The sequence below is a fragment of the Falco cherrug genome, chromosome 13 (genome assembly GCF_023634085.1).
Source record: "Falco cherrug isolate bFalChe1 chromosome 13, bFalChe1.pri, whole genome shotgun sequence".
In the NCBI taxonomy this organism is placed as follows: Eukaryota; Metazoa; Chordata; class Aves; order Falconiformes; family Falconidae; genus Falco; species Falco cherrug.
In genome coordinates, this window is record NC_073709.1 from 18,536,641 (window position 1) to 18,823,625 (window position 286,985).

Sequence of the window (286,985 nt, forward strand, 5' to 3'; positions counted from 1 at the left end):
CCAGCCGTGGACTTTAATCACCATCACTTGAATTGCAAATGCGTACCTGAGTGGGATTTCCAAAAGTACTTGGGCTTGGTCAGTATTTATTTCGGTGGGGATAATCCCACCTTGTGTGTGTGCACGTGTGCGCAGAGTAGTGTATGCTGATGTTTACTCAGCAGCTTGTAAATCTCCAGGAACAACCTGTGCTTGTTGGACTGTGGATGCGATGTTTGGTAGTGCTGTGCAGGAGTGCTTGAGAACGCTTTCGCCCTGGGAACTCCGGCATTAGCTGTGTATGAGAATAAAAAGTGGGGCTGGAAAGCGCTTCTGAACTCTTTCAAGTATGCTATTTGCTGAAAAGCAAAGTTCCAGAAAACTGTAGGCACATACAAACTTGAGATAACTTTGGTGAATAGTTCTTGGCTGGAAGACAAAAAGGAAAATTTAAATGTGCTGTGTAGATTGTTTCAGGATTAAACATCTTGAATTTTTGTTTCAAAATGCTCTCCCTTCTGGCAATTCTCTCAAAACTTCTGGTCATATAAATCTGAGTTATCGAAGATACTACTTGAGGACTCCTGTCAGAACAATATTTTGTTTAATTAGAAGCTCTTTATTTAGTTGAAAAATCTCTGAAGTTTTCCTTTGGAATGTAGCTTGAGACAAAAAAAAAAATATTCAGTTTATTACTTTGTGGTTAGCTGGCTGAACAGAAAGCACTTTGCAAGTACCCAAGAGGGAACAATGGGAAAACAGAAGAAATTCATAAATAAAAGCTTTGGCTGTGATAAATCACCCTCTTGACACAGCAGCACTCCAGGGCCAGACCTGGACCACTTGTACAGAGGTACCTGTACCTCTCTGTACCTTATAGTTGCACTAACACGTGTCTAACGCGGGTCACTGCTGACTTATAGAAGTCATATATACTGCATTAATATAACAAGTGAGTGGAAATTTCCCTTAGCCCCCCCCCTGCAGAAGAATCCTGGGAATAAAATGGGGGTTGAAGGAGGAGTGCACCATGCACTAATGCAGTAATTCAACCAGTTCTGCACAAAAAACCACCCCTCTCATGGCTCAACTCGCTTGGTAGACTTGGTTCTCCATGTGGTAAAAAATGGGGATGAAATACCTCCCTTGCTACCCTTCGAAAAGCACTTCAGTATCCTCCAAGGAGATACAAGACCAGCATCATTATAACAGGGAAATTAATTGCTCGCTTGCTGGATTTAGCAGCTTCCTGTTCTGGAAATCCGAGATACCATCTCAAATTTCTGTTTGTTGCCAGCTTAGAAGAAGAGACTCCAAGGCTGCAAAGCCTCTGGCAAGGAGCGCTTCATTTGCTAATTGTCTCTGCCAGACAATGCCATTTACACTGAGCACAAAATCACCTCTAACCTCTACCGAACAGAAAATCGTTATATCCTTGAACTCTCATCCTTCTGAAACAGTACCCGGCGCTGCAAACTCGGGCTGCATATGTCAGCTCCTCTCACAGGACAAGAGAATACAGGAATGCTTATTGCTGATTAATTTACAAACATCCCCGTTTCCAGACCTAATTATGGTATCGTAAGCAACTGCATTATAAAAAAGATGTCTAGCTGGTCATACAAAATGTAATGAATCTTTTGCTTCGAAGACTGTGCTGTCCTTCGGGAGGCAACGAGAGCTGGGCGCGGGGCTGGCATCTGCCGTAAGCGGCCGCGGGGGGTCCTGGCCCCGCGCTCCCAGGCTGCGCTGGGGTCCCCGGCTGCGGCGCAGGGCAGAGGCAGCATCAGGGCTCAGAGAGCCCTTTGCAGTCCGGAGGCCGGCGTGAGGTGCTTTACACTTGCCTTTACTCTCACACACTGGGGTTTCTTGCGTGTTTCTGTCGGAAAAGCCAGTGAAGCTGGGCTTTGCCTCTGTGAGAGCTTTTCAGTATGGAAAACATCACCTATTTTATAGTTTTTGTCACTCTCTTGCTTTTTTAAGACATGTTAACAATGCCTGCCATTTTTACTGTATAAAATTCAGATATTCTGTCTATCTGCTTCTCGTCCTCCATCAGCCAGATGATCACAGCAGCTACGTCAGTTCTAAATGGGATCAGATCTGAAAATGGCAGCTCCGCACATTCAGGGGAATGACCTGCAAGGCCTTTTCCTTCCATAATTCACCACTTGCTTAACTTGGAGCACTGAGAAAACCTTTGGATCTTGCTCTTCGGTTGGTGACTCTGTGGAGATGTTTTTGGCTGTGAGATGTTGCTCTTCGATTTGGAGACAACATAAAAGTGGAAACTGGCTTTAGAGCCACAGCTCAGTCTGTGGTGACTGCTAATGGCAGCAGAATAAGCCAGTGATACCCAGGTCTGCTTTCTCTAACACCAGCCTTTAAAGATCAACAGGCTAGGTGTGGATTTGTTCCAAAGACTGGTTCAGGCACGTCTGACTGGGATGTGACATCTCCCAAGGGATGTGGTTAAAGATGGGCAAAGCCCAACGCTGCTGCTTTGGTGACTCCACAAAAACCTGACAGGCGGAGACTGTCAGGGAAGCGAGCTCCTGGGCAGCAGCGATGCTCCTCATCTCTTCCCTTGCTGTTTATGGGACTGCTAAATATCTGGCCTTCACACGAGGCAGGAATATACTGTATGTATCTATGTGAGCTGGTTTTACTCATTCCACAGCAGAAAGAAGCAGAGGTATGAATAAATTATTTAAAATTATTAAATTATTCTTAATGACCCTTCAAGAGTGTCATGTCAAAATTACCACTGAACCATAACTTGGTTCTCTGCAAAGGAAGAAGTGATTATGAATTCAGGGTGGAAAGTACTCAAACCATCTGGAGCTCCTCCCATCAAAAATGAAGGGCAAAAAGTCTTGCCTTTTTTTTTTTTTTTTTCCACATTTAAGCAGAAAGGGAATATTAAGCATCTGTGTGATGCAGAGAGGGTAACAGGCAATGTACCAGTGTTAGGATGGAAGCAAAGATGCATGGTGTCCCTCAGGGGGGACTGAACAATGTCTCCAGTTTTCACTGGGGTTCAGCTGCTGGGCTCCTGCTTGGAGGGCCCTTGCTAGCCTTCCCCCCACCTCCCCCCGTCCCCCTTGGAAACCCCACACCACTGCTTCACTCCCTCTCTGTATCATGGGAAAGAGGAGAAAAAAGTCAGAGCCAGTGTTTCGTTCACTTTTATTTCCAGTTTTTAAGATTTCGTACTAACAGCTGAAGGGCTTTATTCTGTTATTGCTGCTGCAGAGGAACCTTGTTGGGCTTGTGTCACACTGAATATACTTGCAAACCAAAGTAGCGACAGTTATGAAGAAATGCTCTTCAAAACCCTGTCCTTAATCTCATTTGAGTATGAAACTAAGGGGCTGGCTTTTTAAGAAGGTCCTCTTGAAGCTTTCCCAAAAGATTAATGTGTAAATGCAAAGAATGCTTTGGAAGCTCTTGAATTGAGACATTTTATTTCCAAATAACCACAAGGAGTAACTGTAGCAAAAAGATGATTAATGGCATTGTGGCCATTATATGGTCACCAAAATAAGGTGAGTCCCTAAACTTGACGGCATAGTATTTGCCTATTACTTCGATGTTTGAGTTTCTCACACTACCTTTGTTTGTTTTTACTGGAAGAAGCACAAGAAAAGCATGATGCTCATCTAAATCTCCGTAAATCCAAACATCTGAAGCTACATTACTCTTTTTTCCTGGCTCCGTTCCTCTCTAAAAGCACATTGCTTGCATGCTCACTCTCGTTTTTCCCATGAACTACAGGGTGTAGGCCAAAATACCCTTTGCAACTGGTAACTTGCTAGGCACACTAGGTTCCAGTTAATATAACAAACGGTGGTTTCATAATGCTTGAAGTATCTGTGGCATGAATATATTAAAAGTCCTGAAATTGGCAGGAAATACGAGGAACATTTTTTGTTTTCCACAGGGTCAATTTTATTCATCTGGTGAAAACATCTTACAATGACAAAAAAGGTTAAGTTACATGGAAAACTGGTTCCGACAACTGTGTTAACAGCATTCAAGAGGCGGGTAGGAAACACTTGTACATGCGAAAGCTGTGCATCCCTGTCAGTGCTTTTAGCTACAGACTGGCATGGGTTTCTGTGGGGAAACAAGCTGGATCTTTTAGCATCCAGTTACTTGGGAACCTGCCTTGGTTTGCTGGAGCTGAAGGCACAAGCCCTTTCATTAAAGGCATCGTTGGAGGAACCATCTCAGCAGCTGCTGGGTCAGTGGTTACCTCCCTTCCTGCCAACGCCACCAAAGTGAAGGCCGCTTCAGCTTCTCCTTTCTAAGAAAATAACTCTTTATCCGAGCATGCACGGATATCCTGCAGCACTGAACAACAGCTTCACAGCAAGGAGACCAGTGCCAGCGGCCAGGCTTAGGGAACAGCCAGGGGGTGGTTAAACCAGCACGAGCAGGAGGGTGCTGGCGAACACGACCGTGCAGCTGGTGGCAGCAGCCACCTCGCAGGTGAGAGCAGGCACCAGGGCAGTGCTGATGGGCAGCTAGACGGGCACTGCAGTTGTCCCCTGGGGCATAAAGCAGCTCTCCTTAGCCAAATATTTGACATGCTGGGGGAGGGAGAGATGTCTCAGCTACACATATATGCCCGTTGCATAATTGTCAAATATGCCTGTAATACAATTCCGTCAGAGGCAATTATCGCTGCAGCGCGGTTGCTCTGGCAAGACTTCCTCTCCTAGGCTGAACTGCAACTAACAAATCTCTATTGGTTTGGCTGAAAAAAGATCATGGCAGTGATGTCTTTTCACTAAAAAGGACCGTTTCCCACTCTGCTGTCATTAAAACGAAGTATAAACCAGCCAAGCTCTGTCTTCACCAAGACTCTCCAAAAATGGAACATTTTTTGGATAAAGTAACTGTAATTCTAACTGCAGCAGTTGGTGCTGTGCCTACTCTGGTACCCAGCCAGTGAAATTTAAAGTAAACACCCTCCAGGACTGTTCTCCATTTGGATTTATTAGTCATTACCAAGGAAAGATAATTAGCACTTCTGAAGCACTGTGATAATCAGTAGCATGAACTGTTACCAATAGAAACGGACTGGGGTACTTGTGCAGCGCAGGAATATGGCAGCGCCGTTGTACGCCCTGTACAGAATGAGTACAGCGGTGGGCAGATCCTCAGCTGGAGGAAACGCTTGTAACTACCAACAACTCCAGTGGTGCTAATGACAGTTTACACGGGGCACGGCACGGAGCTGTTCCCTGGCTTGTTGGGCTTCTCCTGTTGTCCTGGAGGCAGATTCATTTTTGTTACAATATACAAACCTTCTGGTTGGTCAAAGGCAGTGGCAAATACTACTTCTTTACTGCACAACAGAAAAATAGAAGGTAATTATTTTTCTTTGGTATGCGCCCTGCCAACAGAAAGGAAAATAACCTTGTGGTGGAACAAGAGGAACCTGGGTGTACACCTGGATCCTTTAGGCAATGAAGCTTTTTTCTCTTCCTCTTTCTAAACTAATGAGAAAACACTGTTGGATTCAAGTCAGTGCTAAAACTTGCAGAACTGGTATTTCACTGATTCTTCCCCAAACTTCCATTACTTACGATCATCTGTAATAATCATATGAGGGATGGGATGTAAATCTTATGTTCTTAGTCTCAAACCCTGCCAGGCTCCCTGCTATACAAAGAAATATTACTGAGCTCAGGGTAGTAGGTCCATTAGATTTACCAGCATTGCTACCTAAATAAATACCGCAATACATAGGCTTGTCTGAAGTAGTTGTCTTTGGTTTTGTGTACCTGGTAGTATGAACAAACTCCATGCAGAATAACAGAAGGTAGCATGTAATCCTGGGAAGGCTTCTGGTTTGGTGAGTACTAACAGCAAAGTAACCAGAGGATTTACCCCCAAAATACTTGCAGGTCTGCAACAACCACCCTCCTTCCTGCACTGCATAAAGCATTTCAGGTCAACGTAACCCCCCTCCAGCCAACAGGTGCTTCGTATCCTCTGGGAAGCATGCAGCAGATCTTGGGATTGCGGCCAGTATGCATGTAAAGTACTTTGCAATCGCCACAGGGGCTGTGGTGTGTTGTGCTCGTAAAGGGTACCTTACCCGTGTAATTCCTATTGATGCTGACGGCATTTACTCGTGTATGTCTTCCTTGCCACACCGGGAGCACAGGCTCTTAGGACTGCAGTTCCAACGGCAGTAACACTCATTAATGCATACGACAAACATGGGACCACCCTGACAACATCTGACGGGTTGATGCACTCGGAGTACTCAGGCATGTTTGAATCTCTCCTAGGAAGATGACCGCTGTGGTGAGTCTGATTATCGCCGCGATGAAGTTCGCCTGATGGCAACAAATATGATGGGGCTGGTGGCTGTTCACAAGCTACGCATGCAGAAGTAAATGGGTCTGTGAATGTTTGCTTTTAAGCTGCTGCTGGGAAACAGGCACCCTCCTGCCAGGTCACGGACCAGCTACATTACAGACCTCTTAAAGCAGCTCCTCAGCTGCAGAGGTAGATGCATAGCTTGTACTCAAATAGCTGCCCGGTACACAGAAGTTGCTATGGCAGCGCTTTACAGGTACATGTTGCACAAGAAAGCAGTGATGTTGGACCACACTGACTCTTTTTGTGTCTTACACAGAAGGCTCGCTCCCACCCTGGGAACTGTGGAGCAGAACAAATACTGGAATATAATATCTATCTATATATATCTACTTAAGTCTATTGTCAGATTGCATCTGACTGTGGAACTGGGTTTAAAGCACCTAGGTAACAATTTACATATTATGTCAAGAACAACGTCTCCCCCCCCTCCCTTTCCCCCTTCCCCCCCTGCAGGGCAGAGCAAACCGACTTCATAGCATCCTTCACAGCAAAATGGGTCTCTGCTGTGTCTTTCTGTCTTCATGAAACTCATTTCAGTCTGATACTTTAAGACCTACTCCTTCCTCTGCTGCTGGAGCTACTGCAATCAAGAAATGCGGCTGGGTAACACTGTCTCCTTGGAAACCTGCCTCTGGCCTAAAAAGCCCAGTTTGGTGCTGGTGTGGCACTGGAAAGCCAGAGACCTCACGGGCCAAGCGCCTTTCACACCTCGGCTGTTTTCACTCCAGATCCCTTGGTGAACGGACAAACAAGCTGGGCTATTGCACCAGTGTGATTTAATGGGGAAAATTAAAAATATTGGCCTGGGAGCGCAAGAGGCTGCCGAGAGAAAGCTGAGGGCAGCGTACTTCCCTTGGCGGGGCGCCTGGAGGGCAGGTGGGGGGCAGGAGCTCTGCGATGGTGTGGTCTGGGTCTGGATCCATTAGCCTGCAGATTTCCAAGTAACTGTGAACAACACTGACTTCAAGCTTCCTGCCAGAGCCTCCAGCTCTTTAAGAAACCACCCCTACTCATTCATCGCCTGAGGATATTATTTCCAGAAACTAGTTGTGGATCACAATACTGGGCAGAATTATAGTACAAAGCGTGTTCTAGTGCAAATCTACTTATGAAATAGTCACAAATCTTCTTTGGACAGAAGTGGGCGCAGAGCCCCAACCTTCTGTGTAGCAAGGTGCCCACAGTTCATTTCTGCATCATCTGGGTCCCGTGCCACCTGGGACTGGCCTGGATGGGACTGGCTCTTGTGTGTCGTGTGAGAGCACGGTACAGCTCCAGCTTGCCGCTGGGGCCCCAAGGAGGTCAAGCAGAGCCAAGGAGCAGCTCAGCAGGGGAAGATGCCAGCTGCGTCCCCTGCCCTGGCCATGCCAGCCATAAGGAGGCTGCACGATGAGGAGCTCTTCACCTTCACATCTGATATGATATGCAAAATGGCCCTGCTCCACTTGAAGGCTCAGCTTTGTACCTCTGATGTGAAATTTCTACAGACAATCCAAAGCTTTGGTTTTAAGAAAGAAGTATTAATACACACACATGCTGCCTTCAGCATACTTCCACTTAAAAGACTGCTGCCATCTTTTGCATCATGAAACTGTTTTGTGCCAGGAACGGTTATGCAGTAGAGCACAGAGTTCAGTCACTATATACTGGTAACCACTATATTCCTCATTAAAAGTATTGCAATAGGTGATTAATAAGAACGAAACCCAGAGTTTATAATTTGGTACTTCACGTAAGGCCTTTCAATAAATATGTAAGTGGAGACATATATGTATTTTTAATACTAATTCAAGTGTGAACTGATTTGGTCTTTGGTCTTTCTGCTTTTATGAATCATGCTGCAATAGCAGCTTTTTAAAAATAAAAGTATTTTCAATTTAAAGTGGTCTAGGCAAGCACCACACTAAATATAGTGAGCATATGCGGTATGTAAAAGCAAGGCAGGAAAAAGATTATCAAAATAGCTGAAATAATTTTGTAAACAGCATATATTGCATGTCTATATGTTTTAATTATCATTCCTATCCTGCCTGATCATGTGGAGGCAGCCACATGCTTAAGCACGACTTGGTCGAGTTGGTGCCTTTACTCCTGTTTAGAGCAGGTCTGGGCTTTAATTCGGGGCTTGGGGTTTTTATCTTTAATGAAAACTGAAAGGTGCAAGTCTTTGGATAGCGGTACTCTAGCATGATCCTTCTACAGTCACCTTGAACCAACACTCTGAAATAAGCCTTGCTATTAACTTGAAGAGGAGGTTAGCCAGGCACCTGTGAAGGAAAAGGCATTCTCTATTTCTCCCTGTTGCAAATTCTTCTACATTTAGTCTGGTCTCAACTAAGCATGTAGACCTGAGCCCTGTCTGGAATTATTTTGCCCAGTTCCAGGTTACAATGGCACTTTTCTCTTGGGCTTTTTCTTTGCTTATTTGTTTGATTTTGGTGTTTGTCCACAGAACGAAGGTGCTTATTTAGCTGCAGAGCGAAGTTTCAGAGCTCCCTGGGTATGACAGTGAACGGCATGACAGGACTGCTGGATTCAAGGTCCAGAGCGGTGAGGAAACATTCTATGGCCGCTTCATTTTTCCCTTGAGCTTGCAAGACTTCTCCAAGGCTGTTCCAGGCCCTGTGACTGGTGGTCTGGATCCGGACGGCGTCTCTGAGGACTTTCTGGGCCAGGTCCTTCCTCCCAAGTCTGCTCAGCACCAGGCCCTGTCAACAGACAAGTGATGAGCAGTTAACAACGGCACAGAACAGAAGAAGAAATGGAGCCCTGCGAGCTTCCAGCAAGCTGGGCAGACGTATGAGTGCAGGTACAGGAGTCCTATGGGGAGGATCTTCACCTGTTTGTGGAGTAGAGAAGCAATCAGCTGTTAAGCTCCGCTTTTTTGATTGTGATGTGTCATTCACAAATCAATTGTGAAAATAACTTTTTTTAAGCAGAGACTGATTTAGCTTTGCAAGTGCTCCTGCTGTGTGTTACTGGGAGAGCATATACTGGTGCCATATAGAGGAAAGGCTAAAGGCCCTTGAAGCATCCCTGTCTCCTTGAGTAGGTTACACTGGCTTCTAATCACCAGGAAAAGATACACAGGTTCAATTATACCCAGTATCTAAACTAACTCTTGCTCATCTGGAACATCCAGCTGAAGCTGATTTAAGGTCTTTCAGCTCCTACAGCCTGACCATACAGAAAGATCTTTGTTCTTAACAAATGGGGCTAGAGGGACGCAGCCCCTTTCCAGCCTTCCAGGGGCAGGCTGTATGTAACAGCATGGGGCCCTCTGTTCTGCACTCCAATGTAGACCCTAAAGCAGTGTGGGGGAAGAGAAGGATGGAGAAACCTTGTTTAAAAAGCTGTCCTTAGGGTAAGAAAAGACACAAGTGGGTGTAACCATCTGGAAGGAACAGGAGGGGGAGGATGAAAGAAGTGGTAGGAAGAACATGTTTTCCTACAGGGCTTGCATGGATGTATCTGAACCCACAAAGCATCTGAAGAGCCAGGCTCCCTTTTAATTACACAGCACTCAACCACACCGAGCCCAGACGGTCACGTGGGCTTTGCAGGCCACAACGCTTTAGTGCCATTTCTCCGCTTCCTCCTGAAGGTGCACACACCAGGACAAGCCTCCCACCAGTTTCATCCAGGTGTGGCCTGTGGAAGAAGCAGCCAACACTTTCATGTCATCTGCCAAGCTCTGCGTGGCCTCTGCCTGCACTTACCCACGGGAATGTTGCAAAGTGAGACGACAGCCTGACTTCATGCTTTTCCTGGAACTACATAGTAAGTGGATGCACATATATGTAAAGAAAAGCATTACCTTCACCTTTACTTCATCTTTATTTTGTGTAATTGCCTTTAGTTGATATGAAAAGATGTAAGATACCTGCAATCTCTTGCAACTAGAACCCAAGTAAATTTCTCATGAAAGAACGGTGATGCTTTTGGAGGTAGTGAAGATTTTCCTTTGTCTTGTTTTGTTTGCTTTTCCAAAAGTGCCGTTACATGCAGGATGCATCAACGTGACTAAGACCCCATGGCCAGTGATAGCACCGATACCTACAGAAACACATTACTCTGCCTGAGAGAAAAATTAAGGCACACCCATTTAATCAATTACCAGTGGTACTGTGAAAACTTTCACTGCTTCTTTCTTGCCCATAACCTTGACCTGAATAATCAACTCAGTATTAAATGTGATGATTTAGAGATGCAGTGGGGCTGTTTTTTCTGTAGGTTTCTCTATCTGTCAGAAAATGGCAAGGCAAGGTGCCTAATCCTCCTGTCCCCTTGCAAGCAGGCACGGGGGGCGCAGAGGTACTCTGATGGGAGAGGCTGGTTCCTCTGCAGGTAGCTGCCTGGAGACAACTGCAAGCGCGTAATGATAGACTGGAAAGTATTTGAGCAATTATAATTTGAATCACCTGCTTGACAGGGATAATGAGGCATAGAAAGGGCAAGTAGTGCGGCCGTACCAAATCTGCTGCCGAGCCAAGAACTGACAGGAGCTATCTCAGCTCCAGTTTGTCCTCAACCACAAAACCACTGTTCCTAAAAACTCTTCCTGTTGTGCTGACCGAGCAGAGCCAATTGTGCTCTCTGGTGGCCGGGGACCCATCGCTGTCCTCACCCTGACACCAAGCAGCATCAAGCCTCTCCACGCTCCCAGAGGGCTGCTGGCCCCAGAGGCGTAGGGGCCAGCAAGCCCGTGCAGCTGCTGCCTGTCATCCCTCTCCAGCGAGGAGGGGAATTCCCTCCCCAGATGACATCTCGCGCCTCTCAACAATGCTGCAGTGAAATCCACCTCATCGTAAACTGCTTGTGCAGCACAGCTCCCTTGTCTGCCCCAGCACCCTTGCTGGTCAAGGACCAGAGGCTGCACGGCTTCCCCCCACCGCTCCCCAGTGTGCAGCCACTGCATTTATTTCGCCTGTGCTTGAGGTCCCTGCAGCTTGTTGTGCAGCACCGGGAGGAGGCTGTACACACACCCCAGGGGCTGTGTTCACCTGAGGGAGGTGGTGAAGCTGATGCCCACCGGTAAGTGCAGCACACATGAACATTTTCTCATTGGTATTCAGTGCTTTCAGGCACGGCAGTTACGCTGAAAAACTAAGAACCCTCAGAAAGGGTGACCTCAGGTTCTCCAGATCCAGGGGAAAGCCTCCTGTTGATGCTGCAGTATACTGCATGGGTGAAAAACTGCTATATCTTTCTGGGGAGAAATACTTGCTAAAGGAGGTAAAGATTTCCTGTCTCCTCGCTCTCTCCCTGCGTGACAGCGCCAAAGGCTGCCCAGGTCCATGGCCCTTCCCAGGCATGCCCGCTGTCCTGCTTTCCCCTTGCTCTCATCAGGAGCAGCCCCATGTCCCATTCCTGCCCATGTGCCTGGATTTCCATGTGGTGTGGGCAAAGGTGTTGGGCTTCAAGCCTGAGCCCGAACAGAGGTTGGGGTCTGGCCAACCGGCTTTGCAACCCAGGTCCTGCCAATGTTCCCAAACGCCAGCACAGAGACCTACTCCTTTGCCCAGAGCGAGCTGCAACAGATAGCGCCAGACTTTCCCATAAGGCTTAACTGAACCAGCAGAAATATGCTGCTGGATGTTTAAAGGACAGGTTGAACATCATTAATTCTGTGCAAAGGAGAGTTTCTTGCTTTGGGTTTCCTCTCTTGCCTCTTCCCCACGCTGCTCCTTGCAAACCACAAGCATTTTCTGAGAGCTGGAGGCTGCACAATCCCCACGCCTCATGAAAACGCAGCACTGAGCACTTCAGTTTTTTGTTTCCCTGAGGTATTTGCACTTGAGAGCTTCTCCTTGCTACTGAATTTCTTATTTCCCTATGGAGTCTGGCTTGCTATAAACAATGCCTGCATGTTGTTGCTATGTAGGTCCAGCTGGAATCTGCCTACAGTGCAAAAGAAAAAAATTATATATAAATTCAGAAAGCCACCCACTGACAGGCAATTTGCATTTTTATCTGGAAGATATTTTTTTTTTTTAATTTTCTAATGAAAGTTCAGTTCCTGAGTTTCTATGGAAACTCATCTGCTTAGTGTGCATGCATAATTTCATAAAGTCAGATCTCAGGAAGATGAGCAATTAGTATAAATACAAGCAGGAATGTGATTAAGGGTTTCATCCTCTTATTCCTGAAGATGGAGGGTGGGGCTGGGTTTTGTTGTCTTTCCTTGGTTTGTGTTTGTGTTTTTGCCAAACTAAGGCAGGAAGCGGGGCACACGGTAGCCTGGCTCCTCTGCCACCTCCTGGCTACCACTGGCACTTCTGGCTTTGCCCAGTTATTTTCCTCCCAAAGATGGTGAGTACCTCCAAGTACTGTCCTCTCTCTCAGTATTGCTGGTACTGAGTCAGGCCCCGCGGAGCGATGAGGACAGGCTTCTTTTCAAACGGAAGCATACTATAAATAGTAAAAAAAACCCCAACCCAACCCAAAAGGTGTGTGGGAATCATTTTGCTTTCGAGCTCCTGTGGGCAGCATGTGGCTAGGGGCTCACCCCCGGGCTGCGCTAGCCACGCGCAGGCAGTTCATGTGCTGCTTGCGTTAATACAGCTGTACAGAGCTTGGATGCTTGCTCACTCACTCAAGGAGGTCTGAGGGTAACTTCTGCAGATTAATTTTATTTTCTTCTTTAGGTCTGAAGACATACTTCAGATCTTGTAAACAGAGGCTGAGTAGTGAAGCCAGACGACAAGCCAGACTGTAAAAGCTGGTGCTGAAAGCACTGGAAGAAATTCATTGGAGGTGAAGGGTTGCAGCACAGCAGAGCTGGTACGGTCTAGTGCTGCATGAAGGCAGAGGGGAGACAGCGAATTTAGTTTGCTGATTTAGGGTGCCTTATGCTGGCAGCTAGACGGCTCAGTTTATTGTTTTTAACTTCAGGGAACAGGGGGTGCACACGGGAAGCTTTTTCAAAGTTATTTTTGACCACATACAAAACAAACAAAACCTAAACCACTTCTATAGTAACACTGGGTTTGACTTCCTTGCCTTCAGTGATGTGATATTTAGTAATTGATACTTGAGTGAGGCTATTTTTGTTTTACAATAGGAAAGCCACACTTCATTTTAAGTTAGATGAGCAAAAAAGTTACTTGTCTTCAATTTCCACTAATAAAGAAAGTGAGCATAATCTCCATGTGAAGTTCCACTTCAGAAGGTTGTGAAATTTCTGATCCGTGCCTTTATTTCCTTAGTTTGACAAAACCTCCTTAAAGGTTGTTAGATCATAAAATTTGCAGAAAATAGTGCAGAAAAGACCTTACGGAAGACTACAAAATAGGCCTTACGTACAAGCTGGAGTTTATTTTTAGCAGTGAAAGTCAAAACTTCCTTTGCAAATGTTTAGTTCAAACACCTGATAAGCTGCAGGGAGTTATCCTGAGTCTTGGCATCCTCGTCTCCTTACACTAAGGTGGCACAGATCTACTTGTTCTTTCCTTCGGGGCTTGCATGGGAAAGAGTTTTCTAGAAATATGTTTTATTTCATTCCTGGAAGATTGCTTTTCATTTTGTTTGCGTGGTCATCTCATTGGAGAATCTGTATAGGTGGACTAGACTTTATCCTTTACAAATCGATTTTAATAATTACTTTAAATGCAAGTTCTCTCTATCTTTCCATGAGACTCAAATTCCAAAGTGAGGTTGCCTCTGATGCTTTTCCTAACTGAGCAGAGCATTTTTGCCCATTATTACCCTAGGAAGTTTCCAGAATAAATTGGACTTTGCAGACTTTGCTGTTGGGCTTCTGCTAGTGCATTATTTAATTAATTTCAAGGTAGCTGGGGTATCCTTACTGTCTGCTCCAATCTGTAATACAGATATGTCACTAGCAGTTAGTAGGCGGGTAATCAGCAGCTGGCAAGATCAGGGCATACTGCAGAAAAGTGCTCGTTCCAAAGTGTGCTTATTCAGCAGAACCCTACAAAAAGCCTTTCAAGATGCATTTGGCACTTAGTGATAACAGTCTCATGTAACAGAAAAATCCGCACTGCTGCAGGGCAACATACACTTCTGTAATTATCTAGCAATCGGAATAAGTTGTAAGCAAAATCTGTTGCATAAACCATGAAATATCAGAGTCCTTTTGGAAAATGGCAGATTAACTCTGGAAATCCTAGGTCTCCTAGAATAAGGATAGACATGTAAGTAGCCAATGATCTGTGATTCTTTCCCTTACATTCGTGACCTTTGCATTTCTGAGGAGGCAGGAATATTTTTTTTTTAGCTGTGAGCAAGTGAAGTGAGTTTTTGTTGTGCTGTCACTTAGCCACACCGCGGCTGGCAGTGTGTGGGGTAGCTAATCATCCATTTTGCTGATTCAGTCCAGGTTGTAGCAAACCTGAGCTATACGTCTGAGCTTTGTTCCCTGAAAATACACTGGGAATTCATGGGGCAGGCAGGGTCTGCTCACCAAACACACTGAATTAAGAGACCGTATCTTAATTTGCCGCCCTAACAAAGGGTGACTGGGATCCACTTCTGGAGGAAAGCTCATCTTTCAGTGTTTCTGCTGCCTCTTTTGTCAAAAGCAGATTTTTCTTCTTTTCCTTCCCCCTCTGCATCTCCTCCGCTGAAGCTGCTGCATTCCCTGTCAGTCAGTGACGCTGAAGTGCTGCATTTGATAAAGCAGAGGAGGGGAAGGAGAGAAGAGGATAAGGCAGGCAGGCAGGGCCACTGCAGAATGCAGCATGTGGAAAGGAAAAACGAAGGAACAGCACCGGAGGAGGGGGGAACTGGCAAGTGCTGGGAAAAGCAAAAACCCGAATTTGCATCATGATTTGTAGCACTTGTGCGCTACCTGTGGGTTTCAACTCAGTAGGTTCAACCCGGAGATATCAGCTCCAGTACTGCAGGCACCGAAGGAAGGCAGCCCAGCAGCTGATTGCTGCTTAAACTTCACTGAAGTGTCTTCGTGTGCTACAGATGAGTGTGAGGTAAGGGAAGAAAAGAGACTGCAAGGAGGTATCAGGAGCGATAGGCTAGCTGAGCGTGAAGACAGAGATGTCTTAAGCCCACCACAGACCTGGGCACACGGATATGCTTTATCAACCGTACCCAGGTAGCTTTGGCAGGGAGAGAAGGAAAAGCAAAAGAAAGAAAAGATCCAAAGCGGTGAAAACCCGGAGAGGAACATCCCCTTCCCTAGCTTGCCAATGTGTTTTTCAAGGCAGCGTGTAACTGTAAATGCACCATCCCACCCAGGCCCCCCATGAGGCAAGCCCCCCCTGCAGAAGAGGAGCACTGTGCCATGCTGCACGCTGCCCTCTCCCCAGGTTTGCCATCTCTATTTGAGTTCATCAAATGTTAGCAGGGATGTTTGTACCGTGTTTGAAGCTTAAATGTGATAAAACATTTATTGACATAAAAAGCAAACCCTAAGGCAGCATTTCAAACCAGGAGGCTCTGATCTCTTCATAGGGAGGCTCATACAAGCCTGGGGAGAATGAAGAGTTTTTCTGCCTTGTTGGATTGTCGTCACTTAAGCTTCGTTCAAAGCAGAATTGTTTGCTGCATGCTGAATATTCTCTAGACAGTTCTTCCTGTGCTGAGACCTACACGGAGATGAAGCAGCAAGCAAGGAAACCTAACAGGATGCCTCAACCGCATGTTTGAGACTATCTAAATGCAGTATTTGTTTCACACTCTCTTTTCCAGGGAAGGCAGATTTCTCCCAGCCCTGATCTTAGCAGTTGTCATAGTAATGTTGCAGTAGGGTGCACAGTAGTTTCAACTATGACTCAAGCTCATGGTGTCATCTGTAAAAACATGCACTAAGAGAAGGTCCCGAACTAATAATAAATAGCAATTTAGAATAAAAAAAAATGTAATTTAAGGTCCCAATTCTGTTATGCACTGTACCTGCTTCTCTGGCAGAAAGCCTTGTTGAAATTAGTAAGATTCAGCCTAGATATATCAAAGTATTTCAAAATACATGCAGAATCAAGACCGATCAGCATCAGCAACGAGAGAAAAGGCATGCAACATACACGCAGGATGCTGAAGAGCAGCAGCCAGGTAACTTAGTAGCTAAAGCCCTTGACTAGAAAGCCATTGCTGTACTTCATTGGTATTTCACGTTAAATAATCTGCCACTACTCAGAAACACTTGAGAGAAAAGAGACAGGGTCAAGACAGCAGCTCTGGGAGGCAGAATTCTTGGGTTTAAGTGTTCTCAGATTTAGAAGGGTTGAGACCTTGCCCCTCTTGTGCCCAGGGAGTGCATGCTAACTTCTAGCAAATATTTTTAAGCTGGGGTAACAGTTAAACACCTGCTTCTCCCCCAGGGGGGAAACAGCACTCTGCCTCTATTTTGATAGTAAGCAGGTGCCTACATTCATTGCACAGAGCAAGATGTTGCTGCATACAGATGGGCAATGTCTAGGCTTAAGATGCGGACACTCAATTAATCTGAGTGCCCACACTGTGCTGTGGCTGATGAACAGGGGATTTCTGTCCGCTTAGGTTTCCTCCAGTGCCAATGCTGCATCTTTCCCCAATTTTTAATGAACTATTTTGACGGAGGAGGGGCTGATGTGCACATTTCCCATGCATGTTATCTTTCCCTCTCTGTACAGAGTAAATCTGAACGCATGAATCATGAACAGGTTCTCCTAGATAACAGCTTCAGCTCTGTCGAGGGTCTCTATGAAACTCAGTCCCACAGAACTAATCACCAGAGCAAGTGCTGCATTTAGTAAGTCTCTGAGGAAGGGTGTAGTGCAGCAAAGACCCGGCTGACAGAAGCACAGAGCATGCCAACGTAGATTAAAGCAGATGTCTTCTGAAAGGAGAGCTGAGATATTTAAAACATCTTAATTTGCTTAGTTTTCCACTACTGGCAGTCTCTGGGATAGCATATTATCAATGACAACCTCTGCACAACTACAGCCGCAGCCTGAGTGCAATATTGCAGCCGAGTGCTAGGCCAGCTGCGCTGCTGGGAAACAGAGCGAGCTGGGCAGGAATGCACTGCTGTGGTCCAGCCAGTGCCTCTGGCTTCTGCACCGGTGCCTCTGATCCCGCAAGAAGCATGTTTCCTTATCATCTCTTAACATAAAATCTCTCATGAATGATGAACCCACACGCACAAAGAGATTTTGCTGAATTACAGACAGCATTTTCTGTTACGTGCTCAAAAGAGAATGAATGAAGAAACTCATTGAGCAGATAAATAATTAAAGACTTTTGATAAATACTGCACATAACATTAGTGTAAATGGAAGCTCCAGTGACACTGGAGAGCTATGATGTCTTCATGCTTCCCATTTGTTTGGCAAGAAGGGACTTCTGCTTCCTTCTCTTGACTGTGGCCAGCTCAGTGTATCGGGACAGCTTGCTGAAAACCTGCAAGTCTTGATAGTTCCCACCCTGCTGTTTGTGCAGCTGTGTCTTAGGTACCAGGAGGCGACACATTCTGTTATTGCGCTACACTCTATTTTATATACTGTATTACTATAGTCTATCACCCTGCCCTGTCTTTGGTGCGATAACAGGCAGCCTAAATAGCACAGAATTTAAACTAATTATAACTGGTTTCCTTGTTTTTGAAAAACAGTGTTTGAAGGTTGAAGTATAAAGGGGATAGCCATTCCACCCCTTCTCCCTTCTGGCAGTTCCCTGAGCACTTTCTGAAATAACCATTTATGAGTTCAGCTGTAGGCCAACTTGACTGCTACAGTTTCTATGTTTTAATTTGATCTCAGAGCAAAGCACAGCATGAGGACAATACTGATTACTAGAGCTGCAGTGGTTATCTCGAGGGCTGTGGATGAGAAACCACAGCCAAAGTTAGTAACGAAGATCAGGTTGGAGCTCAGTGGGGAGGCATCTGCTGCAGGGAGAGATCAGGCCAAGGACAATGTCTTTAGACCTGGATGCAAGTTTTATTCTCCAGAGAGGACTGAAACACCCCAAGAACCTGAGTGGTTTAATAATAAATGCATCAAGTTCTCTTGTAAGGTGTAACACACGCTTTAGAGAGATCAGAGAAGAGATGGGCAGTTTTGTCTTTCAGGAATTTATTTTGGTTTCTAAAGTTTGGTAAACACAGCCTGAATAATGTGGTAATGAGCGCCTCAGGGACATGAAGAATAACTTACCACAACAGAGGAATGCAAGTGATTGGCACAGATAAACAGGAGCTACGAGTTCCCTGGAAACTGGGATAATCCACCTTCGAGAAGCAGAGCACCAGCTCTCCTGCTAATGGACTGGAATCTCTGCACTGTGCAGTGGGTCAGACTTGCTCCTTCCAAGGACCTTGGACATCCCAGCAGGTCCTGGTCCCTCGCTGATGAGGGAAATGCGCCGTTCCCCCAGGAGAGGAAATGGCCACTCATAGTGGAAGTGATGGCTTCAGTGCCAGAGAACCACTTACCACCTCCTTTGTGATGGCTCCACTGTCTCCTGGATGGAGGAAGGAAGCCTGGCAACTGCAGAGGAAGAGAGCAGGCAACAATCCTGCAAAACAACTCTGTCAGCTCCGAACTGGTGCTCAGGAGCTGTGATCCTGCTGCACAGCCAGGGATTAGCGCCGATGGCTGGGCTACCTGGGGAAGCTGCCAGCTAACTAGTGGATTTGCTGGGAGGTTGGCAGTGGGGGAGCGGAGCTTCTGCAGCAAACAGAAACAAGGAGAACAAAGTGTTCGCAATTCCTTGGACAGTGAGTGAACTGACACACAAACTTATTAATGTGAGCATCCAAAATGCTCATTTCTCCTGTGGGAGCCAGTGACTAGAGGCAAAGACAAGTTCTCTCCCTCAAGCTCAGCTGCTTCAACACAAAAAAATTGAGCTAAGAGGCTGCTCTAAGGATTGCTTTTCCCCAAGGAGAGCTTAGAGCAGTTATTTTGGGCTATCTGAAGCGCAGGAACATTCCTGGGATTCTGCAATAAACTTCAGAGTTGGGAAAACAGAATCTGCCAATCAGCCATGGTTTGGAAGGAGGCTACCAGTCATCTCCAAAAGCCAAATGTTGCTTTACTGTTGTTCTGCTTGGCACAGCTGCAAAAGGTATGTGCCAGACAGGCGTAATACCCACAGGGAGAGCTTCTCTAAGGGTCAGATTAGGATTAGTTTCGATCTCTTTCTCCTCCCGAGCCCATAACCCACCTATCTGGGACTTGCAGAGGACCACTGCTGTACTAACGGGCAGAGACCAGCTGTCCCGATTACACTCAGCATGACCGGGGATGCTTCCTGCAACCGCAGCCTTACGCACACACAAGGAGCGTGCAATCACTTGACGGCGAACTCCAGTGGAGAGCATCGGCCACAGGAGGCCATGCTGATGGTCCACCAGCAAGTGTTGCGCTGCTGATGTGCCATTTTTGGGAGGAGGTGTAACTAGCTATGTCACCCTGCACAGCAGGCTGAAAATAGGATTGCACTCACTGTGCCACGTGGCTCAGTGGTATGTCAGGACATGTATTTTTAGGAAATTCCTCCTTTGGGCAGAAAGGGTGAAGTACTTGGCCTGGTTTGCAGGCTGCTGGCTTTGCCCAGATCTTTCATACTAGGGTGTGGGAGCATGTTAGCCACCAAGTTGGTCTGTGGATGCCCTTAGTGCCGCGGTACAGTGCTAGTCCTAGTTTCCTACTGATCAGGGTGGTTGCAGAAGGGTAGAAGATAGCTGGTCTGCTGCTGTGCTTTTCTTTGTTTCAATGTATGCATGCTTGCTCTCTCTCTTTGCTGGTGCTTTTCAGAGAGGGAACTGACCTCCAGCAGAGCAGGGATGGAGAAAAATGTAAGGAAGATCAATGTCTTAGGAAGAATATGGTCTCTGAGGAGCAGCAATAAAAACGTACCTAGCAGAATGAATGTGTGAGGCGAATGGGGAGCTCAGAGAAGATAGCTCATGCAGAGAAAAGAGCGAGAGCGAGAGAGAACGAAAAGCAGATGGTAGGTAAGGGATTTAAATAAGCTTCTGAAGAGGCAAAGAGGAGTCTGCCTTGGTAAGGTGCTTTTTGGGTGCAGCATAATGAAAAAATGCAGTACATCTCCATGCCCTGCCAGTTACTGATGCATAGACAGTGCTGTGACTTGTCTGACCCCATGAAAAGGACAAGGTAAAGCAGTGTTGGACTCAGAATCAAATTCTTCTCTCTGACAGACACTTGCCAGCTTCCTCTTTCCCCCAGAACATCATTCCTATCAGGCAGTATGTGTTCAGCTCCAGCATCTGGGTTGTGATTTTTTGGCAGCTGCACAAAATCTCAGCTATTAAATCCCACCTGCCAGTCTCATGTCTGCTCCCACAGACCTTTGCCTGTTAGCAAATGTTTCGAAATCACACTGCCAGGCACAGCACATCATTCTGCAATCCTACCTCAGGCAAAAACCCTCATGCAAGGACTTCTTTTAACTTCAGTGGGCTGCAGGAGGGAAAGGCTAGAGGACAGGCTTCTGGATTACAGGCAGAAATACTCATTTAGGTCATGGCTTGCACTGCATTCTTTTCAGCACTAATGTAAAACAGCTATTTTCCCCATGAATTATCTGAGTAACACTATTTGTCTGTGACATTTTAAGAAGCTTTGAGACATGTTCTGTGCTATAGATGTGCAGTAAGAGAATTTTGTGAACTTCATTCACCAGAATGTGTTCATGTGAAATTGTTCTTCCCTTCTTTACAAATTCTTCCTTTCCCTTCGCTTGCTTCTTAGCAGTCCCAGATGAGAAATGCCACCGATGTGATGTGTGCATACTGTATGTTGCTTCATTGTTGAAACAGTTCATTAGTAAACAAAATGCTGAAATACAGCTTGATCATCTATCCTGGAAAGAGATCTACCCACAGAAGTAACTGCAATTTTTAATTTTGTATGGTGAGAAAGGACTTAAACTTCCACATAAATCATCTGCTGTAAGATTTCACAATCTGACTTTCCCCAGCATGAACCTAGGCAATGAGGCTGCACTTCTGGTGCAAAAGGCAATCTCTCTTGGAGATGGTCTAAGCTGCTTGATTATGGTATCTCTAAAATTGCAAACAAAAGAGACAATCAGTGCTTTTTGATGTGGACATCTGTCAGCAGAGAAATCACTGCTAACTGTCATATAATAACCACACCAGACACTTCCATAGCAGTCATCTTTCTGGAAGTCAAGCATGAAAAAGCATGAAAAAAACCTGTTACTCATCCAAGCACCAAGCATATTTTGTCTGGATCTGGTTGCGTTTCTGTAACTGTTCTGTAACTCCAAGGTGATGTGACAGATGGATACTTGAGGTCAAAATATTTAGCCAAGATATCGCAGTCAGTAACTATTTTTGTTGGCATGTAATTAAAGTATTTAGCTTTATACTCTAATATTTGCATTTTAGTTTTAGAAGCAATGTAAGTACACTGAGAGAAGGTGCCGATAGTCTGACATAAATACAAGCAAAAGGAATTTGTAGAGAATTGGCTCAGCAGCAGAACTATCTAGCTGCACTTCACCGTTCACAGAAGTCCTTGCTCCTGCAGAAGCACCATAGGAGCTGTCAGTTTGGCAGGTACATGGTTCTGCATGAGCTCTGAACAATGTTAAAGCAGTACAGCGCTGTCTAAAAACCATGTGCAGCAAGGAGTATCTAATTGTCTTTTTATGAAAGGATTGACTTTAGACAGCCTGCCATCTATAGAAATCATACACACGATTTCCTAAAGCATTTGCACACCTCCTTTGCAGGCATGGGCTCATCAGCGTGTCACTTAATTGATGAAAATGGAAAAAATAGTTGCAACCTCTCTACAGACAACAGGTAAGGGGATGACATCTAATGACTAAGTAACCTGGACCAGGTTTGCATTGCCCAAAAACTCCTGTAGAGTATCTCGTTTAGATGGCACCAGAGCTGCCTGTACTACAGACCAGTTATTTTGCTGGTTACATAGTTCAGCACTAGTCTAATGATGGATACTGTATTTGCAGGAGGGAAAAATGAATTTTCTTGAGAACTGCCAGAAGAAAAATACTGGATCATCAGGAAAGAGGGTAAAATCAGTCTCTCATGATTTGCAGCAAACCAGTGAAAAGACTCAACTGCCAAAATATAATGAACTGGGTAACTCCTGCAATCACACAGAAACATACACATAAGCTACACTTTAGCGCTGCCCACATATCTAAGCAAAAAAAAATAATTAAATCACAAACATTATGAAGTCTTTTTAATCCATGTGGGGTGAAAGAGGACATTTACAGAGCAGTACAACCCCTAGCATTGCATCCATTCTCGAATCTAGCAAAGCCCTTTAATGAGGCTGACTTTGTGCTAGGAGGAACAGGCATGGGTACGTTAAATGAACCAGCCTGCATCTGTGAGATGCCCAGGGATGCAGCAATGTGGAAAAGACTCACCACGTAGCAGTATGGCATGAGTGCAGTGCTCATGTGTCGGGGGAACTCTGGAGACAGCAAGCAAGGGAGAGAGGCACCTTCAGCTGTTGTTGTTGTGTCAAAGCCTGAACAAAACAGGCTCCAGCAGCAGCCCCTGATGGAAATGATGTACTTGTAAAACATTTACATTTTCAGCAGGATGTTTCTAATTAAACTCAATTGGTTTGCACACCTGCTGGGAGTGACTGCTCTGCACCTCATCTCCCTCTCCTACTCGAGCACAAAGAGGATGCGACTGCCTAGGCTACCACATAGCACTGTGTTCCTTTTGTGCACTGAGAGTAATTGAGAAAATGGATGGCAACAGCCATGTTTTTTGTTTGCTACTGTTCTAGGAAGCGCCTTCCCCCCACCCCCCCCCTTTTTTTTTTTCCCCAGAGCATAAAACTGCTCAGGTTTTACAGCCCTTTTGCAAGAATGGGGAACTGACAGGGCTTTGTGTAGTTTCCTGACTGTAGGGCATTATGATTGATGCCGACAACAAACCTCTCAGGACTGAGGAAAGGCCGGTACAGGTCCTGACTAGCATCAGATCGATGGGGAAAGGATGGTATTGAAGCATGCTATAGTTAGTAGTGCAAGGCAGAACAGCCAGCTGTCACTTATTAAACACTTTTTAGCCTGTCTTACGAGTGCAGCCTGACCTGAAGGTTTTAAGAAAGGGTTTTATTGATACTGTGTTATATTCTCTGAGTTATTTATGGGTTTGCCTGGAAAGGTCTAAGACAAGCAAACCTTCGGAGAAAACTGCTGAAACTGTGTGGACAGCCAGCAGGATCTCTGGTCTGTGACTGCTGTCCGAGGCTCCCTTTCTGCATCTTTACGGAGCCAGCATTTGTCAGTGAGATGTAAGTCATGCCTCAAAAGAATACTTGAATGTATTGGCCTTGTTGTACTGCGGCATTGCCCTGCTGTGAAATGAGAAAAATGCATTTACTGTGCTGTGGCAGCAGGTTGGCATCCCAAACGTTCTCCCCTCCAACAAGCTCACTGGGTCAGAATAATTCTGTTTTGAATTGTACAGGACAGTCTCCTGGGTAACACGCTTCACAGCAATGCTCGGGGGGAACACGCCCTTGAATGCAAGGCAGTCAATGAGATTTATAATTACCGTGTTTTATAACCTCGTTCATTCAGGCAGGGAAGGATACTGCTGAAGAGATCTCAAACAAGAGAGATTATATATTCACAGCTACATAAATAGTTGTTAATATGATTCAAAACCTGGATGGCAGAAGGCTCTCTTTTGTCCACTGTGCTGTCCAGTGTAACACAAAAACCGCACAGACTAGTTTTAAACTCAGGCAGCAGCAGGGCATAAAACTCTGACTTCGGCTACCCTCTCCCAGGGAAGGGGATGTAAAATACACTCTGCTATCACCAAAATCTTCTGATTGCATTAAGCAAGGTCTTGGCTCAAGGCCAGGTCCCAGCCACCCCTTTAGTGATAATGACCGCCCTTCCTCAGGGCGCTGAGCACGGGCAGAATCCAGCTGCGTTTTCACACACGCACACATGTAAATTGTCAGAACATGGTGGTGTTAATGCTTCTGGGATGACAAATTGAACCGATAGATGTTTCATCCACTGCGAGCTCCATGCAGAATGCATTGTATTTTCAGAAAAGCCCGGAGGTCAAAAAAATAAATCTCCTGGTACAGTTTATCTGATGTTTTGTTTTTGAGTGTCCTTGATGCATAACAGCATGGTATCATCTCTAAAGATTAAAAACAATCCCTTCATATTGCTCTGCTAGGTGTTTTCAAAGAAATTCATGCACAGATGAAAACAAATAAAAACAATGCCCGATGGCTCTGCAGGGATCCTGGGCCTCTAGTTTCAGGTAGTCTGGAGACAATTTTAAACAAACAGGGACCTCTTAAATCCTCAGCTACAGCTCCAGCGAGGACATGTTGGCAAGACTTCAGTAGCTTTAATGGGGCGAGGCTGGTTGAGGATTTTCAACATCATCTCCATTTTGTGGTTTTTAGGGTATAGCTTAACTAGGATCTAAAGCTTATAATGTGCAATACTGGATTTTCATTATTTTTTAAACTGGAGCTTCGAGATAACACCATCTTTATTTAGAGTTTGTTTAAACAAAAATTCAGAGTAGCTAGGTTGGTTTTCATGATGTTGTGGTCTGGGTTTTTTGATGGACTAAGGCATGGGTGGAAAAAGTCACCCTCATCGATGCAGGACTGGGGCCCAAAATGACAGAATTAAATGCAGTATAAACTGAGTGCGCCCCAGGCACTGATGAAGGAACAATTCAGCTCGCTTCAGTTAACATGTCTTACTTTTATCCACTTGGCTTTACTGTTTTAGAGGATCTGGCCCACTATGAGAACAAAATCCCTCCCCCAGTCCCTGTTCTGCTTCCAGCCTTTGCTGCTGGCTAACTCTGAAGGACAGCTGCAGGAGTTTCTTAAGGAGAAATCTATGTGACACTGCTGAATTTAGTAAAAGGCTGAAAATAGGCTTTTTACTTTTTCTTCACTCTTGCTTAGGCACTAACTTTGTTCAGGCTGAAAAATACTCTGCAAAGGTAGACTTGAGGGTTTGTTTTTTATTGGGTAGACTCATTCACGAGATCACTTGCAAGGCAAAATAACTCCAGACAGAACTTGCGTAAGATGTTTGTGCCAAATACGATGCACATATTGATTTAGGGGTGCTGGTGGGTAGGGAGGATAAAGGGATAATGCTGAATACAAAACCATGCTCTGTTGCTGATGAACAGCCCCACATGCAGTGTATTGCAATGCATGGGAAGGAAGCCACAGCAGGTCACATTCAGATTGTACCTGCTGTGGAGTTTCGTTCCATTTTTTAAAAATCTCTCTTTTATTTTTAAATTACCTTTATACCTGCTATGCACCGCCCACCTGCTTGTTTGCTCTTAAGCCTGTATGCTGGCTGGGTGTTCAAACCGCCCTCAAGTTTTTGCACAGGCATACATTAAAAAATACTCCCATGGCCCTCCCTCACCTTCTTTAAGGTGTTAAGACTTGTTGCTTATTAACTACTTTGTCCTTGTTAACCCTGGCCATCCCCTATCCTTTGCTGTGAGGCCAGGGCTGCTGACCACAACTACTGTTAGTTGGTTACTTGTGGTGTAAAAGCACTAGCAGCAACACTTAGGATGCACAGTATTGCAGGACACCAGTTGCTTTCAAGGCCACCTTTGCCTATTCTCCTTTGGAAGGGGATTACTGGAAGCACAGTGGCTTTGTCTGGGATAGTTACTTTTACCTCTTCCCTGGCTTACCTCTTGAAGTACTGATTTCCCAACCTCCCGGAGGAGCTGTGGAAGCACCAGGTTCTTCTGTTGCGTGCAGTCAGTGAGGGACAGCAATGTTCAGGAATGGTTACTTTGGCTTGTCAAAGCTCTACGTAGCAGTGCTAGCCACCTGGGGAAGTAGGTGGCATCCACACCTACACAGCTGCTTCCCTAACCTCCTTCCTTGAGAACAACAAATCTTATCTAACATCTCAAGCCTAAGTAGTGTTAAAGACACAGTACAGGTCTTGCTTCCTTGCCCCAAGCGCTGGGATATGCTGCCATAGATACCAAAAAGCCATGGCAATTCCTTTTAATTTGAAAGGTTTCACCTTTCACCATCGGCTCTGTGGTATCTGAGCAAGGGAAGTCTCGTCTAAAGGGAGCTCTCTTCTAACAGGAGATACAGAGAAGCAGTCCCTCTGGTTCTTCTCAAACTGTGACACGCTGTATGATCACCGAGATAGAAAAAGTTTGCAAGTTGTCTAGTTCAAAGTATGCAAAAATAGCAGGGATGCACTTCCAACAAGGCTGCTCTTCTGTCCCTATTTGATGCTAGCTTGTGAGAGTGAAATTGAGTAGTGCAAGACTATCAAGATTTAATCTGTTTACAGAATTTCAGTTATATGAATTTGATTTGAAAGGATTTGTGCTACATGTGTATATCATGACTTGTCATAGCTGCCTGCATTGACATTACATTATGTGAGCATTCTGATTCCAGAGACTAGCTACATTGGTAAAATCACTCACTACAGCTGACCAAGCTAAAAATAAATTAATAAAAAAATGTTTGGGTTTTTTTTCTGCCTTTTGGCTCAAGGATCTCACATATACACCATTTTTACTTTGTGATGCTGCTATTTTATATTTGCTTGTTTAGGAAAGCTAACTTCAAACAATGGGTTACTTCCAAACCATTTCTTTTGATGATTGTTCATTCACTATTCAGAGTAAGAGATTAGTTTAAAATGGTATATACTTCCAGTCTGTCTGATTTGCTATATCAGCCAACAAATAGTATATAATAGAGAACTTCTCAGAGAACGCTAAGTCTATGAGTTCAGAAAGTCTTCTAACCACTGGTGACATTCAAAGAAAAATAATTTAAAGCTGCAGAAATGTGAAATTAACACTTATCTCAAATACACAATCATTTATCATTAGTGAAAAGCAGTTCTGAGATTTCAAGGTTGCTTGTTTGACCTATTTGTGGTATTCTAGGAAGAACAGCAAGGAATCCTGAAGTGAGGGTTTCTGCTCCTGAAGCCTGGAAATGTCCAGGGCTTGTGGGTTTTATCAGTCTCTCTCCACATTTATTTACTTTTTTTGCTCCTCAAGGCAAGACACTTTTCAGGCAAAAAGGATACCAAATGGTCCATGAACCTGGTGCTGAAGATACTGCAGGCAATTTTGCTCTCAATGTGCATGAAATATGTGCAGAATCTCTTATTCCTACTGAAGTCAGAAGGAAAACTGATATGTGCTTGTACTGCAGAAGCCTGTCCTGAACTATCCTCATGTACATAATTTCAGTTCAGAAAAGAATTAAATGCTGTAGGGTCTGGCTGTATGTTAACAAGTCCATAAACTCCCCTACAACGTCAACCTTCAAGCCTCGCAATGCAGTAAGGGATCATACGGGACTTCACAAACGCTCTGCTGTGGCATTTGTTTAATTTGACCTAGCTTCGTTTGTCTGTATTAGTCACTTCTGTGCTGTTGAGCTGCAAGTGACAGCCTCAAAGAGAAAATACCACAGCCTGCCAATCTGGCACAAAAATTAATCTAACTAGAAGTTCAGAAATTCTATAGATTGTTTAGATGCGAGGGAATAATACTGCGCTCTTATTAAAAACCACACAATCCCGTATTAAGTGCCAAACCTGTTCACCATTAGCTGCTTTGGGAAACACTGCCCAGGGGAGTATTTACATAAAGATGAAGCTAACTTTTCTCCTTGTTTAAAAAAATAATCACAATCTCAGAGCTCCTTGACAATTTCTTTTAAATGCAATTCATAGCTCAGCTTTCACTACCGATTACGTTTGGCCAGGTTGGTATGTTATGTGTAGATGTGCTGAACAAGTGCTAAATTTCACTTCACGAGGAACTAGAGGCGGTGGGAGTGGCCCTGTATGTTAGGAAGTATTTTGATTGTCTGGAGCTTAATGATAGGGATGACAGGGTTGAGTGTTTATGGGTAAGAACCAGGAGAATGACCAACAAGGCAGGTACCACGGCAGGAGTCTGTTACAGACCACCCAACCAGGATGAAAAGGCAGACAAAATACCCTATAAGCAGCTGGGAGAGGTCTCACAGTTGCTAGCCCTTGTTCTCATGGGAGACTTCAACTTACCAGATGCCTGCTGGAAATACAACACAGCGGAGAGGAAACAGTCTAGGAGGTTCCTGGAGTGTGTGGAAGAGAACTCCCTGACACAGCTGGTGAGAGAGTCAGCTAGGGAAGGTGCCCTGCTGGACCTGCTGTTTGTGAACAGAGAAGGGCTTGTGGGTGATGTGATGGCTGGAGGCCGTCTTGGGCACAGCGATCACGAACCGATAGAGGTTTTGATTCCTGGAGAAGTAAGGAGGGAGGTCAGCAGAACCGCTGTCTTGAACTTCCAGAGGGCAGACTTCAGCCTGTCTAGAAGAGTGGCTGACAGAGTCCCTTGGGAGGCAGTCTGGAGGGGCAAAGGAGTTCAGGAAAGGCTGGACATTCTTCAAGAAGGAAACCTTAAAGGCTCAGGAGTGGACCGTCCCCATGTGCTAAAAGACGAGCCAGCAGGGAAGAAAACTGGCCTGGCTGAACAGACAGCTTTGGCTGGAACTCAGGAAAAAAAGGAGAATTCAAGACCTTTGGAAGAAGGGGCAGGCAATTCAGGAGGACTACAAGGATGATGTGAGGTTATGCAGGGAGAAAATCAGAAGGGCCAACTAGAACTTAACCTGGCTACCGACATAAAAGACAATAAAAAACGTTTATGTAAATCCATTAGCAACAAAAGGAGGGCTAAGAAGAATCTCCATCCTTTATTGGATGTGGGGGAAAACACAGTGGCAAAGGGTGAGGAAAAGGCTGAGGTACTTAGTGCCTTTGCCTCAGTCTTTAATAGTAAGATCAGTTGTTTTCTGGGTACCCAGCCCCTGAGCTGGAAGACAGGGACCGGGAGCAGAATGAAGCCCCCATAATCCGAGGGGAAACTGTCAGTGACCTGCTACACCACACCTGGTAGCGACACGAGAGCCAAAGCATGGGTGGTGGTTTCCCAGTGCCTCTCTGTATTGAATTTGCATGGCAAGGTTTTGGTAGCAGTGGGGCTACAGTGTGGCCAAGGTCAACCCACCACACTCTCTGTTTCAGGTATCCAGCATTGCCTTCACTCAGACTCCACTCTACTCCCTTCAGGATCACTAACTGCTTACAAACAAGGCTTCTCTCTTTCGACAACTTAAAACTCCTCCTGCCTTAGCTCGGCTAGATCTGCAAGAAGTGCTCTTTAGTTTCTTACTCTGCTCTACCCTGGGGCACTGCCCACTGACCAAATGGCACTGGGGACCTGTGCACTTTCAAAAGCACCAGACCCCAATCAGAAGAGATTGCACAGGGGACACAGGAGATGCTCCTTCCATCTAGGGTTTCCTAACCAAATCTGAGCCTGCTAAAACCAGCTGACACTACATTTCTTGTAGCTCTGAGGTACACAAATGCGTGTGTGAACACAGAGACACACACATTTACTTCCCTGCTGTAGGCCACAGGGGATGCCAGAACCATTCCAGCAGCTTGGCTGTTTACAAACAAACACTGAAAGCATAAAATCATGAGGTCACATCAGGGCGCCTCCTACCAAAAGTGTCTTACTCCAACAGCTTTCCAATGACTAGTGATTTCCCAACAGGCCTAACTTTTTCACATTTCCTTGCGTTTATTCATGTTGCCTTGGGCAATAACATTCCTTACTGTCTACAGTGTTGAAAAAAAGCCTGAATACTGTGTGGCTTTCTGTACAAAGGGCACTGTGGGTTACTGAAAAATTCAGTGTTGATACCAAAGCCTCAGCATAACTCAGAGATGGCAGCTTTGTATTTTATTTTAGCATTGACCAAACTTTATCTTTTACTTCTGAGTGTGTCTCATTTGCTGTAAGTGATCATTATGTGCAATTCGCCTCTGGCCCTTAACGATGCAGGTCTTGCTTGTCCTTTCAGTGCCCCTGCTTCCCTGCAGCTTTAGGAGGAACTGCATTTGCTGAACAGTGGCATCTTGCACCTGGGGTGGAATAACATCATGCAACTGCATGGGCTGGACACTGACTTGGGAGAAGCAGCTCTGAAGAAAAGAACTTGGGGATACTGGTGGACAACAACGCAGCATGAGTCAGCAGGGCACCTGTGCAGTGCTGAAAGCTAATGGCATACTGTATGTAAATGTAAAAATACATTACCTAATGCAGCACAGCAGACTGAAAGTAATTATTTCCTTCTATTTGGCATCGATCAGAAGTGCTGTTGCCATTTTTGGGTTCCCCAGTACCAGAGAGATGATGACAAACTGGAGAAGGGCAGGTGGAGGGCCACTGAGATGGCTGGGAGGGCCATGATACTGTAAAGAGTCTGAGAGAGGAGCATTTATCCAGCCTCTCCCTCTCCAGGCCAAGGAGGTATCTGATTGCCGTCTTCAGCTACTTAATGGGGGACTGGCAAAAAGATGGGACCAAACTTTTCTCAGATGTACTCAGCTGTAAGAGATTAAGGTACAGCAAGGGAAATTCTGGTTGACTAGCTGTTAAGAAAAAATTCTTCACAAGGAGTGGTGCAAAATCAGAACATGGGCCCAGGGAGGTGGTGGAATATCCATCCTTGGAAATACTCAAAACTCAGCTGGACAGGGCCCTGAGCAACCCGGCTGTGTATTTGAAGCTGGCCCCACTGTGAGCAGCAAGTGAACCAGATGACCTCCAGACGAAAGCTCCTTTCTCACCTAAATTCTTCTATGATTCTAATGTGCCTCATGGTATGTGTGCTAAGATACTAAGCACACTAATATATCATCACTGGTGTCAGGTATCATCACCACTTCCATCAGCTGGAACACTGCCGAGCTGACTCAAATACTGTACATCTTGTCTAAATGCAATTAAGAAGGCACATGGCAATTTCTGTGTATCCCAATTAGCCTTGCTCATACCATGGCTGTTGACATTCAAAACTGGCTGACTTGGAGGCCTGTTTCCCACTCAATTCAGAGCTTATATTGAGCTTCCCTGGTTTGTTGTAAAACTTACCAAGGCCCACAAAGTAAGGCCCTCCTTCAGAGTCACATTAACCACAATATGGATTTGGGGGGAATCAAAGCAAAGCTCACACACTACAAACCTAATGAATCAAACCCTAAAAGATTAATGTTCCTGAATAAAGCAGCAAACCCCACACAGCTCCAGATCTGCCTCTTCTTTTATTGCTCTGCTCTTAGGATGTAAAAGAAGCCGTGGCAGTTGATGGCTCTCCCACATTGGCATCTATTATTGTAATGCTAAATGCTAGCTCCTATCACCCCTGTAATCCTGTTTGGGAAGCTCTGCTACAGTGTTTACATTCTTATCTTTGTTTAGTCAATGCTGGCAAATAAAAGCACAAACAATCTCCACTGTACAGCTTGGCACTACTGAGATGCTGCCATTTGAGTTCCAGTTGATTTTTATTTGCAGTCTCTTATGCTGGTGACAATCTTGGAAAGCAGATACAGTTACATCACTTACCAGGCTGTAAAACTGATGTTTTTATGAGCCTACACTTTGTATTAAAATGAATGCTGAACAGGTGAACACAAGCAATAAGAGAACTGGGCTAAATATAAACACACCAATGCAGTAATTTCTCTGGAGCAACTCAAGTGTCATTTCACCTCATTTCCTGCCTTAGGCCATGCATCTTAGGAGATACTCAACCGCCTCATGTAACTAATTTAAAGAGGTATGTGATCTATAAAAACATGGCACCCATTTTAATTGCACAGTCTCCCTATATCTTCAGGGAAAGAACAGAGGCAGACTCTTCCACAAGGTAATGCAGAGCAGGAACCTAACAAAAGGGCTCTGCACCAACCCTGGAGAAGTCCCTCTCTCTGGGCAACAGGTAGAGAGAGTGATGAACTCATCTACCTAAGCTAAAGGCTGAGAACTAAGCAACATGAATTTTCACTTATGACTTAAACCACCTAAAACGGAATTGCCAGCTCAGACTCTCAGAAGCAAAGAGGAAGTATTAAATCCCATTGTTTTGTTTATTTCTTACAAAGTTGATGGCTATGAAGTGAAGCACAACAAGAAAAATCACTCCCACCCAACTTCCAAAAATACTAGTTATGAGGACCCATTTAGGCAAACATATATTCACAATGCTAGTGAACTAATGCATGACTAAAGAGAGCAACCACAAGACATAGATGCTTAAGCCTGTTTCTGATTAAGCATCTCACAGTGTATGCTGCACCCAACGACTGCCTTCAGTCTATGCCCTGGCTGATGGAGGAAAGGCTTGGGTAACTACACTGGTCATAAATCTCCCCATTGAAATGTGATTAGCTTGAAAATCCCCTGTTGTTCTGTCAGGGAGCTGAAGAGGTGCAAATCCATTCAATTACATCTTGCAGATACATATCTAAGGAGAACACACGGCTTTTGGTGATATATGGAAACTACCACCTTATACAGTATCTCCTTCCAAATTAGCATTCTTGCCATCTGATTCTCATTAGACTGACTCAACTGTTCTCTTAATCTTATATTTTTCCTCCCAAGGGATTAACATCGATTTTTTTGTCTTGCACACACACAGGAAGGTCATACTGTTTCCTACAGGGTGGATTCATTCAATAAGGAACTGCGCTATTAAACCTGACTTGACATTATTGTCAATAGAGCTAGGCTGCCACAATGGTGCTTATTTTTAAGAGAATTTCAATGCAACTCTCCTGAGCCTGTAGTTCCTGAGCTACATCCATCATTTTACTCCATGCTACACACAAGCCACTTGACAACTCGTTAGAAATATATATACAAAACGAAGGTCAGGGCTGTGTGCCAGGGAAGCCCTACTAAGATTCAAACTCCACCTCTAACTTAAAAAATAATGAAACAAAATAATTACAAAATGCCTCTGTGAATAGAAGTTCTTCAACAGAAGAAGGAAACAGGAAGGCAGGACAGCAGGTGGGCCTGCAAGACATTTTTAGCTGGACACTCTGGGTTTCATGTCATATGTGAAAACAGTACGAATCCAGTCACTGGTGGTCTGGGCAGGGCAGCCCGCAGGCCTGAATGCATCAGCACTATTTTGGGTTTGGTTAAGTCCTGCTTACAGGGACCTTCAGGGATGCCCCCTCCCTCCCTTGTAAACTGATGAAGCTCCAGTATCAGAGGGGTCAGATTGTTCTTCCCACATCTTGTCCCGGAAGGCTGCTTCAGAACCTCTCTGCACCAATGGCCAGGAACCCTCTTTCAACCTCCAGCAACAATTTATAGCAGATAAAGCTGCATCCTTCAGCTGACGCAGCTTTTCGCTCCCCACAGCATTCACTATTTGTTTCCACACATACCTGCAGAGAGAGCAAATGTATCTCTCCCCAGTCTTTATTTTGCTACCCTGACAAGTCACACTCTCTCTTGCCCATCCCTGACCATTGTAGGGGGTTTGGGTTTTTTTTCCCCTGCTCATTTTCCTGCCGGGGATTCTCTCTCTTGAGCACTTTTGCAAAAACATGGGCAAAGGTCACATTAGCAATATTAAACAGCAGCTCACTGATAGACTGGATCTTTATAGAAGCATAAGGAAGGATGAGAGGGAAGGAGCAAGAGGAGTGTTTTCAACATATAAAAAATGCACAAGTTAAGATGTCACAAAGAACAAACAGGAAACCTATATTGAGTTCCTGCCTCAGGAGTCTAATTTTCCAAAAGGTTGAGAAGTTCCTCCCAATTTCTTGGTTCGTTTGTTGTTTTCAGACACTCCTCCAACACTGCTGGAACAAGCTCCTGACCTAACGACACTTTCAGATTCTTTGTAGTGAATTTTACCTTTCTTGGACAAAACTGCAAATAAATAACATTGAAAGAGATTTCTGGGGCAAATCAGGGTTGGGTTCATCTCTTGCAGAAATCTACAAGGCAGAGCGGGGACAGAAAAGAAGAAACCACCTGCTGAATGGCTAACAGAAGACAAAAATAATTGTAACTGTCTCTGGTCAAAGCTTTACCTTAGTATTTTAAAGCAAGCAGCAGTCTAAGCTTTTTGCTGTCTCTTCAACGTTCCTTCTAATTCTTTTCCCTCCCCTTCTCTCTTATACACCTATATATTACCATTTGCCTGCTCTCCAAATGTACAGGAGAAATGCAGTGCACTGAACAGAAAAAAATTTGTAAGAAAAACTATTAACAGCATATAGAGATTTCCCCACATTGAGGGAAAACTTACGGAGTGGGCTAAACTGTTTAAATGTTTTGTACTACCACAGTAGTCCATAAATATGCTGCTGGAGACTAGGACTTAGCAAATTCACCCTTCAAGTGTTTTCTTGTACACTCCATATTAGGCAGACCTAAGAGTCCCAGAGTCTGCAGCTCTCCAAGCTGCATCACAGCAGACGTCACTGCTCTTCCTTTGGGTTGCTATAATCTCCTGTTGACTGTCACTATTACTTACTTAAGGGGGGGTGGGGGGGTGGTAAGGCACTTTGTTCAAGGGTGCTCCATTTTTTGAAAGGCTTGTAATGACTGCCTACTCAAATGCTTTTTCTACCTTTAGGTCTGTCATCTCTCTCACAAATCCAAGCCCGTTCTCACCAGGGGAAACTGCAGAACTGTACTAGTACAAAGATGTTCTGCTTGTGCTAAATTTGTGGAGCAGAAGGATACATTCACTGCCAGAGAAAGGAAGCACCCCCCTTCCCCCTCCCGCAAAATGCTATTTTTTGCAGGCGTTGTCATATCGTATCCCCAGGAAGAGGAGAGGGCTGTGCTAGAAAGTCGTCAGATCCACATTTGCTTCTGTTTTACTCTGTCCTTCACAGCACCGCTGTAACAATTTATCAGTACAATGGAGGGCAAGGCACAACACACAGGCAGGGCAGACTCCTCTAATGAAAACAAATCCTTGCGAGAGGAAAAAATAGTTTAGATCTGCCTCCTAAAACCCACTCCCACCACAGTAATGTTTTCATCACTACTTACATTTAGGGACATAAGGGTACTCAGAGCTGTAAAGCACATCATTTGTGCTGAACAGTCGCAGTATTTTGCCCAAAATATCTGTAGTCCAAAAGCCCAAATGAATAAAACACCATAGGAATCAAGAGATATAATTAGGATAAATAAGATTTTGCGCTTACAGAGCGCCCGTCATCTGAAAGTATGTGCAGAGATTAATTAAGCTCCACAAACCCCAGATGAAGTAGATTAGTAGCTTCATCCCTTTACAGAGGTTTAGAGCGAAGTGTGACACATAATCACAGCTGAAAGTGCAGCGGAGCTGGCGGTGCCCGGGATGGGAGAGCCAGGGCTCCACCTCCGCTCCAGCCCCCTCCAGTGAATTGCCTTCCATGGAAAATGCCTGAGCTGCAGTCCTTCGCTCTCTGGAAGAGGAAGGACCCACCCTGTTGCACAACAGAAGCAAAGCCCTAGCCTGAAGTGTTTTGATAAATACCATGAAACCATGCTCAGCTTGGAAAGAGAAACCAAGAGCTCACTCGCTCTCATGCATTTGCTTTGGGTGCTCCCGCTCACTCTAAGATGCCAAGAAATCCCTCTGCATCAGCAACTCCCCAAAAAACTGTCCTAACAACATGGCTTGTGGCTTCAAAGGTTTGGAGGACATGGCATACATAGTATCTTAAGTACTTTAATCTGCAATGTTGGTTATCATTTTCCCGTTTCTATGTATTTTACTATATCAGAACTCAGAAGCCACACTGACCTAGGATCACACAGACACAATGTAATTAAAAACTATAGTCAATACATATATCAAAACCTTAAAAGAACCCTCCCTTGAAGCAGGTTTTACATTCAGAAATTCTGGATAATAACTATAAAAAATAAACACATCTCATACCATCCAAAAATATTTAAAGTAACGAACTTGATGTATATATGTATTTAAGAAAAAAAAACCTTTTAAAAGTAGTGTTACTAGTAAAGCTTAAATTGTTTTGTATGTCAAAGAACAGTTAGAAATTCCCTTTTCTGTCATTGTCTACTGAAATTCAAGTTCTTACAACAGCAGTTTCTCATAGATTCCCTTTAAGTAGTACCTGTGATAATGAAAAATATTCTCAGTATCACAGAAGTAGTACAACTATCCACTTAATCAAAACTACCCAGTCCCTAACTCTGCTTATCACCTCTGCCAAAACAAAACAAGTGCAGGAGGAACATCAAATGCAGCCAGGAAGAAAAAAATCTCCAGGACAGATAAAAACAGGTTGCTCATTGTGTCTGTAGATACAATTATCCACCTATTACACTCAGGGCAAACGCACAGTTGTCCTAACTACAGGGCAATGCATTTTAATTGTGATGTTAAATTCTCTGTACACAAATATAAAAAAAAACTGAGCAAGAAATGTCACTAAAAAAATGGAAACAGACCACGGCATACTTACCTACAAAATGGCAAACAAATTGGATAAAGTACAGACATAAAGCAGCTCCTTAGATGATAAATTACTCTATTAATGTGAAAACTATGCTCTTTTGTGCCCACATTTAAGCACAGAAAACATTCTAACTTCAGCTTTCAAGGTAAAAATGCTTTTAATTAGGGGCTAGCTACCTTACAAGACACACAGACCTTGGTATGATGGAGCTATGATAATTTACCCATGCTGAGAATGTGCCCCATGATTTATATGATTACTTCATGGCAGCATGAAACAAATCCCCAAGGAAGTAACGCATGTCATCCTTGAAAATATTAAGCAATCAAGCCATGTTTTTATTATGTGAATGGATGCCTTTGAAAACAAGGATGCATGCACCATACTGTGAGGTAAAATGAAACAAATGAACAGAAATAATTCATTTCCATGTTCTAATCAGTGGAAACTGTAGTCTTTCAAATTATACTGATGCTACCAAATGTGAGTCTAGAGACAATAGGTTGACTCTTCTACTAAAATGAACGTGAAATTGCATCCTAAATACACGATGAAGGCCAAATTAAATAGTCCAAGGCTCTTCCTTTGTAAAGGCTCTTTCTTTTCATTCAGTCCTTGCATCCAACTGAACAATTAAGAGCAAAAGATTGAAACAAAGCTTCATATAGTTTTTAAACGCTCAAATCTAATCAAATCCAATATAGTTATCTTAGGCAAAAGGAACATAATCTATAAAAAAATCCTGTCTCAATCAACCTCTTCATCTTCTAGCATTACCAGCAGAGAGAAATTTGTGTTCCACCAGCTAAAAGGAAGTCTCTGGCAAGCACAATGAAGAATATATATCAACAACCAGAACTGCATGCATGCTTCCTGGCTGTGTTGTATTCACAGACTGGGATACTGACATCTCTGCAAGGACCCAGGACAACACTGTTACACGGCTCCTATGAAATCACCATGCATTCATTAGAGGTGCTGACCATAAAAAAAAAATAAAAATTACAAAAATCTAGCCCCTACAGGCACAAGGAGATGGAAACAGAGCTGTGATAATGAGAAAAGGCTAATACAAAACATTTGAAATAGAACACTGAATTTGTATGAAAATTTATACTATATAATATATAATATATATAATAACTACATGAGTAGAGGACCACAGGACAGTGAGGTTTTTTTAACACTGAGTCTACAACACTGCCTTTGAAGCTAAGCTAATTTGTTGTAAGTGCATTATTTACTCTAGCCTTTTCACCTTAAAAAGAACTGTAAGAAGTTTAGAGAGAGGCCACAGCAATAATGAAAGGAATGGGACTGGTTCAGTGACAGGTATCTATGAAATCAGTAATGGGAGGGAGGATGAATAGTTATCAGTGGTATGTTGTGTCTTCCAAAAAAAGAACAAGGTGCGTCAACATGGCTAGGAAGAGCTGCATCAAGAACATACAAAATCTGGCAATTCTTTGTACAGCAGAAAGCAGACCTGCAGGTCTCCTTGCTGAAGGGTACTATGAATGCTGAAAGCTGACACAGGCTCAAGACAAGTTCAAGAAGGAGAAATCCACTGTGAATTACTAAGGAAGAAGAATCTACACCTACTTCAAGGATGTCCCTGAGCTAAGTCATAACCTCAGAAGTACCATATATGTCTGCCCTGCTCTTGTTCTTTCCTAGGCACTTCCTTTTGCTGCTGTTGGAGGGAAGAACTAGTTGAACCCAGTAGTCATGCCAACACTACACTTAGTATCTACCTGCAGAAAAAAATTCCTGGTAGTAGCTTCCAATTCACTTTGCGGTGGGGATGACTGGATGGAAGGCTGCTTTGCTAAAAAGCACCTGTTGGACAACAAGCTGGCCATGAGCCAGCAAGGTGCCCTGGCAGCAAAGGCAGCTAACAGTATCCTGGGCTGCATTAAGAGGAGCGTTGCCAGCAGGTCGAGGGAGGTGATCCTTCCCCTCCACTCAGGACTGGTGAGGCCATACCTGGAGTACTGTGTCCAGTTCTGGGCTCCCCAGTACAGGAAGGACACGGACATACTGGAGAGAGTCCAGCAAAGGGCCACTGAGATCATTAAGGGACTGAAGCACCTGTCATACACTGAGAAGCCCAGAGAGCTGGGACTGTTCAGCCTGGAAAAGTCTCAGGTGGGTCCTTACCAATATGGTTAAACATCTGATAGTAAGGTGTAAAAAAGACGGAGCCAAACTGTTCTCAGTGGTATCCAGTGACTGCATGGGCACAAGCTGAATCGCAAGAAATTCCATTTAAACATGAGGAAAAGCTTTGTTTACTGTAAGGGTGATCAAACACTGGAACAGGTTGCCCAGAGAGATTGTGGAGTCTCCATCCCTGGAAATATTCAAACCCCAGCTGGATACAGTCCTGATACCCTGCTCTAGCTGAACCTGCTTGAGCAGGCAGTTGGACTACATGATCTCTCAAGATGCCTTCCAGCCTCATCTGTTCTATGATTTTGTTATGTGCCTGACTGTATTCACCATAGAAACTTCTCCCCAGAATAAACAGGCCTTCCTGGGGAAAGGCCAACACCTACACTAATCTCAGGAAAACCAGCCTGCAGTCAATTTGTTGGCCCAGCTTAGGTGCCTTATACTCAGGTGAGTGGGAAGCTTGTTCTTCCATCTTCATTTGGAGGGTACCACATGAGTGCTCAGCCCTTCTGCATGGCTGCCAGTCTCATGTTTTGTGGTGCAGGTGACAGTCTAAGAAAAAGCAGAACTCTCATGATTAGCGCAACTGGCATTACCTGTATATTCTATTTGACTTGACTATGGAACAAATTCAAATACATTTTCAGTAGATTATGTTTTCCACCCATTTATGTGGTCACAACAGAACACAGGAACACATTATGAAGACTGCTTTCCATTTCAACCTTCAGAAAAACTCACCGAACAAAACCCAATATATATTTCACTTTGTTTTGCTATCAGGCATAATGATGAGGCAGTGCAGACAGCTCTGAGACATTCTGCTAAGAACCATATCATCCTTGCCCCAGCCTTCAAGAGAAGTAAGGAATCATTACAATCTTCCACTGCAATCAATAAGACTCAAGTATGAGTCAAGTGAATTTTTTTTCTTTGTTTTGACAGTATTTTTTGTTGTTTTCATTAAATCTGGCACTGGTGGAGATGAGGATGCCCATTTCCTTCCCTTTTAAATACACGATTCTCTTTCTTCTTCCCTGAACTAATACATGCTGAGAATTGCTCTAATGCAGCAAAATGCTATGTGAAATGCATGCTGGGCAGGAGTCCTCTGAATATCTCAGTATATTTTCAGTTTATCTTGCAATATTATGTATGGAGCTTCAGGACTCAAATCCAACATGCTGGCATGGATTTTCTCCTCTGAATCAAAAGGGAAAATGGTACTGAATGAACTGGGAACTAGCAAATTTCAGTGTCCTTCTCTAGTGACACATAGGTAGGTGGATTTGTGTATCACTTTAAAAGGAGGTGTCATCTGCCCCAGCTTATGTTATATTTTCTGACTTGATTGGGCACATGTCAGTTTTGTTATCACCATCCCATAGCTGTGTGCATCATGATGTTATATAACCAAATTTGGTACACACTGAAAGAAGTAAGTCATAGTTATTTGGTTTTGTGCTATCAGAGATTAGCATCTGGCATGGCTGACTAGGCACAGTGTAAGACAAAGGGATATGGGCTAAGCTCTTGTTTCTGGACCAATGAAGATACCTACTCAGTGGAAACTCCATCAGCCCCCCCCCGGGAGGGAGATGTGCTCTATGATCTTTGCAAGGAGGCCCCCGAAGGAGCTTGTGAAAGGTATGAAGGAGAAAAGAACAGGGCTGTTCTAGTAAAGGGAGGGAAGACAAAAATGTGAGACAGAATGAGGAGAAAAGTGGAAAAAAGCCCCTAGCAAATCATATTTCTTGAAGAGAGCTATGGTCTTGCAGTATGTGCAGTTTCTAGGGGCCAATCCAAACTAATTGTTTCTGACAGCAAAGAGTTGTTCAATCCAAGGAGTAGCTCCACACGTCACCAGGAGTATTTGGCACATAAGTACCCTCCCAATAGCCCCAAAAACTGATATGTTTTTTCCAAACTTGCTCAACAAATGTGCTTCCTTAGATTAGGTGCTAGCCCATAGTATTTACTTTGTAAAGGCCATTGTTGGAGTCTTAATACAGGTGTAAGCATGCTGTGGTATCACTTACAAACTGTGAGTGCTAGCAAGAAGCAGCACAGCTACGTAGTATTTTCAATGTGCCTGTGGTTTCCTAACCACAGTATCTGACACCCAGTGCCAACAGCTCCCACGATGAAGCAGGACCCGCTACCCACCTCATCAGATGCTGCCTGCACTGCAGTCCTGCTGTACAGTGCTGCTCTTCCATGCAGCAGCGTGCTTTACATGGAAAGCACACTGATCTGACAGATAACGTAAACACCCGACAGTCACAGTAAAACACAGCAATTCTCAGCTATGCAGAGAAGGAGCTTGTGTTTATTACGGCAGTGGCCCTATCCTGTGTAAAAGTGAAGTTACTGACACCCAACGGACTCATTCATTGCTAGATCTATGCCCTTCATTTAAAGCCAGCAACGCTCTTCAGGTTGGAATTTTCCAAATATAGCTTTAACAACCCAGTTCTGAGAGCCCAGGGGAAGAGACATGACTACTTTGCTAATTGATGCTGATACACCAGAGGAATCATCACTGTATACAGCAGAGTTTTCCCTTAAAGCGGACTAGGTCGGTTGGATGGCAACTGCATTAAGTCAAACGGTAATTCTCCTAACCAGACCCTCTTTCCCTAAGTTATTACACAATCACAACAGTATTACTACAGTAGGAAAAATATATGCTCAAATGTTTGGGGAGACCAGCACTGAAACAGCATGTGTGAATTTAATTTCAGCTGCCTATGTGTCTTGCATAGTTTTAAGCCACTTAAAACTAGCTGATAATCTAGTTTGGCATCTTGCATAATTCAAGACATAGATCTCCCCCTGGTAGGGGACTGAACATACTGTGCTCAAGAACTTGCATTTTCAGTAACAGTACAGGTAGTACTTGGCTAATACATGCCTTTCAGAAAGGTATACAGTCTTCTTCTGATGGCCTTGAGGAAATGCAGAATTTACCACTTGTTACATATCCTCAATTGCATAAACCCAGTCTTAAGTTCTCCATGGGGACACCATCTCATTCAGTACACAGGACACAATCACTTAGCTAGCAGCCATTCAGTATTTTAATTTTGCCCTTTTTATTTGATGCATAGCCCTAAAAGCCTTGTTTACTGAACATTATTCCAGCTCTGTTCTGAAGGCAGAATGATTAATTTCTTTACAGGCTTTTCTATAGTGCTCATCAGATGCTTCGAACTTGTTATGTGCAATTTCCTAGCTTTTGGAAAAGCATACAAAGGAATGCCGTTATGTGGCATCCTATAACTACTGCCATGATTCATATCAGCAGGGATAGACCAGACCTTTGGTATCTTAGCTAACAGGTGTGAACCACAGGCTGCCAGCATGGCCGAGCTAAAGGACATGAGGCACATGCTTTAGGAAGTGATTTTCACTGATACTAAGATTCAGAATTTTAAGGAGACTGAAGGCTATGGAGTAGAAGTACTCTTAGAGGTTCATGCTCCTTTGTCTCTCTTGTAAGACTGACCCCTTTTAATTCATCCTCTCCAACACGTGCACCCCTCAACCCATGTGTCTCAGCCTGGCTCCTGAACCCAGTCTTATTCTTCTTATTGATCCAGTCTTACTAGTGTTACCTATCTTATCTTATTTTCTGTCTATCCTTATTTCTCTCACTTTATTATTGAGGTTATCTTTCTTCTTCCCTACTTGCTTATGGACTAAGTGTCTGCCCCAAATTCCCCATCTCACTGTCTTTTTCACCTCTCCTAACTTTCACTTCCATCCCTTGACTATGAGATGATGAAGCTTACTAACGTTTGAGGGGAATGAACATTCACAGACTCCTTAGAGGTCTCAGAAACACATATCTACTAAGCACATATAAAACACATTTTTTTAAAGGTTGTAACTTGAATAGCCTAGGAAGGATTTTCTTAGGCATGGTAAAAAGCACATTAATATGTTACAAAGACTACCCATTCCTGACAAAACCTGGAGACACTAAAGCACAGTAAAGATGTCACAGAAGTCTTTTAAGAGCTCTTCTTTAGCTTCATTTTCAGAAACAGTTAAGTCATGTTGGGTGACATTTTCTAGAGTAAACTGGGCCAGAGCAGATGTGCATCTCAGAAATTTTTATTCCAAATTACTATAGTTTCAGAAAATTGCAAGCAACTGAAATGGGCAGACACAGTATGTGGCTCTGCCCATAAAATAAGACAAAAATCAAAGCTGTTATCATGTTGGCATCTAACTTAATGCTGCTCTGGTATCGGTGACTCGTCTGAAATTGTGACACTAACTGAGCTAGAATGCCATTCTTTCTTGCCCACTTTTTACCAACTGGTTTTGTAAAGGTTGGATCACAGCAACAAAGTAATATTATTGCCCCATATAAGCCTGATATGTGCATAGCTGTTTTGTAACCTTCTCCTGACCTATTTATTTGCTAGTTTTGCACTGAACATTATTACCAAATATCTTATCCCTTGCCTGTAGGTCCTATTTTCTCTCAATTATAATTTCACTTTACATTTGTCCTCTTATGCACTGCTACCCCTTCAGTTTTGGAGTTGCAAGGCAAACCTCATCAGGACCAAATTTATGCCAGGAACGCTAGCAAAGACACAAAGTGATCACATGGATATAGAATTCCTATAAAAATTAATCAAGAAAAACTTCCAAAATCTAAAATCCCAGAGAGATCTAGTAAGGGCTACAGTTAACAAGACCTATCATTGATGAAATATGATTAACTATTCTGATTTCAGAAGAGAAGTGGGTTTTAGTCTTCCACAAGGCTCCCTGTATTATTGTTATCATTACTAAGCTCTAGGCTCTGTGTCTGTAATTAAGTTTGTTTTGAGGATGGTGCAACATAAAAAATATTTGCTGGGTAGGAATGTTACCAAAAAACCTTACAAATGTGGGGCCACTGCCCCTACACAAGGTTGGAGCTAAGCTGCAGCTTAAGACAATAACAAATTATTTCTATTGTAAAATCATAGTTTATCTTGATTTGAGTAGACTCAAGACTCCAGCCCAAGGTTTACAAACCCCATATATATCTAATATATCTATTTTCTATTGTTATTTAGTTCAGATCTTTCAAATATCAGTGTACTGCTTACTTAAAATGCGTAACAGTTAGTAGGAAAAGCAGCAAAAGACAAATCAGTGAATTGACTTCCAAAATAATCAGCCTTTGTCAATTAAAATATTTACTTTGACACAAGTACTAATTAGTTAAAAAACATTCAAACCACTCTTAAAGTAGAGGTTCAAGCTCCCAATTTATTCTTGGAACAGTCACTTGCTTTCAGGATTAGGAAGACAGCAGCATCCAGAGCAAGCGTGAGCCCTCTCCCCTCTTATTACAGTTAATCAGGAACATAAATACTATAATGGAGCTGAGCCCCTGCAAACTCACCAGGCTGTGCATAATTTCCACTCCAGCTGGATTCACTGTGAGCGCTTCATCATACAATTGCCTAGCCTCCTCCAAGTTGCCTTTCATCTCTGCCAGCCTCCCACGCATGTACAGTACAGCATGAGATGTGGGGAAAAGACTAGCTGCCTCCTGGATACAAAAGCTTGCTTCTTTGAGATGATGTTGTTCCATGAAGAGTTCAGCTAAAAAAAACCAAAACAAAACCCAAATAAAAAAAAAAGGAAACCAAAACCCCACCCTACCATTAGTTGAAGTCAGAGACCTTTCTTCACATGAATTGTGTATCATCTCCCATCTCCCTTAAGCATTATAAAATATGAGGCCATGATCCTCCACAGTGCTTACTACTATGGTTAGTGCTTACTATCACAAATGGATTCACTGAATGGATCTATTTTAATGCTAAGACTCTATATAGACATTCATGGACATCTTTAGGTGTTATTCTGACAGAGGACAGCCTTGAGGATTCCTCCATTAGGAATGTAAGCAGTGCTGAACTGAGCCCTAAAGAAGCAGGGCTGGTAGCCACTTGGAGCCATCCTAAGTATTTCCAGATAATCGGGGGCGGGGGGGGGGAAGAACAGAATAAGCCATCACTGTCTATAAGGAACTTCAAACATGTCAGAGTAATGGGATACATCTGACTGAGCTGGACATTAGATAACTTAATTAAAAGAGCACTTCCACACTTTAAAAGATTATTAAAAGTGTTTCTCTCTGCTTATTTGTCTAGTTTATGAAATAGCTGTCTCTTAACTTTTCATAGACTATTAAAATCAAGAGGCTTTTTTTCACAGACATACTTACATTGTGTATTCACACATTTACTTCCTCACACATACTCTACAGAAAAACAAGAGAGTGCTCTTGGAAGAGACTTTGCACAGACATTTACTTCCTTCAACTATCAGCAACTACCTTACTGGTTTTCTTAGGGAAAAAAAAAGTAACAGGCATATTAATGTGCTTGACTGTCAATTTGTTAATTAAATCATTTCTCATGTTAAACCGATTTCGTTAACCATATAATTTCTCCATGTTAAACAAATTTCATAACATACCTCATAGTTAAACTTTAACAGTTCTCAGGATTTGGACTAATGATCATTGTATGTCCATTCTACAACCTGTTTGTGTCCTATATGGTATCACTGCAAAAACTCAATGTTGTCTTTTTTTTTTTTTTTTTCTAACTGATACAGTAATGCAGTAAGTATTGACAGTTCAAGAGTCCAATTCAAAATCACTAATTCAGGCTCCAGATTTAGATGAGTAATTCTGAAATAAGACACAACCTTAAATGCCCTGACTTCTAAAGGTAGTGAATATTCTCAAGAAGCCTCTGTAGAGGGGGGAAATTAGCCTGAAAATTCCTCTTAAATAGGTTTAAAACTCTGCCAGTTTAAAAACACTGGGAGACCCAGATGACCATGGGGACTTGGCACGCCGACATGGAGTCTCCTGGGTAGAGGTCTGCAGAAGAGCATCTCAAAGGCAGTCCTGCCTGACAATGGGAAGGCTCCTCTTTGGCCTACCTGACATACCTTATTGACATAAGACTGGGACCACAAATAGCACACTGAAAACAATCACGTATTGAAACGACAGCGTGGCTGAACACTGTCCCACTTCTGAAGTGGTCATTCTAGAAGAAGCGTGAGACATTGTCGAGAAAATGCTCCAATATTTCTTAGCCATCCCTAGGTTATGCTACAGATAAATGTCATTCTCCAAGGCTGTCAACGTAAACAAAACATTAGTTCCTTGGTAAAAGCTATACTCTTTAAGAATGACTCACTTCTCTCTGGTTAATCATAAAATCTCAGCATGCATCCCTTCCCTTGGCTCCCAAGAAGTTGCAGCTATCTATAATAACAGAAAGCAAGGCTGTGTACCTTGTCAAGCCGAGCATGTGCACAGCCTTATTCAAAAGTTTGTGGGAGGACAGTATTTTACTCTCACTTCCCAAGGAACAGAGCATTTTCCTGCCAAGTGCTGCATAGCAGCTGACGCCGTGCACGTGGCAGTAATGAGGATGGGGATGTGCAAAGTGACGATTCAGAGCCTGGAGATAAACACTCCATTTGCCAAGTTAGCACAAACGAAGGGGTGAAATCCTGGCACTGTTTGAAGTCAGCAGAAGTTCTGGATATTGCCATATTAAAAGCTCTATTAGCAACCAACAGCATAATGTGACTTGTTTCATTTCAGAAAAGAATCAGGAGCAAGGGGGTTTAGATATGAAATCACGCACAGCCAGTGTTTCAATGCATACAAAATGGAGAGTACTTATTCTTTCAATAGCGCCTGTAAATCCTCTTCAGTAATAACAATTATTTAGAGGAAGAGCAGCAATGCAGAATCTAAATAAGATCTACAAATTGTATTTTATGGTATGGTAATGTAGCATATTAAAGTTCAGTCCATTTCTTTGCAGGCTCAGTAGTCAATAAAAAGTGATTTAAGGTGTGGGAGGCCTAATTTGCATAAAAAAGAATGAGAGAGGTGCCTTTGGGTTACGAAAGGAAAGGATTGCACCCACCCAGCTAAAAATAGACATTAAGGAAAATCATTTAGGCCTGCTTTAAAATGTGTTTTCTGTAAACCCATTTTTCACTTCTATTACATACTCATTTTATTTACAGATTAGCAAGATACACTTACACAACATGGAATGAAAACACAGCTTGAGGCAGAAATCAAACCCAAAAAACAAGGACTCATCACATTTATCATGGTAATACTACTGCCTCCTTGATAGTACAGAAAGCACTGAAACACCTCCTTTGCATTACCTGGGTTAGCAGCTTCCTATCCAGTGGATTATTCAGCATCTCTCCATCATCACTTAATCATGCTGTAAATAAACATCTAACCAAATTAGCAGCCCTCACAAGGAAGTTCTGTTACAGAGGCATGACACCCAAGTGCACTCCAAAGCAGAGGATATCTCCTCAGGCAAACGCAGGTACACAGGATCTGTAATTCCTACCCTGTGAAAGGTTCAATGCTTTAGGGAAACCATTCATAAACCTCCTGTTGTTGGTACTGACGTTCTTTGCAACTTATAATCTAAAGGCTATGTTTGCATACTTCCTTGCCCTCTCTCACTTAATACCATCTTCACAAAAACTTAAATTTACATTCTGTTTTGAACTAAGTACATCAAAGGTTCTGTGAATGCTATGAGCAAAGAGAGGTATCATCCTGGACGTACCACCTCCTCTATTAGCCTCTCTGGAATAATGCTAGAAACTCTGAGTGTGAGTGATTATTAGGAAATATTTCAGCATTTTTACCTATAGGTACAGGCTGAGAACAGTGCACTGCATGGATGGGCAAAGACAGGATGAATCACGCACTGTCTCCTTTCATTCAGTATATGAAGCTTGAGCCTGTACACACCAAGACCACAAGCAGCTATCCAGCTGACTCCAAGGTCCAGCCTAGCACGATTCATTTCTTTCTCAAATCCACCTTACGCTTCCCATCTGTCCTCTCTGGCAGTACTGTCCAGCCTGCTCTGCTGTTCTTCCAAACAACTGTTGTCTCCTCTTGAGGCTATGGCCTCCTTTGTCTTGACCTGCAATTAGACTTACACTGACACATCAGTCAACACTGGGCCGGTCCCCAAGAGCAGCACGCATCTCCACTCAGATTATCATTAGATGCTAACATGAGCTCCTAGTTCTTCCAGCTGTTTCTGCTGGCATTTAAGCTCATCTAGTGAAGTGAAGATCCTTAATCAAGTGAGAATTGCCAGAAGCATATAATCTACTTGCTCTCCAAGACCAGTAACAAATGCACAGACTGAGAGCACTTTCCAGAACACTAACAAAACTGGGTCTCCTACAGTCAGGCTTCCTTTTTTATCTCCATGATAAATTATTTGACAGAGCTCTGTTAGGGAGTCCATCAGAGGAGTAACAACAGTGTAACCTAGTCACATTTGCATCACAGTGCTAGTCTGAGGAACAGAGTTGCTTGCCATCACCTTGAACACCGACTCTATTCCCCATTTCCTAGGTGTTTCAAAGCAGTATCAAGAGTGTGCTCGTCACCACAGAAGCAGCAACAACTGTAATTCTAGAAAAAAAAAAATCAAACTGATTTTTGCAATGTGAACAACCCAAGAGTTAAATTTTTACTCCTTGCAAATCACATTTGGTGTCATCCAAGACACAGCGGTTGACTCCCACAAGCAGACTGCTCCACATCACTCGGTTGTGTGTGCCTGTTGGATCTAAAGCACTTGTCTGCTCTTGCCCACCCCAAAAATGCTACTGCATAGCAACACAGTCAGCGCAATGCAGATGCCCAGCAGGATGGTACAGCGGAGAGCTGCCCTTCACACTTTAAGAAGGTGAGAGCACCTGTGAGGATGTGTCAGGAGGAGATTTCTGTTCCACATCATCTGCCTTCAGGAGCTATTAATGCTTGTTACTGCAGCAGCCCTTCGCCAGCTGGAAAGACCCACTCCTCTGAGACAGCTCTGCCTTGAGCTGTGAATACAGAGCTATTACTGTGACAAAGGGTACCCCCGTTGCCTTGCCTTTCTGGCAGGTAACATTTAGTCATTGTACCATGTTATGACACTATCCTGTATGCAGTAGCTTGACAATTCACAGGCAGATTAGATGGAAGGTTCCTCAAGCTGTATCCTGACTGCAGTCATTTTGTGTGATGCAAACCTTCCTTCAGAAATGAAGAACAGCAACTACTACCACTTGTTCCCATCCACTTGAGCTCAGCCACTTGCTCTTTTGAATGAGGCAACAGATTTACATCCTCAAAGGCTGTCTTTGCATGCAAACTGGTAGTTAACTGGAGTCCAGGGACCACTTTAAATTTCCAAGCTTCAGGTCTCACAGGGGCTGAAATGGCCACTAAGCTTCTTTATTTACATATGCAGCATTAGAGTGAAAGTTTCTGGAAGCAACACAGGACTAGCTCAAGCTACCTTCTACGCTAAATGGTGCAGTCAAAACATGACTTGAAATTCTACAAGATAGCTGGTTCCTTCATGTGAAGTGGGGCCCTGCTCACTGGTGAGGACACAGCTCTCTCCCAGGTGGGAGAAGCAAGCCACCAACTTGTAGGCAATAAGGCCACCACTGATACGGGTGACATAAAAATGCTTTTGTTTGAAGGGCACCTCTTGGGTTCTCTCATGTATTCTCTCTCAAAACACCTCTAACTGGCTTATATATTTATATTTGACTTCTATACTTACAGAAGTCAAAGAAATGACTTCTAAGTCTTCATATTCCAGTCCAGTCAAGGATAAATTTGTCTTTTCAGTCTCTGGTGTGAATAGATGTCATGCTTCCTTTTTCGTGACTGCATGCACTTCATCACTTGCCCAAAAATTACTGAGCCGCTGAGGAAATGCTAGTATTTGGTACCCTCTGTCATCCTCTAGGTACCACTGGCAGTGCAACAGGTTTCTCTCTGTCTCTTGGCAAAGGATCTACAGACTGTTTAACAAAAAGCATTGCTAGCTGCTGTCTGTTTCCTTCACAAGCAAGTGTTCAACACACATGCGCATGTTTGCATGTCCCAGATTTCAAGAAATGGCATGTGCTCTTTGAAGAGCACCCATGCCAACGGATTATCAATCCACAAAGTTTCTCATTGCTGGAGCAGGACATGAAATACCCAGAAGCCTCAGGAATGGGGGAGGCAATCCAAAACTCCCAGTACCAACGTAAGGCCAAGACTCCTTTTGACTTTTTAAATTCATTGGTGATAGAAAACACACTAAGCCAAGCTGGAGAGTGTCGATCAAAACCTAGTATCCCCCTGAGGACATTCAGGTGAAGAGAAATGGGAAATTTGCCGATGCTTAGCCTACACCAGAAAAGCCTGTTGCTAAAACAGGAGGCTTAGCAGAACCACTGCTGACTTCTTAATTCACCAGTAACATTTCAAAGGGGACCAAACCAGCTCATTTATCACTTCTGACTCCAGTGTGAAGTGTTCCTAATCCCTCCTAGTAAGTAAACACTGCAGGGCGACCATCTTTGCAGTACACCTTTGTTCTCCTCAGTAATAGCTGTGTAATAAAGGACTCCTTCCTGCTCCCTCTCGCCAGGTTCCAACTATTCATACTGCTTTGTGTTACTGTAGAGCCACAAAAAGCAGCGCTTATGGAGCTCAAGAACTCAAGTAGTGAATGGGGAAGTTCTAAATTTGAAAGCACTTAAAAAAAACAACCACAAAAAAGGAAAAGAAACACTAGAATTGCTTCAACAACCACTGCTGCATCACGAGGCAGTATCTGATCCCAGCTATGCTGGCAATGTCAGTAAAGATGTCTCCCAGACCTGATAAACACCTTTAATATCAGAGCCAATAACCTGAGGGGGCTTAGGATCACTAAAAGCTTCGGGAAGGAAGAGAATTTAAATACCCTCGTGCAAGCTGTGCAAATACGAGCTGTGCAGGGGAGGGCTCGGCCCGGCCGTGCCTTTGGCTGCTGCTGGGGTGCCTGCTGTGTGGCCTCGGGCCAGCCAGGGCTGAAGATTCCAGCCCACTGGCCCTGAGGACACTTTCTTGTGGAACAAAGCCCATCTCTTCTAACACAGCTTTTTCCCAGGAATTGGCCCATATGGAATAAAATAAATAAATCACAAGTGTTTTGTGAAGGGAGGGTGGAAAAAAAAGAGTTCCTGCTGTACATAACTCGTGGGAGCAGATGTTTTTCCATTAGCTCAGTGTTCTCTGCACACTAGCTGTCTTTACGTTTCTTGTTCATGGCATGTTCATTGCAATGTTTTTTTCCTAGGGTAAACTTCAGCATGTTACTGAGACAGCAGGTAGCCCGCTCCAGCCCCCCTGTGAGTACATGGAATAGTTACCCTAGCAATTTCTGTTTAAATGCTCCTTTAAATTAGCCCTAGGTCTACCTGGTGAGGTTTGCAGACTGTGCTTAGCAGGCACTTAGCCAAACTTAGATCAAATTACCAGACCTACTTTGCTGTGAGTGGCCATATTTGGTAAAGTATTGGGTTAGTCAAGAAGCTAAATTGTCAGATATAAAGTACTAGTAAAGACAAACAAAGTGGACATTGTAGTTAAAAGTAAAGCTTAAAATAATCTAGCAACAGGAGCTGGAATATTAGAACTCATATTAAAACTGGCTTGCAGCATTCTAAAATGCTGTGTATAAATAGAGCATATGGTTATTACTGCCTAGAAATATAATCACACATACTTCAGATAAGAAATCACTCCAGTTACCCAAAAAGCGTAAAACTATTTCTTTTCAGTACTGACAAACTTTGCACTCTGGGTCAAAAATTGATCTTACAAAAATTTTGAATGAAGGTAAAATTTGGTCATAAATTTGAACCATTTCAAGTAAATTTTCCTCAGCCAAAGAGCACGACTGTATTTTCTAAACAGTAGTATTGGCATGATTTTAAAAAGGAAATAACGGGGAGAAATAGTTCTTAGGTCAAGACATTTCTCTTGGTAACACAAGTAGTATTATCACCAGTAATCTCTAGGATTCCCCTTGCAGCTCCTCCTGCAACAAGAGGTATAAGGAGTTAACAAGCTTTACCAATGCTACGGAAGTTCCTTCTCTCCTCTCAAAGTTGAATTCAAACTCTCAGTCATGAAAAGTAGAACAAAATGAGCATATGGATCACATAAAGACCACCTCCCTTGAAACTCACCCCTGCAGCATATGCACTGCAGCACCCTTCCTCAGTACTCCCTGAAATGAGCTGTTTCTCAGACTTGAGGCCAAGAATAATGTTTAGGGTTATTAATATTAAAGCCTAATGAGATGACTCTCTCCTTTTAATAAGCCATTACATTTCAAGAGGACTAGGGGGGTTATTGTTAAAAGGGACCAGACAAGCTGTGTTAACAGTCATTGCTGCAGAACACTTGAGAACAGAGTATGCTTATTACTATTCCAAGCATGCCTGCTGCAGGGAGTGGACCACCTCTCTAGTCTTTGGGGACAGCAGGCCTCTTGTACTCTTTCAAAGCTAACTGTGACTACCTGCAAGGAAAACAGAAAGATATGGAAGCCCACCGAAGAAATGTGCAAAGTTCCCTTCTGCAGACAACTGTATTCCCACAGCTGGTCCTATGAGAGGTGGCTGGACATGAGATAAAAAGTGAGAATTCATAGTTCTGTCTGGATGTGTGAAAGAGAAGAGGGCTCTTTCTAGAGACCACAGATCCATCAACAAGTGAAGTAGTTCTCTGGCTGCTTACAGGAAGCTACAGAAAATTAGCTTGCCAAAGTTCACTAAGCATTGCTGCAGGGAAAGACAAGGTGCAGCATCCATTACAGCGCAGCATATTTAGACTTGGGAACTGCACTTTCAAAGCTGCTGCTTTAATATCTTCCCTACATAACTGTGCTGGTCATAAACCCAGAAAAGTTACAGATAAAAGCATTAAGTCTATGCTCTCTTACGCACAAGGTAAGTATCTTTATCACAGCACAAAAGAGATTAACTATTTGCACAGAGTTCACAGCCTTGCCTTCAGCCACTGTTAAAGGAACGCACATATTCTCATGCACTAATTGTGAGACCCCAGTGAAACAAGGGCTCTCCATCTCTGAGGGAATGAGGATGCTTCTGCACAAGACAGGAACTGCTATTGCAGCTGCAGATGGAGGATGATACAGAAAGGATTCCTCTATGTAAGCACCACCTGATAGCTACCACCCACCTAGGTCCCTTTTGCAAATGTATGTGCTGGCTTTGTGGCCTGGCCTGCTTGCTGGAGAGCCATAAGAACAGCCCTCACATAGCTGTGGGATAGCTGCTTTTATATACCTTTTTCCAATCTAAGTGCAGAAAGCTCTAATTGGATCAGTCAGTTGGTACCACTAGTTTTCATGCCTTGGGATATGAAGAGGTAAGGGAACTGTTATGGCTTTAATGGAATCCAGACGCGATTGCAGCCTGGCACTCTAAATCCATACCCACACACAGAGACATTGCCAGCTGCATCCTGTTAAGTGTCTGAAAAGGATGGATGCTTTGTTATTTACTTACTGTAGTATGAGGTTAGGAAATCGTAATAATTTTATCTAAAGGTTTATGATTCATGCTAAAAAGGTTAAAGTGTTAATGACAACAAAACCAACAATACACAAGTCATTTCCCAAAGGCAGATTAACATTTTTTCCCTTTAGATACGGGATACTGAGCTATGAAAAAGTTAGGCAACTTGCCTAGAGTCACAAGATGAGTCATCGACTGAAAAAGGACAAGTCCAGACTAAACCTGATAGAAATCTACAGCATACTGGTACAGCTCATTCATGAGCATGAAGGGACTCTGGATGCAGGTGTCAGAACGTTACACTCATTGCCTGTTGCTTTCCCCAGATGTCAGTTTTGGGGTGAGCTGTAATGAAAAAAGCATCGGACTACCTCAACTGTTTTTAACCACACATTTCTGTTTAGTTTGTTGTTTATGAAATATCTCTGTTTTGGAAGTTACTAAGTTCTTACGAGTATACCTGCTCCTCCTTTCAGATGGGAAAGATCCTAGTACAGAGGGTCAGTGATACCGTTTTGGATTATTCCACTCACTAAGCCCACTGATCCGACCCACTTCAAAGAAGTCCTGTAATTACTCAGGCGCTGTGCTCTTCTCTGCTGAGAGTAAAGACTACCCCAAAACACCTGTGCCTCTCCTCCTCCCTCTCATCCCTAAGGATACCAGAATGCAGCAACTTCCACACTACTGAGAGAAGAGGATGGACAGTACTTCACCAAGAGCTCATTAAGCCACATCCATAACAATAACTGACTTCAGTAACGAAATTACAAAGCAGCCACAGTATGATTTTTCAGAGTATCAATCCTGATTCAAGTCCAGTTAAAAGTAAGCATGAAACAAAACAAAGATTTTAAAAATAATTAAATAGGAAAGAAAAGTTGCAGCTTATAAAAACAAATTCTATTTAAAAGAATTAACACCTTTGAGAAAGGCACTCGATTTACACTAAAAAGTAATCATAGCCATTCACAGCTAGGTCAAGCAAGCACCAGGTCTTTATTGCTTTTGTCTTTTCACACAGCAGCAAAAATTTAAACTGCCTAGAGCTATCTGCAGGATGATGGACAACAGACACCTTGACTTTCTATTACAATAAACTCCAGGTCTTTTTGCTCCCCAGCAGCCTCCTCTGCCGCCTTAAATCAGGAGCATTAACTGAATAAAGCAAAACCTTGCTAGTGATTTTGAAGCCCACAGCACATCACTGAAATCCACATACACACAAGCCATTAAGTGAACATGTGTGATTAACTTAAAGGATGATGCATTCCATAAGAAAAAATCTTTTGTACTTTAATAGTTAGTCAAATTGTAACAAAAGGAATGTCACATATAATTGGTAGGAAATGGCCCACAAAACCAGCTATAAAAATCTTTGCTGAGAAGAAAGGTGAGACTTCCAGGTTTTATGTGAGAATTGTCAATTGTACAGATTAGCTAAATGAGAATTTGAAAAGTTCTTCTGCATACAGAATAGCAAATTATCAGCAAGGTTCCAGTGGGCTCTGCATTTTTTTTTCATTGCCAACAGTTGCAGAGACATCTAAGAAGCAACCACAGCGCTCAAATGTAATTGCAGGTGCACAACTGCGTGCCCAGGCGTGGAAGAAAAGCTGTATTTCTTAGGAGCAAAACTGCAGGGTCAGAACTCTTTTTATCAGTCCTGAAATGCTGGAATGCAAATGGCAGAATGTGCTGGGCAACTGCTTCTCACCAAGCGTTCTACATAAAACCCTTTAATGAGTTTGGAGATCGCCTCTGGGTAGAGTTCCTTCTCACTGTTCTCCTTCCCCTTTATGTGCTCTGCTGTAACATCTCTACAGGAGTGTCTCAAACTGACATGCTGCTGCCCACAAGTCCTTGGGAGATTCAAACAGTCAAGGATAAAATGAGTGGAGGACTTGCTCTTTTTAATAATTTTCACTTAAACCTCAGCAAAGATTGGAAAGTTCTCAGTCTAAATAACATTTAATGCATGGTTGACCCAGTCTTATTACAGGGAAGCACACAGGAAAAGAAGAATGAAAAGAACTGTCCCTAACAACTAATATTTGTTAATGAGGAACTACCTACCCTCTTCTTTTAAAAGCATATTTTAGTGATGACTGAAGTATTCTGTATGTTATGGAAAAACAGAGGTGAGCTGAAAAATCACACTACTCCAGTATTTTCTTTGTTATATTGAATCAAGTAAGTGGTAATTCAAAAAATGGCTGGGATAGAGAGGCTGATTTTCTGCTGGAATAAGGTGATTTTCAGGTGCTGATTTCAACTACTCCATTAACACTTACGTCATCTCATTCACCACTGGAGGGAAAGAGGAACTCTAGGTGGTCCAGGACTTACCAGCTTGTAGCCAAATTTGTTCAAGAGCTGTCCACAGATGCATAGGTCCTTGCTTCATTGCGCTGCTCTGCATAGTTATTTCAGACATGGCCTGTTCCAGTCTTGATGCAGCAAGGGAGGAGGCTCGCTGTGATCCTATGGACCAAATAAACAAAATCAATAACACATTCTATACTTCTTTGGGATATTTCTTTGACTCATTCAGGAAGCAGGTCTGATTCTCCACTCACTGCATCTGTTTTATGTAATAGGAACGCCACTGAATTCTAGCATGACCAACTGCAGAACCATGTTTTATAAAAGGTTAACTTACTAAAAAAACCCCACCAAATTACCCAAGGGCTGCAGCTCAAACAAGTGAATTAAGAGACAGACATTAATATATAGTTATAAAGGTCTGCTTAGCATTCCTCAAGGAAGCAACCGTATTCTGCTCATTTGGAAAGCAGAACTCTACCATCAAGTATTTCCCACAAATACTTGCTGGTAACCCGTTTTATAAGCATGCTGTCACCACACGATTACAAAATACGGCCCACTAATGTAAAATCTTAATACAGCATTACAGAGCAGCTTGGCACCGTTCACACAGCACACACATCTCAAGTGACATCAATATTGTTCTGCTGGTTCAGAGGCAGCGTGGTTTTTCATTCAACCTTGGGGAGCAGCGCGCCCAGTGCTTCGACTACATTAACCTTTAGTGTGTGCCGTAACATTTATGCAAGAATAAAGTATTTGGCGCCCGTATCTTGGGGACAAAACATCCCATTGACACTACTCCCCAGAAGGATGCATGGGCAGAGACCATGTTTGCCAGTACAGCAGGTGAGATGACACTGGGGAGCCTGGCTGTCAGAGGGGTACCAAGAAGGCGGTAGCAAACAAGAAGCTGTAAGATGAGATTCTGGAGTATGATTTGTCAAGCTTTGAGAAATAAGTATTGGAATGCACACAGGTGTAATGTGATGTTAAGGTTGACAAGCTCTTTCTGTGGAGAGCCGCCGTGAAGCATTACTCTTCAACCTATCCTTACAGGCCGGCCTCACAGACCGCAAGATCCCGGAGCTAAAATCCCGCTTTCCCGCACTGAGGGAGTGGCAGAGCCCAGGCGCACGTACCCTGAGGAGCCGGGAGGGCTCTGGGCATGGCAAGGGCCACAAGGGCACACGACCTGCCGCAGGGCACACGCACCAAGTGGTCTGTCCCAGCGGGCCAGCACTGGAGCCTGCTGAGTTGGCCGAGCTGCACGCCCCCCTCCTCCCCGCAGCAGGCGGGCAGCAGCAGGCTGGGCAGCGGGGGCAGGGCGGGCAGCGGGGGCAGGGCGGGCAGCGGGGGCAGGGCGGGCAGCGGGGGCAGCCCCGGCTGAAGGGCCGCTCCCGCCCCCAGAGGCACCTGCCGCAGCCGCCGCCCCCGGCCATGGGGGAGCCGCAAGCGCAACCCCAAGCCGCAAGCTGCCGCCCGCGGGAGGTATTTGTCCCATTACCTCACCGCTAACTAATGCCATTCATTTTAAGCAGGAGAACTTCAAAACAGCCCTGCATGGCAGGGGCCTCCCACGGCTCCCTCGGAAAATGCAAATGTGCTCTTCCTAGATGCATTTCTTAAATTCCTGCGTATTTTCAAAGACATTCCTGATCTCGTGTTCCAAGAGATGACAGTGCAGTAATGTAGCAATTACAGCTTTAATGCTACAGTAAAAGCCATTCTGCTTTGCACGGAGAATTTATTATATTTAACAGTTGATTTACCAGATCCATCTTCAGCCGGTCCCGTGCACTCGCTCTCCACTGTCCCCACCTCCACCTGGGTGCAATGTCACCAGAACTCCCAGGAATTCAACTCAGACAAGGGCTGTCTAACAAAGGGAAAGCCACCAGGCACTGACCCCCAGCCATGCAAAACACGGGCAGCTTCTCCACAGCACAGGGGCAACAAGGAAATGGCCACAGGAACAGCCAGCGATGTTCCCAGGAGTGCCGTGAAGTCAGGGCAGACCCCTTGCCTTCTAGGTTGGCAAACTTGCAAAAAAATACAGGGGCTTTTGGGATTTTGCAGTCAGCCTAACCAGATACTTACATTAGCACTGCTGATCACGGTAGCATGCTTTGAAAGCAACTTTCAGCATTACATCCCCCTGTCGAGGCAGCCCTCCTTCAGAGAGGCTTTCTGGGGCTGAGTTTCTTGCAAGTGCCCCTGCGTATGGCTGGTCTGATGCTATTAGGTGGGCACATGGGCTGCTGGTTTACTCGCATCCTGACAGAGCTCAGGGAAATCCTCTTTTCCTTGCAAGTCAATCCAAGGAGACTATGTGAGGCATCTTTGGGCATTTTGGAGAGGTTCACATGCATTGTGAGGCTGAAGAGCCACTTAGGATCTACTAAAGCATCCTTCCCTCATGAAGCAGGCTTTAGGAGAATATCACTATGAGCTACTTGTACTCAAAGGAACATGACTTAGCTGCTCCTCTTCTTTTCTTCATCAGCTGAGTAGTTGCCAAGAGGGGAAAGCCTACGATCATAGACTGATCTTGCCCAGTGCTGTGGGCTTCAATCTGCACAGCAATAAAAAGGGAACCCACGTTATTTAGCAATTTACAGCGGAGGCTCTTTGCATTTAACAGCCTTTGGCATTCCAGTCCTTTGATGTTTATTTTCTTCTCCGTTCCAGCCTACAAGGAAGCAAACCACACTAGGCAGGGACCATCCGATCCCTTCCCATCCCTGCTTGGCCTCAGACACAGATATGGTCTCCTTGTTCTAGATGCACACATGCCAGGTGAAAAGACTCTCTCCATCCCAACCCATACCTGCATATTTGCTACCGCTGTTCTTACCCATCTCTGCTGGATCGCTCACAGGAATGCTGCTTAAAGCTTGTCTGCTCAAATAAACTTTGTAAGAGATGGCCTTTGCCAGCCCTGCCCTTCTGGACTGAAAGGAGCTCAGCCACAGCTCTGAACCTCAGGCAAGCAATACGGTGACCCTGGGGGGGGGCTGAAGGCTACTGGAGCCAGAAAAGAATACACCTCTAACACACGCCGCCTCCCAAGAGAGGAGGTAGGCATGTATCGTACCAGTATCGCTCTGACCTCAGGGCAGTGGGGGCAGCCAGAAAAACTTCAAACAACATTAAAAAAAGGTCTCTGAATGTCTCATTATAAAATATCTCTTCCTAAATAAATGTAGATCTTTATATCCTAACAACAACAACAAAACCTGTCTCGCAGAACTTTAATGTCATGCCTCAAAATACATGCAAATGTTGGCATAAGAAGATATCACAGCAATTTGTTATTTTAGTGAGGTCTCTTTCTCTTTTTAACAGCTCCACTAGACAGAATATAAACTTCACATTTTACAATAAAGCTCTCCACACATTTTGGAAAGAAATCATAAAAATAACAAAACTGATTTTGTCGTGATGAGCTCTGTGCATAAGCTATATAAAATATATCTAAATAATTTTAAAGTGCTCTTCTAGCATTGTTATAAGACTAAGAAAGACCAAGTTCAATATTTTGCATCTATGAAAAAACTGCTATCAAAATAGAAATGTACCTCAGTAGATTTACTAGGCTTATAAGAAACAGAATTCCTCAGCCTAAATCACTTCAGGCAAGAGCATTATAAGATAAGACTAAATCAGAAAAAGAATGAAACAGCAAGGCAGCTGACTGATACCGGTGAATTTAGTTAGGAACACTGCTTCAGTTAGAAGAAGATGATGAAAATAAAGAGGAATTAAATCTTCCTGGCAGCAAACCTAGAATTCTGGCACAGCAAATAATCTCATTGTGGTCTAACTGAGGCAGAAGCCAGTATCAAACGTGGCCGCAGTAATCCCCCCTTCAGTGATGAGCCCAGAGATCACAGAGCGCCTGTGCGTTACAGTGATACTGCTGCACACTCCCAGGGGATTTCATGATGGAAACCAGAGCCTGTTCCAGAATGGTGGGAAAAAAAAAATCAGATCTCCTCCCTCCTTCAAAGCAGCCAGCCACAGCCGCAGCTCTGGGGAGGCACAAGGGAGAGAGGGGCTAGAGCTGTACACTCTCCAATCTCACCGCCTGCTGTCTTCAAAGGCTCCCAGCTGGGACCATAGACCCAGCTGCCTCCTTTCTGCAGATGGAAAACAGCAGCACCTAGAGCCTGCAAAGCAGCCAGCTCTGGTGAAATCAGCCAGTGCCAATCCTGCACTAATGCAGATGTACGAGCCCCATCCTTACATCCATTGTGGGTACAACCATGTTAGCACGGAAACTAGATTCTTGAAGTGGAGGAGGAATACATTTCTTGGCTAAAACCAACCTGCATTCAGTACAAATCACTTCATGTGCGTGAAAGGCTTGTTTACAGCTTGTACTTTGCATTAATTTGCTCTTTCTGGCAGGCAGTACCATGGCATAACAACATTTTATGCTGAACTACAGCTCCTCCGCTGCATGCTGGCTGCTAGAACGGGGCTAAGGGCAGGCTGGAACAGAGACCCAACCCAGGTGCTTTTTGAGGAGGGCACTACATAGAAACCAAACATGCCTGAGCTTTGCTGTGACTCTGGAAGAAGTGCTGCAGGCCTGCAGCAGAGCAGCAGGCAGGAGTGAGGTCTTAGAAGGGTGGCACAGCAGCACATCAAAACATTACAGGCTCCTGGTGACAATTTGGTCTCAAAATCTCAAACCATGCTGTGAAGTGGATGTAGCCCAAACCTCACCACACTCTTTTCCCCAGACAACTACAAAGCAAGGCAATGAATCTCCAGAAGAGCATGGAATCCACATCCAGAATGCCTTTTACATGCCACTAAGCACCAGCTAGAGCTGAAGGGGCAGGGATCAGTCCAGACACAGCCTCACAGTCTAGGCACCATAAGCCACTTGCTATTTCAGCAGCACAGTGGGAATTGGACTGATAACAAAAGTACTGTGGGAAATAATATTTTTGGGTTTTCATTGCTTTCCTAGTAATGCCTAGTGGCTGATGGACTCTGCAAACTACCAAACCATTTTCATATATTCACTGAAACTGAAAGTCCAATTCACTGCCCAGCATCAGGGATGATAGGATATATTTCACAAATCTTCACATTTATGTACAAGTGATGACTATCCTCAATGATTCTGCATCACCAGGAAGCTTTCACATCATATCCACTCCCTTTTCCAGATTAATTTTTAATATGCCAAACAACACATATTTAGTATATCCTCTTCATCTATCTGTGCTGAATTTGGCCTGTTCTCTTTAATTAAGCCAAAGACTATGGAACACTGCCACATAAACAATGAGAAAAAGGACCTATACAAAATAGAGACTCATCTCACCAAAGGGTAACAAAAGAGAAATAAACAGATTAAAAATTGCATAAATATGTGCGTATATAATCAGTAAGATTACAATGTCATAAATATAAACCTTAAGGGTTTAACACTACAAACAAAAGAGCAGAAAGGCTGAATAATGTTTTGACATTTGAATGTTTGTATGCTCAAGATCTAACCTTGCAATACTTTTTAACTATTGGTGGGTGTAAATGCAGGTTAAACACACATAATACAAGTTACGTACTTGACATGTAAGAACTTGTCCTCCATCTCAGCCGTATACGCTGAGCATGTCAATTCAGTTTTACAAGTTCCAAGTGTTCCTGATTAAGACTCAGATAGACAAACCTAATTCCCTAGCCCCAAAGCATGAGACTTGTTAGCGTTATGTGTGCTGTTTTTTTTAATTAAGCTTTTATATTCTTCTTGTCCAATTTTTGAGTCTGTGAGGCCTTTTTCTTTTTTTTCTTCTTTTTTTTTTTTTCTTCTATATCCAGAATGGTAGAAAGTTGCTTCTCTGATAAAACCCTACAGGTTAAAACACAAGTTTCTCACATAATCATCTGATTCTGAGAGCTCGAGTTTTAAAGGAAGCACCAAGTATCACGAGACTTCTGATAAAAATCACAAGTCAGCAGCACACTCTGAAAGCTTCCTTTCCCCCTCCTGCCAAGATCAGCTTTGATGTCTCAGTTATTTCCATCTGATTATATCTGTTACTGTGAACTTGTATTTACCATGTAATAAAGCATCACAAGGTTTATGTACAAATCCCAAAGCAAATCATCCTCTAATAGGAATTCACACTCTCGCTCAGCTTTCCAAACCCACAATAATAGCTGGCTTGATCAGGACATCTAAATACGATTAAAATTGGGGGGGGGGGGGGGGGGGGGCGGCAGGGAGAAGAGGGGGGCAGGGAAGACTGAATTATACAGTTCTTGCAGAAGCATTACATGGGAGCTCATTACACCTTTCATGCTCATCTCAGAGAGCTTTGTAAAAGAAAGCAGGAATTCTTTGTTTTAGGCATGTAGAAGCCAAGGTACAGACAAACCACGGTGACACGTTCTGCAGCAGAGATGGCCCTGGAAACAGATATGGACCTCTTTGACCACCAGCCCAACAACGTACACAAGCATGCATGCAGCCCTACTGCTGCACCCCAACCCCCTTTGCTGAAGAAAATGAAAGTTCTCTCTCACAAAAGCATACATTTAGGATGGGAAAGCACAGATCTTGTTTCCTCACCAGAATCGGTATCATGAGCATCTGGGAGTGTGAGATGCAGTCCATTATGCTTTTTGATCACTGGTGTTTCGGTCACACTACTTCCTTTCTCAGAGCCACTGTAAAGAAACAAAACTGTGTTACCTGGCCATCTTTCAGCAGAGAGACAATGTTCCCCTCGAAGCAGGCAATAGTTTTGTCTAGCTGCCACTGGAACTGAAAACTCAAGCTTTAACTGTCGCAGGCTGGCAGCTTCTTGAATGTGCTGTTCTACACCCCCACGCTGCCAACGGACAGGCAGCTCAGAGAGACAGTGCACAGCAAGGGTTGCAGGGCTCATGCCAGTATCAGTTTATTTGGCTGTTGCAAACCACTGGACAAGGAACATGTTGGCAGCTAGAAGCCAGACCAGAGGAAGCCAACCAGCAGCCCCAAACCCAGGAAGAACCACCATCCCTTGGTCTTGCCTGCAGAAGGATTTGTTCACAGCTCTGTTGTGCGGATCCTTTTGAAACAGACCAATTACCACCTTCCACCCAAGTGCTAACTTTTCATTTCAAAGGGATTATTTTCTCCTGTTCCACCTTTGTTCTGTTGAAACAGAGGAGGAAGATAAAAGCTACCACACAGCACCACTTTATGAAAGAAGGACTATCTGGTCTGCTCTTCTACTACACTTCTGTCCTCACAGGAAAGGGAATCTCAAAAAAAACCCACCCAAAATCATGTGCCCAACAACAACAAAAAAATAATCACTTAATGCAGATCTTCTGAGCCTTCCTGTCACCCCATGGTGACATGATGACATCATGACCCCATCCCCCCAGGATTAGATAGTGATATCTCCTCTCATCACCCAGTAAGGGACAAAATATCAAAAGGAGAAGTGACTGCCTGGTTACTTTCTCTGGTACATTTCCAAGCCTGCAGCTCAGCCTTTGGAGAACGTTCCTCCCAGGAAACAAGCTGTGACAGAATCATGATTGCTGTGGATGCCCCATCTTCCAGTCTCATCAGTCCTGTGGTAGGGATTGCACAGGATTCCCTTGAATTGGCATTTATCTAGCAAAAGAATTAGCTTGGGACTGCTACTTGTTTTAAACATGATTGTTCTGTTATCACAGAAAACAACAGTGAAAGATAAAACAAGTCTTGTCCTTCCCTGCTAACAATCTAGGACTGAAAGGCACTTAGTGTTCTTCATCATAGTGGTAATCACATTTACAGTAGCTAATTAACCTTTTACTTACTGTTTCTATTAATGGACTCTGAATTCTCGGACATTTGAGTGTTTGCATAAATCTCCAGCCTTGACTGGGTCTCCCCATCTTCCATACTGGTTTCCACAATGATACCCCCCATTTGAGACTATTGTGTGGTGACAGATACAGGGGAAAATTAAATTCTGTCCTGTGCCCCAGCCTAATCCAGCCAGGATTAACACAAGCGTAGGTGCCCTGGCTGGGGGCTGCTGGTGGAACCGTAGGGGCATTTCTGTCTTACTGGTGTGTTGCGTATGCAGGAACGTGGCAGCTGCACTTCAAAATACTACTCCCATGAGGCGAGCGCTGCTTTGGTGCGGCGGTCATCACCACCAAGGCACTATTCACACTGGCTTACACGCTATACTCTTACACAAAGGAGGGGTGAGTAGATGGGTGGATGGCATAAGGCTGACCACAGCAAAAACTGACTCCAGGAAAGCAGCATTCGGAGAAAGCTTGATCAGATGCCTTCAGTTAACAGAACGCACCTCAGTGCAGTCAACAGCATGGCCTTTTAACTGGGAAAAGAGACTGAAAAATCCCAGCCGAAAAACCGAGTGCACTGTGCAAAACAGCCACTCCCAATGGCTTTATCCGTCACCCTGGAGAAGGGCTGAAAACTAACTACTCCTTCAAAGTTGCAGTACGAGGCCTTCAGCCAAGAAAGCTTTTCCATGCACCACAGAAGGGACAGTAGCCAGATGATTTGCCTTCCGCATACAGCACTGGAAAGGCTGACAGTGGGACACGTTGCCACTCCGCTGCCCATGTTTTTAAAGAGGTAGTTGAGACAGTGGATAAGATGGTGAGAAAAACTGCTGAAGGGAACACTTGGTTGTAAAAGACTGCAGAGGCACCAGTTTATCAGAGAGAAGACAAGAGGGGACTTCAGCATGGCACATGAATAGCTGCCTGGGGAGAACGTGCTGGGCCCTGAAAGACTCTTAAACCTAGCAAAGTCATAGTAAGTTTGCAAAGCCAGGAAATGTGGGCCACACAAAAGCAGCCAAATGTAATTAAAGTGCAATAAACAGGTGATTTAACTGCTGATTGAACTAGTAAAGAGTATTGGGTGCAACAGCTCTCAACTTTATATAAATACAGGCTTCTCTTTTCCAAGAGGCCCTAAAAATGCCTGCGCCCAAGTCTCAGTGATAAGAATTCCCTCCAAGTTCCTTTGCAAGCCCAACCCGGAATATTTTACATATTTGTTAGCTCATACTGCTGCAACTTGCTTAATACAAAGGGGCTTCCTAGGTCATTGAATCCAGTCTAAAACTGCAGGTACCAAGTTCGTTCTTGTTACCTTTCAGGCAATGCTTCACAATAGAAAATACAACTTTTTTGGGGGGGAAAGCCAAACAGTCCCACTGGGAATAGCAGTGAAATACACATTGGAGTTCCTAAAAGCAAACGCAAAGCAATTTGTTTTGTTTAGGCTTCTATGGCTAAAGCTTATCAAAAGCCTCTAAAAGCTATTGCATCTCGGGTTTTTAAGTATAACAGCCAAAGCACAGCTTGGGATCCGAATGCAGTCCAAATGGCTGAACTATTTATTTATGTGTTTTCCAATGTACTCTCTTCAGTCGCAGGCTTACAGCCCCCCTCCCCCGCAAGAGTAAATCTTAGTTATATTGTTCAGTGTGGATTTGATCAGCTTCATGAGGACTACTCATGGGTATAAAGATTATTCATGTGAGAGGTACACGATTGAATTCTTAGCTAAAAAGCCTAAGGCCTAAGGAAATCAATGATTCCAGCCTGTAAGAGACCATTTCTCTGCTGCTATGTAAATATCTTGATTTTTGTGTTTGGTCTGCTGCTCATTAGCTAAACCAACAAGGAATTACTAATAATCCCTCAAGGACGACTTGTATATAGACATGCATCATTCTGTACATATGCTTCTGGTGTTTATAAAGCTTATGTAAATGCGTACAGAGATTGGGGAGCAATACAAGCTTCATCAGTCTCCTGTCATGACTGTTGCCACCAAGCATGCCGTCCTTCCCATCAAACACAACCTCTATGGACATTACAGGTTAGAGATAAGTATAGGCTTGGGATAACATTCCCAAGACAATTGTACAGTGGTATCATGACTAGGACAATATCCAAAGGGCGTGGGAAGACAGAAAACCCAACCTGGAAACTTCTACACTTTCTAAACTTTTCTTTTTGGAGGCAAAGCAGATGAGAGGGAAGGAATGAAGAGGGAACCTAGCACTGCTTAAATGCAGATTTACTAGGACAAAGGAAGGGAGAAAGATGCTACATCCTTCACTCCTTTCCTTGCCCAGTTAGCACCAGGCTGTGCAACCAGCATGCAACCACAGCATATGATAGTGTTGGCTGTGTGCCTTTCCTTGGCTTACTCAGTTCAGGACTGTGTCACCCCCCACACATTCCTGGGTGGTGCCAACTACTGCAGACTGTGAACAATAGCTGGTGGATGCTCAGCAATATTAGGGAAAAAAAATCATAAATCTACCCTCCGTTCTGGATATCTGAATATGGATAGAGGTGTTTAGACATTCAGATCAATACCTTTTGGTTCAACCTGCTTCTTCAATCTTAAAAATCTTGAGGTTTTGTTTTGTTGGGGGTTTTTTGTTGTTTTGTGGGGTTTTTTTTAAGTCATGGCTATTAAAATCTTGCCTTTTTTTTTAATCACAGCTTGAAATATTACTTATGTGTCTTTTTAAACAGTACTGTTTATTACTGTTTTTGCAAAATAACGTAGGTATCTAGACAATTAAAGAAGATGACTACACCTTCATTATGAAATCTGAACTTGTTAACACAACAGAAAAAGCCTACCTGTGCTGTAAAGCATTAAATACCATCTGCCACATCTGCAACATATGTCTGCATGTCACCAGAGCCTCTTCAGGTCCTTTGTGTATCCATTCCAGTTTTACTTTGGTGAAGAGTAAGCTGCAAGATGAAAAAGAACAACTTCTATTTTATTGACATCTCATAAATGTGGAGAATCAGTACCATTCTAGCGAGATCCTGGCACCCAGCATTTTTACTTGCTTTGTATGTGCAGCAATAAAAGAAAACACTGTAGCACAAAACATTTCATATGGCTCAACTTTGATTCCTCACAAGGAGATGAGAGGATTAACAATATTCCTCAGCTGCAGTCCAATTTGCGTCACAAAGCTGGCAGGACAGTGTTAAAAGCAATGCACTGCAAAGCTAACAAGGTGAAACACAGAGTCACTCTCATTTTATTTTGGACAGCATTGAAAACAGAATAAAAAGGAATTGCCATAATACATATGCCAGACTGTTTTCTTAGTCTGGCATCTTCTTATAGCACTGGCTTATATAATACATTTCAGACAAAACCCCCAACACACTTAATATATGCAGATAATTATGTAATGCCTCACAGGAAGGAATTGCTTTTTCTTAACCCCAGCTGGCAACCATCTCGTGCCCCCAGGCAAGGCAGCTGATAGCCCCTGTACATTCTTGTTCTAGGTAGCGTAACTGCTGCTACTATTCTTATACCTAGAGAATACGAATATGTACTTGCATAGAACACTGGAATTCAGCAGTATTAGGTCAAGCAGAGGTTAGAAGACAGATTTGGCAATGACACAACCTACCTCTTGCTGCTAGTGTAGCTTTTAAAACCGTCCTTCACAACACCCACTTTTGGGGTTTTTTTTAATTGCTAAGATGATTTAATTTATTTCTTATTTACTAATGTAAATTTACTTATCTGCTTTGATGCTTTCATGAAGTCCAAGATCTACACATTTTGAATTGGCTCAATATGGCTAGTGATTAATCCACTGTATAGCACATACACACATGCACACAACCTTAACAGTTGAATGCTAAAAATCCTAAAAGCTGCTTTGTCAATGTGATTTGCAGGCTCCTGGGGAATTCAAACAACTTCAGAAAGAGACAAAGGCAACTGCATAGATGATGTTAGAGAAAACTTTGCAGCTGAATAAGAGATCTTTCATTTGCAGTAATAAGAAATCTGCAGCTGACTCTGTGGTGCATATCTACCAAAATGCACTAAAACGGCAGTCCCATTCTGAACTAACAAACATTAGTGGGTTTCTGGGTGGAGGGTTGTATGGGTGTGCGTGCTCTATCAACTGCTATAGGGAAGTCTGCTCATGGCTGCTGCTACAGCTTGACCTCACAGGACAAGCATTCAACTAAACTCCCCAGGCACAAACTTAGGCTAGGAAAGAAAGATCAAGTTTTATAATCAAGGGAATTTGTCTTTGTCCTTTACTATTTTATATCCCTACTGTATGTTTACCTTTGATTTTCTTGTTACTCATCTGAGCAAAACAAATACTAATAAAAACATTCCCTGCTTTCAGAGATGCTGACCCCCTAACTGAAAGGGAGTGCCCTTATGATGATTCAGGTAGTTATTTTTGGTTAGATCCATGGACTAATCAAAAATTCTGCTGGGACAAAGAATATCACAGTCAACACACTCTTAATAGAAACGAGACTGAATTCAAAGGACTGGTTAGCAATGGGAACTGGCCGGTGATGCATGCTGCTCTGTATCCCTTACTTGACTGGGCTCACAGGAACAAAGCTTGTTTTAATGCGAAATAATATAAAATCAAACACCTACGAGCAAGGAACAGATATAACACTAGAGAGATGGGAGGTTATACCCCGGAGTGCAATGGTGTTATAAAAGATAGCTTCATGAATGTGAAGTTCCTGAACAACAATCCAGTTAAGAGGTCAAGCAACCCTTAGCATCCATATACAGAAGCACAATCAAGTAGGAGCTGGAAGATGCGGTTATTCCTGTCCACAGCATCAGCAAGACTCTTACTACAATCCTGTTTCTAGTTCCTGCTCTTTAACTCCAGAAGACACCTAAAAATGGGATGAGGTTCAGAGAAAGATTATGCAGGTGATCTTAAGCCTGTGATAAAAGACATTTTTCTGTAGCCCTCAGAAGTTCAGTTTATTTGGTTTAACTAAGAAGCAGGGAAGAAATTATTTTGCCCAAGACTGCAAGCACCCACATGAAGTATATGATTGAGTCTTTGATCTAAAAGAAAAGGTATCAGAAAATCCAAGCATTTGTTGAAAGCTGAAACCAGTCAAATGGAGATGTGTAAGTAAATGCAGACATATAACTATCAAAGAAAAGAATCTATGCAGCAACTACATTGTGTGCCCAGTAAATTCTGTAGTCTTTAAAGCCTTTCAGCAAGAAAGGACAACATCTGGAAAGGAATGGTAATCCACAAACAGAAGCTATGGCTTTGATGCAAGGCTTATGAGAGAGCTTCCTCGGACTGCGCTCTGCAGAGGGGTGAGACTGCATTGCCACCTTCATTCTGGCAATTGCTCTACTAAAAATATTCTACTCATCCAAGAAACAAGCACATTGAACAATCTATGCTATTGTAAGCATACAGAGTATTTTTTTAAACCACTATAAACTTTAAAAATCAAAGACCAGCAAAAGCACTGTACAATCCTCCTTGCAGCAGAGGAGTGGTGGTCAAAGAGCCTGAAGCCTCGAGAACAGTCTGTTACATCCCTGAATAACTCCATGCTTTTGAACGCTGCAAGGTACCACTCCAATATTAATGAAATACAAAAATATAGGAAAGAAGAATCTGTTATACACATAAGGGTTATAGTAAGGGTTCCTTCTCCCTTTCACATTAGTAGGCATACAGACAGCTTAGTTATCAGCAGGCAATTACAATCACTACACAGTGTATTTAAACATTAAAAAGACAAACACATCAAGTTCTTCTCTCCATCACTCTGCTGTTTACTGCTTACATTCAACTTCGGATGAAGACTCAATGTTCCATCTCAGGAGAGAGATAACAACTAGTGAAACAGGAAAAAAGCAAATCTCTCGCACAAACATAACAAAGGCTCAGCACAACATTATCACTAGTCATACAGCACACAAAGGTTAAAAAACCCCCACATGCAAATCCAACAACTGTCTCTGCGGTGCAACACTACCAGATCCCAGAGATACCATGCACTGTTAGCTGTTGTGGTAATTCACCTTTGGAATAGTGCTGCTCACGTTATCATGTAATGATATAGCGAAGCAAACCAAAAGGCAAATAGGAAGAATGTAAGGGGCAAAAGGAATCAAACCATACTGACAGCAGTAGTAAACAATGCAATTAAACATGATAATTAGAAGATGGAAATACAAACAGAACATTAGGCTGTGCTATACATTATTTGCATTTCTCAGCTTCTAATAAGTTTTTTAACAGCAAAACCAGACAAATAAAAATACAGGAAAACCACTGAAGTGATGTAGTATCACTTATCTTCAGCTTATCATTTTATTACCGAGACAGCACTCTTCCTACAAATAAATCTAATGAGTACTGTGTCATATCAGTGTCTGTGCACAACTCTCGGGCATAAACAAAAATTATGTATGCACAGATCTCACCTTATTATATTTTCTTAATATCGTTTTACTGTACTTTTGTATGATGCTTGCGGTATTAAGCAGAGCAAGCTCCTAAAGAGATTCAACATATAAAAATAGCCCCAAGTTTATTAATACAGTCGTTGGTAATTCTGTTAGCCTCTGAAAATGAAAACAGATTTGGGCTAAAGCAAACATACAAACTGCTACTACATAGGCACAGAAAGAGAGAGTGAAAAATCCACAAACCATTCTTGTAATTTGTATAATTTCAAGGACAGTAACAATGGAATATAACCACTGCTCACTCTTGACACCAGAGTCTAAGCTCCTGCTCAGAAGAGGTCTTCTTTTATCATGCATGTGAACAGTATGCAAAAGGCTTCTATTCCCTGATGTACCGTCCCTTTACAAGCAAATTTACTTATCTATCACAGTAACTTTAACTCTGGGAAATAAAAGTCTGCATACAGTTGACTTTGATGAGATATGAAGCTCTGAAAATTCAAAATTAGTTTTCCCAGGTATCAAAATTCCAGTAGTATAAATGATAAATATCAGTTTTATGTGCCATGCATTGACAAAGTAAGGATTGGAATACTGGAAGGCCTATGCAAATTTTCAGTAGCAAGCAAGCTACTTCGGTTGGTTTCAGAAGGTGTTCAATATTTGTTTTCATGAAGACTGATTTGAGCTGCTGATACTCACCATGTCTCAAGGCCTGGCCAAAAACACCTACCCAGCCCTCCTGAGTGCCTTCTAATCTCAAAGGCTGAGCATTTAGCCATGTAAGTTCTTTAATATTACCCATGATGAAAAAAGGCAGCTCTTTCCTATCATTGACAATCCAATTCCTTAGGTTTAATAGTTAATACTTATTATCAGACGGCTTCATGTACGCATATGGTATACTATAAATGCTTATGAGCACATCTCTGGAAGAAGTTGTAAGTCGCTACGTTTAGTAATAGCCTATTGACTACTTTATGGATGCTCTAGGACTATACAAGCATTTATTAATCAGTTAATTATTGGGACTTTAAAAAGTTGCTTTAAAATGGAGCTTTTAGTATCAAATGTAGCCCTTTAACTACACATTTATACAGCATCACAATGGGATCTCTGTGCCTTATCATCTGACAAGCAATAAATAATGCTAGTACTATAACAAACAATAACACATTCCACTCCTTTCAAGATTGAGAGACCAAATTAGGAATAATGAGTATTACGTAGTCATTTAGTTATATGTTTTGCCATTAACTGGCTCCTTACAACCCCTCCAGTTTTTCAGAGCTTGTCAGCAGCTGCTCAGAGATCTGCATATCTTCGAGCTTTACCAGATCAGGGCCATCATTCCCCAAAGTCTTTCATTATTTACCCAGATTTGCCTGCCGACACACACAGCTGCTGGGTTATTTTGGATTTTGAATACAAAAGGAAACCTAACAAAACACCAAAAGCAGCAGCAATATGTCCCAATTCACAGAGACAATTGTGTACATTAGCATGAGGATACTGAACTTCTGCAACTAATATGTGTACTTTGTTTCATTAAATGACAGGATGCATGTGCCTGTTTGTTTGTGTGTGTTTACAGACATTTGCCTGGAGAGAGAAACCAGAATCCTAGTCACAGCGCCGAGGACAGCAAATGCACTTTATCCAATGACTGATTGATGGGGTGCTGGAGCAGCATCCAAGTGGCACTGGACAGCAGAGACCAGCTGACCCTCCCACCTCTTCGAAACCCAGATAAATGTTCCACACCAGCTCCAACGAAAAACAGGGGGATGCCACAACCTGGATGGGTAGACAGCCTGAGGATAGTCTTTGAGGAGCTGGGAGCCAAGGATTAAAACCCCAAAACTTTGATCACTGAACTCTTGAATTAGTTTCCTCCCCTTTAAGGTAACAGATGCAAAAGCAGGATACAGGTGGATACAGGACATAGGCTGATCTAACAGAGCAGGAAACAGGACGGAGGAGATAAGGAGAATGATCAAAGTTCCGGGATGTTTTTGATATATGGAGGTAGTAAACAAACTTCGCCTGAAAAAGAGGCTGAGGGAAGAGAGAGCAGATGTATAAAATCATTAATAGCACGAAGAAGATCAGGAAATCAAAACGGTCTGTGTTGTTTCAATGAAAGAAGTAAGAAATATCCAATAAAGCAATCAAACAGTGGATTTGAAATGCCAAATGAAGTGCTTTTTCATACAACACAAAAGTAAAGTGCAAAACTGCTACAGGATGTTCTGAAGCAGACACATAAATAGGTTCAAAAAGGGATTAGATAAATTCACGGATGACAGGCCTATCAGGGGCATTAAACACAACCTAACAGAACCTCTAGCTCCAAAAGCCTCTGAACCACTCAGCTGACAGAATCGGGGATGATATATGAGGGGTAGGATCACCCTGCTGCTGTGTTTCTACATGCTTCTCCCTGTGCATTCACCAGATGCGCTGCTGAACCAGAGAAGCCCTTAGTTTGATCAAGAATGGCCACTCGTTACATTTTGATACAGCAGAAACATGATTGCAGCCTGTGTTCTTTTCATAACCCAGATTGTCTGGTCTTGTTTCATCTGCCAGTATGAGAGGACAGCGTATCTGCAGCTGTAGTATCTTCACAGCAAATTAGCTGCTCAGTTTATCAGTTGCTGAGTTTAGCTTCAGTGGTGAGTCACCTGTACAAGCCAATTAGCTAATGTATACTCTTTCACCATAACCATTATGGTTTCATTAACCTTCCTAGAGCAACTGCTAAAGCCCTAGTCACATTATCAATAAGAAAAAACACTGGCAAAATTAAAAAGCTGTGGTTAATTGCCTGCATTTTTGTTGATAAAATCAAGATCAAAGTTGCTGTCTTCTCAAATAACTCGGTGCTTCTTGCAGTCTCCTGACATTTAAGGGCACATTCTCTACTTAAATTAATGCCAGCAACGCTGACTGCAACCTCCTTTTATAACTCCATGCTGTGCCATGTTATCTATCACTTCCCCTACAAAAATAAATTGATCATATACTTTTACAGACATACAATCCTCTTTTTTTATGGCTCCCTGCCCATTTACACACACACACACCCGCCCAATACAAATGAAAAATAAAAACAAGAGGCCTGGTAGCATGTCCAAAGAACTGTCCTTTAGAAGAATGTCCTGTTCAGAGCCCCAGTCTTGCATGATGACAGCAATTCAGCTAACGTTGCTCCATCAACTATGACTGCAACAGCATAGCACAGGGTGAGAACAGCTTCTAGAGAGGTGGATTCTAGGCTATTTAGAAGTTTACATGATAAAGACAATTTGCTACCCTTAGCCTCACACACAAGGCACCCAGAAAGCGGCTCTTGCTCATAGAGTAGGAGGGAAACGGAAGGGATCCCAAAAGCTAAGACTGCAGCCCAACCTGTCAGAGACTGCACAGCAAAAACAAAGGAGCAGCTACTGGCACGGCTCAGGCTCTGGGTGTTTTTCCTTGGATTGCCTCCTCCTGCAAGCTGCACCTTACACCTGATGGCAGAAGGGCCTCCCGTCAGTCAGGCGAAGGTCCTGCCAACAGACTAAGTTGTGTATCTCTGTATGGACCCAAATGTCATGTCCCAAGACCAACATGTCTGCAGCCAGTGCAGAACCTCACACTCCTATTTCAGCATTCAGGTCCATCAGATTCATTTGTGATACAGAGGGCAAATGTGAGTCAATATGGATGCGGCCCATCCAGAAACTGCCACTTACATCAGAAGGCGATCTTGTAAGAAACCCCCTTTATCCGCTAAACCCAGGCAGGTTGTCACCTGAAGGAAAAACAACAACCGATAGATAGTCTGCTGAAAGAAAAAGCATGCTGGTCTGCTGGGGCAGGGGGCACTGAAAGTCTTCCTTGTCTTCAACTTTCTTCAGAATCAAGCCATATCTAGTCGCACCCAAGAAAAGGCGGCACACAAAAAAAGGGGCAACCAGAATTATTGTCTCCTTTTCTTTTAGTTAGATCATTCATTTTGAATCCCGGACTTGTGGTATTTTGGTTTTTGTTAAGGATGTAGGAATGAAGCAAATTGTTAGCAGACCTGATAACCGTTCCCTCACCCTGTTACATAGGATCCTTCGGGTGGTGATACACCTGAAAAGTTTTTGTTTTCCTCTCACCCTGATGAGGAACTGGCAATAAAATGATTTTGCACCATCAAAAATCTTAGGTATTTCAGTCCCTATCTCACCTGAATAAAGATAAAAATAATTGTCGTAAGTTTCACAGCAAAACCTGAAGAAAAAGGTTCTAGAGTTGCTATGCAGAGTGTTTACATCAACTTTTTTATATGTAATTTCCCTCTGTAAGGACAGTGTGTTAGACTTTCCCTTGTAACACTTCAGAAGATGGTAAACTGAGGTTTAATTTGCAAGTCTCGCCCCACGTTTTGTGATTTTTTTTTTCCCTCTGACAGACTCCAACTACACAGAGTACTCCCCATTGCACTGTACACTGCATGAGCACATTTGAAAACTGGGGCCAGGTCTCAAGCATCCAAGGCTAGGAGTTTAGAGGTCTACCTCCTATTTAATTTCAGTCATGAATTTACTAGGAGTTCAGCGCATAGCTTCTCCAGCAGATCTGAGCCCTGGCACTTAAATTCAGGTGACCGTGGTGCAGTATCTCATTTGTGGGTGGAAATGGACACATACATGACAATGTGCAAGTGTCAGTGCCATCTCAGACGTGTACTGGAAATTGTGGTCCACTGTTTTTACCTGTGGTGGCAGTGTGGACAATACTGTGGCTTGAGCTAGGGACACGGGAGAGCCATGGTGCTCACTCTTGCATGGCTTCTTAGCCAGTCTTGGTCAAGTCACTTCAGGTCCCTGTGCTTCAGTTCTTCTAACTGCAGAGCAGATAACAGGAGTGACCTTTGCAAAGCATTCGGAGAACTAAGCTCTTCATCATCGCCTTCCCCGTATCCTTTACATTTAATCTCTTAATACTGGTGCTCTCAACTTCAGAGTTATTTGTGGACAGGAAGGAAAGCAGGTTGAGTTCCTCTGTAACTGACATCACTTTTAAAACATTTTCTCATTTTGTTGGGCCTGATTCTTCAGAATTTCATCAGATGTGCCCCCAGGTAAGTCCAGCCAACCCTGATTAAATAGGAATTCATTTGGAAGGGCAGAGCTGAGAACTATCATGCTGTCACAACCACTGGAATGACTCTTGATTTACAGAAATGGAAAAGGAAACCAGGCCTAGGGTCTCTAATTGCTGAGCTGAGATCCTGCCAGACAAGAAAAGAGCATTAACAGGACTAAGCTGAAGTACTTAATATGCTGCCAATACTTCCTATCCCCAAAGACTGCAGAACTGGATGCTTCACTTACACTTCTGTACTGTTAATATTTTTCAGAAAAGCTTCTCCCCAGTGCAGTTTAGGCAGCTTTTAGAGGAAAGGATACCAGGACTCTGGCTAATACAGTAACATTTGACATCAACCTCCCAAAGTCACCTCAGTCTGCCACCAAGAACACTCTTTCTGGAAAGGTGTGTCAGAATCCCGATTCACATATTTAAAATAGAGTGTAATACCTCCCAATTAACCTAGTGTCAAGGTAATAAAAAGCAATAGCATACTCCTATTATGGTTGTATAAATTATGCAATGAAATACAGTATAGCAGAACCCCCCATAGGATTAATAAAACATTTCTACCCAACTTGACACATTTATGAAATCTTGTGTGTTACTGATACTTGGAGCCAACAGTCTGAAACTGCAGCACCCCCTCACTGTATTAGTAAATTAGAACCACACAAAATTTGGCTTTGTTCTAAAAACAATAGGCTTTTTGGTTTTGAAATGTATTACGCAATGCTGTTAAACAGACCTCACTGTTTCTATCAATTTATTTTGGGACAATACAATTTATGCCGTTGTGGCACCACTCCAGCAAAGCACTTACAAAAGGTCTTCATCTTTAAGCATATGAGTAGTCCTGCTGAAGTCAACAAGAAGTCAATTATTCCTCTCCCTAAAACTAAGCATGTGCTTAAGAACCATAGTAGATCCAGCTCTTTATGAGAAGGATTATGACAGTCTCTCCTAATACCTTAACTTTGCGGAGGACAAAGCATAAATGTGAGTAACACAGGAAGGGCCAGAGTCTGCCGATATTTAGCACTCACTGTCTGTATGTCTCAGCAGAGGTGAAAAAGATAGAAATCAACCTGCCAAACACTGCTGAATTTCACTACAGGATGCTGGTCCTGAGGCACGTGGGGGCATGTTTCAACCTATTTTCTGGTTGAAAACCACCATATACTTACAACAGTTCAGAGGCAGTGCTTTTTGTAAGATAAGCTTGTTTAGTAAGATATGGAGGAGCAGATTTCTATGCCAGCCTGAAAAATGATGGGCAAAGGCATTCTTAAGCAGTGAAAGAAGTGACAGAAGACAGACAAAAGCTCCTTCATTTCAGAAAAAACCCACACATAATCTTGACCAAACCTGTGGTGTCGTAAGTAGATAGAAAACTGCTGGCTTCACCAAAGAAAATCCTAGAAAAAGAAACGGGTATTTTGCTACCAGCAGGAATCATATTTGTCTAAGCCTGCAAAGCAAAACCATGATGTAATTGCAGTCTATGTTAGCACCAGTGCCAGCTGAACACAGTTAGCGCAGTAACAGCAGCAGGAAGACACAGGAGCGTGACCTTTAACGCAGAGCTAGCAGTCAGCATACAGACCCGGGTCTGTACTTCAACAGACAGATGTGCTGAAGATCATGCTACTGCAGTTTTGCTCAATCCCTCACTGGCACGACTGACCTAACAAAACCTGTGCTTACCATTTGGCTCAATGCAGCACACTGCCTCACAAAAATCAGACAGACGAAATTGTGTTCATGGTAGTGCTGGATTGCTTTTTCACCACAGACAGTGATTTTGGAGATGCACAACATTTCCTTATTGAGTTCCTTTATAGCTCCTTTTCAACCTGTACAAAGCTAACTGCAGGGTCAGGATTTGCAGCCCTTAATCCCTGTCAGGTCTGCAATCCTGCAGACTGGCTGTGGCAACGACGGCCTTTTTTGTCGTGTTGTGATGTTGTTACCCTCCCACACAGTGTGGGTTACCCCCACAGATCTCAGCCCAGCCGGCTGAACTAAAACAGTGACAGCTCTCCTTAAGCATTACTCTGAGACAAAAATCAAACTCAGGATATAATAGTGAATAGCTATGTATGCTTCCAGTCATATTGAAAACGGTCACCATGGTTTAAATAAACACTGGAAGCACAGTCCACCTGACTGTATTTTTTAATAAATTCTGCTTCTTCAATATATGTAGATACATTCTTCTCTGAGTTAAGGTACACGTGCAGCCACTCAAGCCTTTCAGTTTAACCTAAATATTTTTTGTTTTCTCAGCACAAATGCAACTAAATATAAAATAATTCTTTAGATTTTCTTCCTAAGAATGTCTCAGTTATACACATCATCAACGCAAGGATACTGCCTACTTACAGAACCCAGTTCCACAGCTTGCATCCTTGACTACTACTTCAGCACAAGGTTTTCCTAGCAGAAAGCTGTGCCCAGTTCAGCTGAACACTAATAAAGTTGAGGATCTTGCAGGCTGTATTTTAAATATGAAGCTTCATTTCTTAGCCTTGCTGGAAACTCTAACTTCACTGTTGCATGTATGACTCCAGCAGGTGCACCTTACACTGTTCAAATAAGCTGAGTCACTGCTTATGAGTAACAAAGAAAAATCAGCAGTCTCTCAACCTGTCAGAAATACCTAACAGATTTCAATTACAACTGCCAACAAAAACTAAAAGCCTCAAGGTAAAAAATATATGCACATTAAAAAAAAAAATAAATAAAAATCCATGGCAGATTGAGCTTAAAATCAGATTAATGGATTATTTTTCTGCAATATCTATTACAACCCAATGTGACGGATCTTCCAGATGTGCTGAGAAAAGATGACAATATTACAGATCCCAAGCATTGCATGTGTGACTAAAGAAAATCCTTTGGGAAAAATGCATAATTATTACATTGTAAACATGCAAAAATGGCAGTATTTTGCCTTCTTTCAATAATAGCCTGACAGCACACCTCAGTGTAAAACTACAAATACTATTTAAATGCTGGATAGAATAAAACATGCTTGACTGTTGAAAAACAGGTCTCATTTATATACAGCACTCTGCAGGTGATAGGATTTGTAGTAGATTTGGATTTACTTTTGGGGTCTTCACCCACAGATTACCTGAAGGCTTTTTTTTTTTTTTTTTCTTTTGAGAAACAGTCCAGCAGTTAGCAGCCACTGACCTTTACATATTTTTAATGCCACAGTGCTTTATAAATTGAACTCTGTTTCAAAATTTACAGCAAATAGCTGCAATGAAACAGGTAAAAGGAACTAAACATTCCCTTCAGCTGACTGTCTAGCCCTGAATCAGCTCCGTTCAGCTGAAATGAATGCATTTTCGTCTTTTTCAACTAGCTGGGGATCTGGCAGTGGAGCTTCATGTCAGAAAGGCTCAGGCAGGCTGCCCTCAACCCCCTAAAAATGAGCACGTCAGATAAACACAGAACTAAAGTGCAGGGTCAGCGCAGTTTGATCAGCTTGTACCAGCTGACTTCCTACTTTATCCCTTCAAATAAACCACTCATTTGCAGAATTCTAGCCTGCAAATCAAAAAAAGAGATGCTTGAAACATTCCCAGTGACTCAACCAAAAAAACCCACCACCACCAAAAAAACAAAACACCAAAAAAAAAACCCAAACCGTGTTGAGTTCTTCCATAATGATCCAGCAACTAAAAAAAAGAAATCAATAGAAACGATGATGAATAGCAAGCCCCAGCCTTTCACAGGGAAAAGCTTTATACTTTCCCTTCTCCTTTGTGGAGAGACACCCCATGCAGAAATGCCTGGCTTCTGCGGGGCTGCCAGAGGCGACCGGCAGAGCAGCCCTGCAGCAGAGCTGTAAGGTGCCTGAGGTCTAACTGCATCTCTATATCTCAGCCAAGAAGGGGGACAGAAAGAGGCTGGATAGAACTCCTTCACACTCGCTCCTGCTGACAGAACACAATGAAATCCCCATATTTACTCTTTTAATTCAGTACAGAGCTCTCTGCAGAGTAAGAGATCAGAGCACACTAGGATAAATCAGAAGTGTGTATTTATAATCTCTGCCTTCTGATAAGTTAGCAGCATGTACCAGTTTTTCCTTGAAATAAGTCTGAAGGGGAGGAACAGATGTCAACCTGAAAGCATAAGAGCATAACTGCCCTGTGTTTTACCATTAGCATTTATATGCCTCTATCTTCCCTCTTAAAAGGCCATCGTGCAAGCCAGCTGTAATTCAGAGTGCACAATCTGATTTCTATTCCCTCTCCCTTCTAAACCAACATATCCAAACCACAGGTAGAGCGTTCTCCATTCCCACCACACTGAGAAAGCATTTGTATTTGCATCGTTATTCCACATCTTTCCTCAAGTACCTTGCTGAAAGGATACCCAAAGTCACTGTGCAGAACTCCTTACTCCAAGGCAACTGAAAGGGCTCTGGCTCTCTGCTGACCTGATTGGTAGTTTGCCTCCAGAAGGCTTAACAGAGCCTGTCATTATGTATGTGATATACCCTACCATAATTAATTCCCTCAGGGAATGACATCCAGAGGAAGCACGGTTCAAATACACAGCATGCACCTGAAATTTGACATTTTGAATCAGATTCTGAACACGAAGATGCATCCATGGAAGGTCTGAGGTTTTTATTTTCCTTGACCATAGATACATGGCATAAACTTAAGTATCCTGTCATAAAGAGGTGCGCTTAAAAACTGTTGAAATATACAGATAAAAATCAGTGTTCTTTGTTCTTGAACAGATTTGATTTAATTCATTAGAAATCCAGAAGGTGTTTAAAATTACCATGTGCCATTTAATATAAGATGAAGTAATAGCTTCCTTCAGCCTTAGTGGAAAAGATTCAAAGCTGTAATCCTTTTTCAAATAATTACCCTGTTCATCAGGCTTCAGCACAAGATGACTCCAAGCAGACGAGAAATGGAGACACCAGCTATGAAAGCTTCAGTATATACATGCCCAGCTGAATGGCGATGAGAGCACTTCGCAAGAGTTTGTCAAGTCACAGGCCTGAATTATGCTACAATGAGAACTGCGAGGGCAGGGCAAGGGCATCTGAAAGTATCAAGTCCATCTAACATGTAAAAGGGTCTTTGGAGAAAAGAAGTAGGAAGGGTGGGCAAGAATGCTGATGGGGCGAGGCAGCTCCTCACAGCTACTGCAGTGAATTAATGCTTTCACACAGAGAACCCGTGTGTTTGACTCAGCCATGAGCTGTTCTGTGTGGCTACCCAGGGAAATGAGCTGGTAGAGAAGGGAAAGTTAGTGGCGGACATGAAAGAGCTGGCACAGCCTACTGCTACCCCACTTGCACAGGCTTTACAAATATTTCACTTGTACAATTCCAGGACAGTGCAACTACATCCTTACTTGGAATAACTATAGCGTTTGCTACCCAGTGTTCAAGGAAACCCTGCATCAGCTTGCACAAATGATTCTCTCCAACAGAAATGGCAACACAAAATCCAACATGCTGGCTAAACAGTACTGCAAATTACATCCTTGAAGTCAATCCCTGTACAGAATATTCAGGACGGCAGTCAATAAACTTCTAGGGCATCTTTCTCCTGGAGGCACTCAAGTTAGTAAAAGCAAAGACATGTGAGCTGCAGTGCACTTTTAGCATGAATGAGACAGAGAATGAATTAATTTGGAGAAACATCAGCCCTGCTGGAAGCTGACAGATTCCTTAATGCATCAGATTGTGATTGCTTATGGCATGACTGATTTTTTTCCCCGTGTGTTTTTCTTTGTTCCTTATTTATAATGAGGTTCTGCAGTAACTACATTTGGCAGATTTGATATATATACAGGCCTTCCATTAAGTTTTGCTCAATCCCCTTCTCCCACTCTATGCAGCTCTATCTGTCAGGTCTCTCCAGGTATAAATTTATTTTTCAGGTAATACCTGCCATTCAGTCAGTCTCAATGCAGAATTTTTTGGTGTGATTCCACTTACCCAAACAGTTTCATTTTTCCACTGACAACTGTAAATAATAACATGCTTGATTTACTCAAATCTGGTGAAGTCTGCTTCAGTAAACCCTGCAGATCCATGTACTTCAGACTGCCATCTCGTATAACCAGTTTGCTGTTTCCAATGGATACAAATTCTGATCTTTTTGTTCAGGATTACAGCCAATGGACAACTGAAGCCTCAAGTACAAAAATACCACTTTTGCAGAGCCACTGCATCACAACAACCGTAGCACGTAAATTCCCGGGTCCATAAAAGCTATTATCTAGACACTACTTAAGTTGTAGAACACATCAGCTACTTGGTTTGCTCTGTAATACAGTTCTGTAGGAGTTAACCCAGGAAAGACCACCCTGGAAAATGGATTAAACCACTGAAACGTTTCACCTCTCTAAGATGTGTGTCCCCTCTTTTTAAACTAGCTAATCGCATTGACGGGGTAGCCTGGCGTGGCTTGGTACAGCTCTGCACTACTGCAAACTGCTCCATCCTGACTTAAGACACCACACTTCACTGCGGGCAACATCTGCAGCAGCAGATAGGAGAGGCTCTGTTCAGATACACCAGCCCTCCCTGCCTAAACCGTGTAACTGTGAGAGCCCCTGTCTAACAGGGAAAACACAGCCAGGACACTGGACTCTCCCTCTCCTCTCCCATGGGCTGTGCCTCGGGACATATCCATGTGACAAATATTTCTTTTGCTGCCATAAATAAAAGTAAAACTGCAACTTACCTCATCAAATGAGTCATTCCACGGTTTATTATTGCTACTCAAAAAGCAGGCCTAAATTACAAGAGTGAAAGAAATATTATGACTATCTCTGCTTGGGTCCTCAGCCAATTTTTCTTAAATTTAGAGCACAGACCAGTCCACAAAGCACGTATGACTGCTTCTTATGAGCACGGTGCACTGGCAGAAGGAGGAAGGGACAACCTTAGCAGCAGCGATTACAGCTGTGTCTCGGGATCCTGTATCCAGCAACCTGAGCTACGCTGGCTGCTGTACTGCAATCTGTTTTGAACACTACCCCCATCCTGCAGGGAACTGCAATCTGCAGTTTTGGTAATTTTGTCCTAGAGAATCCAGGGGATGAACCTGTCCAAGCCATAAGCATTAGTTTGTGGTCCACAAATCACAAGCACAGTCATGCAGGAGACCCTGTGCAAAAACTGCTGTACCATTACAGCTGTTATACAGCACCACAATGTTAAATGCTCCTGGGAAACAACACGCACTGACGTGATGTAGAATGAAGCCTGAAACTTCCTGCCTACCCACCTTAACTCACCCTACTGTGAATCCATTAAAATGGGGAGAAAGGCAAAAGCTGAGTTTTTTGTTAACCAGAACTGTGCAGTAAAGATGGAAAATCCAGGCAGTTCTACTAATTTTAGAACGTTTCTATTATGGAATTCAGGACTGATTTAAGGGAGTAAAAAAAATGAGTATCTTTCCAACCACCAAATGAAAGAGGTGGATTCAGTCATATCTGGCCAGCTTTCCTTAACACTTTGAACTAAATTGCTTTTATTTGGGTCTTTCAAGATTACACTTGTCCCCTTAAGATTCATCCTTTTTAATACCCGTCCCATCCCTCATTAGGATCAGCAATTTATTTTAAATGAAATGTAAAACCCAAGTTTTAATTAACTGAAGATATTAAGGAGCCTAAGTCACATTTTTACAAGAACAGAGGTGTTAGCTCATATGATAAGGTGAAACTCCAGCTCTGGTCTCTACATTCCTCCTCTCTCCAACCATCTCACCCACTTCAACTGGCTGATTATTTTTCCTAATCTGATACATGCTATTGTTATTCCCTGGTAAACAACTGTTCTACTCATCCCCAATCACAGCTGCATTTCACTGGTGTGGAAAGTGCTTACAAAACGTTTGATGCACCACAGCGCTACTGGGAAGTTCAAACAGACTATCATTGCAAAGAGTCTGGAACTGAAATGGTTTACTACGGTTATACACCATCTAGGCTATGGTGCTTTTGCAAAAGAACAGCTTTTTGCTTCCTGTCTGCTGGTGGACAAACAGCATCTTACTGTGCAGAAGAGGTGAATTACCATATTTTCTGATTTGCAGGAACAGCTCCATAAAGCTACATAAAAGCTTCAGATGGATTTTCTACCTTCCCTCAAGTCCAAAGAACAGATTTTTGGCTTTCTCTCACTCTGTTTTTCCTTCTGTTTTCCACACCTCTGTTTCCTTGCCTGGTGCTCCAAATACTCCACCACCAAATGGCTAGAGAACTAGTAGGAGCAAGAAACTGTTGCTTTAAAGAGGAAATACATGGAATGGGAGAATCCCCTCCAGTGCAGTAACGCATTCAGTTTTATTGGAGGCTCATAATGTGAATTTATGTCTCATCCATTTGAACAGAAAGTTACTGAACTTTAGAAAAGGCAATTATTCACAGACAATAGAAGAGAGGGTCAGGGATCTTTTTAAAAACTAGCACTTTTTTTAGTTTATGAAGCTGGGATAAGGAAACTCAGACATATACTGTCCAAACGCAGCCAACAGCTTTGGGGCCAGAACTGCGCTTTCAGCTTGCTTCAGCAAATGCCATGCTTCCTTTAAAAGTGTCTTCCTGCTCCTCGTAAAACATGGGTTTGGCAACAGAAAAGCTCTCCACTGAAGTTTTACGAGACCTTTTTATTAACGGAATACTAATTCTTTCTGCTGTTATTTAACCAGGCTGTCACTTGGAGGTTAGGATTTCTGTGAAAACCTAAAAGAGGTGTAATTCCCTGGTTTCCAAGGGAGGCTGATTCCTGTGGGCCATGCCGAGACCCCAGCCTTTTACTGCACCTCCATCTGACACGTGCAGATTGGGTTAAGCCACACCGATTACCACTTCCAGCATCCCTCACTACCTTCCTTACTCGTTCTGCTATCACTTGTTACACATGCAAGCGAGCATACACGACACAGAAACAAACAGTATGTATTTATATACTCGTCACTTAAATGCCACAAACTGTCCCTTCCCAGATGGCATGCAACTTCCTATGGATTTGCATCCTCTGCCCCTGTCCCCGTTGCAATCTGTTTCTGTCCCGCACACCAGCCCTTCTCCCAGAGCCACCACCCTCGTGGCAGTGCTGCTGCTTTGTCCCCGTGTGTCATACCCCCTGTACGTGTCCTCGCCATCCCACTGGCAGCTGCCAACCCCAGCATGGCTGGGTTCCTCTCTGCCTGCCCTCTCCGGCCTCGACCCAGCCCGCTGCTTTTAGGAAACTTGCAGATACTTTACTTCTGGGACTTACAGCACACTGTCAAGACTTGAAAATATTGGCTGATTTAAAACAAAAGTGCTCAAGGTATAAAAGGCCCAACTGCACAATCACCATCTCTTTAGGAAAACAAGTTAAAAAAGCAGGAATATAATTAGAACATTTCCATTTGAAGGCAAAAGGAGCAAGTCCCTCCACAGGCTTTAGGCAAAAAAAAACCCCCAAAACAAAACAGAAAACCACCACCAAACCAAACCCACACCAAAAGAAAACAAAATAAGATTTCTGAATAGGTTTGAAAATACAGTAGTAGCTATTAAAATAGCCTTGCACACAAAACTGATAAATAAGCATATTTCAGGGGCTGGATCAGAAAGACTGATGTCCTGCTCATTGGAAATACTCCTTCACTAGCTAGAAACTTTGTTTTGTTACTATAGTTACTCTCACTACAAGTGGCCCTGACTAAGGCACGAGGTATTTGTTATATAAAACCTCGACGCAACTGCAGCCTTACACTTCAGAAAGTACCAGCTCTGCGCTCAGTCCTGCTTGAAAATTCTATTCCAAGCACAAACTCAAAATGCTTTCACGCTGATTAGGGCTTACGCTTGAGCAACGGTTTAATGGCACAGTTTATGTGCTGAAAACATAATCAGCATTGTTCACGATATACACTAAAACTGCGAAGGAACGTAGACGGACTGCACTGAGCAAGTCGAGCAGTGACTTCCTCCCCAGACAATTACACTGTTAGCAGTGACTGTCATGCACAAGAGAAACTGGCAATCCAGTTTAAAAAAATTTGCTGAGAGGCTGTTGAATTTGATGGAAAAAAATGTTTGTAGCCAGTTAGAAGAGCAGCAGGTAGAAAACATATATCCTGCAGTGCTGTGATTTTTTTGTTTTGTTACATTTTTATCAGCTTAATTTGATAAAGTTTAACATCAGTAAGAAAAAAATAAATATCCTCGCTTCCTTGGCCTTTAATGTATTCTGGTTTCACAGAATTTTTTTCTTGTTCTTCTGGGGGATATTTTCAGCCAGACAAACTGCTATTATGCATAATCTTGGAAAAGCAGCTTATGAGATCCCAAGTGAAAACAGGGAGATGACAGGACCTCACTTTTTAAGGTAGTCATCTGATGCTGATACTCCAGTACTGCGTGCCAATCCGATTCAGGCCATCTGCACTGTTCTCTGCTGTATTTTTTCCCCTACTTGGGTAGGGTAAAACAGTGTGGCTTTCCTTCTCTTCAGCTTGAAATCTAGACACTAGGCTTTTTCTTAAAAGGCCAACAGCCCAAAGAGAACCTGCTCACAAGCGGCAACAAGCACTTACAAGTGCTGAGGTCAGAAAAATTAATCTGTACATATGCTTTTCCTGCAGTAAGCATCATGCAGGTTGGGCCCATGCCAATGACTACTACAGCACTGATACAGAGCTATTTAGCTCTGAAATGACAGATGTAGCCATTTATGTTACATAGCTGAAGCTATGAACGCTACAGAAGACTGGAAGGGTGTCTTTCTCTTTCCTTTCCCTTCCTCCCTCAGTGCTGACACCCTGTACTATTCTTAGAGTGCAGAAATCAGTGGTGTTAATTTCAGAGTTCACACATCACAGGAAGCATTTAGAATTTATTCATTCATTTGTGAGAACCGGTATACAGCTTTGTCCTTAACCATAGAGCAACACACTTTTTTTTTTTTTTTTTTTTTTTTTGTCAGCTGTGACATTACTTGCAACCAGTCTTACAGTTTATTACAGCCTCCTAACTGCTGAGGAGCAAATCTGCCCTATCCTGTAAGAAACATGATTTCCTTAAGGTGCTGTTCGGATACAGAATTGCTTCATTGCTTCCTCCCTGTAATAACAGTGCTTGCAGTGACACCTAAAACCATGATCTCTGTTTCTCCCACGTCTTGCAACTAATCCCAGGCTAATGGCCTTGTCTATGTAGGCAACTAATGAGCACCTGCTAGAATACATAATTTGTGAGTGCTGCTTCTAGCTTTTCGTGACACTGCAACTTCACATTGTACCATTGCTTACACTGTGTTAGAGAAAAAAGTTATTATTCAGCTACAATATTGTTCACATCCAGAATTTCCAAATTCAGGGTGTATATTGCAATACCTCTTAAAATAAGACACTGGCTCTAGAGTGGCTAATTAGATGAGATCAGAAGTGGATATTGCCATATCTAAACTACAGTTTTTGTATCGGAAGTTTACAGGAGAAATAAGCAAAGTCTAAATTAATATATGATGCACATCCAATGAAAAAAACATACTGCAAGGATTAGGTATGCTCGGAGCTGGTAAGGCATCTGAAGAAGTTGTCCCACTTTTAAGACCAGTTTAACCTCTAGAACATCAAAAATCTGTAGTAGAATCCTCTACGTGCTTTCCAACATTACTATCACAGCTAGTAAGCTGAATGAAAACCCCTACAGCAGTTTATTTAGATACTGTCCTTCACAATATCATCATAGGGCTTAAATAAACATTTTAGTTAAATAAACTATCATTGCAGAAATTTAACACGTGTTTGTTTCTACATCCCCCCAAAGTTTAACTGAAAGAATAAGTCTTAAGTCAAGCTTGCTTTTGCTCTCTTCATTTCTATATGTATCAGTCAATCTTTTTTAAAACAACAAAGGTTTGATTCAGATGCATTTTGTCTCTGCAATTTTTTTTACAAATTGTAAGAAATGCAATGGAGCTTTTTTCAAAAGCAGTCTTACATATGTGGGACAAAACATCGTTACCAAAAGAAATACACAGTTTGGGGCGACACAGAAAGAAAAGAACGCCAAAGACCACAGGCTTTCTGATGGCAGTTTTCCTGCCCTGCAAGGCCACAGTGCATACCATACACACACACACACACACACACACACACCCAAGGCATCATTATGCTACAGGATCTCTCTTTGTCTTCCCCACAGACACTTTGCACAGGGCAATATCCCTGCTATTCAAACTCTTGACGTTTACAGGTGGCCAGGGAAGCAGCAGGCAATTGCCGATTGCCACTGAGGAAGAAGCAACATAATCCCAGAGTTACTGGTAGAGCAGGCTTCAATCCCTATTATATGTGAAAATCATGGGGCGTGAAGGCTCCACAGAGTGCGTATATATTGAATTTGGTGGGGTTTTTTCTTTTTTAAAGTGGACTTGAAAAATAAAACCTTTTTCCAGTTGGCATTTCCAAACTGACAATGTACTGCCTCTTGATTAAGATGGGACATAGTTTATACCCCTGGCAACAGAGAAAACTCCAAGCATTTCCATCTGCTTTAACACTAAAGCAATAAACAAGAAAATGTAGCATCCAGTTTACTTTCAGAAGAATGTTTTTGATTGAAAGATAAATTAGTATATATATCCTGACTCCTACATGCAATTGCATAAGAAAAAGCATAAATTCACACAAGCACTTTGGATGCAAAAAACCCCTCCAAATAATAAACTCCCAATACTACCATGCACAGCTTTGAACAAGTCTTTCTATAGAAGAGTGCTATAGCAGGAGCTCAGAAAGGCAGAGGAAACCTCTGCATTCTCCTGCTCAGGAGCCACTCCTTCTGCAGGTGTAGAAAGAGCACAGATTAAAGCAATCCCAGGTAGATTAAAAAATCTCCCAAGGGTACGATTAGCACATCTGGCTGGCAGTGGCATGGACTAAGCCTTGGGGACTGCTCTGTGCATTACCACATGCTTGGTTTGTGCAGACCAGGAAAATCTCTGACCCTTTTGCTCTCAAGAGTCCCTGTCTGCTACCTAGTGCTAGTTACCAGCAATGCTTTGCTCACCTTGCTGGCAGTTGGTGCAGCTTGATAAATTCAGGCCAGTCGATGCCTAGCTCAAGGCAGCCCATGGGGTCCACAAGGCTCACGAGTGTGAGTGAAACAGCTGGGCAATTCGCCCACACCGATCCATGTCTCTATGGAGACTCTTGTCAGCAGCAGCCCAGGGAGCTGGGCTGAAGCCGGCCCAGACACGTCCCTGTGTGGAGCAGCCCTGGCAGGGCGGACATACCCTTTGCCACCTGTGATCCCTCATATGCATCAGCTTTTATTGCTCCCCATGGAGACTGTCTAGCAGCCACGTCTATCGGTTCTGCATCCTTATTTGTCAGGGAGTGCCACCCCTCCTGGGGGGGCTGTGGCAGCTGGCAGGAGCACCTGGGGTGGGCAGATGCCCCCCCCCATTCCTCAAGTGCCATTTTTGCTATGCAGCATCACAGCAGCCTCTCCAAGCACTTGTGCTGCAGTGGTCTGGAGAAGACTTTAAAGATGATCCTTGCACCTGTATTGGATCCCTTTGCTTCATATTGAGTTATGTCATTCCTCCTTTACTATACTGCACACAAACATTACTGAAATTTATTAAGCTAAGTGAAAGGTTTTTTTCCTTTTCTCCTCCAACACAGCAAATGCCTAATTTTTGAAGAATCAGACAAAATGACTCGTTGCTGAAACTCTAGGGCAGGAGGCACAGCTTCCTCTTCACTCAGTAGCACAGCTTCCTGCAGCCCCCTTGCCCACTGCCATCTCTCCTGTTCATTACACGGACTGCAGTGACATGCTACATTCTCAGCTGGGTTTAGAGCCTCATTGCATTACATACTCTACCAACAACAGAAAGACACTGACCCTGTCCTGCAAAAACACAAGAAAAACAGCAGAAAAATCTTAAGTCATTGCAAGTGTTCAGATGGTAGATGCAAAGGGCCAGCAGATTCCAAGGGGGGTGGGGGAAGATGCCCAGAAGTCTTTTCACTATGAATTTCAGTGCAACTGCTTTTACTGGTATGATGTTCAGTTGAGGTGCCAGTTATCAGGCTCCTGCCACTTCTCCACATGACAGAGGCACATGCAGTAGAGGTCAATGCATTAATTTCCTAACCTGCTGGAACTCCAGAAGTTCACATTTCCAGTCACAGCATTCAGAAACACAATACTACATCATCCTTACGTAATTCTGGGTTGAATTTTCTATTGGTGTACGTAGGAAGAACTCTGCTAATGACTGCACCACTTGAGCAGACCATTTAGCTCTCCATCCTCATGCTCACCCTTCCTCCTAAAACAGTCTTAAAACAAGCTTACTGCTGAACTATATACGTAACAGAAATCTTCAAGCCAAGGTAAAAATTAATAAAGGAAAGAGTAAAATAATTCATATTATCTGTTTTGTGTTGTAAAAATGTTATCAAGAAATATGTCCGGATATTCTTAAAGACATGTTAAGGCAGAACATCTACATTACCGTCTCTCTCTATTATATTACCTCCATTCATCATTCTCTTGCCTTTACTAACAGAAACTAAAATATTAAATAACTTGAATACTAACTAATATCAAATAGTATGACTATGCCCACTTACATGGTTCTGCAGACAGTAATGACAACAGAAAATGGAGATGAAAAAAGCCAACCTTTTCATTGAGTGATCAGAGCATTATATGCATCTGAGAGACAATATGGCTTGACCACACTGCAAACTTCTTGGAAAGTCATTTGCTGCAGGAATCTACAGGACAACCTGCCAAATCTGAGCTTGAAGTCTCAAACACAAATTTACTGATGTTCCCTTATGAAACTTCCTGCTTTTCCACAAACAAATTGCCCTGAAGCACAGAACTTGTGGGTGGTAACTATCTCATTTCAAACAGGATACGCTATTCGTGCATTTTGGAATTTATTAAATTTCTGAAACAAAGCCTATGCATTTGCAGAACTTGTGTTACCTCTCCAATGCCAAACCCAGCACCTAGAAGCACTGCTGCTCATTATAAAGGTCTTGAACGGAGGCAGCAGCCATTTACTCAGGTGGTAGAAAAAAAGTTGTTATGAAATGAAATTGATTTTTCATTCAGAGAAAGACTCAAAACACTGCCGCTAAAATTGGCAAATCACTGTTCCTTCTTTTCATACCACCCTAAGAAAATAAGTCTGCAGCAGGTTTCCTCTCTAAGCTCTGTTTAAGTCATTTTATTCATATCCTGAACCCTGTGCTATGAGGGAATGAAGTTCTCCCCAGGTACCACTGAATCCATCCATATAATTTTAAGATGAATTGATACGTACACTAACACAAATCCACTTCTGGCACAAACAGACGTGAACCAGCTAGGGGGGATATTTCTTCCCACTGCATTAAGATGGTGGGTAGAAGGCTATTATGATCATCTGCTGAATTTCTGCCTTAGATCAGACTGTCATCCTTCAAAAGGGATGCATGTATCTCTTTGAACCTGCCAAAACGGGAATCTGATCTTGGATACCATAAATTCTGTTTCCTCATCAGACAGGGCAAAAAAAGGAAGGAAAAGAAGAAGAAAAGAAAAAAAAAAAAAAAAAAGAGCTAAGAGTAGAAATAAATCCAAATCAGGAAAAAAACCCTTAGATTTCTATTTCTAAATTTTATTAGCTTTAAGTAGCTCTGTTACCATTAATAAGAGTCAGGAGACTAGCTTAAAGCTTTCCCTTCATCTATTTGGCATACAAATACTCAATATCATTACCAGTTCCACAGAGTACAGTCCTGATTATTGCAATGTATCACCAAGGTTTTTTTAGGTTAATTTTATAAAAACAACAAGGGATCCTAGCATGCCAACAAAAGCAAAAATTCACGGTTACTATAGTAAAAAACCCAGCTCAACCCTTCTAACTCCACATAATACATCTCTTGTTTAAGTGAATCACAAAAGCCTAATGTTTTGTATTCCTGTAGTACCCAAGTACATACTTCAATTTTTTATTACTTCATATTATTTTGTCTGCGGCATCAATACAGAGACAAAAATCTGTGGGTCACTCACCACCCAGGGTGTGACCACACCACCACAAGAAGTCAACTTGCAAAAGCTCCACCCTTAAGAGTTTTGAATATCCTGTTTATGAAAGTCGTCTAGCATGATCAAATGCTACAGCCAAAATATTAATGTATCCCTGCTTTAGATCCTCAGATCTTGCTCCCTTGAGGAACTCAAACAGAACAATATTCTAAGAATATTAACAAGCTGTCTTATCACCACGTCTGCTCACAAGATGTACCAGACTTCCCTTGCCCCTTGCCTAGTGATGAACTGGAATCATATCAGCAGGCTGATGGGATTCTCTAAAGCCATACTTCTACAGCTAAGTGAGGTTGCCACCCCTTTTGTGAGAGAAGTGGTAAATACCATTCTACAGCATACACAATCGTATTACCTGGGGGTGAGGTAAGGTGAGGGGGGGGGGGGGGGGGATACAACCATCTTGACAAAAACTGTAGTGCAGACTAGGCATTAGACAAAGGTTTGCAAACCATCAGCTGAGATGCAATTGACTCCTTATTCCCCATAAAGATTATAGGCAAGACAACAGTTCTACTTCATGGCTGTCAACAATATTGCAGTATTCCACTAGTGCCCATAAAGATATCGCTCAAAGGAGGCATGAGTTATTTACTTTCAACATACAAGAAACTGCCTGACAAGTAATAGAAAAAGAATTCAAGCTGGAAATGCCAGTTTAATCATGCATCTTGAGATCCTGATTTTACACCGCTTTTTTTGTAGCAAGTGGAAGCACCTGTTAAATGACATTGCTTATATTCCACAAACTCTCCCTCAGTAAGTCTGCACCAGACTATGATAAATAAATCTTACCGTATGATTACTTCACATATCCTTAATGAAATTAACGTAGTAGTGATGAAGTCGAGGACATCTGCTGTCAGTAAACCACTTCTAATCCTTCGTATTTTGAGGGCTGGCTGTAGCCAAAAACCCCCTTTCTGTTATAACACCACCAAGACAACATACACAATTCCCCATGCAAAATTTACTTCCTTTTTTATTCATCTTCCCCAAGGTATACTTTTAATATTTCTTGGCCTTCTGAGCTTTGTTGCACTGTATCTACAGTAGTTACTTTTGTGACAGCAAAAGCATCTGCGTTTGACAGCTACATGGCTCTGAAACACCAACCCACCTGCTCGTTTTTGAGTTTTTATGTGTAGAATTGCAAAGCTTCTCAGAAGTTTTCTGTTATTTCTTTCTAAAACTAGTTTTGAGGCTTTGAAAGCAACAGAATAGTGACTTATAGTCTAGGAAGAGAAGGAATATTAGCAGTTATTTATTTAAGAGTTACAATTCCTGTGCCACATGCAGAACTGCTACAGATATAAAGATGTAATCATTTAACAAAACATTCACCATCACACTGGGCAGCAATTAGAAGTTGTGGTTGGTTATGCCAGAAGAATGTATTGTTCTAACTTAACAGGGAGCCATCCAGGAGACAAAAACAAGCCGACAAACAACAGAACAGGTTTTGATAAGCAGTCTGGGAGCAATTATAAAGCAATAAAGTATCCATAAAATTGATAACCTATTTTCAACCTCAGGCTAGGTACAGACCTCATTTTTCTCCAATGATGGGAGCTAACCAATTAGAGCTAAAAGATGACCAGAGTGCAAAACAGTCTCTGGAAGAGTGGATGAGTCGGGAGGACAAAGTCAATTTTACACAAGTGAAACAGGAAGGAGGAAATACTACCAGCTGAAGGTAAAGGACCACGTTACCTCCTTACACAGGCTCTGTGGTGGGTTCTGCAGGCTGCCAGACCTATGGGACTTCTGCATGGAACATTGTGAGGTGTGAAAGTAGACTTTGAAAAGGGATATTCTTCCTTTCTAAATAAAAAATTGCATTATTTTAAGAAGATCACCTGGAGGGCAAGAAGGGTGCTCACTAATATGATTTCTTCCAGGTAAAAGATCTATCCTTGAGACAAACCTGGGGAGGTAATCACAGCCAGTCCCAGGCAGAACGCTGCCCAAAAGGCTGGCCTTTGAGTTGGAAAAAAACTGAAGGAATCCATCTTAAGAAAGGCTTATGATCAGCATCACTGACCTGGTGGGGACATACATGATGCTATCAGGAGTCCTCTCTCCTAAATGTGCTGGAGATGGTGCTTTGAAATATATACTAAAACCAACTATTGATACTGCACTCATTAACTTCTTTTAAAAGCATACCAACATTGACAGGATGTAAACCCAAGTTTTACCCTGGGCAGTCTGCCTCCACAGGAGCCAGTGATTTTTCAGGTGGTACCTCCCATGTAAAGGTTGCTATTATTTCTATCTTTTATAGTCATGACAAACAGAGTACTTCTTCTGGTTCACTCCATCTTGCAATAATATGTCTAAACCAGGTAGCTCTCATTCTTCCTCTACCCAGTCTTCCTCTGTCATTCTAGACACATTTGGGTCAGTATTATGGGGCTCATGCCATGAATATACTGTATATTTTTTTTCAGTTGCCTCAGCCACTAACAAGTACATGACAACCTGAACAATTACTTCCTTAAAATACATAATGAAAGAATTTAACGGGGAAATAAAAAAACAGGAACAAGCTCATCTTACATACAGTCAGAGACCAACCAAACAGTATGGAATGTCTGTAGTTTGGGCCAGCTAAGACCTTGATTTTTAATGTATTATTCTTTTGTTTAGGATATACATCCAGGTAATGCTTATGGCTTTTGCCATCTACAGAGCCCTAAGGTCCCTTAACGCAGCTTTCATCATCTTTTCTTGATACGTGCCATCAAACTACACTTCCAAAAAGGGTTGTCATTAGGAAGGGAGCCCCCAGGCACACATTACACAGTCGCCTGGTTCATATCAATGTGAAATGGGAAAAATAATCAACCGCTTTTAAATACAGCTTTAAAATCGTGCAGTTGAACTTGCCTACATAGGCACATGAAGTATCCTGTTGTCATTCCATGCAGTAGTAAAATTTACTACACTTTTTTTGTAAGGCAATAGCAACTTGACATATATGACGTCATCAGGTCTTTCTCTCTTAAAAGAGATTTTACAAAGCCGTAAAGCCCTCCTAGTATAACCTTTACTTTGGTCCTCTAGAAATTCTGGAACAGTTTCAGAATTGGTACAAACTATAGATGTATTCTGTTACTCTTCTTCCTTTCCCCCCTCATTGGATTCCTGTTCTTCCTTTTTCTTCAGAAATGCTTTTTTAAAGAATATTTTTTTTCTGTCTTGCAACTCTGATACTCTTTCTCCATTCCCTCACTCATGAGTTATTTGCCGACTGGTTTAGAGAAAGACCCACACAGGCGAGGCATAGCAGCAGAGGCAAGAAGCCAGCCCCTACTCCTGAATCTGTGTGTACCTTTGCATGAGTCTCACCGCCAACTGTGTTACATACCACAGTGCGTGCAGGGAGCAAAGACGTGTTCTTCCAGGGGCACATGCCCTAGCAAGTCTGTGTCTAGGAGTAAGCATGAACCTGTGGCTTTCACTACCAATATTAATCGCTTCTATCACAGATGACTTATTCTGCTATGCCTTGCAATGCCTTTCCACACATGAAAATTGGCACTAGAAGCTCCTATGCTAGAAGCATGGGAGATAATATTCTTTCCTGCTTTGGAGAAATCAAACTACCAGGCCGCACAAAGGAACCCAGCCAGCAGCCCTCCAAGATATTTTGTGCACCATGTTTTCTTTGTCTTTTCCTGAAACATAAATTATCAGTAGGTGCTGGAGGAAAAATCCAGGACCAGCTGGTCAATCTGACATGGAAAATACTGCATCCCTCACATAAACAACCAATTTCTTCTTCCTCTTCCACCTCCATCTTATCTGTCTTTGAGTGTTTGCAGTTCTCAAGGAACGTCTGACCTTTGACTGTATGATGTGACCTTTTGACTGTATGACATGAGGGGTTTTTACTATGCTTATTACTTGCAAAACACAATTTAGCAGCCACTGGAGTATTTCCTGTTTCAGTCATACCCATGTTCACACTTTGAAGAGATGCTGTCATCATTTTAAGAGCTCTTCCATTACCAATTTTCACTTCGTTCTCAAAGATGCGCTCTGACAGTCTTAGCTCCTCACATGCACAATTTAACTAACCTCAAAAATACATAGAGCAGAGCTATTTTAAATGGTAACATTCAGCTTACAACGAAAAGCATTATATGCTGATACAGCACCATAGTTCTAAAAGATCCTAAAGTATTCAAGCTCACTTTTGGATAACCTCTATCTCACTTGTGACCTTCCTTTGCTCTGGTTTAGACAACATCCCACTCAGCTGCTGGACTACACCTGTGGAGGCCACTCCCCCTCTGCAATGAGAAAGCAGGCTGCCTAAAGACAATGCTGCAAGGGTTTGAAACATCAATTAAATACAGGCAATTCTGAATGCAAGTTGGTCTTCCAGCAATGCAACAGGTTTTTCTGTAGTTTGGCTGAGAAACCCAGCTAGTATGCCATCACTAGAAAGTATTACAGTAGCTTTAATTTTTGCACAGAACAGACAAATTCATTGGTTTGAAAGGTCATTAGAGTAAATTGCAATGAATTCAATTTGTATCCCTCAGATGGATGAACGTATGCAAGTCAAACACAGAACAGTGGAAACCTCTGGCTCCAAAAAGTCTGCTGATTCAAACCTGCTCTTTAGGCAGCCAAACCATCCTTTCAGCTATGCATTATTACAGCTCGTGATTTTCATCTGATCTTCTTCCGCAGCTATGCTATTGCAGCAAATTGTGTCATACGTGAGCATCAAAAGAATGGTCAATACATGAAGAATTTGTTTGTGTTTAACCAGGAAGTTCAGCAAATACAAAATTATTTGTGATACAGACAGACATCATCACAGATGTCTCACACTCATTTCTGCACGTGTAAAGTGACATACGAAGAAAGTACAGGGCGATATATGGGAGAAAACACCATCAGCACAATACTGGAAAAGCAAACAAGCATAAGAACTAGTTTTAAAAACGGAAAGACCATGAAGATAGAAAATCAAAAGAATACCCCAAGCCTCATGTTTTAGCTTCACAGTACACCCAGAAGGAGAGTGACACACCAGAAGCACACCTGATTTAACAGGCTCCTTGTGCATAACTGAGAACAACAGAGCTAGTGAGCAGATCATCCCTGACTAGATGTATTGCATCATGCAGTAAGTCTTACCTAAAGCTTTCTGGGTATTCAACAACAGCCATGTTGATAACATCCAGTGCATGCTGATAGTGCTTCTGAGCTGAAAAGAGGAGGGCCAGCAGATGAAGTGAATTCATATCATCTTTGCACAGCTGCAGTGCTTCTTGAAGATGTTCTATAGCATCAGAAATCTGGAAGGATATGGGATAGAAATAAAAAGAGAATACATTTCTCCTTCAGTTCTATGTTATATGCCAAAGGTAAGAACAAATACTGTCATTAGAAATCCAGAAGTTCTACTTAGGCATCTATGAGGAAGGCTTCTACTATCTGAACAGTCTGCCAAAATTAACAGACTGCATTGCTTGGGAAAAAAAAAAAAAAAAATCAAACCACACATTCTAGAGAAAGGAGTCTGCAGCATTACTAAATCACTGCTTATAAGCAGGAGCAGCAGTTGATCCAATCAACCCCCTCTTACTTTGGCATGGTGCTTCTATGCTGTAAACAGATCCATTATATAGGCCCAATTCTCAGCTCCATTGTCTAGGATGGGTGGCTAGCTCTTCACTGAGGGGAGAGCATTACACATCTCTGCTGCATTTTGTCTCTTGTGATGGCTGTGCAGGACCTTTCACGATGTGGATCAAGAACACATAAATTAAGTTTGAATGTTCAAGGGTAAGAGAGTCAAGATTCAAAACGCTGTCAGAAAAAGAAATAACTTTGCAAGCAGTGATATAAAGAGCAGACCTGACACTCACAGCAGCAGAATGTCATGAGAATCAAGCCTCACTTGGCAGAAAACTTAACATCTATAATGAATGTGAGTATATCACATGCTCTTTGTAATCCCATACCCTATTTTAGGCTATCTGTTCAAAAGGGAACTTCTTAGTATGTTTTCTTTCCTTTGGCTACTGCTAAGTTTTATATGGAGGATTTTCTTTAAGATTCTCTAATGTCTGAAATTACTACTTGATTTTTACTTAATTGGTTAAATTATTCCAGATCTGCGTTTGGCCCTGGAAGCCTGCAGATAAAAAAAAAAAAAGTATACATTTCCCTTCCTCATGGATACTTGCCTTGTCCTTCCCTTAAGGGCTGGAGAATGTAGTTCCTCCTTTGCTATTGTGAGAACTTCCCACCTAGCAAAGCTCTGCAGACATTCCCCTGCCTTGGCATACCACTAGTGTCAAATTCCCACCGCCTCCACAGATCACTCAGGTAGCACATAACTAAGGAAAGCAACAGTTACACTGCCTGCAGTTAAAACACAGATTGCTGATTATCTAGATCTCAGGTATACTTCTGGAAGCGTGGTACATATTTTGCTCATGGAACGACTTCATCCTAATGTCCAAGTGACATTTTACTCTTGCTGTGAATCTGCAAGCCAAAGTACTTAACTACTCTATTACTGGTGATTCCATGCAAGTCTGGAGATCAGTGTGACTGCTCCACAGACATAACCCCAAACTGGCATCTGGCCCACAGTTTCAAAACCGCTGAATGTCCTGGCTTAGGTTCAGATTGGGATATATGACTGAGTGCTCAGCTTTAATGAATTACTGCTTGTCAGTGGAGCTACTTTAACCACGTGTGTTATTATAGCCTACTGCAAAGGTAAACACATTGGCTTAAATCACCGGTGCTCCCTCAGCAGCTTACTAGGACAGATTTTCTCACAATGTAAAAACACCAGTGATGACAAGACAACTTGGAATCAGACCATGCACAAGACTGTGATGGGCCCAGATCTGCCCATCCATGAAGTTCTTCAGGAGGTATATAAATCTGACTTGCTACAATGAAGCTGCTATCCAGACTCTTCTTGCTTATTTTTTCTATTTCTCTGTCTCAGACCTGCACAAGTAGTCATAAATAAATTCTAGATTTTGGGGGAAATAAGTTCATTAGAAGAAAAAGAAAACTTGCAAACAAAACAGCTGGAGGAGGCTTTGAGCAACCTGTTCCAGCTGACCCTGCTTTGAACAGGGATTGAACTGGGTGATCTCCAGAGGTCCCCTCCGAACCCAACTATTCTATGACTCTACTCAAAGATTTGGGAAGGTGATCCTAATTTGCTACTATGAATCAGACAAAGAATAATACTTGCAACTAGCATCTTTACCGAGGGATTTGAAACTGTAAGGATACTTGACCTTACTTGCATATTAACGTGCAAACTAAGTCACTGAGACTTTGCTTTATGCGTGCACATGCCAAACGATCACACAACTGCAAGTTCATACCCCTACCAGAGGCCAGGTATCAAAGAAGCTCTTGGAGTGTTGTAACATACACAAAACAGAGCAGCACAAAAGCCAGTCGTGGTCACTCCTGCAAACCTGTGCCTGCTGAACACGTAGTGACATACTGTTGAAACAGACATAATCTAAAATAATTCTCCCCTGTTCTGTAGCATAGGGTTTGCAATAGTTACATCTCATTTCAGTGCTTCCTTCTAGTACCATCAGAGTCACAGGCAATGGCTGTTTCTGAAAGTTAATCGTGCTTCCCTAACACCTGATTGTTTACCTTGAGCCCAAAAAGGTTCTTCAGTGCTGTAACACCATTAGTACCCTGCACAGTACTGCTGCATAATTAGAAAGATGGACAAAACACAGATGAGAAAAAACCCCCAGCTTTGATAATATGAATAGACTCTATTCCTTTATGGGAATCATTACACAAAACAACCACCTGCAATAGACCAGATGCAATGAAATACAAACTACATTTCTAGAACAATAAAAGCAAGATATTTGGCAGCAGTCAACACAAACTTCTTTTGAAAAGCAGAGATCAACCTACTGACAGATGCCACAACTTATTTATTTAAGTAACTATGTAATTTGAGAAAGATGGAAGCTGGCAGCCCAGGTGGCACCCTGAAACTTCAAGGGTGTATCAGAGGTAGGCTGCCAGTTTAAATTCCCTACAAGTGCTGCACTTTTAAATAATCCTATTTCAGCTGGACTGCAAGTCCAAGTGGGACCCGCAATTAGAAGATGCTACCCTTCTCCGATTCATCTTTCTGTTAAAAAATATACCACATGCGTTCTGCATGGCATACAGGTATATTCAGATCCCACTGATTACGAAGTGAAGATACTGCAGCAAGCCAGAAATAGCATCTTACAGCACTACCAAAATAATGCCACATTATGGATTGTTTAGGCTGCCTCATATATAGCACGACTGATTTCAATAATGCTATACGTTTCCTTAAAAACAATGCTGGGATGTTATAACTGTAGGTATAAAAAGGAAACCAGTATGAACATTAAAAATAGTTCCCAACAGTAGAATGCACTTGCATATTTAGATTGGTAAATGAAACAGGATCTTCTAAGAGGATTTTCTGGCCTTGTAATTTCACATCAGTTGTGAGTTAGCTAATTAATCATTAAAACTACCCTCTCCATCTCTTCCTATAGCACAGGGATTATAGAAAGGAGAACGCTTTATGGACAGGCAACCAAAAACAGAGTTGCTACAGACCACCAGAACTTGAGGAAAGCAGGAGCAGACGTATCTGTGAGTTACTACTTAATTCTTGCTACAAACTGGTTTTGATCACCAGAAAAATCTAGGCCAGGACCTAGACAGAAAAGCAGCATGTTGCTGTTCAGCAGAGGCGGCACTAGCCGCTCTGGGAGAAACAGAGACCAGAACTACCCACATTCAGCATTTATCTCGCTGAAAGACGTGCCTCTCAATACCTACTAAAACCAAGCTCCCCTGCTGGGGCAAAGACAAGACAGCAGTCTCTCCTTCTTGAAACCAGAGTAAACACTGTGGAGAAAACAGCTGAAATACGTTCTCTGGTGTCTTAACCAACATCTATCTTATTTTTACATCCAGACATTCTGGAAGGTGATAGGTGTTTTTTGGATATTGCCACTTGAAACTTCAGGTTTGTTGGCAGCCCACAGATGAAACTGGTAACTGAGACCTCTAATTCTCAGCTGCTGGCCCCTGGCTGTCTTTCCCTTCCTGTTTTCATGCAAAGAAAGGTCAAATCAAATCAAGTATTAAAATGGTATGAAACCCCCATATGTTGTTTTTATGTTTCTGATACTGATTTACATGGCATTCAAGGTCAAAAACAACACCACCACCCAAAACGAGAAGGGAACCTGCACTTAAAATTAAAAAGAGTGCTGACTCTCTAGAGTCATTTCCATAGAAACTGGCCTGCTAAAAAAAAAGGCAAGGCATTAAAATCAGTGAGCTTTAAAATATTCATTCTACCTTGTTTTTGCTGATCCAAATGCTGTTGCCACAGAAACAAGAGAAGCAGCCGAACCAGCCGCAGGGAGTGGGGAGTTACAGGTCTCCTCTGTGGATCGGCTTGGCTCGGCCAGCTGCCAGCCAGGCGCTGCAGGTGGAGATCACCACCACAGCAAACACTGACCTTGGCCTTGTGGCACTTCAGCTTTGGGGAAAAACCAGATTGAGACCCTCCTTATAAAAGAGGATATTATCCTTTGTATTTTGCTGAAAAACCTACCCGAAAACACTGCAGGGCTGACCTAGACCCTCCAAGAGTCACTGGAGTCCTCCCAGCAACCCCAGCAGTCTTCAAAACACAGAGCTGCGCACACAGAAACACAAGCACAAAGCACGTAATCATCTTTCATTTTGGTTGCCAGTGGTTTTCAACTGCCAGCTCTGTGAAAACCCTTTATAACTACCCCTCTTCTTGTCACATCCTCATCGCATGTCAGAAGGAAGCTTACACTTTTCCGTTTCCCCTTTCCCTTGCCCAGTGCTCACAGAGACAAGTGCTATTGGAAGTATTTTACAGAGTCTTCCAAGAAAGATGAATTGCCCCAACTTTGCTTGGCACTCTACTGGTCAGCTGCCTCTCTTGCTTTGTTCAATGAAAATGCTCTATGCAAGCTGATACCTAGATTTTTCAGCGTTGGGTAAGGTTACCTAATTTATTGCCCTTGCCTATGGAAACAAAAAGACCTATTTATTGAGAATAACATTCAGGTATTATATTATAACCTACTGTGCAGGAATGGCCTGATTTGTTGGTATTGTAGCATCACCTGATGAAAGCCTAACTGTGATGTTCAATAGTTAATGCAATCTACCAAAAAAAAGGTATCATTTATCTTTCAGTTAATTAGAAGGAGAGTATCTTAGATACTTTAAATAATTAAGGATATTAAAAATGCATTACCAAATGTTTATCAGTAAGTAAACTGGCAAAAGAAGAGTAGGACATTTTATAGCAGTCTAAAAATAAAGATGTCTCAGGTATCTCCCCTCTCTCCAAGCATACGTTAAAAGATTAATATCTCACTAGATGGAGAAGAGCAGAAGCAGCATCGCAGGAGTCAGGCTGACACTGCATAACACACTTAGATCACACACCTATGGTAGCAGGGGCAACTGGCAGAACATCAAGGATGAAAATACACAGGTGAGGTAGACAAAAGAGAGAGTGAACATGAGGACAAGAGACTGAATGGAAAGAACAGGAGGGAAGGGAAATGATGAAATGAGATATACGAAACAACACTGTAAAGGCAGGCTACAACTAGAGAAAAAGAAAGGGTAATGAGTTAAAATACAGCAGACCAATAATAGTGAAAACAGCAAAGAACCAATTACAACAAAAATCTTGATTTTTAAGGATAGCAGCTGAAAAGCTGTAATGCTTTTACTCGTGGAAAGAAGCAGAAGAGGCAGCAGATCAGACAACCCCCCTAAGAGGCAAAAGCTGTAAGAGAAAGGAGGGTAGCTGGATATTTTTTAATGAAAGACCCTGAGCAAACTGCATCATAAAGCAGCCAGTAGGCAGATGAGAAAGTTAAATAAGCCATTTTAATTACTCTTTCTTATTGCAGGCTCCCTTACAACACACTGCTCTCATTATGAAAGGGTTACAAAAGTGGCATTATCAAGAGTGTGCTCTCTTGGAACAATTAGTTTAACCTAATGAACACACAGCTCCCCTAATTAGCTCAGGAAAGTAAGAAAGATCCAACTGTTTGACTCTGTAGTGTAGACTAAGGAGAGAAAACTGCTGCAAGCAGGAAGCCTGCCAAAGGAGGAAACTATGATGATGAAATTTCAAATCGAGTTAGAGAAGCATTTAAAAAATAGGGGCTGCTACAATAAAGACTTTGGCTTTTAAACAGAAGGGACAGAGAAATAAAACACATCCCAATTATAAACAGAAGGGACAGAAAAATAAAACATGACCCAAATGTTTTTTCTGAAAGGCAGTGCAGCGTATTTTCTGATCAGCTTAATTTTTATGAGTTAACACCTGCAGCAGCATTCAAATGCCAACTAATCCCACTCGCTGCAGAACTCCAGCACCCGTCAAAGCCTAACGCTGAACGTACCCAAGTATGGAATAAACCAATCCCCAGCGCAGACAGCATGCGATCTGGTGTGATACAGAACTGGGCAATAATGAGAGAGCTTTTGGAGTGGCCTGCAGCACGGTGCAGCATGATATCCAGGAAACACACCCCACTCGCCCCACACGGACAAAGTTGCTCCAAGTGGGAACAGCACTGCTCAGGATTTAGAGCTGAATGCATGCCCTAGTGAAGGTCATTCCATGCACTACAGAATAATTATTTAATAATAATGGAAAAAAGCCTTACACAAACATATTCTGATTGCTTGCTATAGATTACAATGCAGGAAGGAAGGGATCCTTAGCAAGTCTGGGTCTTGTTCAATTGGACTGTCCTTCTCCCACCCTCTCACGGCTCAGTAGTTGCCAATTACTGCACATACCTGTCTGACAAGAGCCAGCTGCAGTGATAGGTAGAGGATGATTTGGTGATCTTCTGGGGCCAAGTCACGCGCTCTTTAAGGACGATCACATAAAAAAAAAAAAAGAAAAAAAAGTGACTGTTAGCTTGTACTTCACCATGAGTCACACACAAGCACAGAACAAAACCCAGTCCTCTCCTACTGAAAACCAATTCAGTAATGGGAGCACACCGAAACTAGACAAAAAGCAAATCAATCCTGGCCTGGCTAAGCCAGGCTTACAGGAACAAGTATGTGAAACACAACTGCCAGGATGTTATCCAACTTACATGCTCCTTCACTAAATACCATTTAATGTTTTAGAACTTGGATAACTGATATGCAGGAAGTAGCTCTTAACGCATGGCAAACCCATTAAAGCATTATTTTAAGTAATTTAGGTGAGGGAGATAGTCGTTCAGCTTGTTCCTATATTGCCACTTCTCAAACAATAGCAGAGTTTTAGGTTAGCACTGAAAAAGTAATAATAGTTTCTGCAGTTGTTGTGACTATGAGCATCTAGAGGTCTAAAGATCATGAGCCCATGATGTGAGCTGGTGCTCCAACACACAAAACATCCTCCGCCCTGCAGCTTCTAGTCTAATGGCTGACAGTAGACTCCTGATGTGGAGAGGGAAGATAATGAGGATTTGATGACAGGAGCTGAGCCTGGGCCAAAACCAAGGCCCTTACTTCTCAAGCCTGGACCTCTTAGATACTACCTTCTAGCCCACAGCAGGCAACAGTGTGCACTGCAGGGATCCTGTGGCTAGTGACAGCTGTAGTGTCTACAGAACCAGACACAGAGGCCCTTCACACAGGCTTGTGCAGTGCAGCAAACAGGGATGGACAACCAGGGCAGAATCATCCCGCTCAGACTACACTGAGCATGAAACGGCAGTCTGAGCTTGCTAGCCCGTGGAGAAGCCATTAACCAAAGCAACATGCAGGTAAGTGTTTTGAGGACCTAACTAGGAGCAATGTGGGGCACTGGCTCATGCCACACTGGCAGCCCAGCCCTGGGACCAGCGGATTATTGCCTTGCTGACCCACAGAGCTCACTCCTAGCTCTGTGGCACAGGGAAGTCACTTCACGTGGAAGAGATGGGGAAGAGGAAAGTCCCTCGTAGCTGATCGACATTCCTGACACCTCTTTTTGGGCTGCATTCCAGGATCTGCACCTGCATCACCCTGCCCGAAGCAAGTACAATTAATGTCCTCATGAAGGAAAAACAACAGGCTCACAAGGCTGGTGGTTAAAAACCCTACCAAAACTATTCATTTGCTAATAATAAACAAACAATCAAAAGAATTACTTCAGGAAACAAACCACACACCATTTTAATGGCAGCCACCTCTCAAATGCCATCTTAGCCTGTGAGCAGGAAGTTGTTGGACTTGTTTTTTATAACTAATGTCTCTAGAATGAATTAATTCAATTTGAACTGAATGTGTCCTGCAACTTTGCAAGTCAAAGCAGCACTAAAGGCTTCTGAAGCAATGCCAAAGACATCAAGGTCTGTACTAATTGCACAAGTCATTAATTTGTCTCCCCACTTTAAAAAACCAAACAAAACCCCAAACCAACCCCAACAACAAAACCAGAACACCTCCCCCCCACACACACACAAAAAAAAGAAAAAAACCAACCACAAAACACCCACAAACGCCTAAAACTAACCAAAACCCAAACAACAACAAGAAGGCTCCACAAGATGGAACCTAGCTTTGCCCTAAGCTGTTGGGAGCAGGGTGAGCCACCTCTTTGGCAAGCAGCTCCTGTGAAACCTTCAATAGCCTCTCCAACAGTAAATAACAGGAAAGTTCACACGGGTGTATGGGAGAAGAGGTTAATGGTACTTTTGGAAAGAAACAAAGTTACGTTACTGCTCAGTATTCTGAAAAAGTATTAAAAAAATATTTGATCCAATCTCCAGCTGAAAAGGCCACTTACAAAGATGGCTACAGGCTAAACCATGGATTGAGAGATCATACATGTACTTTAAAAACAGGTGAAAAACAAGGAAGTGAAACAAAAAGAAAGAAACCAAACCTCAGGCATTTAGGAAGACACTAGTAACCAGCTCACAATCACAACATCCCTGTTGGCTGGGGTTTGAGTACTTAATGTTTGGCTAGAAGCTTGTGTACTTCCTAGCTAGAGTTAAGATACCATGAAAAAAAGTTACATCCAGTGGGAAAGGTCAAAGGATAAAAATAAATGCAGTTTAAAAGCACTGTAATTACATCAAGATTGGGCAGTAGTGGAAGTATTACATTGCAGTCCAGGAACTACTGCAACTTAAAAATATACTCCTGATCTAAAAAGTAACCACATAAATTGCTTTTTAAAAATTTATCTTTCAGATCCCCATAGGGTAAATATCCAGAAATACATCCGTGGTTTCAGCTTACTACACACTCTTGCAACCACTGCAAAACAAACATGCTGGACTCCTTGCTCAGCATCAGAAAACCAGCTAAGATCCAGTAACATGTTCAACCTACTACATCTGTACTTTGAGATAGCAGAGATCTCAAATTTTCTTCACTTTTGTAATGCGTTTATTACAATTTATTTTTAATATACAAACTATTTAATACAGTTTATTACCATACCAAACCCAGAACTAGATAATTCAGGCCAAGATTTAGATCACAGAAGCTTCCATTTAATTGCCATCCAAAGATGCCTACAGGCATCTATATTTACAGTATTACCTGCCCAAACACCACCTTGTGTATTTTGGTTGGCGTAACTTAGTCTTAACAGGGTCAGGACGCTCACACCTCACCTCTACTACAACAAAACAGTTCTTAACCCAAGCACTTGAGGTAACTGTAGCTACAGAGGAATTTAATTCACAGATACTTTCAGGGCAGAGCTATTGCATCAGACTTCCCCACAAAATACAGGGGTGAGGAACAGCTGAGTGGTAATCACTTTGCATGGCTAGTTCCACAGCCCCCTTTTCATACCACAGCTCACTAATCACTCATTAGAATGGCAATCACCCCCTCCCCAGTAAGCGCACTGATGCCAGGTCACCTCACAGCAGCCTACACCCTGGTGGTGAAGGTACTTTCCCACTAGGAGGGAAACAGTTGAAGCCTGCCTCACACAGGAATGGAGACAAAACCAGCTTTCCACATCCACCTGCTGCCATCATGTGAGGAAGCTGTATCTCCCGGCACTGTAGAGCTCCCTGCAGCTGATTTGGTGCTAAGGTTATTTCTGGTTAGTGGCAGAACAGGTACTCTTACCTTGGATATCCAACCAAATATCACTGCATTTAGCCATCACAGAAATGGTTTTGACAGACTGTTGCTGAAAACTACTGAACTGGTTTTAAACTTTCAGGCAAGGATGCTTTACAAAGAAGAAAAAAAACCATTAAACCCAACAATTATTCTGAATTCATCCAAAGAAATACACAATGCAAGTGTCTGCAAGATTCCTACTCACCTCTCCAAAGTCTGAAGTGCTTTCTTGTTTAATTCATCCTGAGTGCCCTTCAGAGTAGCTGCAGGACAAAATACAATGCCATTTAAGAGTTGAATTCAATGTTTCAGATTAAATAAATAAATAGTTACACATGCACAGAGTATTTCAAACTGGGAGCACAAAAATGTGGAAATCTGGTGGTTCAAGGCTGGAAAACATGCCATTTTGTTCTTGAACAGAAGAAAAACAGTATTTAAATCTGAATTCTCAATTTCATTTTAAATAAAGACTCTTCCAACTCCCTTGTCTGAAATGCCAAAGCATTTTTTATGTACATATGCCACTGAAGAGGTCTGGGAGGAGAAGGGGCCATATGCTAACTAGATAATAAGACAATAAGAGGCCCTCTGCCAGATTGGGGTAAATGCTAAAAGCAGTAACAAGCAGTATATTCTGACTCAGATACAGACCGTCTCCACCACCGTCCTCATGTAGGAGGGTGTTGCAAGTTGAGCAGGGAACACCAGGAGCCAGATTTACAACTCCACGACAAAACCCTTGACAACACACCACCCCACTGAGACCATGACAGACTTTTAGTCTACTTCAGGGGTGGCATTAGCCACTAATGCTCTCCTTGGTGCCTCTCATTACTTGACTAAAGGATCCTGCCCACTACACTCACTTCTCAATGTGTGAATTAACTCCTACCAAAACCATATAGGAGGAGAAGAATCAAGTACTTGTTATGCCAGAGTACCTTATCATCATCATCATGAGCAAGGGGAACAGAGGAAGAGCTTAGAAGAGCAAGGCTTTCTCAGGTCCAAAATATCTGGAAAGCTAGTGACAATTTTCAGAAGTACATTGGTTATCTTATTCTGGTTCTTAGTTTTGAGATTTTGCATAGCAGTTGTTTCTTGTTCTGTCTATCCTGAATTTGAGATCTACTGGTAGATCTCACAAAGTAGTGAGGAGTAGTTAATCCATCAGCAAACAACCACCTATGAATATACTTGACTTCAAACATCAAGTCACTGTAAACTCCAGAATAGAAAGTAAGCAGTATATACATAAGCAACAAAACCAGATAAAATTCAAGTATTCTTAAAAGCTGTTGAGAGGAATGCGTTGTGTTCTACAAGACGAACAAAGGTAATTAGTTTCTTTGGACTCTGCCAACACGCTGGTGAGTGAAACTTTGAAAGTAATTTATTTTCCTGAAGTAGTTATAGTGATCAGACCTTTTTTATTCCTACATCTTCTGACAGTTCTTCAAAACACCCGGTTCATTTGGGAGGAACAGCAATCTTCATAACTTCCCACACCACAAAGATCAAAAACTGCTTATGCCACAAAATCTACTCTAAGTAGTAAAAACTGAACAAAAAATTTGCAGTTTAAAGAATAAATTTGAAGGCGTGGACTTTCATGCAAAATGCAGCATTTATTAGAAGTAGCTGGAAATAATTTACTCTCAATAGCCTTAAATTGAGTGTTCAGGTCCACTGCCAAATACTGGAAAAAGACAACAGAAGAGGAGAATTTAAAAAAATTTACAAGCATCAAGATGGATGTAAACATAAAAATTCTTGAGAAGACACTGGAAAGGAGCTATGAACATTCATCCAGAAAAAATATGTCAGATTTTTTCTCATGGAAACTACAAGATTCCTTATGTAAGTTAGAGCAATTCTGGAGATGCCACATAATGAGGAGCACTGAAGGAAATTTTACTGTTTGCCCCCCAAAATTTACATCAAATGCTAGGAGAACTTTTAGGTTCCACCTGGTAAGACTTCTGATTGATGTTCAGCTTGTAGACAGAAAGAGCACAAACTATGTTATGGAAATGATTACAACTAGTTAGCTTTGCCTCTGCACTACTGGAAAACAGCATGTGAGTCCCACCTCCCACGATATCAACTGCATCTTCAGCTACAACTACACTGGAAATCTAGTTGTCCATCTCTAGATTTGAGTCCGACTTGGATAAACACGTTGAAATTTGTGTTTGGCAATACTGAGGACTGATGCTGCAAGTTAACCTTGCCATTTACAGGGCCTTTACAGCTAAAGGAGATAAAAGAGAAAACAAGCAATGAAAAGTGATTTTGGGAGGGATGCGTAAGAAGCAGCTTGGCCAGGAGGTCAATGGAGGTGACTTTCCCCCCCCTCTACTCTGCTCTCGTGAGTCCCTGCCTGGAGTACTGTGTTCAGCTCGGGGGCCCCAGTGCAAGACAGACATGGACCTGTTAGAGCAGGTCCAGAGAAGGGCCGTGAAAAAGGTTAGAGGGATGGAGCACCTCTCCTATGGGTAAAGAGGGTAGGGTTTGTTCAGCCTGGAGAAGAGAAGGCTCCAGGGAGACTCTATTGCAGCCTTTCAATACTTAAAGGGGGCTTATAAGAAAGATGGAGAGAGGATTTTTTACCAGGGCCTGTAGTGATAGGACAAAGGGTAATGACTTATCAAAAATTAAAATAACCTGCAAAGTGGTCTGACCATGGTAAGGCAGAGAGCACAGGGGAGTTTAACTTTCTGAGGCTTCAGCAACTATCCCTGTAAGACACAGTACTTCTGCAAATGCCACCTTAGGAGCCCAAGATTTATTTTCTAAAGCACTATTTTAAAATAATTTTTTTTAAAAGAGCTGAAGCCTTACTAAAAGTCAACAGGATCTTCAGCAACACTTTGGTACCTAAATACAAAGCTCAAGTCACATTTGAAAACAGAGGAGGTCACATTCTGTGTTAGTAACCAGGTGCAGCACAGTAAGTGTGAATGCATGGAGTGAAACACAATGCTGAGGATCAGCATCAACACTACAAAGACAGGGACGGGGTTTAGTTTTAGTGTTGTCCCACAGACTGAACACTCACTAGCAGCTGCAGCACAATCAGGCCTATTTATGTAGCACATTAGTTTTATGGGAAAGAATTCAGTTTGTGTAGTACAAAAGTGTTCCATTATGTGAATCACAACATAAGTGGGGATGATGGAGAGAGGGACTTCACCAAAACACCAATATGCATGTACCCTTTTGCACACATCAATGGGTTTCAAAAAAACATTAGGTGTCTTAACACCTAATACAGCAAGGTGCACAGTTTTAGCACCCAGAATTATAAAGATTGTATGTGTTGACTGTTCTCTCCGGAAGCAACAATGATGGGTTTGTTCACTAATAAGCAATGTCTATTTTTTTATTTTTATTTTTTTAACATTAAATCAGTGCTGTCAGAATACAGGTTATTTATAAAATCCACAAGGACTGACAGAAAAAGTTTCCAATTCAGTCCCTGATCCATGGCCTTACACCAAAATTCTAAATGAAGACAGACACAGCACACACTCTCATCTCTGAAAGAGTGAGGGTCTGTTAAATCTACAAAGATTTCACAAAATGTGAGGTGGTGATGTTAAGATTAGAAGAGACTTGTATTTCATAATGCATTCTCAACCAGTCTTTCCTCTTTAGCCTTTGTTAAATTCATCTCACCTTTCCCTGTGTTCAAAGTATTCTTCAGACCTAAGGGAGGCAAAGTTGACAATACAGCTTATGTCAAAACTGGAACTACAAGAGGAAGACAAAGGTTTGCTGTTGACTTTGACCCATTGGGAACAGATCTGCAAAAAATTTAGCATAGCAACAGATGGACATTCTGTACGAACAAGAGATTTGTGCTTCTAAGAGTGAGGCAAAAGTGGCAATGACTTCCTCTGAGGACACATCTTTCAGCTACTTCAATGAGATTTATTTCAAGAAACACATAATTAAGACATTAAGAACAAGGAAGCTACACATACTGCTACCCAGCATAAGTTCCAGGAAGTCTTATTTCATCGAGGAGTGAATCTAATAGTTGTAAAGGGACTTTGATAATTACCAAATGTTCCCACAAGTTCTTTGAATTGTCATTCAGTAGGATTCTCTCTTCTGACTCCACTTTTTAGCAAGTGCTTTTTTGCAGGTCACAAAGGCTTTAATATAACTCCTCTGTACCTCTGTCACACAGGAGAAGTATTTGCTAAAAGGATATATTAAATAAGAAAGCCTGACCTTGAATGGAAGGCATCTTGATATAATACTGTGAGCTTTATAAGGCAACTGGACAAACACTTCTGAAACACTTTGCTACCATTGAATATGCTGACTCACTGAAAGTCAGCTCAAGCAGAAAGTTATAGAAATCATATATTCATACAGACTTTTGACTGTGTGCCTGCATATGTTGCTATGAACTGGTACAAACACAATGATAAACAAGATTGACAGTACAAGGCAGGATTACATAGAAGAGTTGCTATCATGCTTTCAGCAAGTTCTACTCTTGCTTCCTCATTGTGATATGCTATCTTTTAATGATACTAATGAAAAAAGGTCTCGTTAGTGCAAATTTGATGTTTTCTAGTAAAATGCTGTTTCATATTTATGATTATCATAAGTATGCTTTTGAAAGAAAAGACTAAATGGTTTTAATAAAATATAACCTGAAAGATTGAAATATACTCTTCAGATTTCCCTCAAATAACTGAGTGACTGGCCCTGTTGACTTAAAGGCTAGAGATACAAGGAGAAGGCAGATCTTTCACTGTTTCACAACATAAATCAGATGCTAATCTGGAAAAAAAAATCCAATAAATTTGTTGTGAAGACTGTCTCCTTTACATTAAAAAGGATACATTACATCTGAACCAGTCTTTTGAAAACTCAGAGAAGACTTCCCTTCCTGAAGAAGCTTCCAACTCACGTTTTGCTGCACCAAAGATTTTTAGAGCTAGAGTACAGCACATTCCTCTACAGCTCCATTCTTTAGAAACTACCTTCTTTCCATACTGAGGATAACAAATTGATCATAACGGGCTAATAGAGAAAACCACCTATCTCCAAAAATAGTCTCTGAGATCTTGTGTAGCTTTAGGGACAGTTTAAACAAAGTCTGGGCAAAATGCCCTAAAAGGTAGGCTGTTAAGCAGAAACCAATGTTTAATGAACTTAAAAAAAATTTTATATATATATATATATGAGAAAGTTCAGTCTAGGAAGGACATATGTTTCTTGACAAGAACTTTCTAGGAGGAAGTGTTCTGAGGCATAGAAATAGGGAACTGAAGAGAGCTACAGTGCCTGTTAGCCTTCGTGTTAGAAACCAGTTCTCAGAACAGCTGATCAGATAAGGGTGACTGAAAAAATACACTGACTTGCACTACTGAAGAGCACAAGCCACTTCCTCATATAGATGCCTTGCAGAATTCTGCTGTAACTTCCAAGGCCTACATACTTCCATGATACCATACAGTCATTTTAGCTTTGTTTCAGGCTCATTTGCTGGAAGAAGTTGGTTTGCTTCTATGGGACCCATCTGACAGAAAAGACATTGCTTGCATGGGGGCAGAACTCCTAGATGGGTTAGGAAACGTACTAGCTCAGCCATTATTCAAAGAAACCATGTTAGGAGGCCTTCTGCCTATGTTAGAAGTCATAGAAGAAACAAAGACTGTTCCCACCTGTGAGCTTGATGAAGGTCAGAGCTAGAACTCTCCCAAACACTGGGACTTCAAGCCCTTCTGGCCACCAAGCACCAAACCAGCAAGAGCCCATTGTCCAGTCATTTAAAACCCAAGCAAGCAGCAATAAAATAGATCCTTACATTCAGTGATCTGTGTCTAGTCAATATCCACACATACCTGCAAGGCAGATCTTTTTATCTTGTTTACTTCTAAGCACAGAAAGAAACAACATCGCAGAGAGGTTGAATCTCTGCGAGGAATCAGTATCATGCCAGGAACTGAAGTCAAGCACTTCTGACTCCAGTTCTTGGACTGTATTTCTTTATGTGATTTACCAGTGGGTGACAAAATAGATATGTATTTTGTCATATGAATGAAACAGAAAATAGATGGAAAGCTTGACTTCTTGTTGTGTAAATAAGTGAAAGAAATGTATTAAAAATACTCAAATAAAGCACACTAAGCATTGTCGGCTGCAGTCAGATTATCACCTCCTAAGTAATGATTTGCATTCCTTCCTTTACGTAAGTTCTTCACTTTTATTACCACAGAGGACAGTTCTCTGAGCAAGTGAACAGTCCCTATCTGTCTTGCAATCTGATTGTTTTTCATGTCCAGTCAGCAATAAAAGCAGGGTTTCTAATAAATTTCCATTGCTTGCACTAAAGACTTTGAACAGATGCTCTCTATACAACGTTCCTGACAAACAGGATAACTCACCATCAGTAGCTTGAAGACTGTATGTCAGGCCCAGTGCCAGGTAACCCTTTGCTAGGGACTCTCCAGCATCCTCACCCAGGTCTATCACCATTTTAGCAAAGTATTCTCCTTCTTCCAGCTGCAAAATAGGTAGAATGAGACTTATAGGCACTTCCTCTGTACCTGCTACAATTAGATTACCCCATTAAACTTACCTGTAAGTGATCCGAGAGCCATTCATACAAAGGCCTTCAGTGGTCACAGTAAACACTCATAGAAAGGAGGACGTAGAAGGTCAGATTAGCAGACCTTGGTACACATGCACAGTTTTGAGAAAAGTTTTGGTTTCGATTTAAGCATCCACCCCAAACTACTTCCAGATGTTTAAGGTTAATGAAGGACACTATCTTATTTTTGTATTTCCCTTCAGGCTTGCTGCAATCATGCAACCTTAAACACAAATGTTGGACCGACTGCCTAATATACTATCCTAGCAGTGCATTGAAAGGTCTATCAAGTTTCTTCCTTCAAAGGAAGACCATCTAGTTTCGTTGTATGATGTTTTGAAACTTCAGCAAATTTTACTTCCTTTTAAAGTGTTAGAAAAGTAAAACAAGAAAGCAAAACTTCACTGCAAGCTTTCAGCTGCTGCTTGCAATTCTGCTGCCACAAGAAGGTGGCAACAAATCCAGGACACAAATTTTGATCTGAAACACCACACTACCTTAGCAGCTCATGCTGCACTAGCCCCATTTTGCATTATTTGCGAAGACACAGTTCCCTTGAAAATGCATTTTATATTACAGATAATAATGGGAAGAGAAAGCAGTCATGACCTCTCAGGATCAGTCTCCAAACTGGTGAAATACATAAGCTGGTCTCTTTTACTACAGTACAGACTGCTCCCCCCAACGCTCCTTTTTAGCCAGCCACGCAGATCTAAGTCTAATGAAGCTTTAGTATCTTTACAGTTTGAGTTAATGATAAACAAACAAAAAAATTTATTACAGAATAGAGTGCTTCTCATTTCTAACTTTAAACTCTCATAACATCACTCACCCATTTTACACAGAAAAGACTAAGAACTGTAGACTGTACATATCTGGAAAGGTGCAGGCAAAAGCTGTAAGTAATACTTGAAAGACACAGCCTACAGGAAGACCTCATTTCTGTAAAAGACAGTCTGCAGATCTTGTTAACCACAATCAGAGCCATCCCTAATCAATAACCAGACACTGGAAAATCATCCTTTTAGAAACTTTTATCACATGATAACTGACTTTCTGGGATGGGGTTGTTTAATTCTGAGAAAATACATTATTGTTTGAAATCCATCTGTTTTAGGCGCAAGTACTGCAGACGTAACTGAAACGTGCTCACTTAATATTCAGCTTTGTCAGATGTCAGCACCTCGTGTTCCTTAACATCTCAAAGGAGTCACCCATAATGAACTGAAATCAAAACATACCAGCAGATCAGAAACTCCCTTTCTGCAATGATTTGTTAATATGCTGCCTATGAACAGAATCTACTTGACTTGATACACTATGCAGTCAACGGGCCTCCTAGTTACACCACTCGAAGACATTCAGGTGACAACATTAACTAACAGCTTCATAAATAAAGGAGTTGGTATTTATTAGATGGTATCAAACATAAAAAAATTACTGTTAACGTAAGTGTGAAGAAAAGCTGAAAAGTGCAAGTGAAGAAGCAATCTCCACTGCTTGGGTCTCTTCCTCACCTGCACAGCTCCCTGAGGCCATACAATTCAAACTAGATGTAGACCAACAGTTCCTAAATTTCTGAAACCTCCGGTCAGTCTGCCCAATGACCAACATGTATTTTCTCATCAAACTCTTCCCTGAAAGCACTACAAAAGCGTTAGTCTTGCTGGTTGCCTAGTCAACTACGAATCTGAAACTACGAACTGAAACAGGAGTACTCACTCCCTTGGGACATACTTGGGGCTACCGACTACATTGCAAGGACTGCCTTACATGTCATTATCCAAAGTCTACTGAAAACACTGGGAATAGTCCTACTGACTTCAACGCTGCTCAGATGAGACCCTTTAAACTCTGATCACACCAGGAAGACTGAGATTTGTTCAGGAGATTTCTTAATCCTGTCAGTAGCCCTGCTGACTTCCCCAACACATACTAAAGCATGTTCTGAGCCAGAGCCTAAGACAATGGAAAAAGAAAATGCCCCGTGACTTGCTACAGAGAAGAAAAAAAAAAACCAACCAAAAAAACCCCCTTCCCTTGAAACACTAACTGAATACTGCAGCTCTCAGGAACTTTTATGTAAGACACGAAATCTCTGCAGCCAAAAAATTAATTATGCACCTCTTTTGCCACCATAAACAGCTGTATTCCCACTCCCTTCATTGTTCTCCTCTGCACCTCACACACACTTTCATCCAAGAAGTCTTCATTAGATGAAGAAAAGAGCTATACAAGGAATTCTAACGATGAGTGAACAAGAATAGGGGTGGGTAGAGTGTATGAAAAAAAAGAGATTAAATGAAAGGTTTTGAGTTGAAATGGAGACATTTAAAATTGGGAGAGATTTTGCTCCATTGTTTCTCTGAATGGTCACCTGATGGTGTTTCCAGTCTCTGACTGATGGCCTACACTGCATAAATCAGCAGCACACCATTCAGCTTTCTTGCCTGACAGTTATCCAGGGCCACCTGTGAATGTGAGATTAATCTACTGCATGAATAGTTAAACCCACAACTTTTCAGAATGGCTGAAAAAGCACTTCTAGCACAAACATTCTTGTAAACATTTATTCATACTAAACATTAATGACATTTTGACCAGCCACAAATTCTCATGAATGCAAACTTGGGTCAGCCGAAGGCTGCTTTGAAAATAAGTGGCCTTGCAAACTCCAGCACAGCTGGTTCTGTTTATGAGAGCATTTACTTTTCCTTCTTACAGCACTCGGCTACTTCCCCTGCCCGCCTTGCTGTAGCTGCCATCTGCCCCCTCCCGTTCTCCTACTCTTCAGTCACTCTGGACAAGTGTGAAGAGCCAAACCTTTCACTCATGCCACCCACTGTGACATTCCCACTCCCCAATGGATGCCTCTTGCTTAGTCAACTATGATTCTGGAAACTACTAACTGAAAAAGGAATACGTCCCCTTGGGGCATACTTGGGCCTGCCAACTGAATTGCAAGGACTACCAGATTGCAGTCTGGATGAAAACTCCCTCTCCATACACCTGAGCAAGGGACCATCAGTAAGCCTGAGCTGTGATCTGCCAGTAAAGCTGTACCTTGCAGGGGTCCTTAAGCATATGAGATGTCACTCTGTGCTGTAATGATGGGAAAGGGAGAGAGGAAGGCCTCCAAATGAGGCATCAACCCTTCTAGAGTCCCACCAGATACAACAATTCCCAGCTGGAGCTCCTGCATGCTGCCACTTGACCTGAAACAGCAGGAGCTGCTCCCCCTTTCTTCTCTTTCCATGTGGTGTCAGGTAGGTCAAATCTCATCCTGCAGGACTTCCAGAAGTTGTGAGCTCAAAGTACACACAAATGAGCTATGTGGCAGAAAGTTTATCAGAAGAGTCAAGATGTCCATTTCTACTCCTACTGCACAGACAGAGGCCAGCCTCCATATGAAGGGAACCTAAACGGTTCATTCTCATCAGAGGGGTACTCAAATCTTAAGGTGACAATGTTGCATTGGAAGGGCAAGGAACACAGATCAAAACTTCTTATTACAACTTAATAGACCCTTGCTAGCAAGCTCTAAGCCACAGGATGCCACGTCCTCCCCCACAGCAGGCATGGGACAGGCACCACTCTGTGATTAGGAAATGCACCAGGTCACTAGCAGTGCCAAAGGCAGCTCCCAACACCACGGAAAAGATACTCTTTGGGCATCAAGAGTGCTGGTAACAGCTTGAAATCAGTTTCCTTAGAATCACTACTTGTTATTCTCTCAGAAGCAAGCAAAAAACAAAGTCCCCAAGACACACAGATACTACTCAATTTGGCCCTTATATTCTTACATTCTTCTGCATACTTTGCACTGCATAGCTGGTGGACAGAAGGGCAGCACCACAGGTTGCAGGGAGAGGTTCCCTGCCTCCAAGACCTACATGGATGAAAACTCAGATAGCAGGTGTGGGGAAAGGATAACTTAAAAGGAACTTTTTGTATTTTGAACTCAAGCTGTATAAACTGTCAGGAGGCACCTGGAAGCACTTAGCTAAGGAACCTCTCCACCACACCAGAAACAAGCACGTACCTGGCACCTGGAGACACACAGGCTACCAAACTGTGCCCTGACACTGGTAAGATTGTAATGCTGTGGGGTTGTCTGGGTTTCTTCCCTCCTTCCATCCTCTCCATCATCTTTGATGGAAAAGGAACAGTTGTTAGCTGTGCAACCCTGACGGACGTTTTCCCTGAAACAGAGTGGCTGTTTCATACACCCTCGTTATTTGACCGCAGGTTTTGGTGTGTGCTTGAGCCAAGCCCGGGGGCAATATTGACAAGGGAGTGGGGAACAGCAGGTGCTGTCCCCTGGCCTGTCGCCACCCAGCTGGTTTCCAACTGCCACCCAGCTTGTTTTTAGAAAAGCTCAAACCCTACCCCACTCAATCAACACCCTGCAGGACTAAGTGGGAGCTGCAGTTCTCACCAGCATGGATTTAGAACAATTGAGGACAAGCAAATTGATGATGTACAGCAGTATGGACATGGCACCTTACAGTGCCAAGAGGAGTGCTCAAGGGAGGAGGCAGGAAACATCAAGTGACACTGGACCTAGGACAGCAGACAAGGTTAGTGAAGCAGGGGAGTTTGGACACCAGTGAGACCGAGTGATACCCAAGCACATAACGAGACCCAAATCCTGCAGAAAGTGTATTTATGCAAAATTACTCAAGATATTAACTAGTCAAATTGATGACCTCTTATAATTTCCATTGTACTGGGTTGTAGGTACAGTGACTAATTAAAAAAGGAGAAAAAATTAAATATTGGAAAAAAGAGAATAAGAAGAAAAACGCACGGAAAGAAAGTGGCTAATAAGGCCTAGTATAATGGAAAGGTTTTGTCCTGCAGCTGTTTACAGTATACAAATCAAATCATGTTACATATGTCAGGAAAAAAAAAATATCTTATGCTTTCTATTGTTGGTCTAGTCAGCATTTTATCCATGTGTCAGTGCTAAGCTCACCAACTTACTCTGCATGTAAGCTCAGCCTCAAGCACTTAGGAATACTTAGGCCTTTCCTCCACTGTAGCGAGAGTGGTTTGTTCACAAAGGAGATGCATAGAAGGCAAAATACTTGGTCATTTTTGATGTCTAAAAGCCTTGGGATTGCGCCAGTATCAGTAGCTGTGGTGTTAGCAAGAATGCCTTTTAAAAGATGGTAGAAAACTCTCATAGCTCCTTACCATTCACTGCTTTCTCAGTAGCTTCTTGCCCTAGCGATGTCGGTCCTCTAGAACATCCACTCAGTAGGCAGAAAAACTCCAATAACGTGACTAGATTTGATATTTCAATATTATTCATACTGCAGTAAGACCTAAGCATTTCCATGCAACTCCAGGGCTCCTAGGTGACTGGGTACAAGCACATGCTCAGCATTTATTATCTATAGTGACAGGGTCAACAACGGACAGAAGGAGAGAGAAGCACTCTCGGATTAAGTGGTCTGTGAAAGTAATGAATGAGAAGCTGTTGCCTCAGAAGTATGCAGCTCTAAATCTACATCCTGCCAATCTCCCCCCGCCCTGAGGTACCGACCTCATGGTATGTCTTACTCACTTTTTATGACTCCACGCATGGTCTGGCCTGGCCCGACCCCACTCTCTTCTCCCTTTCCCTGACTGATGGTGTGATCTCTGTCTTCCCAGCAAAATACTGGAGTATAGCGCTTCACTGTGCACACTAGAATGGGCGAGTTAAAAGAAATAAGGGAAATGTCTGAGAGGCACAGCACCATCTTGCACTGCAGCTTTTGCTACGGTTTGAAGTCCCTCCAAAAGCTCATACTGGCTGGTAATACTGGCATCATTTGGTGCTACACAAGTTTAACACACCCCCACTATTTCTGTTGTATCAACTGGGGGCAATGAAAACAGTAAGAACCTGCCTCATGTCTTCCTACCCTCTGTCAGACCAGAGTCCTAGAAGATTCAAGCCTATCTTATGACTATAGTCCATTTGTCTCTACATGTATTTACAAAATTTTCAACTTGCTTCCATTGAAATAAATGGAGTAAAAAACGTAATAAAGGCATCATAAGAATCCTAAATGCCTTTAAAGAAGGCTCCTAAAAATTTGAGAAATTCACTATTTAACACTTGCCTGTAGGCAAAAGTTCTGGTTTTAGTATTTTCACACCACCTGCCATAACAGGGTTCTGGGGAACATAGATTAGTAGTGAAATTTACAGTATTGTACTATTAAAATGTTAAAAACAACAACTCATGCTGCAGCTCAAAGTCACTGCCAAAATAGGCAAGTGAGCATTCAGCTGAGGACATGCCAGGGAAGGCTGAGTGAAAGAGGAAATTGCAGTAAGCCTTTTAGTAAGTGGAACTCTGAATTGAGAGTGGACCAAGGCAGGACAACCTCAGTATGGACATAATCCACTGTAAGCTACATCAACTTTCCTACGAAAATATAATACTTTGAACTTCAATAGTCAAAAACTTCATAGTGCATTCTGTAAAGCTAAAAAACAGCTGACTAATCAAAAATGGGATTTGTGTTCCTGGCTGGAATCATCCATATTTGAGTTCAGCAAACTGTTGCGTTGAAACTCCAGCAAACTGGAAGGCTAGGTAGCATGCTGCCTCAAAAATAATTCTGAGCCTACTACAAAGACATTTTAAACACCTGTGTAACTGGCCAAATACAGTACAAAAGTTCCAACTTTGCTGAAAACTTTTGCATCTTGTGAGCTTTAAGTACAGGTCCCACCACATTCTGACCAGAGAAGTGTGGTCTATATAGGTGCACTAGTTTTGGAGCTTTTCTGTTACTCCAGGACAACTGGATAAGCTTTACAATTAATGAAGTATCGATTTACTGTTCACTCTGCATTTTTTTTTAATTTGTGAAAACCCTGTAATTCTGAAAAAGGTAACCAAAACATTGCTTATATCACTTGATTGTTTATGGCAGGCCCAATCCTGAAAGCTACTGGTTGATGGGGCAGCTCATCTGCTGATATAACCCAGCACGGTGCCAGTACTATGCCAGTGGAGTAGTGCCAACTTACATCAGCTAATAATCTGGTCATACTGTCACAACAAAAGCTGGGGGCATTTAGTTCTTTTCCACATCAGGCTCTGTTATATATTGATTTGCATGGCACAGTATGAATGTACACGTTTTTACTTTGATTTGTTCTGCTTTGAGAGATAATTTCATAGATGTGATCTGAGCATTGTCAGTGCTGTAAATCCATGTGGTACCTTTCAATTATTTTTTTTTGTTTTCCCTGGTTCTTGAAGTGTGCTGAGACACCATGTACAAAGCCAGCAAAACAAGTTAAGTGACTACTAGATTAATCAGGAAAGAAACTGTTCTGTGTTCCTCATAACATTCTGTAATTATTCAGCTACATGAATGTTTTTAGGGTTTTTTTTATTGCTAGTAACTGAAATAAGACTAAATAAAGTACTGCTTGTCCATGGACCATAAACAGAGTACAATATTGCACCAAAAGCACATAGCAGACAGATGCAGGACATATAAATTAGCTGTTTCATTTGGATAAATGGTGATCTGGTTTTACCCTTTTCCTGCCTACCCAGCAATCCAGTACATAGATGTATTTCCTAATTGAGAAATTAATCATATTTTATATGTTCTGAAAAGCAAGATGTATTTGAGTATTTGTAACTGTTAATATTTGTCCATTAGACTGTTCCCATGCCACGTCTATCCTTTCTATTTATACTGACATTGATCAGCTCGTTCACTTCCAGTTTAAATGATTCAGTTCTGATTTGATTGCCATGTAATTTAAATGCAAATAATTACTGTAAGGATGACATTTAGAAAAACAGCTCTGTTAAGCAGGAAGGTCTTTATTAGGCACAGGAGTTTGCCAGTAATATCAGAAGCATCCCTTTTGCCTATGAGATATGGGAACCTATCATTTCAGTTCTTTTAAAAGATTCTCTAATTTCCATCTGACTCCCCTTAATTAAAATTCTTCTATACCATCATCAAGTTTGGTATCGGGGTAGAGCACAGGGCACTGAGTGAAAGGAAGAAGGGAGACAAATATTTTAAATTTGGTTTTAGTTCATAAGGTTGCACTCTAGATAACTGCAGTAAAATTACCTTCTTGTGAAATCACATTTGTATTTCATACTGCACCCCAGTTCTGAGCCAGAGTTTGACTGAATAACACTGATCAGTGTTTCACACAATTAAAAGGCAGTAGGTAAGAGGAAAAAACCCTCCTACTTTGCAGTAATCAAAACCAGCTCGTTTTTCCCTTCTTGCTCCTATTTTTTAGGGTTAGACCATTGCTGCCACGTATGAGAAAGTCTGGAGATACTGGACTGTCTGAGGACAGAGTTGGGACTGAACTACGGTCTCTTTATCTTTCCTAAGTGTCTCTGTAATAAGGTATTTTTAATATGCTAGCTGTGCTAGTGGATCCAAAGGGGTTTTGTGGAGAAGCACCAATGAGAAGGGCAAATCCTGACTCTGCCCATAGCAGCATCTTCAGTGTGGGCTCATAATTTCACAGCTGGGAGACTTTAATAGCACCATTTGAAATTTAGTCCTCAGTAGTGAAAGCTGCATAAACACCAGGGTAATACATGAAAGAAATGGGATTCTATGCCATTTCTTTTCTTATGGTACAGAAACCTTGTCCTTTCACCTCAACACACATCAATGACCCAGAGTTTGGTAGAGTGCCTCCATTAAAACTCAATTGCTCCTGTTAAACATAAGAACATCCCAGGGATCTTGATTTTAGCATGGAGTCTCACAAGATGCATGCACTGTATTTCAATTTTGTTCAAAGGCTAGTTACAGCAGAGGCCACGTGTTTAGCAAGTACCAAGAGACCACAGCCTTCTTGAAGTCATTATTTGTGTTTAGAAGTGGTCAGTCGGTCAAAGCACACCTGAATGGACCATTCCACTATTTGCCTTGTTGCCTTCTCTCAGGATCCTGAATTTCGGCACCCCATAGTCAGTGCAGTCAAGGCTGCCCCCAAACCTCACATTCCCAGCCAGTTCTTCCTTGTTTGTAAGTATCAGGTCCAAAAGAATATTGTCTTTCATTGACTTCATGGCTCTACCACCTTCCCCTTGTTGGATTAGTGTTCAGAGAGCAAGAAGACAGAGGAGTGAAAGATTATTTGTAATATGGACATCCCAAATTTGCCTCCTATACTAAAATTCAGGCTACTAGGCAAAAATCAGCCTGATTTCAGAGAAAGAATTTCCTCACATTTAATACAACTGTTCTCCTGAGTTTTGGTTGGGCTTATTTTTTTTGGGGGGTGGGGTTGCCTCCCAGCAATCCTTGAGACAGCAGAATTGCCAGGGGAATCTGTTAGGGTCTTGCAGTCCCCCACTACAGCTCCAAGTGAATGCAGGAATTTAGCTCACAAAGTTCCTCTAGCTTCAGAGCCTACAGAGTAAAATTCATCAGTGTACTTGCTGATGTTTTAGACTAATGACAAGTTGATCTTGCTTTGAAAACTTCATCGGAGTACTAATAAGAGTGCTCAACACAGTTGTAATGCCTGGCTTTCAAAGTGTGTTAACATCTCTAAGAATCAGAGAAATAAGGTTTATTTGCTTTATTAAAAAAAACAAACCAAACAAAAACATTCACTGTGAATGTTATATCACTGAGTGACTTTCAGCCCCTAAAATTTAGATATTGAACTAAGGGTGCAAGAGATTTAAATTGCTCTATATAGATAACAGAGGTAGGCTGGGTAGCTCAGCAAGGATTCCTCTCAAGGCCATCAGACCTGAAAGATTATTTCCTAGAGAAAGATCCTTCCCAGTTTTTGCTGACTCACATGTAAGTTTATCATACTTTGAACAGTATAGTTCATTCAAAAACATACATAACCAGATTTCCTAGCTGACGGTGGTGTAAACTGACACAACTCAGTCAAGTTCAGCTGAATACCAACTTTCATCAGACAGGGATGTACAGGATGGGGAGGTGGCAGGCAGAGGGACACAACAACAGCAAATCTAGCCCCTACAACTTTTAACCAAAATCTGGGCAGATACTTCTGGTATTTTCTTTCATGCTTTCTTGCATCTTTGTTTTACTTGTATTAGCAATTCGAAACCTTCACTGACTGCAGGGACACCTTGTGGTGAGGGCAGGTGAAAACAGCAGGCTGCCATTCGATTAATTAAACCAAGCAGCAAAAGACTGACAGATGTTTCTGCTTCTCGGGATAATCAGAATTTCACAGGCACAGACTTCCACTCCCACTCTGCTTCTGGGACATACATTAACACAACCAGAACAGAAAACACTGACACAGCAACTTCAAGAACAAATGACTAAGTTGTCCAGCAGACCTGAACTACCAGTCCATTTAATTATTAACTTTTGTCTTCCAGGGGCTACAAGAGTGGCCAATTCAGCTCAGCACTCAGCTGAAGCAGCAGTCCCCAGAACAGCCGTTATGGCTTTCCCCCCCTCCTCCTTTGTTTAATGTGCCAGCAAAACACATTTCAGTGACTCACTGCAAAATTTCTTCCTGGGATTTTCATCTTTTTTTGAGAAGGCATGCATGTGTGTAATTTTTCTAACAGGGATTCCCTTTCTCCTCACTGCAACTACACCGTGGCACTGTCACTGCAGCACCTGACCCATTACATAATGAGAATTGCATCAGCTTGCTTACCCAGTGCAGTGACCCAATGCAGACCTTAGCAGCCAGAAGAGGAACGGTGGGATCTGTAGGTCGCAGTTTAGCACACTCTTTGAGCACTGACACAGCATATGCTGACTGGGGGAGGAGGGGGAGAGAGGAGGAAATAAGAAAGGCTGGTTAGACAATGCGGTTACAGAGTCTAATCAAGGTATTTCAGTGAAATATACAAAGAAGTGCTAGGAAATAAATAATCATGTATCAGCAACAAGTTAGCAACTTCATTTCCACCTCCACAGACACACGTGTGCACACATGTGCATGTGAACACACACTCTTCCCACACTCAGAGGTAACGTGCCAAAGAACCAGCCCTGGCTGTGCACTTTACAAGGAACAGTTTTCCTCAGCTGTTAATATCTCGATTATTTTAACTCTGCCCCCCCCAATTCACAAGGATTCTGCTATAGTTTTCCTCGCACACAACCATCTTTCAGTAAACCAAAAAAAGATCATAAAGAGTTTATCCTCCAGTGTGTTAACATTGTAGGTCAAATCTACTGAGAGAGAGATTTGTGCAACTAATCTGCTCTGGAGATTGTTTTGTGTCTTCTCCAGTTCCAGAACACACAAGAATACAACTGGGATCCCACCATACAAAGGGTGGAGCAAGCAACTGCAGAGCAATACACTGTTCAGTGGGTGGTCTGAATAGCATGTGTTAGAAAGAAAGCCCATAAAACTTCTGCTGTCAGGTTACCATTAATGAATGACGTTTATTAAGATTAACAGTTATATAGCCCTTTTGATTCAATGTGCTCTACCAACACTGTTTTTTACAGCACATGTTCATGGCTGCCACATTTCAGAAGGTTTGAAGGGGAATGAGGAAAGCTCTGGTCCAAGAAACTGCTAAGGTCTGGTCAGCCAATGAGGAGATGACACAAGTTGCTCTGCCACAGTCCCCCATCCCACCCGGGCCACAGTTTCTTTCACATTTCCAACCATCCTCACTACTGACCCCTGATGCCTCCAAACTCTCTCATCCTTGAACTCATGGAGAAGTTTTCTTCTCTCAAGATCTCTCCTTGCATGTCCCATTCCTCCTAAACTCTTCCATACAGTCCCAAGACACACACAGGTGCCCCTCAGTCAGTATTCCCTCTCAGAAGCATGTTAAAATAGTCATGGCCTTTCCGTATTAAAGAGGAGCAGCAACAAAAGCTTCCAGAGTCAAACTAACCACTATTCCTGTCATGTCCTGGGCATCTCCTCCTGACCTGACCCCCAGGGGCTCTCCCTAGCAGAATGACCAGCACAGGCAGCTGGGTCTGGGGTCTTCTCCAATTCCCTGCAGACCTGCCGGTGTTCCCACCGGCCATCAACACTTCCCTTCCTCACACCACACCAAAGCCAGCTGCACCTCCTGCCTCCTTTCTACACAGGACCAAAGGTCCACTATTTGCTATGCGATTCAAAAGCCTGGATAGGAGTTTTCTTGGAAGGAAGACTGAGAAAAGGGAAAACCCAGATGTACAGCAGCCCTACCTATGCTAAGGCAAAGATGGTTTCATAACCAAAGATGCGAGCTCCACAGCAGCAGAGAAAACCCACTTCCTTGAAGAGCTTATGTACCTGCTGCGTGGCCTGAAGAACAGCAACAGCATGCCCTGTGTTCTCCAGGCTGCTCCCACCTACCTAGAGCATCAGGTATCATCAATAAAAGTAAGGAAATAATTGCTCTTTTACAATTCCAAATGCACAGTTTGCCTAAAGTTAGAAGAAAGCTTGTCTCAGAGCAAAAATGGGAATCAATACACTTTGTCCTAGAGCTTAAACCATTACCTCACCCCTTTCCGAAACGAAGACTTGGGTAATTCAACCCTGAAGTACAAAAAGAAACGTATCACGCTACTCTGCTGTCATGAGGTGACTAGCATCTCTCAGAATGAATCTCCCTGACACCTATTTGTTCAGAACAAGTAGTGTCTCAGGTTTTAGTGGCATCTTATTCCGCTCTCTCACAGAATGCTACCTGCACTGCAGGCAGCCAGTATTCCCAGTAGCACTGTTGGACATGTTGGAAACACAAGTATAACCCTATAAGGGGCCCAGCCTGGCACATCATCTCCGTGCCCTCCTGCCTATATTCTAGCCCCATAGGTGCTTCCAGACAAAAGAAACCCAAGGAGTAGAGCAGGACAACATGCACCTTGCCAGCTGGTGTATCTGCAGCTTAAGCCCCCAACCCTCATCAACTCACCATGCAAAAGTGAATTGAAAAGGCCAGGTACGTTGTAGGAGAGTGTACGCTGTCCAGTGCCTTCAGAAAGATACAAGCCAAACCTGGTGGTGGTTTCTCAGCTCCCCATCAGCAGCGTGACTGCAGGGAAAGCAGGAGATGCCTGGGAGCTGGCGACAGCTGCCCTGGGGGCCAGCACTAGCACAAACTGGAGCAGTAAGAGGCGTGTCCTAACCTGGGCCACAGCTCCAAGACCTTCCAGAGTCTACACCAGATGAGAAGTGATACAGCCCAGCTCCATGCCAGTTCCTCTTGTACTCCGCTCCCTCTTTGTCTGCAGCCTGTCCATTGAGTAAGACTGGTCCTTGGGACCCCTGCAGCCTCCTACAACCTCAAACGGCAGAGTGGTTCTCTTGTCTGTCCTGAGTCTGTGCAGGAGGCAACTGCAAAACAGTGACTACCGAACACTGCAAAGCAGAAAGTCCCACCCTGTGCCTACGCTCCAGCACCTCATGTGGAGTTACTTTATCACATGCACTCAGGAGCTTCTGAACACAGATTTAGAGAGTGAAAGCCACAGTTTCCACACTGCTTCTAAAGCATTTACAAAGTTATGTCACTTTAAAGAAGTTTATAAAATTAAATGTATGGAGAAGAAGTGGTTTTACAAACAGGGTGACATGAAGCCTTTCTCTTCAGCTGCATTTTAGAAATTCAAGAGATCTATATAATTTCACCTTGAAAACTTTACTCAGCAGAAATTACATATAGATGATGAAAACGTTAGCCATGGAATAACAGGAGAAAGAAAATCCCACTCCCACAGCGACCTTACTTAGGGGAGACTGGCCTGATATATAATATCAAGGTGTTTAAAATACATTAATTACAGACCTTAATAGGCAGGGAACAAATATCATCTACTCAGTATTGAATACAGATGTCACTGGTTTGTAAAAATATTTAATATGAAACAGTGTTTGTGTAACATTGGAATAATCTGATAATTAAAATGTACATATTCTTTCACTTAGCGTGGGTGGACCAGGCAGCCAAGCGCATTGTTTGTGAGATTCACTGCAAGGCAATAATAATTAGATTTATTGGTGAGGCATGTTTTGAGAAGAGCAGAGCTTGAACTCCAAGTGAGTGCATGCTTCCTACTCATAATTCCAAGCATCAGAGAGGCTCACATCAAAATGCAAGCCAGGGTTTAAGTTCTTTCTGTTTAGCTTGTTAATTGCTGGATTATAATAATTGCACTGCAACCAGTTCCCAAGGATTTCAGAAAGCTAGAGATCTGCCTCTGGGTCTCATTTGGCCTCTCTCTGGGAAAAAGGCTTTTAAGTTCCCCCAAACACACACAAACCCATTAAACAGACATGGTTTAAAGAAATGGCAGGCTTGCCAACAGCTGCCTCATGGGGGTTTCTACTTTGTTGATGGGAGGTCTAATGCAGGAGTTGTTCTCAGCCTTGGGATCCTCATCAGGTTTAAGGAGATTCAAGACCATCCTTCCCCTTGTTGTGACCAAAGCAGCACAGAGCTCAAATCAGGTTATGGAGTGAAAATGCTGCTTTAAGGGGAATGTTCAGCCATAAGAAAAAAAAAAAAAAAAAAAAAAGTAGTTAACTGTGTAAAGGACTTAGAAACTTCAGTTACCCAAGTTGGGCATTTCCATTCTTCACATACCAGCAACTTCATGGGGTTTTTTTGCAATGGAGACAGGGAAGGACATGACACTACTGTTCCATATTTAAATCCAGCATTCATAGGAAGCTGCTGTTCTCTGTCAATTTTTTCCTCACCTAGTCTACTTGCATACAATATGTTTCTTCTGCAGAGATCACAAACATGCTCCACAATAATTTATGAGAAAAAAAATAATTAGGAATGGTAGTTTCTGGGAAGTAGCAAGTAATACTGACAAATGGCTGCTTTTGATACAGATTTCTAAAAAAGCTCGATGTATGTATGTGTAAGTCCTTGATTCAGCATAAACATCACCCAGCAACAACTGAAAACATAAGTGTGCTATCAACATTGTTCTCACATCATAGCCAAAACACAGCACTATACTAGCTACTAAGAAGAAAATTAACTATCCCAGCTGAAACCAGGACAACCACATCAAATATAGGGGACACTTCTCGATCTGCAGTGAGAAATCACAAGGAAGCTATTGGGGAAGGTGAACACTGAAGACGACTTTTCCCCCTAAGTACAGCAGCCATGCTTTTGAATCCTGTAAGGGAGTAAAATGTAACTAAATGCAAAACAACTCCCATTCCCCATTTACTAATTATATAATGAAGTATGCAAGCATACTCCTCAAAGATGCTTGCACATGAGCGGTACAAAATGAAGAACTGTCTACAGCTAATTCTTTCTTACTTTTCCAAAATGTTCAAGAGATCTTGCCATCAATTACTATAAACACATCGATACTGCCCAGATGCTGGCTTTCCTAGCTCACTCCAACACGATTTTCATTTTTCCCCCTCCGCTTCTCTCCCACCATACCAAAGCAACAAAAGAAGGACATCAGAGATTCGTTTCATATTTAAACGAATAAAGATAAAGAAACCACAAATGTAAGTAAAAGGAAGAATTTCCAGACAGTAAATCATGCCAGGCAGATTTGACACACCATAAACAGTTGCTCTTTTCTTGTAAGGGTTCCAAAAACCTTTCTACTTTTTTTGCTTCTCTGGTTAATACTTTTCAGTCAGAGGGAAAAATGTTCCTCGTGGTGGTGGTTTTGGTAGACAGCTTCATTCCAAATTCACCTTGCAGTTTGTACACAGATGAATCTCCACAACTATTACTGCTTTCTTTCTAGCATCATCCTGCCTGATTTTAAAAGCTGCACTATTTCTAAGGGATTGTGGGGAAGGGGAGAGGAAATCTTTCATCATTATGCAAGAATTAATACTGCCTGTATCCTGGGATTCGCAGCCATCTAGCTATAAATGACCTTGAACCAACATAGGAAGATAACACACAGTGAGCCAGCAATTGATAACTCTGGAGCTAGTTCTTCTGGTGTTAGCTTTCCACTGGATTTCTAGATTTCTGCAAATCCCTCAGCATGAACATTATTCCTCTAAGACATTTATTTCTCTCAACAGAGGGACCAGTTCTCCCCCTTTTCTTTTACATTGTGTTTAGCAAATTACAGCACTGGAGTTAAGGAGCTTCAAATATTCACTTTTTAAAGTACCTCTTAAATTTTAAGATCTATAAGCATAAATTTGTCCTTGCTAATGTGGCAAACACCCCCCTTCACACTTTCTGGCAGGAAAAGAGAGTTAAGCCTGAAGGCAATTATATAGCCCACCTAGGTATTCTGTTCGACAGTCTGGCATCTTTGGAAATTTCCATTTTTGTATTATCTACAGCACACAGGCACATCCCCTTCTAATCTTTCTTTTGCACCAAAGGAAACCAAACTATTGAATATCCCCTAGACAGCTGACCTTTGTAACAGGATCTTTAACCAATGAACGTTCAATATTTTAACTTTCATTCCCCAGCAATGCTATTTAAGGAGCTGTCCGAGGCCTCTGCTGCTCCCAAGGTTCCTGCCTGCAATGCAAAGAGAAATGTACTTCTTTTTTATGCCAGTTGCCTAGCAACCAGCCTAAGCTTTTGCAAGGAAACCAACAGAAGGAACAGCCTAAATCATAAAATTCATCTGCTGTTGCTGCAGAATTATGTATTAAATATATTTATAACTTTCCTTCTAACCTTCTGGAAAGCTGTATGTTGGCAGTACGGGCATGGCTGAGTCAAATTTGAAGCTCCTCGAAGCTGTTGGAGACATCCACTTTTGCTGTACTGTTTAAATAAGGGGAAGCATTCCTTTTCTTGGGTGCAACACAGATATGAGCAGCTCAGACATCAGCTTGTCATTGTTTGGCTATGACCTGTATGTATCAGCAGCTTGCGAAGGGCTCCAAAATCAGAGTTCATGTCTGTGTGAGCCTGGTTTCAAAACCCTAAAAATGCTGCCAGCACAAGCTCTGGGCAGGGCTGCAGTGCCTCCAACTGCTGAGCAGCCAAGGGGAGCACGCTGACACTGCAGGGCTGGCTCCAGGAAGAAAAACAGCTGAAGGACAGATGCCAAGAGGGTTATGATTATTTCCCTTCGTGTAACACCAGACACCTCCTGAAGCATTAAGAAAACCATTCAGGTAGACAAGCATGACTCTTTCTACCTCTTTGCTTTAAAGATGAACAAACATAAGGGGTAAGAGCAGAGAGGACCATTTTGTGTAGTTGCAAGCAGCTGTATCTGCCTGGTTTTGCAAGGTACCATGCTTGAGGCTTAAATCCCCCAGCTGTCAACCCATTGTACCTACACAGCAATGTTGACCATGGCCCCTATGGTGCCCTCAGCATGGGCCAGCGGGGGCTGGGGAGGGTCAGCAACACCACAGCTGTTTCTGAAGTCATGCCATTGCTGTCCTTAAGGCAAGCACTGGGCTGATGGTGTTCTGTCAGCAGTGGATGACCGGGGTGGGACAGCTGCACACCAGCCACCCCAGGAACACATAAACCACCATCAGCAAACAATCCCAGCACAAGGCCTGCTGAGCACAGCCCTTGCCCTCCAGGTAACTGCTTCCAGCTCCACTGGCTTCTCACAGAGGCTCTTCCTGACAGCCCTTTCAATTGCTCCTGAGCTCCTCCCTTACACTTTTTGCTGCACTTCATCCCCTAAATGAGTATATAGGGTGAGAGGTAAAAGCAGATTATCCTCTCCTAGCAGACGTTCCAGATTTCCCTCAGCTGGTCTGAGGCTGTATCACTCCCCACCCCTCCTCTCCAGAAACGCACATCCTAAAGCTTTTAATTCACTAACCAAGTTGTGTTGGCTGGGGATGTTGGGCAGAAACATTAAATATGATCATGAAAATGGTTTAATACACTGCGTACAATAATAATAAACATCCACCAGGCACGAGAGATCAGTGTAAGACTGCTGTGAGTTGAATGGCTCAATTAGGGTACCTAGCACTTTTAGACTAAGTAGACTCAAGTGTTAACAGAATAATTTCACAGCTATCCCTCCCCCACCGCCCTTAGGAAAATGGCACATCAATGTCACTAAATACATATCTTGTCTTCTTGGTTGTAGGTAGAAAAGACACATCAGTGCTGCCTCATGTTGTTCAAGGCACGCATTTTATCAGTTTATCTTCCCCTTAAGCAGTATGACAGGTAATAAAAAAAGACAGTCACAATGCAGATCTAGAAGACTTTCTGACATACTGTCAATCTAAGCTAGAGCCAAATTCCATGATGCACTTGCGAGTTTCTACTCCCAGACAGCTTCAGTGACACTTTGGGACACCCAGGCTAGGTTCCGTGTGAGGCTGTTTGGTGTGGAAGGGGACAGAAATCTAAACAACTGAACACGTAACTGACCCAACTGGTCCAAGGCCAGGAAAATGCTTGCAAATGCATAGGGACCTGGACCCTGTCTCACATCCCTTGTGCATGTAATATGTCACCCAGCCACTATGACAATTTTGCCTCCAACTTCAGATATGTCAGCAGCCTAGTCTACAGGACCGGTCACCCTAGTCCACAGGAGTGCTGTGCACTGGTAACTGCCACCATCTCCAGCGGAAACTGTTTAGCTGAAAAGCAGCAGCAGAGAACAGATCTGTCCCAAACGGCTGTCTCTCTTCTCACTGCTGTGAAGACTAAAAAGTCTCCCCCATTCTGTAAGTAAGAGTTTGGTCCTTTCTTTCCCCATTCTGCTAAATACAATTCACTTTCTCAAAATCTCAAGACAAGCAGATGCAACCTACTGGACTTGTTTCACTCTGGCAGCAGGACAGTGGCTCATCTCATTGCCTGAAGACTGCCAGATGGCATCTGGCTATCATACCACTCGCCACTCAGACTCAGGCCTGTCTATGCATGGCAGCAGAGCCAGGGAGCTGCTACGGCCACTCGGCCTCTGGCTCTCGTATTACCATATCACAAAGGTTATTACCAGCAGAAGCAATGTAAAGCAGCTGTGAAGAGTTCAGCATTCTGCTTTTCAGCACCAGTTCAGAAGAACAGAGGTGCTGCATTAGACTGATTTAAACCTTCTATCCAGAACTGCACTTGGTGACACATGGCATCTGTCACTACGTCTTTGCCATTGTCTAGGCTTTCCCAGCATTTCATCTAAAATTCCCTTCAAAAGTTTTCTGAATGAACATGCTCCTTTTGTTCAGAAAACATACAGCTCAGCATACATGCATTCCCAAAACTGAGTTAAAAAAAAACAAGCCACCACCAGACCATGCCATCTTTCTCATTATGCAAGTTGCTGAGAAGCACAGGAAAGTGAAACTGCTATCCCTCCATTATTTCCACCGCTTAAGTGGATAGGAAGACAGACAGGAAGGTTATGTTCTCTGAGTTTCTTCATTCACTGTTTCATGAAGCTCTAAGGCCTCGCTTGCTCTGTAAGAACTTACTGAACTGATGTACCTATTTTTAAGACATGTCTTTTAGAATAATGTGCAAACTCAAACCTACATACAGTAATACGCCCAAGTGACTGGGGCTTGACATTCAGACTGATCACTTGTGAAAAATGACAGTCACCATTTGGCAATTTTTTGGCTGGCAGAGGAAGAAAATAGTTTGAAATTCAACTTGATAGACTCAATCTGAAGAGGAATATACAAAATAAAAGTAACACTCATCAAATGCAGTGTAGAATAGAGGGCATGATAGGATTTTACAGCACTTTTAAGAAGGTCAGAGTTTGCAAATGCTAAAAATGTGTTAAAAAAAAAAGAGATCAAAGTTTCCAGCATTTAAAGGTTAATAAAACTGTTCCTGTTGTCCCAGGATTTATGAGCATGATTTGCTGTACTGCAGAACAAGTAACGCTGCAGGATGTAAGATTTCATTACCAAGAAATGAGATCAGGAATTGGCTGTGACTGAGACAGGTGAAAACAGATCTTCTACCTATAAAAGCTCAAGTGTACTCTGCATCCTGCAGTCTAGACAGACCACACTGTTTTCTCATCAGTTCTTTCTGCTACACGGGAGCACTTACTTTTAAATGAACTCTGTCCTGGTATCAAGCTGCAAAGCAATGTAAAAATGTATGCCGCATCTCCCATTAGCAAGATGACGCATTCCAGAGTATACGACAGGAAACGTCAAGGAATACTTTGGGATTAGAAGTGAAATACTGCACAGATAGGATTGTTGGGTAAGGGAACTCCCTCTGACACATGTAGGGCTCAGAACATTTAGAGCTTTTACAACAATAGGCAAGATCAGGCCATTTTACCTTGTAAATATTTAAAGTACAGGCAAAAAGACATGACATACTTGAAAAATCTCAAAAGACAGGAGAGTTATAGAGATACAGATACTTGTGTTGCTCTTCCCGCCCCTCCCCCCTTAAGTATTAAACATTTAGTAACTTCTAGGGAAGGTAAAGAGGTATGCAAACACATAAGGACAAGGACAGCGTTCTCACGGAAATTATTAGAAGCTAAAGATCAGGCCCCGTTTCTCTCCTCCACACTAACCTAAGACTGAACCACAATTACGCTCTGGATACACTCCTCAACCATCCGCAGTTAAAATCTAGATTTACTCCCTGGCAGATCACTAGAGCTACAGCATTGTTTGCTGTTGAGAAACAAGTTACACAACCTGTAAAGCCAATGAAGTTCCCAGACAAGTCCTGTGTTTATGGGAAGATACCGCGCCTTTCCATCATTGACTATCTAGTTGTTGTTCTCTGTATCAAGAGATCAGGTATCCAGAGGATTTGCAAAGGCACAGAGGGCAGAAACGTGCTAACTCCAGCTGAATGCCAAGGGGAGCTGGACCTGACTTGTAAACCCCAAACTCGACATAGGCCAGCGCCAAGGAATTAGCGCCATGGCACCAAGCTCATTGTTTAAGTATTCCACCAGTAGCTTCAGGTTTCCCAACACATGATTGAATCTAGCCATCATTTTCATACTTGGAATGGGATTTTGAAATGCTTGCATTGAAATCCTATAGGAATCTGTGAGCCTCTTTCTCACTAAACATCTCCCTTCAGCTCCCTGCTGATCTAATATGCTTTGTCAAAGTTTTGATGTCTCCTTTGGATTATAACAGATCTAGCTGATTTATGAGACAACTCTGGAGTCCCAGAACAGAGTCAAAGTTTGCAAGGTCCCACCAAGTACACCCCTAGTGCCTCACAGTAAGGTCACTGCTGACTGATACTTGTCTAGAGTGTTCCACAGATCCCCAGCGATGCAGGCTCCACACAACCTCTACAGGCAATCTTTTTCCAGTGTATCACGATCCTTATTTTTTGCCCCTTAATAAGAAACATGAATTTGTATTGCTGCAACTGGAAGCCATCACATCTTGTCCTACCCACAATAGAAGAAGGGGTTAATTTGTCTAAGAGCTCTTGAAGACTTGTTTCTCTTTTGGATGTTCTTCTTCTCTTTAGGGTAAAAAAAAAAAAAAATAAAAATTCTTTCAATCTTTCCACAGTCCTGCTTACTATACCCTTAGCCATTCTTGATGGTTTTTATTAGACCTTCTCTTGCTGCTCTGCCATCTTCTTGAAGCGTAACGCATAATAACTGACAGTCTTCCAAGATAAGGCTTTGCCTGTGCTCACAGAAGTGAAGGAATCCCTTCAGACATCTTCCAAGCTTTGCTGACGTTTATACATCACAAGATGATAACTTCTTTGCAAAACCACGCCACTGTATATTCATCTCCCCTTTCCTTGTCAAAGCCACTGTTTCCAGCTCAGCTTATAGTCATAAAAGGCTGGCAGTAGTTATCATTTGGCAGATGACTGCTAGTGGGTGGTCTCTGCCCAGGTCCACGTGGATTCCCTTACACTCCATGGGCACACAATATAGGACCATATTAAGTGGTCTAGTACTGTACAGCGTTAATTTGCTCACACCTCCTAAAAGTGTAGATGGGGACCCCCAGAATGAACAGGCTAAATTCTGTACCATCCATGTTTCCTGCAGGAAGTCTACTCTTTTAAGACTAATAAAGAAAAGCTTCTGCTGCCTCTGCCTACCTTTTGCAACCAGACTTTAGCCATCTCAGGGGTTAACTGGTCACTTTGACAAATGCTACACTAACTTAAAAAAATGCTTATTCTAAAACATATGGCCATGCCAATATTCACACATCACTTCTCTTTCTACAGTATCTTTTGCACCAAGCACTTAAAAAATATTAATCCTTGCAAGCTCTCTATGAAAAAAAAATAACATTTCCTTGATCAGATGGAGAAACCACAGCTTAAAGAGAGGTTAAGTAACTGCCCAAAGACACTGAGTTGATGACAGTTTTATACATCAGTATCTTTCTTACATTAACCACATTTTTGTTGAAACTGCAGAGAATGAACAGCTGTATAATGCTTTTCAATCCACAGCTACGCACAAAATCTGTTTTCTCCTTGATAATGAGAAGCAAACACTACATGGAAAGAACAGTACTCAATACCACACATTTGATCACAAAGTGCAATCAGAGTCTAAAAGGAGAGCGCTGTCATTCCACATAGCTGTCTGATGGCACCTACCCCCACAAAACACAAGTAAGCTAGTTACAGTCTGCCAGACGAAAAAGTTCCCTTTCTAAGTTCGGTTTGAACCTTACCTTTCCACAAGCCACCATGGACAAGGCAAGCTGGTACCAGAGGTGAAATTCATCAAACGCAAACTTCATGGCTCTTTCCAAGCACTGAGAAATAAATGTTGGGAGAAATATCAGACTTCTTTTTTGTTTTAATATCTTTTGTCACAAGACTGTTGCTTGGCTTAGTAATCAAACCAGGGGAAACAATCTGTTGTGGCCCAGGTGTTTTGTTTTTTTTTTAACGATATCATTTTCTTCTTCTCAGTTAACGGGGCTTGCTAGCATACACCATCACTTCAAATGACAGCCACTTTGTTCAAGTGCCTACACACAAATTATCTAACGTCTCAAACAGTTTTGTGTACGTTTTTGGCCTGTGCTGCCATAGGTTTGTAGCTGTTTCTGCTAATTGCCAGCTAGTGTGGCTCATTTTCACCTTCCCCGGCAAGTTACTGCAAAGGGGGGCTTTGCTGGGGAAGTGGAAGTTTCCGCAGCAGCTGGGAGGAGGTACCTCGGCAAGCAGGACATACTGCCCTCTTCTGCCCAGCGTGATGCTGAGCAGGTCGTAGACTGCAGAAGCATCCCGGAGGCTGACAGCTCGGTCGTCCTGCTGGTCTGGGGCTCGGCTGATCACTGCGTCCCGGTTTGCCTGGGCACAGACACAAATGAAGCATCAGACCCCAAAAGAGCAAGAGAGAACCGACTCCTTCACAGGAAGTTCCACCCGTCATCCGTAACATTTTGTTTACAATCATCTGGAGATTATTTGTTTTTAACTCATCCCAACATAAAGAAGGTGTTTCCAATAGAGTTACTTTTTATCCACGTGAAGCTAACTCCAGAAGATAGCTGTACATACAGACAGAACTGCTGGGAATACCTCATCTGGATTTGTTTCACAGAATCACGGCGTTAGGAAACAGACCTACGAGATCCCATTTCCCCAATAATTAGAAATTCAAGGCCATCCTTAAACCATATTCCTTATTACTTCAATTGCCTGTGACTGTGATAACTGCTTCCACAGTTCGTATTTTATCTTCTGTGTCTGCACTTGATTTCTTCTCAACAACACATGGTGCTTTTCTGCTACTTACTTTTTTATGTTTTAATTTGAGCAGGTTGCCTTAGTAATCAGATTTGCCTGTCATCAGTTTAATGCAATTAGTAGTCTGGGCAACGCAATATGAAGTAATTTTTTTAAAAAATAATCTTTTAAGTGTTAATTTTGCATTATCTATCAGTGCATTGCTTGGCCTAGATCACAAAGAAACTACTTTTGACAGAAAATGATCAGTCTAGCAATTAGCAGGGATGTCCCCAAATACCATATGCCATAGACTCAGATTTACCAAAAGATCCCCAGCCTCTGTTTTCTGAGCACAGAGGGAGATACCAATCCCAGAGTAAACTGAAAAGTCCCTCCGATCTCCAAACGCAGAGGACCTAGACTGGCTAACCTCTGCACCAAGCAGTGCTGGATGCCATCGCGCTAGCACTGACCGATAGCACAGATACACTGCCCTGGGCTCCTCAGCTTGAAAGGGGTGCAACATCAGACATTCAGGTCTAGACATCTAAAAGATCAGAAAAATTAGGAAGATTGCTAGCAGTTTTACCTGGGGCAAAGACAAACAAAACGCTCTCTCCCTGAAACAGGAAGGCTATGAGATATATTTTATAATACTTACTACTATAATCTTACATCTATTTCTCTCTAATTGCAGGGAGATTTTTTTTTCCTAAAAAGGTTAAACACGGGAATTAAGTGTAATAAAAATTTCCAGAATATGCAGCCCTTAAAGCCCACGCATATTTCATTATGATTAAGCTGCAGCTGTTTCATCATGATATTATCTGTGTAATGCCCCAGTTCCAAGCACTCTTCATCACAGCCTCCAGCTGAGACAGCAAACACAATTACTGACAACTAACACAATCACAACCAAGAGCTAAATGGCAACTACAGTTAAAGGCAAACTGACAGGTCAGACTCAGTCTAGTGTTTGCACAAATAAACTTACACAGACTCTTGTAGCCATAAAAGTATTTTTTTTTCCTCATGTTACTGCAAAAAGTCATAATTTGTGATTTAAAAAAAAAATAGTTCAGAACAGTAGGTTGCATGACAGAATGAAACCAGCTTCAAAGAGAAAATCCTGCAACCAGAGTACAGAAGCACAGCTTCTTTATTTCTTTAATTTAATTTCTTTATTAGCAGAACTAAACAAATGGGAATTAAAAGTAGTAAGTAGATGTTTAAGCTCTGTTTGGATTTAACCCAAGACTGCTACTTTAAAAGGAAAAAAGAAGTTAAAGGCATATACAGAACAACTCTGAGATTGCCACTTCAGAGAGTTAAAGGCAAAGCATATACAGAATGAACCTTATTGCTGAGTGATTCCTCCTACATATATACAATAGCATTAACAATTTTTTCTGCACCGGTTATATTGTTATGACAATTGTTTGTAGAAAATAGCTACTGAGATAGCACCCCCGTGCTCTGTAATCTCATCATCAGCCTTCCATTAGTCACCTATAACCTGATGCTTTTCTGAGTATCCATCTAGTGCCAAGCTATGATTTTTAAAGTTGATGCATTAGCACAGATAGAAAATTATTCAGAACTGGTGAGTGCCCATTAACATCTGCTAATAGATATCGGTACTAGAGAGAAGAACATGCCCAAATCCTGCAATAAGCAGAAGTATAAGATATATTACAAGGATGCAACATTCTAAAATTGCAGTCATACTGAACATACTGTAGATATTGTACTTTACTTCAGCAGACAGCAGCTCAAAACAACATATGCATAGGCACGACTAATATGCTTTCCAAGACAGTCATAAACCTGCTTATTTTGTTCAAGCTTTCAACTCTCAAAGCCATAGAAGGTCTCTGCAATATATCTCTCTATACTTGCACGCATAAAAGTTGCCACTGAGCAAATTCATCCACCACTTTATCCCAGCTATTTTTTTAATACTGAATCTATTGCCAGTTGCTAGTTCCAGCTGCTCAAAAAAAAAAAAAAATGTCAAGGAGTTCCCACATTATCACAGAGAGATAAAAAACACAAAACCAAAACATTCAAGCCTTATAACAAACTGAACAGTAGCAAAAACATGGAGAGTGTCTAACACAATAACGTAATCATCATCCTAAGGCTCACTGTATTATTTACTACTGCAGCATTACATACAGGGTTACAGAGAAGGGAATGTGAATCACTATTGCTTGAAACCCACCCAGGGAAACTGGCATGTTTGTTGTCTGCCCCTCACAGAAGCAAGTGTGCCATGACCCAGATCACCATTAACCAATTTTTTTCTCTTTAACTATTTGGTTTTGTAAGCTTCAGTTTGGCAGTGAGAAATCCTGACAGTTGCTATTAAGTATAGATGCAAAATAGTTGTACAGTTACTGCAACAAAGCATACAGTGATGCTGTTGGATTGGGAATTTTACTTACTGAAACATACCAAGAGAGATACTTCATTTTGCATTTGAGAATATGTAAGTTCTAAGCCATTTATACCAACATCTTTTCAATACTTGTGTTTATGTTGTTTCAGACAAGTAATTTTCCTGAACACCAATGGAAAAAGGGTTATTTGTAGAACACCGATCTCCAAACAGTGTATCAATAATATCAGCAGCAATTCCAATTTGTCCTACCACATCACTTTGTCCTCCTCCACTATAAGCAGCAGTAAAACATAGCTACAAATACATTTTCAACACCCCCAGCGTGACTCTTCCCTTTAAGCTGTTCCCATGGTCACACAGCCATGCCTCACAGCACACAAGCAGGATTGAGAGAGATGGTGAGTCACACCATTAAAAGAAGAGAACCTCTGTTCAAGGCTCTTGTGTGGGATGGAGAAGGTCACTAATGCTACCAACAGGAGTTTCACCATCAGGAGTTAGTGTAACTTGCATTACACAGAGCAAAAACATACAGTCAATGCCCCTTGTTTGAGGTACTCTTAGGTAATGGAGCAACCCAGAGATGCATCGCGTTTGTGTATTTTGGGGTGCATTTGACACAATTAGCTGTGCGTACAGGTGGCTCAGACATGACACCAATCCTATTTGCGAAGATAAACCACATCCTGCACTCAGCACAGACTGTGCACCATACAAGACAAAGCACACTTTCAGCTCTCCCGTTCCGCAGCCCAGGGACACAGCCCGTTCTGCAGGCCACACACATCCAAAAGGCTCCTCCAGCACAGGCTGGTACCCTCAAGCCAACCCAGCACTCTGCATTATAATCTCTCTGTATCATGCTTGAAGCCCAGCTTAGGTGTTCAACCTGGCTGGCCACAGCATTGGGGTTCAGCAGGGCTTTTTAGGTCTGGCTCCAAACTGCAGCAATACAACAATACGGGACCTTCAGACCCATGCTGGCTCTGAAAGCAGCGAAGAGATCTGCCTTTCTGGGGCTCTGCAATTTAACCAATGACCCTGCTGAGCTACTGACAGCTTGTGCTTTCCTATCCACATACACAATACACTTACCTGCAAACTAGATAAGCCACCTGTCCATGGAGGATTTGCTGTACATCAATGACCCTGATAATTACAGCTTATTTATGGCATGTTTATTACATGTAGAAAGGAAAAGAGCCATAGCAAATCCAAACAGCCATTACTTCAGCAGTTATTACGCACACAGTTACGCTGCAGAAAATTAAATTTTACCACAGTACAATGATGTGCTTCTTAATAAAATGTCAAGCAATCACATGAATTACAATAGAGCATATTCCACGTAGCAGCCCCTTCTCACAGCAATTAGCTATGAAGTATCCTTTAATTGCTCACTTTGAAACATGGCTCCCCCTGCTTTTTTTCCAAAGAAGAAAAAGAAAGCAATTAAAATCTTTAATGAGTGCCTGCTGCCTGCCCCCTAATTCATGGGCATTCTAACGTTCAACTTGTGTCTTTTCATAATAGACATAATTGCCAGATCCACTGCAACCCATCTATACAGAACGGCAGCATGTTTTACACAGTGTACTGTAATAATGTAATTGGTGTGATTCAATACTAGCATTAAGAGAGAAAAACAAATGCTATGTGTGTAAGATTGACAACAAGCTTTTGAAATTATGCAATTGATGCCTCTACTGCTAGCAGCTGGGAAATAGTTAGCCCATATCCTTTGGGTCTCCATTCTGGCTGCTTTGCCTGTACTGCCAAAAAAATAAATGAATCCTTTGCAATGTCAAGGGCCCATTCACATGTAAGAGGCCTTGGACTTTCCACCCAAGTTACTGATGATCTCTAAAAAGCACTAGAACGTCCCCCTCACTAACATATACAAAGAAAATATTCACGGTTGACTGCAAAGCTGCTGTGAAAATGGTAAGCAGGTGGAACAGGGAGGAAATACCATATCCCAGCCACTCCCGAAATGCCTCTTACAGAGATACTGCAACTCGCTTCACTTGAGGCCAGAAGCCCAGCAAATGGAAGCTCACCGCCTTGTGAACTGTGTGGCATCTGTCTCATTTCTGGTAAGCAACAGATCACAAGTTACTGGTACCCCATTCAGATGTCTCATCAAAATAGCCCATTATTATTGGTTATCAGCTCTGACCATATAGCTATATTTTATCTCTCGCCAGGTATATTTTAATGTCTCTTACTGTAGCAGAACGAATTCGGAAACATCACTGAAAGCAAGACAGACAAACATCCCCGCACCCCCCAACTAAACAGCCCAACAATACTAAATAAAAGAAAGGGAGACTGAGAAAGTAAGGAAGTTTGTTTATAGATACTCTCTTTGGTAATAAAATTGTATATTTGATATCAGTATTCTGCCTTTAGAAAGCTATCTTCAAGAATTTGCATCGTCCTTGCAAGTTTGGAAACAAGACTTGCTACTGCAAAGCAGAGGAAAAAAAGCTTTCTACCCTGACTCCAGCAACTCACATTAGAACTATTTATTCAAGAGGTAATTAACAGAGGTGGTGTATTTTCCACTAGAAAAATCCTGCAGTCCATCTTTGCAGGTCCCAAACACATAGCTTTGCCTTGCAGACCAATTAGACAGTCGGATTTGCTATTGTAAGTGCACAGCCGTGATTTGGCAGGAAGCAACAGAGCAGGCAATCCTGTCCCCAGTTGTCTCTTTCAGCAGCCATAGTCTAATAGCCCTCAAGAAAATACTCACGATGATTGTCCAGCTGTTGTATCATCACTGGGCTTGGTGTCATTAAAAAAAATAACAACACAAAACCCTACAAAAGCAACAAGAGATTCTTCTCCTTTGCCAACCCATTTGTTGGACAGTATTATTTTATAAAGCTAGGAACTGCAGAACTAACAGATTTTAATTACTGTGCTTAAAAATACATGGGTCTAATCTTATTCCATTACAGGCATGCTTACAGCCATGAGTTTGCTCTCACCAGTAAAAAGAACCGGACAAGTCCCAGTATCTTACTTTCCCCCTCACCATCTGTCCTGTGCTCTCAGGCTCTCCAAGGTCAAATATCCTTTAGGGATTCAAATCAGAGATGAGGATGACATTTCTAATCTTTGTTACACAGGCACAGAATTTATTAGTTTTGGATACAAGGAGCTTCATTTCCAGTATGAGTGATGTGAACACAGAGCCAAAAAAAAATAATCCATGTTACCTGGTATGTTTGGTGGACTGCATCAGCCAGAATCCCAGACTGAATTTTAGACAGTATGTTGGACCTCAGATTCAAGAAAGGAAGGTTTCTAAGTGCAAATAAAGAACTTTTTCTTTCTTAACCACCTCAAAAGTAAACACAAAAAGTAACAGAAAGTGTTCTGTTCCTGGCTCTAAGAAACTTCTGGCTAATTTTAAGGGACAGTGCAGTCAGCTCAGAATACTCCTGAGAATGGCTACTAAAATAAACAAAACTGCAGCTAAGGGTTAGTCCTGCCAAACCTCCCCTGCCTACGCCCTGAAGCACAAAGTACCAGAGTCCCTGATGGCAGAACCAGCGCCGCTCCCACTGGCAGCACGATGCAGAGAAACCACACTGCAGCAGGTCACAATATGTCCTCAGTTCTCCCCACACACACACAGTGTCACTGGTTTTGATGGGTTAAATTCAATAAGAGAACTAGCAGGTTAAAAATAGGCAAGTCCATTTTTTCCAACATGTGATAGGAACACATCATTCTACCACAGCCTGATCTTGTAAAGGCTGTCACCAGCTGGCATTCTCCTTAGTATGAAGGAGAGCATTCCCCCTCACAAACACAGCCCATCCATACCATAACTCAGGCTATGCATAAAGAATGAGAATTCAGCCAGGAGGCTACAAGCCCTGCTAAAGACAGCCCTAACTGTGGTAATCTTCAGGCTGCCTGATTTGTTTCACTAGATTCCTTCATGAGAACTCCACAGCCAACCACCATGACTAAATAGCAGTTGGTATGCAGGAGGAACACTTGCCAAACTCAACAACTGGGATGCTTGTCATTGTTTGCTGAGATGCCTTAGATTATGAAAATTGGTTCCCATTTTCAATGGGACAGAATGAACACAAGAGGCAACTCAGGAGAGCGCCAGGAGGAAATGGGCACCAAGCTTTAACTGTAAGTGTTAATATACCCACAGAAGCATCTCGAAAGTATGAAAGAGGCTACCATATTATTTGGCCATCTGAAAAACTTTCACGTACTTAGGCTCTGAGACAGAGTGAGTGAAACACTGAAGGAACCCTTAATTACCCCCTTAGAAGATACTTCATCCCACTAGAACATGCAGAGTGGCTCCCTTCCAACGCAAGGTAAAGGGATATGAAGAAAAGCTGGGGCAGCATCGCAAACCAGAACCCAACACCACAAGAGCCAGAGAAGGCTTGCTGGAGTGTAGGGTCTGGCTCACAACACCTTAGAAGCGATTTCTTTTCTCCTTTTCCCCCTTACAGGAACAGTTCTCATAACCCCTGTTAACATCTTATGGGGAGTCACACAGAACCTGGAGAAGTAGATGTTAGCTTCACTTTAGGAAGGCAAGACAGAAAAATTTCAGCAGCAAACTACCTAGCACTAGTCTCTCTGTATGGCTTGGTGCAGCAGAAAGGTGTTCCAGATGTGTACTTCTTGAAAAAGCTACCATGTCTCCTTTTCATCAAATTTATCACATATTTACTTTGAGGTTCTCTGATGATTTATGTTCCTCCCCAGTCCATCTTTTCTCTGTGTCTCCTCCACGTGCTGACAAATCTTCTGACCTCCCTCCCTCCAATTCTGTTCCCCTTGAGCCCATTTTGGAGTGTCAAAATTCAGGAACAGGCATGTGGAGCAGCTGTTTGGCTTTACTGTCCTGCAAAAGAGTTATAATGGCATGGTTGCTCGTTTGTCTTTTTAAAAATCAGACAGGAAAAGTACCTTTCTGGTGAATTTTGCTGTGACAGAGCAATCAATGTGTCAGAGAAGCTGGAGAGCTCCCAGCAAGCCAACCTAATTGTACACTTCTGTTTTAAGGGGTTCATAACTGCAAATACTGAAAGAACGCCTAATCCAGCCACAATCTAGGAACATCTACTATGTTGCTTACTTGCCTCAAACTTTTATCACTTGCCATTAACGCTCTCTCCAGGAAGGAAATAAGTTTTATTCAATTGTTAACATTATATCATTAGGGAGATCTCAACTGGAAATCTGCTTCTTGTTAACTCATTTTCCATAAGCTTCAGCAAGTTTTAAAAAATAAACCAAAAAGTTTCAAACAAACCAACCTCTACATGAGAAACTCACTAGCTGACACCAAAGATGTCTCATATAACTAATTAAATAAAACTTCCCCTTCTTAGTACCATAATAGTAAAACCACAGGAAAATATTTATGGATTGCAAACATATGTAAGAATCAGGTTGCTCCCTCTGCTCCTTCGTTTAGGAAGCACATTCCTGTGGTTCCCAAGTGTATTTCTATACACAGATGTATTTCTACATACACTTGTCCTGTACTTTTCTTAAAACAATACACTCATGGCAAGCCTATTGCTAATGCAACAGGAAGGCTCAGATGTTCCATTTCCCAAAAATCAGAGACAACTATGGTTCCTGCAGTACTTGGCTACAGGGTCTTTGATTATTTAAGTGCTTTATATGCAGCAGATCAAAATGCCTTGCACCTACCTCCAGAAAGTTCCCATATATAGAAGACAGCACTTAAGCAAACACAAGCTTACTTATTTAACCTTGAAGTCAGCACAGCAGTCCAGTTCCTATCAACAGTATTTTCACACTGCTTCATCCATAACTTATGGGACTATTTAACCATTTTATACACTATTGGATAAAACAGGGATAACTTTCATTCCCCTCAGCAGAACAAGATTATAGAGTTCAAGGCCCCACAAGGCCTTTCTGACTACAAGCTCTGTCCCAGAAAACTGAAGCAGCCAGTACTGTCGCTGGGGCTGCAGACCCCTGGTCCTCCTCCCACTTGCATCAGCCCTGACAAGCCATGCTGACACAAGTTCTCCTGATTTTAATAGAAGCACATGTGGTATTCTACAAGCCCTTGCTCCTGGAGTCTCCACTTCTGATTATGAAAAGCCCTTTAACTGCAGCAAAGCCCTTGGAAACACAAAGCAGATGTACTGTAGAGGCTTAATCTAGAAAGCACGGGAAACCACAAAGTAACACTCTGATGTACATGATTTTTAAGGCAATTTAATATTTTGGGGTGGTTCTGCCTCTTCATACTTTCCCCAAATTCTGAAAGCAAACAGTATTAAAATGCCATGTTCTGAAGAAGTTTGCAGGAAAGAGGAAGGACTTGAGCCAGAAGAATCAGATGACAAAAAACAAAACAAAATTTCCACAGTACTTCTTTTCAACTTGTCTGAAAACCGTTTGAAAATTCCCAAGAGGGTCACTGATGCTCCAAGGTTTTCAAGTCTCACCTTTGAGCTACAAGTGACCACCCAGTATTTAAAGGAAAGTAACTTTTCTTACGTTTTCAGAAAATATTCCTTACACATTTTCTGAATATTTGCATCATCTCAGAACATGAAAACGATCACGGGTTACCATGCAGTTTTCCATGCAGTTGTTTTTCTCCACCTTTTTCCCTTCCTCTTAAAGGGATTTTTTTAAAGCAACTGATGTTATAAATAGAAGAAATCTAATTATTTCACTGCAGTTCATTATGGGTGTTTCTGCATGTGACAAAACTCCCTGTATCATCGGAATTCACAAACTGCCAAAGATCATTCAGGACTGCCACAGCTAAAATATTATCCCTGCAGACTAAGGAATATAAGCAGGACGTTGTACCCTGAAAATGCCAAACAGTGAGTACCACCCTCATGCCTGGCTTTAGGCAAGGCTCCCTGCCTCTCATTCTTGATCCATAAATCCACACAGATGTTTTGAATGGAAACATCTGTCTACAGACAATGTATCTCAATGTCAGAACCTGCATACAGCTATGGTGAATGCAGTCGCTTACTGTTCTTGACAATTCCCAAACCCCCTCGCTAACATTCCATTTAATAAAAGTGATGTCACTAACAAAGAAATAAATAGCATTCCCTGTTCAGTGGTCAAATCCTTGCTTCTGTTTATCTAGGGAAGACTCTGTAAACAAAACCAACCAAAAGACTTGACACGGAAACACTAGCTATTCCTTTGTGCTATTAGTATTACAAACTCATTTTTGGCTTACCATGGATTCACTGATTAAGAGGAGAAGAAGAGCCTCTTCTACGTTGTCTTGAGGGCAGTATGCACTGAAAAGACAGAACACATTTTTCTGAGGAAGGTCAAGAGTTATCCTGTCAGCCTCTCTCTCATTTCACAAGAGGAGCAGTAACTTGAAACATGTCATGCATAATTCATTTGCCAGGCAATACCTTCTTTTGCGGGTTCACACAATTAAAAGCTCTGCAATATATCCTAGATGAGCTATACTGAACCATAAATAGATTATTTCCATTTCATAGCAAAGACAGCTATTTGACTGGATTTTCCTCCTTCCTGGGAAAAAAAAAATTAAAAAATCAAGCACTCCAGGTTTAATGTTTTATTTTTCCAGCGGGGCTTTTGATGGGAAGTTAAACACAAGAACACACAAAACCATGACATGAATCAGTGACACAATTAGCAGTACTGAAGAGTATTCAAACACTCTCCTTCCTCCTGCCAGTAAACTAAAATAAAAAAAGAATGCTTACTTCTCTTCTGTGTACAGCTCGGGCCTCCGACAAAGAAGATTGCTAATGTAAGACTGATCTTCCTTGTTCATGAACTCAGGAAGCGGATCAGATAAAGGGCTCCAGTAACAGTCTTCACTGAGGGAATGGAGAAGTACTTGGGCTAGCTGTTTGGCTGCAGTCTAGAGATAGTGAACAGTACAGAAAAAAAATATATCAGTTAAGCCTTCTCCAACACAAAAAATTCACCCCTCCCCACGTTCCACCTAAAAAGCTGCTAAAAAGTCTACAGCAGTGGCAGTTTCTTCCCTCTTCTGAGAAGGCCAGCCTTTTGCACTTACATATCTTTTCGCAATGCTGTAGGAAAAAAGTATCAACAAGGCCTGACAGCAAGGGGCGTTTTGGTAAATGAAGATCACCAATGGCCACATGGACTGCTGAGACAATCTCACAGTTGGAGTATAATGTCACTTCACAACATTGTCAGCCTCAGAATCTTGTATGCAAGTCTCAGTCCAGAGCTACTTTTGTATTAGGTTTAAAAGATCAACCCGTTATCTGTTTATACCGCTCTTCCTGCGGCATTTTACAGCTTCATCTGGGTACTGCATCTCTTTTTGTTGCAATAATGGAGGGAGGAGAGAAATGGGTTAGGAACTTTGTGTTGAGACAGCCACATCACATGCACTTTTTTGAACACTGAGTGGCTGAGGATCCTTAAATATTTGCTTTCTGGTTCATAAGCATAGCTGGCAAGCTGGGCCCAAAAGGAAGCAAGTTAACTTGCTGGTGCAAAACTATCTTTGGCATTTGTCCTTGTTACCCACCCACCAAATCTCTAATTTTTTGCACTGTAAATAGGCAAACATGCAAACAAGCATGGAGATATCAAACTGGGTGGTATCTTCCATGAATTCTAAGCAGCACAGCATTGTAAGCTGTGAAGTATACTGCACAGAACAGAGGCAGGCTGAAACTTCAGCCCTTCTGTCCTATTACTTGTAAATATTATTCTGGAACTTGACTGGACATTCTGGAAATTACTATTGTGTATGGGGTTTTTACATGTAATTTACACCTTCAGATGTGTTACAAGGCCACCAAAACTAATGTTCTTTTAAATACCAGGATAGGTATGATTGATAAACTGAAGCATTATTCCACTTAAGGTACGACATCTGTAGGACCAAATAAATCACACTGAGGTTAAAGAACCTTGCATCAAAGAAAAAGTTATTTTTCTGAATCTGGTAACAGGAACTTTATTTTCATCTACCTCACCACATACAAATTCACTGAATTAGTCTAAAATGCAGCCACAGTAGTGTGCGCTGTTTCTTAAACACCAGAAAGGGAGGTTTCATAGATGTACCTAGCAAACAGCAAAGCGATTTGAGTGCAGGATGGTGTCTCAGAGAAATACTGCCACATAACACTCCGTGAAAACCCAAAGACCTTCCATGCACTCCTACTGACAAGTTACAGAGAGCCTTCTTTTTCTAACTAGGCTTTTCTATGCTTTTTATAGCAATAACCATGAGCAAAATGGCCTGGGGCCCTGCAACATTAGCCAGTATTATTTTATCGTCTCAGTGTGTCATTATTTAGTCAGTTTTACCCTGAGGAGCCAACTCTCCTATATTTTTTCCTACAGTCTTAGGGGGGAGGGGAAAACACTATGCCAGCAACAGAAAGACCTCTACTGGTTCACACAGAAGTAGGAGTACAGTTTGTGATAAGCCTTTCAAAAGGCAAGCACCAAATACTTTTAATGTCTTTGATTTTAACATACAGTACAGTAGCTGTGTAAATTAGCTTCACTCTTGTTTTGAGTAAGACCAAACAAACCAGAACAGGCCAAGACTTTGATTTATGTTATTACTGCCTTTGGCTAAAAAAAAAAAGCATCATTATGCTTGAAGAACACTGTGATCCCACAAATTAGGAAAAAAACCCAACATGTATTTCACTTTCATGCTTGAAAAACTTGTTTAATTAAGCACGTTCCTCCCTTTGCCCTCTTGACAGCTCTCTAAAAACAAGAAAATGCAAATGCAACTTCCAGTAAAATAGAAATCCCAGGAAAAACTATTGGATTAACACCTTCAGATTTCCCCTTAGGGATAAATCCTCCAGGGGTTGTACAGCTCTCCCCAGTTGCACAGGGACAGGACCATGAGTGCCATGTTCTGTCATGGTATAGGAACAGCAGATGGTTAGACTAATTTCAGCAAAATAATAAAACAGGCAAGCAAGAAAAAAACCCTGAACCCTGATCTCAGTCTGGAAAAGGATGCAACCATTTGAGTGTCACAGTTATTTAAGTCACATCTTCTAATCCCCTGCACACACTTCCATATGCATCTGTATTCTCAATTCAACATACAAGGCAACAAGAAGATTAATATACAGAACAAAAGTTCCAGACTACACATACGTGAGGAATCTAGGCAAAAAAAGCACCCAGGATACACTTTCTGCTTGCATTTTCATTTTAGCTCTGCATTTGCACGTGAGCTAGTCATACAGTCCATCCATTGGAACGTGGCACTCTTCATATCCAAAATGCTATGCAAACCCACGCCCACCTCCCTTGCTGAACTTCTCTAGAATTACACAAAACACAAAGCTGAATCAAGCACAAAACAAGTTTAGTCATATCAACATCAATGCTTTTAGGCTGCAGAGGTTTCATTCATGTTTTCAAGACTGCTATTCTCCATGCTGTTGACCTCATCACCTCCTGAGCAACCTCAGGATAAGATCTCTTAAAGGGGACACAGGGAAGAACCAGTTAAAGGTCTAAGTCGTTGAACGGGCACATAAATAACTTTCTCCATGCTTTCTTTACCAGAGGCTCTCAGGATAACCAACAAAAGAAATAAAAACAAAGTTTAAAATCACTCTGTACTGTCCCGAAGGGAGTTTTACAGGAACACCACTGAAGTGAGTCTAAAAAAGCACTGCTTGTTGCAAAACCCAGAAGTACTTAATGCTTCTACACGAACATGCGAAAGGTGTGCATGCACACAATGAACAGTGAGAAAGAAAACAAGACATTACCACCTGAGAGCATCACCGTTAAGCTAAATACATCCCTATTTCTACCAGGGCTAGAAAATGCACTAAAATTAAAAAAAAAAAAAAAAAAAAAAAGAGAAATCAAAAGCAATCCACATGTCCAGGTCTGAAGGCTTGGAGGTTTCAGTTGGGCAGGTCAGTCTGAATTAAGTGCATCACTTGACACATCACTTCCAAAAAAAGGAAAAAAAAATAAAAAATGCAGCAATCAATCAGGTGAGGACAAATACATTTTTGTCCTACTACATTGGTCAATAAACACACAATTCCTGCATAGCAGATTACCCCACCTACCCATCTCCCATTCCTCTTACCATTTTGAAGGTCTGAGTGGCTTTTGTTTCCACAGTCCGTAGTATTTCTCGCAGACTCCTCATTCCTTTCACGATATTTCTGTGGGGAAGGCAGGAAAAAAAACCACATTAAAAACCTGAAAAACATTGGAGACAAAATATATTTTTATGATGTGCCAAAGCTTGGCAACAAATTTGACATTCAAACAAACCCATGAAACAACCACTAATAGCGAGTGTGCAGTAGCAAGACAAGTCACTCCGAGGCACAGACAGGACAATGGCACTGAGTAAGGCAGCGACTGTAGCATGCCTACTCCAGATGGCTTCCTAAGAGAAGATCACATTCACATTTGACTAACAGAGGGGACATTTGGAAGCCTTTCATAGCTCATCTTTATAAAGCAGATGCTTCTTCTCAAGAGCATCCACATCTCCTCTTCGTACACACAGATTGTACTTGTTTGAATTATATTAAGCCTACATGATGCTTTTAAATGATGGCTGCTTTTAGGTGGTGCTTAAATGCCTTGTGTCTGATGGTCCAGACATGATGAAATTACAGTGGTTTAAACAGTTTATTATCAGGTGGCTAAGTTGTAGTATCTGTCTGCAAGCACGGCTTAACCTGCACTAAAAGGTGGTTAGACTTGCGGGGGGGGGGAGGGGGCGGGAAATCACTTTATTTTGCATATACCATGAACAAAGCAGACTAATTGCCAAATGGTATCTTAATCACGTGTCTGAGCACTAAGACAGACGCAGAGAGGAAAGATTAAACATTGGACATACTACTTAACACACTTGCAGCCTATAAGCTCTTCAAGGTTAAGGACATGATTCTACCACTACAGTTAACTACAAAATAGTTTAGCTCATTTTCATTGCAGGGTGGAAGCTACCTAAAGAAATACAAGCTAACAGAAAAGGAGCAATGCTGTACTGAAATAAAGGCAACCAGATAAGCAGTTGTACTGGTACAGTAACTGTCACTTCAGCCTATTCCAGGAGAATTTTCTGTGCAGACAAAATCTAGACTTCATTAAAAAAAAACTAAAAGCACCACAAAACATAACAACCTTTTCTGTCAATCTGATTAAATTTTGCAGATAAGCAGTACAGACTGCGCTTGTACTCACCTTCATGCGCCGCAAACCTCCTTACACTCCAGAATCAATGGCAAACATTTGAAGAAATAATTTTAAAAAAATAATAATTGGGGGTGGAGTGGGGTAGTGCATGCTGGGAAGGATAAAACTTGATCATGTTCATCATAAATATCAGCTACATAAAATGCTGCCCTAAAGCTTATGGTCAGCAAGTCACAGAATGCAAAATGCCTGTGGTCCTACTTCCAATCAATATTCATCCCAACATTTTAAACCTTCAGGTAACCTGTAGATTACCTAATTGTGGGCAATCTACTGGCAAGCAACGATATAAGTCAAGAGCAAAAACACTGGAGACTTGCCCCTGTAGAGAAAGTCAGAGGCTGGCTGTCTTTTTTCCCTGCCACTTTCTCTCTTACACAAAAGACGTGCTTTGAATTTATCAAGGGAAGTAAGTTTTTTTTAAGCTGGACTCTAATGCTTCAGCAAGCTCTCCAGCTACAGGGCCAACACACCAGGTGCTTTTCTGTGCGTCTAGGAAAGAATATACCCACAAAGATGCAGCTCTGGACCTTAAACTGAGGAAAGCAATAAAGCACATGGTGATATTTATGTACACGAGTAGTCACACGAAATCCTGTGAACAGGATAGTTCACATGCTATGTATTATCAGAAAGTCAAAATCAAGAAATTCCTCCATCTAAACAAAACGCACCTGCCCAGCTGCACTCCTCAGTTACTGAAAACTACTGGAGTTTCCTGTGCTTCCTCTTCCTTGGGGTCCTTAAAAGGCTGAACAGATGAGTTGTGGCATATAACAGTTATACAATATTTTAAGAAATCCGTATGTTTAGATTTCTTGTTAGGATAATGCTGTTTGTCTTAATAAGGTACCAATGAATTCCTCTAACGCGCATCAGAAAGATTAGTGACCACTTGCAAAGTCAATTAATTCCACATTTGGCACATCCTTAAGAGACAGAAACCCAGGAGAACACACTAAAGAGACAGTTTTGTTCCCAGATAATGGGAGCACCATTTCAGTTCCACTTTTTAGACAAGGCCATAAACCAAGTTAAGCTTCATGGCATAAACACCTTGCTCTGTGGGGAGGAAGGGTAGAGGAAAGGGAAGGAATACTTACACATTGAAGAGAATGAAAGCAAATGGCAAATTGCTGCCCATCTGCAAGCAGTCAGGGTTGAAACCATGAACTGCATGACAGATCTCTATGAGTACCTTCAACAGAAGGTAGAAGCACAAGAGGAGCACCCAGCACTCGCCACACTCCAGACAGGTGCTTGTGTGATCAAGCTCTCTCAGAGAGCACCGGCTCCTGCTCCGAGCTCTCAACTCTGAGATGTGCAAAGCATCTGACAACAATACCAGTTCTACAGGACTGAGAATTTTGTTTGGCAGCTTTTACATTTTGAGCTTTATTGAACGTTATTGAGCCATGACAGGAGACTGAGGACACCTGCCAGCAGTCTGCAAACATACCTCACTACAGAAGTCTTTCTACTCTACTGCTCCAAGCCAGGAGGCCATCTGAGCACACATTTCATTTTAAGCATATGAATTGCTCTACTCATAATGGTAAGGAACTTACTGTTCCATTAATAGATGTCCTTCACATACTAAATGCGCACTTGAGGTTTTTTTTAAAATTAGGACCTGAAGAAAATAAAAAAAAAAAGAAGAACATGTGTTTGAACACAGCTACATGTATGTACATGAGCTGATAAGGATGCAAACATAAAGCCTCTAGCAATCCGTGGAGAATCCATTTGATTTTGTCTACATCAGAAACTAAGCCATCTTGAGCCTCTGCAGGATTTGGACAGAAGACTATCTGGAAATCCCAGGTACTGCTGCCTGAAGCCACAGCATCATAAGTGAACATCAGACCATGGAAATTAAACGAGTTGGAAGAGTCCATAGGCCCCTATTGCGCTGCTAAGGTGCCAGAAAAAAAAAAAAAAAAGAGGAAGAATAGGAAGGGAAAAGCACATGCTCAGTAACTGCTTCAGTTTTAGCCACAAAAATGACAAGAGAGGCATTTAAAAAAAAAAGAACATGATGAAATGTGGTTTAGGACTCAATTACAGCTAATCTAATAATGATGAACACAGAAAACCACAAGCACAAACTGTGACTTTAAAAAGCACCTTGTCCAGTCAGTCCAGCTTGGCACCAAAGTACACTTTGTTTGTACAAGTACCCTATCAATACAGGGTAATTAATTACCATTCATGAATCAAAGCAGTTGTATCACATTTATGTCATATTGTTTGGTTAACACTGCACAAAATTTTAAGATACAAGAAAATAAATACACTGTTTTCTATGCAAATTGCTGGGAAAAATATTGGTAATGAACTAGAGTGGACCGTCTGCAAAGAGAGTCCCTGAACAACACGGGCACCAGAAGATCATGTTTTTATCCACACTCATTAACTGTTAAAACCATTAGCCACTAACAGATGGGAGAGACCATCTTGAGATGTCCACATGGAAGTTTGCAGAGCCACCTCTCCAGGGGAGAGCGGTATCCAAAACACACAAATAGCAGCAACACCACTGCCACTGTCCAGCTCCTTTTGCATCTTTGTGTCTTGTCCAGATTTCTAAAAATCCAGTCTCTCCTTAAACAGCTGTTCATGCACAGGCCAAAATGCACCTGAAGAAGTAAGCATCAGTTTCTCAGATTCCTATGAATGAAGACACAAGACAAGTAACTCCAACAAAGCACATCATTTCCTTAATAGCAGCCGGTCTAACAGAAGTGGGGTGCTCAAAGAAACCCCACCAAACAACGATAACACAAAACAAAAGATTAGCACTTATCTAGATCCATCCAGCAGGCAATAAGACTCAATCCCAAATTACCAGCTGCAGTGTCCTGGATAAGGTGCTAGACTGGGAGGACTGAAGAGGAGATAAATGACAAGCAAGCCCACATAAATTCCTCAGAAAACACAAACAGTCTGGCAGAGACTGTACAAAGGGAGGCAGGACATTAGATTCTACTGTAAAACAACACATACATGAAGTTACTCTTTCAAATCGCCCTTGCAACAGAAGCCTACAAAATTTCAAAAAGGGACTGAGCACTCTAGAAAACTGACAGGAGAAGAGAAAAAATGTTGTAAGCTTTCCCTCCTTTTATTTTCATCAGGGTTTTCCAAAGTAATATAGGTCCTAACTGGAGGGACCATAAGGAAATCCAATTTCTAATAAATGCTTACTATTTATTTTTCAGAAATTAATTTTCTTCAAATGCGTCCCATCTGGAGCTTCCAAAACCAACCACATCCTCTAGAAACCTCTGACTTTGTCTTGCCTGTGAAACTCCACACATACTTCAAGTGCCATTAAGAGAGCAGCATACATATAACCATTACTTCACACAGGTCAAGCCTGTTTACCCTAGGAAAACGCTAAGAACATCTTGATCAAAGCCCCCATCCGTAATAGTATAAAGTAGTAACACCTATCCAAAAGTCTGAAAAGAAAGGCAGTAAGAAATGAGCCCAATCTTCACATATCCACATCAAAAAAAATCCACAACAAAACCCAAAACCCAGTGCAGATGCTAACGTAAAAGACAAGTGACTGCCTCCTACAGTATGACAGCATCTGCCTGCCTATATTCTGCATGCACAGCATCAACACTGCTCGCTGGAAGAATAAAAGAAAGCTTTCCTGGGATGCAGCAGAGCAAACAACTGCAGGCAACATGTCTTCAGCAACACAATATTTTTAAGTAAACATCTTATTAAAAGCATCTGGGACTTCCACAGCTGCAAGACTTGCTGGTCCTTCCAGCTGGCGGCTCAATATCTCAAAGGGAGACTGGACCTTTGTTTTGTACTGGTGCCTTCTTTCCGCTGCACACTGCAAGAGAAAAGGACATTCCCGAGAATGCTCCAAGAGATGCATGCCTGTTCCTGCCAGCAGGAACAAAAGCACAACACCACTCATATCCCTCAGCTCTTCCGCCTGGCGAGACAAGAATAAAGTACTCACTATTTCTTTTGTACACATACCTCTGGGGAAGGACAATCCACCTGATAGGACCTACCCCCCTGCCAGCTTAAGCATTCATCATCCAAGGCTTATTTCCTACCTGGACATGCTGGAAGCAATAAGGAGAACAAAAGCATTTCTTTGAGCTGATCAATATTGGGTGGAGAAATTTATTATACACATGAAGCATCCCAAAAAGCTTCTTCCCACTTCCCGCCTCTTTCCTTAACATATCCCAATGCCGCTGACGCCCTCTCGTGGCAGACACCGCACATGACCGCCAGCGGGGGGGCAGAGACACGCCGCAAAGTCCCACCCGGCTCCCTCCTGCCCCACCGGACCTTCGCGTTCCCCCGGCTGGTGTCTGTCACTCGCACCGGAGGAGGCGAGGCGAGCCCTTGGGGCTCCACTCCCATCCCAGCCACGGGAGCTCCATCACACCAACCAGATGCTCCTTTATCAGGAGACAGCTACAGAGAATATTTTGCAGCTGATTGATTATAAGCCGAATTGCTGCAACAAAGCGCTGCTTAATTCACACATGTATTTTAATTCCAAATTGTTTTCCCGTAGGGTTTTTTGTGGAGTTTGTTTACTGGATTTTGTGGTGTGGGGGGGTCTGTTTTGGATTTTTTCTTTTAAAGGCTGTCAATAAACTAACATGGGAAGGGAGCAAGCAGGGCCCACAGTAACAGCTAAAACAACCCACTGGATATATTGAACTGATGAAGACTGAATTAAAATGTCGCTGAATAAAATGAACATGAGTTTGATATTCAAAAGGTGCCTAGAGGACATCAGTGCCATATGTTCTAAATGACATTTTATTTTATCACATAGTTAATGAGCTTACTGGCAAGACCTGAGCTTTTTGCTCACCATGAGAAAGGCGAAAGGGTAGGAAAGCACACGCTTGTGCCACAGCTGGTCAACACCAACTCACCCCAGAAAACCACATACTTGTCCCTTACTGCTCAGGTATATAAGGTGTAGTATCAGTCTAAGTCCATGCTCTCCTTACACATAAACTTGTACTCACCTGACTAAAGGGGTCACTTTACAACATTTGGGCTTTGTGTATTTGTAAACTTTTGGGTTAAGCAAGGCTTTCTTGAAGGCACCTCTCATGGATAGGCTTACAAGTATGGTTCACTGTACATGCAGGCTTTTAATGAAAGAATGGGGAACAGAGGCTAATCACAGTTGCATTTAAAGTCATACTTAGGGAATAAAAAACTAGAAAAAAGTCCCTTAACAAGAAGCAACTTCTCCTCCAACAGGATCAAAAAATGGTATCAATTTTCTACAGAAAAATTTAAACTGATTTTTTGCTAGGATTCTCCCCCCGCCCCAGTTTTCTTCCTTTCAAATCTCCCCTCACTTTTCGTTTTCTTCTCCATTTTACTTGTCAGGAAAAGGAAGAGTGAAGAATATGACAGAAAGTATCTTTGACTGGAGATGAAGGTAAAACCCAACCAAATAAAATACTTTCAATGATGGTTTGCTTAAAAAAAGTTTATAGAACTTTGACCAGAAGTATTACACTGAGCTGTGAGAAATTCAGTTTACAAGTCCTTGAGAACAAATGGGATAATATGATGCAAGAACAGGACTAGGAAAAGATGGATTCTTGCAAGTACTGTTTATATATGTTGAATAGACACTTTTCCTAAATAGCAATCTCTCCATCAGTTAAGAGTTGATCATGTTTTGAAGACATGGCCTGGTTTAGGGAACAGTGTGCCCTCACCAATGGCCTTTGGAAGTCGGCATTTGCAATGCCTTTTTTATTGTTCATGAGAAGGTTTTTTTTCAGGTGAAACTCACTGTAGGCTTGCAGCCACCAACTTGCCTTGCCCTTTCAAGGTTCACTGGGAGCTGTATTTCAGAGGCGCAACATAAAATCTGGAGCAGCGCTGTTCTGCACACATTCTCTCTAGTAAAACCACACAGATTTGGGGTATTGATCAGGATATTTAAGATCTTAAACAAACAAATGAAAGAAACTACCCTTAAGACTTCACTGAGTTCTTAGCCAGGCCCCCTGGTTGAGCATTTTAAAAGCACACAGCAGTGTAAACTCCACCCTCTTTCTACGGTCAAATTCCCCTCGTCCTCACAGAGAACAGAGCCGACTCAAGACAAAAAAAAATTGTTCTACTCCACGCTACTTATGGGTGTGGAAAAACTAGGCTTAGGGCTCTTAAGAGAGACAGAGAGAAAAAAATAGGAGGGAGGGAAAGACACTGAGGGGACCTGAGGTGAGCCAGCAGCAAAAGTAGTCACAACAGAACACATACAAAGACATAAGGCTTCATCTGTTCCAAGCCAAAACATGCAATATTATCTGGTTTTATTAACATCTGCATCCACCTACCCCTTCTTCAGATGAGTCACATAGGCACTCTGTAGAGCTGCTTCCAGGAAGTAGGAAAGTTCAAACTCAGAGTAAGTCACGTTGCTGCCTTTGATAGTCCTTGAATGTGTGTTGTTCAGGGTCTGAGGGGGAGGAAAGAAACCATCTGGAATTACAGGAAACTGTTCGAACTAGCCAGCTCTTCATGAGCCAGAGATATCTTCAACAATAAAATGTTAGCTTCTGCCACCAGATACCTCCTCAGACTACTTGAAAAACTCACCTTGATTAGCTACTCAAACAACTTTCAAAGTCAACTTTAAACTATACAGTGACTTCAATGAAATATTCTGCATACAAGTTTTGAAACATCACCCCTTATTACTTTCCAAGCTTTAGTAAAGTAGAAAGCTACACATTAATACTGAGGTCTTCAGAAGTACTACGCCAACCACATAGATCCAGCATCTTGCACAGAAATATTAATGCAATGTTTGAGTATGTATGCCTAGCTTCGCATAATGTAAATATTTGTTAAGACTTAGTAAACTATCAGGAGTCCTGAGGGAAGATTCTTCGCCCTTTCTCTTGTTTCTCCTCTCAAATCCTTCTTGCTTTTGCGTACTTACTGGTAACGAACATATTTCATTGCTGAAAGTTGCCCTTTGTGGGCTCTCCAAAGCAGGGGTTTGCACCCAGGACTGCAGAAAGCCCATGGACTATTAGTACATATCTATCAGTAAGCCTGCATCCTCGTTTCTGTATCCAAAAGATGAACGAATTATAGTTCAAACTCCTTCCCTTCTTTGCAGGCACAAGCTGTCAGTAACAACATTTACAGTACCCAGTACTGGCAGGAACTTGTCCTTCCACAAGGGAAGAACAGTACTTAATTTTAAATAAAAAAGCCATTCAGCTTTTTCCTACAAAGAAACAGACCAGATAACTTGATAGTTGGCTTTCTTAATGAATTTTTATATATGTACTAAGCTCCTTTCTTCTTGTTTTAATGTATTTAAAACCAAAACCTTGAACAGACACATTCCTTGCTGCAGAGAAGAGCAGAAACATCTGGTCAGAAGGTCAAAGGCCATTAAGTTACAGAAAAACATGCAATATGCATTGCCATCAGGGCTGCTGGTATCACGCATAATGTGTGGCAAAGGAAGGGCATGGAAGAGCATTGTGTGCCCTGTTAAACTTCGCTACACAAAGTTAGACAGAGACTACTAAGCACACGCCCTGCACATCGGCAGCATGTATTACAGCTCAGTGGAGGGCTCACAGTATTCATCTTAGCATTCTAGCCAACCACTACTAAGCAGTTACTTGCTCCTAATGGTCTAGGTTCCTCCAGTTTTACTTGGAGGAGATGAAGCACCAGCAATTAAACTGCTGTGTAACCCAACAAGGTTACTTTCAGCTTGTTACAGGATCTCAATATCCACTACTGCAGATCACTTACATTACAGATATGTAATGTCTTGAGTTCCTTCACGTTGGTGCTTGCTATACAAAGTTTGTAGTCCCTCTTTAGTGTTAAAACTTGAAATACAACCTGAGCAGATCTGAAGCATTCAGTGCTTTACCACAGGCAAAACTGGTTTCCAGACCACACTCTCAGAGGAAACAGGCACAGACCAGATAAACTGCTGTTTTGCAACTCCTTATACTGAGACACCCTCACTCCTTCCAACTTGTTCTCATGCTCACTGTTCGATCACTCATTTTTGCTGTCAAAATGCTGGAAATTCTACCCAGGCCACCAGGTAACACCCTGAGCACATTTCTTCTTACCTTTTCAAGCTCCTGCAAGTACACCTGGGCAATGACACATGCCGTCTCAAAACAAGCCATGACTTCTTCCTCCCTTTCACACAGTCGAGCACGTGAGGCAATTGAGTTGGTTGAGCGCTCCAGTGACAGACCTGCAAAATCGCAACACCTTCTTTAACTGAAGTCTGCCAACAGCAGAATGGCAGTGTTATTCCTTCATTTACCAGCTAACAGGAAAGTTTTTCCACATGTGGGTTTCTTCCTTGTTTTAGTGGCTTTCAGGAAAAGACCCACGGGAAAAACATAATTCCTACACATGCAAGGCATTTCTGTCATGCTGCTCTAACACACAGTGTCATTGCACACTTCTACAGCACCTTTCAAACACTTCAGGAAGAAAGGACATATGATCCCTCTGGTAGGCATGAGCAAGCAGAGGAATTAAAAGCCTGTATTTCCAAAGATGGCTATAGATTTGGGGTGCTTCAACGCAAGCACTGTTTTAGAAACACCCGGGCACTGGATTTGATAATTTCTAAGCATCCACTATTCCAAGTGAAGCTTTCAATAAGCAGCAGTTTTGAGGGGAAAAAACAACTGGAAAATGATACCAAAACAAAGGCGGAAAATCTGAGCACGTGCAAATTGCACATGGACATACAGCAAGCTCTTGGCAAGGCACAAGAGACTCTTAACCCTCTTTTCAAAACCAAGGAAAAAACGCTGGGTTTTGTACTACTAAAACTCTTTCTTGCATCATCATCCAAACCCACTTAAAACCAAAAGCATATTAATTAGAGATCCACAGCTACTGTCCTTACGTGAAAACCTTTTATTATCAGGTCCTTGTCTGGCACCACACTATGACATCCTTTGTATCTCTAAATCTATTTGGAGAAGCTAAATGGCCACATACTGATTTTACTCTGATCAGTGTAGGTTCTTATACCACATTGGATCTCTACAATACACTGCTGCTTGGAAACTCGGGTCTTCTACACTAAACACAACTGCACTGATGTCCGGTAGCCCGACACAGGTCGCAAAAAGTTCAGCACATGCTTCCCAACAAATTTTATATATGACACCACTCACTAATACCAATGAAACACACATAAGATATAACACAAAATCCTAGTGTTTCTGACAGATCCACAGAGGTGATGAAAGAAGAAAGCATTCAGCTGCCTGGACAGCCTCTCCAAGGAAGCCATTCAGACTGCTGCAGCATACAGCAAAGGTTTCTGCTCCATGTGAAGAGCCGCTGCGCGTACCAGGAGCCACCATCTCCTGGATCCCCATAATCCCAGGCAGCACAGCCCAGCTCATTTCAGGAGTCTGACAACAAACCACTGTGAGGCAGCAATGGCAAGGCAGGTTTCTCCATGATGAACAATGAGGTGGTAATACCCAGCTCATGCTGGAAGGGACCCGAGGTTCCTAGGCTGTCTTAGCTTTGTTTACTTCTCATGTTCAGTGTTTGTTTTGTCCCCTTGGTTACTCTGCTAGGACTTTCCCTATCTCATGTCTTACATTTGAGTCAGACAGGAGCAGTTAGTTCAGTGGGTTGAGAAGAGAAAATGACCCGTTGGTTGGTGCAAGCTCAGGAGGTGGCTCCTCACTCCTCCTGCCCTCTCCCAAGTCAGAAGTGCATAGCACATTCCCTCAAGGAAATATATCTTGAAGGAACACACATTAGTACTTTTCACCTTTGAGAATTCTGACTAGAGTAGAGCAGGGGGAGTGAATTTACTTCAAACTGACAAGGGGGGGGGGGGGGAAGAGGGCCAAAGATCATTTTGCTGCTTTTAACTAATGCCCATTCTGTGTTCTCTCTTTTCTACTGACATACACCTTGTACAGCACTCAACGTATAACAGATTTTGTCCTCTAGTCCATCCGTGAAGTCTTTGGCTTTATATCATGGGTTGTTTTCCTATTATTTCAAATCTTCTATTTCCTAACCCTGTTGCTATGTAATGAAGGGGAAAAGAGGACATTAACCCTCTGTATAGTTATATATTCAGCACCATCCAGTGCTGAAGCTAGAACAATCAGCCGACAAATATCCTTACATCTGTCTCAGTTTGATCCACCTCTGAATTCTAGTTGTTCCCCTTAACTGGAAATCAATTTTAAGCATTGCGGAGTCGCCATCCGCTCAAGTGCAAAGGGGGTCTGAGGGCCCTAAAAGAAATCCAGTACAATCCACTGACATTCATACACATGCAGCATTTAATCAAACTGCAAGAGCCATCCCAGCACAGTCTGTGTGGGGGTGGTTATCGTGGGAGATGTCACACAGTGAACAGGCTGATAAAAAGCCATTTACACACACGCTCAGCCCACTGCAAGGAGCTACTATCTCTAAGCGTTGATGTCGGGGAGGAAAGCAAGCAGCCTTTGCCAGCACCAAGTACTGACAATAAACATGCCCATCCATGCAGAGAAACAGAGCTGGGGCTGATCAGACAGGGGAACGAACATCTCCAAAAAGAATTCTTGCCATAGTAAGTACAGAATAATATACAGTGTATTAAACCAGATACAATGCTACATTGCACACATTTTTCTACTTGTAAAGGGCAAGAAGGAAAAATGACCCACATGATGTGACATTAGTCATGGTTCTTTTTGCTAATACCATATGCACTGACCTGATGTCATCAGAGTATAAGATCTTCTACAGAATCCAAACAGGTCTATTCTTCCCTACCACAGAAATGCAACGAAAAGAAGATTAGAGCAAGCAGACTGCAAATCCAACAGATAAAGTGAGGAACAAGAATAACAAGAGTTCCCTACTCTTGCAGCCACCAATTCAGTTCTCACAGTGCAAAGCCCCAACAATTACAGATTTGCTTGAAGTGCAGTTGGACAAAACTGTTTACAAATGCTCCAGTTCTGAGAGCATGAATTCCACTAACTCATCTCCATCCCCCAGTTATCAGGCACAGAAAAATCTGCAGCACAACATACATTTTAAATTCAACTCAGTTTCCAAAAAGTGTCAGAAAGCCACAAAAGTGCTACTTCTGTGCAGGAAAATTGTAGCTCTTCCTAAGACAGAATTAGCTTCCGAGTAAAGCATAAAGCCATATGCTTTCTTGGTAGCTGGCTAAGGTAAAGGGACTTCAGTATTTTTCACAACCACTTATGGTAAGATAATGCCAACTTATAACTCATCTATGCTAAGATTTTTCTCATATGAATTGGGTGCCCAAATTTAAATATATACATAGATATATACCACAAGAACACTTAACATAGTGAAGACACAGATTTCTAATAGAGTATGGCCCAGGCTCAAGATTTAGAGAGACACATGCTTCCAGATTACACTTTTTAAAAGAACAAACTCTTTCTACCCACTTCAGAGCCAGTAACTTTCTATGTATAGAAACACCACTTTTCTTTCCTGCATAAAGATAAGGCTTCCATTCACCTCCTCTAGTTCTCCCAGATTCATCTCTGGCTTTTGATCTCTCTATAATCTTTGCCTCTTCTTCTCCCCTTCTAAAACTAATCTGCATTTATGTCAGAAAAAAAACCCAAACCCGTAAGGTCTGCAAGAGGTGTCACTGAACTAATTTGTTCCTAGAGCTGAAATGAACTGCTTTCATTTTCGGAAACCTGAAAGGGGAGATTTTATGAAGGCTTATTTCCACTTTCATCTCACTCAGTCCTTGCTAAGGAAAGACATCATATCATGTAGTGCCAGTGCTCTGAGGTGATGTTATTACCAGAACTGGAACATACATGTGCACATGGACACACAGTATCAGATTCTCAGCAACATAAATGAGACGAAAATTCACACTAGAAGGGATCCCTGGAGGGCCATGGTCCAAATTTCTGCTCAAAGCAGGGCCAGCTCAGGGCATCACTCAGCCTGGTCCTGGAGACCTCAGTGCACAAATGGAGACTGCACAACTGCCACAGAGAAGAGGAGGCTAAGGTGGCTTTCTTTTTATTTAGTTCATAAACTAGTTGACCAAATAGCAGCATTCCTTCTTTTGAGTAGGAGGAATATAGCAATCCACTCACAGGGTCTTTTTTCCTTTTTACAGACTTCCAGCCTCTTGTATTTGGATGAATTTGCACAACAGGGGGAACGGTGGGTTCATAGGTGTAAGAATTCAGGGTCAGCAGCAGCAGGCTGCTTTCACCAACAGTGCTAACCTGTAGCTACTAAAACCCCATAAGCCCAGGAGCATCAGCTACCTGGCAATCTAAGGAAGGAACCAAAGAAACACAACAGCACACAGAGCATGAAACCTACCTCTCGTGTTATGTCCTGGCACTACACTTGTGTTGAACACAGCTATGGCAACTTGAAGCAAAAGACACCTTAAGGCAAAACAATACCAGCCCCAGTCCACAGAGCAAGGCTACACCATCTATGCTCCTGTGCCACAGAGACAGGCCATCCTGGCCAGAAGCCACTGTGCTGCTAAGCTAAGTGCTTGAAATAGTCTTACTCTAGCTACAGGAAGATAAGTAATTTGTCTTGAGGTAAGCTGGGTGTGAACATATTGCATGGCAACTGCAGCAAGGAAACTGGCTGTGTGCGTGTTCTCACCCGGTGGCTGATGCCAGGTCATTCTAGGCAGCTGTCCCCAAGCGAAAGGCGCACTTCATTTCTAGCATGGGGCCTTTAGCCTAGTGCAGAAGTGTGGCTCTAGAAAAATCGATTAGCATTGAAATAAGACTATTTTTAAGACTACCTCTTCAAACGTATACACATGCACACTGACTAATCAGTTCAGCAGAATACTAAACACATTTCAAAATCCAAAAGCACAACCAAACCATTTTAGAGATGGTATTACGACCAGCCTGCCTCACTGGCTAAATTTTGAACTTGAGAGCACAGCCCTGAAACTAACAGTTGGATTCATTACTGTGTCTTGCAAAGCAAAATAGCCTGAACCTCAACAAGCCAAAGGAACAGTCAGGATTAGGTTGACACAGGCAAGACCCAGCACTATGCGTTACTTCTGCCACAATTCATGCAGTTTAAGTCATTCACATCATGGGTCTTGACACTCATCTCCACAGCGATTAAGCTATGATTTTTCAGCAGGATTTATTTGCAATGCAAATAGAAGAAGAGGGGGAAGAAAGGCCTAGAAGCCCTTGGTTTTGAACATATTCATTCACACTGCACCTCATGAAAGGTGGGGAAGAGGACAGAAGTTTTGATTTGCAAGAAAACTGCACAAACTTATTTCACCATTGCTTTGTATTATAAGGATTATTGCATATTCACAGCAATCTATTATAATCTTGAGGTACCTTTCATGTATAAGTCTCAAAGGTACAAAGGAAGAAGATTTCAGTAACCCTAAATAAAAATATCTGAAGTACTTTTTGTCCATAAGCTGGGTATGAAGCCTGAAAATTTAAGTAACCTGTGCAAGGATGCTTAGTTGCATCAAAGCAGAAATCAAGGCCCCTACGCCCAGCCTTCCCACTATATGCAATAAACCAATGCTAAACAATGGTACTCCGATTATTTTGAAATTAAGAACTCTATCCAGTTAGACTTGTAATTATAGCTAAAGCAGACTGTTGAAACTAGGACAGTTTGAGTGTCTTGTGAAGCCAGAATTTAACAGGCACTCCCCCTAGATGCAGCCTCAGTCACCTACCCCTGGATCGATGCTGTCCAGGCTCTGCAGCACACTGCATATTTTTCTGCATAATAGAAATCAGCAATCTGAATCCAAAGACGCTAATTTTCCAGCGTATATCAAGACCTGCTGCCAAACATCTGGCTGCTCTTAAGCTTTGTGGCAGATCTTTGGACCTCAGCTTTCTGTAATACAGTGGTCTACAAACTTTTTTGATCACACACCCCTATGAGTAAAAAAACTTATTCAGCATGCACACCCAACATACGTATATACACACACACACTGCTTTACAATGTATTTGTGTGTTTATTCTTTCAAAACCATCTGCTAGGTAGCATGCTACTGACAGCCATCTGTCATCATGTAAAAGGCCTGAAAATTCAGAAAACTGACTTTTTGTAAAAGCAAAAAAGGTATAATTCATCTTTAAGTTTGACAACTCTTTTAAGCATTTTGCCATGAGACAATCAGTGAGCTTTGGTGTAGTACAAAAGATTTTCACGGTCACTCCCCATCTCATTACAAAGTATTGTAAAGATTCTATTTCAAAGTTTTGCATTTATAAATTTAATCCCATTGACAACATCCTACAGCACTTTGCGTGCTTTTGGGTCCCACTTTGCTGCTAAGTAGTTCTTAGTGTATTTCATTGTTGAACCAGAATCTAGCAAACTCCTGACACTGAGACATGTTAGGAATAACTGTCCTTTGATGCAACCATACAGTAAGCCTCCTACACCGTGTAGTTTGTTTGAATACTTGTTTCTTCAAGTCTTTGGCAATGTCTTTATGTTGCATTTTAGTTTGTTGCCATATTGTTTTCTGCATGTTATCTCAGGCATTTTGCCACAGCTGGAAGAAAAAGTGTTTCCCCAGTGGTATGTGGGGTTTCATCTTTTGCTCTCACATAATAAATCTCAAAAGAGGCTTCTAAAAAGTCACGTTTAATGAATTTTTTTAAAGTATTCAATTGAGTATCATTGGACTTTAAACATCACTGATTAGGTCTGATTAGACTGTCATTGCTTTTGCCTCATGAAGAGCTCATACTAGAAGCAGTGTCAGCTCTGCCACTTTCTGATTGTTCACTTGTGCTCATGTTCTTAGTACCACCTCCAATCCACAGCTTCTTTGAGGGAATCTTTAAGCTATTTGTCTATTTCAAGAGGGTTTGCTTACTTAAAACTAAATAATATAATAAAAAAATCCACTTAACCAGGCACATGTGAGCTGCAGTACACTGGAAGTGAACAAACAAGTGAGGGTGTCCCTGTTAGCCCCTCCACGCTGTTTAACACCCACTCTTTTGCAAGACACTTCATGGGCTGTACAAGACATGGAACCCACCAACATACAGACTGAGAGCACCACTGTCAAACCAATATATTAGTAAAGCTTAATTTTATTTTTTTTTTAAGAATAAATATAAATAGAAGCTCTGATATTTTTCTCCTGCACCCCAGTGGATCATCTTGCACACCTCCTGGGACAACAACCCCACTCTGGGGACCACTGCTCTAATGTATTAATTGTCCTGGTACAAGAAGCCACCTCCATTCCATGACGTACCAGATAGAAGTTAAGGAGATACCTCTGCTGGAGCAATGCTCTGGGGCACAGCAAACACAGGGGAGAACCGCAATCTCTTACAGCCCCACATCTAAAGGACTTTGCCAACACCATTCACACCCATAAAATTTCACGGCATGCTGCAAGCATTACATATTTTCCCTGGTTTAAATCCAACAGGCAGAAGCAGAAGAGAAAAAATGGAAAGTGGATGGGGCACAAGGGAGAGAGATGCTGCTGCTGATCAAGTATTAGGATTCATTCAGCTTGAGCTCATCTACATCACAGTCAGGCAGCATGACCCGTTGGAAAGTTCTCTTCTAGCTGCAGTCACAGTCACTGAATCAGACTACCCCACCTTCATGTGTACTTTGGATGCAGGAGGGAGAAAAGGGAAGGGTAATTCAGATTCTACTATGCTGATTCATATCAAGTGCTCAAGCCAACTCGACTGAAAATTTGTTAGAACAGACATAGCCTGCACAGGCTTGTTGCCCTGTCACTTAAAAGATGGTCAAAGACATTCAGAGCTTACTTCAGAGTAAACCAGCACACGGAAATCTTCCCAAAGCCACTGGACACAAATCCTGCTACACAACACAGCCCCACTGTGGGGACAGCATCACATCCATCTAAAAGCTACCTCCAGTTTAGGCCATCTGAGAGTACATTTGTATTTGTCTTCTTTTAGTGAAAATAGGAGTGTAGCATGTTGTCTCATGTTACCACACAAACATTATGCGTTCCTTGTTGTTTCCACAGAAATGCATGTACAAATATTCCTGTATCTCATGATGCTGCTGACTCCACAGCTTTAGAGAACTAAACCATAGTGCAGAAGGTGGAGAAGGTTTTGTGCATACGTGCAACCAGCAACTGCAATTTTATATAGAAAATGGACTGAAAGACTACCAAAAACTTTACCATCACAGAAACCAAGTTACATTAACAAAAAGGAACAAGAAATTATTTTCCACTCTCCAAATTTCAGTTATTTGCATTTAGTGGCCTGCAGCTAACTCTTCTTAGAAGTCTAACACCACACCCATGCTGCATTTGTGCATAGCAGATTGTGCTAAACAAACTACTCCTAAAATGCAAACAGAAAGAAGTAAACTATCCTATCTGACAACAGAGGAGAGTTCACGGAGTGCAACAGCAAACCCTAAGTGCACCAAGAACACCCAAGTTGGAAAGCAGTAGCAGAGAGGCACACAATTCACCAACATACAACAGCTGCATAGTCAGTACTATCACAACGTAAGAGCAACTCCAAACTCTTCAAACTTCTATTCTGAAAAACCAAGGAAGGCATATGAATACTAGGCCCTTTTATCAAGACAAAAGCATTTACAAGCTGGGGCTTTTGCTTATTGGACAGCTACTCTGATGCCAACATGCATAAACAGCATGCTTCCCGTCTAGCTGTCAGAATGGTGAAAACCAGCTCTTTGAAGTGCGTACCAGGTACAGAACAAAGTCTCTCTCTGATGCAGCTTTTGTCAAGCGAAAGTGAAAACAAGCTCTGCTGACAGAATGCCTTACCTTCAGTTACTCAGTTTTTGATGTTATATTGTATCATACATCCATGTGGCTGGGACTCCATTTTTCTAATGGCCAGGCCATAAAAAGTAGTTTTATTATTTAGGTTTTGTTTAAAGGAACCCACCTCCCCATGGATATCAATGCCCAAAGATAGGAATCTCACCCCTTTTTAGCCATCAGAGAAGGATTCAAAAGAATTTGTGGCCTGCCCGACAGACATTTGAAAAAAAAAAAAAAAAAAGGGGGCGGGGGGGGGAGAAGCAAACTCAGTCTGTAGCGAGTGAAATTCATTTCTTAAATCTGATTTTTTCACCTCTCTAAATAATTAAATTCATAAAATCTTTTCAGTTAATCAGAACACAGCTTTGCAATAAAGCCATTTTGTCCTAATTTCCCAACACATGCAGCTGAATACAAGTTTCACCTAGAAAATTAATCACCCTGTAGAAAACCATATTAGAAAGTGAACGACACACAAGCAAACTTCAAAATTAAAGACTAATGAAGTATAACAACAAGTGGGTGGTGTATCCTCTGATTAGCTAGAATGAACAATTTTAATACCATTTATATTTAGTGACTGCAAGCCTGGGCACCCCATGCCAGTGTCTCACCACTCTCACTGTAAAGAATTTCTTCCTAATATCTAATCTAAATCTACCCTCTTTCAGTTTAAAGCCATTCCTCCTTGTCCTATCACTACAGGCCCTACTAAAAACCAACAAAATAGGAAATTGATTAAGCAGAACAAGCACAAACGAAGTCCAAAATAGATTATTCAATTTTTGAGGTTTAAGTTGGTCCATTTAAAAATCACGATTAAAATTAAGCAGGTAGTTTTCAAACCAGCCAAGTAAAAGGTCAGGTTTTTGTGTATTATCTCTGCGCGGTATCACCATCTTCCTTTCAGGACACCACATGACCTCTAAACAACTACTTCCAGTATTACAAACCCAAGACAAAGATTTCACAGTGGGACAAAGCTGAACAATATACTTCCAAGCAATACTGACCTCATTATCATTAAAGTTTCAAAAGATACAACCATAACAGAAACAGGAAAACGCGTAAACTCAGCCATTTGTCTTAAAAGCGAACAAAAAAATCCCAAACTGCAAACTCCCAATGAGCTGAACTGAACCCAGCACCCTGGAGGCAGGCTCCAGGCTGTTTATTACCATCAAACTCAGGAAAAACTCTCAGTGGTGGATTCAGGGTTTTGCTTGCAGCAGTATCATTCACAGCTCTTAGGAGGGTTCTGAAGACCAGTGGCTCAATTCAACAGTTTGCCTCATGATCTTACAGTTTTTCAGAAGTGTCACACTACAGATCTTAAGCATCTTTAAATGACTGAAATGGGTTCAGAAGAAAATAAAGATTGACCTGAGCCACTGAACTAACAAAGCCTCTTCTTGTACATGTGACTTGTGGCTGGACTTTTTTTAACAAAATGCAGACTATGATCAAGGCTTCTTACAGACACAGTATCACTCTGTTCTCTTCCACATGGAGTTTTCCAAGATCTAAACAAGCCAAGCTCACACCGCAGCATTTTCATACAATGGATCTCTTAAAAAAAAACAAAAAAAACAACAACAACACTCAAAACCCGCAAAAACTTTTAGAAACAAATTTACAAGGGATTAATCTCACCTTGCTTTAGACACCCAGAAACAAGTTAGTCCAACTCTGTCAGAAACTTGGTAGAATACTGAGTGACTTACTCGGCTAACTGGAAAATAATCACCATGACTGATAAAAACTGTGGAACAGTAATAGCACAGAGGTTGCTCTGCTATGGCAGGGGCTCCTTACAGTTTAAACACAAACACAGGGGCAACACAATATTTATGTTCAAAGCCAAACCACATGGGAGAAACAAAAAAAACAACACACACAAAAAACCCCAACCCTGATCCCCTGAGGCAAACACCTCCACCCCCAGTATCTTCATATGCACGTGAGGTAGTCAATACCACAGAAGAGGCCTTACAGGAATTATTCCACCAGTGTTCATGCATACTTTATCACACTCACAACTCACCAAGGGCCTCATTCAGCTCCCAGTGAGAGCAGCGCATCTCCATCAGACTCTGGAGCGCACCAACAGCTGCTTTCAAATACACAGCTACAAATGCACTAGCAATTACTCACTCCTCTGTGCCATGCAAGTGTTAGTGTGAGTTACAAGTAAAGTAGTTCTGCTCCACAAAAGCTCATTAATGAGGCAGATTCAACCAGTACCACACAAAACAAAATCAAAGCAAGCAAAGCAGCACAAACCAGGTTTTCAAAAAAGCTTAACGACTGTGTGAGATCATGAAACAACCAAAGTATTATCAGTAATAATAGCAGCCCAGTCAAACAGTATTTTGGTTTGATTTGGTTTCACTCTTTTACATACCAGTTGAAGGTATCTGATCATCAGAGTTCTCATTCACCTAATTAGCTGGTGGACATGCTGAAAAGAGTAGAAAGCAGTAGATAGGTAGCAGTACTTGAGCAACATTTATAAAGGAACTGAAAGCAAATGAAGGAGAAGAATACTAATCTTTTTTCCCCCACAAGTCATAAACTGACTAGGGTCTTTCTTTCCCACACAAAAAGCAAATGCAATTTCATCACCCATACAGGCAGTTTTTATTTGGATCTCTCAAACAGTGCAACGCTTGTAGAATTACAAGGGGGAGGAGAGATTCGTGTTTGTACATAAGGTCTGATACTGTGTGACATGCATTGCAAAAACATACTACCTGCTTTGAAAGCACATATTCTGTTAGTCGAGAGTTTAAAACTTAGAAATATCCTCCTTGCTTAATTCACAGAAATCATTAAAATGTTCAAGTAGATTTAACACTTTTGAAAAGAAAGCAGAGGCCCCAATTCAGCCAAATGCTTGATTTAGATTTTCCCAAAATGGATACACAAGCTCAAGTATGTTGCTGACTTACAGCCAAGTTACCACAAGATTTCCAATTTCAAGATTTACTTTAAAAGCCAGCTGAGTTTAAGAACTGTGGACTAAGACTCCATAATGACTTGAAGTTTAAACTACACAGAGCATACTCAGTAGAATTTTCTAAAGCATACAACATTACTCTAACTCTGCTCCAATCTAATCATTTGGAGAAATACCTTCAACTTAAACCTAAATACAGCATACATCAAATACACATACATGGTCCTTTACCTTTAATAACGAAGGCTTCAGTTACCAAACGCAGCATGTACAGAGGTTCATCTTTTGTTGACAGGTCATCAATTCCTGCTCTTGCATACATGCTGATGGCATCTCTGTAGGACCCCTCCACATAATGAAGCTTTCCTAGGATCAGCATAGCTTCTGTCATATACTTAGGCTAAAACAGAGCAGGGAAAGGAAAAGAGTGTTTACATGGTAAAATACCAGACAGCAAGAATGAGGTACTTCAGAACAAATTAAGCAGATTCGTAATGCTTTCCCCTCCACATTGCTAGCTCCACGGGTCAGAGTAGGAAGGATTTAAGTGTCTAGAGATCATAGGGCTATGCTCATGAGAACAGCAAGCAACAAAGGTCAAGCAACTACTTTGGAGCTCTGTTTGGGAATACACCACTTACAAGACACCTCTTTGGTTTCAGCTGACCTATTCTATTGATTTACCAGCCACAGATAGGACATAAAAGCCTGGCACTGTCAGAACTGCCTACATAACACACCAAGAAACCCCTCTACTTTTAAACTAGGCAGAAAGCATCACTTTTCAGTCAAGTGTTCCATTCCCAAATTTTAAGTTATCAAAGAACTTTCAGGCAACAGTAGAAAAACACAAGGCATGCCTGCTATTTCTGAGATTTGTTTAGTTTCTTAAAGATTGAAAACATGCATACAAATCTGCATAACAAAAAAATCTTAGTAAAATACATCTGTTCAGACTCTTTTCATGCTTTGGAAAGCATGAAAAGGTCCCTGAGCCTTCATACTCTTTTTTTTTTTTTTAATACAAGCAGTCAACACAGGGTCAATGCTGCACGAGTAGCCAAGTCACCACTAACAATGAAACAGTAACGGCAATTCACTCAGGCAAACTTAACATCAAGACCCAGAAGAATTCAGTGAGTTTAGCTGTTATGGGGGCTAAACTATACAGAAAGAGGGTTGGATGGACTTCCCTTCCTTCCCCCCTCCTTTTTAAATACACTGAATTTCCAAGAAGTTAAATACAAAGAACTCCGCCAGAAAAGCCACTTGCACACTTGCTCCCTGGAAATTAACTTGACAGAAGTATAACATACACTTTCAAGCTAAGTTAACCTGTCAGTTTCAAAACCAAAAGTAACACGGGTCTAGAACAGACTATTGTAATTCATCATCTTTTTAAAGCCAGTTATGCAACTGTATGTCCAAGGACACTACCACAGCAGCACCCACAGAGGCTGGGTCTAAAAACATTCCTGAAGCTCTGCAGCTGAGTTGACAGGCAGCTACCAAGCACACACCCAGACCACGAAAGAAAATAAAAGCATAACTTCTCTGGCAGAGACCAAAAGCAATGCAAGGCTGTAATCCTGGACTCACACCACAACCTTAAGTGCCTGACAGCAGCCTGTGGCACATTCTACCTCTGATCTGGAGCTGACCAGGTGTACACAATTCCCTCAGACCAGGAGCAGCAGTAGGTCACTCAGCTGTGCTAGCCTGACAGCACTGTTAGGCAGCTGTGCCCCACCACCCCACAGAACTCCTAAATATTTATCCTGCTTCTTTCTAATAAAAAGTAAAGAGGATATATACTTGTAGCACATAATTCATTTCTTATATGGAAAAAGCAAGTCTCCCAGCAGAAGACACTGCGAAGGGGTATTGAATTACCAGTCCATTAATAATACCTACAATACAGCACTGTACATACAGGAACACAAACAGGCAACACAACACCTTGTATCAGACCAATAATCACATGAAAGAAGCATCCACGTGGCAGGAATTATGATGACAGGACCCACTTACTCGTAGTTTTCCTCTGCTCAAGATATTGGTCAAATACTGTTTAGCTTCACTCAGTTTTGGCTCAGTCTTCTCTGTCAGTGGAATACAGTCCTTCAGTTTGGCAAAGTTTTCCTTCAAACATTCTTCCAGCAGGGCCTCTGCAAGCAGCATACTCCCATAGTCCTCTGAAAGCACATACCAACCAGGAAAAAAACATTGCTTAGGGCCATACGGCTGATAAATAGCATTACAAACACACACAGAAACAGTAACTTAAAGTAGTTATGAAAAAATGAAACAACACTTCCTTTTAACTTGAAGATTTTCCCCAATGAATCTGTTCATTTTGACAGCACAGCTCATTCTTGTGCTGTCACTAATAAAACAGTTAAGAATTTTCAGCATAAAACTCACTTCCTAAAGCATAAGACCCATCCTTGCAAGCATTTAAGTGCATGCTTTAGATTTACAAATGTACAAGCATATAATGCATGCTTCAGACTACAGATACAAATTTCACTGCAAAACAGTAACCACATCAGAAACGTCAAAGATTTTACTGAAAATTCACAGAAAGAAATAAAAATGGAGAATTTAGACACACAAGGCTTGATCCAGTGACATAACTAACATGGCGTATAAAATTCTTTCTACATTAAAATCCATTCCTGTTCAGTTCCACAGAAGAGAAACTCAAACATAGGTAGTAGCACTGGATATGGCATGAAGCATCAAGTGATGTTGCAACCATGCACTGGGAGAAAAAAAAAGTTTCATCTGCTAGTGTACTTGGTAGTTCTTGCATGATGGGTCCAGTTCTGCAGTTCATTTATTCATAAAAGTAATACCTCAATCAGCTGACTAATGGGGCAAGCAGGGTAAGAAAATCTTCGTAAACCAAAGAGCCAAGCCCTACATTTCATGTATACTTCGCTTTTCAAAGTTGGAAGTTCCAGAAAGCAGGAAACACGGTAACGTCTTTATTTCTGTATTTTCAGTCCATGGGACAACTTATCCCCACTTAGTACCCATGCATTATATACATCACTAATAATCCACATGTGGGGGGGTCATTTGTTACAGATTTTTTTTGTTGTTGCAGCTTAAGTGTTCAGCTGCATATCAAATCATAACCATAGTTCTTCCTGCTCAACTGTGGATCTACAACTAACTTGTATACACAAAGTATAGGTACATGAAGTGGGAAGAGTAAATGTCCCAAATATATTCCCCCACCACCACCGCCTTGCTTGCAATCATTTCTACACAACACTGAAGAGCTTTCAGGTAGCCACTAATCTCCCTACCCAAAATTAAGGAATTACATAAGATCATATACAATTAAGAAATAAATATACACAATCCCTCAAAGCAAATACTACTGTTAAAAAATTCCATATAGACACACGATTGTTTCTAGAAACACAAAACTGCAGCTAGTCCCTCGCTGGAAGAAAAGTTCTGTAGCCGTAACAAAAACCCCCTCTTTCATAACTAGCAAGTTATAATGACATAGCAGCAAATTAACAATGTTTTTACAGCAATCACACTGTTGTTATGACTCTTAATTACAAGGGAACAAACCAATATGAACTCTTCAACTATTAATGCCCCCAAACTGCATGACGATCTCTGTGCCTGGGAAGCGCAGCTGAAACTCGACCGAAGTTCAAAGGTTGGCCACGTGGCTCACAACAGGACGCTCCATCAGCATCACGTATTACACTGGGAAAGCCTTGTAAATAAATCTCTATTAAGCTACCAACATCTCCTCCCACCACGCCTTCCCACTCTGAGGTTTACTGCACCACAGCAGGGTTCAACTAAATCTAAGGCCACATCCCAGAAACACATCTCTGAAGAAGGGGGTTTATTCGGGAAATAGCTCCCCTGACTCCAACAGCAGAACCTCTTGTACCAGCACGGTGGCTTGGATCAGGTCTTCTTCACAACTTATTGCCGCTGACTACACACACAGAATTTTACAGTTCTAACGCTGCCTCACTTCTTACAAGTGATGTCATTTAAAAAGAAGCTGTGTGTTGTAACAGGGAAAAAAGAACACATTCGCTATTTATGAAACCTGTCTCACACGTGAAAGGGTACTTGGATGAGCCCCAGACTTTAAATAAAGCAGTCCCATTCAGAACTGAAGGGAGACAGTACAAGGGGACCCACAACGGGGTGGGAGGGAGCAAGAGGGCACCGGCACCGCACGCATCGCGAAGCTGCAGCCACTTCCGAGCACGGCAGCCGAGGGTCGGCAGCCTGGCCGCAGCCCAGCCGAGCCTGCTAAACCAGGGGCTGGCACAGCGGGCGGCAGCCGCCACCTGCGGGCCGCTGCTCAGCGCGGCGAGAGCACCGTGGCACTGGCCGGTGGCCACCGAGCGAGCGCCGCCGCTGCCCCCCGCTGCCAGCCCCGAGCAGCGCGTGCCCCGGCCGCCCGGCGGGCCGGGAAGCACCGAGGAAGCGCCCAGCCTTCTCCCGCAGCCCCGGGAGAGACGGAGCAGTCGCGGCTCCCGCCCACGCCAGCCCACCGGGCCGGGGCTGCCGAGTCCCGGGCGGCGGCACGGAGCGACGAGCCGGTCCCGCCGCCGCCGCCGCCCCGAGCCCGGGCGGTCCGGTAACGGCGGACGCCCCGCCGCTCTGCCCTACCCCGCCCGTCCCCCGCCGCCGCTTACCCGCGTCCTGCGCGCCCCCCGCTGCCGCCGCCTTGCGCGGGGGCCGCGCCGGCGGCAGCAGCTGCTGGGCCAGGTGCCGGAGCTGCTCCCAGTGCCCCTCCGCCCGGCACCGCTCGATCTCCCCCTCCAGCTTCACGTGCGAGTGCGAGCCCTTGGCCGCCATCTTACCGCCGGGCCCGCCCCGCCCCGCCCGCCCGGCGCGGAGTGCCCGGCGGCGGCTCCCGGGAGGCGCCCGGAGCGAGCGCGGGGCCGGCGCCAGGTGCCCGGCGGGGCGTGCGCGGGCGGGGCGACTCGCTGCCCGAGGCCTGCCACCGTGGGCCGCGGCTCCTTCACAGCCACCCCTTCCCTGCCACCTCTCACTTGACGCCCAGGCCCGGAGAACCGTGCAGCCGCTGTCCCGCCACCGCGGCCCGCCAGCGGCGCTGCACCCACCCGACCGACCGCGGCCTGCGGGCCCGAGAAACGCCGGCATTGCTGAGGCGCTGTTTGCTGCCCCACCGAGGCCCTGGGGCTCCCTTCCCCAGCGGGGAGGGACAGAGGCGCTGCCCCCTTGCCAAGGCCGTCAGGAGCCCCTGGAGCCCCGGGTCGTTTCTGCCCGCTGTCCCGGCAGCCACCACTGGGCCTGAGCAGCGGCTTCAGCAGAGGACACGCGGCTGGCGCACGAGCAGCGAGCCAAGGGCCCACGCCGCCTCCCGAGCCCGGAGCTGGCTCTGAGGGTCACAACCTTGAGGTGACAGCAACGGCCGTTCAGGCGTCAAGCACGAAAATGAGAGACTTTCGGCGTCTGGTGGAGGGGGAGCAAAGCGAACGAGCCGTTTATAAACGGCAGAGGTAGCGTGCCAGGGCGCTGCTGCTCCCCGGGGCACGGCGGGGAACGGAGAGCATCGCCGCTCGCTTGCGGAAGGCACTGCGGAGAGGCCGCGAGAGAAGCGCGCAGAGCAGGGGCTGACGACAGCCCTCCGCCCGGGGCACGGCTGGCTGGATCCGCCCGGTGCGCCCTCGGGACGGGCGGCTCTCCGCACCGGAGCCGGGACGGGGCTCACGGCCGGCCGCGGCCCCGCCTCGCGGTGGGCGGCGCGCTCCACCTGTCCCTGCGCGAGGGCTCCACGTGGAACTGCGGGAGCGGTGACGCAGCCGCCGCCCGGCCGAAAGGTGCAGCCAATGAGCGGGGAGGGGGGGCGGGGCGGGAGCGCGGCGCGTGCGCCGGGTCAGAGGTGAGGCCGGGGCTGGCGGCCGGCCTGTCCCCGGCCCGGCTCCACCTGCCCGCGCCCCGCAGCCACGGCGTCGCGGCCGCCATCGCCCGCCGGAAGGTGCGTAGCCTGGCGGCGGCAGGGCCTCTCCGCCCGCCCCGGCAGCCGGGGCTGGAGCGGGGCGCGCTGCGGCCCGGGCGGGGGGCGGCGGGCCCGGCCGGGGAGCCGCGGGTGGGAGGCAGGCAGGCGGGCGGGCGGGCGGCGCGGTGCCATCTGCCGGGGCCTCCGGCCCCGCTCCGCGCTGAACCGGCAGCAGACTGGGGGCTGCTTCAGCTGGGGGTGGGAGAACTACAGAGAAGCCGAAACCAGCGATCGGGTGTTTCGCTCGCCTCGGCAGGGCCCCCTGTCCCCCCGGCCCGCTGCCGCGCTGTGGCGTGTCCCTGCCCCTGAAGCGGTGCGGTGACCGATGCGTGGGTACAGCCGTGTGTTACTCCGGGCGTGCAGTCCGAGTAGATCGGCTAATGAGATGGAGTCTCTTCGGTAATTGTAAGCGACCTTTGCTCCCCTAGCTGTGGGGCAGGTGTGCGTGAAGCTGGCATGGTTGGTTGTCTGGTAGCTCTGTGAAGACCCACGCGTGGCTGAAGAGTGGACATGGGTGCATGGGGAAAAAAAGTCATTCTCTGAAAGTTACTGCGTGTCGCCATGAAATAGGGACCCTCATAGAAATTGTTAATTGGAGTTCTCTGGTTTTCTGCTTCCTGAGTGCTTGAAATGTAGCAGGTTCTTCTAGAACTTAGTTGGGTTATTTCTAAGCACTCTGTAAATCTGCTGAAAGTAGATTGCAATTTTGATCTGTAGTGTGTTTTTTTTTTTTTTTGGGGGGGGGGATGTTTTCCTTTCTGTAGGAGATCAAGATGGCTCAAAGGATTTTTCGAATACATTTGCTGTTCTGCTCTCTGGCTGCATTCTTCATCTCTGCACTGGCTGAGGAACACGTAGGAGAGAGTCAACATGCAAATATTCGCCTTGATAAGAACTTGGTACAAGATAAAGAGTAGGTGTTCCATGTTCTAAAAACGTAAACTTTATTAATGATTTGCTAATTTCTGAAGTCTTGTTAAGTGAGTTGGACTTAAGCCTAGGGCACCCTCTTTTCTCAGGATGTTGTATGACTAGCTAGAGTCAGATATGAGACATGCTTGCTCAATAAGTTTGTGGAGATACTAGACCTAGAAAGGCCTCTCTGGAGCCTTTAGCCCTACGCATACTACAAATAATTTCCTGCAGGAATCCTGCCTACCTAGATCAATATACTTTAGACAAAATTGTATGCTGAACAGGTAGAGTGACAATTCTTTTCTCACTTGCTTCTTCATACAGGCAAACCAGTGGTAGCAGCAAATAAAACTCCCTAGAATACTTCATGTTTGACTAGAAAAGATCTTCCAGTTCTTGTGCTTTGGAAGACAGCCAAAAGGAGTTTCTGGGCACTGCTTCAGTTTTGATAACCTGCTAACCAGGGCAGAAGAAATAGAAATAGCTATCTTGGTATTAGAGGCTGGTACGACACCTGTAACAAACCGCTTTTGTGCCTCCTTCATCTTAGCATGAAATTGTAGCTTTTGGTTGTCCTGGTTTTCCAAGGTGCTTTTAGAGATACAGTATTTCCTATGTATTTGACTGTTTGATCAAAGACTAAATTTCACGTAAACAGAGCATTAAATATTAACTGACGGATATGTTGTGGGGTTTGGGGTTTGTTTTTTTGTGGTTTTTCTTTTTCTTAGCCACATCATGGAACATTTGGAAGGTGTTATTGAGAAACCAGAATCTGAAATGTCTCCACAAGAGTTGCAGCTTCATTACTTCAAAATGCATGACTATGATGGCAATAATTTGTTAGATGGGTTAGAGCTTGCTACTGCTATATCACATGTCCACAAAGAGGTAGGTAGAACTTTGTAATGTCATATGTGTTTGGAAACAGTTCTGTCTACAAGAATACAAGAAGCTTAGAATAGAATGGAACAGTTAGAACACATCTTCAATGCAGTTACAGTTTTGCTTGAAAATGAGATTATTACACACACACACCCCCCTCCCTAATAGTTTTGGTTAGTTTTAGAAATGTGCTAGCTTTATCACAGCTTTTCATGTCACGCTGCAGTTTTCAAGAAGTCTCTGTTGTAGTTTAAACTTCAGAGTGCGGAAGGACTGTAGAGTGAAAATGATTTGACAGAGGGGACACTTTGGTAGGCAGGGATGGGGAGAAAGGGAGATGATCCAAAATGGGATAATGCTCATGAGGATTTGTAGAAATAGCATGTGACAGGATGCTGTTTGAGGTTCTGAGGCTGATGTTTTCAACTCCAAACCATTAATGCCTTGGATACAGAAACGGTAAGAGACCTCTTGCACAAAATTAGAATTAGAAGAACCAGTCACGGTCTGAATTTTTCATAAACGCAAATTGCCTTTCCAGCTAGGAACTTTTATGGACAAAGTAGGAAGATACAATCATTAGATAGACCATGCTAACATGTCGTCTCATACTGACCTTTTGGAAGTATCATCCTTTTCCATACGTACACCTGTGGCAAAAAACACCTAGATGAGAACAGAGTAATGACTGTTTCCTTTTTGTATTCAACTTTGCTCATAAGGGGTGTTGCTAAGAGTTTTACTGACTTAAGCTACAGTGCTGGATTTCTTCATTACTCTGTTAATGTCAAGCTTGCATTTTATAAGTTCTGACACACAGGAATATTTTCTGTACTGTAGGCAAACTATAGTGTCTCTATTACATTAAGATACAAATAAAGAATACATCTGTTAGATTATTAACCATTAGTATACACTGTGCTTTTAGAAGTTTGGCTAAGTATATGAACTGGATACTTATTCTGAAGTCTGGAGAACCTGGACTTCATAACTTGCACCTGGTAAAAGTTGCTTATATTGGCATAAATGATTACTTAAAACTTAGTGCCAAATGAGGCACCAAACATGAATAGCTTAACAAAAAATCAGTTGTCAGTAATCTGTCATGTGTGCCACTAGACGGAAAAACACTGCTAAACTGTTCAATGTGATTTCGTTTTTGTAGGAAGGTGGTGAGCACACGCAGGCAATGAAAGAAGAAGAGCTGATTAGTCTAATAGATGATGTCTTAAGAGATGATGATAAGAACAATGACGGATACATTGACTATGCGGAATTTGCAAAATCACTGGAATAAGGTTTTGTGGGGGGCTTGTTTCTCCTTCTAACTACATGGAAATGTGAACCAGTATAATGTGATTCATTACTGTCTCATATCAACCTCTGTGCTGTGAGAAGGAAAGGTGTCCAGTTCCAGCTGATTTTATGTTGTATGTGTTAAAAGACTGGCTAACTCGGAGCAGGAGCAATGTTTGACTAAACATAGCTGTGCTTTTGAATCTTGACACATGGAAGTGTCAACAGTACTCCATAGGGTACAGCTGGCAAACTCTTTTAAGTAGCTGTGTATGAATACTAAATAGACCATATACAATCTAAATTTCAGGTTTTCTGTCATTGGATTATATAGTACTTGTTTGCTTTCAACTTCTATTTAAATTTATAAAATACCTAGGAAAGCAAGAAAAGATTATTGCAAATAGTTGTATTTCAAGGATAAATGACCTTACCTTCCCACTAATTTCGAAGGAAATTTGCATATAAGTACAGGTGCTTGAAACAGCAATTATAGAGGAAAAGCGTTTGAAGGTGGTTTATGTTTGAGGTCTGCATGATACCATATGGACTTTAACCCAGACTTTGAAGAAACTAAGTATTTTTAAATATATGTACTTCCTAGCATACCCTTACATTTTACATATAAATATATATACACATGTTTTTCAATTGCTTCTCACCCTTCACAGATTTACTTTTTGTGTCTTAATTTACTGATTTTTCCCCCACTACCTTCTGTGGTGTTTTCTTAAGAAAATGAAAGTATTTTTATTACATTCATATGTTGTATTAATGCTGTATAGCATTTACTAGAGTAGCTTCTGCTATCTCGTTTTGAAGATCACATTAACAGTAAACTGGTTTAAATATAAAAGCTTGTTCAGTTTGGTTTTTACAGTATTAGCCAGCAGGATAATCAAAGTGAGCAAGTAATGCTGCCTTGTTAACATTTAAGTTCATATTCCTTGAGACTTAAGTTATGGTATTACTTTCAGGAAGTATTTCATAACTAGCAGTTTCAAGATACTGAAGTATTTGCAAATTAACATGGTTCTAGGTTTATTTTCACTGTCTTGACTCAACACTCTAATAGTCAGACAGTTTAAGAATGTTAGAGAAGTGACATAGTGCTGTGTTATTGATACTGGTGGCTCACACAACTGAAATCTTAAATAGCATTCAATCATTATCCATTAATAGAGAATCTAAATGTTAGCCTATTTCTGTAAAATTTATAAAGAACTATTTTCTGTACAAAATTATTCTTATACAAGAGAAACACATTTGTAAAAAAATATTTCCTCTGTTTAAATGTTTGTGCAATGAATCCTGAGTGTCGGACTCTTTTTCTTGTACTATTTATTTTGATACCTTTGTGGCCAGGTTTGTGCTGCTTGTACAAGCAATAAAAATAAGCTGAGGCTTGTGCACTCTGGAGCTAGACACATAAGGCTGGAAGTTCTAGTGGGAAATGTACCTAATTTTCTGATGTATTTTTTAGCCCATCTCTGATGCTAGTAGTCATCTTAAAAAGAAAGTTATTTCAGTTGCAGTTACAGCATTTTTAAAATACCTCTTTTGAGGGTAATTGATCTGGAGTAGATGTTAACCTAGAAGAAAGTATAGAAAATGCTTGTTGGGTGAGAGGGGAGAAGAGGGTTAAGCTCCTCAGCTTTGAGCACTTAAAGCAGGTTGCCTGTAGAACTGCCAGTTCTTCCATGCTTCTGAGTTTTGGATTTATTTGGGATGAAAGAGCAGACCAGGGAACTGAATTTATGCAACTGCTTTTAAAAAGTTATAGTTTTCTTATCAAGCACAGCGTAAACTTAGTCCAGAACCCACCTGTGAGGCAGACTTACATACATATATTGTATTTATATACATATTTATTAACTCCTATTTTATGTGGCAAAGGACATGCATCATAGAAGCCTTATATCAGAAATAATTATGATAAGTGCAGGTACTATGAACATTGTTTACCTGCTATTTTAAAACTGGGGTTTTTTAAGGGTTCAAAAGTATATATAAACAGAAAAGTTATTTAGCAAAAATGGAGAACAAAATTGGCACCTCTGATTTCATGATACATGAAGAGAGATCAAATCAAAATTTCTGCTTTCCTAGAAAGAACTGTTCAAGAAATGCTACCCAAGCTGCAACCTGCATCATCATGTCTTTACTCGGCCTCCTAAAGCAAATACACATACTTAAGTGCACTCAAAGATAAATGGTTTAACAGCTGTCTAGGGAGCTTTCTCAGTTACAAAGTAGAAAAGTGCAAAATTGCTGAGAGCGATGGTGAGTCAGACTTTTTTTAAAAAATATAACTAATCTGTGTGCTAGTCGGAACTCATGCCATACCCTGAATATGCTGGTACAGGTTATATATACATAGAGTATTTTCCATTTCATATACGTAACGTAGAAAACACAGCCTTTACAACAGAAGTACTCGTTAACTATAAAGCTGGTTTAGCTTCGATAGAATGGTACTATCTTCATTTCACAGATAAGGTAACAAGGCAGAAGCGGTGTATGATTTACTGAAGCCCAATCACATCCCTGGCAGAAACAAACCGGGCGAATGCTGTTGTGTATGACCTTCGCCTCTTCCGAGTCTGATCTCAAGGGATGGAGTTTGGTTTTCCCCATTAGAGGAGAACACATCTGGCCTTGCATTACTGTATACGATGTGCCCAGTTTAAAGTATCTAGATTACCTGCTTTTACCTCACAAAATATTGGTTCATGTAGGAGCTAAAGAAAACAGGTAAACTTGTTCTTGAAGTACTCCTACACTGAGCGGTATTTTTACTGGTCAGTCTAGGACCTAGTCTGTGTATGAAGGAGAAAAATCTTAACTGCTTGTCCAGTGTCTGTCAGAATGCTGTTAATGACAAGAATGACTGCCCAGAACTTCCAGCAACAGTTTTGTCTGCCTATTCATGCAGACTTTGCTACCTTTCTTTTTGTATTCTTTTATTAATCACCTCTAACCTCAAAATGTCTTAGACCTGTTAAGGAATGTTTACACTTACAAATCCTGATTTAGTCTAAAGTATTTTTCAATATTGCAGTTTGCAAGCAGAACAGTAACTCAGGAAAAATGTCATGATCGCTATAGCCACTAGATAGCGTATTGACACTGCACATTTGTTCCCTGCAGTATGTAACTTGGAGTGATTTTCAACCTGGCTTTCTCTAAATCATCACCACTACTTGCTCCCCTGTCTCCCAACACCACATTGCCAGTATGATGCCCACATTGTTATTAGTTTACACCTGTCATAGAAATTGACCATAGCGTGGACTGGTTACTGGTAATTAATTTTCATTGTTGAGGGAATCCAAATCAGCTTGAAGTGATAGTAAAGAAATGTGGATTATAATATTGTCAATAAAAATATTTGTGTAACAGGAAAGCTTTTGAATATAAGCACTAGGCTTGGCCTGACTTCTTGACCATCTCTAGTTGGCCTATGAGAGGTCCATGAGGTATCTACAGTGCTGTCAACCAACAGTAAAGAATACTAGAGGGCTTTAGTAGGACCTAAAGTCTTCCTGGTTTTGAATTGGACATCAGTAAGAGCTTCTGTCACTGTTCTTACAAGTTATAGGTCCAATGTGGTCTGATCAGCTATTTTTGCTTAAGGTGAAGCTTACTGCTTTTTTCTTCCTCTCCCCCGTTATGATCTCACTGTCTGCCCATTGCACCACGAAACAGCTGCGTAATGTTTTAAGTCTTTAGTAAAGAAATTAGGGCAAGGATCATGGCATACCTTAGTCTAGATTATTTATTATCACAAAGCATTTGTGTTCTAAATGTGTTTCATCAGCACAGATCCTCTGTCCACTTTGAATGAGATCCATTATAAGGGCAGTTATTAATGCTTTACAGAAGCTTTCTCTGAAAACACATTTTCCTTCCCATTCTTCATGCTAAATTCTGAACAGCAGTGTAAATCTTAAGGGCTAAGACACACTGTAATTGTCACTACCTGCCTCAGCTGAGCAGCAGTGTTACATGTAGGTAGAGGGCAGTGTAACATATGACTCGAAGTCTACTACCAGATATGACATTTTAGAAGAAATCAGTACTGCAGCGAACGTAGTGTCAACTTCTGCCACTTGATCCAAGTGACTGACAGCACTAGATTTCAACAAGGCAGATGTCAATAAACTCAGAGAATGGGTAAGGAAGATCTCGTAAGAGGCAAATCTAAGGGAAAAACAAATTACAGAGAGCTGTCGGTTCCTTCAAGAAATGCTAATGAGAAACCAAGTGCAACCTATGCCATTTTAGAAGAAACTAAGGAAATTCAGCAGAAGTCAGCTAACTCACAACCTTTTAATTGACTGCAAGCATAAGAGAGAGATACGTGTAAAGTAGAAACTAGGTCAGCTGGTTGAGAACCCAGCACAATACTCGATTCATTGGGGGGTTGAGGGAGTGTGTAGTTAGTAAAGACAAAATGCACAAGATGCAATTAGCAAAGCTTGCCAAAAGTAAAAGGCATTTTACGTTTAAGGTTGTAAGAAAAAAACAAAGGGAAGTTTGGACCACTACTCAAAGATTGTGTGTGTGTGCTATCAGCATAGGACATTAAGGAAGCTGAAGAGTTTAATGCCCTTTTTTTTTTCTCCCTTTTACATCAAACTTTACTACAAAGGTCAACAGAAAACAGACAGTGCAATTATCACCAGGAAAAAGGGGTAAAATTTCAGCCTAAAATATGCTTAACAGCCTAAAAACCTGCTTAGAGAGTAACCAGTTAAGTTAGATGTTTTCCAATTGCCTAAGTCTGATCAACTTCACTCTAGGAGTCTTAAAGGGAGGGTGAAGTAATGGCTGCAGATGTCATATAGCTTGAACTTATTTTATTTTTCGCAAAGCCTTTAGCACTACTTCCTATAATATCCTCATGAACAGTCTAGTGAACTGTGATCTAAATGAAACCACTGTGGGAAGGGGCAGGAGGTCAAGTCTGGTTGGTTAATTGTATCCATGGGGTAATTCCATCGTAACCTATCAAAACACACAAGTTTTGCAAGGAATTCTGTGGGTCTTGGTCCCATATAAAGTTTTATTTGATGATTTCATTGAAGGGGCATACAAGATGGAATATGAAGTATGATTATTAAACTTGCAGATGGAGCAAGGATGGACTGCAGATGTTACAGATGCTAAACCATCAGAATTTGAAATGGTCTTGATATATTTAGAGAAGTCACCTAAAATGGACAGAATGCATTAGTGCAAAATACCATGCTTAGACAGAAACACCCATGTGTACTTGTGTAACTGTAGGTACCAATTCACAAGAGAAAAATTCCAGGGACTGCGGTGAAACAAGGTGAACATGAATGGCAAAGCCCTGACGTTGGGGTGTCTAAAGAGTCAGTGTGGGCTGATACCCACTGTTAAAGATTCATCTGGAAGATGTGGACTGTTAAGTGCACTGTACTGCAAGAAAGATACGAACTAGTTGGCAAGAGGCCAGAGGAGATCGGCAAAAATGGTCAGAGGTCCAGAAAACATGAAGGAAGATTTCAAGAAATTGGGGGCTGGGGGGGGGGGGATTAGTTCTGAAGAAGTAACAAATGAGAGGAAGGAAGGTTAATAATCTTCAGCTAAAAAGCTTTGCAAAGAATAAGGAACTGGTAAGTTCTTAGTAGCAAGATCAGGAAGAATAAAACATAAAGAAGCATAAGACAGCTTGGGAGATATAGATTAGACACCGGACAAAGCTTCAATATCAACAATAAGGTACTGACATGATTGTAACTTGGTCTTGCGATGGAAAGGTGGAGTTAATGACTTCTCCACATCCCCTCTGGTGAAAGCCTGTCTCTCGGTGAGTCTGTGACTGTCAGCATCTGTGTGAACTTGTAGTGGGAGGAGAAGTCCCTTAAGGTGGGTTCCACAGCTGAGAGCCAAACATAGGAAGCCTGTGCTCAGCTCCAGCCAGATCTCAAGAGAATTCTTCTCCAAGATCACAGACCATCCTCCTCTGTCCCTGCTGCAAGCCTTTCCTCTTCTCCTTATCATCTCTGTACCCTCTTACTGAGCCAGCTGTATTCCAGTTTCCCCCTAATCCATGTAGCTGTCGGTTTTAAATCTCATCTTACCATCATAACCCATTTTCCCTCTAGAAAGCCCCCGAAAGCTTGTTTGTCACTTCTGCCTTGCAGTCAGGCAGTTCTTCAGTCCCAGAAGACAGTGGCCATTTGGACAGTCCCGCTGTGCTGTCGCTGTGCCACATGGCAGAGCAGCCAGCAGTGTGCAGCTCAGTCCTGCCAGGGTGTGCCCGCTGCCAGCAGCATCCAGGTGCAAACCCCTACCAAGTATCTACCAAGCACATAGAAAACATGATTGTCAGGAGCCAGAAGTGAACATATGAACTAGAATGGGAGGAAAAAAGCGTATCCCTGCCTCCAAGATAATGCTTTGCTTGGGATTCAAGTCCTAGCTCCGGAGCACAGAGATACCAAAGCTCCTTCACAAAACAGAGCAACAGTAAAAAGAATCTTTAAAATGACAAAGTGAATTCCTAGCCCTGTTTTCAGCAAATAGTCAACTCTTTGTTGACACTGAGAATGTAGCCTAAGAGCATTCACACCGAGTCAAAACAAAGGTCCGTCTAGCCCAAGAGCTTGCTTCAAATAGTGGCCAAGAACAGATGCTGATGGAATAATAAACAGAGAAAGCGTGGTGGTGTACTTCTCCCAGATACACACACAGGCTCCAGCAATTTGTAGGTCAGGAACCTGACTTCAACAACAAAACCAACTAAAGTCAGGAGCTCAGAAAGATCAAGGCTTAAATGTTTAAAAGTCTGGCAACATTATTAACTAAAACCAAGGTCCCAGGGGACATCGGCCATGTCCCATGGTCAGTAGCACATGCAGGGCAGACTTTACTGTTGCTGTGCTGTATCCTTCAGTACAAGCTAAGGGGATGATGCAGTGGGTAAGTAGTGATCCCAGGAGACCACATTAATGCAGTGGTATAGCACAACTATACTGTTTCCAGATGTCACATTCTTCTTACTTAAAGTGAGAGACACTGAAAATTGTCTAATGAGTCTGTTTGCCTCTGGTTTTGGTCAGACTTCAAGAACTGTCTTTAAAAATTACGAGAAAGCCCTAAGCACATATTTTGAAATAAAACCTCTTTAAGAATAGAACATTATGCCTCAGAACTTACTTTATCATAAAACCTGAAATAAGCCACAAAACATATATGCTGAAAAATAATATTGACTTAAGACTTCTCATGTGTGGCTTGCAACCATCAGAGACTGACTTATTGCCACACGTCATGGCAGGTAGGAATTTTTTGACCCGGGAAAGAGCACTGGGATGGATAGAATGAGATTTGAATGCTGTTCCCTTTGGGAGAGGTCTCCAGGGACTGCGCAGAAGGGACTGTAAAGCCGTGCTGTCAGCTTCAGCACGGATTGCAGTGGGAGTCAGGAAACACACAGGTGAGGATTTTAGGCAGCAGTGCGTACAGAATAGGACTAGTCTCAGGGAAGCAATGTGTCTGTTTTAAGATACACGCAGAGTTGTTTAGAAACCTTACATATGCCACTATAAATTTATGAGCACATTGGCACTGACTAGTTAACATCTCCAGAGAACACATAACACGTATACATACACACACTGAGGCAGGAACCACTTTCAGTAACCAAATAATTCTGTCACCAGACAGCCTAAAACTATTCAAAGGCACCATTTCTAGCCAAGACCAACAGATCTGAAATATTTTTTTAATCTCTAGGCAAGTGAATTTTCAGGATATGACAAGCCAAAAAGCCTTTAGGAATCTTTCCAAGCAGATGATCTCATTTTTTTTTTAGCCATCATCTCTCTTAAACACCTTGACCAGTTTCCTTCAACTCTTCCAAAAAATCTGTTCCAGAATAAGATTATGCCTGTGAAGTTGTAGGTGTATAGGGCTAATTTTGGCAAAGTAAAGAACAGGAATAAAATCAAGTTTATAATGGAAACTTAAGGACATCTGCAGTTTACTGAATACTGTTCAACCTGGTCTATATAATGCCTGATCTTTCCACTGCAGCAAAAATATAAAGTGCTTTTATTATCACCAAGGGAAAAGACCACTTCCTCCATATGAAGTCCTACCTATTGAGACAAAAAGAGCTGGCAGGTCATGCAAGTATTTTTGTTTCCTCCCAGTAAAATGTTTATAGGATCCAGATTAATTTCCTAAGGTCTGGCTTGAGGATTTGTGCAGAGTATTACACCATGTTGGCAGTGCAGAATGATGACAGTTTCTAACTGCAGATGTGTCTCTACCACAGACCTTATTAGAACTCTAGCATGGCATTGACATACCCAACCAGTTTTAAATTGGCCAGCTAAGGTACTGTTAATGCCATGGCAACGCCATTACAGAATCCAGTACAACTGCAAAGCCCACTATAAAAGCAGGCTACAGTAAATGGTCAGGTATTTTTTGCAGGCCATCCTGAACACTGTCTTCCTGGGATAATGTTACTAATTAGACCCAAGCCATCTAGTTTAATGGAAATTCAGGTTTGTCAGAGCTCTAAATCATCTGAAGGTCCAGTAGCGTGGGTAGTGAAATTAAAATATTCTGGGTCGTTATAAAGTTTACCTCTAGACAGTTTGTAGCCAATAGCTCCTACAATTCACATTGATGCCCAGTTTGGGAAAATATAACACATACAGAGTTTTTACTGAGATCTGGAAATTTTCTGGGTTGCACAATGGTTAAGGAAAACCTCCTTTAGGGACCTTACACAAGCCTTCTCAGATTCCTGTGGCAGTTAGAGGTCCTTTCTAGGGCTTGTAAAGCGGACTAATAAAAATATCTGTAGGGAAAGGGAGAGGGTTATATAGGCTGCAGATCAGAGAGCACATTTCCACCCAAAGTGCAATTCATCTGCTGATATTAGTCTCAGAAAGAACATATCATCCTCAAAGTTACTTTTGGTCCACTAAACCCCACCCCTGACCCACAGTCATGCCAGTTATTTCTGGTCAACAAATAGCCTCCCAACACAAGCATCTCACCAGGGGACAACTCAGTTCCCCCTGAAAGCTCTTCCTGTTGACCTCTCCAGTATTGTTTGGAAAACATGAGAAAAAAAATAAATGATTCAGTGGATCAAATTAAAGTAATTCTAAAAGCTGCCAAAGTAACTCAAGTCCAGGAACTAGCAGCTTCAGCCTGGTGCTCAGACCCACAAGGAAAACTGGTCCTGATTCTGTATGACAGGGAATGCCGATCAGAAATATGACAACTGGACAGCAGTGGAGAAGGTAAAGGGTGAGCAGAGGAGAGCTATAAAACTATCGTACATACCCAAACCCAAGATGTGCTCAAACTCAAGCCATTAGATGCCATCTTTGCAATTGTGCTCCCTGGTAGCGTAATCTCAGTCTGCTTAAAATTTTTGTCAACAGTATGGGCTACATATGGGACTAAGTATGTCAGTGGACCAAAGTACAGCCTCAGAAGACACTGGTCATTTGGAAAACTTTAAAACTGTCAAGGAAGTCTACCAAGTTGAGAGCCTTGAACATGAACCTCTTGCACTCAGGCTGTTTAGCTGCAACTCCAGCTTTGGCCTGAACACTGACCACAGGGGAGCATCTAACTCCAGGTGGTTTTCCTGCTCCCTCAGGAAAGGAGAAATGTACAGTTACTCTCTGAAAGTTTGTGTTCAAGTGACTTTTCAGTGATCCAGGAACTTGGAAATGCCATGACTATTCATCTAGGCCCTTTCACATACAAAACCTCAGTTTCTGGTGACATATGGCATGGGAAATTCCAGCTCAAGCAGCTGAATCCTGACAAAATTATAACAATCAGAAACCGCCTTCAAATGGAAACTGTTAGACAGCGTTAGCTATTGGGCCACTGTCATTTTCACAGCCAGAGAGTGATTTAATCTGTCAGTTATGTGAACACTAGGAGTAATGAATAGGTCTTTGTATTCATTCACAGCAAGTACATACTTAGAATGACATATGATGTTGGTTTTTTTCTGATAGTCCACTGGATCCCTAAAGAGCTGGGAGTTTGCCCAACACAGCTGTCCAAAGCAGTGCCACAAAAGATACCATCCATGCTCAGAAAGAGGGATTCCCAGTGTGGCTGACTAGTGCCCTTCTTCCCCAACTCAACTTTTCCATTGTTACCTATGCAACTTAAATTCCCCATGTCAACAAAGCTGCCCAGTTTTTCCCTCAGTTTTAGCTATCCCTGACGGCCACGCTTATTATTAGGGTGACACAGGGGCACAAATGCAGTTTATCTATGGCTGTCAGCACAAGGTAGTGCAGCCACAGGGCTCCTCTGCAGGGCCAAGCCAGATAGACCTGCTAGGGCCATGCTAGCAGCCAGAGCTTTTGGGTGACCACACTCCCAGAGGCACTCAGCTGTGCTGGCAGCACAAGGAGCAGAGCAGGGGCACAGGGCTGCCCAACCAACTGACTCCTTTGCAGAATGACTTCTCCCTGCTTTATCAGTGAGTGCAGTCTTCTGACTCCTTTTGTTGCCGCAGCAGCACAAAAGGACTGGAACAGGGCCAGCAACTTATATCATGCTTTTACCTGGTGTAACTGAGAGCAGAGTATGCTCTCCACGTGTTCAAAAAAATCCTTTAAAGCTGGTTGCAGCTCTGCCAAGCTCTGGTGGACGTAGTGGTCCACTCTTCCTCAGCAGCTGCCTGGGCTGGAAACTGGCTGGGTATAATCCTCTGTGGAACAGAGCCACGGGGGGACAAGAGTGAGGTTTGACATCTGGCTAAAGTCCTACATTAGCTTGGCTTTTCTAACGCTCAGGAAGCCAGTGGCAACTAGTCCTAAGCCAAACTCCTTCTTCATTGCCATATATAAAATGCTAATGCACACCAAGTCAAGCAAAATTAGATGATTGTAAAGCTTCCAAGGGTATTCCAAATGCCAGCCAAAAACTCTCTGAAGTCTCACTTTTAGGTTACTACATGCTACCCTACAACCCTTCCTCCCAGGACAGGTACAACTTCTAAACTCATCTGTGTTCTAACTGGTGTGAAAAATTAGAGTCTTTTAACTGGCCACACTTCAACAGTTCTCATTTCATCTTGGCACCACCCCCAGAGATGATTTCTGCTGTTGAGATTAATATGGCTTATTTATTTTCCTCTTATTCTTGTGATCGTTAATTTCTTAGCACTTAATCTCAGTGTGGACAAGGTGCTCAGTCAGGCCCTAAACAACATGAATTATGTTTTTCTTCTTTCTTTTTGCTTCCTGAGCTGCCCTTAAACGTACATACTCTTGACTCCTAAGGGTGAGCTGATCCTGGGAGGAGGTACAGCAGAGAAGAGATCTGTGTGGGTGTCTGGGGATGGTGGTAGGATTTGGAAGGGACAGGAAACAGCTGTCTCCACCAGCCTGTGCTGGAGAATTGAGACATTATGGCCACAGTACGAAGGTTTGACTTCCTGCTGGGGTGTCCTGCCCCAGCAGAGCATGGTGCTACCAGTGGGCCACAACCAGAGAAACTGGAGGAATCTTTCCCTCTCTCATTTTCCTGCAGGTCAGACCTAGGTTTCGGGAGAGCACCTTTCCTCCATCCTCAATGAGCAGCTTGACCTAGGGCCCCATCAACCTCTACTTTGGAGTTTCATGAAAGGTTTGAATGGTGTTGTCTATCACAACCAGAAAGCAAACCATTCCTCCAGGTGCAGGACTGTCAGGGCTGGCTCCTAACTTTTATCTTATCTGGGCACTGCAAAAGAAACTGTTGAAGTGCTGGCAAGCCATGAACTATGAGTAGGCACTTAAATCCATCCCTATTCAATGAAATGACAGGAACGAAGTGCTTAGAGCTAAGTGTGTGCTTAAGTGCTTCACTGAAAGGCATAAACCTTGAACTAAGGCAATTGTCAGAGGACAGGAGAAAAGGGGAGGAGGGAACATTCATCTACAGCCATTACTTCTGAAGGCACAGGAAGGGGTCTGCTGTCCAATATCAGTAACACCAGCTGCATTTGGAAACCACCAGACCAAAGGTGAAGTTAGACTGGGACGCTGCATGGGTAGCATTTGCCATTTAAACATTGCAGAGAAAGACTGCAGAGAAAGACCATGCAGTACTGTACTTGTAAAGATGCAAGTCACTTCAGGCGGTTAACAGGTTCATTGAGCAACCATTAACACAGATAATTAGAGAGAAGGTACCAGTTTCTCAGTGTGTTGTCTCCTTTTGACAGACAGCTCCCAGAAGTCATGCATGATTTTCATAAGGCGAGATAATAAGCTGTCAGTCATAGGATGCCTAGAGTGAACCACACAGAAAATCAACATGGTATGAAAACAAGAAACATGTCAAACTTCAAAAACAGTTTCTGTCTTAAAAAAAAAAGGGGGGGAGTCATTTGAACAAGCAAGATTTGGCTTGCAAGTAATATTCTAGCCCTCAACAAAAAAGGAGGAAAGTATCTGATTCTGGAGTGGTTTGACAGGAAACATGCTGAACTTAACTCTTGATATGAATTTGCCCAGTGTCGTCCCTTGCTCTCCAGGCTGCATGACTTCATCCTCAGCTCCTCTTCTTCCCTGTAGACATCAAGTTAGAGAGAACAAGGAGAAGAAAGGGAGAGCGCAGGACAGTTAGGTGGGAGGAAATCTTAGAGGAACCACACATAATACTTCTATATGGTGTATCTCATATATCATATGCATGTTTTGACTCTCAAACACTTATGTATTAACTTACATAAATGACAGGGAAGACTTAGATGGTCATCGAGTCCTATGAGCACAGGACGTCACCTCAAACAGAAAATGTGTAAGAAAACTCACGTAACCCATGGCGCTTGCCAGGGTGCCGTGTGGGCTGTGGGGACGGGCTGGGGCACGGGCCCGTGGCCTGGCAGAGCTGTGGGGGGCTGCCACCTGGCCCTGCTGCAGCATTGCTGGGGCAGGGAGCTGACATGGTCTCCTGGGCCCTGAGCAGGGTGTGCAGGGGCTGGGCAGGGACATTAGGGCCCCTGAGTGCCACCAGGGCCCTGGCAGCCGTGGCCCAAATGTCAAAGATACCTCAGGTCTATGTGAAGAGACACGAGTTAAAGGCAGGTTGTACAGATATTGCTACCTCCAGCTGTTTTGGGGTAAATCCAGCAGTGGTGGTAAAGGGAGGATGTAAACTCCATGATCCTGATCCACATGGCAAAGATGCCCCAAGCAGGACAGGCACTGTTAGCCGTGATGAGCACCAGCACCTCCATTCCTAGCCATGGGGGAGAACAGGTTTTTCGTGGCTGAGAGCCTCAGCAGAAGGACGGACCAGCTGGAGTCGAGCGTCATTCTCTCCTGCCCCGCTCTCACCCCGCTCCAGTCCTGCCCGCGACAGCGCATCCCCGGGGGGACAGGAGCAGGCTGGAACACTGAGGCCATCGCTGCCTTCTCAGGCATTATTTGCCTTGAGGAGGACCAGACACCTGGTTTTACTCAGGTGGAATACCCTGCATTAGGCCTTCGTTTACTTTTTCTTTTTTGTTTTGGTCTTTTTTTTTTTCTCAACAGAGTGAGTCAAAATTGTCAGCAAGTGACAGTTTGGGTTGCTGGGCTTTAGTGGTTTTTAGTTTTCTCCCCCCAGCGATTTGTGCCAACTGTTACTTCATGCATATGAAACAGCTTCCAGCCTTTCCTCACTGGTGTGAAGTAAGAGTTTGGCACGTGTTGAAAACAAGAGCAGAAATTAACTTGCTCTCTCCCATCTTTAATGTCAATACCCGCCAGTAATTATTTGGAGAATTAAACATGTAGTCATCTTGCCGTCACCTTAATTCTCCACATTAAAAAGGGATTATATAACAAATTAGCCTGATTTAGTCTATCTTCCAGGGACTTACCCAGTGGTTCGCTGCTCTTTATTAAATTAGCAGTCAAAAGAAGCTTTTGGCTTTCAGACGTGTTATGAAATCCTTCCCAAGTCGAGGGACCGGTGCTAGGAGCTGCTGAAGTGCTTACTGCTCTGGAACCACCTCTTTGGTACCGGCGGCGCCCGAGCTCCAGCTGACGCACTGTGCAGCAGCAACGTGCGTGTAGGCACCTGTCATCTGACCTTCCGACATTCGCCTTCCCTTTGGAAAAAACGATCCCCCAATTCACCGGGGTCACAGAGTCTTCAGGCTCTTTCCTGTGCTCGTTTAAATGTCACCCAGGTATCGGGTTTGGGGTATGTGACAATGGAGTCTCTGCTAATTCTCCCTCTGGAGACGGCTTAGCGGGAAGCAGCCGTTGCAAAGCACAGCGAGATGCCTTTCCACCACTTGTGCAAGAACATCTCCGTTGCCTTCGGTGACAGGCGTGTCTGCTGACCAGGAGGGTGAGTTGTAAGACACAGAGCGTCTTATTCCTCCTCAGCTGACTGTATGTTGGAGAACTAATGCTTCTTTCATACAGAATTACACAGAATGAAGTCTGCTGATTGCTAGTCATCTGAAAGCCTGATGCAATGCCCACTGAAGCCAAAGACTGTTTTTCTTCTGCCTTTATAGGCTTTGGATCATTGCCTTACTCAAAACACTAAACCTTTGAGTGTTTCAAGCTTTAGAGTCAAACCCCCTTACTTACAGCTAAAAGCAAAGAATGCAGAAACAATTCCGTGTCACCACCACAATGCTAGATTTGATGGCAAACAGATCTGTGAACCACTACAGACACAATCATATTCTCCTGGGTTTTTCCCTTTCCTTTCTTCAGCTTCTCCCTTGAGGGTATAAACCCAACTGCTCCAGATAGGCCCTTCTTATACTCATTGGAATTGCAACTCCATGTTTTACTGTGGTAGAATGAGATAAATATATTAGCAGTGCCAACAGATAACTTCTACTGAGACTTACAAATATTAGATATTTTTGCTTAATTTTAAGCAATAATTCCTGGGTGTCTTACAAAAAAAAAATCTATTTTAAAGAAAAATGACAGATGAAAACACACACAAACAAAAATTACACTCTGGTTTTCCAGGACTAGACAGTAAGTCTGACCTCCTGTACACATCTTCTCATTAGTGTGAGTTGCATGCCTTTGCAGCTGACCCTGAATTGCTTGTTGAAGGTGTTGGCCTGAAGTGCAGGGTAGCTGAGCTCACCCACGTATCTGCACTACTTTTACAGCACAGGCAAGGAAAGGGTGCCTGTCCTCACTGGGCTTGCAGCAGCGCTTGCCTGAAGAAGCCCTAAAGGACTGATTGCTGATGACAGCTCTGAGGGCTGCCTGCCATCAAGGTTTTCACACCACAGGCATGCACACATGGGTACCTCATGTGGGACTTCAGAGGGTGGTTAGGGGACCACAGCTTTTGGTCACCACTGTGGAGGCTATGGGTAAGCCAGAGGCGGAGGTATCTGTGCTCTGCTAATGATCCATTCCCCATTCCGTAGGCAAAACAGAATCTGAAGAAAGAAGAAAATACAATCCCTTGTTTTCAGAGCTACTGATACAGCTACCGATTGCAACAAATAAATGTTCTGGTCAAATCTGGCCTACACTACAGCAAACAGTTCTTGACTGGCAAGGTTTGGAGATGACCACAGTTTAAAAAAACCCATCTCTGTTAGTTTTGATTTCTGTCATTCTCTGCTATGTATCTTTTTTGCCCATGCGGTCACCTCCTGACCTGTTAACCCATGTTGCTTTGAAAAAGCTCAGTTAAGGAAAATTCAATACAAAGCCACATTTTGTTCCCAGTACCCTCATGCTCTGCCTACCACAGTTGTAAAAGAATGGTGTTTACCCAGCTGCAGAAATTATCAGTAATGTTGAACTGACATTGAAGTTTCCCTTTAAAAAGTCTTTATGTGGGGTGCTTTTCTTTTTTTAATCAAAACCTGATCCTGTCAGTTGTTTTGTTTTATTCCCAACAGCCTCTGACTTAAGAACAGCTAAACATTCTCATGGGAGGAACATATTGTACCATGCCTCAATATTCATCAAAGTAATTAAAGTCACCCAAAGAGGAATTAATTGGTCCTAAAATTACATACAATTATTGAACAATTAAGCAATATTTCATCTGAAGTTGTTCATAGTAAGCAAAAACTATGTGCAAACATGCAATCTGAGATTGAAACTCCATGTACTTGCCTAAGGAGTGATTGCTTACAGCAGATAGGCTGGATAAATAAAATAAAGAACCCCAGTCCTCAAGTGACAAACCACATGGGTAGCAATAGCGGTTCCTGCTGCCTTTGGGGATCTTCACACCCAGAAATGGAAGAATTTGCAGGAATTGTCCTTCCAACCATGCTATTACGTGCAGTGTGAAAATAGCTTCTTTCAAAACGCCTCCCATCAAAAACTAAAAGCTTCTACCCACTCAGAGTGGATATATAAAAAAAAAGAGGATGCCTTACAGAAATGGACAGGGATAAGGAATCTCTTTCTATAGAAAGGATTCCTACACATATAAAAGTAATGACTCAATATTTTGATAATGTAAATTTTTTCCTCATTTTTACACTTTTTCAGGATTTTACAATGCTGATTTAAACATCTGCGATTCTGCAGCCTGGTTTAATGTGATCTATATGTAACATGTCCCACCAGTGATGTGAGCTACATGCTCCCCTGTGCCAATACACACAGCTTTAGTTCAAAGTGCAGCAGCTTGTACTTTTCCATCTAGTATTTTTGCTTTGGTCCCCAGTGTCAGGCAGTACTGTAATAGTGAAATGTAATTGCAAATATTACATTAAAAATGTCTCCTGTTCTATAAAACGTGCTAGTCCTGTAAAAGTGAAACCCTGTTGGAATCCTGATAACTCAACAGGAGGCAAACAATTAGGCATTGGCAGATTCTGTAGAATATTTGTGACCTTCATTTTTAATCCAGCAGCATGGACAGGATGGAATTGGATTGGCAAGCCCACACACTTGTCAAAAATATTTCAGTCCCCCCAGTGCACTTACATGGGATCCAAAACACCACAAACAACTTCTGACCTCTCTGGGCAGTGATCACCCCCAATGATGGCATTCTGCAAACTGGAAAAATAAACAAAGAAAACTAAAATAAAGGAAACTGGTTTTATACAAAACAAAGGCAAACAACCCAAAAATCTTTCAAAGGAAGAGACAGAGCCAAGCAGCTATGTACCAGTATATCTGCCTCAGAGGGATTTCCCACCTCCCCTCAAAAAAAAACCAAGCAGACTATGCATTCGTTATCCATTTAAATGTCTTTTCTGCAATGTTTTGCTTTTAAAAATGAGAGGAAAGGAGAAGGAGATAGAGATTAAAAAAAAAAAAAAAAGGAAGAGGAAAATCCCATCGTAAAGTGTTGAGGGACGTATTGCTCAGTGAGGGATGTATTCAGAGAGGTTTCATGGAAGTTCCTCCCATTAATCCTGTTGGCAGGTACTAGAAATTGTGTTGCAGAGCTTCTGGGCTTGCATGTACTGGATTGCTACAAAACATCAGAGCAATGCCTGCAGCCAGAACAGAAAACTAACTCTAGAGTACATAGGAATGAAACTAAAGAGAATGACAAGGAGGTTTTAAGAGCAATATATTAGGAAGAAGACAGAAGCAGTGAAAAAAATGGAAGTGGGAAACCCCTTCAAATCCGTAAAGTCCTAAGAGATCATTCGGAAGTGTCTCCCCCAAAGCAAAATGTTCCTATTGCCTCATTTCACTGACATTGGCATTTCCATAGGGTCTGGGATCTGATATGGCACATGTCATTTACAGAAGGCTTATAAAATTTATTTACTATAACAGCACACAAACAATGATGTACTATGGATTTTACATGAGTCTTTTTTTTCTCCACAGAAGTCAATAAAGTTGTGCCAGCAGAAAAGTTGGCTTTACAGTCACATAAAATATTTTATCCCAAAGAACAATAGAAACCCTAATCAGACTGCTTCACTTTATATTGTTACAAACTGCAATTAATCCGCTCAGCCATACTAGTTCTTGACTGAAAGGCATGTCCTTACATTTCTGAGTTGTTTACGTGTAATGCAACACGACAGGAATTTGTGCAGAGATCGGAGAAAATGAGTTATTTAAAATTAACCATTTGGAATCCTGTCTATGGCTGTTTGCAGTCTGCAGTGGATTGGCAGGGCTGATTACATGGACTCACGTGGCATTTGTAGGAGGATTTCTCATACTGAGTTGTTCTTTAAAGAACACTTGGTAAAAACTCACTGCGCTTTTGGGTGTTCAGGTCTAGGGAGCAAGGAATTCTGCATTAACATCCTCTGTTTCTAGCAACAGTAAATAATACATCTGAAAAATAGAAATATGTCAATTGTGTTAAGCAGGACAGGTAAAAAGTAACGAGATTCATACCTTGTATGTGAAATGTGGCAGTTACCTCCCGCAGTCCTTTTACCGTGGGATGCTGAGACAGATGATGGAGCCCTGCAGAATGGCTGGGCAAAAAGCAGCAGCAGGGCGCCACAGGGTCTCACACATGATCACAGGAGACGCTGTGCAGAAAGGAGGAGATTTGCTTAGGTAAGTACAGCAGAAGATCTGTCAGTGTGCCTGCACAGTGACTAGTTGGTGTGAGCTTGGATGTAGAGAGTCAAGGCAAGCATAGGATCCAGGCTCTGTGCTCGGGCCTGGGCTGTAGGCAGATATATCCTACTTAGGAAAGTTTCTTCCATTGTGCAGGTTTTTTTCAACTCCTTAGTCTAGCAAGCTAGTTAGAAAGCAAGGCAGGAAGGAGATCTTCTCTCTCCAAAAGCCAGAAAGAATTAGATTGAAAACATGAACCATGACAGTTCAGAAAACAGGAAACAGTTAAAAACATCCAAGTATTTGTTTGTTTGCATGTTTTAAACACTGGCAACTTTCACCCAATCTTCTGATCTGGGGCACAAATAGATATTTGGGAATGAGATTTTTGAATGTCTAAGATACATTTTGGGCCAAAAATGAGTGATAGTCTTGTATGTCAATTTAGGATACCTCAAATAAATAGTATCAGGGATGAGAGGGCAGGTACCCAGCATTTGCTGTCACTTTACAATGTTTCAAACTTAGTACTTGAAATATTAAGAACCCCTAAATCACCAGGAGCTTTTTAAATCTTCATTTAAAACTTTTTCTTTGTCAAAGAAGAATCTTTTTCCTCCAGAGAAGAGCCTCCCCATCATCTGGGAAAGTCTATTTGATGATGGGAAGGGGAGGAAAATTCATTAGACAAATGAAGAAGGCAACTGGAAAAACTGAGTTCATTCTCAAAAACTTCATATGCTCATGGAAAACCAGCCAAAAGTTAGGGCTTCAAATGATTTGGGTTTGGAAGAGGAAGAAATTATATTGCTGGTGTTAAAAAGACAAGTTTTGAGACAGATGTCATCATATCTTCCACTGACAAAGAGCTGGTGCTGAGCAGTGATGACAGCAGTCACCCTTGGCGGGTCTTGGTCCCCTGGCAAATTTTGTGACTGCTGTCAGGCACAGAAGGATTCTGTGGTGTCTTTGCCTACCCCAGCATCCTGGCTACCTTTCACGCAGCTGCTGTGCTGACCTCCTAGTTGCCGGTGGCCTGTGCCCACTCGCTTTGCTGTGAGATGGGACTGCCCATTGGCATGCTCAGGGGTTTGCTCAAGACACAAACGTTACCTGACTTCAGCTCCTGGTGCAGGGGCTGAAGGGTGGCATGCTTTGCCTTATTTACTTCCATCTTTTGTTTTTGGAGAACTGGATTAGCTACTGGATTTTCTCATGGAGTTGCTTCTATTTACAACAATTGACACACAGCAGCTATTGCTGATCTGCAGAAAAAGCACTCCAAAGCACACAGGTGTCTTTCACTGGGGATGTGTTCCCCCATACAGAAAAAATACAGAAATCTGAGAGGGAACCACAGAAAGAAACACAAACCACAGAGCAAAAGTTCTGTTCATCTCTAAACTAGTTGTCCCTCAATTAGGTAATTAGATCTGTAAGAGAATGAAAATGCCCCTACAAAGATAGTGAGAGAACTCTCTTCATGTCTCAGACACTGAAGGAAGATAGGTTCAATAAACCCAGTGGAAAATTATTAATAAAAAAGGCGCTTTATGTGCTACTCTTGTTTCTCTCTCTAGCTTCTCCTTGCTGTTTGATCCGAGTTAAAAAAAACAACTGGATCTGTAAGTAGAAAACCTGCATTTCTAGCTTTCATGCTTGCTTTGAAGCTTGAGTCCAGTAAGTGAAGACCAGTGAATTTATAAGGCATATTCAAGCTAGTCCGTAGAGACAAGTTTATGAGACTCCAAAACTCTGGCAAGCATCTGCATCTGTTCTATTTACTCAGATAACACGAGAGAGGCCACACTACTAAAACACAGCATGAGTGAGTTACTAAATTAGGTCATTCAGCCCCAGCATTAAAACTGGTGGTGATTATATATTGGTTTATTTTATTAATGTAGGCAGTTACCTCTCTAATGGGACTCAGATGATGTTCTTGCTGGTAATGGGAAAAATAATAATCTTTTTTAGTTCTTACTGTCTCCTCCCTTCTCATTATGTATCTGAAATGGCTGAAATCCAATGGCTTCTGAAAATGTAACCTCTAAAATAGTGCTTTCTTAAAACCAAATATAAAAACACAACAAAAAATATCCCCTGAACAGCTAAAAAAACCCATACACAACACTCTGAAAATCTTTCTCTCTAAATAGTTCCTCTGATGAATACAATAACGGAAGGAAACAGAGTACATTGAACAAAATCTATCCCATGTTAATTATGTTGCTTTTTCCCCTTAGGAGAGAGTATTGGGTATATGGCAGAATACAAACTGCTGAAATTAAAATGTGCTGCAGAACTGGAATCTTGTTAGTCTCTGCTTAATGTTTAGCCTTTCACTCGTGAGCTGGGAAGAGATGGCAGTTCGTATAGGAAACACCATGTCTCTGCCAGGCTACACATGACAGGAGTGATCAAACAGTCTGCACCCAGTACACACACATGCACTCGTTCATGCCAAGACAAGAAAATGTTTTGGGGGCTCAAACATACAAGCAGCTGCTGCAGCAATCTGAGGTAATGTTGCTAGTGCCTCAAACCTCCTTTCAATGCTGTGGAAATGCAAAGGAAAACACACCTCCATGAAATTCTGTATTTTGAATATAACCGAAATAGGGATTTTTGTCTAAATTAAAGTATGTCTGCCCTTTTGTTAGTGGCGCTTGTCCAGCTAGATAATGAGAAATCCACTTCTTCTTCTTCAGTTATGAAAAGTTGTTATAGGTACATCATATGGTTAACAAAACACATCTACAGCAAAGCTTAATACTTGAAGTTGTCATTCTCAGTTCAGAAATGCTATGTGACACACCAGAGTCCTAGTCATGCCATAGTATGAATCATGGGCATCAGTGACCATGTTCCCACATAAAGCAGATAAAATACCAGAGCTGTTCCTTGAATTTTGCTTTACAGCAGAGAATATTGATGTAAAAGCAATCCATCAACTCATCCTCTGCAACCTAGAGCATTACCGTTGCGATGAAGAACCAACAGACAGCTTTGTCCCCAGAGCATCCCTCAAGAGCAGGGTATAGCCCAGAGCATTTGCTTTGATCTATCCAGCTGCCATTTGCTTTAAGCTTTTTCCTGCAGACCCAAGTTTCGGCTGGGGAACTGGAGGCTTTGAAAGTCTGGGTCACAGCATGCACGGAAAAGGCATTTTCAAGGGAACTAATTGCCTGCCCTGGTCCAAAGCATCACAAAAAGTTCAAAGGAATCAGCTGCCCATGCTGGACAGGATAAATACCAGCATTTATTACTGATATGAGTCAGCAAATAATTTCTTGCCTTGCAGAGTCAAAAAGTTTGTAGCTGTCAGGCTCCCCATAAAATCTGACATAGAGTCATGAAATACAGTGAATTTATCAGTGACTCCAGCCTAGTCATGAGTCAGAGACTCACACTGCTCCATGAAGCATGATAGCCAAGGTCCTTCTGTTGCCAGCTGTAGGACTGGACTCAGACTGACAGAATAATTCAGGCTGGAAGGGAGTTCTGTAGGTTATCTGGGACAATCATTTGCCCAGAGTAGAGCCTGCTGAGGTCATGTTTGTTCAGGGCCTCGTCCAGTCAGGGTTTGGGTATCTCCAAGGTTGGTGATCCCACAGACTCTCTGGGCATCAATTCCAGTGCTGCACCCCATTCCAGTAACGAATGTGAATTTCCCACATTGCGATCTGTGGTTGGTGCCTCTTGTCCCATCACAGTGTTCCTCTCCTAAGAATCTGGATTCAACTTTATACACTGGCAAGTTTCTCTTGCTGCCTCCAAGTCTCCTCACATTCTCCATCCTCAGACAAACTACTCTCTCACTAAAACACTCAGTGAAAATGACCAGGTTCCTCCTTGCTACCGTCCTTGTTCATCTTGCAGTCTTCCTTCACCCCTCACTGGAGCCACACTCACTTCACTACCCTGACCAGTGAATGAGTTCAATGCTGAAACATTTTTTTTTAAAGAAGCCAGGCAATCAGCAGTGCTCTACAACTAGGCAAGATTTTCTGAAACAAATACACATGACCTATCGTTTGGGTAGTAGGATGCAGAGTGCCTCAAGCCAGAAGACTTAGGCCAAACTTGATTAAGCCTTCAGCAGGAGAAGACATATTGTTTTCCTGTTATTTTTTCCTCCAGGCTTTTAAAATTCACTCTTTTCTCTCTTGCTGTCTCTGTAAACTTTTGCTCAGCTTGTGTTTCCTAGGCAGCTCATGCCAGTGGGAATAAATCCTGCAATGCCAATGCTCCTTCGCTGAGTCTGCCTCGGCTCAAGGCAAAAGGCTATGGCCCTAGTCAAGATTGAAAGGCTATTCTACACCACATTAGATCAAAAAGTACAAATATTCTCATGTCTTCTTGTCATTCAGCATAATATAAGACTCTTACCTATTTTCTCCCCTTAGAAAAAATACATAAATGTGGGGAAAGAAAAGCAGGCCCAGCAGCATGAAACAATTACAAAACATTCTTGCCTGCTGCTTATTGTCACTCCAGTCATGACCAGTTCTGATGTACACAATTGGGAATTCATATCTATCATGAAAATTTATCTATGGTGAAGTTAGTAGGATGGAGTTTGTATGTCCTGAGGTAAAAATCTACTGCAGTAATTTACTCTGAGACTGAAGTGTCATGTCTAACAAGTTCAGGCCTAGTGAAGACATCAATATACTGTAAGATAAGCAATATCTACCCAAAGGGCTGCTGCTAGTCACTATATCACAGCCTTCTTCTGTATCTCTGAGCCACTAAGTTTATGTTCACTTAATCTATTAAATTTTACACAGCAACTTCATACACTTAAAATATTTTTTCAGTATCTGAAAGGAAAAGTTTCCATTCTCTAGTTTTCTGGACTAGCCAAACCCATATTTTGGTCCCAGAATGGCAGGGTTTATCTATTTTCTTTCCTGTCATTAGAAAAAGAATTGAAATATTTTTCTTTCTCATTTCTAGCAGCCAGGTATTGATGGCAGTAATCAGTCAGCTCATTATTATTGGAAATAATAATGTTGGCAATAAGCCAAAGGCTGTATTACAGCCTTGAGGATGCTCCCATGCAGCGAAAGCTCTGGAAAGCATTTGGGTGGCTTAGCAAGATTTCAGCATGGCTCCAGGGAGCAAGATTAAGGAAACTCTGCAACCTTTTGAAAGAACATTGTATGTTCTTTTTCCTCACAGTTCCCGTCTGTGAGGTTTCATGATCAAAGCCTCAGCAAACCCCAAATCATAAGGGAATCACTTGCCACTCCACACTGACATCAAGATCCTGTTTCCCACAGAATTTTTGGCTGGTGGCTGGACGGAGGCGTAGGGGTAAAGCAACGTTCATACAACATTGCAGAAATCTAGTCTGAAGTTTTTCACACTTCAGCAAAACTCAAGGCCATTTATGGGCTTTGCTGAACACCCTGACTGAGTTCAGAGTCTTTAGACTGGAAAGTACATGGAAACAAACCAGCAGGATCCAAAACATCAGCTCACCGTAACTAACCATGGCAAAGCTCACAAAGGATCAGGTGTCACAGGCTCTCACTCTGCTAGAGTGCTCCCAAGGGTGCTTTGAAGTTGAAGATCAGCATCTGATGACCAGATTCCCTCGGCCTCAGCTTGGGCTGACTTTAAATTCAGTCTGCTCTTGACCAGGACATGTCGGAGCCCTTTGGAAAGGCCCAAGATCCTTGCAATGTAGGATCTGGGTAATCCTTTCTGCCAGACATTGTCACCACAAGACCAAATACAATGGTGGCAAACTGCACAAAGTGCCAGGACCTCATCATGCCACAGGGAAGCCTTCGTGCAGCAGTGTGAGCAAGCTATTGAGTCCAGCTCTATCAGAGGCACAACACCCAGGAATGTTTGAGATTATCTGCTCCAGCTCCACTTTAAAACCAGGTGGCTTTCTTCCTCCTGTTTCTCTTACTGGCTCTAGGCTGTCACTTCCTTCACAATTAGAAACTTTCTAATTGCCAATGTGAATGTATTCCAGTTGTTTGTATACCCTTTGCTTAAATAGATCTTTTTCCTCCCCACAGGTTACGCCACTAATGTTCTCTTAGGGAGCATCTGACCTTGACTTGGGCAGCTAATCCCAATCATCTCACTCTGCTGGTTTCCTCGTTCCCTAATACTGATTCTGGCTCTGACTATTGCCCTCCTCAGTGGAGGCATTCCTCCAGGAAAAAAGAGATTTGAGGGAGGAGGGTACATAGTGTTAGCAAAGGCCAAGTTCTTCCTGTCCCCCAACCCCGTTAGGATGAGGTACTTAAAGCAGTGCTATGATGTTGCACTGGTGACAAGTTTCCCCCTCCCTGGGGAGCAGCGTTCCTGCTTGGATTCTTCCTTTCTGCCTAAACAGAAGATACGTCACCAAATGTTGTTGCTTATTCAGGGAAAATTGCTAGTATTCTTTTTATATGAAACAGGTCAATATACCACAGACTTGGAGCAACCGGATTAGAAATTAATAGAAAAAACTCAGGAAGATGAAGAGGAAAAATCCCCAAATCACAAGTGAAACTACTCCTGCCCCCAGTCTTACATTTAAGCCAACAAATATATTAAAACTTGTTTTTAACTTGTAAGTATTGGCAAGCAAAGCCAATCCTAGAGCAATCACAGAGCAATAAAATAGCAGCCATAAAAAACAGATTGGATACTGTGAGATAAACTCCTGCACATCAATTTACTCAGTTAATAACTGCCAGAATAATTGCAATTCATTTAGGAGTTGGAATCAAATCATAAATCAGTCCTCAGCCATGTCTTAACAACAAATACCAATTTTAATACAGAATTGTTGAGTGCGGCATTAGTAATTGTAAGGAGTGTTGTAAATACAGATGCTTATCCCTTAGGGTTGCTCGCAGTATTATGCACACATTCTGCACTAACATTTTGTCCCCAGTGGTGTTGCACACCACAGTATTTATTCCCAGGGTAGTGTATTACTACTTGCTAATTCCCATGTACCTACTTGGCCTGTTGCTCAATGAACTTCTGCCGTATGATTTGCCCAGTGACCACATACATGGTTAGCAGCCCTTCTAAGTCTTACCAGAGAGAGTTTTCCAGACTTGCAGCAGTCACTATCTATGACGGATAATCAAGTACCACTGATTATCATTATGACAAAGCAAAACACGTGTTTCCAGTTTATAAACTATTATTATAGGGCCATAATCTGTGTAGTTGTAAAGCTCAACCTTCATTAAAGTTTTTACTTACAATGCAATACTTTGTGCTCATAACTGGCTCCTGAAGAGAGGGAAAGAACGTGTTGCATCCGTGACAGACATAGTTTGCTGACTGTGATGGTTTGCTTCTCCTGAGCAGATGCAGTGAGGGTGAGGCGACAGGCCATACCCACGTCCGTCTATTGTTTCTTTGCTTGCTCATGACAGGTATGGCATATTGGCTCCCTCCCTTCTTCATCTCTCACAACTTTATGTAGAAATCCTTGCTGACTTCTCTGTCCCCTTGGGTATGACTCTGGGGAATGATCCAGAAATTAACCTTATCATCATATTCACCTTGAGAGGAAAAGCAACTCCTTCTTCCCTCTTAACCATCGTAACCCTCATTGAGAACAAGACTGAGGTTTAGTGGAATTCTTGTCTTTCTGCATTTGAGATAATCATTCTTCAAAAAAAAAAAAAGGAAGTCCCATAAAACATGCAATATTCATGCTCCATCATGAGGGATTTTCTTCAGCTTTACTGAGCTTTGGATCATGCTTCATATCACTTGAACCCTCCCACAGTCTCAGACCTCATCATTATTGGCCTTTCTACAAGCCTGTAAGGGACCCAGCAGTCCCACCCTAAACAAGATTTCAATTAGCTCCATCTCCATCTTAATTTGCCAGTTGATCTAAAGATGTTTTGAGTGAGGCCTGTTCCACATTTGCTCATCAATACTGCATCTCACATCTCAGCCCTAGAGATTTCTATATTTGTCTTGTCTGGGATTACAGGGAGGACAGAAGGAGACTGTAAATAGTTCGCACCATTCTTCTTGACTTATCAAGGGCTTCTGGTATGGAAAAGAGTGCTGGCTGTTTTGAAAACAATTTGCAAAACCAGCTTACATATAGACAGCCACACCAAGTTTCAATACAGTTTAATATACAATATAATATAGTATGGCTGAAAAATATTTTGCTTACATTTGTTTATATTTTACCTAATTGCAAAATTCCTGTCCATAGCAAAGTGGGAGGCGTATTTCTATAGCATTTTCCTGATGAAAATGGGTAGGTACATCTTCTGTGCACACCTACTGTGAGTAACATTTCATGCATGCTATACAACAATCTGTATTTCAGGTGAAATCTATAGGGCACAGCTGGGGGCTTGACACCCTTACTCCACCTCTGTTTCCTTTGGTATTTCCTGGATTATGCTGTCTTGTTATTTTGCCTTTATATGATACAGTTTTTAAGCACTTGGACAGCTATCAAGTATCCCTTAAGACTCCCACAGATGGAGGAGCAGATGCACCGTAACCATCTGGGGCCAGAACTATGATTAACTTTCAAGTCAATGTGCCTGTACGAATGGACTGCGTGTTAGAAATGTTTCTTCCACTTCAACCAGAAAAAAAAAAAGGTTTAAAAGCAGCCTCTGGACTCAGGTGCCCAGCGTGAGAAATTTTTTCTGTTAGGCATGTGAAAATCAGCGATACTTCCAAAACTTTGGAATATGGTGGTCTCCTGCCCCTAAAGCAACAGAGATCCTTCCTCACCTCACTATACTGGTGACCGAGTTGTGTTCACAGCTCTTACCAAGTGCCTCTTGCTTGCCGCACAGGAATTGTGTCAAGAATCACAACAGCCTTTTGTAATGCTATGACCTACCTTTCCAGCAGGAGGGGAATGGCTATTTTTGGTATCATTAACCTGCAGGTTTTGGTTTCATTGATTTTATCTGCTGTTTCAATTTACAAAGGAATGAAACCAGCACAGGCACCTCAGCTGGTCAGAGAGATTGGGATAGGTAATTGCTCCTCATTCACCTAGGAACTTCTCTAGCTGTTTCTGCCACACGGTATGAATGTCTGGAGACCTATATGATGATGAGCTATATCTGCAAGCTTTCCTGATCCAAAAAGCCAACAGCTCCCTGACTTCAACACAAAAGGATTTCTTCATTGCTGGACAGAGAGTGTCTCCTACAGTGGCAGCCTGCATGCTTCTACCCCTGAGCACCTCACCTGCTCACACCTTGCACACATCCCACTGGGCTCACCAGTACACCAGTTAATCTCTCTGTCAACAACCGCATACATTTTAGCTTTCAGCAAAGCACCAAAGGAATCTCCTTCCCTACTTCCCCTTTGCGATGATGGCATTTGGTTACCTTTTCGCTTTCTGGTTCATCCAGAGGAACAGCCTTCCTAGCTGGTTGGTGAGGAGCCTTGAATGAAAACAGGTTGGGTGAAGTCTGAGCAAGGACTATGCAGCCACAGGCAGACTGGCCCAAGGAAGACCCTTCCTAAGTGACTCCATATACAGCTCACTGTGCTTGCGTTGGGAATAACCTTAGTGAAGAAATATGAGAGACCTTGTTTCTGACATATCCCTTTTTAGGCCCTGAACTCTTTTCTTTCTCAATAGGACTGAAAGCTTACTTTCTGTCAGGGATTACTCATGTGCCAACCTGGGCTTAGATGCAATAGCGGGTCAGAAGGGGCCATATGGAAACAATGTGAGCCCCGCAAATGTTAGTTGTGGGTCTAACAGGTGAACCCAGGACTGGACAGGACAGGTGAGGAGTGGGCATACAGGTGTTCCCTGGTCACCAGCAGCTAAGGCTGCTTGCATCTTAGTGGAAACAGTGGGACTGAGGACAGGATGCTGCTGGCTCAGATTGTGTCAAAGGACAAAGACAAGCAAGGACACCTTATACCTTTTTCTCAGGAGCCCATGCAAATATTTGGAAGAAATTTGGCTCAGCATTTTCAGAGCTCACATGCTACGGAAATGGTAGCAGGTATGTAACGATGCTGAAAATACACTGGCATTTAGCAGCTGCCTACTCTTGTATGACCAAAGTGCCAACGAGAAGCAAATCTACCGTGGGGATGAAAGAACCCCCTTTTAGCCACACGGCTGCAATGTAGACAGTGGGGCAGCAGTGCAGTGGAGCGGCTGTGTAACTGTGCAGCTCCCCCACCCACACTGCACCTCAGAGCCAGCTGTCTACTGATGCCATTGGTGGGCATCAAGAGCACAGTGTCCTAAGGCAAACTTCCCAAAACTTTGAAGATGCCTAGACTGGGAAAGAGAGGTTCTTTGGGCTGTCTCTGGCATGGACTGGAATAACTTCAGTTAACACCAAGCACACCAGCCTGCACATGCATAGCTTCTCTTACAGAGACTCCTGCAAAAGTATCAGAGGGTGTGAAGTAACATTATTATTATACTTAGAGGTAGAATTTTCAGCCAGGAATGTCAGAGTGCTTTGTAATCTTTAACTAAACTACATCTGTGAAACAGAGAGGCCACATGGACATGGACCACCTCATCCCAGCCTCGAGGGGAGTCACCGCTGGAGTAGAGAGCATCAGCTGCATAGGCACACACAACGATACCTTCTCCAGTTCAAAAGGAAGTGAAGACTATCACCTCTAGTTCAATTTCACGAGGAGTGTGGGAGTCTGGGAAGCTGTGTGCAAACACTCAGATTGGACCTGGCAAGGCTAAGATTTTCTTTGCAAAGCAGCTATTGCTCTGTCACAATAATATTACTCAGAACTGACAGTGATCAGGGCAGAGAGACAGGTCAGAGTCCACACATTGCAAGAACTTTAGTTTCTCTGTCAATGGCTGGATAAGCCTGAAAATAAATCTTAAGGAAAAATCCTCAGCACCCTGCCACGCTGCTAGCAGCCCACATGGGACCAAGCAGTGCTTGTTTGCAACTGTGCTCCCTCCCTGCCAGCACATCTGTGCACACTCTCAGGGCAGGAGTGATCTCTGGTCAGTCCTCCCCTATTTAAGGCATTATTTAAGCGTGTGCTTACCTGAAAGCCAGGTCCAATGCTTGTTCCAATGCTTCTGATCTTGAGTCAATGATTTCTGTAACAGTAACAGATGAAGATGCACAAACTGCTTAACAAAGTCAGCACTCCCTCACATGACTAATAATGATTCCTGTTCAACAGTCAGCAGGTGAAGAAACCCAGCAGTAAAATTCTCCTGTGCATAAGGATCCCGGATATGACAACTCCTGCCTTAACAACAGAGCATATGATCAAATCCATTCATTTCAATGAAAGGGAAGGCAGGAGGGAAAGTGTTAATTATTCTTTGTGGGATGAATGAAATGCACTGTACAATTAGCACCTTCTGTGCTCCCGCCTGTTGACAGGCTTAACTTAAGAGATTTCTCTGTACTGTCCTACGTATCACCTTTCCTTTGACATTATCTTCCTTTTCTTGGCTCTCTACATAGAATTTTAATGAGATCTTAATTGTTTTTCCATCAGCTGCAAGGATTTCAAACCCAAGTCATATGTTGGTTGTCATTCTGCAGAAGGTGGTATGGGGAGCTGTAGAGATGTTCTCTTGCTAAAAAGGAGCAGGAGGCAGCCCCCACACCTCCCACTGCATCCCAGGGAAGGGCTGTCTCTGTATTTCCAGTGCAGGCCTGGAGACTACAGTTTGGTATTTCTGCAGTTACACAACGGGGATTGGAAATATCAGTCACGCAGATGACCATCATCACCTCCGTGTGACTCCACTGGTTGCAATAAGATTTGAGGGGTTGGTTTCTGAGTCTGCCTTGCCACAGTTCTCAGGGCTTAATGAGCCCTTCGCTCAACACAGCCAGAGGACACACAGGTGCTGAATGAGCTGTACATCAGCCTCCTATTTTTTGTCCTTTGCTGTCTACTAGTCGCCTGCACACTCTCATCTTTTGCTTCATCGTTCAAGTAATTTTCAGTAACACAACCTATTTAAAGCATGCATTTACTTACGTCTCTTGAACCTTTTCAAGGGCACTTTCTGAAGGTATCACAGATTCCCTGAAGCATTATGGGGAGAATAGGATGTTGCAAGAGTAACTGGATAGAGCTCACCATACGTATAGAGTCCACAGGGAGCATAAAGAGTTCCTGAGATACAGGCACCCATGGTGCTGTACTGTTATGGAGAGGGATACTACACGTTAGGGTTACTCTTTATGGTCATCAGACTGTATGAAGAGTAATTTATTACGGAGTGGCTGCCCTAGGGTTTGTTACCAAGCCACTTCAAGAGCTGATACTGCCTGCGGGAACCTGGCACTAGGCGTGAGTGCACAGGCAGGAGCACTTGCCTGGGAGCAGTGGGGTTAACAGCCAGGGAAGTACTGCATCGGGCAGGCAAGTCCTGAGCACTGGGGGTTGCCTAAAGCTGGTGGGACAAGTCCCAGACACAGAAGGGGGGGCCTGGCCTCTATGCAGGGCTGCAAATTCTGCCATCATGCAGCAAAGAGCCAGGAGCCTAAAACCAATGATGATCAATTAATATCTCAGATTTCCATAGCTATTCACTCCAGGGTCCTAATATAACTTATAATCAATATCTGACAATAGTCTGGGGATTATGTTAGCAAACAGCAGCATTTTAGAGATGAGGGAAGAGGGGCACACGTTGCTTGTCCAAAGAGTACAACATCAGTGGAAAAGACGACTTGCTGAGAAAACTAGTTTCAGGGCCACGAGTAAAACCTCAGCTTCGCACTCTGAATCCTGTGTTCCTCAACTGGACAATGCTGCACAGGCTAGCCATCCATGTTTAATTAATGCTTACATATTTTTGTTATTCATCCATGAACTTAATATTTATTAAAATATTTATAACAGCCTTGTTCCTCCACATTACTCCATTTCAGTGTGGAGCATTCAGTGACAGTTTCCATGTAGCTGTCTCCCGTAATCACATTTCCTGCCCTCCCAAAATATCTCTCTCCCTTATGGGAAACAATATGGAAGCAATAGCATCTTTTATGTCATAGCTGCTGTGTGACAACTATGTGGTTTCCATCCACACCTTACACTCATTATAGACATTCACTTTTTGACAGCTAGATTCTTCCCTTTTGGGCTTTGGTGCCAATCCTAATCTCAGTAAAGTATAAGAAAACAAATTAATTAGCAGGCACTGGAGAGCCTGAATGTTGCCCAAAGGTATACATTGTGAACTAAATAAGAGAAGCCTATAATGCTTATTACATGATTTGAGCTTGCCTGTTTTTTATTTGCAACAACACAGCTCCTGCACCAGGGAGCAGTGGGCAATTTGCAGCTGGAAGCATGGCCAGAACTCTGCCCTGCATCCTTCTGCACCCTGGGCATGTCTGCTGCTCCACTTAACATGACATCAGGAAACTGCCTCAGCACAGAATTGGAGCATTCGAGGTAGGAAATTTCATTTGCTCAGTTGCTATAAATGAGATAGCCCATTCATACAGGGCTGTAGTTTTGACCACAGATAGCAAGAAGACACAAATAAACTGATGGGACCTGGGAAACTTGCTCTGCTCCCTCTTTCTCAGGCTGTCTTTCGTTAACCATGACAAATATTTAAATTAAAGCAAACACTGCAGATATGAGGGAACTTTTAGTTCACTGACAAGAAACACTGCCTTCAGGACCTCTTTCATGTCCATTATAAATAGAAAGCCATAGCACTGCAAAACTAAAATCAGTGCTGGCAGTCCAGCTCTTGCCTTCTTTAAAGAAGTTGCCAAAATGTGCAAAAATTTAAACATTCAGAGAGATAACACACTGCTTGCTCAGTGCACCTCATCTGTAATTTACAGATCGTTATTGCTGGCATCACTCGAACACTCCATACTTGCTTAAAAAATGTGTCGCTTGCCTAAAGCTTTAGACAAATCATCTAATTTCCTAACAAGCCAGTAACACTCAGTTGAGTGCTGCTACTGGAGCAGAACAAAGTATGTTCCTGTTGTATCACAAATGGGGAATGCTGAGTCCAGACCTGAAATGTAGAGGTGCAGGCAGGGGCTGGTGCATTCGTCATTCTTTACTTTTCCGGCTGAACTCCTTTTTCAAAGTGTAATTGTACTTCTGAGCATGGGAGATATGCAGAAACAAGCAAAGAGGTACCTACATCAGCTTTAGCCCTTTACTGCCAGCTCCTTTACTCCTTCCTTCCACTAGGAAAAATGTGATACTTCATGTAAAAAGCAAAATGAAAAAAAATTTGCCTTGGAAATTCCTCTAAATGTCTTACAACAACCATGGTTTAGGCTGCTCATGCTCCCCATTCTCTTTTGCACACCTTACTCCCCCTCCCAGGTACTTTTTCTGGTGCTGTGTACCTTTTAACCTGAAGGAAGGACATTCCACTTTTTCTGCACCAAAAATCTCTTAGCAACCTTCTGAAAGCAGACACCTTTCACAAACAACACCAAATTAAACTGGAAAACAGTCCTACTTAAAAAGCAAGCAAGCAAAACCAAAAATCCATAAAAGTCCCTGAACAAGCCCTGTCTTGAGAGAGAATGACCCGGTACTGGGCTGAGGGTATGATTAAGCAGTGATAACCCCAGGGACTGGAAAGCTTCCCAAGGGATTAAAAGATCTTTAAGCATAATTCCCTCTGCAACCGAAACCAAAATTTGAACTTGGTTCTTTGGAAGTGAAACTCCAGTCTGTTCACCCCGGCAGCCTCGTGTTGAGGCACCACGTGAAGTGCCCGGTTTGTCAGGCTGAGACTTTCGTGCTTGTGGATGGAGAGCTGCAACACGGCCCGTGCCGAGGAGCCGGGAGGGCTCTGAAGGAGGCGATTAGCAGCGAGCTGGAGCCTGCTGAGACCTGCATGGCTTGCGCGGGTGAAAATGCAAGTGACGTGAATGGAGCAGGAGCCCACGCACACAGGAGGGGCTGTGGGCTAAGGAGGCACAGACAGCTATGGAAATGCCCTCCGGCAGGCAGGCGTAGCTGCCTGCTTGCAGTGCTGTGCAGCAGGGATACCCACCCTGGGGCACCCATCGCAGCTGGCAGGGCCTTTGGGTCCCTCCCAGGGTCCATCCCCAGAAAACAGAGAGCTAATGGGTGTTCGATGACATCGCACAGCAGAAATATATCCGGCTGTACATGTACGTGTATGGAGCCCCCTGACTGGGGAGAAAGACGGCATGTATGAATCCCACCACCAAACAGGGTACATAAATGCACATCTGGTTTACATGTGCTTTCCTCCACATGACACACAGGGCTCATGGTCTGCATGTGTGCCTTAGCTGGCTTTATGAAAGGCTGCATAGATCAATTTGAGAAAGTGCTCGGGATCCTCGGCTCCAAAGGAAGGAAGGGAGAAATTCTGCAACAGACCTGGGATCTTGGGAAGCTGCTAGACCCACCTAAAGCAAAGTGCAGAAAGCACACCATGATACACTGAGCATGGTACTTTTCTTCCATTATTTCTGAAAAGGCTAATTAATGTCTTTGCCTGTGCTGCATAAAACTTTGAGACAAATCTGTCCTTCAGGTCACAGGAAGTGGTGACATACAGGCAAAAAAAAAAAAAAAAAAATCAGCTTTCCATTCATTTCACATCTGTGTGGTTCCCACTGCTACAGCCAAGATTATTTTTTTCCTTTAATTTTAATCATGCATGCAGAAAATGAAAAGTATGTAGCACACTCCTTCCAAGCCAGAGTGACAGACAGCCTGTCTCTTCCCTACCAATAGCCTTTTGGGGCCAAGCTATCCCTGACTGTTCAAGAGCACAGCTTTACTGACAGCATACACAACTTGACAAGTAACGAGTACAAGATGGTGAAGAAATTTTCTTCTCTCTCCTTTCCCCCTCCTCTTTTCGTTGCACTGAATCTATATAAACAAATTCTATCACTGACTTTGCCAGTAGATGAGCTTTTCCATCTGGGAATAATATTTCATTTAAATAAGGGATTGGAAGCCCTTTGCAAGAAAAAGGTAAAACTAGCATGGACACATCATCCTCAAATATTCGGGGAGGGGGGGGGGGGGGGAGGGGGCGGGAAGAAAAGAAGAAGACAAAAGACAGAGAGCAAGAGGGAGAGACTGACCAAGGGACCTATGAGTGCTTTTCCTTTTACAGCTGCTATGGGTTTTCTTTGAGAGAAACCAGTTGCCACCTTCTAGAAGTGATAGAAACACTGGCTTTGCTGCGTTATAGCTGTAAGCTGGGAGAAACTGGATGGGAGAAATAACGAACCAGTGCTACTGATTCCTCTCCCCTCTTGCTTCAAGTTAGGTGCTCCCCAGCTGCCTTGCAGGGCCCCCCCACTGCCCCCCAGCAGCCAGGGTCAGGCAGGGAGAGCAGTGTGGGGAGCAGGGGGGTGGCAGTGCTTGGCTCCCTCCCAGGGTCCCACAGTGGCTCCACCAGCTGCTGGGGAGAAGAAAAGTTGCACATTATCCCCCTCATTTCTCTTGCAAGGAGCACAGTGGGCAAGTAAGCAGCCTGCCCCACATGAGGGAGGGAAGGTCGGTCCCTTACTGCAGGATGGCAGAAGTCAGTGCTCCTCCCTGAACTGGGAGAGGATCGGGGGGAGATGTGTCCCCACCCTGTCTCAGGAAGCAAATGCTCTTAATCATTTCAGTACAATAATGATAATATTCCACTCAGGCAGAACATACAAGAACTTTCAGATGCTCTCAAAACTTCTTCCTCAGATTTGTAGCTGCAGAACAGCACCATAAACTACAGGTTTTTCTGTTGGTGCTGAGGGAGCCCTTACCACAGGGCATCCCCACCGCAGGGCATCCCCACCGCAGCTTTACAAACCCCGTGAAAATCATTCTCTGTTGTTTTTTCCTAATGATGACAGGAAGCCAGGGCATAATGCAAGTGATAACTAACCTCATGTCACAAGCTTCAAAAAGGTAACAGCTTGTATGATTTCCGCCAAGTTTCCGTAGATGTTTTCTTTTACTAGTACTTAAACCCACTGCAGATGTCCTTATGCATCCATGTAGGTGCAGTAGTCCCCAGGGGGATGCTGTGGGGTACCACAAGGTCCCTAAGACAGACACGGCCCACCTTGGGCTGACCACAGAAGGGGGAATACAGAAGAAAGTTACAAGGCCAATTACAAACCAATAGCCTTCTGTTTGTTTGTTTTCCAAGATACACTGACTAAGTAGTCTCATCTTGTTAGAATTACCTTGATACAAGCATACATTACAAAATTTTCTGTTCGGATAAACTAGAAAAGTTCAGCAAAAAAATTCATGTGAATTCAACAATGCCCTGGAGAACAGGGCGGGGGGGAAGAGGTATTTGCTTTTTCCTACCAGTACTTCGTATAAATTCAGCAAAACAACTGCCCTTTACTTTCAGTCAATATACAAGTTCTTTGTATTTTTTGGGGGGGAGGGGGATGGGATGGGAGACAGACAGACAGACTGAAATTGCCTAGTTTCATTGATTCAGTCCATCTTCTGCCAGTCAACAAGAGCTTTCAGCCTAGACAAAGACTAAAATAAAGCATACCAAATAAAAACCATGGACATGTAATTGTCATTTCCCAAAAGCTTCTTTCAGTCCCAGCTTCTCAGAAAACTACCCAAGCATTAAAGCTGCTGCCACTCAGGGAATCTAATTATAACTCAAAAAAAAAAAAAAAAAAAAAGAGGAAAGAAAAAACCAACCCACACGTCTAACTGAATATATAAAGGATAATTATGTCATTAAAGCTAACAACATTTCAGATGGCGAAAGAATCATAAGGCAAGAATGGATGTGTTGGACACCATCAGGCTCCCATCAGATTATTCACAATAAAAATGCAGCCGTCACCAAAAGAATCTAATCCTTGTGTGCTTCCACTGATACAGCTCAGATGTGCGTGCTGGTATTTTTGAGCCCTAGCAGAGCTGTAAGTGTCAGCGATTCATTGTTTACTGTCTGGACTGAATTGACTCTTCAAGCTCCTTAATGATACACAGGCGGCCAATGCTTCATCTACCAAGGCATGTTGATCGCCATCCAAGTAAGTATAAGATTTCACATGGCTGTAAAGAAGGATCCTCCTCACATAGTCCAAGGAACTGCTCACAAAGGCTCTATTTAATCAGTGCAGCTCCATCTTAGTGACATGGGCACAGCAAAACAATTGTCCTTTTAAGAAAAACTAAGTCCTAGAATCAAAGAAACCCAGTGGGTGCTGCAAGAAATGCAGGCAGCAGAGGGTAGGTATGCTTTCTGGCCACAATTTATCATGAAAAAGAGTTGCTATCTCTAGCAGTAGAATTGTGTATCCCCAAAGAAATCATAAGAGCGTGTTTTCTGAATAACTTCAGTCATTCCATAGTCTTACCTTGCCAACAAAGAGGTTGATAATATTAGTTCTGTGAGTAGCTGAGCTAAGGAAACTCAGTTTCCTATGGATTTCTGTTATGTACCCTTACACTACCACGGAAATTAGCCTGCTACAGCCCAGTGTCCCCTCCGTGTCACACCTTTGGGTTTACTCTGTACCCCTCAGTCCTCCTCCCCACCACAATGCTCTCAGGTGTACTGATATTTGCTTGTCCTTCGAAAAAAGTCACACCCCTGAAAACCTATCAGTGCATCACACCTTCTAGGTATCCCTCCCTTGTTGCCATCACCTACTTTCATGGTGATCTCAGTTATTTCTGTTTCCCATCTGACGCCCTGCAGTTCCCCTCCAATCCCTTCTAAGTCTCCAGTGGCACCTCCAGCTCCCCCAAAACCTTTACTTTTTCATTGCTTTGGAGCAAGCGAGAAACAGCTTGTGCTGTAGGTGGATTAAAGCCATTCACACGACGATAGGGCAGCTGGGTTCTGTTCCTTGGGGCAAACAGAAAGGGCAATGGTTGAACAATCACAGCTTTACCTTGAGGGGACATTAATCAAGCCTTTGGAAAATTTCCACCAGTCTTCATGAAATTCATAAAAATGGTAATGCCTTTGAGATGCTTTCCTTTCTTTCCAGATTGGCTGAAATTTGCTGACAGTTTGAAAGTTACAGGGAGGAGCAGGGGGGGGACCAACAGATGGACAGACAGCCACTGTGACTGTATAAGCCTCATTTCCTTGGAAAACCAGACAAAAATAGAAGAAAACTACAGTGGCTGACAGATTTAATTAATGTAAACATACAAGGTTTTTAGTCCATTAACCTTCTTATTGGTCTAACTATTGCATGAGAGGTTCGGTTGCCTTTTCTGATAGAAAATAACTTGGCAGCGCAACATCCTGGCTGCAAAGAGTCCTGCAGACTCAGAATTCGTAGGCAAAAGACACCCTTTCCCGCTGCTTCTTGGCATTAATCAAGAGTTGCCTCTAACAGACACACAGAAATCTCTTAAACTTGTCTTGTGGGTTTTTCTCCTTCTCTCTGCTTATTTGTATTTAACTTGGAAGAGCTGCAGACTGGATAAGGCTATTAAGGCTCACATTTTAAACAATGCGTTATGTATTAAGGGTATAAATCAAAGACATGATGTCAGTGCAAAGACTCTCATTAAATTCAGTTTGGAGTGTCAGTTAATAGAGCTTCAAAACTCTTCATGAGAAAGTGTCAGAGCATCTCATATGACTGAAGTCCTCTAGGCAGCTCAGCTGGGCCACCCTTTGTGTGCCAGAGCCAGGCAGAGTCAGATCCATGCAGCACAATGCAGTGACTTGCAGGAGCACTGACCTGAAGGAAGCCCTCCGGTAACATAGCTGTTAGAGACCTTTCTAGCATTAGTGCAGACTGTGGTACCTCTACTTTCAAGGGATACAGTCTAAAAAGTGTGTATGCCCTGATACCGCAAAAATTAATAAAAATCCTCTTTTGCTCAATCTCTACTTTTGGGATTAAAGTTCCTGGGTTTATCCATTCAGCCTAGGTGGTAGCTAGGGTGTCTGCCTAAATGCTGCCTTGGATTCTCAACAGCTTGACGACAGATCAGACACATTTTTCTTCAGTAATTCAACACAACCTTTAAGACACTCCCTTGTCTGTTAAACGACCCACTAGAGGAACCAGTCCAAGTGAAGTGGAATTTACCCAGTGGAAAAAACCAGTACAAGTCCCATCCAAAATTCACCTGGAAATGTCTTTGAGAAGCGGTGAGCAGACCTTCTTTGCGCAGGGGTACGAAATTAACTTTATCTAAATATCAAGGGTGCTCATTCTATGGAATACTGACATATCACAGACATACAAGGATTTAGCAATTTTTGGTTGAACCATTATTAACCTTTTTGGGTCTGTGACGGCAGTAGGGCAACTGAGGGACTGCACTAATAACTGCAGCAATATGCAAGGACAGCAGAAACGAAAATCACTGTATTCATTTAAAAATGCTTAATGTTCTGCCCAAGGAAATTAATGTAATAGAAAAAGATGATCTGAGATAGGATACTGCTGGGAGACCTCAAGTCATTTTTGATCTGCTGCTCTGCTCCAGGCAGGCTTTTTTTCAACCCATGCAGTGCAATCACACTGAGGAGTTCTCAGACTTTTTATGACACTGAAATTTGTCCCATTATTTGGTTTTGCAGATGCAATCATCTTACAAGGGCCCTAACCATCCCCAAGGGTCTGGGCAGACTCCACAGCCCTACAGAGACTGAGATTCACCCTTGCAGCCTCGCTGGTTTGGGTTAGTGCCCTGCCAAAGACTCCAGAAGTCACCTCCTGCTCTCGTGCACCAGCACCTCCATCCATTCCGAGTGTGCCGGGTGCCAGCCCACAGCCCTCAGAGCGGTATTCTTCCAAGCTTCCTCTCTGCTGCTTCTCCTGCTAAACACTGCCTACAGGGAAGGAATGGACAGCTGTCAAGGTCAGCCCGTGACCGACAGTCATGGGCTTTAATTTCTCCTCCCTCGCTCACTCTTGCTCCATTACAGTCAGTTTAGCCTTTCCGCAGCTGTTAGTTTCATTGACTGCTGCATCTTCTCATATATTTGAATTGTGAAATTTTGAAGGCAGGCCTGGCTTCCTGTGGGCTATTTGCAGACCTTCAGTGCAGACAGACACTGGGATGGCACGGATACAGGTCAGCAGCCAAGTCAGCGACATGGGACTGGTTGGGAACGGAGCTCACGTGAGATATGTGAGAAATCCAGGTTCTTGCAGAGATTTCTGTGATGTTTAATTCAACCTCAGCAAAGCCACATTTCTGCTGTGAGCATTTATGGCATGATAACTTCAGAAAGGATTTTTGGTTTTCTCTTATATTTTGATATTTTCCTCATGAATCTGATACGAAAAGTTGCACTTTATTTCTACAAACTTCTTGATGCAGGCAGGAAGAAAACACAGACAGCCTAACTACTTGTGAGAACTGCCTGGGGGATGAGATGAAGGAAAATCAAGAGCTAAACTTAGCTAAGGGAAAGGAAACAGGCTATAAAAACTGTTGTCAGGTGCAGAAGAACCTTTTGGGAGTTGCAAGCATTTGGTCTTTCCAAAAGGAGAAGTGCAAGCAATTAGAAAAATGGCCATAATATTATTTATGCTCAGGGAAATGGATGAATCCTCAATTTTCTGGGTTTCAGAGACCTAGGAAGATGCCAGCTGAATGTTTTCAGAGCTTGTGTTTGGGTAGTTATGCACCAGAGAAAGACGCTTTTTCCTGACGTTATGAGTATACAATACACATTTTTCACAGGCATCAATTACAAGTAAGTATCTTCCACCTTCCTCTTTCTCAGCAAATTCCCTGGGTTGTAAATAGCGAGGACGGCTATTCAGGAAGAGAATGGAGATGGTAGACAAGTTTGTGTAGTAGCAGCTGGACAATTTCTCGTTGTTCAGAAGGAACCTAAATCTACCCAGAAGGCACCCAGATGCTGGAAATGAAAGTAAGAGGTGCCAGTGGACCAGAGAGGAGCCTGGTGCTGCCAGAGGTGTGCCATCCCCAAAGCACCCCGACAAAGCTCCCCAGCTACTCAGCAGCCAGAAAATGCTACAGCTGACTGAAAAGCTGAGGGAGAAGGCGGCGCAGGGAAGGGAGATATTTCCACCGTATGCAAGTGGACACTGGATGAACATTTCACCAGAAACCTCACCACGTTTCTCCTTGATGAATGCTCAGAGCAGCTCTACAGGAAATGCTGTAAGATGAGGCAGCCCTTAACTTTAAATGACTTTTACATCAAAATCTGAGGTAACGCCGGCAGCGCTACAAAGCCCCTTTGAAAGCGCTTGCTGAGGCAGAAAATTTCATCTCACAGGAGAGCCAGGAGCTGAAGTTCCTGAGAAAACAGGCCAAAAGCAGTTTCCTTGTAAATAGCAGTAATATCAGAAAGTCTCCTGGACCTCAAAAAGAAACCAGTGGGCCAAGGACCTGGTTGTTGGGCTGCAGCAGTCCAGGGGATGCTGCTCAGGATATGAATCATGGAAGCAGGACAGTCACATCCTGTTATGAGCACACTGCTTATTTTTCCTGCTCCTTCAGCCCTGGACTTCTCTGCTGTGCCTGCCACCAAGGCTGCCAGCTGCGGAGGTTGTAAGGTGGACGCCTGTCAACAGGAACCAAACTATAATCACTGATTCATTTCACAGCGTCTCCTGAAGCAGCCATCAGCTGGCAAATGTGTTCGGAGAGGAACCAGAAACCTATGGGTCAAAAACTTTTCCTGATACTGACTTTTTTCCTGTCAATGGCAGCAGAAAGCATGGGAAGGTACTATTCTGGTTTGGTAACGTCTCCGTAGCCACTGGTCTTACTGAGAGGTAAATGGTTGGCCAGAAACAGCAGCTGAGGAAAATGAGGCTCCCTACCTGGTACACACCAGCTCCGAGGTAGTTTTGGTATGTCAGATCAGTTAATACAGAAGACCAGCTCTGCCTCCATATCAGTCTCAAGATTGTACACTAGGCTCTGGAGCAACAAACATATTAATTTTACACCCAGGAACTTTGTAGATGACATTATGGTTGAAGACGTCAGGACAGTGACAAGCACAGTATGTAAACTGCATGACACAAAGGAAGAGCTGTAGCCCCCACTTGAGCTGCTCATCTCACGCTCCTCAACCAAAGACTACACCAGGAAGCCCCGGCTTATTTAAGCATAGTAGGAACTTTACCAGCGCCTTCCATGGGAACAGTTGCATCACACAGCGATACTAACACCTTCCCAGCTGCTGCAGTTCTAAAGGACGCCAGCAGACCTAACGTGGGTGACACTATTTTTCCAGTGAGAGCCCTTATTAAAAGTGACACCATGGCTTGTCCAGACAACACAGCTGTGCAAAGGTCACCTTGAAAGGAATTGTACTGAAGAACCCAGTGCCTCTTTTAGCTAGAATATTCAATTAAAAATGTATTATTTTAAATAACTCCCAAGGTTGTGTCCTCAGTGCTGCAGAATGCTGGGAAGGCAGATATTTAAGGGGCTCTTCTTTCTTTGTCAAGATCTTCTTAAAAAATCCTATTAATGCTTAAAAAGCTCTCCTTTCTGAAATTAGCCATTTAGAACACAAAGGTAGTGGGACTGGTACAAGCAAGAATGCTTCGTCAAAAGCAAACCTTAGGTTAATTGGCACACAGCAGAGCGCTCGATAAGGCCAGAGTTTCCATAAGGAAATAATTGTATAAGATACCCCCTTTGAAACACATTAAGAGCCAGCCTTCCTGCCATGGACATAATTTCCCCTGACCTCAGGTCTGAGCCCAGAGGGTGCACACCTTGCAAAGCCCTTCTGCTCCTCTTGCTCCATGAAGCAGTATCGGGTCCAGGTCCAGGCACTCAGGGACCTCCTGTGGTGGCTGTGGCTTCCCATGGAAGCCAGGGAGACAGCAGGCAGAGAAGTGGCATAGAAAAATTAGCAAAATATTACATTTGTATCAAGCCAGAATCACCATGCCCCTACTGGACAATTTCACAAGCATTTTATAGAGTGACTTGTGTCTTCTAGACACTCTCGCTGTTAAACTATCACTTTGATGTTTTCTACCTGAAGTTCAACACAAACTGCAGAAGCCAGCCTTTTGCCTGAAAATGAGCACCTGAAGATCTTTTCAAGGAGGAAAGGCTAGAAGGCTGCAGAGCGTGCCACCATCACTTCCTCCAAATTGTCCTTAGGGAGGCACAGATATGTCAGTCCTCTGGAGATACTCTGCCCTTCCCGGGGGGAAGCTAAAAGGGTGAAATTAAGAAAAGCATTGTTTATTCTCTACGCTCTAGTGAATGCTCTTGCCCACAAGTAGGGATGGAGTTTCAAAAAATGGTAAGGCCGTCTGTGTCAGGACGAGCACCTTCACCCATGGTGGTGGCTCTCTCAGGCCAGTTAAGGTTTGTAGCTCTCTAAGCAGCACAGCAAAAGTTTTCTTGCCCTGTCTGTATTGCAACAAAAAGCCCCAGTGACTCTTGCCAGGTCATCTTCAAGTCACTGGAAGGGCTGGCCCAGGATGGCGTGAGATAATTCCATTCCTGAGGCACTTGATCCAGCCATTCCCAAATTCAGGGTCATGACTCCGTGTGGGCTGCAGGAATTACAAGAGTTTTTACAAGGCTGACTAAAGTTCAGTTTCATCCAATATCTATGCTAGTGCTCTGTAGACCCAGAATTATCCACACCCACAAGATAACTTCTGCTTCCCATCCGCTGGAAGCAGTGTTCCCTTGTCTTATGGTCTTCTTGGTGATTTTTAAGCAAAGTGAAGGAGCAGGCAGAGTAATATTGCATTTCCAGTATCCATTTTTCAAAATTTGTGTTACTATGACAAAAAATCCCCAGTTACTCCAGATTCACATCAGTATTTTTTTTATCTCAGCAAGTGTTTTAGCTAAGAGAAGAGAGTGAGTATGAGAAAATTTGGCTCCCTTTGTACTGTTAATATAGTTGAAGAATTTGGCAGATGAAAAAACAGTACTTGTGTAAGTGGCTTTACGGGTAAAACAACCTTTCAAACACATTACAAGGAGCAGAGACGTTGTTAGAAACAAATACAATTTCCCTATCAAGGAACTGTAGAATGCCTTTATGAAGCAACTAGCAACTGTCTGGGGCCATATGACAGCAATCTACTTACATACCAGCAATATGCTCTGGCTGGGAGCAGATAAAACAAACATTAGATAAAAGATCAACATCTCCCTGCAAGAGTTTACAGATTCAGCCAGAAATTCTTTATGTACCAGGCCTGTTAGGAAAACACTCTTTTTTAAAAAACAGACTCTGATAATAGCTTAATGTTAAATAATCCCCAAGCCTGCAGAGCTGTCTTTCACTCTCTGGTTTGCCTTGGTAAAGACTCATTACTCAGCTTGCACAATGTAGCTCGATGGTATAGAGAAATGAGGAAATGAGGAAAAAAAATAGAAAAAAACTGGGATGAGAAGGATATATATGCCAGCTGGCTATGTCATTCCCTAGGAATAAAGAAGCAGCAGCACTCCAGGAACAGCCACAGCAAGACCCTTTGACAACTTTTTGCAGCACACAGCAAAAGCTTGCTTTTGCTGTGTGCTTCAAAAAGTTGTCATTGTCTTTAGCAAACACGGCTCCAAAATGTTCAAATAAAATCCTCCCCAAAACTATTCACCCACATTTCTGTGTCAGCTGTGTAACTGTGTGATATAACTATGCTACAGTTAGTTCTTCTCGCATGAGGATCTCCCTGGAAGACAGGCAAGTGTGATTACACTTGTTTCATGGATGCCTGAAACCACCAGGATGCTTCCATGTGAGGGTGCTGGAAGGACTTCTACTGCGCTTCTTGGAGGGGGAGCAATAAGGGATCCCTGGTGCACCACAGGACTGTCTTTATGAAGGGATTTGCCCATTAAATTCACACAGACATATAGAGACCATGCTGATACTACAGCCAAGAGTCCTCATTCTTCACTCTGTTCTCTAATTTGAAGTAATTCACAGCAAATTATACATCCTAAACAGTTTGCATTGTGCTTGTCATTTTAAATAATTTCAAGCATACAAATAAGTGACATAGATTCAGAAAAGGGCTGAATGGTACAGTGAAAGAAGGACTCGTGCTACTCAAACAGGCAAGACCCATCCTTGCCAGTACCAGTGGTGAGTGACACAAGTTCAGTGCCTCATCTGCTACAAACACAGACCCAACAGGCATTTAGGAAGAGGGCAAGGGGCTTAACATGTGCCCCAGCACAAGGTCCAGGCATAATTCTAACATCCTTCTAGGTTTTAAAACTCACTCATAGCAGGGCTGCAGCCTCTTCTAGATGTAGGACAAGCCATCCTGGAATTACCCTGGAGACAGGCTGCTGCCTACTGAGCCAAGGCAGGCAAGAGCTTGATGGTACTAACTAGTCCAAAAAGGAAATAATAGAAGATATAAATCAAAGATCAGGGACGGCTTTGGAAATCAGTTAGCCCATCGCATCCTGCCAGCCCTAAAATCTGTACCTCCTCAAACCTTGTCAAAGTCATTACTGAATAACTAAGGAGAACAAAATATTGACTTCAAGTCATTTGTGTGCATAAATCACAGGTTCCGTTTTCCAAGCTGCAACAGTTTCCTTGCTTATGCGAATGCATACCTCAGGGAGTCTTTCCCCACTGGTTTGTTCCTACCAGTGGTCATTCAGGTGGCTATACAAAGTATCCCTGTTATATAAAATTCCTTTGGCAAAAATGAGTTATTTTTCTTTACTATTGTGTCCATCCTTAAAAAAAAACCAAACAAAAACACCCCAACCAAAACAATCTTCCCATTCATTCTGTTTCATTTTGGTCTTTATACTCATTTCTGGCACAAAGACACAACATGAACAGACGATAACAAACTACTTAAAATCCAGCATCACAGGAACACTGGTGTGAATCTTGGGCCCAAAGGCTGAAGTATTGCTCCAGCAAAAACCTGGGCTTCTACTGCCAGTTTGAACCACAACCTGCCACATGAAGGTGACAACACTAGCAGTGGAGACTTGGACGAAATTTATCTGTGGGGAAGCACAGATGTAATCATGCTAATGCAAACAGATCTTGTATTGATGGTAAATTTAATCCATGATACTCATTTCATTCCCCTTGGAGGTCCAGATAACCATCTGGTATAAATCAGCCTGATTCCTTTGACTTCAGAAGGATTATAATGCTCAAAGCCTCTTCAAGTTCTCACCCAATGACTAAGGAATATTTACTCATTTTCACGTAAAGCTGGCAAATACTGTTAGCTTTAAGTTTCTAGTCAAAGGCAGAAGGGAGCTGAACAAAACCCGCTTTTTATAAACAATCCAAAAAGGAAAACCAGACATTATTTCAGGTCAGCCTGAAACACCTGGTTCAAATTAAAATGAAAAGGGTTAAACTTACAAAAGCAAAACAAAATTTATGAACTTTTCTTAAAAAAAACCCACTCAAAATTGGCAGGGATGGGGGGACAACATGACAACACATGATACAGTACTGTGTCAAAATGGAAAGACAAAGTTTTGTTTTGGAAACACTGAAATGAATAATTTCATTTAGGGAACAACAGAAAACTTTTTTTAAAGATCAACAGGGCAAGTTCTACTCTATCTATGTGATGTGTAATTCTCCAAAACCTCACTTTTTTCAGGCTCAATATGACCTGGTAGAGAGGGCAGAAATTTGTCCTTTCAAGCAGTATCTAGCTTTTTTTTTTTTTTTTTTTTTTTTTTTTTTTTTTTTTTTTTTTTTTTTGTGACAACAGCAACAGCAGCAAGGGGACCTCACAATCTGATTCATCCCAACTTCTCTACTTTCAGAGTCTGTCCCATGCCTTTGATCCCTTTGTAGCATGAAATAGTCTTGTAGCAACCTAACATTAGCAAGTATAGGAACTCAGAGAGACATGGTTTCCTACAGCTGAGCTGTGGCTGATAAAGACACAAGAGACTGAACTGTTCACGTGCAATTGCGTAAGAGCATGCATGCTTAGCTGTTGCATTCACCTCCTACATCGCCAGCTGCATCACCAGGCACTTGCACACAGTGCTCTGAATGCAACCACAGGGTGCAACAGCCTTGGCACAGAGGTGTACAGCTGGCACGGAGAGTGTAGTCTCCAGACCAGTGTCACCTGGAGGTGCAAGTTCAACCGGCTCCAAAACACAGACCCCTTTACAGTTCAGCAGCATCAGGAACAAACCATTATGTCTGCTGTAAGCTAAACGTTATCAAAGCTTTATACATACATATAGATATATATATAGGGAGGGAGAGAGAGAGACCTGAACACCAAGGTCTTTCATCTGTTTCTAATGCCTGATGGCCAGAGATGAGGTACTGCTTCTGGGCAAGGAGGCCCTTGAAAAGTCCAGCTGTTGAAGCTTCAGCCATTCGCAGTCCCCCCTGCCGTGCTCGCAGCTTCTGCTACCCCCTCTGCCCTGTGCCAGAGCCACCACCGTACCCACCTTCCCTCCCACCCCACACCCCTCCTTGGGCCATGGCCAGATGCTTCTGCAAAAACAGCTCCTGCCTGCTCCCCAGTCCCCCCTTCCCTGCTCCTTGCCTCCAGAACTAACCTCCAAACACAGGATGTCCCTATACACCACGGTCAATACAGTTTATCACTATAAAAAAAAGCAACAGCTGCAGTTGTTTAAAACAAGGCAAAATTTGGATAAAACAGTCTCTCACCTTGTAGAGACTTCCATGGATCCTCTCGGAGCGTTGTGAGCTCTTGCCTCCAGGGAATACGTATCCAGTGCCCAAATGACTTTTGGCTGCTCCTTGGTATTGCTTGACATAGCTTGATTCCTACCAAAATAACATTTGTTTTGGTACATGCTCCATAGTCTGAGGGCAGTCAGAAGAAGGATAGACATACCAGGGATGGTGCAGACCCTGGATGTGTGTGGCCCTTAAAACCAGCTGAGTTCAGCAGACACAAAACCCCCAAGTACAGCAACAGCAGCTTGGCACTGCCTATTTCTTTTTAAAAGCAGAGTTTATTACCTCCTCACAGCTGGTGCCTGGGTGGTATCAGCCATCTGGAATTCGAGCTTCTTTCTAGGAACCTCATTTCACTAATTGCGTTTTCATTTACTCTTCAGAGTTCGAAAGCAGGTGAAAGCTAAGCACGAAGTCTGCTCCAGGATCCTCCGCATGGCACTTCCCATCTGACTGCTACTCTCTCCTCTCTTCTTGTTGCCTGGTGTTTATCTTCATAATGGATGGATTTGGTATTGCCTTTCCCGAGCTGTTTTCTGACAAGGAATTTTAATTTGAGGTGACTTGTGCAGATTCCCAGGCAGGACTGATCCTGAGAAGTGCTCGGTAGGGATGCAGTTGGCTCTCCTGGAAGAGCAAGACCATCATCTTTAATATGTGAGGTGGGCAAAGACAAAAGCACCAGCCATTCAGCCCTAGGAGACCGTGATTTTCAGTAGAAAACTCAAAAAACTTAGCATCAGCTTTGAGACATAAAAGTAACATCTATGTATTCATTAAATCCATTTCACATTAACGTAAATGGGAATCACCCGATTTTAGGAGAACAGATTTGTGTTAGCTGGACAGTCAGGGGAGAACCTAAAGGTCCCTTCTTTTTTTGTTTTTTTTGGGGTTGTTTTTTTTTCTGCTTTACCAACAAGCATTAGAGAATGGCTCAGCTGTGGCCCAAGCCATTTTGTGATTATTTTCCAGTATAAAGAAATATTCCAAGTTCCAAATGTGGGGACTGAAAGGGAAAGGAAAACCGAGAAAGCACTAGAACAAAAGAGAGGGCTGTCACCCACCCAAGCTTTCAGATACATAAACAGACTTCAAAACAATATAAACTCAATGTCTGTCCTGGCTCCATAAAATAGCCTGGGTTGGGAGCATTAGTTTTATTACCCAGCTTTCAGACATGGGTAGCTATCGCAGCAAAGTGCAAAGGTTACCTGGAAAACATCTGCCCCCTGGGGAATAACATCCCCAAACACGCCTGATCCCTGTGTGCATCATACACTGCAGGACAACTGCAGAATCAGTCCATTTCCAAAAGGCTGAAGCAATGAAACTCACTGTCTAGTTGTCATATCTTCACAAATCTCATATCTGTAGTATTTCTGGTCTTTTTTTACCACAGTGTTACGCTTTGTTTCTCCTGTGAAGGCTGCCTTGTACATGCTCTTACCACCCTCTTACCACATGTTTATGCAAAGAGAGACAAAGGACATTTCCTTGCGATTGCATAATCTCATCCATATTTATAGCGGTATGAACTTTGATGCAAGTCTTTCTCTATCCCTATCCTTTTCGCAATACAAAGATCCTGTACGGAAGAGTCCCAAGGAAAATCTGAAAATTTGTTACAGTGACTCACATTTATTATGCCCCATCCAGACTTTTCTTATATAAGGCTGAGTCACTCATTAGCTGAACCTTTGCAAAGAAAGAAGAAAATAAGGGTGGTTTTTTTCAACAAACATTCAGATCTCAGTTTTTCCTCTGTTACAGCAACATGGGTTATGGCTTCAGAATTTTGGTTGAATTCTCTGTGACTTCCTTATTTTTTTAGTATTTCTTTTATACAGCAGCATCCTCATGCCACTGAACTGATTTGGGGTTTGGGCTGCCAGGCAACACAATTTCAGGTGAAATTGGTTCTCTTGGAACATATTCTTCCATTTCACATGCTCTGGGTATTTTGTATTTATTTTCCAAAGCCCCAACAACACCTATGTCACTGAGATGTATTTGTCTCCCTGTGCATATAAATTCTGTTGTTTGAGAAGTTACTGGTAGTTTAGACCTCCAGCTTGCATTGCTTTATACACAGCCATCACCCCACCAGCCACCTAGCCTGCCTGCTTTGGAGAAACGGACCAGATGTGTGCAGATGTGAACCTGAACAAGCCTCCTGGGGGCTGCGAGTCCTGCAGCACTCCTCCCCAAATCTTTCCTGCCAGTCTCTGAATCCACACATTTGAAACAAAATGCTAGGGCACCTCCATTTCTAATCAAACCTTATTGTGGTCAGTCACTTTGTGTGGAAGTAGATTAAATTGTCATCCTCACACTCCTCTTAATTATGGCTTTTTTTATATTTTAGGTTCAAAGCACTCATGTTTTCACAGGAGAAAATTGTTGTCCACGTTATAGTTCCCTAGGCTTCACTGGCAAATCTCAACTACGATTTTGGTGAGTACTGTCTAGATGGTAAAAACTAAACCAGATTTACTAGAATAGAATTTAGGAACCCATATGACTTCAGCTACCCATGGAAAGACGATCTAAAAAAATAACCTGCCTTGGTCTTTTATAATTAAATAGTAAAAAACAATGCAGTGCTTTTGTCCGGCGGGAAAGCAAAGCGAGCACTTAAAGATGTGCTGGTTAGTGACTGGCAATTAAATTATAAGTGGTGAAGTGTAATTTATATCTTGCAAGGATTTGATGCTTGTGCTTGTACATATACTGCTCAACAGACAGCGGTATAACCCCTTGCAGGCTTTTGTGTGTGGCAGCTGCCAACGAGCTTCACGTCCATTAGGAGGGGAAGGTCTCTGGGGTTAGGCAGGCAGCTCAAGCCCCACATTTAGTTTGAACCTCACCCTGCAGCTGACTCCCACACCTCTGAGATTTCTGTCTATCATATCATATCCATCTTTCCCCAGATGAGAAGCTGTCCCAAAGTGGCTAATCACTGTCACATCTGCTCTCAGTCCAGAGCCAGTCAGGGATTACACGCAACGAACTCATTTAGACAATTGTATCAAGTATCTCTTTTGATAGATGGACACTAAATATTTGGCTCCAAACAAGGAGATGCTTCAGGCAGAAACACTCACAGTGAGGCTACAACTTCAGAGATACTTTCAGCCAGGATGCGCCGGCGGTCCCCTCCTCAGCCCAGCAGCCACATCTCATTCTTGCCGTCACCTGCCCCTTTGCCGGTGTTGCCCCAAGTATTCCTGCAGCCTCGCAGTCCACACAGCAGAAGTGATCCAGTGAAAGATAACCTGACAACAACAAAAAATAAAGGTCTCAGCATGGATGCGTTGTCTAACTCCCACCACTGCAGCACCCCCACCAGCATATCCAAGGCCACCATGGAGGAGGTGGCAGGGCAGGGTTTGGTGGGTAGGGGCAAGAAGGTGGTAGGATTGCTCCTTGTGGTGAAAGTTAATGCCAGGGGAAATTGTTGGAGATCTGTGGCCACAGCTGGGGAAGGCAGGCAAAGCCCCCAGCGAGGGGTGAGTCAGGAGGGCACCATCAAGGTGAATACTTGAAGCTCCAAGCATGTGCACTTTTTTTGCATTTAAGTCTCACACGAATACCTGTGACACTTTATCCTGCTGTGCATGCTATAAATAAATACTTCTGCTTGTGTTTTACCTTAGTCTTCCTGAAATAACAGTGATTTCACTGTAGCTTGCAGACATTTTTTGTCCTAAGGGTGTAGCGAAGTGTAGTGCAACCTCTAGATCACCTTCTAGAAGCACCTGAGCCCTGCAGGCTGTTTTCCAGAGTATCCAAAGGGTACAGGAATGTGCCCCAAAGAAGGTGCATGAGATGGTTTGAGAGATGATATTGTGGGTCAGAAGAAGAAGAAATATGTGCAGTGCCTGTCTGGACCCTGAGTATCCCAGATAATGTGACATGTCAACGCTGTCTCACACGGAGGCAAGCTGCAGCAGGAGGGATTTTAGCCTCTTAGTGTCAACACATTGAGTTGAGCTGAGAGCAGACAGAATACACCAAGCGTTTACTTTGAAAATGAAATTCAATCTGCCCACAGCCAGTTCTGCACTTGCTTTTCTGTTGACATAAGAGGGTCAATATTTGCTATTCTCTGGCTCCTATAGGTTTGCCACAAATACATATTTGCATGAAGCTCAGCACTACCAAGGTTTCTTGACAGTAAGCCAGAAGAGAAAAAAATGTACTCAGAGGTTTTATAAATGAGTGGGAAACCTCTCCCAAAGCTATTAATTCTTGTGGACAATTGTTTTGAGGTACTTGCCTCACTTAAGCGATCTGTAAATATGACTTCTGAGGAAAAAAATGCTGTATTTCAGCTCTAGATCAGCCTGAGCTACACCACAGCTCGAGATTCAAAACGAACTTCTGAAAAGATCCCCGTGAATACAATTCTGTCAGGCACTGTTGGTGCTGCAAGCCAGGATCAGCTGAAGAAATGTGGATTGCATCTGCCTCATTGAATCCTGTTATTATCATTATTACTTCACAGCTCATTTTTCCTTCCCAGTGCGAGGCTCTCCAAGTGCAGGAATTTGCCGAGCTCCTGGTAACGCGCCATGCACACTGACAAAGCTGGCATTTGTCACGGCTTGTTGGAGCGACATTGCAGCCGCTGTGTTGCTGGTCCCTGCTGCTGCACGAGAAGCCCTGGGCCTCGCAGGCGGGCATGGCGAAGCACACCTGGAATATTGCATGTTACCACATTGCTCATTTCCCCCTTCCCCAAAACCCATTACCTGTGTCTTGCATCTTTTCTCTTGCCCACCTGCTTTGGTGAGATATGCCTGCTTAAGATAGCGCTCCCCGGGCCGGCAGTCCGCTCTCCCCTCCTGCTGCCGATTTCCCACCGGCACAGCTCCGTATCCCTGGCTGGGCTTTTCCACCTGTTCCCACATCCTGCAGTGGCAAATACCAGTGCTGTGACTGGAGCCAGTGCTGATGGTGGGGGCTGGCACCAAAGGCAGTGTAATACCGTAACATACAATTTTGACAAGCAGTAAGATGTGTTCATCGTGTCCTACAGAGGCATTCCCCATGGCTACCAGTGCTTGTGCAGGTTTATAGAAAGGGAAAACGGGAAGCCCCAGTCAGCTCTGCCTCCTGGCTCAGTGGGCAAAGTTTGTGTGATGTTAACGTGTAAATGAGCAGTCCGGCTTCATGAAAGCTTCACCAGCAGCTTGCTTAGTTCATTTTTGCATTTCTGAAACACATGGTTTTTAAAGGTCATATTATGGCAGGCTCTTGGTGTTTGCAGCACATCTAATTCCACAAAGGTGGCATTTGGCTTGGCTGTGGCTGCCCATTACAAAGTTCACTAGCTCTTTTATTTTCTCCTGGAAATACTAATGAGCTAATGGCTCACCTTTGGATTTCTGGTGCTTTTGCATTAGCATACTTTGGAAGGAACTACACAGCTCCCAAACAGCGTTAGAGACCTAAACTAGTCATGGAAGAGATTACACACTCAAAATCAACTTATTTGTTCTTCCCCTCCTTAAGAACTTCTTCGATGACCCCTGAAAACAAGGCAACACCTCCTACTAACTTGCAACATGTTGAGTTTCCTTTTTAGGCATCCGGTATTGGGGAAAAAACACTCAAAACTACCATGTCCTGTTGCCCACACTTCACTCTTCGTCTCAACAGAAGAGTGAAGTGTGGGGAAAGGCAATGATTATCAATATAGCCAAGTTTATACAAGGACTAAGATCTACTAACTGACATGAAAGTAAAACCTGACTCCAAAGAATGACTATTCCCAACTTTTCATTTGCATATGTTAAATGGGGAATGAGAAAAACAGATGGGGGAGAGAAGAGGGTCTCCTCTTTTCCCCTAATTGTGCCCCTCATGGAAACGTAATTGTTAAAGTTCCTTGAAGACATCTGCATCCTCTTCAAACTCTTTCTTTCCCACAGCTGCTCACAGGCTGGGGTATTGGTGTGAAAGAGGAGACCAGCCCGAGCAACACATGAACAGATGCCTTGGGTTTCTTCCTGTTGGCAATTCTTGTACTGCTTCTGCTTTTTCAGTTTATATTCTGGTTTTACCTCAAAAATCTTGGATATACAAAACACGGAGGACAGCTCTTTTTTCTTCATCTTCCTCTAGCCAGGCAATATTTTTACCACCTACGCTTATCTTTACCAATGCTTAAGTTTTTTCATCCTGCCCTCTTTTTCTTTCAGTTGGGGCATATTAAAGCTCACACATCCTCACAGGCCAGGATTAGAAGATCCCACCACCCACCTCATCAGCCAGAAGGAGGACATTCCCCTGTGGCCAGCTCCACATTCCCCTCTGCATCCTGCTCCCACGGGCTATGCAAACTTCACAAAGATACTCAGTGGAAGACTGTTGGTGTCCAAAAGTACACTGAAAAGACAACTAATGGGATTTTCACATATCTCAACAGGCCTATTTCCAAAATCACATTCCTTTAGAAAATTGCACTGCTGTCACCTGCACTACTTCTTTAAAAGCTTTCCACTTAGGAGCCCAAGCTCAGTGTAAGGCATGCTGCGATTTCCCCCTTTTTTGCCAGCCCTGCCACTGGATCTCATGTGCTGCTGGAACAAGAAGAGACATTTCCAGCCCCTTTCCCTGGCACACAACTTACCCCATGCTTTAAATGGTGTGCCATTTGTTAATTCTAGCCCGATCTGCTTACATCCTTACAGCTTACCCAAACCACGCACAGTATTCGGTAGCATCCCAGAACAGGGTAAGCACCTTATCCCTGGACAGGCTGTGTGTGAAATGATTATTATATGAATAACCTTGTAGTGTGGCGTGGTTTGTGTTAGCGTGGGCAGGGCAAAGGCAAACCCTTGCATACAAGTCGCGGATCAGCCCAAGGAAGAATTCCTGCAAGATTTTTGGTTCCATGGCTCCAGACAAGCCTGAGAAAGCTCTGCCTTCTTCTCAGGCGAGCTTTATCATCACCGATAGGTTGATAAAGAGCAACAAGATGCTCTTGTTGCAGAGGCCGGGGGTGTTTCCCACAGGCTCTGCTTGCCCCGGGGCACCTGGCAGCACCCTGGAGGCAGCACCAAGCTGGGAATGACAGCATGATCAGCTGCCTTGCAAGGGTGGCTGCCCACTCCCACCCCTCACCAATGCATTTGCAGCAGCTCTGTCAGCTCTCATTTTAGAGGTGTCCCTGCCAAACAGAAAAGCACAACTCTTTCCATGCCAGGGCAGCTTCCACGCTCCCGTTATTGACAGCTGCTGCCACCGGTGAGTCAGTCAAGCCTCCGAGGTCAGCCAGGGGGAAACTATCATAGATATGGTGAAGACTGGGCTGTTTTTACCCTGACAGGCATTAACAGAGCACCCGACACCAAAACATACCTTTGGGATAGGAGAGAAGGAGAGGCCTTGCAGTCTGGCTGGATTCGCACACAGCGACTTGGAGCTGTAGGTGACCCTCGCTGCCACAGCAGGCACCATGCTCCATGACAAATCTGGCTGTGTGCATCCTCACTGCAGCCTAAGGTGTCCGGAACGACGGGGTTTGTCTTTTCCGAGCAAAAGAGGGTCTAAGAAATGTTAATTAAGGTATACCTCCAACCCATTAGGCAAGTGTACCTCTGTATGCATATCCCCTACCAGCAGGAAGAACATTTATTCTGAGGACTGAAAATTGCTTTTAGACTTTTAGCCTTTACAGACTGCTGTGCTTATAGGTTTCTTTTTTCATCACACACTTAACTTGCTTATCAGTCCCTTGCATTTTTTAACTGTCTGTTGGAGAAAACAGATGAAGTAAGGTTGCTGACTATTTGCACCCAGTAATCAATACCTAGCATGCCTGTGATATATGAACCCTCCACTAATATTAACAGTTCTACGTTCTTGGGGAGTTTGTCCACACTCTGAACTTAGACAAGTGAAATGGTGATAGGTTAAACAATTTCAAGCTGAGGAACTTTAAGCAACTCTACATCCATTCTGACATATTTATAAAATGTTTAATTTAGGAGCTTACAATTAACTTCAGATACACGTTGTATGTCTCAGGAACAACCGGCCATCCCTCACACCCACTCCTGCCTTTGCCCATTTCATAACCTGTGACCAGAAAAGATGAAATTATAACAAACCTTCTGCTAGAAAGGCAAAAAGCTGAATTGGTGGAATTTAGCACAATACTCTCAGCTCTGACAGTCCTTTTGTAACACCAAAGCTGGAAAACAGCGTTCTTGGCTCTCTGATGTTCAGAGATTTCTCCCTCTGCAAAAAGGGAGTAATAGTACTTACCTAGCCCACAGACATGTTGAGACAATTTGTCCACTACAATTTGAAGTCTGCATCTAAGAGATGCTTTACAAAAGCAGACTATTATTAAAAGCACAGTCCTTTTGGAAAAGCAGTTAAAAATAATAAGTTGCATATTCAAGTATGTTCTGTAGTGTTTTTTCACTGCTGGTCTTCATTGAGTATTTCTTGTATATTTTGAGAATGACATGGCTGCAAAATAAATAACTTCTGACTGAGAAATCTTCTTTCAAACAATACCAAAAAATTGGGCAGATGAAGCAGAAGGAGGTCTTTGCCATCTCCTGGGTCTTTCCTTTCTCGTCAGGTACGAGCCTAGAAGACAATAAAATGAAGCACCATAAATCACAGAAATCTGCATGGCATTGTCTCATTTGATGTTTACTGAAGAGAACATGTATTTTAAAGTTTTTAGTCATCAACTTTGCATAAGTAATGATCCATTTAGTTACTAAGGATCCCTATTGGTGGCAAATTAATGTATGTGGCTCCATTAAATATGTTTTCCTTTGAATGTGTGATTGTTTTGCTTCCCACTCCTCAGAATACAAATGCTGCTGTGCATTACTGCAGTGTGAATCAGTAACGTTCTTCCAATCTTACAAGCACGGCCAAAACCTAAAAAAATAATATTTTTTTTGTTTTACACTAGTTAAAAACATCTCAAAACAAACTTTTTTGTCACACAGGGCTGGATTCTGATCTTAGGAAAAGCGTGAAGTAGGAGTAGTTCCATACAAGAGAAGGAAATTATTCTTTGCATCCCCTAGAAGAAGTGAGGATTTTGATCCGCTGAAGAAATTAAATATGTATGAACCTGCCTCAGCATCTGCCTCTTCCCTGCATCCCACCAACAGCTCAGGCACCACTGGCTCCCAGCTTGATGTTTTTCCAAATCAACAGCTGCCTCTCAGCTACCATCTCTTCTCTGGCGTCTTTTCACCTCAACTTCTCTGGCCACACACACACTCTGAATTGGAGAGATCTTCACTTGTTCTTAGATAACTACAGCACCTCTCTCCTCCAAAGGAAAGCTAGACAACATAATTGGTATATTTGCCTCTGTCCCCCAAATTAATATTGAAAACATCTTTCAAGTAACCTCATGCTATACAACCTAAAGAAACCCCTCCCAAGCAATTTTAAGTTACTGTGTGTCTGACATAGATTTTTCTTTTTTAAGTAGAAAGGCAAACCATGACAATGAGCTGATAAAGCATGGTCAAGCAGAACTTTGGATTTCCTGGATGAACTGTTGCTAGCTTGTGTCAAAAATTCAGTACTTACGTAAACAAAAACAAAAAAAAACCCAACAAAACCAAACCAGAACAAAAAACCCCTATCAAACAAAAAAAACAACAAAACCCACCAAAATGCCCCAAAACCTCCTTTCAGCAAATTTCCTGTGAATGTTGGAGTGCTCACTCTGAAGATAGAACAGTTCCTTGGGTAAGTTTGTAATTAGAAAGTTTTACAAGGTTCATTTAATTTACTTCAGAGACAAGAGCAACTCCACTGGAGCTCTTCTGGTCTGTCAGTCGCATAAATTCGTGCAATTAGATTTTTTTCTTTTTACTAGACAAGACATGTTATGAATCCACAGGAAAAGAGCAGTCCCAGCCCTAGTCAATATATTCATTTGACGCTTATGTAGCACGCCATTAATATTTTGAAATTATTGGATCTCAGATCTTTTTATGAACAAAAGACAAATGACATCTCTCCATCAGCATCAACATGAGACATCAAGCTTTTTAAATACTGTTATTCCCTCACCCTCTGTTTCTTAGAATATCTTAACAGTGACTGTATTGATGCATTTAAAATTACTAGGGAAAATCATTTCTTGGCTGTCACTTTGCCAAGTTTCACTGTGAAATGTGTTTTTATAACTCCATTATGAAACTCTGCAAGTTGGGAGCAAAGAGCAAAACTAAATTGGGAGGGATACTGAGCTGCAGTCACAGTCCAGCAGAGTAGTTCACTGTGGTTATAGTTCATCTGATCCTGCTCATTTTGGGGTCTAGACAAATGTATTAACTGAAAGAAAAGGCAAGAAGCAATAAGGAAGCTTTCTTGGGAGACCAGAACATCCATGTGTGCCTGCCCGTGCTTCGCAGATGCCTGCAGGCTGAGGTGAGGATGTGAAGAACAGCGGTTGTAATTTTGTGATAGTGCTCCATGGCACAGCCATTTTCTTTACATTACATTCAATCCCAAGAAAGATGCTGAAGAGTCAGAAACTACCATAACTAAGTGTTAAGTCCTGCTTGTGGTTTTAAGAATGTCACTGTCACTTGCTTTTTCAGGAAGGCTTACACACAGTAGCCAAAAGCAAACCGTTTCACTATGAAAAATATCTAAGCCACTGTTTGCCTAAACTCTATTATTTTTAACTTCAAACTCCCAAAATAGTTTGTTGTCTTAGAACATGATTGATGTGTTACAATGAGATGCACAAGCATTATGAAAGCGATTATGAAAAATTTACTGTTTCTTGCTATATACCATTGCTTCGTTATTTCTAGCTGTTGAACTTGGACCGACTTGGTGAAGTGAACAGATTTTCCAACAGGTAATTGACTTCAAGAGAAGGTCTGGAATAATTCTAGCTGGCTGTTACATTGGGAATGAGTCTCCTTCCATTAATTAATCACTTTGGGGAGAATTTTTCTTTCTGAATAAACTCATTATTTTTAAACATATGACATTTAGCTGCATAAATAAGCTCTGGAACTGTGATTTAAAATGTGTGCTAACTGCAGGCGCGGCATGCCATGGATAGCAGAGCCTCCTCTGCATTTTCTGGACTGACTTTATCTTCTCATTACAAAGAAATGGGGGCAGGGAAATGAACTAACTTGTGATTTCACCCACGTATTACCAGGATTTATTTACTTGCATGACTGTTGCATTTAAAGACACACACAAAGAGACATCAGCTGCATACCCAGAGAGAACCAAAGTGTAACCAAATTAAAAAGAAATATACCCAAAGAGGACAAAACCCAACCAAAGCCAAAAAAGGTGCAACAAATCAGTCTTTCTAACACAGAGATGTTCCCTCAGGTTCAACTGGACCAGTTCAGTGAATGTTATTGAAAACTTTCTTCATTTTAAAAGCTGGTTTTCACAGTATGAGGCTTGGACAGATGTTCTCTTCCAAATCTGGTTGTAACATCTGAGGTTACTACTACCCACATTGCTAACAAGAGGTTACAATCTTCCAGCTAATTTTATCCCAAGTGGATTGAGTTTTAGTATCAACATGTATGGGTGGAAGTCTGCCTCCAATGGAGAAGCTGATTTTTAAAAAATCATGCCACTACTACAACAGACTGTCTGGTAACCCTTTCTGGCTGAAAATCTAAAAAAAACCCAACAACCAAAGAAAACAGTATTTTCATAAAATCAACTACTAAAATGTGCAACTCATTCCTGTGCCTGACTAAGGGAATGGGGTTAGTCCTAGTGCTCATTGCCACAAAAATGTTGTGGTGGCAAGAAGTTTATGTTGAGTTCCAGAGATTAAATACATTGATGGACAGTAGATCCATTGTTTGCTGGACCATGATGATGCAGACGCTGAGGTTAGAGCACCTGACTGCTGAAAGGATGTATGTCGATACACCTTCTTTAAGCATTTGCTACTAGCCAGAGTCACCTATACGGGGCATTACCCTGACCTGAGCAGGGCTATTTTTGTCATGCTGGAGTTGCTTTGCATTATTTATTCAGAAGCACCAGCAAGTGAATACTGGCTTCAAAGTCAGTTTGGATCGCTTGGCTTTTGCCTTTTCTCTCTCCCTCTCTCTCTGCTCTTTTCTAGTCTCCTTGCAAAGGAGGACTTCATACCCAAACAGTTCCCCAACACCTATCCAGGCTGAATTCAACTCCAGGCAACTCGGCTCCAAAAACCAGTCCCTGCCACTTGTACCAAAGAAGAAACACCATCAGTCACAGCACTATTAGTACTTCATTAGAAGTCACGCAAGTACTTTCCATGCCTGGTATGCTAGCCCACAACAGACAGTAGTGCACGTGGTTGGCAAAGCATCCAGACCCTTTACGGACTAGCAGACAGGCAAAGCACTTGACCCACTGGCTGCAAGTCGGCATGAAGCCATAAAAATGAAAAGTCTCTGCTTCCTCAGGTATTAACATGATGCTCCAGAGTGTACAATTAGAACAAACATTAACATAATTATGGTTTTTTAAGGGGTGCCATTTTGAAGTACCGTTTTTCTAGTAACACCTCTTCAACATCTCTTCTACATTCAGCTACACACAAGGTATTAAACTGGGCCCATGCCAGTATCAACAGTGGAGCCGTCCCGCCTGGCAGTCCCAGCAGTTTGCTCCATCAGTTCCCACAAGCCTATTGAGCAACACGTATAGGAAGAGAACTGCAGCTGTAGCTCTGGCTGCACTTCACTCAGAAGGTATGCATTCACCATTCCAAAACATCCAGTGCTTTATTGAAGTACTAACTAAAAAACAGGGAAGAAAGAGAAAGAACCCAAAATTCATTAAATTCATTTAAACTTTTTTCAGTCGCTGGGGAATCTCCAGTCTGCACAATGACTACAAAGGCAATGCATCCAACAGCCTTGCCAAGCAATTTGAATGTGTCTGCACAAGACAAAAATTCAAACCTTTCCTAGTTGAGCTATCAATCAAAGTGAAGCTAAAATTACAGCTTAACAAGCAGGTATACATGTTTTAGTTAGCAAATGAGGCAAGCAGGGCACATTATTTTTAGTTGCAGTGATGAGGAAAAGAATGAAAAATAGAAGGAGGAAGGAAGGAAAAATTGTGTGTCTCAGTTTGGCTCAGGCTTCTGAAGTTTTAGCTAACATTGGCAGCGTTTGGATACGATATGTCTCCTAACAGCATTCAAGGAGTCTCTTGGACTGAACTATTGCTGTGCATGTAATTATATCATAATTTATTTTTTTTAAAATGAGCTAGAAAAGAGTGATTGAACTCACCCCAAACTTGCAAATTAATTGTGAACTGTTTTATTAGGTGAGCCCAGAGGGAGGATCGTAAAACACTGCTTTCTCAAGCAGATGCTCACCAGAATCCAATGTACATCAACATGCATTTTCTCCTTGACTCCAAATGCCTTTCAGATGAACCCACAGAGAACTTTCAAATTTTTTATGACAAAATCTGGATCAACAACGAGCTGATTTTATCTCTCTCAAATTATGGAAACAATCTGCTCAAACACAGCCATCGTTCATCTTTCCTAATACCATACAATAAGGTGCCCATTGCAGGACTGCTAATTGACTCTTTAGTCTGAGCCCTCAGACCCGAAGTCAGCCAGGTTTCCATTCTCTACAGCTCCCTGTAACACGGATGTGGAGGAAGAGATCTAATTTATCTTGCAGGTACACTGAACTCATTACTGAACATACTAATGAAAGTGACAAATACATTGCTACCTACCAAGAAGCCTTAACTCCAGCAGGGTTATGGTTGATGTTGTATGTTTTTTCCCAAAGGCTGTTCGGTGAAAGCACTCACCCATACAGCTTTAACTCTGCCCTTAACATACGTACACTGGCACAAACACAGTTACAATAGTGCTAGGAACAAACAAGTTCCTCCCAGCACTTCTTGAAATGTAGATGACCACGACTGTGTATGCCAGAACTCTGTCCTGACCTCATCTTCTGGCACATTTTGTTCCAAAATCCTGATTCTTTGTCCTGGCTAAGGCATATCCGTCCATGGCAGCACTGAATTCCAGTCACAGAAGCTCAACGTTTTTGCTAGAATTTGATTTAAAGTAGAGTTGTCTTGACAATCTACTTCTCATAAATAATGCAAGGCTGCCTCTTCAAAAAGATGTGGCAAAACCCTTTTGGTCAAAGACAAAAGGTCACCTGTGAAATGCAAGCTGTTTTTTTATCATAAACCAATTTCTTTTTGGCTCATGTGTGGTGGGAAAGGGAGAAAAAGACTCAAGGGTGCTGCTCAACCCTTTTTCAGAATAATCAGCCAAACAAAAATGGGAAGCAAAGGCTAGCCTGTCTCATGCTATCAGAATTTTCTGAATGCTATACTCACTGGTTTGATGAATGGGGGGGGGGGGATGTCTTTTCATAATTCTTTCCCCAAAAGGAATAATTCCCCAAAGGAATTATTTCATCATAAATTGCAGCTAGTAAGTCAATGAAGAGGGAAAAGAAACCAGTCAGTAGCAAAGAATCAACTTTCTGGCCCCAGCAGGGAACCGAAACAAGAAGCTTTTTTCCCTTACTGTTCAGCCCATCCTGGGGTGTGACTCATTAGTGTCTTCATGCCTCATTGGGATGTTTTTGTCAGTCTTTTAAGAACAGTCTGATCCCTTTTTCTGTTGCTTTTAGGGCACACACTGTGTTTTCTTGCTGCACCTAGCACTCTTCTAAATGCTGGAGGTGCTTCAGGTTCAAGATTGCACTTAGGGGGGAAAAAAAAAAAGGTCACTGAGCCAAGATGCACAGCTCTGGTGAGCTTTTGTTCCCCACCAGATACTCACAATTTTCGTTCAAGCAGAAGTTTGAATTTCTGAGCTGCTGCCATCCCATGGGTGTGAGCAGATTCAGGAGGGTCCTGCTGAAGAGGGTCTGGAGTAGGCATGGGATGGGACCTGGGCACAGAAAATGGCCCCGGATCGTGTTTGCAGAACAGAAACATGGGTGGCCGGTATCGCTGGTCCAACGAGAGGTGGTTTTGCTGAAGTGCAGTGTGTGCAGAAGAGTCTGGAGGTGGGATAAGGCCATTGTGCTCACCGACTTTGAAGGGCTTTTGATGGATCTTCAGCTCAGGTGTTAAGAGATCTCAGCCACAACTGGCAAGCCTCCTGGAAAAACCAAACTTGTCCGATGGGTGTTAATATAAACAGGTCCTCTCCCCAGCCAAAGCAACCCAGCAAGCAAACAGCATGGGGAAAACAGGAAAGTCTGAGAATGAAGACAAATGTGGGAGTCGCTGGTGAATGGAAAAGTGACAGCTGAGCACCGAGTAAACTGCCTGAAATACAGTCAAAGGCCTCCATTATGCAGCTCCTCACCCCCAGTTGACCCAAGCATCGTATTTAAAGTGTTTCATTATCTTCTGAAACCTGGTGAGTTCACAGCCTGGATAACAACTTTGACAGGGAATCTCACAGCTTCATGGGCCTTTTGTCCTGTGTTGCCCTTCTCCATGTGGGAACAAAGCAAGTGTAAACAGGATCTGTGTATGGAGAAGGATAAAGAGGGGAAAGTGAGATGCAGACTTTCAACAGGTTGGGGAGAAGCGAAAAATATGATGATCAGAGAAAAGTAAGGTTTGACGCGGAAGAAAAAAGAAGGCATAAGAAAGGCAGGCTCTTGGACACAAGAAGAGTAATTCGAGGCATGACCTTGCAAGACATGGGGGCTTGACAGCTGAGCACCATGCTGGTGAACACGTGCTGGGAGGTGGATCAACCCAGGACACAGCAGTACCAGGGAGGAGCGTTCCCCTGAACAGTCCTGTGCTGATTCAAAGACCAATGCAGAGGCTGCCTCGGGATTTTCTGGCTGAATTGAGTCCTCATGGTTGCAGGGGAATTCTGTTGCTAAGCTGCTACAGCTACAAACCTTAACAAAAATCGTTGAGTTCATCTCCTCTACCACGTTTATCAGCCTGGACAAGCAATGCCATGCTATGCTCCACTAGGTCTTCCCCCTTAACACAGAGCGTCACCAATGCCAGCTGCAACAAACACAAGAAAGAAAATTTGGGCAGCTGCTATTTCCACTGCAACCACACTCGTTTGCGCCCACTAACAATGTTACTTCTGATACCACAAGAGCAGTTTACTCAAAGTCATCACAGTTGGAAATAGATCTGTCCCTCAGGAAACAAAACTACTGCAAAAGAGTGAGGGGGGTGCCTCTGCCCTAGCTGGATTCTTGCTGTTGGGTGTTTCCAGGCACTCCAGAACAAGCACTGTTCTAACCAATCTCTTTCATCTCATGGAGCCTGGCACCCAGCGTTTCTTGCTCTCATTCCTTTCACCAGGCTGTAACCACTTGGTTTGAATCGACCCTGATGGCTCTGTCCAGCCTGATTTATTTTTTTTTAGTATTTTCAGCAAAATAGTTGGTCTGTTTCCAAAGCAGAAGCTGTTCTTTGCAATTTTGTGCTTATAAGAACCTTGCACAAGCAACTCTGAACCACATGGTCTGGAACAAGGACCTGACATTTGTCACTGACATGGCCTTTGCCTCTAAAGAGTAAAAATTCATGTAAAAAATTCCCCTAATGATGAGTCTTTGGGGGGGAAGAAAAAGAAACTGCAAAACAACCCCCCTTGTTTAATAGTTCACACATACTCCATAGAAGCATCTAGCACAAATTCACATCCCAAAAATTCACCCATGTTTGGCATGTTCCTGCTTTTCCTGACCTCTAGCGGAAAACCACGGAGGACCCTGGGGGGGGTCTGCATCCATACAGCTAGGTAGAACAGAAGGAAAGAGAAAGGGAGAGATTTTGCTTATCACTGCACTACACGCACACGTTGAGCTGAAAACAGGGATATGAGTTGTTCAGACACAAGACCATAGGCTAGAGAAGGAGATGTGTGTGCCCTGTGATCTGGGCTCGGAGAGAGCATCAGGAAGAAAACAAAAGAAATAATAATGACTTGTGGCACTTCAGGCTTTTCAGACTTGGTACAAACATTAAGTCATGAGAATAACTTGAAGGCAAATTCCAGACAGTGACAGTGTAGGTAAAGAAATGAGTGCAGAGGAACATTTAGCCAGAAAAGGAGAAAGGAATTTGCTCTGCAGAGAGACTCCACTGGCCATCAAGGGTCAACCCGCTCTGGCGCACGCCTTCGGACAGCTACCTCTGGGAGTGTGCCCAGGCTGAGCACAGAAGTGGGAGGTTACAGGGGCCATAGGTCAGGCTCCTTTGCCAGCCACTGGAACAAGTAGGTTTCACATTTTGCTTTTAGAGTAAGCAAAAAGTCCCGGACAAGGAGGTTGAAGAACCTTTGAACTGCCATACTAGCATAGATAAATGACCCATTTGGTCTGCTATCCTGGGACTGTCTATCCTGAACTCATAACTCTGTGTTAAGGGAATTTGACATCATTAATCCTGGATTGACTTGGTTTTTTTCCCTCCACAGCTGCAGAAGGAAAGTTCTGACCTTGGTGTGCTGATGGAGTGGAAAGCATCGCCACCATCGACTCACTGTCACCAGTGGGCTCCTGTGTAACACTGGTGTTTCTTCCCACAGTAAATCTCTCTTTCTCTTTCCCTTTCCCTGACCTACCGGTGACCTGTCTATTAGATTAACAGGCCGTCAGCAGAGTGTGACTAATCGGTTTGCACACCACATTGTCAAGAGAGGCACGTGCAAGTCAGAAGAAGGGAAGAGCAGCATCGATGGGCTGATAATTTCAACACAAACAGGAAGGAAGGACAGGTTCATCGATGAAAAACAATGTCTGGAGCTGAACTCAGTAAACATTTCTACTTCAGTTTACTCTCACTTCTTCTATGGTTTCAGAGGTAAAAGTCCGCATTTTTGCTGAGACATCTGCAAAAAATGCTTTGATTCCACGCCCATTTTACAATGGCTATGAACAGTCTGGTAGGAACTATAGATTTATATGCAGCATAATATATAGACCTGTGTAATAACTGATTTGTCAGCTTGACAACTGTCCTGGAAAAATAGAATGAGGGAAGGATTTATTTCAGGTTGGCCTAAACTTATTTTCAGGTTTTCCTGCCAAAAAAAAAAAAAATTAAAAAAAAAAAATCAAAAAAACATAAGAATTTCAGTCCAGAATAGAAGCCTGGAGCTGACTTCCAAACTGCAGCTGCTGAGCAGAGCTGCGGCACTGCCAGTTTTTGGCTTCTTGCCTAACAGTCACAAGAAAGAATTTATATGGAAATGCATCGCTAATACAAGTCATATTTTATACATTTGATCAGCAATTAAATTTTGACTTCTCAAGAACTGACAACTAATTCATGCTCTGTCCCAACAAACTCCGTGTTATTGAAAACATTTTGAAAGCATTCTAGGCTAACAATACCAATAATGTCACCAGCACAGTTTCTGTCATGCCAAGAGTTACGTTAAAAAGAAACCCATGCCTAACTGGGAACAAGAAACATATGTAGGTGATTTAGACACAAAATATTTGGGGGGGGAGAGGTTTGCTTTGGGTTTTGATGTCTTCAATTATGAATCTGCAGGCGATCAGTGCAAGTATCAAAATCATCATAATGAAATGTTTCACTTCCTAGCTGGTTTAGGCAACAACCGTGACAAGATGCTGCCACATCCCATGTGAAGAGACTGAATGGTAAGCAGTGACTGCACTGCTTGTCAGGCTGCAGCCTTCTCCTCTGAAACCAAATATCAGCAGAGACAAGTGAGAACGGCTTGGCTGTTACGATCATGTATATAAAAGAACTGAACATTAAAATGAGAGGTGATTTTGCTCTACTAATTGCAGTCACTTGTCCTTCTACAAGGTTTTTCACTTGAAGATCAAAACCTTATTAAAAGCACTAGTAAATGAAGTCCTAGAACACTCCAGTGTGAAAGACATCATAAAATCCTTCTCCTTGCTTCTGAAGTCAGAAAGCTCGAAGAAGACTGACAAGCTCTAAAATTAATTTGTTTCAACTTATGTTGCACATGGGCTACTGCCAAAGGCTCCAGCAAAAGATAAGCACATTGTGTGATTTTGGATTACTTTGGCCCAGTTCATCTCTTCTATGGTCTTAGAAATTACAACACAGTGTGCAGTTTGGAGTTTGGAAAACAAAAGAAGCTGCTATCGCATTGAATGACCCGCTCTTATCCGAGTTTTGCTTGCCTCCCCCAAGTTCTATCAAGGGCTGAGCCTTGGACACTGGAATGTCAACTTCCTGCGCATTCTCTCCCATCACTATTTCTTCATCCACTCATGTCCACCTGCCTTGTACTGCAAACAATTGTCCAGGCTGGTCTGGAAAATTAGATTGTACTGCAAACGGCCATGCAACAAAATGAGTTTGCATTTGTATCTAGTACTGTAAAATCCAAAATGAAGCAAGCAGAGTCTTAATAAATTAAGCCCTTTTAGGAATGTGAATTACTGAATAAAGCTGCATTTATATCAAACAATGCTTCTAATCACTTCCTACTAATAAATATTTTCAGTATCCTGAAGTGTGACCTGTCTTTTAAAGGATGCTCTGCACCACATGAACAGTGGCTGGCATGCATGCACACACACCTGTTTGTACCCACAGAGGCCTTTAAGCGCACACATGCTTTCGTGGAAATGGATGATGGCGAGACAGGAGCAGCCTGATGACAGTGTACAAACTAGCGTCGCACTGACAGGGTGACAGCTTTGCACCTGCACGTGGACAGCAGCCCAGCAGTACTATCCCACCTGGCAGTGTGCAAAGCAACAGTTTCAGTCTGACAAGGGGCTATGTATGAACAGTCGCAGCTCTATGCGTGCACCAAGAGCCATTTCTGCTTTGGTAACAAAGCCAGGTTTTGGTGCTCCTCATGCTGTGAAGCCTGTGGGGCAGCACTGCAGAGGAGCTGTGAGCTCAGGCTCAGCTCTCAGAGCCTAAGACTCACTCCCGAAGCCCAGACCAAACTTCAGATAGCCATTAAAAAGTGAAACAGCTTTTCCAGTTGCCCACAAGACACAGAACATGTCAAGTGTCAAATCAGGGAGGGCCCAGGATGCCCTGCTTGGAAGTATCTCTGAGATTGCCTGGTAAAGGTCTGCTCTCCTTCCCTTTTCCCAGCAGAGAGTACGTTCCTGGAGGCTCTGGCAAATACAGTATTCCTGAGCAGATACTGGTACTGTCAGTGTTATTTGCAACAGACACAGACCCCCAGGGCTGGATTTCCCGGTCCAGTACCAAGGAGAAGATGACAGCATCCCTCACTGAGGATGCATACAGCACTGGCTTGATTCTGCCTACCGCTGCATGCCCTTGGCTGTCATTCATTTCAGAGAGAACTGCAGGCATGCTGTTGGGCCATTTTGGTCTGAGCATGTCTTTTTTTAAAAGTCTTTGTCCCTGTTCTGCTACCACTGAACCATTACTTATCATAGGACTGGCAGCTTCAGGGATATCAAGTTCTGCAGGGCAGTACCTGGATGACCCCTACTGCCTTTACCTCCTGCTCTGTACCATGGACTTTCCCCATCTTCTCAGTAAAGCCCAGTGCTACCCTTTCTTCGTTCCAAGGTGATCAGGGTTTTTTTTCTTCTCCTCTTACCTTGGTCTTTACGCAGCAGATTCCTCATGAGGAAAAGCAGAGCAGCGAGTGGAGCAGTACAGGTGGGTGCAATAAAGGCACCGAGTACCCTGTTGGCCTCCCCTTCAATGCAGTTTCCTTTTTGTGTCCTTGTCCCGCTTTCATCCCCACCAGATGCTTCCCCCAGCCCCTCTCCTCCCCTGCGCTGCAAGAGTGGAGGGGACAGGAAGGCTCTGGGGTCAGAGGAAACAAGAGACAAAAAATAGCAGAAGGTGTCCAGGAACATGCTAATTCCTGAAGGAAACACACAACAAATGGAGGGGTACAGCCTGAAGCCCGCTTCAGCTAGATTACAAAATGGGGCTTTCAGGAACCAGAAGCACTGGCAATATTCATAGGCTGCTTTTCACAAAAACCTTTTGTGAACATTGACACTTACCTTTATTTTGACCTCTTTAGGTCCTTCTTATGTCTGAGTTGACCTGTTCACTCTGAATTCACCTGTTGGCCAGTCAAGCAAAAGGAGGAAGGAAATTCTCCTTCTCTGCAGAAAGAGAAAGTACACCCTCAGTTTGTCCAGTGCAGCAGAGGTAGTGGGATTCAGTACAGAAGTATGCTGCTGATACCCAGCATCCGACTGGTGAGAAAGTTTCTGCCGCGGAACTATTTTTTGTTATTATTAAAAAAAGAGGAGAGCATGAGTTTATAATTTCCAGCATCCACTTAAACACACAGCACACAAACCTCTGAACAAACAGTAACTTTTAAGTTCTTGCCTAACACCCTCTTGCCTAGAGTGAAAAATACCTTTCTCAGGCACATCTCTATGTCTGCTCTCCTTTGGCACTTCACAAGATTAAAAAAGCCCTGTGCAGTTCGTTCGCTGTGCACGTTGCGTGGCAGGTGTTTGCAGCGAGAGCCAGAATGACCTCATACGTGCCAGTCTGTCCAACGGACACTGACGCTGTGTCAGCTTCAGGTGGTGCTGTGTTAGAGACTCCGCCAAGCCGCAGATGGACAGAGCATACCTGCAGGCTTGAATGGGCTTGCTTCTTAAATACCTTGGGATGGCTTTGGTTCACTCGTGTCTGGGGTGCTTGCACCTAGGATAACCTCATGATCTTAAGGAAAAGTCTTATCAAACCCTCTCTTCAGGCAGCAGCCGATGAGTGCCAGTGTATAGCAGCAGCTCGTGAGATATTATACCTCAAAGATTCACATGTTCACTCCCCACTTGTGTTATATTTTATTGCAGTAGTCCTTAGAGTCATGTACAATTTTCCTGCATGACCTACCTGAAAGGCCAAGGTAAAATCTGATATTCAGAATCCTAATGAGTTAACTTGCCACATTTTCACATTAATGGCAAGTTTGAAAAGGTCAAGACAAGGTAGGATTTTAGGAAATAATTGTTTAAAATAGCCTCTGGGTTATCGTGTTTCATGTGTGTAAGATGACTAGGCCAGAAGCTAGATTTTCACCTGATCTTCACATCAATATTTTTATCTGATTATATTCCAATCAGCTGCTATGTGTTATATATACATTTATACACACTTTGTTCCAACACAAATTCTTCCATTACAGTGAGACCATTTCTAAGTCACCTTTACTGATGTTCCAATCTGAAGCCTGTAAATCAGCATCCCAGGAAAAGATCCAGTTCACATTCTCTGTGTTGATGCTGTCCCCGTTTCTGCTCCTGACAGGATGTCTCTTACTTTAAGTCTTCCAGTACTCAGTATTTGCACTAGGATTTTAAATAGATACTGTGATACACAGTTCACTGCACAGTACATCACATCGATTTTGTCAGCAGTTACTTCTAAAGCCAGGCAAAACACTGACTGCTGTATCCAAGTTTCTATGAAATGGAGCTTAAAGCCCCTTTTTTACTTGGGTTTGAATGGATGAATTCCACCTCTGGCACAGCCTGGCTTGCCTTTGGGTGTCCCCAGATTAAGTCTTTCAGTTCTGTACTAACGATGATGCACCCTACTTTTCTCCTCAGGATTCACCACCAGAGTGTAGGATAGAATTATTTACTTTGATGATTTTCTTGTAGGAAATCCCCAGCCAATGAAAACAAAAAAAAACCCAACACAACAGAAGCAAGCCAATGAAAGTATAAACTACATTCACCTTTAGCCAAATAAACTCTAGGCCCAAAATATTAAGGAATTTCCAGCCAATTATCTCCTGGTACTGCAAAACAAAGTCAATAAATGAGGGCCATTAAGAGGATCAATAACAACATACAGGGAAGCAAATGATGTTAGTCATCACTTCCTTGGAATGTTTTTAGGCCTCTCTCTAAGGCTTCTAAGAACATCTTTTTTGCTGGTACTGAAAACCATGCAGAAGATGTCTGCATTATGAAAGATTTTACAATAAGAAACCTAAAAAAAAAAAAAATATCTCTTCTCATCACTTGTCACAGGCAGGAAACATCTTAACTCCAGCAAAATCTACAGGACAGAAGCATTTGTGTATTTCATCACATCCATCAGCTGTATATTGCTTTAGCCAGGGAAGCCTGCTGTTGTCTCTAGTCTGTCACTATGTTCAATTTATCCCGCATGGAAACATTTCAGCTCATTTCCTTGCTTTTCATCACCTTTCCTTACTTGATGAAACTAAAGCAAAGTGACAGGTACATAGAACTAAACAGCATGACTGACTTGGACCTCCAAAGGAATCAGACCTTCTGACAATGCCCTTTTCATTGAGTCAGCTTGTTCAAAGATGCAGCCACCTGAGAAGGAGCCTCTGATTTTCATCATGTGTGTCCTTGGAGATGGCACAGCCTTTGCTTTTACACAGTCCTAAGTAGGAACCCACACAAAGTGATGCTACATGAAACAATGTTTGTGACTCACAGATTTCCCACAATATCCACAAGACCTCACCAGTTTGGTGACACCAGCCAGCTGTGGCACTGGACTTGGAACACAGGGCTGGTTCTTGGATCTGGAAAAACACTACCTGGCAAGGACCTCTCCAGGTGACCCAGAGGCCAAGCACAACACTGGGTGGTTAGTGGGGAACCCATGTCTCATTCTGCATTATGGGGTGCCCCCACCTCAGGCCCTGTAAGGTTCAGGGGCTGGAATTAAAAACCTCGCTGCTCTTGGTACTTGCCATATAGAAAGTTTCTAGAGCATTTTTTCACTAAATTCCAGAAAATGAATCCTATAATAGCACCAGCTACTTGAGGTAGGAAAGCAACATCCCTGTGGTTGTAGAGCTTCCTAAAATCCCCCAGACTGTGGCTAAGAAGAACTGCGCTGGCACTCATGTGCTCCTAAAAGTTATCTCCTCACTTGCAATTACAAGCCATTTTTGGAAGTTTTCTATACAAAGGCAAATGAAGAACTCAAAAAATAAACACACCCCACTTATCTGTGCTGTTTAGAGCTTCCTTAAATTTTTTTCCCCTCAGCGCAGGAGGCAAGCCATGGGTGAGTTTGGCACACCCTTGGAGATCTCATAAGGTGAGAATGGGGAGAAGTGGTGCCATTTCTCAAGCAGATCCACTCAAAACCAGACACTCTGGTGCTGGAGACTGAGGTGGAGCCACTGATTTCAGTCAGTAGCCAACAGACATGGGGTAAATGTTGCCACTGGTGTCCAGTCCACGACTTACCTGCCACTATCCCTCAGGCCTGCACTGAGCTGGAAACAGATACAGCAATATGGAGAAAGCAATATGGGAAAAAGAGGTAGAAAAATATGACACATGAACCTTCTGCATTGTATTACACGTGCCCGTGCTGACTTCAGGGTCCATTTGTGAAGCTTTGGCTGGGTAGGTCTCTGACCCCAGCAGTAGTCCTTCAGTATTAAGCACAACAAGGAGCCCATTACACCACAGACACTTGCATATGTATATAATTGCCCTACGTTGAATAGACATGCAACGGACAATAAAAGCACTTGATAATTAAAGTGCATATGATGGTCCACAGCCCACCACCTCCCAGTCATGCACTACCCATCCTGCCAACCATAACCTTAGTTTCCAGCCCTTGCTTATGAGTCCCGTGCCTCTACATCTTTCAGCATACTGCTCACATCAATTTTACAAGATCTCTGCATAGGTCTGAAAGTTGGTCTATGTTGAATCGCTTACATTAACAGGGCCAACAGCACATGCAGCTCATTTTTTTGTAAGCTCAGAAGTGTGTTTCTGTGTCTGTTTGCCTTCTTACCCTCTTCCTATCTTTAGTTGCTACAATTAAATTAATGAGTGAGACCTCCTGAGTCCCAGCTCTGCAATTTTGACCATAGGACTGCGCTACACTGACTTCACCAGCTTGCTCTGTCATCTGGCTGTGAAGGTCTGCTTATCTGCTCAGGGATCCAGTCTGCAACTTTGATACTTTGCTCCTTACCACTTTCACTTATATGATCTATAAAATCACAAAAGGGAATGAAAAGAAGAAAGAAAAAAAAGAGAGAGGGGGAAAAAAGAAGCTGTTTTGAGACCTTTGAAATAGCTGAAATATATCATACAAGGAGCAAGGAGTTTTTGCAGAAAGAAAACCCAAAAACTTGACAGACATTTGGCAGTCTTCCATCAACTAACCAGGCACTGGTGAACCATGTACAAAGAATACTCATCTGAGATGAATTTAATTTATTGGTGAGCTTTGTTTTTACTAAAGAGGAAAAAGGGAATCTGAGAAAGAGTTAAGAATTTCCTCTTGTCTGATTACTGCTGACCTTCCATTAGTCACTGAAAATGAAACGGCTTGTAATGGGATCTTGTGGTTTCTATGGCTCTAGAAAAGCCATTTTTATGAGGCTGCAGCTTGATGACTCTGATGAGTCACACCTTGTGAAAAAAAAAAAAAAAAAAAAAAAGGCAGAGTAGAGAACAGCCAGTTCCAGCGGTCAGGAGGATGTGAACAGTCCCCAGGGTGTCCCTCGTGAAGAAGCACTGCCAGGGGCTGGGGAGCAGGTCCACCCTGGTCTCAGGTGGCCAGCCCAGAGCTGCTGGGGATGCCACCGGCTCACGTGCAACCAGCGCTGGGGAGCACAACTAGAGCCGTGTTCACAAAAAGGGTGGGGAAGAGCAGGGAGGCTGCTTCTCAGCATGTGCTTGGATTTATTTGGAAAGCAACCTTATCAGACAGCACAGCAGCCATCATAAAATTATGCTTTTCTCTTACTATGGTTTACTATGGCATCCGCAGTAAACTATCCTAAAACCCCAAAGAAAACAAGAAAAGTAAAAAACCAGAAACCAGCAACCCCCCTGGTGCCACTGCCACCACCAAAACCATCTCAGAACCTTGTGTTACCTAAAGATTCTGGATAAGCCATACAACCTATTGAATGTATCGCACACATCAATGATGTGGTAATATTTACTTGCGGTTACTCTAAGCTGAGTGTATTACCCACAGCTAGCATAAATGTAATTTCTTTTCTAGAAGAAATTTTTTCTCCACTACTTTTGTGTAATAGCTATTAAAAAGAGGAATTTATTTTTTTTTTTAAGAGGGACTTAATACAGTAACACTCTAAGCACAAATGTGAAAGAAGCCTTGAACTATTTACCTATTATGGAAAACTTTAAATACTTTTGTAGGAGTCAGCCACTTGAATTCAATCAATTTCTGCTGATGACTGGAGCACAGCAAATATCCCTCCATCTTCAAGAATGGCAAGAAGGAAAATGTGAGGAACTACAGGCTGGTCAACCTCACCTCAGTCCCTAGGAAGGTGATGGAGAAAATTGTCCTGGAAAGTGTTTCCAAACGTATGAAGATTAAGACTGGGAACAGTCAGCATGGATCTACGAAGGGGAAATGTTGCTTGACCAACCTAATAGTCTTCTGCAATGCCATACACTTCCTTAGTACATCTGAATTCAGTTTGGCACTCCTTGCTCATCCATACAGGCCTCCCGCCACTTTTGCTTGATTTCCTACACTCTCAGATGGTCCTTTCCTGAGCACCCATCTCTCAACTCCTTTCTGGGGCCATATTCCATAGGATTCTTCCAAGAAGATCTCTGAAGAAGTTGCATTTTGCTCTCCTGAAAGCCAGGGCTGTGGTCCTGCTTTTTGCCCTGAGCCCTTCTCTTAAGGTCTTCACCTCTACAACCTCACGGACACTGCAGCCAAGGCTGCCTCCCACTTCCACACCTCCAGCCAGTTCATCCTTGCTCGTAGTATCAGGTCCAGCAAAGCACCTTTTCTTGCTCACTTGTTTGTACAGGATCATACCTTTGCTCAATACTGTTCTGTGTCAACGGGTATCTCCCTGTGAACATGGTTCTGAGTTTGCAGCCCTGGCAGTGAAAGCTGTTCTCACCAGTATGAATGCCAGGGAGCCACATGCAGCACCTCTTTGTTTCCTGACTGTACCGGCACACCTCTTAAAAGGAGACATTTGGCACAAATAACCACAATTGCACTGACAGGATATCCTATCGTCACTGTTTAAACATGATGTTTAGTAAAAACTCTGCCTGATGTATCTTTACATGAAATCATTCACATGAAAAATCAAATAAAACATAGGTGTTATGGTCCTGATTCAGAAAAGCACCAAATATTCCCTTTAAAGCTCTTTTTTATATCAGTCTGAGTTTGGCAAAATATTAAAGTTAGCATGCTCAAGCCCACCGCCTAATGTAAGATTAATTCTCATAGAAGTTAAGATGAATGTTTGCAAATACAGTTTTACAGCCCTCATTCATCTCTACAGCGAGAGACTAAATACTCTTTAAAATATCAGCTTTGCAACACTATCAACAGAAAGCAATAATTTTGGCTGCCCAAACTGAAACAGCTAACGGAGCCTTCATTTCCAAGGAAGGGTGCTCAAAGCTCTTCAAACGCGAGATATTTTTTAAAGGCATCTGAACTTGAGTTCCAAAAAAACAAAGGCAATGAAAATTGCTAAATAGCTTTGAAAAGCAGTCTGTAACTTCAGCGTTGCCTGATTTTTAACTGTTGAAAATTGGAACGTTAATGTTATACCAACACGTTTTTACATTTTCCCTGGAAACAGATGGAATAATGTTGCTCATCCTATGCCAACACCATGTTGTTACATAGTCTTTATTAAAATTGCTTCAAGGCAAAAAGCTGTATGCACAAAGGCAAGGGGTGGGGAAAGTTGGCAACTCCTTTAGACTTTCAGACTTGAGCCCTTTAACTCTCAGCCAGCGCTGTGCACCATCAAGAAATACCCACAGCTTCACGAGGGCAGGGAAGCTGCGTGCAGCACTGGCTACTGGGGGAACTGCGTCCACGAGACCCTCGCCCTGCCAAAGATAGCTGAGACCCAAATAAAAAGGGAGAAGAGGAGAACAGGGAACAGGCACAAAATTAAGGAAACCAAGCAACACAAATTAAAGCAATGGAGAGAAGTATGAGAGGAATGAGATTTAAAGGAAATAACAGCATTGGAGAATTAACATCAGCTTTTCTTTAAATCCAGGAAAAAAAAACCCCAAATTTTCCTTCCCTGTCTTGCTCAGACATTAATCTCAGTTATGACAAATGGCATGTGGAACAGATATGCATCTGTGTGTGTGTATAACTACGTAAATACATCTTGAATATGTGCTTCTAAAGCATGATCTAAAGCCACTGAATTAGATGGAACGATTCCCATTTGGCTTCGGTGGGTTTTGGACCAAGTCCCCAAACTTTGTAAATTCAGCTTTGAAAAATGAAAAGGACAATAAAATGCCAGATTAATTCTCATTCTGAAATATCTGAGTTGATTTACCAGATTAAAAAACAAGAGGCGGGGGGGAAACCTCCCAAACCAAAACAACAAAACCCTCACAACTTTTAATCTTCCAACCATGTAAATGCCTTCAATTAACTAACATTGATTTCCCTTTGCCTATATTGAGAATTTTTATGTCCCAAAAGGAAGCAGTAAAAACATTTCCATGATAACCATAAAAATCACTGGACAGAAAATAAAGTTTTCTGTTTCATTACCTTTTCTGTGTGGTAATCTGTTACAAAGGAAGAACAGTGCAGGTTCAATTAAGTAACTAAATAAAAAGGAATTAAAAGCCACAGGGGATCTTTATTTTACTTATGTTAAAGTGGGGTCCGACTCCAGGCCTCATTGACTTGTTTGTATTGTATAATGGGGTTTAATTTCTGTGAACCAGTCTGTCAGCATTAGCTGATCATAATTAGGAAAATAGGGTTAGAGAAAACAGAGCTACTGAAAATAGCTTTTCCCAAGTGTAACCTTCCCTCCTCTCTGCTTCTCTCCAAATGGGATTATCCTAAACTCTTAGCGCATAGCAAAACAGAAATTAACCGTTTAGCAAAACAAAGGTCCTTCCTTTGAAACACAAGGTACAACTCGAGAACACTGAATGCTCTGTCCCAATTCAGCAAGCACCTGAGCACATGCTTGTCTTTAACCACTTGCTTAGATCTTCTGACTTGAGGTTTAGCATCTGCTGAAAAAACCTCTCCATGAGAGAGCTGCAAGCTCATGTTAAGTGGTGAGAGATTCATTTAAAAAGGAAACACAATTATTTTTTTTAGAACTTGGAAAAAATAGCTGTGGGTTTGGTTGTGGGTTTCTTATTTTGAAGCCTGAGTTCTTATTTTAGTCAAATAACTCATGACTTCATTATAGACAGTTAGCGTCACATGGGCAAAAAACAAGGCTCCTGGAGACGTACGCAGTATTAAATTTGTGCAGGTAGCTGAATGGAAAATTTCAGAGGAACTGGCACCTACAGGATGCTTTGCCAATGGAAAGCAGTGTTGTGCAGCTATCAGATTCACATATACATGGATGCTGGCACATACACACATGCAAAATTAGGGATTCCACTGAAGGTAACAACAGAAGTTAGAGACTCCAATGAAGCCATGGTTTCATCCACAACCTTTACACACATTGGCTAAGATTTGTCATCTCTGACCCCTGCAGTCTCATGGCCACTTGGCCCAGGCTATGCCAGCCTGTGTGTGTGTGCCTGGGGGTGGCACCTAGAGGGGCGGTCACCCCACCAGCCACAGTGGATGGACTGTCCCTCTGCCAGTGCATGACATAGCAAAGGGATCAAAACATCTTTTGAGCTCCCCAGTCTGGTCTTCAACCCACAAGATACCTGTTCAGCTTCAGCAGGGACCTCTAGCACCCCTGTCCTTCCACAGTCCACTGTCCCTCTCTGCAGCGGGGACCCCCAGGGCTCTGCACCCCTGCAGCCAGCCCTCCCTCCCACCTTCTACAGCCACCAACCAAGGAGCCCAAAGCACCAGCACCCCTGCTATGGTCCACAAAGCACTCCACCTAGCCGTACAGAGAAAGAGCGAGCCTGCCCCATCACAATCCACGAGCAGTAGGTATAACCATACATCTCACCAAAAGGTGCCCCTCCAGAGGGCACGGGTTGAAAAATGCTCTCAGAAATCCGTTTGCAGAAAGATAACTTGGTATTGCTCATAAATCAGGCTATTCCATTTCACTGCCAAGAGATTCAACAAATTTCTTTTCCGAGCTGCTCATTTTTCATTCCTTCAGGCTACGTTTAACCAAGTAATCTCCCCATAAATCCTGGCTCCTGCTGCCATTCACAGTGCAGTGGGTCTTGTTTAGAAATTCTTAGAATCGGTGCATTCCTGCTGCATGACAACCCTCCAGCCTCGTCCCTTTCGAAAGGAGCAAAATGGAAATCGGTCCTTCTCCAAGTTTATCAGAAGGGCAGCCAAACGCTGATGTTATACAGCAAGATCTTCAGCTAAGAACTAGGCAGCTATTTTAATCAGTGGGCTTATTTCACGTCTGTCAAGGACAGTAGATTTAGACCTGGACAAGCTGTTTCTTCACTGCACCCCTGATCTAAAAAAATGACCCAAGCGCAGCATTGCTCTGATGGACTCTTATGCACTTTGGCAAACCCCCATGAAAGAGAGTTTAGATAACACACAAGCTATCAACAGGGCCAGGATTTAAAAAGTGCAAAGAAAAGTCCATGCAACTTAGAGCTGGAGCCATCATTGCTGTTTAATCAATCATAGCTATTTAATCATGCCTTCAAGGCACCATAAGATTATTTAAGTGAATCACTCAGGTCAAGGCACCAAAATAAAACAAGCCTTTTATCTATCTCTGCTTATCCACTCAGAGTAAAGTGTATGTGAAAGTGATGCAAGTGACAATCTCTGAGCAACTGACAGTAAACAGAGGAGGAAAGCTCTCCTGCTGCACGGAGACGCAGCGTGAGCCAGAAAGAAGAAAGAGCTTCTTTAAGGTACCACTTCCCAGCTATGCCACCACGCAGTAGTGCAAAAGGCTGCCAGCATCTTCAGAAGACTAGAGCCCCTTAATCGGGCATCAAAACAAGCAAAAGGATTTTGGAAAGAGCATACCTCCAAACTAGCTCTCCTTACCACAATGCAAAGGTGAGAACAACTGGGTGGAGACCAGTCTCTGCTTAAAATCAGCCTTTTGTCTAGCTGTTGGAACAGGAAAGGAAACGGAGCAGATGCAAAACCAGGATAATTTTAGTGAGTGTTGGCAGTGTAAAGTGTCTGTAGCATCTACAGAGATGACTGGGGTTTGTCCAGTTCTAGCTAGGGCAGAAAGAAAAGTCATCCCATGGCTCACTGCCTGGCTAGAAATGCTAAAAAAGTAGATTTAGCTACCAGAAAATCCTGCTGCTACAGCAAAAGGATCCAAAGATGAACGCATTGCTGTCCAGCACATTCCAGCCACCTGAGTCAAAGATATCAGAAATATCGCCCCATAAATCCTGCCCAGCCTGCCATACACCTTGTATCACCAGCTGGAGCTGTGGGCTACAGCAGTAAGAGAAGATGCCTGTGCTGTGACCACCAAAGAACCCTGCAGCCCCTGCGCTGTCTGCAGGGACTACAGCTCATCTGCTGCAGCTTGGGTCACAAGGCTGGCTCCAAAAGTCAAGGTAACATGCAGGTAACTTGGCACCATATTACCTTCTTCATCCCGTCGTTAGTAGCCAGGGAACTTGGAGTTGGGACCTCCGGCAGACAAAAATCTGGAGTCTAAGAGCCTTTTGGACTTGCATTCTATTGCTGATAAGGCAGTGAGAGGAAGGAACACCCTCTGCACTTATGTCAGCAGATTGTCTGTCCCTTCGAGGATTTCTCAGCATGCCTTTTTAAGTGTAAAACACAGGAAAATACTGAAGCACAATAAAATCTGGACCAGTCATCACCAGACAGGAGACTGCAAGGACTTCAGTACATTTCCTACTTCTCCACTCTTCTACTTTAAGTTTTAAAGGAAGAAAAATAATTAAGTTAGGAGTTTGTGTCTCAGGTATGCCAGTGAACTAACTTTTTATTAAGGCTGAAATGAAGTCACCTGTTCGCTCACCACACAGCCACCGCAGCCCAGGGACAGCTCCAGACTCACGCACCACAGCCCTCCAGGCTGCCCCACACTAAACACTGCACTGGGACCACTGTGGAGGGACCGTGGCAGGGAATCACCAGACAGAAAATGTAGAAGAATTAAAAAAACAAACCGAAACACACACACAAACCCACCAAAAAAGACTCTTATGCCTCCTGCTCCCATCACAAGCCACCACACACTCTTTAAGAGCTCATAACAAATCCCAGGGGAAATGATTTCATGACCTTCAGAAGCTAGTCTCGCTCCATGGTGTTGAGAACAACAAAAAACTCACCTGGCACCCTCAGGTGAGGAGGAAATCCCATCCTGATCTGATCACCAATGTCACTGGGAGCATGACAATCTGACAGGCGGGCAAACTCCTGCCCTTCCCTGTGCAGTCTGGTCCCCAGCCTTCCCCTGGAGGGCAGGAGCAGCACTGCCCCTTGTCATCCCTTTGCCTCACCTGCTGTAGCACAAGTTTCAGCCCTGGACTGTCCTGGAGTTTGTTGAGCAGGACCCTGGCTCTGGCCTCCTGCAGAGCTACAATGCAAACCTGTACTTCTGCTGGTTCAACATTGCTCCTCCTCTGCCTCCTCGCCTTTTGCTGCACATCAGCTCCATTCCTCCCACCATGTGTTTCTCACTTCGCAGCTCTGCCTTTCCTGTATCCCCCTTCCCATACCCCACCTTGCTTTTTGCCCTCTTCACCTATGCAGGTCACAGTTCTGTAGTCCCAGGAGCCACCTTTCACTGCAGGATCCTCTCCATAGGAAAGTGCAACATGGAGTGACACCTACGTTTCAGCGACATGTTTTACTGCAGCTGCAAACTACAGTTTCAAGATTAAGAACTGGCATCCTAACTGCTTCCTCCAACACCCATCAAAACTGAAGTTATTTTAAAAATAGTATTTCACTGGAAAGAGGTATAATGCAAGCTAGCAAAATACTGTTTCCTCCATTAATGCCTGTGGAGTTATAAAATTCTTGCCGTAATCTGCCTGCAGATGCACCATAGGTATTGAGAAAGAGCTCAGAGGCTGAAAAGATTCAGGAAATGACCCCTTTCTGGGGTACAGAGTCAGCTTGTTTTGTACAAACCGTCTGGCTTACTAAGACAGACTTGTCTTAGACTTGCCAGCCAAGCGATATGAGCTACTGATGTATGTCTGGAAAATATTTATGATAAAAATTATGGTTGCAAAAAGAATAGCAAGTAAGTAGCTGATCCAGCTGGCATGCAAATTGGGCACAATGTTTATCAGCACAAATATGTTCATCAGCACTACCACCTAGTCCTTCTGGAGAACAGTAGGTACTCAGGGATCTTTGTGACCATTAAGCAGCTGAATTTCCTGCAGCCCTGATAATAAATATTATTCCTGTCTTAAGTAAAACAGGCAAGGGTGTTTAACCATCTACCATACTGTTTGACACAGCAACATCAGGGCTTTTGCCCTGATGCTTTCCAAGATGAGAAGTGAAGCACTTTGACTCCATCTGGTATTTCCTCAAACAGCGCAATACCTCAGGACTTCTCTGAGCCCCTGGTAGAGTGCTGGGTAGAAGAATGTGCAGCGAAATCAACATTACTGGAAAACAGAGCAACTGAGCATCACTATAAAGATCCTGTGCACTCTCTTTGACGTCCCCCCTCTGCCTAAGCAAGCTCTGTAGGTTACTGGAGACATGCTGCAGCAGCAAGTTGCGTTGCAAAAGGGACCTCCCCAGACTGGCACATGCACGGCAGCACCAGCCTGGGCTGGGTGGGCACTACACAGGGACAAAAAGCTGGAGGGAATCGGAGGGGACAGAAAGGCCCTGGGACAGGGATGTTTTTCACGGATGTGGCAGCCTGCGTGCCCTACTGAAACTGCTCTTCCGCACAGAGGGGGAGGAGGGAGGCCCATCTCAGAGCTCTGTGTTCAGAAGGCAATGCTGGGTTAAAAGCAAGGCACTGCCACCGGGAGCTGCTGGCTCCACGTGTCCTGCGGCTCTGCCTGTGCTCCTGGGGCTCCCTGGCATGTCCTGGGGCTCCCCAGAGCCCCCTTTCTGGGGTGAGTCCTCCGCTGTCCATGAGCACTGCTGAGCTCCCACTGCTCTTGCATCTCTCCCCTCTACACAGCCACCTGTTTTCACAAAACAAGGAATTAGATATCTTTCTTTTGTCTTAAGAATGGACAAAAGAGACACTGACATAGCATAATCAGACAAACTTACATTTCCCTGGGAATCCAGGCTAGTAACAGGCAGGCAAGGACCCACAGTCTTTCCTGGCTTTTGAATAAAATAATCAATCTAGGAACTGCTGCATTAGAGCACACCTTGGTGTTGCTGAAGGAGGAAAAGCCAGCTCCCAGCCATCTTCCACATTACCATGGAAAGGTTGAAGGCAATATCTGGTGAGATCTAAAAGAATCAGGATCTGCTTCAGCATCTGCCCTTTCCAGAAACACCCCGAGACCCACTCTGCCAGCAAAGCCCACAGAGCATCCATGCTCCCTCACTAGCCCAGCAGGTCCAAGTCACACTAGTTTTTCACTGTAGGTTTTCCAGCCCCGTGATGATGCCACATTAGCCTGTTTTAAAAGGGCCAGATAACGAGTCATATCACCAAAAAGTATAGTTTGGCTCTAAATCCATAAATATTTTTTTCAGTTCCTTGATGGGCAAGGTCTGTTAGAGTGACCTGGTCCCTTGTACTCCCCTCTATTCCCAAAATACAATGGAAAGAAAACCTCACCAGCCATCTGATTTCATATAAATGTCACTTCTTCATCTCAGCACAGCTTGACCAGCTTTGGGATCCAAGACCAGCTTTGTGCCCACCCTGCTCAGGCTTTCTAGAAATGACTTTGCTCCAGCGTGGGTCACTCAGACTGTGGATTAACTGGAAACTTCAGTGTTTATTAGTTTTCATTTTCAGTGCTCAGTGTATTTTCAATGTTGACTCACAGAGTGATTTTTAAAGGAATAATTGCTTCCAGATGTCACGCATATTTTGCTCTGAAGGAATACTGCAATCTTTGTTAAGGTTATAGAATTAGAAAGACTCTTTTCCCCTACCTGACTGGCTCACCCGAGAGGCTTTGGGAACACTACGTGTCCCATGTGGATGCTACAAATGCAGGTAAGACCCAAGGTCTCTGAAAAACATGCTTAGTTGGTATGACACCCTTTGTAAAGCTTCAATGTTGAGCGTACATCCATCATACAGTATTTGGTTTGCTCTGTAGTTACAACATTGTGTTGGGGTATTGCAGTAAGACCCAGTCAAAACCAGAGATTCCTAAAAGACCTAGCTCTCCAGTTTTACAGGAACACCCTCGGACTAGATGCAAACACGTTCCTGATGATGCCACAAGTCTTCCTTGACTTCAGTATGCAAAGGCAGGAGAAGATAGAAGTTCTTGAAAATGAAGCACAGGGGAAAAATAAAACTCTGCCACAAAGAACATGCTCAGTCTTGACTGGTTTTAATTGCACTTCTTTAGTCAGCTGACTTCTGGGCTTTCTCTCTCACTCTTAAAATATGTGCACATTATCAGGGTAAGGTAAAGAATTTATATACAACAGTTCAAAGATAAGGTCAGAGCACAGAAGAAATACAGTAATATCCCTTCTGGGAACCAGTAGTTATATTATCCACACTTGCAGAGCATGCTCTAAATTATTCCTGAGCAGCTTCGAAGTTGCATCTGTTTAAGTGCTGTGCTTACAAGAGCTGTGCTCTATCATACCATATATTACCTAATGAAGGCTCCTGAATCTGTTATTCTAAATTTCCAGTTCCAGAAGGCATCATTCCCATAAACATAATTGCTTGTTGAAAGGCAAATGTCTTCTGCACATCTGGCACAACATAAGTGTGAGCACGATTTCATGCCAGGCCTGTTAAGTGGAAAGAAGGAATAGGAAGAGATCACCTGCTCCAGGTCATGTTGACAAAGTGTGTTTTGGACAAAGGCAGATCAGCTAAAACACTCATACTGAGATGAAAATGACTGATGAAGACAGAATAGTTGTAGTTTGTTGTCTGTGGAGTCCTGCAGGTTTGTCTATTTGCAAGGAAACTTTATATGGCACCCAACTAGTGTTGCTGCAAGTTGCTGGAAACTGTTGAGCAGCTGAAAGTGAAACATGGCAGCTTTGGGGAAAAAAAATAGTTTATAAGCTTACAACAGACAGTTTTAGTAAGATCTAAATACACTATTTCGACCTTTCTGCACTGGAATAATCCATTTCCTATTTTGAAAACATTTTTTAAATTCTATGGAATACAGTAAAATCCACTATGCATCATTTGATTAGCAAGAGGTATGAAGTTTTCTGGGGTTTTTTCCATCCTATATAAAAAAATAATTTAAAATTGCAAACCTCACCATGAAAGGAAAAATTAAATGATCTCATTGCTCTACAACTAGGAGTGGGTGGTGTTGAAAACTACTGTCCTAATAACACAGGACAAGACTGACGGCACTAAAAAAAGGTCTAGAAAAAAAATATAGCTAGAAATAGACTGTTCTCTGCATCAGAGCACTCCATAATAGGTAGGAAAATATGTTCCTTTTCCTACAGAAATAGAGTACAACACCTACTAGAGTACAACACCTACTTCAAAACGGCCCAAGAAGCTGTAATACTTAAAATAAGGAAACAACCAAGCTTGTACCCGTGTTCAGCAAAACTCTAAATTTCATTCTAATACTATAGCATGTGAACAGTTAGCAAATACATGCTGAAATATATTGGAGAATGCAAGCAAACACAGGTTTAACTTAAAGGATTAACGGGGTAAGTCCTGAGGACATCCAGGAGAGTTTAAGTCTGTGTTTAAGGGATTTTTTGAATAGGGCCAATTAGCTTTGGTCGAAGGCATGCAGGAGTGAAGCTCTGAAAAACTTGTTATACTGGCAGAAGCAGGCTGTAGCCACCAAATCTGCACCCCTAAATGCACTTAATATTTGGCCCTCTGAGCACTAAACAACTAAAATATTAATACCATTTGAGAGACAATACACTAAGCATTCAACCGGTTGATTGCATCAAAGAATTATTGCAGATGGTGGTAGAGCCACCTGTTATCACAAGCTGGCTGGCATGTCCCATCGCATTCTCCTATTTTCAGCTGTTTGTAACTTTGTCAAGATATAGCTAATATTTTTGATACCACGTCTGATGCAATTAGATTTATCTTTGCAATCAACGAAGACCTCTCAGTCTTCACCAAGATGAGATTCTGAAACGTACTGTTTTGCCCAGGTTAAAGTTGTATCCACATTTTTACTGGTTTTGTTGAAAAGTCCTATTGGGACTCGAATTTGGCACAGACTACTACAGCAAGGAATGCCCTTTTCCGCACTCCACAAACATTATCCCAAACCTGATCAGTCCATGGGCCAGGTGAAAAGCTGTCTCAGATCACACAGGTCCAAGAGGGCCTTCTCTCAAGGCACAGGGCTAAATCTTCTGACATCCAGCTGCACTGACAGGTGTCACAGCTCTTCTTGCGTACAGCATAGCCACAGGCTTTGTTGCAATACACAGTACAAGGGATTGAATTTACACAGGCCATAATTTAATCTGATCCTTTTCATTCTGATATTCCCTAGAGCTCAGGTGCTTCAAGTTCTTTAAATTATACATGGACATGGTATGAAGGACATCAAGCCACCCACAAAGCCATCACACAAGAAGTATTTTAAAAAAATTTAAAAAACACCGTTTTTCATTTAAATTTAATTTAAAATTAAAAAAACACCAAAATGCTTCTCTGAATATTTGCACTTCAACTAAAATGCAATATAAAATAAGTGTAAGAAATAGTCTCCAAAGAGAAAAATGAGTTTTCTTTTCCTTAACAGCCAAAGAGTTCACGGTCAGGACAGCCCGTGTCGATCACAGCTCACACTTGTGTCACAGGCACTTGCTCTGCATTAGAGATGCTTCTGCACATCCCGTAAGCACATGCATTGCCAGGACAGACTGCGCTGTGGCTCAGTACCAGGGATACACATTGCTTTTGCACATTTTAAATAATACTCAGCACTATTTATTTATAGCTGTGCTAACAGGTGTTGTCGCAGCAGCTGGAAGACGTGCTCTGCAAAGACCTGATTCAAATTAGCAGCTAGGCTCATTTTAAAAGTAAGTCTTCACTTTAAAACAGGACTAAGTCTTGACAGTGCCCAAATCTTGCAACATGACTAATACCGAGCAGCAGAAATCCTATGAGATCCGATATTTTGCAAGCTTTCCCATCCCCATGCCTTCTAGCTTGAGAAGCAATTCAGAATCACAGTTACGGGCAGGCATCCAGCTTTAAAGATACAACATGGACTAATCTCTATATTAATCCTCCCTTCTCTTCTGCTGGGTATTACAAAACAAGTTTTTTACTTTGGAGCTTCTGTCTTTATCACTCTAAGTCTGGAATGATACCTCTTAGTTCAGTTGAGAATGGAACACTTAATGACCTTACCTGGCAATTAGCTTTCCCTGCTCCTCTCACTTGTGCAAAGAATGAGGCTTTGACCTGCCCAGCCAGTGTGCACCAGCAGCGCTGGCAGCCGGGGGAGAGCAGAGGTTGCTGTCCCTCAGGGGTGATGACCCTCCAGGATCTCCCTCTCTCCAGCTGTGACCTTCAGTGTCTTCGTCTCACTGCATGGGAACACCTCAGGAATGCTCTAAACGTCTGTTTGTTAAGGTGGAAGCAGTGGTTTGGGCACTGCAAGTCCACCAGCTCAAACAGTTGATACTGTCAACATTCCGACACCTGTTAAAATGAACAGTACTGAGTTCTGCACACTGGCACTCCATATTCCAGCAGGAGACCGATGGAACAGCTTTAAGTATCCTTTGATACAGTACAATAGCAGCTCGTTTGGAGCCAGTTAGTTTGCAGTATGGATTCAATCTTTTTTATATGATGCAGGACACAACAGGACTTCAAAAATCTGTTGAAGCCTCTAAGCTTTTCTGCAAGACAGTAGATGAAGTTGTGGAGAAGCATTAACAGTCCCAGGGATGTTTCAGCTGTTCAGCGCACCCTGCTCTGAGCAAACACGCCTGGGGGACGATGCATACCATCGCCCATCATACCAGTGGTCTGACAACACCCCACCCATGCCACACACTGCCACAAGGCTCATTCCCCTGAGGATGTGGCGAATGACATTTTCTACAAGTCTCTTCTGATTCCCCTCTGGGCAGGGACCACTTCTAGCGTGTCTCATATGACAGAGGTTTCTGAGCCCAAGAAGCAGCCCTGATCTGTTTGGCTTCCTGGCTTATTCGGCAGCCCCCTGGAAAGCTGTGGCAGGGAGAAAAGCTTGCTTTTCCCAACACCACCCAGCTGCCAAAAGCAGCACCCCCTGTGCAGCGCTCCTGCAGCCCTGCCTGGCCCCAAGGCCAGCAGGCAGGGGTCTGCCTCTGCCTCACCCCCTGAGCAACACCCGCTGCAGCGCGAGGCAGCGGGACCAACCGGGCAGGGCTGGGAAGCAGATCTGTGACCCTGCAGAAGGCTGCGCCATCAGGATTGTAACATAGAGTATTTCAGCTGAAAGGGACCTACACTGATTATCTAGTCCAACTGCCTGACCAAAGAAACTGCCTGACATACAAAATATTAGGCAGCAGCCTTATTTCTAATATTTCCTCACTTCTAAGTCTCAGAACTCACAACTGAACCTACTCAAAGTGTACGTTTGCATGCATAATTTATTAGATTATTTGCAGTCTTTCTCCCTGCTGGCGGGTGAACACGATGTCCCTTTATCCTGATGCTTATAAATAATTAAGGACACAGCAGAACTCTTCACCAAGAACTACCGCAGCCTTTCCTAAAACTGATTTCTGACCCTTTCCAGGACAGCTGTACAAGTTAACGTAAAAAAAAAAAAAAAAAAAACAACAAAAGCCACACTGATCCATATTTTGTCTCTTGCCAGCTGCCTGCCAGGGCAGAGGCATGTGCGGTCCTGGCAGGGAGACAGAGCCTCAGCACCAGCCTGCCTGGAGGACCCAGCTCTGCTTGGCGTCAGTACTGCAGCACTGGCTTGGGGAGGACTGTCACCCAGCTCAACCAAAAGGACACAGGGACACAAGGTATGGCCCCTAGCAGGAGGTGGATGGTGCGACAGGGAGGCTTCTGCACCCCAGGTTTGGGGTGAGCTAAGAAGGCACAGCATGGCTGAGCTGGAGGTGCTGGTCCACCCGCCTCGCTAGTTAGGGCACTACACCTTCGCCTCCCCTGCACGTGATAGCAAAAGGTAAGGATGGGCAACAGTTGGCCGTGCTCAGAGAAGCAAGGTGGTGGGTAGCAGTTTCAGTGAGCTGACCTACCAGCCAAAGCTCTGCAAAGGGCTGGCAGTGAGACCCCAGTGTCAAAAACGCCTGCTCCCCCTCTAACGGTGCAGCCCCTCATGCATTCTTTTTCTCCTCTTGCTTTCTCATTTGCCCTGTGTATCAATCTATCACCACCATCTGCTTCAAGCCAAACGTGCCGAGTAAAGATGAAGATTATTGGAAAACTTCTTTTTCCCCCAGAGCAAATTAGACAGCTGGAGGTTACATTTCTTTTGAACATTGACAAGCCATTACCAGGCATAATGTAAAGCAGTTGGCTGCACACACAGCCCTGTAATGTTTCGCCGGGCTGATACAGCAAAATCAAGGCACTTGTGCCTTGCACCCAGCTGCAAACACCGGAGAGGCTCCTGAACGCCACCGATTTTACAGCAACTGTCACACCAGACAGGCTGATCCTCCCAGACAGCGGAAGTGCACAATTAGGTCACATTAAACATTGAGGAAATACCAGAGTGGTTCCACATGCCAACTAAAAGCAAGTGACACTGGAAAACAGCTCCTAGCTGGCAAAAGCCATCACAGCATCGGCGTGTATTTTCTGCTAAGAGTTTATAAACAAAGTCTGCACGTGCAGAAGTGTGAGCAATCACCCAGGCAGAGAGAGTCGTAACATTTTCCCACGAGGCAGCGAAGCATGGCAGCCGAGCACTGCACACAGCCGGGTTTATCTCCCCTGGGAAGTCGCCGCTACCTCTGCGCTCACAGAAGCAGAGGGGGCTAAGTACCCCACTCCTTCCCTATTCACCCTGATGCATCCCCCAGGTCCTTCAGTAAGGCTTTCTTTAGGGTCAGAACAAACAAGCTGAAGCTGTGATGCTCATGGCCGAGGCTTCAGACTTGGGTAGGGCTGGTTTTTTTTTCTCTGCGCAGCACCAAGCGTAGCGACTAGAGCTCCTAGACCTACCACAGTAGGAAAAGCATTTGCAATGTCTTTATCATTGCACCCACACACTACACAGCCTGTCCCTAGCTGGAGGTGGACTAGGAGAAAAGCACAGCTTTTCTTTGCTTACAGAAAGCCTTTTGCACCTTCTCAGCATCACCTAATTACTCTCAGTTAATTTCAGTCTTGCAAAACTGAAATGAAAGATAGTCATGGGTTTGGCTATGGGCTCTGTCACAGGTAACGGACACAGTGTTGCACAACATTTGGTGTTTACCACAAAGTAACCACACTGAAAGACTTGTATGCCACTGCCACACTGGTAATTATTTACAACATTAATAAAAGGGCTCCGTGCACAACCTCAAAAAGCAGGCAACATTATATGGGGAAAGAATACATTCAAAACCTACAGACTTCAACACTGTGGAAGATGCTGGTCCATCTATTTTGCTCCCATGTACCTTGAAGTTACTTGTGGAGTCCACTGATTACAAAAGCATGTTTAATTTTGCCTGTGATCAAACACATGCCCATGACGCAGCAGCAAGCAGCGCACCTCAGGGAAATGTCACATAGTTTTGGGGATGGTGCGTGGGCAGCATAGCTCTCAACACAGGAGTTAACACCACAATTCTTTAACAGTTTCCATTTTTCCATTTCTTCGCCGTGCTTTTTCCGTAGAAATACTGGCACAATCAGCACTCCTGTTGCAACATCTCTCACAGAGCATCCCTGTGGTTCGCTCCCAGACATGAGAGCAGGATTACTCTTAACACTTTCAGGTCAGCATCTGGGAAGCGCCCTTCAGCCCAGGCCAAAAGCAGCACATCACCCCCAGAGCAGCTGCCAGAAAGGTACGGGCGGCGGTGCGTGCAGGAAGCACTCCCACGAGGTGATGCCACTGCGGTGGTACCCGCACCGGGCCCGGAAAGCAAAGCCACCAGCACCCAGCAGGATCCAAGGCGGCTGCTCGGGGGCAACCAAACCAGCCGCCTCCAACACGTTTTGAACTGGGAAAATTCCAGCCCCAGCCCGGAGCAAACTAAAGTCGGCCGAGTTCCCCTCATAAATTGCATTGGATGCGGTCTGTCGTGGCACAAAACCACGACGCTGCATTCCACCTGCGCGGAGGGGGCGGCTGGGTGCCCCGCAGGGTACCGTGGGTGCCCGCAGCGCCGTCCCGTGCGGCTCCCCCTGGCGGCCCCTCCCGGCAGCCGCAGGGGCGCGCAGAGCGGGATGCGCCCTCGCACCGCGCGGGGCCGGGTGCGGGGCCGGGTGCGGGGCCGGGTGCGGGGCCGGGTGCGGGGCCCGGGCTGCGGGTACTGCGGGGCGCAGCGCACCGGCTGCGGGGCCACCCGCGGCTGGCGCTGCCTCCAGAGGACACAGCCGCGCTCCCGCCCGCCCCGCGCCCCCGGGTACCGCAACCTCAGTGATAACCCCCGGCTGGGCTGGAGATGCTCAGTGAGGAGAACGTGCTGGAAAAGGAAAACCGAAGGGAAAACTCGCTCCTAAGTTATAAGTTAGTCTGCTGAGAGCCAGAACTTACCGAAGCCCACGCTTCAGAAAATAACTCGGGACAGCTTAAAAGGCTGATCCTAGCGCAGGGGGAGACTTGGGACGGAGGAGCTGGAATATCTGACACCCGGCAAAAGCAGGTTAGGAGGTTAGAGTCACTTCTCTTAAGCGCAGCCTTCCTTCCCAACCCACCACCCACCTCAGCCTGCTCCGAGTTTCGGGCAGTAACTTAATTTGCGCGTCCTGTGTTCCTGATCAGCTCTCATCTACTGTAAGCGCTGCGGTACGTTAGCACAGCACAGCCAGTTAAGCCTGGAATGCCTCCAGCCCACAGACACCAAAGAAAATATAAGATTTCTTTGCTGTTCGTGCAGTTTGCTCAGACTGTTTGATGAAAGTTATTGGTGCCTATTTTTTAAATGAAAAGAGTAGTGAGAAAATAACTTTGCAGCATATTGGGCTAGCAGATTGTTCAGACATTGTACAGTGACAATAAAGTCTTTAGGAACCTTTGATTGACGTATATAAAGAATATGGCTGTCAAACTTTTGTGCAGCAATTTTATTTTGCATTGACAAGCTATTTCACTGGCCAGGGTTTTGCATGAAAGGAATAATTCCCATTGTTGTGATGCTGCTATTTACGGAGCCCAGGCAGGGGACAGCAGCATCGCTGCAATATAAATATTAATATCCGAATTTCTTTGGAAATACATAATTCTGTATGTAACGTAAACGACGCGCACATCTTGATACAGGGAAAGAGGCATTGTTCTGCAGAGAGAAGGGGGCCTGGAGCTGCTGGGTGTTGTTGTTCATTCACTGATTCATTATGTGGCCTTTGAAAAGGCACTTAGTCATTCTGCAGTTTAATGTTTCCCTCCACAGAGAGGAGAACAAAGCCCCAACACAAACTGCACTCACTGTTATCAGTCAGAGTGGCAGAGGTCACAGCGACAGCGCAGGGTCAAGGGGCTCCTCTGAGCAGCCCCTGTGTGCACAAAGCCCAGAGGCATGCTCGGGGTGGCCGTGCTCTTCTGAAACAGCTTCTCGCTCCTACCAAAGCAGTGCCAGGGTCAGCCTGGGCTACCTAGCACAGCAGTTGCTGCTTGCCCATTGCCTGCCTTTGGTTATGAGCAATAACTTGCCATGAAATCATTAGCCTTGGAGAAAACAGGCAGAAAACAACCCACCAGGCAAAGCAGAACATAAAGGAGAAAAATAAAAATAATTTAAAAAACCCCATACATATATATATATGTATATATAAAAGCAAGGATGACTCTCACACTGCATTTGCTATGCAGACAAGCTCACGAATGGGTTTTGTATCAGAAGGCAGGAAATATGAAGACGTCTCATGCCCTGGGACAAGGTAAGCCCCTTCTGAAATTGTCTTTAGAGGCTATTATTAGCCCCGCACCAACACTGATGTACCCTGTGCCATAAGCCACGTATTCATAAAAAGACATTCACAGATACGCAGCTAATAAAAGCGCGGGGCCCATGCTCTGGTACCAGTGTTGTTTGAGAAAGCTGCTGGGTAGCAAGTGAAGTTATGGAAAGGACTTGCACCGCACAAACTTCGAAAGGGCACGATAATACATCTCGAGGTGCAGAGGTCAGCAGGCACACCATTTTTTAAGAGCGTAACAGGATTTGTTTGTTGAGCCATTCAGCTACTCATTTTCATTTAAAAATAGCAAAAAATCCTAGAGACAGGAACTTCACCTCTTCACGCAAAACAATATTGCCTGTGACAAAGCCAACTTGGTAAGGGGTGCCAGAGCATTTCACAGTCAGTTTATGTACCAAAGCATTATGTATACCCGGGAAGGAGAACAGGAGCTTTATGTCACTGTGCCTCAGGTCCTAAAAACCGAGAAAGGAGCCAGGGCATAGAGCAGAGCAGAGGGAAGGAGCCGCGTCCTCATTCACATCACAGCCCTGTAAGGCTTTAACCCAAAAGATAGAACTATGTGGTGAAACATCCACGGGGGACACTCTTGTTTGGCACAGAGTGACTTCCAAGGTGAGAAACGAGTACCAAGGTGGCAATACAAATGACTTCAGGCCAAACTCCAATACATACCTATAAATCCCACACATAGATGCAGCCTTAAGCCCGGGAGTGACAAAAGTGGGGAAGAGGGAACCTGGGTGGTTTAGAGGGTAGATTTAAGCAGTTCAAGGTATCTGGAAGCAGCACTGATGCTTCTGGGTTGCCTCGCTCACTATTTAGCGTAGTGGATGCATGAGCACAGGGACATTCCTTGCTGGCTTCAAGGTGACACTTCCTTAAAAGCAATACTTGCTGGTTTGAGTTGGTGTGCCAGCCAGCAGTGCCACCACCCCCCAGCTGCTGCCACAGTGCTCAGCCCTCCCCAGTGTCAGCCACAGAAAATGGCACGTTACTCAACTTCGCCAAGTTTTAGCACTGAGATTTTGATTCCAAAGGTTTGGCATCTGCTTTAGCTAGAACAGTTCAGCCATTTCCAGGAATATTATTAAGGGAAAAATACACCATTTGGTACGTGTTAAATCCAGACAACCTTTTATAATAGGATCTCTAGCTTCAGAAGGGAATTTTGAAATTTGGCAGAGGCAGCAATTGTGGTAGAAATGTGTCTATCCCTATTACAATCTAGCCAACTCTGGCCAGATTACAGAACAAGGAAAAACTGCAGTTAAGGGCTCAGTAAAGGCTTTTGAAAATTGCAGTTACCTGCTGTTTCTGATGTGGGCAAGAGGTCCCTTATCTCCTGTGGTGAGGCAGGAACACAGCTCGTGTTGAGCTGTGAGGGAGGAGGACGGACACAGACCTACTGCAGCCAAAGGCACAACTGAAAACCAAGGAGCTTGAAAGCAAGGACAAGACATGGCCTGGAGCCCTGGCAAGAGGAATGAATGGCAGAGAAGAGACCAAAAGAGTCAGATTTGTTTCAAAACAGCCCTACCTTTGGGAGCTAGCAGGGGTAGAGGAAAAGGGGGTGAAGACGGAAAGGGTTGGGGAATAGGACTGGCTAGGGATGGAAACCTGGGCTCTCAGAGGTGGAAGAGGAGGTGAGGCAGGTGAGAAAGTGGTTTGCTTTCTGCCAGCCAGCAGCAGCTTGTGCTCACCCATAACCTTGGCCAGTTATACCTGCACAGCCCCTCCATGGTTGGATGATGAAGGTATGGAGCCAAGGGTGAGCTGGATAGACCAGCATTTCCACCTGACATTTCCGTATTTTTCCAAATGTGATTGAATTTCAATGTAAAACAAGCCCAGACTTCCGTGACAACTTTTTAGCTGATGAGAGTGGAGGAAACATTAACCCTTGCTCCTTGTGAAGCAGCTGCGCTCACTCACGCTCAGAGGGCCAGCAAGAGCAGCAGTTTCCAGCAGCGGCAGGAGGACACCCGGTGCCTCTGCCCCACCGGGCAGGCACTGCTGCTCCTTGGCCGGCTGGTCCCTGCAGCAGCCCCAGCAGGAGCCTGACACACCACAGCCCCATCTGCCACACAGCCCGGGCTCTGCCTCGGTGCCACAAGTGTGCAGCAGGCAAAGAGGTGCTGCAGAAAATGCACCAATAAACCAATGCAGCCCAATAAATCAGGGCAATTACAACACATACAGGCACAGCTGGAAAAATGGGTGTTGAACAGAAAAATCTCATTGCTGGCATCTCCTAATAATGAAGGACTGAAAGTGCCGCCTCGGTAAAACTCTCTAAGTGAGGTTTGCGTGCAGTACAGCGAGAGTTTCTAGAAGAAATACAAATGTCGGCCCTCATTCTGCGAATGGTTTCATAAACCCAAACCCTTGCATTCAGGTGCCATCTCACTGACTTTGCTGCAACACCAAGGCCTTTCGCTTTAAAAGCACAGACAAGAACATCAGTTCAAACTGATGTGTAAGTGTATTTGTCAATTACCCGGACAACTCTCCTTATAAGGTGGAAATATGGCTTGAGGGCTGGCAGATAAATGGTTTTGCATTTAAAAAGGAGAAATCAGTATTTGCATTGTGTCTGTGGCGTGAATGGGACTGATGGTCTATGAGAAGGTGGGCTTGCAGGGCTCCCATTCATCTTTTACAAATAGGGGTTAAAAGGATTTACGGATTTACAAAGAAAGCACGCACCCACTTGATAATGTTGCAGCATTTCAGTAATTCTTCTGTCTTGGCTCATGGAGAAAGGACAAAGCCAATCAACCTCCAACTGAATAAGCATGTCAAGTGGAGTTTATCTAGACCGTGCTGCTCCTTCGGCACCACCCCCAGGGAATTACAGCCCAGCACACCAAGGCCAGGGTTCCAAGGCAAGCAGAAGGATCCGTGGAGGGAACACCCAAAGCAGTCATCAGACAAAACAAGCCCACCTTTCACAGAAGGGTGTCTTTTCCGTGATCTTCAGCAGACTATGCAGTCCTTGCCTGTGGAACCTCAGAAGTTATTTTCCACATAAAGAGAGCTGGCATGTCAGCATCACCCTGGCAGCGGTTAATGAACTGAAACCTTTCACTGGCTAGGAAAAGGATTATCGTTCCTTTTACCAAAAAACTGGAGTGGCTACAAAGGAGGAATCGAAGGAAAAAACATACCTCTTAACTCCTTTCTTCAGGACACATCCACCCTTCCCTTTCCTTCCCCACAAAGCAGGAGAAACACCAGAACTTCAATACGGATACACTTCAGAATATTGAAGTACTGGCAGCGCCAGGCCTGGCTGAAGCACGGCGGGAGCGGAGGGGCTCGGCGGTGCTCTCGGTGCTCTCGCTCCTGGGGGAGAAGGCAGCCGTCCCTCCTGCGAGGGCCACCGCTCCATGCAGTCTGCAAAAGACATTCGACAAACATTTTTGCTTTGCCAGACTCAAGTGCCTGGTTAATGATTCACCCTAAACAACCAAGCAGAAAATCAAGGCAAGGAATAAGAGGCCTCGTTCTCCTTCCACTGGCTGTATAAAGGAGAAAGAGCTCGATGTGGGGCCAGTGCAAGAGAGAAACTTGGCAAACTAAAGTGCTGCAGAAAACTCTGCCCAGGAGCATGAACCAGGTATATGTATCACAACAGTAGGTATGGCCAGACCTAAGGAGTCGGCCCAGCAACACGTGGACCTTGTGTTGTATTTTTCATTAGCAGAACCCGCATCCTTTACACAGTCATTGCCACCCAATGGGGAAATTGAGGCACGGAAAGCTCATTTGGGGGACTTCCTGATGGGCAACCGAAGAGCCACAGGCACAGCTCAGATCTCCCCCAGCCCCAGGCTTGGAATGTCTGCAAAATCCTTCTTTCCTCTCATGTCTCTGAAAACTCTCTGCATGGTGAAGGCAGCAAGGGTAGCCATTTTACAGGGGCTCTCAACAAAATGACATACTTACTGTTCACGTGGGTTTGCCCATGAGACAACTTCGATACACCTTGTGAAACACATGCTTTTTTTCACAGAAATCTGAGGAGGAAAACCACATAACCAAGAAGAGTAAAATATCTTTCTGTTTGGAGCAGACGACTTTAGCAAGACTGTTTTAATGGGAAGAGGATTTGGTAGATATTTTAAAAAGCTGGCAGCAGTATTTGATAAACAGAATTCAATGATATTATTAAATTAAACCAGCAAAGATCATACTAATGGTACAGGAGTCCTATGATTTCCATATGCAGTGTGGGAGACAGTGGCACGAGGTCAGGCCACTCCTGAGTGTAAGGTTTCCCATACGTAATCCTTCTGGGCAACACAATTTAAGCTATTACAATCCTTCCACAAAAGAGTGCACAGAAGGACCATGCTCTCCTCTTTTAAGCACTGCAAAAGTGGATAAGTGATTCCATGTTTGATAAGTACAATTACGATTCCCTCTGCTTGTAGCCTTCTCCAGGAATGGGGCTGTTCTTGAGAAACCACATCCCGCTCCGCAGTTCTCATTGAGAAACCACATCTCCCTCTGTCAGAAGGGAGAGCTCAAGCTCAGCACCCTTCCAGGACTGCTGCTGACCTCCTGAGAGTCCACAGCAAACGTTTCTGATTAGTAATAAAGTTTCCCAGCACCCAGGAAAACATATGGGACTGACTTCTTAACCAAAGCAGATCCAGGAGTATGTTTATGGGCCAAATATACTCAGTGTCCCCTAGGGAGAAAAAAACACAACAACAACCACCAAACACATCTTTCCCCCTCAGAGCTTCTGTCCAGATGGACAACTATTGTCCATGTATTCCCAGGACTTCTGTGTGTCCAGCAGTGGTTGGAACCACCGTGCAATAAATCCACTCAGGATCACCAGAAAACTGGAGATCCAAGGCACACATACACTATAGTGCATGTGCTGCATCTCCACTGAGGAGATTATAGCACTTTTGGGAAGTCTTACTCCACATATTGTTCAGGACTGCACTATGGATTTGTGTAAACCCAATCCTGCAGGAAAACAGGTCCTGTTGAGTAGGTACAATTCACACGCGCAGTCAAGGAGCTCCCAAAGCATCAGATAACTCACATAGCACCTGGGCCATGTCCCCAGCCTAGGTGAGGGTGATTGACCTTTCTTGGATAAAGTCCTGTATTTGTAAATTCAAACAGGTATCAGTACAGACAGGAGTAGCATTATGGAGTCCGTTTTCAGACCTGACTGCTCGAGATACCGTCAGACAGCTCTTTCCCCACCTCCTACATGCCTCAGCACATAAGAAAAGTCAGACTGAAGTGCCTGGCTTTGCCTTCAGCCAGCTGGTTTGCACAGACCGAGTGCTTTGCAATGGGGCATCTCCCCGAGCACCAGCAGCTGGGCTCCAGCATTGCTGCCATGGGCAGGCAGGCAGCCTGGACAGCTGCGCTGGCACCGCAGTGACAGGTCCCCTGTGTCTCACCATGCTTCACTTAGAGGATGTCTTATGGGTGTTTCGGTTTGAAGGTGATCATCATCCCACCTGACGAGGCCAGCAGCAGAACGAGGGTCAGGGTCAGGTCCCAAGCCTGTGCAAACATCTGCTGGGAATCCAGGCAATCGGGATTTTGCTGTAGGAAAGAAGCCTGCTTTTGAAGCCTGCCCCAGCTATCATAAAGCCTTCGATGCACAGGCTGAGGCCCCACGTCACAAGCAGTCTCAGTCAAACCTGCCTATTTATGGTGGCAAGTTAAAGGTGCTATGACTCAGGTGCCTGAACAGGGATCTCTAATAATACCTTCCAACTACATGTAATATGTAAATAAGCTATGTGGGCAGGAAATGTATGAAATAAGAAGGCATCTATTATAATTTTTTTAAAGGAACTTTTAAAATATTTAAGTATTTAAACTTTATTTACAGCATGGTAATAGCTGCTGGGAAGACAGGTGGAAGTAGATAAACTCCTTTTCTCCAGCTTTCTTACTGGCCACTGGGCAACACAAAGCAAACTCCACTTTTCTGCCTCCATTTCTTTACTTTTACAGCCACACCAGGCAATACTGAGCTGTTTAATGAACTGATTTGAGTTTTGCTGATGGGAATGGAATTTAAAAAGCCTGTTGTGATTTATAGCAGCATAATACAAGGGTATTTAAACTGTAGCTTCTTCTGACAAAGTGCAAAAATCCCTGGATCTCTTGGTTGGTGTTTATAGCAAGTTAACCTACCAGGAAAAATGCTGGAGTGACAGACAGGAGAGCAGAACGAAGAGGCAGAAGCTGCTCACAGGGCGACACGAAGCAGGCGAGCCTCAGAGCGGGGAAAGCTCCCCAGCCCTCAGGAGAGGGTCCAGGGTGACACTGGTGACTCACGCAGTGGCCTGTGTGTCACAAGCACGTTTGCCCACTGTACTCTGGGGTGAGATCACCGCGTGTGCCCTTCACCGGCAAGCAGCTGCTCCTCAGGGACAGCCCGCTCCTCTGCGTCCCTGGCTCCGGCTTGGCAGCACGCAATGTAGGACATGCCTATGCAAACTCCAGGAGAACCATCTAAAGTGGTCACAACAGCTGCCTGACCAGAAGGGGACTTCTGAACAACAGAGCAGAGCATATTCAGGAGTATTTCAGAACCACCTCTTTTAAGAGGGATTTGAACCTAAGCGATGTTTTTGGACAGTGACTCATGGTGCCCAGTGCACAGCTGGAGCAGGACTGCACACACAATTACAGTTATTAAGTCAGCCAGCTATAAAAAACCGCCGCTTCAAAGTGGGATCTGAGAAACCACAATTATTTCCCGTTCAAACTGTAGAAGAAAAATGTGGTATTTTTTGGTACCGGCATGCAGCAGTGTTTGCAACAGCTGTATGTGTTCAGCTGAAAGGGAAATCATGTTTTCTGACAAATTTAGTTTCTGATATTAGAAGTCTGGTCAGTACAAGAAGATCCATCAGCCATGAAACATGTGTGTTACAGATGCAGCTCTCAGTCCCTGGCTGTCAGGGCAGGCTTTGGACCAATGATGTTGTCATGCTAAAGTACCATGTAGCAAACCCTGGTGTCATCTGTCCCCTCCTTCCTAATTTACAGAGAGAACGAAACTCACGGATGGAATTATAACTTTCTAAAGAGCAAAATAAATCCGTAAAACTTGGGAACAGCAAAAAATTTGAGGAAAATAACCACTGAAGTAAACTCTCATAACCAAGCAGAGAGAACATTTGACAGAAACTGTGGCTTCAGACTCCCAAGACAGAGAGAAGCAAAGTGAAGCACACAGCCTTGTGCTGGGCTCGTTCCCGACATGCACCTGAGGAACTCCTTGGATGAGGATGGCATGAAATCTTATGGCAGGATGAGCACTCAGAGGCTTTCCAGCAAGCACACCGGAGGAGACAGCTGTCTTGTGACCACTCCATGGATCAGCGAGAACTGTCAGTCCAGAGGAGACATCAAGGGAGACAATTAAGAGCAAGGAGTGATTACATCCAATGTCCTTGGGCCAGCTAAGCCACAGTGCCCCTTGTCCAGTTGGTAACTGCCCCAACACTTTGGGATTTAGCAGTTTTAAACAGTCAGTTAAGCTGAGGTGGGGCAGGGAGGAATAGCCTGAAATAACAGCTGTGCGCGTGTGCTGCTCTCCAGCTTCCTCTGACGGCAAAATGACATCTTTTGGAGGGCTTACTACTGCTTCTACTAGCTCAACACCCGAGCTAGGTACAACAGCTACAGAGCTGGGCCTTCTCCCATCAGATCTGTTCAGAATGTGATTTTGCCTTGCTGGAATCACATACCCAACAGGCAAAGAAAACTTGAAGCTCTGAGACAGGCTGTCCCAAGGTGCCCACAGCGGGGCTTTCCTCAGGCTCCTAGCATCCTGGTAACAGGCTGACTTCGCTGGAGCCGTACACCCTGCGCTCACTCGGCACTCCCCAGCTTCTGTTAAGGTTTCTCAAAGAAGCTCAAGCGTGTGGGCATTTGAGTTATCTCTGAATTTAGAAAAAAGCTGTTGTCGGCATTCAGCTCGTGTAGCCACCGTAACAGGGACAACAGCAACCCTACAACAATACTTTATCTCTGCTTATCCCCACACTTAGCAGAGCATTTTCTCCTCCACCTCAAATCAGCCAGCACATGTCTAAGAGTAGCTTTTAGTTTAACCAGCCAGATCCTGCTCTTTAAATATCAAGCCTGGAGACAAGTATCATTTTTATGTGACTAATTCAGTATTTTCAGGCCTCCCTGGCTTTAGGAGAGACTTTAAAAATCTGCAAATGCTGCAGAATGCTTTAAAAAAGAATTTAAAAACCCTCAGACCTGAAAAAAAACACACTATGGGGGCTTTGTGTCCTCAGAAGTAATCAGGTTAGATCAGTAGACTCCATTGTCACAAACAAAACTCCACGTAAAGATGACACATATCTAGACCTATCTCTAACTCTGATAACAGAAACACTGGGGTTTTTCTTTACCTTTTACAATACAAGACACTACAGTACTCTCACTAGTTTTAATGTGTCTTTTCACAGATTAAACTTTTCAGGTGTTGCCATTAAGGGAAATTACTGTTTCATGTAATAAATGGTATTTAAGAATAGGAGATTCCATCTTAAATTGCATAGTCCCATTATGAACAGGAATGGGGCTATGCCCCAGTTTGCAGTGTAAAGCTCTAATGCCATAGCTATTAATTTATAATTTTAAAAACAGGTTCTGAAAATTTCTCCTATCTGTTTAAAGTTTTTAGGCAAAGTAAATTCTATGAAACCTCAATTAAATAGATGCATTTAAAAAATCTCAAAACACCACCACCACAACCACCAGCAAGCTTCATCACCATAAAGGCAGGTCTATTCTCTTTAAATTTCAACAACTGTGATATGAAAGAAAAGGCAGTGTCTTATGCTGTTTGTCTCCATGCCAGCTTCAAAAAAAAAAAATAAATTTCCAAGTTAGTTTTTAAATGTCTATATTTTTAGCCATAATTATACACACAAAGCACAGAGACACATAGGACCTCACTCAAGTGATGACACATGTAGGTGAATTACTGTGCTTCGTGTTTGCGTGACCTGTTTTAATCATCTTTGTCAGGTCGAAGAGCCTTTCTGTTGCACAAGTGATTGCTGGGATCATGATCAAAACTCTTTGGGCTGTGTCCCGAGGGATAAATTTATACAATGAACAATTATCTACAACATCCCCAGCAGCTGGTTTCACTTGCTGGAAGACAGCAGCCCAATCCTTTGGCCATCGCAACACCGTAACAGGGTGAGTTGAGCATGAGGTCTTTGCTGTGGCCACGTATGACTACTTTTGACAAGCATGCTACAGGATCACCACGCGTGTCATGCTAAAAGTCTGCTTGACTGTAAATAGCCATGGAACACCTGGGAGCAGCAGGGAACGTCAGTGCGCAATCCCAGCCCATTTACTGAGGACACAGAGCGAGCTGAGTCAGCCCATAACGTGATACTAGGACAGAGGATGAGCACACAGGCAGCGTAACAGGCCACCGAGGAGCACTGGGTGCCAAGCCAGATGTGGTAAGCAAGGAACAGTGGAGGCTCAAGCTTTCCTCCAGCAAATGCACAAGAAATCTCTTATTTGGGCGAGTGACCTAATGCTAACAGGGAACAGAGCACAGCTGTGTTCCCCAAGGACTGTGGCCTCACAGGGAGGGTCCGGGACAGCACGTCCCTGCTGTGGGACATTGTGAGGACAGAGGTGAGCACACCCCACCCGTGGCCACCTTCCCCACGTCACAGCTCCCGTGCAAACAGCACACAGAGCTCAAAAGCTGCAATAATTTGACAGGCTGCCTGGGGAGCTGGGGCTGTGGGTGCACCCCAGAAGGTAAGCCAGGGACACCTCACAGCCCCACAGGCAGGCAGCACTGCATAACCCAGCCCACCCTTTCCGAGTCAAGTTACCCAAGTTCCCAAAATAAGTCCATGCCCCCCATCAAGCTTTCCCTTAAGTCCCTGTTGTAAACTCATACTAATATCTCATCTCAAACAGCAGCATTTAATCACTGTAGAATAAACCAATTAAATCAAGACAATACACAAATAATTAAAACTTGCAGCTTCAAACCCCATCTTTCTAGATCTAAAAGCTACCCTTCAGAAAACTGCAGGTGACATGCTGGTGCAGGTCTGGTTGGCAGTGCCAGAATCTTATACGACTCAGAACAAACCCCAGTCCTGTCATTTTCCCCCCAGGTTCCAATACCTATTGACCCATCACGCACATGCTGAGCACATTGTCTGACATGTTTGCAGACCAACAACAACTGCACAGTAATTTCTGGGAGGGGTGAAGCTGGAGGTATATACATATATATATATATATATACACACACATATATATGCACAAGTACATTACATTAAGTAACCTGTAGAAGATGCAGCTTTAGAAGGTCATTTTGTACATGAAACCTTTGTAAGAAAATTTTAAACTCCTTTTGCATCTTTATTGATTAGTTAAAAAAGCTTTAAGTGAAGGCATTTGGTTAAAGTTTTCCAGACTCTTCCTCATCTGTGCAAAGAGATTGGTTTGGCACAGAAAAGCATCCTCTCAGGTATGACTTCAGTAAGCTTGAACTTTTTCAGAAAATTAATCAATTAAAAGAAGTATAAACCTATCTGTTAAGGCACATATTTGCTACATCCTGGTTGAAAACTATCAGAGTACTCCTGCAACCAGCTACATAATGCCCAGCAGCATGTGCTTTGCTTACCTTGTGTCTGGAGCAGATGTAGTGTATATATTTCCCCTCTCTTTAAAGGAACGCTGATTAAATGTATTTTCAGAACAAGTCACAGAAGTGTCATTCTTTCCAGGAGCAACATCCATTTCCACAGACTATTCACTTGGTAGATAACCCTGCTACCCCCTGAACCTGTGTAAACTACAAGGTGAGGTATTTTGCAGTCCTCAGGAGAGCAGCGAGCAGGGTACCATCCAGCTGAAACCACACCATACCTGAAAGCCCCACATCAGCACAATCCTCAGTGAAGACGCACCCACTGTTCCAGGTAGCTGCTTTCCTCACCCAGTCCATCCGAGTTGTCCAAGCTTTGGTGGGTGGTATTTTAACTACATGTCCTGGTTTTGGCTGGGATAGAGTTAATTTTCTTCTCAGTTGGTACAATGCTGTTTTTTGGATATAGTATGAGAATGATGTTGTTAACACACTGATGTTTTAGTTGTTGCTAGGTAGCGTTTATACTAAGTCAAGGACTTTTCAGCTTCTCAGTCCCTGCCAGCAAGGAGGCTGGAGGGGCACAAGAGCTAGGGAGGGGACACAGCCAGGACAGCTGACCCCAACTGGCCAAAGGGAACGTCATGCTCAGTATACATAAACTGGGGGGGGCTGGCCAGAGCCAGGGACTGGCTGGGCATCGGCCAGCGGGTGGTGAGCAGTTGTATTGTACATCACTTTTCTTTTTCCCTTTTGGGTTTTATTCCTCTCTCTCTCTCCCCTCTTTTCATTACAATTGTTAATATTATTTCAATTATTAAATTGTTCTTATCCCAGCCCACAAGTTTTATCTTTTTCCTGATTCTCCTCCCCATCCCACTGGGGGTGGGCGGGGAGAGCGAGCGAGCAGCTGTGTGGTATTTAGTTGCTGGCTGGGGTTAAACCACAACACCATATTTAATATTTCCATCCTCTTACTTTCGTTATAGGTGGCGTCACTACCAGCTCTTTGGTACCACAACCGTTAGATAAAATAGCTGAGCACTGGAATTCTGTTGTGGAAGGTCCTCCCAACCAGTTCCATCATGTTCAAATAGAAAACCAAAAGTTCCTCCATATCCAAGCTAAAATGGGACAATTCTGATACGCACATCTGCAGTTTTGGAAAAAAGAGAGTAATTAGCACAATGAAACTCACCTCACTGGAAAGTTAAGCAAGTGCAAAAGGTAATTTTGTCAAGACGGCAATGAAGGGGGGGGGGGGGGGGGGGGGATGGGGAGGCAGCTGTAAGGACATGTACCACTCACCATTTTCATCAGTTTGACAACCATCAGAATGGCTGCCATGGGCTCAGCGATCTAATCTTCATGGATGTCTAACCGGTTTAAATGTTCCCTATGGAAAGATATTTTTAAATAACGTAGGGAGAGGAAAATTACAAGAGAATGAAGGGAAGTCCTTAACGTTTCCAATTGTTGCAGGATGAAGGAGAAAAACAGTGTCTACAGCTGCCTTTGCTGCTCAGACAAACTTTTAACTGAGCAGCTCAGACAGCAAACAGCATGCCAGAACGAAAGGGGAGGAACGTGTCCCTGGGGAAAAGGGATGACTAAACTTCAAGCAGAGAATCTAATTACTTGGCTTTGGCATTCATTCCTACTGTTAATTAGGGTATCTCCCAACAGGAAAGCACAGCCACAATTTAACACTGAGGACCGTACGACTCACGGACCGAGGGCAATGAATGGAGCTTCGAGCGGAGATGCCGAGATGCCGATTTAAACACGTGTGAGCAGGTCTGAAGCGTTGCATTGATCAGCACCTGCTTGATCAATGTTACTGATCAGTAAATTGCTTAGTTATTTTTGACAAAACTTGCTGTAGCAAAACAAAGAAAGAATAAGCTATTACCAACTCAAGTTACAAAGCACATGATAAGACATTGTCTTGAGAAAAGGAAGAGCACCCCTTTGAAATGACCCAAAGGGGACAATAATAGTGCAGAAATTCTCCCCATGCTGCTGGGAATGCAAACCGCTCAGGATATGGCTGCAGAGACGACGTCTCCGTACTCTAGGAAAGGCAGCCTGAGGAAAGCCCTTTTCAATTACTCTTAACCAAGGCAGCTGGGCAGAATCCATCTTGCACATGACAGGGGGGACGTCAGAACTGGCCCCATTAGGACACAGGGATCTGGTCCACAGGCTCACTCAGGCGGGAACCGAGCCAGATTTTCTCCTGTGAGCCTGAGACTTCTGGAGGGTAGTAACACAGGGGATGGAAAGCAGGGCAGCTCACTAGATCCATTCCCCGCCTGGTCTGAGGCGGGGACCGAGGGGCTCTCTCTTTCCACTTACAATAGGTCTCCCCAGGAAGCAATGGGAGGCTGAGCCACATTCAGAGCCTCAGACCATCTTAAGCTGTTTCATGAGGTGGCATTCATCCCGAGAGAAGCACAAGAATTAGAAATGGGACCTTCATTAAAATGTCTGAACTGCCAGAAGCCAGGACCTAGGGCAAGCTCTGGAGGGCACGAATGTCTACGAAGTACATAGCGCAGTATGCAATGACCGGCTGGAAAGTGACTTCCGAGGCATCTACCAAGAGCCGCAGCCAAGCAGTGTTTCAGGGCACTACTCAACTTTTCTGGGCAACTGTATCTCTGGAGCTGGTGCCAGTCTGAAATTCCTGTGAGAGGTACCAGACACCTGAGAAATTCAGAAGGTCTTGAAGCAATACAGATACCAGTCTTGGAAATAGTTCTTTTGAAGTTTGTGCTGCAATTATTTACAAGTACCTTTCCCCCTGCTTTTCCTTTCCCCTCCCATGTAAAAAAAAAAAATCTAGCTGAGGTGACCCAGCATAAGGATTAAGAGTCCTTGCAGCATGGAATCAAGATGGAGCTAACGTCTACCAGAAAAAACAACTGAAAGCTGTTGATGCTTCTTGCAAACTCTTGGCTTTAAAATAAAATTCTACTCACAGAATGCTTCCCACCATTTTTTTCCTGAACACCATAAACACTGGCAGTACTCATCTGACGGTCATCAGTGGCTCCGGCACATCTGGAACAGCTTGAAGCCACAGCCTTTATGCAAAGTCATGCCCACAGAGACAAGCAAGCAAATTCTCGGTTACAAAGAAAAAGTTGATAGCTCTGGCTCAACTGGACAGTTAGAAGAACAAGGGTGAAAGTGTCCTCCAATCAAGAGTACACAACTCGTGCACCAGACTGGGGAGGAGGGAAGGAGAGCACCCTTACATACATTGCTCGGGCAGGAAGTATTTAGCTTCAGTATCAGCCATCCGCACACCCAACAGTATGAACCGCTTGAGGAAAAAGTCTGGCTTTTCTCTTCTTGGCACAAAATGAAACTGAAGACAAACGGTGCTTCTGTATACAGAACGATAACAATCTCAGCAATTCTTTGGCTCATGCCAGGAAATTCTCCTCGCACACTGCGCCCAGGTTATCAGCCTTATCAGATTGGATGCAAAAAGGAACATGACAGGTGTGAGGAGGCGAAAACCCCCGGTCTCCACAACACAGCTTGCAAAGAGAAAACAACACTTTACACAGGGAAAACCCAAACTACGGCTCGAGGAACGGCTGGGTTAGGAAACAAAGGGCACATGGCACTCAGCACCCTACATGCCTGTGTGTTGTACATACCGTGTCAGTTACCACTTAGGTAAAAACACTGAATTACAAATACTGAGAGTGGACACATACCTACCTCAGCTCTGCTGCTCAGTGAAGGGCGTCAGGAATTCCCAAATAATGCAGACCAGTTCTTCTCTTATGCTGCTCATCACCAGAGTACGAGCTACCTCACAAATGAATCAAGTATCCTCGTTCTTCTCTCACTAAAGGGAAATCCAAGCTAGTGAGCAGCAACACATCCAACTCACCCCACATCTAGCACATCTGATTCCAAGCAGCTGTTTGTGACCTTAAAGTCTGTATCCCACTCTTAAAACTGAGATGAATTTACGTATTTCCCCTAACAGATGAGAGCTACAACTAACACTATTCTGAAGATTAGAGACCCCATATAAACACCAATTTTAATTAGTTTTGGTAAGTTTTAAGGGGAGACTTATGAAAGCCCTTAGTGAAGGTTTACAAACCTTGACTTCCCAGAGGCCACGGGACACCTGATGAGAGAGAGTGAGGTGAGAACAGTCTCGCCAGCAGGTCATGCCGGCGTTATTTCACCCACACCTGAGCTACTTCATAGACTGTTGGGAAGCTCAGACGTGGAACCACACAAATGCTCCTCACACCACCAGCTGCTTCAGAGGTGAAGTGACACCACAAACCCTTCTTAAGGATTCATTTGTCCAGGTCCCCTGGGTTCAGTGGCAGTAACGTTGCTTCAGGAATCTCTACTGTGCAGAAAGCTCTTGTGTTGCTTCTCAGCATTTGATCTGCGTAACCAAAGAAACGCTCATGCAGACAATAAGACGACCAACACATATTCCCTTCTGCACAACTTGCACTGGTGTAGTCATCCATGTTCACTCTAGCGCCTTTCCTATATTCTATATACCTATACATTCTATTCTAGATACTCACGTACTTTTGACATCCTGAGAAGTCACAGCACAAAACAGCTTTCCCAGACTCCTGAAATCCCTCCTCTAGGGAAAATGACAGAAGAGACTGATTCTAGACATCTCAGCTTCAGGCCACCTGGTGTTCTGAAACTCAAAACATCACCGTGCCTGCATCTTCCTTACCTAAATGTTCAAAATACTTAATGATATAATATTACAAATAACAATCTCTGCCAAAAGTTTAACAGATTTAGAGCTTCATATTTCAAACACACTACAATAGGTAAGTTAATTC

At 43.2% G+C, this 286,985-nt stretch overlaps 2 protein-coding genes and 1 long non-coding RNA gene across 7 annotated transcripts; 2 read left to right on the plus strand and 1 right to left on the minus strand.

The window, feature by feature from the left end:
• Window positions 1-3,905: 3,905 nt before the first annotated feature.
• On the minus strand, window positions 3,906-176,325 carry TTC7A (tetratricopeptide repeat domain 7A). Of its 5 annotated transcripts, XM_055725415.1 has the most exons (20): window positions 175,788-176,320; window positions 173,128-173,291; window positions 171,328-171,496; window positions 159,406-159,536; window positions 157,630-157,751; window positions 150,135-150,213; window positions 146,761-146,921; window positions 146,253-146,316; window positions 136,078-136,215; window positions 135,588-135,671; window positions 123,705-123,809; window positions 112,831-112,948; window positions 106,620-106,677; window positions 103,136-103,208; window positions 96,389-96,549; window positions 66,355-66,471; window positions 62,291-62,388; window positions 55,717-55,851; window positions 44,306-44,508; window positions 3,906-9,089 (listed from the first exon to the last, which is right to left on the minus strand). In XM_055725415.1, exons 1-20 carry the CDS (start codon window positions 176,257-176,259, stop codon window positions 8,868-8,870), a joined length of 2,874 nt encoding a protein of 957 aa, XP_055581390.1. In that variant the 5' UTR covers window positions 176,260-176,320; the 3' UTR covers window positions 3,906-8,867. The 5 variants fall into 5 exon arrangements, with proteins under 5 accessions (XP_055581390.1, XP_055581392.1, XP_055581391.1 ...); XM_055725417.1 differs by lacking the exon at window positions 44,306-44,508 and having other exon boundaries at window positions 175,788-176,325; XM_055725416.1 differs by lacking the exon at window positions 123,705-123,809 and having other exon boundaries at window positions 175,788-176,321.
• On the plus strand, window positions 9,096-30,522 carry LOC129737250 (uncharacterized). The gene is made up of 3 exons (XR_008734882.1): window positions 9,096-10,161; window positions 22,069-22,141; window positions 30,276-30,522. It is a non-coding gene; the product is annotated as an uncharacterized LOC129737250 (long non-coding RNA).
• Window positions 176,326-176,939: 614 nt separating the features above from the next.
• MCFD2 (multiple coagulation factor deficiency 2, ER cargo receptor complex subunit) lies at window positions 176,940-181,523 on the plus strand. The gene is made up of 4 exons (XM_055725420.1): window positions 176,940-177,097; window positions 177,883-178,031; window positions 178,765-178,924; window positions 180,084-181,523. Exons 2-4 carry the CDS (start codon window positions 177,892-177,894, stop codon window positions 180,213-180,215), a joined length of 432 nt encoding a protein of 143 aa, XP_055581395.1. The 5' UTR covers window positions 176,940-177,097; window positions 177,883-177,891; the 3' UTR covers window positions 180,216-181,523.
• Window positions 181,524-286,985: the final 105,462 nt, after the last annotated feature.

Excerpts from the sequence above, each read along its gene's own strand:
- TTC7A (XM_055725415.1), bottom strand. The coding sequence starts at position 176,259 with ATGCCGGCGTTTCTCGGGCCCGCAGGCCGCGGTCGGTCGGGTGGGTGC. Across the intron at positions 146,317-146,760 it reads GAGCTGTACACAGAAGAGAA|TGCATACTGCCCTCAAGACA; the intron begins GTAAGCATTCTT and ends CTGTCTTTTCAG. Across the intron at positions 136,216-146,252 it reads TCTTAATCAGTGAATCCATG|GCAAACCGGGACGCAGTGAT; the intron begins GTAAGCCAAAAA and ends GTCTGTGCCCAG.
- MCFD2 (XM_055725420.1), top strand. The coding sequence starts at position 177,892 with ATGGCTCAAAGGATTTTTCGAATACATTTGCTGTTCTGCTCTCTGGCT. Across the intron at positions 178,032-178,764 it reads AACTTGGTACAAGATAAAGA|CCACATCATGGAACATTTGG; the intron begins GTAGGTGTTCCA and ends TCTTTTTCTTAG. Across the intron at positions 178,925-180,083 it reads TATCACATGTCCACAAAGAG|GAAGGTGGTGAGCACACGCA; the intron begins GTAGGTAGAACT and ends TCGTTTTTGTAG.